Source organism: Squalius cephalus (assembly GCF_949319135.1).
Source record: "Squalius cephalus genome assembly, chromosome: 2".
In the NCBI taxonomy this organism is placed as follows: domain Eukaryota; kingdom Metazoa; phylum Chordata; class Actinopteri; order Cypriniformes; family Leuciscidae; genus Squalius; species Squalius cephalus.
The window spans coordinates 58,445,447-58,726,611 of record NC_137123.1 but is presented as its reverse complement, the minus strand read 5'-3'; the positions used below and the strand labels follow the sequence as shown (position 1 = coordinate 58,726,611).

Here is a 281,165-nt window from a genome sequence, read left to right as displayed (position 1 = left end):
TACACACTCTGGGAACATCAGAGATTTATTTTACATCTTGTGAAAAGGGCATTTTACCACCCCTTTAAGAGTCGTGGCATATTGCGTAACTAAATAATATTTGGATAAAAAGATTTGAAAGGCTTCTTCATACTTCATTATGTATTCTTCATAGCTAGATTAGGTATTTTGCATTATAGCTGTTGCTGTATTGTGTTTTAGAAAGCTTAACACTTATAATGGAATGACTTGGTTTTAGAAAACAAGCTGAGAGAGGTGTGTGTGCTCATGTGTGCTTGTCACCGGACTGTATGTGATGTCCCTCTCAGCCCCAGCAGTTCTAATTGATGATACGGCATCTCAGTCATGCTCTCCGGCCAATCTGCCTCCTCACAGATGGCTCAGTTTGGGCCACATGTGAGAGCCGCTCACTCAATATCTGCTTCTAAAGAAGGTGCTGGCTCATTTTAATAACGCTTAGTGTTTGTTCGGCATGAATTAGAGATGTACATGCAGGTGGCTTGCTTTGCCTGAACCCCTCTTCGCCACCCTGTCAGAACGGTTTTAGAGAGCCGTCTTAAATCTGATGTTATACGGTCAGCTTGTGAATATCATCATGTCGATATGTAACCATGGTAAACAATCACTTCTTAGATGTATGGATTGGTAGATCGATCTTTCTTGGATAGACGAATAGATATTTAGAGACGCTGCAAAAACTAATTCATAGACTAAAACCCTTACTAAAATTGGTTAAAGCAAGAAAAAAATGCAAAAAAACAACAAAACAAATCGAAAAAAAAGGAAATAAAATAAGGACATTTAGATATTTTACAAGAAAATAATGCAGATATATAGTGTGTAATATATGTGTACTAGATGTTATTCAAATTATCATTCTAATATCAAATTAGAATTTTTAACTAAAAAACAAAACAAAAATACAGATAGATAGATAGATAGATAGATAGATAGATAGATAGAGATAGGATCATGTCATAACAAAGAGGTGTCTGGATCAGAGCATGTTTGCTGTTGTGACATCCTCATAAAAACCTGATTAATGACTAGTAATCAAGTTAACACCTGCTTTATACCTGCACAAAATCTGGCCCATGGCACAGGACTCAAAGCAAGCAATGCTGCTAATTAAATAAAGTCAGCTTGTGTTTTTTGACATCTCAATAGAACTGACCTGACATCTCTAACAGATTCAGATTCACCATATTATCCTTCTTTCCTCAGAATTCTCTTTCTCATTCAGCATGCACTGCAATAACCTGATCGCATCTGATGTGCCTTTAATAGAGACTGATCTTACCACAGTCAGACAGCAATCTCCGCTTAAGTAAACAGCATGTGAAAGGTATTACATTGTGTCAGTAGAACCGCTGAACCTGCGTTCACCTTGTGTTCTCCGGCTTGTCTGAATAAGGCAAAGGTTTGTGTGTTTTGTTTACCCTTCTAAACACTGAAATTATTTTACGAGATGTTGCAGACCGGCCTCGACGGAGCCATAGACCTGTAACCTTTCAGATGGCAACAAAATACTTTAAGCCCTCTAAAAGACATTCTGTGTGTGGTGTAAGGTTTAGCAGTGCCCTTAATATTCTCAGCGGGCATTGTTTGGGGCAATAGCCTGAAAAAGTTACCTAAAAATCGTAAGGAAGAATGTTGAGCCAGTCGAGCCCACAGGATCTTCGCTGGTCGATTATTATTTCCCCAGTCAGCTCAAGGAAATGATAGGTTTTCATATTTTCTGAAGCAAATGTTGAGTGATGCTTGCTTGTGCTAAACTCCCAGCTATAAATCAAGGGTCTGAAACAAACTATGTGAACATCAGGCACTTAGTTATTTTTTTTTAAATTAGACTTGTGTTTAATTGTTTTCCAGTACTGGTACAACGAGTCCCTCCTTTAAATCCATGTGATTTTCATCTGTTTTATCACATACAAATAACAGGACACCTCTCCTCAAAAAGCTGCACAGTTTAACCATTTGTATTCACATTGCTTGCAAAAATGTGAATACTTAGGGGTTATAGATTTGAACAACCCCTTAACCCTGAGTATAAACAATGGCCCATGGCAGCACTAAATAGGCCTATGTGAAATGTTAATAATCAAGCATTTGACAATTAGGCTAAAGCTCTTTATATTCAGACAGTACATGCTGGCTTGGTGTACTTCCTGTTAGCTGCAGGATATGTAAAAGCAGCCCGTCTAATCTGGGTTTGTGAGCGTCTACAGTTTTTTTTTTTTTTTTTTTACTTATCCTGGATTTCCCAGAATGTTTAATGAGAGCGGTGAGGCAATCTGGCGAGACTTGAGTCTGCTGTCCATGTTAAAGACAAGTCTGCTGATTTGTGCCTAAGGGGGACATTTTACACCAAAACAGCTCTGCCTCTCTGGTGGGTGAAGGCCACTTGAGACAGACAGCGACGGGGGATGGAGGGAAGAGAGACAGAGAGACTGAAATATGACTGAAGTAGAGGAAAAACACAAAGAATTGACGTTCTAAAGCCTGTTTAGAGATTTAGGTCTGATGTGAGATGACAGTTTTACATTTGCTGATGATGTGCATGGCGCTTTCTCATGCAAAAGTCGCCTCCATGATGCTAGGATGTGTGGGTGGCTGCCAAGGCATTGTTTTGCAGCTGCTAAAATGTTCATTTAGTGTGTTATACTGTACATTTGCTAGGCTGGATTAATAAGGTATTGCTAAGTGGGTTATACAAGGGTGTTCTAGGTGGTTACTAACTGGCCAGGTCAATATGAAACTTTAAGGTTGCATTAGCCATTCATAAGTTCTGTCATTAATACTCACCCTCATGTCGTTCCAAACCCGTAAGGCTTTTGTTCGTCTTCCGAACACAAAGGAATATATTTTTGATGAAATCTGAGAGCTTTCTGTCCCTCCATTGACAACTACCACTTTGATGCTTCAAAAAGTTCATAAAGCGATCGTAAAACGAATCGGGCGGTTTAGTCAATTTTTCTGAAGAGAATCTATTTCTTTATATGGTGAACAGCTTTTATCACATTTATAAATGTGAGTTTTTAATTACATAAATACTGATCAGCGAACATAAACAGAAACTTAACCGAACATGCTTGACGCGCAAGAACAAACCTCATTGGTTCTTGCAGAAGCTCAAGCGTGCTGCGTAACACGAGAATGAACCTCATTGGTTCTCGCATGTCAAGCGAACATGCTTGAGCTTCCGTTAACTGATGTGTGAGTTGATGAATGTTTATAAAAGCCTAAATTAAATCTGTTCATCATATAAAGTGATCGTGTCTCTTCAGAAAATTTGGATTAACCGGTCGATTCATATGGATTAGTTTTACAATCTCTTTATGAACTTTTTGAAGCATCAAAGTGTCAGTTGCGTAGCTGTCAATGAAGGGACAGAAAGCTCTCAGATTTCATCAAAGTATTCCAAAGTTGAAGGAATGAAGACTACCAGTTGGTTTGGAATGAACTATGTGGTTAATACCATCTTAGATAGATAGATAGATGGACAGACGGACGGATGGATAGATCACGATGTATCACAGTAAAAACTGCATCTTTGCCAGTGGACACATTCCAACCATTACTGTATTATAAGTATTTTGAGTGTAAACCTCACTGAAGTTGGTTAGTTTCGTGCTTATAAGAAGATTATGTGATATATATTGTGTTGGCATCATGGCATGAACAAGTTTGTCAGGTAAAACCGGCTTATGATGTTATCTGTTTGCTAATTTAATTTAAACTTTTACCCTGCTCAGATGCTTACTTAAATTGTTTATATTGGTTACACTTATTTATACTAAAAAGCTAAGTAACGTATGCATAGATGATGCAACTGGTCTCTTGATATATCTCATATGTAATTTTTAGGCTGTTTTATCATTCACAAGGTGAAACTCATAAGTCTGATTGCTTAAAAATATAATAAGCAAGTAATTTGCATCAGTTGAGGTAAACACAGAATGATTTGTGATACAAAATTTAAATACTCTGGGTTATATAGGTTTGTTCAAATCACTCACCTTAAGTATGAGCAATAGTAATAGTGATCTTGCCAGAGCAAACAAAATATTAATGGACAAAGAGACCAAAGCTCAGACATGCAAGCACAGGAAATGGTGTAGACTTGGGGGCTGGGGTGGATCCTGGGATAGCTTGAGGACTGGAGACATCTTGTGTCTGGCTTCCAGCTCCTACACACAGCAGAGAGAGGGCTTAACCTCCTGCTGAGCTCCGCTGCCTCGTATCCCACTGCAACACACACACACACACATGCAACTTCCACCCACACATAGGAGACTGACAAACATCCTCAGCACATGCACAACCCCCCCCCCCCCCTCCCACTCAAATGTTCCTTCCTAAACAGCACATGCTAACACACAAACACGCTCGACGTCCCACCAGGAAGAGAGGAGACGTGTGAATTATTTATCTCTCCTTCCCTAGTTTTCCAGAGTGGAACCTGCCAGAAGGTGCCCCGAACTGCCGAGACCTTTAAACCCACTCCACAGAGACGGGTGGATTAGCCAGCTGTGAGTCATATTTGACAGCTGTCAGTCACTGAATGCTCATTTAAATATGCTACCGTTCAGAATGTGTCCTTGTGTCTGGGCTTTACACTTTTCTTTTTAAAATGAAGGTGATCGGCCAAGGCGCCCTGAAGGACCTTCTGTTTTTGAAAGAGCTGACCATATTTTATCTTTCCTGTCATTATATACTCACCATCATGTCATTCTAAACCTGGCACTCTTTCTTCTTTGGAATGCAAATGGAGACATTTTGAAAAATGTAGGATAATATGGAATAAGAGCCCCCCTAACAATTCACTGATTGACCATGTCATTGCATGTATTGAATGCCATTATTAATCTTCACTGAAAAAAAGTTGGCGTCAAAACAATTTACACTCAGAAATTCAAAATTAAGTACAAATAAAGAGCAAGTAACATTGAATTAAATGTGAAATTGGTAAATATAAAGACTGAAATAGTATTTTCTTGGAAACTCCAATGTTCTTTGTTTTATTTACAAGACTTATTAGTCTTGTTTAATCATCTGAACATCCAGATTTGAGAGATTTATTTCATCTGAAGTTTTAAGGGTTAATTGACTAAATAATTCATAGAATTAGATGCTGTAATTCAGATGTATGTCTTGGAGTATTCTGTTCTTTAATGTGTCTGTTATTTGACTAATTGTCAAAATAAAAAAAATACAATTATATGAAATAATTTTTATAATTGAACTTTTTTTTTGTTACATTGTTTAAAAAATAATTAAATATGATGGGTATATGTATTTTACGTACTATACCCTTCAAAAGTATACTGTTATTTGGAACTTTCTATTCATCATTGAATCCTAAAAAAAATTTTGCACAAAAATATGAAGCAGCACAACTATTTTCAACAATTATAATAAAAGGAAATGTTTCTTGAGCAGCAAATCAGCATATTAGAATGATTTCTGAAGGATCATGTGATTGGAGTAATGAATCTAAAAATTCAGCAATGCATTACACGAATAAATAATATTAAAGTATAAAATATATTAAAATAGAAAACAGTTTGCTTCTTGCCCTAAGTAGGGGGGTCATCTGACCTCAGTAGTTGAGGAAGATTTCAGTTTTGTATAAAACAAATAAGTTAGAGAATATTTCTTTTTAATATGTTTGATGATGCATGAAAATGCTCCTTTTTCATTGTAATTGCATGGAAAAGAGCATCTATACAATTCACAATTTTTCTTTTGTGTTCCACAGAAGAAAGAAAGTCAAACAAGTCTTGGAAGCGCACAAGAGTATATGTAAATAACAGAATTGTGGACTGCTCCTTTAATAATAGAATATGAAGTGTTAGTGATGGATCTGTGTAGTTGGTGTTCTGATGGCTGGTATCGCTGGCTCGCAGGAGTGGGAAAAACTGCAAGTTTGATGCGTAGGAGTGAACTGGCCTTCTCTCACTTTCTTCCACTGATTACCCCTGCACTCCAACTCCCTGATACATCCATCTTAAGTCTTCTGCGCTGTCACAAGGCACGCACACATACACACTCCACATAAAGCACAGAACAAATGCACAATCTAGCTCTGCAGAAAAACCTGTCAACATTGGCAGCTGTCTTCTAAGGAAATGTTCCTCACAAGTGACTTTTTTTTCAAACCCTTTGAACTCGAGTTGCTTTAAATAGAGTTTGAGGTTATCATGTTAAGATAATGACACAGTACTCTAATTAGCATAAAATAGATAGCACACTCATACACAAAAGTTTGGGGTCGGTAAGATTTTTTTAAATGTTTTTGAAAGAAGTCTCTTGTGCTTACCAAGGCTGCATTTATTTGATACAAAAAACAAACAAACAGTAATTCCTGTGAAATATTATGAGTTAAATATTAAAAAATAATATTATTTTTTTAAATGTAATTTATTCCTGTGATGCAAAGCTGAATTTTCAGCATCATTAATCCAGTCTTCAGTGTCACATGATCCTTCAGAAATCATTCTAATATGCTGATTTGCTGCTCAAGAAACATAACTTTCAAGGTTGAAAACAGTTGTGCGGCTTAAAAGTATTTGTGGAAATCGTGATACATTATTTTCAGGATTCTTTTATGAACAGACTGCTCAAAAGAACAGCATTTATATAAGTTATAAATGTCTTTACTGTCACTTTTGATCAAATAAATGCATATTTGCTAAACAAAAGTATTAAAGGTATAGTGGAGGATCTTTCCGAATTTTAGATAAGACCCGCCCTCTCCACTTTTTGAAAAGTTTGATTGATTCACCAGAATGATTGACAATTAGGAGGACCAATAGTATAGGTGATCCACCCAGAAGTAAAAAATCCTCCGCTATACCTTTAATATCTTGTTAAAAATTCTTACTGATCCTAAACTTTTTAACGATAGAGTATACTGGTAATTAGTCCACTTTTTTTTTTTTTAAAGGAACAAGTTTGTATTGATATTCTTAGATATTGAATGAAATTCGATTATATATAGTTGACATTTCTCTCAACTCGTCCATCACTGAACTAACTCAATTATAATAATAATTATTTGCTGCCTTTTGGAATAGCCTTATAATACAACCTATGATGCCTTAAAATGCTGCCTGGGAATCTTACTGGGTTTTGAAACAGAGCTACAGTAAAAAACAACAGCACAACGCAAACTGCATCACAAGCCACAACTTTGTTATAGAGAACAAAAAGTAAACGCAAATAGTCTCACACTCACAGATGGTTAGTACAGTATGCCACATTGCACCCTGCGTGTGTTGTCACACTAGCTCTGTTGCTCAGCCCCGGCTGCTTTTAAAGCAAGTGGATGTGTGTTTCCCGTGGAGAAGGGTAGTGAGGTTGAGTGAGGGCGTCTGTGAAGGGCCGTAGGGTCAAGCAGGTACTGGACTTTACCAGCGGGAACCTTAAGACACACAGCGGCCCTCTAAAGCACGGTTTACATACCTAACACACTCTGGCACTGAACTGACAGCCACAATACACAGTCTCAAAAGAAAAAGCTGTGTACAGAATCAACTTTGACCACCTACAGGAATCAATACAAAGGAATTTCGCACTACAATTTTACTTGTACTATTTCTGTGCAGTGCGCAATATATCATTTTGTTTTTGGTATGCATAGAATACCTGGATGACCCACAATGTGAAGCACACAACCACTGAAAATTATATCACACAATGCAATGTGTTTTGTAGAATAATGTCTACTGTTGCACAGGGTCAATTCATGTAAATTTTTCTTGTTCATTTCCCTGACCAAAGGGTCCCAGTATACCTGAAACAACCTATTTAAGACATTTTATTTGGATTAAAATGCAAAATAACGTCTAGGTCACGTATGTAACCTGGATTCCCTGAAGGAGGGAACGGAGACGTCACATTGGAATGACTGATGCAATGGGATCACGCCTGAGAGCTAAACTAAACGAGCCAATGCAACACTTGCAGGATCACCACCAGGTCCCTGAAACGAGGGGTGGGAACCTTGGACACGTATCCGGGTCGGGGTCTCAGTGTAATGTGAGATTTGGCCTGTCCAAATGCCAGGCACGATTCGTCAACCGAAAATGCTTGCAGGTCCCCCTCTTGATGGAAGCCAACGCAGTCAGGAGCACCATTTTTAATGACTTTCAGCTCAGTTGACTGCAGCAGTTCGAAGAGGGCTCTCTGTAATGCTGTAAGAACAAGTGAGAGATCCCAAGAGGGTCCCGCACCCCTCAGGAACCTGATGATCAGGTCGTGCTTCCCCACAGATTTACCGTCTACTGCATCATGATGTGCGGCAATAGCGGCAACATACACCTTTCGTTGGAATGACTGACGTAATGGGATCTCGCCTGAGAGCCCAATCACCTTCGAGTGTAAAAGAAACGAGCCAATGCACGTTGGCGTGCGAGATTTGCAGCTTGCGTTCGGCCCCGCAGCGTGGGTATAAATATAGCGTATGAATCGCACACACTGCAAAAAATGCTTTTCTTACTTAGTATTTTCCAATCTCAAAAAAAATTTAATCATGAAAGTAAAATGCCATAAGATATTATGTCTTGTTTTCTGGGGAAATAAATCAAAATTAAGTGAGTTATTGCTTAAAAAAAGCAAAATGATCTGTCAATGGGGTAATAAAAAATAACCTTAATTCAAACAGAAACAAGATAATTATTCTTACCCCATTGGCAGATAATTTAGCTTTTTTTAAGCAACAACTCACTTAATTTTGATTTATTTCCCCAGAAAACAAGACATAATGTCTTATGGCCTTTTACTACTTTAGTAAATGCATCTTGAATTAAGAATTTTTAGATATTTGGACTGGAAACAAGACAAAAATACTAAGTAAGAAAAGCATTTTTTTGCAGTGCATTCAGGTTTTCGCTGAGGAGGGAGACAGCCTTCGCTCCAACCTTTCCTGCAGGAAGGACAGCACAGCTCTGAGCGGGCATCTCCGGGGGTCTTCCCGGTGAGAAGAAGACCACTCGACGAACAGGTTCCACTTCAGAGAGAGGGTGCGTCCCGTCTAGAGACCAGACTTGGAGGTCTGGACGCGGGTGCCATAGGGCGTCATCATTTACTCACACACATGTTGTTCCAAACTTGTACGACTTTATTTATTTTGCAGAACACAAAAGAAAATCGAAGAACTTTGGCATCCAACAACATTGGAGCTCTTTGACTGTCAATTTATGACCAAAAAACACTGAGACACTTTTCAAAGTGTCTTCTTTTATGTTACACAGAAGAAAGAGAGGTTTGGACCGACATGAGGTTGAGCAAATGATGACAGAATTTTGTATTACTGTATGAAGTATCTCTTTCCAGTCTCCAAAAACATGGAACATCAGCATTGCACATTTACCAGCCTTACAAACCCAACAAACTCCACCCGTAGCTTATCAGACCTTCTTACACTACATTTACACTGCCCTATTTAACCTGCAATGTGTAGAAAGTCTGAAATGCTTCCCATTTGAGTATCGATTGTGCCTTGAGCCTGCCCGCATTAGATCCCTGAATCGGCCCTGCAGGAAACAGTGCTGTCCACAGGGGTTATTGCTCTGACTAAAGCAGGCAGCAGAGGTCAGCACCCATTGACAGCTCTGTCACAGCGTAGCTTGCTTTCTGCTGTTGGGGATCAGAAGCAAGTGGTCAATAAATCCGAACGGACTGAGGTCTGCAAGCTTTAGAATGCTGCATTTACCGGACAATAGATCTAAAAGACAACAGCTTTTATTCATATCAAACTTTGGAAGGTTATTTGACGAGGCGTAAAAGCATGTGGTGCTCAGCTGAGAGCGACTTTGTCTCTTCCTCTTTATGGTTGATTCTCATAATCAAAATGGCATGACATCCATGATCTATTTCGGGACAGCCATGTGTCTATTTGGCCTAAAAGGAAATTCCTACTGGAAACTTTTATTGAGAGGTTGCTCTTTCATAGTTTAGATGTACTGTTAGTAAGAGTACAGAGGTATAAAATGTATGCTAAAACCATAGATGAAATTATATGACTTGATAAATGTTCTTATTGAAATCTTTGACACTTCCATATCATATTTCTTTGATATCTCAGTTGTTCAGAAGTGGAGACTTGCACTACCATGCAAAAGTCTGTCATTAATTTTTTTTTTACATTTTTTATTTACTATTATTTTTGGAAAGAAATTCATTATTTTAACCAGGATGCATTAAATTGATCAAATAATGTAACACATTTTTCTATTTCAAATAAATGTAGTTCTTTTGAATGTTCTATTCATCAATGAATCCTGAAAAAAAAAAAAAAAATCCACAAAAATATTTAGCAGCACAACTGTTTTTAACATTGGTAATAATAGGAAATGTTTCTTGAGCAGCAAATCAACATATTAGAATGATTTCTGAAGGATCATGTGATACTGAAGACTGAAGTAGTGACGCTGAAAAGTCAGCTTTGATCACAGGAATAAATTACATTTTAAAATATATTCATAAAATATTATCGAACAGCGAACACAAACTTTTGAATGCTATACATGTATCTTGGATTATCATTATTACTATTAAAAAATTAAATCTGCAAAAAGTCAAACATAGTATGACAGGCTTTTAGAAAACTTTTAATTGATGACCCAAGCCTAATAATTATATGTGGAGCACATCCAAAAACTGCTCCTCAAACTGCACTCAGATTTGCTCAAACGTCTCAAACTGCGCTCAGATTTTCTCAAACGTCTCAAACTGCGCTCAGATTTTCTCAAATGCCTCAAATTGCGCTCAGATTTTCTCAAACGCCTCAAATTGCGCTCAGATTTTCCTCAAACGCCTCAAACTGCGCTCAGATTTTCCTCAAACGCCTCAAACTGCGCTCAGATTTTCCTCAAACGCCTCAAACTGCGCTCAGATTTGCTCAAACATCTCAAACTGCGCTCAGATTTTCTCAAACGCCTCAAACTGCGCTCAGATTTTCCTCAAACGCCTCAAACTGCGCTCAGATTTTCTCAAACGCCTCAAACTGCGCTCAGATTTTCTCAAACGCCTCAAACTGCGCTCAGATTTTCTCAAACGTCTCAAACTGCGCTCAGATTTTCTCAAACGCCTCAAACTGCGCTCAGATTTTCTCAAACACCTCAAACTGAGCTCAGATTTTCTTCAAACGTCTCAAATTGCACTCAGATTTGCTCAAACGTCTGAAACTGCGCTCAGATTTGCTGAGATGAAGTGTGCAATCAAAGTCAAATTCTGTGAATTCTTCCTAGACCAAGTGATCTGAACCTTGTTCACATACATTTCAAAGCTCTATACTCTATACTTACTGTATGTCGACAATTGTCTTATTTGTGTCTATTTTAATTTCAGGAGAAACACCTGAGATAATGTACTTAATGAAAACTCAATTAAATCTCCTGAGCTATGAATACATTTTAGCACAGTTTGGGACATTGTTGAGATCTGTTCTAAATTCTAAAGGAGATACATGGGGACCTTTTTCTCAGGAGAAGATCTAAGAAAAATGTAATTAGATAAGTCTACTTTTGCTCTTCATTTAATCGTTTCCATCTGATAGAAGCAACCAAGATATTTAAGAGATCTATTTGTGAGTTTCTCCAGCTGCTTCAGTCATTATATCCCTGACTGAACTATGAACTATGATGTAACACCCTTTATTTTCCATACTGAAACTAATATCCCCATAGTCTTGTGTCTTTGTTAGACTCTATGATGTCTGCGCCAGCGTCACCCCGGGCACAATAGTCAGTAAAGCCATCAAAGAGTTTGTGGGGTTAAGCGCCCGGCTGGCATTATCCACATAAGGATGCTAATGCCATTGAAATAGCCAGATCCATGGATGTAAATCTGGATTACTGGCTAAAAGGATCAAATCCCTGTCAGCCCTAATCGAGGATGATTTCTACTGATGAGCGTGGTGAAACTTAGAACTCAGCGGAAGAAAATGCATTGAAATTGACACTTAACCTGCGGATGCCACTTAGCAGGCTTTGTGGTGGAGATAACATTCTCTCTGTGTGTGTGTGTGTGTTTACACTAATGGAATAAAACACTTACGTACTTCCCGTCATGATCTGCTTGTGTACCAAAACATTGACGATTCTGATTCAATTACCTAAAACTTACATAATGTTACCATGGTACAGTGATGTATCAGATGTATACTTTGCTATATACTGTGCCATGGCACTGAAATAGTATTTACATGGTTCTTGGGTGTTACAAAATCCATGGTATTGAATGGTTATACTATGGTACTTAGAAATGTGCCAATGTTTTATGGGAATTTCTTTATACAATTTTGATACAACATGCTCAAAAACATTGTATTTACATGGTAAACGTCATTTAGTTGCCAAGGCAATATTTCTCATTTCATGTTTCTTATTATTTCATGTGCGCTTATCTATATAAACTAAATAAATACAATGGAGGAGAAAAAGTAGGCTGTCTACAGTAAATAGAGATATATGATCCATCTAATTCTATAAAGCCCATATTTCGCCAGCAGACATCATGCATGGAGTGCAAACTGACCTGTCTTCTGTCATTTAACAATGGCTTCTTTGATGAATAATGTAGAAACGTGTTTGTGAATTGCAATTCATATACAGAATTTTTCTTTCAGCAGACACTGAATTGCTACCAAATCTCACTGCTCAGGGCCATAACCACCATAGACACCAATATTCAGATTACTGGATGAGTTTTTCAATGGCTGATTCAGAAATTCACCCTCCCCAGTCCTTAATATGTGGTTACGTTCATGCTTTGACACGACAGTATTGACTACACTCCTCACTTCACTTGTTGTACCGCGTAGCACCTCTTTTTTCATAGATAAGTGAAAATGCTTGAGACTCAATATGACAGATGCCTGTCAAAGAAATAACTTGTGACACGTGGTAGAGCTGAGTCATTTACAACGACGCCTCGCTTACTAACCTTTCAGTTTTCAAAGTCAGACGTCTGTAGGTTGCTTGAGGAGAAAGATGAAAATGAGAACGCATCCCCCTCCTATGCCAGAATTATCATATATAAAACATTCTTGGTCTTTGTGGGTGGCATACGCGAATGGCTGCCATATTCAGATGGTAAAATGGCTTGCCGGTTACAACGCTCACTAATACAAGTGGTTCATTTAGAAATGCAATTACATAGGGGCATGAAAGCATATCTTGTACATAGTTCTCATTCCCTGTGCTATGAAGCAGGTAATTTCCTCACTGGTGTTGGGGTTATGGTTTTCTTCAAGGGTTTATGGTACAGTGCAAAGGCATTGAGTGGCGAAATAGAGTATTCTCAGCTCTGAAAAATACCTTATTTTCGCTGTATATCTCTGTTTTGTTATCTATCCCAACAGACCTTCACCTCACTGACCAGGCTGGAGGACATCTGAACTATTTCTGCCTTCAAGTTTTCCTCGGAAAGATTTTGGAAGCTGTGATTACAATGTGATGTGCTTTCAATGGATTTTGGTAAGAATAAAATGGATGTGCAATTTCATATTTTTGCAAATCTAACAGGAGTAATGGATGTTTCACTTTATATTATAGAATCAACTTCCATTTAGTGCAAGGCTGCTATATAAGTCATTTTAATACATGTAAAAACAATACTACTGAACTGTCCACCATGGAAACCTTTTCCACCATGATTTTTTTAATTAACATGTTCCCAACTCAGAAAGTCTGGACTCAAAAGCTGCCTCCTTTATGTGTTTGGAATCCGTATTTACAGTGAGATGTAGGTTGGCAAGTGATTTTAGTAGAATTTGTTGAATAAAAAAAATAAAAAAATAAAAACCCTGGAAGTTTTAGTGTTAGACCAACACAAATATAAAGGCCAAATATTGTGCATTATTGTTTGAATTGGATGCTTTATCTGTGTACTTTATCATTCTTGTAATACCACAGAGAATGTTGGGAAATGTAGATTTGTCGTACAAGCATATCACCTCTAAATGTGGCTAAATGAGTAATATTTGAGCAAAAAAAAACATTATTCTTCATTGACAGTGTACACAAAATGTACAGTCAATATTCACAAGTTCCCTACTAATTTTTCACCTGGATAAAAACAAAAAATTGACGTGGAGCGGGTGGATTTTTTTTTGTGACACAGGAGCCATAAATCCATAACGCTGCTTCATGCATTTCCTGCAGAGATGAAGTATTTGCCTTGTGCAATAAACTTGACAACATGTTATTTTTTGTGATAAGCCACTTACGTAAGTAAACTCACTGCCCGTCATGTGCCATATTAAATATTACCGTAGGACAAATTATATCTTTTTTATATTTTAATTGTTTCTCAGCAATATGATTGAATGGAGATCTTATCAGATTTCTTTCTCCTGACAGAATGTTTCCTCTAGAGTTTCAGAAGAGATCTATTTCAAACAGTAAAATTTGGCAACAGTAATTGCCAAATTACCAAATTATGTAAGCTTTGCTATCCACATTAGTTTTTAGAACTCCTAAAATAGTATTTTAACCATTTAATTGTGATATTATTGTGTGTCTGAACTCAATATTAGAATACTTAATGCATTTTCTGAGAAAATGCAGAATTTTATGTTTTACTTATATTGGCCTTTTCAAGCTCAAACGTTCTTTATGGGAAAGGAATTCTTTTTTCAAGTCACAAAGCTTGAAATTCATATACTTGCATGTACTTTGTTTGAAAATCCTATAGTTGCATGCAAGCACAGGGTTTAAATTGAGGCTATTGGCCTAATCACTCACTTGACCTGTTAGGTGTTGGATGCCATACCATCTGACTTTTTCATTGGTTATCTTTAAGTTTGAATTTTGTCCTTGATTGTATTTATATGACCTTGTGTACACCGGTAATCTTTTAACCCTGGTGAAGGCCTGTGCACCGAAACGTGATGGCAAAATAAAGAACAATCATTATTTCAGATCCCGTTTCTGACAATTTTGATCTCTCCATTTTGCAAGTGTTGCTGGTACTGTTCCAATATTTCTTTTGCTTTTCTTCCACACACTTTGTTGCACCTGAACAACTACACAACTTACAGGGTTGAAATAATGTAAAGCTTTATGGTTAGCAATGAAAACTTCAGTACCGGTTGTAATAGTTAAAGAATCAGCAGTTTAAAATCCCATTTGCTGACCACAATGGTGTATGGCAGTTACCCTTCACATGAGATCACCTTTTACTTTACTCTTACCATTTCCTGTGAATGACATTGTCTTGTTTGTTTAATTTTCTTTAATCTAAATCATTTTAGGAGAAACATCCAAGAGAAAGTTACTTAAATTAAACATAATTGAGAGCCCCATTAATTCTCCAAAGCTATAAAAGAGCAACATCTCAGCAATAGTAACATCTCTGTCATCGTAAAGTAATAAGCTAAAATGTACACATTCTGACTGAATATCTGGCGCTAGAGATAGCGAACTAGCTTTTATCTTCTCCTGAAGTCAATCAGCAAGACATTCCGGTTGTTTCAGAGAGGAGCGTAGTGAGTTTTGCTCCCTGTCTGCCCACTCACAGTCCAAGGTGACAAGCCAATATCCTCCTCCTCAGACGGCCTTCTTCCCTGACCTAGATTTCTCACAAAGCTCCAGGAAAGCCCACATACATGTACACATGCTATCCCTTGTTCTCCTTTCGTATGTTCCGCTCTATATTCTTGTGACATCCACGCACTCATGCATGCACAAAATGATTTCCTTACATTGTCAGAAAAATACTCAGACTTACATAAGCGGGGATGCAAGTGAACACATCCGCGCACACACATATAACCATAAATTCCATCTCAGCACTGGCAGGGAAAGTCTCCTTGAATGATAATATTCCCATTTGAGAGGAGACCGTCTACCAGCGGAGGAGGAGGGTGACATATATGGAGCGTGTGTAGACAGCAGTCTGTTAAATATTCATGATTGTGCACTTGCGGCTTGACGTGTACGGCAGATGCTCGCCGTGAATATGTGCGTGTGGGTATTCGCGTAAGGGCGGGGCGTGTGTGTGTGTGTTGTTTCTTGTAGGTGTAAGGAAAGGCCATGGTTGCATTGTGTTGGTGTGTTTATTTGTTGTGCATCTGTGCGGAAGCCGGATAGATTTTGGCGGATACACCTGTTTGTCTTGATGGTACACATTAGGGAAAAATGAAGGGGTTGGAAGGTACAAAATGGATCTGGGTAATGGATGCGCTCTTTACTCAAGCAACATCATGGACTCCAGTCAAAAATTTGGAAATAAGACTAAATTTGGCTGAGGGGAAAAATCCCTGTTGTTTTGTGTTGAATTTAATGTAAAGTTTAAAATTACAACAGTGCATGTTTATTTATTTTTTTCATTCTTTTGTACTATTAGGGACAAAAACATATTTTGGAGGTTGTTTCAGGGGCTATATTTCAGTAACTATATGGTTTTTACTAAATAGACAAACTGCATACATGCTTCTCTATAAGTGTTCAACATGTTCAACATTAAAACCAACCTAATCTGTTTCAATTAGAACAGTTATATTTTACATGTGTTTTAATTATTTTACTCTTTAAATTGATCGGGAATGTCATTAAATAGCCTATATACATTGTAAATACAGATGTGTTGTGGAAGATGGCTTTAAATCAGTCGTTCTCAGCCTTTTTGACTTTTCCAGTTTGTGATTTACTGGATGAGGATTTAAAAAAAAAAAAATTTTTACTCATGTGTAGGCCTAATAAAAATATTTGAGAGCTTGGCATAACTAGAAAATAGTATATTCATTAAATGTTTAAGCTGACCATGGAGTCTGTATTTAATTTAGATTTGATTTACACTGAACAAAATTATCAACGCAACACTTTTGTTTTTGCCACCATTTTTCATGAGCTGAACGAAAGATCTGAGACTTTTTCTATGTACACAAAAGGCCTATTTCTCTCAAATATTGTTCAAAAAATTTGTCTAAATCTGTGTTAGTGAGCACTTCTCCTTTGTCGAGATAATCCATCGACCTCACAGGTGTGGCATATCAAGATGCTGATTAGACATCATGATTATTGCACAGGTGTGCCTTAGGCTGGCCACAATAAAAGGCCACTCTAAAATGTGCAGTTTTACTGTATTTGGGGGGTCCGGCTTTAGATAATATTTCACATTTGTGACCCTGGATCACAAAACCAGTCATAAGTCGCACGGGTATATTTGTGGCAATAGCCAACAATACACTGTATGGGTCACAATTTTAGATTTTTCTTTTATGCTAAAAATCATTAGGATATTAAGTAAAGATCATGTTCCATGAAGATATTTTGTCAATTTCCTACCGTAAATATATAAAACATTTATTTTTGTGAGTGAATGCAGCACAATCACAAACATAAATGGACAACTTTAAAGGCGATTTTCTCAATGTTTCGATTTTCTTGCACCCTCAGATTCCAGATTTTCAAAATAGTTGTATCTCGGCCAAATATTGTCCTATCCTAACAAACAATACATCAATGTCTTATTTATTCAGCTTACCGATGATGTATAAATCTCAATTTCAGAAATTTGACCCATGTGACTGGTTTTGTGGTCCAGGGTCACATTTAAAAAAACGTATATTATATTAAATCAGTGTCAATGAACAGTAGGTTCCATTGTGACAACTTACACTCTTAAAAGATAAGGTTCTATATGGAACCGTAAAGAGTTCTGTCAGGCACTTCATATAACCTTTTAGGGGTTCCCATTATGTGATGATTTTATGGATTTAGTTTTATTTAATTAATTTTGTTCTAATTAAATTGTATAAATTAAGCAACATTACTAGAAGAAAATATAAATAGCCTGTTAAACATGAAGTATTATGCAGTTATTTAAGACACTTCTCCTTTTATAGAATCTTTTTGGCATAAAGGTTCTTTAAAATTGAGTCAAGAACCCCAGAGTTCTAGAACCCCACTGAACCTTGTACCCCATGTAGTGTGACAATGTTCAGTGAGCTGTATATTTTTGTATCAATAGCTTTTTTGTTTTTCAGTCTTTAAGGTTTGTGTCTGTTCTATAAATATGCAGCCATTGCAGCTGATATAAAACAAAGTTTAATTTGATGTACATTTCTAAACTTTTGACCGTGGCAGGCTGTGGTGCCACAGTAATTCATCATCAAGACTGTAAATCAAACGCTGATGAGTGTTATCGATTCATATCAAACATGACTCTGCAAATACTTCACGGTACATTTACACAGAGCCCCACTGTTTATTTATGCTTCAGATCATTTTTACTGTCATTCCAGAGAATCACAAATTACTAATCAACTTCTGTTCCATCACTGATGAGTTTGTAGTTTAGCCACTTTATTCAGCTGGAGATTGTTCATAATTGCAGAAGACCCTGCGGCGGCACATTTCAGCCTTGAGGGTGCTGAGGACCAGCGTGTGAATCCCTCAAAGTTTCCAATAACTTCTGTCCATCACACAGTCCCTCGCTTCAGTATATTTTTCAGAACAGCATGCAGTCCACGGTGGCCTATTGCATCATTTTTTTTAGTTTTCTGGTTTTGATTAGTTCAATACTCATTTTCTATTTGCATGTTATGGAAGCTTGAGGTAGGATGACATATTGTTTCAAAATCTAGTGAACTACTTACATAGGCAGACATATGGCAGCAACATTGTGCATTATCTTGCTTTTTAAAGATTCTAAGGCAACAACATATGCGTAGTTTGCAGTGAAGGCCATCGCAGAATGCATTGTGAGCTCAGTGAAAAAATCATCCCAAAAAGAAGACAAATTCAGAAAAATATTATGAATATTCCATTTTAAGTACAAATTAACTACATTTAATTTGTTGCATTTATTTGATTTAAAATACCAAAAAAAAAAAAAACTTTTATTTTTATGTTAATCACATTTGTTTTACTCTGTTTTATTATGTCATCATGCCCAAATTCACTTGTAGCATTTAAGGTTATTATTGATCTTAGTGTTGTTTTTAAATTATTTTGAGAAAATAGTATATTTATCATTATCGGCCTTAACCTGATAGTATTATCATATTGTCAGCTTATCCTACCGGCTAGAATTTTATTTTCAGTGCATTTCTAGCTATGCTCACCACCAGGTTTTCAAACCGGTGGTGAATGAAGCTTATTTTTATATTTTGGCCCACTAATGCACACAAGCAATTACAGTCTCATCAGAACATGTCTTATGCTCAGGGCTCTGGAAGGGATGTGATGAGCCCATATCAGTGGGGCGCTTCTCCACCAGCAGAGAGCAATATCACACACGTGTAGTCGCTGGGGGTCAATATGACCCATGTCTTATCAGAACATGAAGAATAACAGCCCTGAGGTGAAACAATAGGGAAACGGCGACTCATCGTTGAGTCCAAGTGTTTGGGGGTGAAGTCTAGGCCAGCAGGCTTTTAGATGAGGTGTGGATATAGTTTCTATTGATGCTTCTATGACTAAAACGAATGGTGGTTAACTGGTTTCTAGATAGTCCAGACTGGTCATTTATAGTCATTAACTGGTTTAGATGGCTAATCAGACCGCTATTATTGAAATATATATAAATATATTTATATTGGTAGCTGTCATGTGCCAAAATCCAGGTTGGCCACCACATTTTTTTTTCAGCCATTTCACATTTATTTGCTTGTGTTTGAATTTGGATAAAATGTATACACTTTTTTTATACAGACTTTTAAGATTACACTTTAAAATCTGATTGATTTACAATGATAAAATGTTCAGTACCAACCATTATATAATTGTAATATTTATATCACAGGTTTAATTCATTTGAAGTGCTTGTGCTAAATGTTACACTCAGATATATCTAAAAAATCCCTGCTATCTTACGCTCTTAATTATCCAGTAAATATCCCTGTTAACATCACTAAATTATGGATTGCCCGCAAGATCTGTGTAAGGCCCTCTGCTACTTTTAATATACATGCTGCCTTTTCGTAATTTTATTAGAAAACGTGGAATTATATTCCACTGTTATACTGATGATACTCATATATTTCATTATGACCAGATGAAATCTCGAAATTATCCAAGTTAACAGAGTGTGTTAAAGATATAAAATATTGGATAACCATTTTCTTCTATTAAATTTGGATGATTGAAGTATTACTTATTGGACACTAATCTCTTAGAATACAATTTGCATTTAGAAGGATGTACTTTAACTTCATCCTTAAAGACCTGGGTGTTATATTAGACAGCAAGTTGTCTTTTGATATTACAAATGTTACAAAAATAGCCTTCTTCCACCTCAGAAACATCGCTAAGCTATGAAACATATGTCTGTTTCTGATGCAGAAAAGCTAGTTCATGCATTCATGACCTCTAGACTGGATTACTGTAATGCACTACTACTGTAGGTGGTTGTATTGAAAATGAATTCATGATATTAGCTAACTGCATGATTTGTACTTTTTTGACATATGGACATTACTTTGTCAACCTCTGATAACAGATTATTCTAAATTTTAATGTAGAAACATGCTTTTTTTTTCTGTAAAGCTGCTTTGAAATGATGTGTATTGTGAAAAGCGCTATACAAATCAATGTAAATTAAATTTTTAATAGAGATTGGCCTTTATCAAACATGCAACATATCATTTATGAATCAAAATCTAATTGGTGAGTCTCAATCACTGATCGCAATAGTTTACTAGCATACGGTTTAGTTTGCTTTATGTACTGTGTACTAATTAGTAGTAGTATTTTTTTAAAAGCATGTGAAATATGCATGATGCAGTGAACATGTGTTAGCCTGATCTCATTACATGACATTTTTATTTCTGAATGGCATTTAATTTATCTTACAAATGTCTTTCGGCACTCTGGATTTTAAAAGACACTCAATATTCAGTAATATTATCGATTTGATTACACTGACACTATTGGATGAAAACAAAACTTGAACTGAATTGAGCTGGATATTGACACAATTATATTTGGTAGAGCTGATTTATAGATGAATTTAATGTGTTTCATAGTTGATGAATTTTGCAAAATCGACACTGTTATTGAACTGAACTGAATCTACAATGAACTGGCTTGAGCTAATGACTCTATTCTCTTCTTTAGAGCTGCTTTACAGCAGAACTGAACTCGTTTCATAATTGATTATCTCATCATATAACAGAACTGAATCAACATTGAATAATGACTAATCTTTTCAGAGCTGCTTTACTGCAGGATTAGAATTGTTCTCATATTTGATGAAGTTGCATCACTGATCATTATTTGTTTATTACTGTAAAGCTGCTTTGTAAAGTGTGGTGACTTGACTTGGCACAGATCAAATAATGAATATTTGTTTTGTATGTTTCTTCAAATCAGAGGCGCAGCAGCTTCAGCCTCCCCGAGCGACTGGTGAAGCGGCGGTGGATGCGTTTGCAGCTCAAATCAGGCTTTTCATCCGCCGCTCCATTCACACTGTTGAAGAAGCGATAAAAACTCCACTGCTACAAATATTGTGTGCATAGTTCATGTTCCTTCAGACAGCGAGACCATTATTAGCACTAGATGAACAGCGGTAGCGCTGCATATTACATGAGAATGCTGCGAAAGAGCTCAATGGAGGAGAATGAATGCGCTGCTTTGTCTGTGTAATGATGTCCCAGCGCTCGCCTCCACCTGTTCAGTTTCGCCATATATTTTGCGATTGTGAGGAAGAGAGGAAGAGAGGTGTGGGAAGAGCGAGCGGTAGACTAAAAGCTAATGATACCGTCAGCGGCCCTCGACTCTTTGAAGAATCTCCCAGCACTATGTGCTAGTAAAGTCGACAAACACTCCATCAACTGTCAGATCTCAAATTCACAGGGAAATCCTGTTTTCTCCAGTCAACACAAATCACAAAAAGCTCTTTTGTGTCTGTCAGTCTCAAACACTTTCATTTTGACAGGTAAACACAAGAAAAGGTAATCGACTCGCTCTCACTCTAAGGTGATACAAAGAGGAAGTACAAATCAGGTTTGTTTGCAAGTTTGTTTGGCTTTTGAAAACAAGGTTCATTGGGTTCTATATAGTTCTAAATAGAACCCTAGGGTTCATACATGTGGGTTTATTCCTTGCACTGTTCTCGTCTTTCGATCCAGTTTCCAGATTAATGCCCACAATTCCTCTGAAAACAAACACGTACAACATCCAGAAAACAGCATATACTCATGAAACAGCAAAAGTGTCATTTTAATCACTTAGTATGATTATACAATAATATCATTTCCTTTAATGACCAGTTGTGATCAGATTTGACCTCAGTAGACCTCAGACATAAAGTTGAAGCATTAATCTCCTTACAATTTTATTTGTAGAGAATTGTATTTGTCCGCATCAAACCAAATGTAAACTTTCCCCAAACTATGCTATGATTTGTGAAATTGGCTTAAATATGTTGAAATACAAAATTTTATATAAGCAACGTATTAATCTAGGTATGCTGTTTTGGATAGTTTATGAAGTGTTTACTGCTCAAATGTAGTTTGGATAGTTTATGAAGTGTTTACTGCTCAAATGTAGTTTGGATAGTTTATGAAGTGTTTACTGCTCAAATGTAGTTTGGATAGTTTATGAAGTGTTTCTGCTCAAATGTAGATGTTTTGAATGTGCTAAACAATAATTTTCTGTAATATTACATAAAAATGTTGTTTATGTACTGTGCAATAATACATACACACGTGTATGACATAACAAAAATAATGTTTGATGCTATGATCTTGTTATCAGCATGCCCACAGATGTTTGCCTTTATTATTATTAATATTATCCATTTTATTTTTTATTTTTTACAGATGTGAGAATGACTTTGACCAGATAGCGTCCGTATGTGAACCTGGATCAGACTCTCTTCAAACTTTTTTTTTTTTCTGAGTGTGTTGAGCAGTTCAAACTACTATCACGTAAGTTACATCTCTACGATGATTGGTTTATATACGAAGGGACGCTAGACTTTTTTTTTTTTTTTTTTTGACAACTGACGTTAAAACACATTCACTGGAAAGAGCAGCGATGGTTCCGACTCAGTAATATTTTATGGTGTTACAATGGTGAAATAACAAACATGGAATACACATACTGAGGCATGAAATTTAATGAGTAACTATGAATTTTATTAACATTAAGGGCCCTATTTTAACGATCTGAAACGCAAGTATCAAGCGCGAAACGCAAGTAACTTTGTGGGCGGATCTCGGGCGCTGTTGCTATTATACCGGCGGGATAAATGACTCTTGCGCCCGACGCAAATCTAAAATGGGTTGGTCTGAAGTAGCTTCATTATTCATAGGTGTGGTTTGGGCGTAACGTGAAATAAACCAATCAGAGCGACATCTCACATTCCCTTTAAGAGCAGGCGCGCTTGTTCCATGGCGGATTGCTATTATAACGGCGGATTTGCCAGGCGCACGCCAGGAGCGGTTCACAGCCGAGGAGGCCGACGTTCTCGTCAGGGCCGTAAAAGACAGCGAGTATGGGGATGGGAGAAACACACCCAAATTAGCTTCGGTTAAACAGGCGTATAATAATTTGGGTAAATGTGTAAGCTAGATTTATGCCTATTTTTTCACATCTTCATGGACACCACAATGATTTCCCTTGTGTTTTAATATTTTTCCTTGTAATAATGTATGATTTGCAAAAATGAAAACTGCTGCGTCTGTGTGTAGATGAGATAAGCAAAGTGTATGCGCGTTGTGCACACGCTACATTGATTATGGCCAAGCATGTGTCCTTAAAATAGCATATGAATAACATGCGCAACGCGCCACTGACTTTAGACTAGGTTTTTCCTGGTCAGTGGCGGAACTGTTTTCTGGAACTGCAAAATAGCACCAGGGAACGTTTGCGCCGAAACACGCCTCCTCTTTTCACTGCACCGCCCCCGGGAGCGCAAGTTCACACCTTAATTTACCGACGTGCGTCTGTGGAGGGAAAAGTCCGCTGTGCGCGGGTGCAGAATAGGAATGATACATGCGTCGGTGTACAAAGTCAATTGCGCTGGGTGCAAGATAGGGCCCTAAATGGTTCTTCTTCCATTTTCATCCTCAAAATCTTGGGTAAGCTATGCCTCACTTGCCTCCCCTGATGATCCGCCACTGAAATCTGAACAGTTAGAGAAATTGAGATTTTCTGAGAGGCAGAATATTTAATCAAAAGTCTCAATTTGTTCTCATTAAAACAACTGAAATATTAGAGAGATCTCATTTGTGATTTTTCTTTTCATTCTGTGACACGTTAATGCATGAAAATTACAAAGAGATGCAGTAATGCAAAACAGAATGACTCTACGTATGTCAACCAAAGCCAGCGGTTGTTTTCTGTAACCAACAAGGGTCATCTCGAGAGTAAAGGCTTGTTTTATGCAAAATCTCAAACAAATTGTAGTTCTAAAAGTCATTTAGCTTCAGCTCTATATTTTAACATTATTTCATGTTTTTCCTTGTGTAAATAGTGTAAATCATTCATGTCCACTGCTAAAGTATCTATAGCATAGCAAAATACAACATTTAACACATTTTTCTATATCCAATCACACTGCCCAGGACTAGGCCAGCGTAAATCATGAACGGTATTGTCATTCTCAACAAACCCCACTCGGGTCATGCAGGTCACATTATATTGAGAGCGAGTTTTATTGCACAGTATCCTGCCATTATATTAGATGTTCCGCAGTGTGTTGAGACTCTCAAACCTGTAATTGCATTTTGACTAGTCCCACTGGTTGAAACCCAGCATTCGAGCTTTAGGATAATTGACTGGCTGTAATGGAGACGAATAAAACATCAGGAGAATGAAAGCAGCAGTGCATGTGAAGAAGCCGGTTTCCTCACACCTCAAATGTGTCTTTGTCTTGAGGGAGGCTTGTGGACTAAAATCTGATTAGTTGTGTTTGGGTTTATGGGAAATGATTGCCTTGAATGTTTGCTTTGTCGAGGAATTATTTTCCTTTGCTATTCTCAATGCGTAAAGCAACATGACTCGCAATATTAAGATCCCAGAGGACAATTTTATTGTTCAGCGGTTGATCTTTCAAAGTTTAGGAGACGAAAACTTATTTAGTTATTTTACTTGTATGTAGGTCAACCTTGCTTCTCCTAAAATTCCTTTGGAAAAAATAAAAATAGTCACAATGAGACAATTTTTGCCATGGAGTAAAGGCCATTTCACAGTGCATCGACAGACGACAACAGACACTTCGTTAGGTTTTGTCGGATTGAACATGCTGAATCGCACTTGTTGGGTCGTGGAATGTATGAGAATTGACATGTAATCTGGCGATTATCCGCGTTGGTCTGCGTCTGTCAGTGTTACCCTTAAAATTACTAAAAAATCAAATGAATGCTATAAAGTGATTGTGGGTACCAGCTCAGATCATGTGGAGAAATGAGATATGTTTGCATTTATATTGAAATCTCTGATTGTAGACTTGGCACTTGACAAATCTGAGCAGCGTTGTTGAGATCTCTTCTGAGAGGAAACAAGTGAGATTATTAGGCTCCTTCTCTCAGGAGAAAATAAAATCAGAGACGCAATTAGTCTCCTTGTAATTTCACTGCCTGGGTAAATCTTTAGACATTTTACTAACGATAAGTAACTTTGCAACTACATGTCAACTACCAGTCATTAGAATATTAGTAGGCTGTCTGCTTAATATCTGTTTATGGGGATACGTGAACCCAGAAGATTATTTGCGATGAACTTCTGGTGAATTTTGCACATGTACTGACATAAGATTTTCTTTTCCAGTTTGCTAGGATATAAAAATCTTGGTTAAAATTCAAGTTAAATAGCCATCTGGTGGGAGATTTGTGGTGAAGAGCGAAGCACTCAGTGTGTCAGGAGAAGCAGAGTTAACAGAAGCCAGAGGCAACGGCCAAGTTTCCACACTGCAGCTGTTTTCTTGGCATTACAGATATTTCTTAAGACTGTGGGGGATGCTGATGTTTGTGAGATCAAGGACTTGTTTTTGCAAGATGTTTCATGAAGATTAGTGTATTCCTTCATTTAAAGAAATTGTTCACACAATGAAAATTCTTCTTGTCATCCCACACTCACTGCTCTTTCCATATTTTTAAGTAATGATATTTAAGTATCCCTAAAACAAGACGCGTTTAGCTAAGAATAACTTTTTAGAGAATGGATATTCTCTTGGATATTGTAAATTAGATAGAAAAGTGATATTTTTCAGTAAGTATTTTTGACATGATTAGATTAACAAGATGAATGCATTCAAGAAATCCACACAAATGAGACGATTTAACTAGAAACATACCATTCAAACGTTTAAGGGTAAGTACAATTTTATTTCGAAGGGAGTTAATATTTTATTCAGCAAGGCTGCGTTAAATTGATCAAAAATGACAGTGACTTTACATTGTTACAAAAACACTTCTATTTCAGATAAAAGCTGTTCTTTTGAGCTTTCTATTCATCAAAGAAACCTGAAAATAATGTACCACAAAAATATTTAGCAGCACAACTTTTTTAAATATTGATAATAATAAGACATGTTTCTTGAGCTGCAAATCAGCATAGAATGGTTTCTGAAGGATCATGTGACACTGAAGACTGGAGTAATGATGCTGAAAATTCAGCTACATTTTAAGATATATTAATTTTGAAACAGTTATTTTAACTTGTAATAATATTTTACATTTTTTCCTGTGTTTTTGAGTAAGAATAAGAGTAAAAAGAATATAAATCTTATCAACCCTACACTTTTGAATCTTCTGCAAAACAAAAATGAACAGAATTTTGGACTAGATTCGAGTTTGAAATAATACTACAAAAAGGTTAAAATTGGCAAAATACCTAAAATTGGTAAACATTCAATATTTATAAATTGAATTTTAATTTTTTTAAATTGTTTTAATTTTTAGAAACAATTTTTAGGAATTTTTGCTGAATTTAAATGTATAATGTGCTTGCTTCAACCAATTTTTTTTTTTTTTTTTTAACAATCTATGGTTTCAACAGGAACATTTTTCATAGCTGACTGTGATGATCCATGTTTGAATATCTGGAATAGATGTGTTCTACAGAAGAAAGAATATTTTCTGGGTTTGAAACAGCATGATGGTGAGCAAATAATGGCAGTATTGTCGCATCATAATAAAAAGATAAAAGTCAGAAATTCATGTTTTTCTCCTCATAATGACTGCAGCACAACTCATACACTCAGCTGCCGTTCATTTTCACCTTTTTTCCTCAGTTCAATCTTTCTCTCTCTCCTCAGCTTCGTTTCTCTCTCTCTCTTTCTTTTCTATTACTGAGCTTAAGGGCCTGTAGCTCTGCTCGTCTCTGCTTCTGTTAATCAGCATAACCTTTCTGTGTGCTTTGTCGGTGACACAGAGGCTGGCATGAAAAAGATGGTTCTCAGCATCTGCGCCGGCTTCACGCTTTCCCTCTCAGCGCCTTTCGATTTCCATCGCAGCAAAAAAGCAGCTCTGTAGATAGCGGGCGCTTTGTGTTTGAAGTCTGTCATTGGCGAAAAGGAGGAAAAGGGATTTGTGGATGAGGAACCCCACCTTTCATCCCACGATGCCTTGCCCTGAGGGGGGTTATCCTAATTAAGGCACATGCATGCTGGTATAGGATGGCACAGAGGCACATGTAACTATAAGTATTCGGCCCTGGTGGAAACTGGCACCGGCGGAAGGAAGAGTCTCTGACTGGGTAGACTTCAACATCTCTCTCTCTTTTTGGTCTTGGTTAAAGTTTTGATCTATATGGATTGTAAGGTATCATGGTCACATGGCCGGCTATGCTGCAGGGATGATATTCTGAATCTGTGGTTTAATTGCCCAACTTCTGCCCAAAAATCTATGAGGGGAGCTTTCACTGAAGCCATCGCTTCACACTGCCATCTTAAAGCATGTCTCTAATTGCATGAGGGGCCTCCCTTGTGTAAACCCTACAGAGGGAACTAGAAAAAAAACTCCAAAAGTCGAAAATGTAGGAGGCTTTGAATGTTTGTTCCTCAAAAAGATTCCTTTTCAAATAACCCTCAAAAAGTTGGCATTATATATAGATGAAAAGCCACATTCATTTAAAGACCAAATTCAGGAGGTTGCATGCCAGTATACTATAGATATTGCTTAACAATAGTATGTTCAAAACCCTTAACCCTTTAGTTTGTAACTAAAAATAATAAAGCAAAAAGCACCAAGAAGCCGTGGTTTACAGTGATTTTAGAACAGCTAAGTGCCGTTGTTTAAAACGTTGTAAAATCCCCTTTGGTGTTCACTGTAATCCACAGCTTCTTGGGGCTTTTTGCTTTTATAAAAAGGTTACCAAACAATGCATATATTAAAGGATAATTCCGATTTAGCACTTTGAGTCTCTTTTCTGGTTTGTTTTGGATGAAGAGTGGACACAGAAATTTTGATGATGGGTCCTGTCTCGACTTTTTTTAGAATCGCCTTTGACCGCTTCAGAGCGGCTGTCTACCGGCATGCACGGACATGTCCTTAAAACAACCCTTAACGTTCGTTTTCAAAACTGTGCAACTCACCAAGTGGTTAGTGGTGTTCGTTGATGTTCCAAAACGAGTAGCGTAGCGAAATACAGTTTCTGTCGTGTTTTATTTGGCATTTTGTAAAATCCCATTGATTTCTGTTGGAGGGCTCATTGCTCATTGATATTACTGCGCTTCAGACTCAAATATCGAGCGGAAGTTTATACGCGGTTGTGAGGTATCTGAAAAAATAGTTCCACTATAGCAAATAACACGGATTGAAATCATACATTGCGCCGATATATTTGTTTTTAATCATCAACGAACACCACTAACCACTCGGTGAGTTGCACAGTTTTGAAAACGAACGTTAAGGGTTGTTTTAAGGACATGTTCGTGCATGCCCGTAGCCAGCCACTCTGAAGCAGTCAAAGGCGATTCTAAACGAGTCAAAAAGTCGAGACAGGACCCATCGTCAAAATTTCTGTGTCCACCACTCTAGTTCATCCAAAACAAACCAGAAAAGAGACTCAAAGTGCTAAATACCGGAATTATCCTTTAAAGGCAAAATATATGTATATTAATATGTCACGTTTTTTAAGGTAAATCATTAAATGCAATCCTTTCGCAAGAAAAGTAGTCCAATATATGGTATTTCCTTACACACACATACAACATCTGTTTATCTCTCAGCAGAGAACTCTTATAGTTTAAACCAGCACGAGTTTGCCTATAAGAAGCGAAGGGATAATCCATGACTAGCTGTGCATTAAATGATTTTAATGTGTGATGTGAAGGCAAAAGAACCACCTGATGCCTCTGCGGGGTGCATTCAAATAGTTTAATGCAAAGCTAGCCGTGGATTATCCCGCTTATACCATGGTCATTTGCCAGCATTGACAACTTAATGCTGTTATTGATGTTTGCAACGCAATATTTGACGGAAGGGTAAAAACAATGTTTTTTGTCAGTTACGGCTTGTTATATCTAGTATTCTGCCCGCTTTGAGTCAGACACAGAGATAAAGCAGTGCGTAAGATTACATTTATTTGAATGATTTATAGCATTTATTTGAATTCATTATTGAGAGAGAGAGAGAAAGATGAGAGATGTGTGTGTGAATTACCCGCGTCTGTTCAGCGTCTCTCTCTATTAACAACAAAGCTATGTGTTGAGTGTAATTACTTCAAAAGCAGCAATGCTACCCACTAGTTGCTGAGAAATATAATGTTGCTATTCAGTAGTGAATCTATTTTATTAATAATAGTCGCAGGGCAGCATTGATAACAAGTTTCTGTGCTCCTGAATATTTCTGTGTGCGCAGCGTGATCTCCGAGTGACGTATGCGTGTGTGTGCTTCAATAAAAAGAACACATTAATATAGAACGTTCGTTTAATGCACAGGTAGTTCCAAGTGAATTTAATCGTTTTATTACACACCTTCCAGCCAATCAGAATTGAGTATTCAGACAGACCATGGTATTAATCAAATTATTCCAGGTCTAATTCACACAGAATACACTTTCATGTTCCGCGTACACTATAGCGTTCGAAAGTTTGGGGCAGGTAAGATTTTTGAATGTTTTTTAAAGATGTTTATGGCTGCATTTATTTGATCAAAAGCAAACAAAAAGTTGATCACATAGCTAGTGTCATTCCCTTCAGAAACCATTCTAATATGTTAATTTGGTGCTCAAGAAACATTTCTTATTATTATCAGTGTTGAAAAGAGTTGTGTTGCTTAAATTTTAGTGGAAACCATGAATCTCAGGATTCTGACTAGAAAAGGTCAAAAGAACAGCATTTTCACCAGAAAGACTTGGGAGAATAAATACCGTAACAATTATACATTTAATAACAGCATAGCAAGTAAATATTATGATATAAGTTTCTTTGGCTTAGGCCCCATCCGTAGCACGCAATCCGAGGGTACGGAATCTCCATTTCCTGCCTGAAGACGAAGGCAGGGGCGCAGCCGACCCCCTGGGACGTAAGGGGAAGGGACCATCCTGGTGGTGGTGGGGAGGATGGAGGTGAATGAAAGTAGTACCGATCTTTTATACTACAAGTATTAGAACACGATTGGATAGATGAGAAGGTAACAATTGAGTCTTCCCGGCAGAATTTACGCTAAAGCCTTCATTTATTTGGAAAAAATATTTTTTTTGTAACATTATAAATGTCTGACTTTTTTTTTTATTGTTCATTTTTTTAATTTTAATTTAAGTTGAGTCTCCTGTTTTGTGGAGTGTTCCAAATCAATCACTTGGTTCCTTGACTGTTGGGATGCTGCCCTTCCAGGAAGCCAAAAATGTTTATAAGCGGGATGAAATTCTAAAATAATTTTACCAATCTCTCAAATTCTTCACAAAACGCCTTTATAACAGCAGCCGCATTCCACAAAACCAGCCAGTAGAAGGAAATCGAACCCAAAGAGTCTTAAAAAGACAATGTCCCCGAGGTGCTAATGCCACTTGCACCACAATTGTCAACTATATATTTCCTCTCCTGCCGTTTTTCATTCTGTTTTTATGTCTGCTTCTGTGATAAACATGTCCAGTTTCGATCCGGTGTGACAGTGTAATTGAGCGAGTCACACTTCTCTCGGCGGGTTGACCGTCACAAGGCATCTTGGTCATTCTCTTGCTCTGTTGTAAATCCCAGCGCGGCCTTGACTCGCTAAACCTGTCTTCCAGCCTATTTTTGCCTCACCTTGTGTTTATTTTCCTCATAGCGCTTGGCAGATTTATCCGCATTCGTCTCTGTGTTTTAAATGCCGAGCAGCTTTTGTCATAACCTAAATGACTGGCCATACCCTCCGTGAATTGCAACGCTTTTCGGTTTATGTCTCTCTTCCCATTCTCTTTATTTCCTGCCTCCATCTTTATAGCTGAATTGTGGGACGCGGAATGAGACGCGCAACCTTGGCTTTAGCGCGGATGGTCATGCGGCATGACAATGAGGGCAGAGAGAGAGAGAGAAATGACACTGTAAAAATCATTTTCTGGATAAAAAAAAAAATCACTTACAACACCTTCAAGTTTTTATTGAACACCTCACTGAAAAAAATCTGATCTGTAAAGCCATAAAAGTGAAAAGTTCGACCAGGGTGACAATGAGGACACTGAGGCTGGGATATTTAAGCGAGACGTGCAGAGAGAGAGAGACAGATAATGGGTAGAGAGAGACAGACACATTGAATACAAGTTTCATTGGCTGCTTAAGAGCTAATACATGTCAAAAATAAAGCATCAGACTTAAAAGGTCTTCGGAATTAATAAGACTGTGTAATGAAAACCGACAAAGTTCACCGTGGAATGTCACAACTTTGCACACGTTCAGACAAACTCATTCATATGTGCATTTGCTTTTGATTTAGCGATTGTTTTGATGCTGTTATTCCCTTTGTCTTTTTCGATAACAGACGGATGTGTCTCTTTATGCGAGTCGCCCACTCATGCAGCAAGTGTCATCTGAGTGTGTGGCATATTAAAGGCCTGTGGGAACTCATTAGGGTGACAGACGCAGGGTTTACTCTCCCTCCCTTGGATTGCCATGTTTGTGCCATGACGGGTTCAGAATGTGCAGCGTGAGGGCAGAGGTGGCGTGCGGTGGGTATGAGTCTTTTTCAGTCAAATGCAAATTTATGTTCCTGTTCCATTTGATGTTCAAGGGTGTTTCTACAACTAGGGGAACTTTTGACCCTGAAAAATAAACACTCTTATACACTCTTTCAGGAGTTCACAATGTCATTTCCACAACATCTCAAATGATTTATTGTGCTTGATAGCATTCTGTGATGCAAATGACATTTTTAAGGATAAAATGGCTCTTTCTGACTTAGGCTGATTTCATAGCTTTATGTATCCAAAATGCTCACAATAATGTTTTCAAAATCTTTGCAAGTTTGCCTCGTTTTACAAACATTAGTGATACTTGCCTTGATTTTCTTCATGCATGTTATGTTATTTTTCTATAGCTTTTTACTGATGGTCTTGTCTGCTTGTTAAACAAGTCCACTAACTTTTGAGAAAACGTTATTGGGTCACAGTTGCTGCTAATGGTGAATATGATACTTTGGAATTCAAATCATTTTCACACAAAAAGTATTGAAATGGTTTTTGTTCATTTCACTCTTTTAGTATTTTATTTTCATGAATGCAATTAATTTCATTAATATAATCAATTTAATATAATATTTAAAAAAAAAAGTATGATGATTTTACATATTTTAAAATTAAAAGTCTGGATCTGTGACATGGGTAAAACTAAATTTGGAGAACATATTTGGAAATAAAATTGAGAAAAGTTTACAGGATGGTTTTAATGTGAGCTTCATATGACAAAATGAAAAAAAATGAACCCCTGAAGTTAAAGTAAAACATTCAGCCTTTTACATTCCTTTTTAAACAAGTTAATGTACAGATGCTTATTGTAAAGGGTTACTAATTAATTCCTCCTTTATTTAATTTTTTTTGTGTCTCTTTTTGAGACAAATGGAATTGAAAATGACCATGAGCCGGGATTTAAACTCGAGTTGCTCAATGCACATGAAGATGTTTCCAATCAATCTTGACACACTGTCCTTGTCGTTCATAGACACATTTTTTACACCATTAGTTACAAATCCTCTGTAAACGCCTGGATTCTAATGATTGCTGCAGACATATGTGACCCTGGACCACAAAACCAGTCACATGGGTCAATTTTTTGAAATTGAGATTTATATATCATCTGACAGCTGAATAAATAAGCTTTCCAGGTGTATATGTATAGGATCATATTTGGCCAAGATACAACTATTTGAAAATCTGGAATCTGAGGGTGCAAAAAAATCGAAACATTGAGAAAATCACCTTTAAAATTGTCCATTTCTGTTGGCGATTATGCTGCATTCACTCACAAAAACAAATGGTTTATATATTTACGGTAGGAAATTTACAAAATATCTTCAAGGAACACGATCTTTACTTAATATTCAAATGATTTTTGGCATAAAAGTAAGAGCTATAATTTTGACCATATGTATTGTTGGCTATTGCCACAAATATACCCATGTGACTTGTGACTGGTTTTGTGATCCAGGGTCACATATTGTGAATTTTAAATATTGAATTTGATTATAATAATTGTTTTTCAGATCTAAAATTTGGAAGTGATCAAAAACAATAGGTGCGTCCCAATTCGCATACTGTTCTCATACCGTTTTGTAGTATGTGTTCACACTGAAAATTCTAAAAAAGAACTAGTGCATTTTAAATTATATATATATGTATATAAAAAAGTGTGGAACACTTTCCTTATATAGCAGAAGTAGAGGGCTTTCAGAAATGACTGTATAAAGTTCATACACTACACAGTTGAGTAGTGCATAGTATAAGAGCACAGTGGGGACCAATGACTTCCATTTGGGTGAGCTGCTTTCCACCAGTTTGTTTTTCCCCAGCATTCAAGTTTAGATTGAGGACTGTTTTGAAACTGTATCCACTAATGTCACTGTTTGACAGTGTTAATTTAGGAAAATTTGATCTAAAATTTCATAATATTAGTTTTGCTTTGTTTCTGTACTGGGCATTGTTTTCTCATCTGTATTTCTTTCTTATCTGACACTGTCTCCTTGCCTCCAGGAGAAAATGTCTCTGGAGTGCATGTGTGTTTTTTGTAAGCGTTTGTGAGTGTGTACTGTGTATAAGGGACTTTCCTTTGTCCTTGGGGACCAGGTGACTCATAAGTTTAACAGATGTCATAATCGCACACCCAAACACACCAAAGCAGAGGTGTGAGAGAGTATCACATGACTGAATGCAGATCAAGCCAGTCGTGTGTGGTCGGGTCAAAAGTGTTGTTGCTAAGCGGCTAAGCCAGTTGCTGGGGTGATGTGTACACATGATAATAAAGCCCCCTGAGCTGATGTGCTCGTCTTGTTTGTTTGAGATGAATATGTGAATAATGAAGACATTGTTCTGATGGTATCATCATTATTTTGGTTTCTGTCAACAAGAACAGTCCTGCTGGAGCAAGACTTTTAATCATCCATGACACACAATCTGTAGAGCCACTTTTTTCTGCCTTGTTGACAACAGGGTAGTCGTTATGTCAGTCTTGAGGTCAATAGGTTTTAAGCATGATGAGATGAAGGATTTCTTTAAGGCAGCAATTGTTGATTTTGTGTGCCGCTAGTGTCACCAAACAGAATTTCAAAAATCTGCCATTGGTCAGACAAAGAGTTGACCCCGCCCCAAAACTCACCCCATTGGTTGAGTCAATGTTGGTGTTTGGTGCTCAGATCAACAGAGCAATGTTTTGAAAGCACAACTTTTCGGGGAAACTCAATCTGTAAATTATGAATGCACAAAACTGTTACTTATCGCATATACAATATTGGTTATTGGTTTATTGTATTGGTCAATATTAAATATTTATATCAGCTGATATAAGGTATTTAGCACTAATTTCTGCCTATTTTTGTATTACATACCTTTGTTGTCATCTAGCACTCACTTTATCTTTAAAGATTAAATCATGTTTCGGGGTGCATTCCTGGGTCAACATATTTTGTTGATCGTGAAACAACATTGCTATCCGGAAATTTACTCCTAACCATATCTCTACCCCTAAACCTAACCCTACCCATAAGTTATCTCTGAAATTAGAGGGAAATTATAGGTGAATAACATTGATGTAAAAGCTCCAAACCTGGGTTGTAAGCCTAAACTTGACATAAACTGTAAACTTGTCCCTCAAATCGGATTGGTTGAATGGAATGTTGATCCAGGAACATGTTGTACTTGTAATTGGTGAAATCAGGTTCTGCGTCAGGGACCCACAACATGCAAGACAAAAGTGAGAGTACGCTACAGATTAAAAAAGTGCTGGTACTGCATCTGGTACTGCGTATACCAGCCCACTTCGAGCACTGGTTTCAAGAGAATCTTGTATTGCCCCCTTGAGTTTAGGATGTTACTGCTATTGTAGTATTTGAGTGTATATTATTATATACTAGAAAATCTACAATGATCTGTTATATATGTAGTTTATTTTTTATCTGTGCTTCCAGATTACAACTTTGAGTGTGAGTATTCATTAAATTCGTAAATTAATTTTTGTATATAAATAAATATTAAAGCTAATATTGTTAGATTTAAATGATGCAGACTTTAGAGTAGTTTGATGTTTCTGTACTGGTCAAGCATTTACTGGCATGGAAACATTTCTGCTTTCTCTCCTTGGAGACAACATTTCAAGCTCATTCATAACCAATTTAAAATTAATTATAATTTCATCATGTATGCAAATTAGATGACTTTAACTTGGTGATAATACCTTTGCAGAAAATAATGCATAGCTATTATACAAACCAGCATGTCAGCAGGATTTAATTAGCTGACGAGTAAACAGCGAGCATGCTAAAGGATATGAATTAAACATTGCCAGTGTTTACTACACATTCAACTACGTTGTGCACGTTTTCTTGAGTTCCATTCAAGTAATTTATAATTTCCATGATTGTTTTCATTGGAGCTGTGCAAATGTTTTCTCTCCTACAATCTGACAATGCATATTTCCTTATAATTATGAATTAATAAATATCACTGTTTAATTTGTTTCCCGCTTTCAATTTTCCCCAGACAAATCGCAGATTCAACCCGCCGCAGTAATCAGACACAACATAGAGATGGATTCCCACCGAATCAAGGCATTTGACATTCACATCTGCAGAGCTCTCATTATCCAGACGCCGTAGTCTTGCCCGTATCCGTCTCTTCTGAATGCATTTTGGCTTTTACAGCCTTCTAACTTCCTGCTCCATTATCTGTGTTATCTTCCTCTCCCTCTCCCTGTCGCTGTGAGGTAAATGCGGAATGTCACACTCAATATTCCGGACGTGCCGTGATTAATTCCCCAGAGTTTCTCTTGGCCAGTTTACTAGCGGCCAGTCTGTGGTCGTCGGACGCTCCTTTGTCTCCTCCAATTCCCATTACGCTTTGCTGGCACTGACCTAATTTCCTCGCCACCCGCTCAGCTTCCAACTCGGAGCCCACCGCTGTCACCGGCTGAACTGCCCCACAGGGACCCATTCGCAAACTGATGGGCAGTTTTATGGCTGAGCGTTTTATGGCTATTTTTTTATTCCGAATTGTTTCAGTCAGCTAGCTCGGCTCATCTTTCGTTTCTAACCCCCGGGGTGCAGCAGTGCAGGGAGTTCGAGAATCAAACGAATCCCGTCGTATTTACCGCCTCCATAAAAAAATATGTCGCAACAGTTTGTCAACTTTGCACCCGCTGAGGCATTTGCGGCGCACCGACCGAGGCCATAATCTCCTAAAGATGTGAGGTGATTAGTTTGGAAATAACACTGCTGCTTCAGGGACCCTGGTTTTATGGGCCGAAGCTCGAACAGACGTATGGAAATACAATTTCTGAGACTATTTTCTTGAGGTGGTCTCTCCGCTCCCATTTTCAATCTGATAAATGTCTGTTCCTGCCAAGCATATTCAAGTCTCTAGTCACTTGTGTGCTGTTGCGCTGCTAGCGTTAACATCCTCGTCCAAGCATAACTTTCCTGGCAATGCGGCTTCTCTGAAAAGCTCCTATCCACCACGCCGAAGGTTCTTTCAGCCCTTGTTTCTATAGATCGGTTACCCAAGCAAGCCGCCCCCTCCATTCAGGTTCGACAGATTATCTGCCCTGCTCTCTGTTTCTTTTCACTCCATCACCTATCTAGAGACTTAATGGAAAATCTGTCCATTCCGGCGCCCTCTATTAGCATGAAACATGCCCATTCAGCTTTTGCTTTTGACCGGAATGGCCCGCGATGCTAATAGGTCTGCGGGAGATGCTGGGGAACCTTGTGGCAGGCGCAAGGGGGATCCCGAGGGTGCAACCTCTATCGCCTCGACGTATCTTAACGCACGTCTTCCAGAACAAATTGGCCTGTTTACTTAAGAATTGGCAGTGACCCATGAATATTTGATAGCAAGCAACTGTTGACGGCCGCATACAATGACTCCCTTATCTTATTTAGCCAGCCTGGCAGGCTCACGCCTCCCAACACTTCCCCTGAGAGACGGACACCGCTGAAAGGGTTTGCAATCCAATACGGCAGCTGCACACCAAAGCCAGCGGTTATCATTGAGAGAGCAGGGCCGTCTAAGCCTTTCCCCCTTTCCCCAACCGTCGGGTATACAGGATATTAGTTGAACCTCTCATATCACCTTTGCCGCAACGGCTAATAATACAGCAGCCTGGAAATCAATGAAGCTGCCCTAGATTTCAGCTCGGTCCTCTCCATAAAGGGATCTAGAGGGCAGTGAAGTTTTCGTTTTCTCCCTTTTCTCTCTTTTCTCTTATTATAGGGGAAGAAAAATGGGTGACCGGGACTCGGAGATCATTTCTCCGAGTCCCTGAAAGTGCTAGTCGCTCTCTCCAGGGAGGTGAGTGTTTCAGTGGGGTTTATACTACGCTATGACAGTGGCTGTCTCTCTTCATTAGAGCACAGGCCTTTGCTCCCTCAAATGGTAATTCAGCAGCGCAGGATTGTGCTGAGTGAGCAGAGGAGGATTCTGGGTGGGCTGATAGAGACGAGAACAGAGCCGGAGAGATGAGATGAGATCAGGTTTCACTCTCCAGGCCAGTGGTGGGCGACCTCATCCGCAAAGGACCCCTTAGGGTCTGTGTTTTCACTTGCCTAAACAAATACAAAACTCAGTTTAATGACAGCAGTTAGAAAAACACTAGGACTGGAAGTTAATTAAGGTGCACATAATAGTGGTTTATAGGTAAATAAAACTATGCAAACACTGAAACTGAGGAAAATAAATTTCTTTATTGCATTGTGCACTTTTTTTCTCTAAATCGGAGCACACTTGAGTCAAATTCATTTGTCAGAGAACTGATCATAGTCCAAAAAGCCATTCACAACAAAGACTAAGCTTTTAATAATCTTTCAAATTCTAGGAAAATAGTGAAGTCCACACCACATGACAGTTTACAGAGGGATAATTCACATTTCATGAATGATTTCAGAACAAGCCAATCAGAACTTTTTCCTGTCTTTAAAGAGATTGAGCATTTAAAAAAAGAGAAACAGAACATTACTGTGGGTTGGTGTGGATGCTAATATAGTTTATAGTTATTATTCTTGGTGTGAACAGTCCTAAAGAGTGATTTTAATGGGATTTAAAAAAAAACAACAACAAAAAAAAACACCAATAAGATGTTTAAAAATCCATCTATTTAACCCATTAAAAATGTATAGGGTAAATGTTCATTCCATGCTTACTTTAAGGTTAATTGTAAATTATCATTATCAAAAAGAACCTGGCCGGAGCTGTTCATTGTTATCTGTCGATCAGATCTTTCATCAGCTTATCAGCATGCTTCCAGTCATACAAAGCTGGACAGAGAGTCGCAAGTAGCAAGTCATTTAGCAGAGGTTTTCTCCAGAGCTACTTAGGCTCTCATGTTACATGGACAATCCCCTTGGAAGAACCTGGGGTTAAGTGCTTTACTCAAAGCCACAATGGTGATGGGTCATGGTTTGCTCCTGACAGGGCTTGAACATGCAACCTTCTGATTACAAGCCCTAAACTGCATTGTGTGTGGTGGATAAATATTATGGAGCGTCATTGTTTAACAGTCACAACTTATTAATTTAATCCACTTATATTTGTAAAATGGAAATGAACAGAATAATTGTTGTACAGTATAACAATAGTTGTACAGAATAATAATCAGTAATGTTATGCCTACTATAGATGGTTATATAGAAGAAAAAGACCAATCACAATTCAATATGCAAATATCTTGATATGATCTTGACATCAGACCATTTTGAATGCTAAACACATTCGATTTAATTTCCCTCAGTGCGTTAATGGCCAACTTTAGCTCTTTATTTCCATTCTGTTCATTTTCTAGCCAATAATCAAGTTAATAATTAAAACAGTTTAAGTGTCTGAGCTTGGCATAGCCTTCTAGAAAAAATATCTAACACCATTCAACACAAGTAAGTTACAGAGTTCAGGTACTTCTGACTCCATATTTCTTTAAATTGCAGACTCGCACTAAAATGTAAATGGGCGTAGTTAGTAAAAAGAATAGTGTACTTAAACACTGCTTCCTTTCACTTGGGAAAATCTCCTTGTGTTGAATACTGAGGAGCTGTAGTTTGTGAGTGAACATTAGGTCATCAGGTTAAAGTGAAACGGGTGCTGTCATTCCCCCATCAACAGTCATCATTGTCTTGTTGTGAATTTAAATCTCTGTTATTGGACTACGACATGTTGAAATATTTAGGCATGCTCTTCAGATCTCACTGTTCTACTCACTGAATAGAAGCTCATCTGATGCCAGAATCAGTACATTAGTTTTTACACAGTCATCTGCTTTTCATTGCAATGCTTATGTGCTTAAAGGAACCTTCCTTTTTAAAACTCTCTGTTACACAAGGTTATTTAGTTTTACAAACCCTTCTGCTTATTTTATCATAAGTTTGGACATTTGCTGATATAAATTAGACCAGTGCTACTACTACTTATAGGTACCCCCAGAATCAGAACCAAAAAAATTCCTTTTAGCTTATAATGGATTTAATTAAGTGTAATAGTACGGACATCTTTACAATGATAGCTTTTACAATGAAAGGACTCAATGCTGTGGGTTTAAAACTGACTACAGTAACATGTAATATTATAAATACATTTGCATTGGAGGTCCTGTTTTTTCTTCTTCTCACATTTGCTTTGTTGTTGTCTTTCTCATCTTCATAGTGTTTGGGCCTTTTCTGTAAGTTTATGCCTATTTGGATTGGGGATCTTATTCTAAAGCATTACCATTCTTTGAATGGCTGCCCTAAGATGAAGGGGAATTTTGTTCAATTTATTGTTGTTGTGTTCATCATCATCTTCTTTCTCTTTTTAGTACTTTCTGGGTGTTTTATAGGTGGATGCTTATTGGCCCAAGCCATGAGGCTAACTTAAAGACTCTATAATGGTCTCTAGATATAGTTCAGTTCCCTCCTTTAATGCAAGTCTGATCATTTAAAAAACAAAATATCACTCTTCTTCTCTATTATCATTCATGTATGTAGCACAAACGAAATGGAGGGTTGTGTTGGGACTGTTCCCCTCATGAAACATCACACTTTAAGGAACTTTTAAAAGGGATTGTAGAAAGTAAAAGTTGGGTCACTTTTGATTTCATGTTGACTTTAAGTGGAAGCATTTCTTAGTGCATGGTTTTCAACACAGTATTCAAATGCAATTGCATAATTCACATTTGGCCTTGATCACATAAAGCATTGATTAAAGCAGCAGAGCTCAGTCCTCGCGGTCCGTCCGTGCAGCTCTTCTGAAGCACGCAGCGCAGGAGTTAAACAGAGAACACGTGTCTCAGGAACCCTGTGGCCTTCGTCAGCGGATAATTAAATCCCAGCCTATTTATTCTGTTTAATGTGGCTTTAATTCAATTACAGGCAGGGTCAGGGAAGGGGTCTCTGAAGCAGTGGAAAGAGAGAGACAGAGGGATGTTGTTGACACTGGACATTGATGATGTGAGCAATAACTGCATTAGACTCCTGGACGAGGAGAGGGACAGCGACAGATATGAATTGTGATTTAACTTCATTTTGCATTGCATTTTGCTACCACATCAGGCTTCACAGCTATGGCGAATGAACATGGTAGGCTAATCATAGCCCTAGGCATCCTTGGCATGTTCATGTGAGTTCACGAGAGAAATAGTGATGTACAATTCATAATCCATTCTCTGTTGGATCTTTTCAATGAATCACAAAACCAGCCTGAATGATTCGTTCTCAAATCAGGCTCATCCGAATCTCTCACTGACTCCTGTCACAGTGGTGTTCAGTGAATAATGACGTGGATATAGTGAATGGTTGATTCTGACTGGTGTTTTTCTATTGTTTTCTTTTCTTATATTTAATGTAATGCATTAAAAAGAATGAGAAATACAACAACAAAAAAATATCCTTTTGTACTCCACAGACAAAATAATGTCTTGTGGGTTTTGAACAACATGAAGGTGAGAATTTTTTTTTTTTTAAACATTGTTTGCAGAGCATATAGATTCTGTCTTCACCTGTAGAGTGAAAATTGCCATTGGAAATCTGTAGACGCTCAGTATTATGTGTGCTTAAGGACTAATGCATCATGAAGGACTGTCAGTGTAGACACAGATCCACCTGTTTGACCTATTGAATGCAGATCATCTTCAGATCAATAGCCAATGTCAGGAAGAAATCCACTAACAGGAGGAGAAATACTCTCAGTTATGGTATATTACTGTTATAAATCCATTTATTAGATTATATGTATATGTAAAGCTAACATTTATTATCATTTTTATTTTAATTCATTGGCTGGTCGACTAACAAAAGCGTGAAAACCTTAGTTGGTCTGTCTGCTAACCAGCTTAGACCAGTTACCATGGTACAAAACAGCTTCTTGATTCTTCTAGAGGGATTTGTATATTTAGTACCTATAAAATTATGCATAATCATAATAATCTATTGTTATTCTGTCATGTTTTCTCATGTGGCCAACAAATTTGTTGCCGTCACCCTCAAAGTTTATATGCAAGTGTTGACATTTTATATACTGAATGTTGAATTGCTATCTGGGCGTCCTGTGTGAACGTGTTTGATGGAGATCATAAACTCTATTTAGAGAGAGTCAGTTTGGCTCTGTTGTTGTTTGCTTTTAAGTGTGATGTGTGGGGAAAAAACTCCCACAAATCATGACGAGAGCCAAATACAAAGCAAATAATGAAAAGAGGAGCAACAGACCATTAACTTTTTTGCCTCGTTGTGACATATAGTGCACAACAATATTGGGCTATAAGAAAGCAAACAAGGATATAAAGCTATTACTTGACGAGATTAATTGATCTCAAATCCTATAATGGTTTAATTGACTGGAAAATAGCAGATGGTTTGATAGCAGCGTCGTAAAAGAAGCTTGTCAGCAGAGCCTTAATAGCCTCTCTGTCCAATTTCAAATATTTCGCCACACGTTTTATTTCCACCACCCTGCTCTACCGTTCTTTTCCTTTTAAAGAGAGAGTGAGGGAGAAAAGAAAACACTGATATACTCCTTAATTTCACTTAGATCTATAGAGCTATCATATGTTTTCTTTCTCTTTATTATATCTCTGTCAGTTCATTGAAAATGTTTCTTTTTGGTTGTATTTTGAAGGTGAAAACAACATAAAGGCAATGATGAACAGGACGCTTAAAACGTTAGTCGTTGTTATTGAAGTATTTTACTGAAGTTATTGTTTAAATGAATGAACAATTATGGATTTGTACACTTGGGAATGTTGAGTTGGTTGATAGGACTTACCATGTGGTTGCTAAGATGTTCTGAGTGGTTTAATTGTATAGTGCTACTGAACGTGGATGTTAGGGCATTCTATGTGGTTGCTAGGCCATTGCTAGGTGGTTGTCACTATGAAATCAAAATGCATTTTATGGAATATTGCAGTGTTTTTTACATAAATGTTCAAGAAGCTGTTTTATTCGGATATACATCACAATAGGGAAGAAAAGACGATCACAACTTCCATTTCATGCCGACTTTAAGAATTATGAAATTTTTTTTTTTTTTTTTTGCATGTTGCAATGCTAGGGCAGGGATCTCAAACTCAATTCCTGGCGGGCCACAGCTCTGCTCAGTTTTGCTCCAACCCTAATCAAACACACCTGATCCAGCTAATCAAGGTCTTCAGGATTACTAGGAACTTCCTTGCAGGTGTGAGTTGGAGCTAAACTGTGCAGAGCTGTGTCCCTCCAGGAATTGAGTTTGAGATCACTGCTCTAGGGTGTTCTGTGTTGTTGCTAGGGCGTTGCTAAGTGGTTGTTTGAGAATTCAGAGTGTTTTCACTATGCGGCTTCACTAAGGTGATTGCTGGGTTGTTCCAGGTTTTTTTTTTTTTGTAGTATGTTGCTGTGCATTTGCTAGGGTATTTTATGTGATTGTTAGCATGTTGCTAGGCAGTTGCCTTAAAGTGTTATGAGTGGTTTTTAACATGCCATTCATTTGCTAGGGGGTTGCCTGGGCATTTTGGTGACTGTTATGTGGTTTGCTTAAGTGTTATGATGGTTTTAAACAGGTTGCTGTGTGCATGCAAGGCTATTAGTAGAGTGTTGCTAGGTAGTTTCTACCCAAATACTGTAGTTACATCAGTTATCGTTACTACTAATAAATTATTATGATGTCCATCAAACAGCGTAAGAAGCTTTCAGGAGAGTTCAGTCATGTAATGTCTTTTTAATGAGGAAATATTGGCATTTCTTTGTAGGAGGGCTGGTTATTGTAATAACATATACATATCTCATCATATCACATTTTCCAGTCGAATGCAAATCTAATCAATGTATAGTAAATCTTGGACTGTGCAACCATATCGGAGGGGGTGGAATGGGGGTCTATACAACATGGAGCGTTCAAACAAAGGAAAATCTTCTTTCCATGCCTAACTACCCTCCACAAAAGCATATGTGCCCTAGTAAATAAGCAAACACCCACTCATCAACACGTGCTAAGCACCTGCAGCATCCTGGCCTCTGTTGCACTGCAAAAGGGCTGAGCCATCGTTTTTGCTTTTAAGTGCTGGTGGGTGTGTGCAAAGGAAGTTGGATGCAATGTGGCAGCCATTAAAAATTAATTCAGGCCCCTGAGGTCCCAGACCACCCATCAATCTCCCAATGACCATGGCTGCATCTTACTCCGTGACAGATGCCCTGGAAATGGACAGGTTGTGTGTGACTTGAATAATCTCCGGCAAAACTGGAGCACGGTCAGAATGTGGAAAAGAGGAGAAGCGGCCAACAGGGCCTGTCTCTGTTAATCCTGAAGAATGGCCGGTAAAAGCGGTGGAGGAACGTGTCTCAAGTGAGTCTAGACTGGATGTAGCAAATGCTGAGCGGGCAGAGCTTTAATTGATGAGTGTGCATCTGTCACAGTTTTCTGAAAGGCTTTTGTATTGCTAATGCGAATAAAGAGAGTGCTCGTAAGCAGATCTCATGGCAACAGTTGCTTGAACAGAATGCCTTTGCCAAAGTGCAAAAGCTGTGGATGTCTCACAAGACAAGCTTAAAGAGATACTTCACCCAAAAATGAAAATTTTGCCACGGTCTACTCACATTCTTTTTTTCCTGTGGAATCTTATTGGAGATGTCAAGCAGAATGACAAGACTTTTTCTTTTTAATACGTTGAAAGTCGATGATGATTGTATTGGTGAACTACATTGGTTATCAATCTATATCAATGTGTTTTTATTATTATTTACTTTTTAGTTTAGTCTGATATTGGATATTTAATTGTGTCTGCCTATTTTAAGATTTAAATCATCTAGCACTAACTTGAGATGTTAAATTATGGCAAATATTTAACCCTTTAAGAGCACTAAGTCTTGCATTTCCCTTTGAGAGCACATGTTATAAACCATGTAGTTCAATAGAATGTCAGAATGAGGAAGAAAGGTGATTTCAGTGACTTTGAATGTGGCATTGGTGCCAGCTTGGCTGGTCTGAGTATTTCAGAAACTGCTGATCATCTGGGATTTTCATGCACAACCATCTCTTGGATTTACAGAGAATAGTCTGAAAAAGAGAAAATATACAGTGAGCGTCAGTTCTGTGGATGAAAATGCCTTGTTGATGCCAGAAGTCAGAGGAGAATGGCCAGACTGGTTCGAGCTGATAGAAAGGCAACAGTAACTCAAATAACCACTCGCTACAACCAAGGTCTGCAGAAGAGATCTGAACACACAACACATTGAACCTTGAAGCAGATGGACAGCAGCAGAAGACACACCTGTTGGCTAAGAACTGGAAACTTAGCCGCTGAGGCTCTACAAAATTGGACATTAGAAGATTGGAAAAATGTTGCCTGGTCTGATGAGTCTTAATTTCTGCTGCAACAATAAGATGGTAGGGTCAGAATTTGGTGTGAACAACATGAAAGCATGGATCCATCCTGCTTTGTATCGGCGGCTCAGGCTGCTGGTGGTGTAATGGTGTGGGGGATTTTTCTTGGCACACTTTGGACCCCTTAGTACCGATTGAGCATCATATAAACGCCTCGGCCGACCTGAGTACCTGAGTGGAACAGGAAATTTGCATCATGGATGTGCAGCCGGCAAATCTGCAGCAACTGTGTGATGCTATCATGTCAATATGGACCAAATTAACTGAATGTTTGTTGAACCTTATTGAATCTATGCCACGAAGAATTAAGGCAGTTCTGAAGGCAAAATGGGGTCCAACCCCTTTACTTGTAAGGTGTCACTGATAAAGTGGCCAGTGAGTGTATATCTGTGTGTGTGTTTATATATGTATTTATTTATTTTTGTTTAGTATTTAGTGTTCAGTATTTAGACCTATTATTTGATAGGGGCCAAGTTGTGTTCTTCTTCGAAAGTATTATATTAATCATGAAATTAAATAATTAATGAGCCAGGATCCTTAAATTGAATTGGAATCAGAACCTAAATTCCCATCCCTAGTAAAAAAAAAAAAAAAAAAAAAAGTGTGTTTTATTTATGGTTAGTAAAATAATTTTTTTTACTAATCTATCTTTATGTGGGCAGAGATGCTTTTGGACTTTGGTGCTCTATAGTATATCCTCTCATGCTGAGTGTATTGCAGGAGCCATCACACCTCTTTTCACACAGCAATAACTCCCTCAGGCAAACTCAAACCACACTGTAAGCCTGAAACCTCCATTCGCTCTGGGTCTCCATTTTCCTCCAATCGCAGGTTATGTAACGGAGGAGCGGTCGTCATGGCAACCCCTCCACTCCGGTGCCCCGGTGGATGGTTTGATGAGCTGCCAGCAGTCGGGTCACAACTAATGGCATTCCAGCTGTCTGCCATCAGCTATCCTCACCCAGCGTGTTCCCTCAGCACTGATCCAGGACCAGACTGCAGATTCCAAACCTCTTAACAAGATCATACTCCTAGATATGGAACAGAATTCTGCTCTCAGATCAACATTCACTCCTGGTTTGACCAAAACATGGTGCTGTTAGAGATTCAACTCGCTTATTAAAGAGGTTGGAGAATGCTCAACACCAGTTGTTTTGTACTGAATGTCTGACAGGCCAAAGTTCAATTCATGCATTTATTTGCTAACGAGCTGATGATTCAAATCAGCTGTGTAAATAATGGAGCCATACAAAATCATTGTTCTAGACAGCAATGAGGCTACATAATCTGGATACATTTGAAAACGTATCTTTTATCTGCATTTTGGCCTTCAATCTACACTTTAATGGTATTTTTGTCCTGTGAAATTTTAATTTTAAGTGGATACATTTTAAAATATGTTTTCCCATTGTAGTGTTGACTGTGAAAAGGGTGGTAGCTATTGAAAATTATGACACATTTAGTCATATGACGCATATTGAATCGATAGATTGGCTATCTATGTTCATACCAGTATGTACCTGCTATGATATTCACTTTCACAGTTTGATAAAGATACATGTTACTTTGCATAATCTTCATATTACATTTCTTGCAAATGACAGAAAATGTACTCGCAATTGCTGTCCTTTTGCAAAACATGAGGGCAAATGCGTTTTAGAGCATACAATGAGTGACGATTGAGTGCGACCTGAATGCACCAGAGATATTTTGCTAATAAAGTGATCATGCCAGAAGAATAGTGTGAGAACTTCGTTATGTCTGGTGCCTCTGCATCATCTCAGGGTATTTTTACATGACAACGATGTGCTAAAAATGGAAAGGTCGCATACAGACAACAACATTGTCAAAACGATCCTCGAAAACGACTAAAACCGCTGTATTATGCTGCCAGGCCAGTAGTTGGCGATGTCACATTGTAAAGAAAAACTATGCACCTATTGAACATGTTATATACATGTGCATGCTGTCACCGTTTTCACAAATTCACGTTTTTGCAGTTTACACTTAGACAATAACGTTATCGTTTTCAAAAACTTACACTTTAAAACCCGTTTCCAAAAGATTGCGTTTTCAGGTCCCCAAAATACTGTTGGCGTGTAAATGAACAGCCAAAACGCATAAAAAGTTATTTAGAAAACTGTGTCATATAAACGGCCCCTCAGTTAGCTTTGCTTCTCAGATGTTTCTCCTATAAAATACCCCCATTATCTCACGCTTTCAAGTTTCAAAAGATAAAAAGTTTTTTATATGTTTTATATTAGCATCAACTTTATCTCAAAGGTTTTTCCTGAAATTCCTTACGAGAACCTTAGAGTTCAAATTGAGATTTCTGACTTTTAGTTCTTTGGTATCTTGGAAAATGTGGCCATAGTTTGAGACACTGCTAAGATTCTTCTGACACTGTAGAAGAGAAATCTTGTGTCAAGAGAAATATTTGAATTGTTGTCTATTCAGGAAAAGAAAAAGAATTTCGATAATAAAGACATTTCTTTCTGATGATAAAATGCTAGTCATAGATCTCAGTATATGAACTCCGATATTTCTCATCAAGTTCGCCAAGATCAGATCTAAGCTGGAACATCTGAGATAAAGTTGATACTCAAAAGCACAACATTTGAGCAATGTATACTGTATACTTTGAGAAGTTGATACATCAAATAGGAAATAATAAATAAATGCAATTAGTAATGCTATTTTGATTAAATTCCAAAAGCAAGAATTTACAAGGAATTCAGCCATGCCACTTTTAATAAGCATGTCGAGGACATTATTGTTTATAATGCAGAGTTTTACGGTAAGCATTCAAGGAGGTATGAGTGTTACTGTAGGTTGCAAAACTAACCCAAGATTGATCTTTTTCCTCAACAAATCCATTTGCTTTTCTCTTTGCAGCAAGACAACAGCAGTGATCAAAGGTTTCAGAGGAAGAGATGACAAAGGAGCGCAGGCACAGGTCAGTGCTTTTGAAAAATATATGTTTAACCTCGTTACCATCAACGTGGTTGTGAATGCATTAAACATTAGGCCTGATTTATTAGACACCTGCTTCTGCTGAAGGGAAAGATCCGCCCACTACACACACGACCAGAATGAACTAAAAAGAATGAGTTCAAATCAATGCAAAATCAATTTATCTTATTTCACACAAGGCTGCCTCTTAGGGATTAGACGCAAGAAACTAAATAGATCAACATTAGCGAAAGGAAACTAGTTTTTTTTTTATGACACAATGCTTGAGAATAATGTGACTTTAAAAAGATGATACTGAAAATGTATCCATAATGCAACTGGTGCATGTTTACGAATGCCATCGCAAGATTATGATGTTAGCGATGAGCAAAATTCTGAATTTAAGAATTGGCTACCGTGCAGTTCATGAGAGTATATATCTATTTACACACACACGCATGCACGCACACACACACACACTTTAAAGTAATTCCACTATTATAACACCTTATGATACTGTTTTGTAAAAAGAATGAAATACCATTTATGGTGAAAATATATTGTATTCAGTGGGACACTGCATGTGCTTTTATAGTAAACTATGAAATTACAGTACAATTCTTTCTTATTTTTGTTATTAATATATACATTAGAGTGTTGCATGCTAGATTTTATGTTTAGTTATTGTTTACTGCATGATTTTGTCATCATAATAACCCTGATAATGTGTTGTGTTGACATAATGTACATTTTTAATAGTTATTGTTTGTGGCCATAAAGTCACTATTGATTAACTGCCACATTTGAACATTTTTTATTTATTTATTTTTTGGCATATAAGCGTGCTTTAATTTGCTCCTTAACATCATTGACCTTGATAGTGGTCATCAGTTTAAAAGTGTCCAGAATTTGGTAGCATTCTGTCAATCACAGTCTCAATATGATTGAACAAACATTCAGGCTTCTCAATCAAGGAATGACGCACAAAGATCTCTCTTTCCCCCATTCCTCAATGACTTTGATATATGCCTTTGCCACTGAATCTCATCTAATTGTCATTATGGGGTGTTGGGCAGTAATTAAAAGGGGCTTAAATGTTGCAGCACACCATTTTCTTTAGCCAAACACGCACACACGTACGTCTCTAGAGCCAGTCATACTAACAAGGTCAGATTTAGGGGTCGGTCGGGCACTGGGCTTTGAGGTGACGGTAAATGAGAATCAGGAGGAATTTGCAGCATCGCTTAAATCAGAACATAATGGTTTGGATGACAGCAGAGAGACGACCATTGACAAACCCACATTAATCAAAGCAACCACATCTGCAATCTAATCGTTATCCTCATTTACCTGCAAGTGGCTGATTCAGGATTTATATTTTTTAACCCAATCAAATCTTAATCGCATTTCGCTTTAATCGATTGCGTTTAAAGAGATGATGAGTAATTTGTTTAATAATCTAGCACCCGTAATTATCGTTGCTTATTGCATAGTTAAAGCACCCTTCTTTCTCCGTTAAACCTCTCATGGGTTTTGTGGATGGACGCTGGAATAAAATAAGCAATGTTATACCATCTACTGAAAAACACTTGGTTTCATGTTTTACAATGCATTTCGATTTTTAGTAATGGTACAGTACTCTTCCCTGGTATATACTGTATATTCTCCGATCACAAGTTGCACCTGACTATAAGGCTATGGCACAGATGATTCACCGATTATTTCCCTCTGATTTTAGGAATAAGTAGGGATAGGGATAGGGTTAGGACTCAATTTTTGGACAGGAATGTTGTTCCAGGATCGGTTCCCCAAAGAAGCTTTCAGGTTCTTAAAAGAACCATCTTTTTTTTCTTAACATGAACCTTTTTTTTCCCCACTCTAAAGAAACTTTTGTGCAATGGAAAGGTTCTCCATGAAACTATGAATGCCAATAAAGAACCTTTATTTTTAGGAGTGAAGCACTTAGTTCAAATCTCTAATCCTGAGCATCTAAGCATGTTCATTAGAAAGACATTTCCTCTTCTTGCACTATTGACTTTTTAGAGCGTGCATGTACAGATATGAATGTTCCGGTAGCAATAACCAGAGGAACATCAGGATATTGGCCATTAGTTTTGATGTTAATGTATTCATAAAACTGGCCTTTGAGAAAGTTATTTGGAAAATAGCTTTTCATGCGCACAAGACGGAAGTCATTTGTAATAAAAGTTATTGTTCTGTTTCAATGTGCCCAATGATGACGTTGATCTTTCTCCAAGAGTGGCATCATTTAAGAACACATAAAAAAAAATGAAAAAAAGACCTGAACGCAAATGACCTTTTCTCTTTACAGGCAAAGTTTATGAGTGAAATTGCTGTTTTGTGTAGGTGATGGTAAAGTTGTCGTCTAACCTCTTTTGTCTTTCAGTGTGAAAGAATCTGGCATCTTTACTCAAGGTCTGAGGACTCTAAAACATTCATGACACATCATTGATGACACATATACAATGCAAAAGCACGCTTTGTTATTTGGAGGCCTGTTAGACTTTGAGTAAAAGGGTTTAACAAAAGTATAAAATAAAGTGTGTGTGTGAGTTCGTAACGTCACACTGCTAGCTTACAGACGCAAGCTGGAATGAGCCTACGCATGTAACTCAAAAGCTTCTACAAAAGCACTCCATTCTTGCATGTTTTCTCTTGCAGACAACCTTAATGGACAAGGTAGTCAAATAGTTATGTTTATGCCTACAGTAGCTATATGACGGTTTAATGGGGGCAGACAAGATAACTCTATGTATCTATTTTGTTAACAGCACAGTAGAATATTGTTCGTAATGCACAGAGGGCAATCTTTGTGCAGAGTAAAGATTTTTTTAATAATTCAGAAACTGAGAAGTGTATGGAAGCTTGTTTCGCCACAGAATAAAAAAAATAAGTAATTTTAACTTTTTATCTCGCAATTCTGAGTTCATATCTCGCAATTCTGACTTTTTCCACAATTCTGAGTTTGTATCTCGCAATTCTAACTTTCTCGCAATTCTAAGTTTATAATTTGCAATTCTGACTTTTTTCCCCACAATTGTGAGTTTATATCTCGTAATTATGACTTTTTTTCTTGCAATTCCAAGTTTAGAAAACAACTTGAAATATATATGCGAGTTATCAATTCTGAATTGCCAGATATAAACTCAAAAAATAATTGTGAGACAAAACTTATTGCGAATAAAAGTTTACATCTCATAATTATGACTTTACTTCTCGCAATTGTGAGTTTATCTCAATTAATTTTTTTTCTGTGGTTTATTCTTCTGTAATGTTAACAATAATGATAGGGGCGATATATAGTTACCTTGTCTGCCCTGTCATAAATTTGCAATTGAGGAAAAAATTGTGAGATTAAAAAGTCGCAATTACCTTTTTTTTCTCCTTCTGTGGTGGAAACAAGCTTCCATATAGTGACATGTTCTGAACTAAACAATGCAAGAATATGACAATCTTTTTTGGTAACTAAACAGTGAAATATGAATCAATATTTAAATCTCTATAAATCAGAACACGAAATATACGGTCACATTTACCATTGTGCTACAAATCAAGTCATTTCAACAGAAAGTTTCCCTAAAATTTGCTGCATTGACCTATGGAAGCTTGTTTCCAACCACTGAATAAAAATGAAAAAAAGTGATTTGTGACTCTTTTTTTTCTCACACTTCTGACTTTACTTCTCGCAATTGTGAGTTTATGTCCAGCAATCTGACTTTAGGCCTATTACTCGCAATTGCGGGGCCTATAAACTCGGTTTAAAGTAGCCTATGTTTCTGGTCAAAAAATAAATTACATTCTTTTTTTGCGTATGTGCTCTCTCTCTCTCTCTCTCTCTCTCTCTCTCTCTCTCTCTCTCCTCTCTCTCTCTCTCTCTCTCTCTCTCTCTCTCTCTCTCTCTCTCTCTCTCTCTCTCTCTCTCTCTCTCTCTCTCTCTCTCTCTCTCTCTCTCTCTCTCTCTCTCTCTCTCTCTGTGTGTTTCTCTCTGACAGGTGTGGCAGTGGATGCAAATACTGATGTGATCAGCAGTGATTGATTTTATCTGCAGGGATGCGCAGTGCTGAGGTACACAGGTCCAGGCCTCTCTGCCCTGACACCTATAAACCCATCCAAACACAGGCTGGTCTGATTGATTCCTGTATGGACCAGACGTGTGACCAATGAATAATTAAAACCCTTAAACCCGTGCGGCTTAGGGAATTGGCTGCCCGATGACCAGCTTCCTGACTTATTGACGGTCTCGCAGCTGTCACGTCAAAATCTGACAGCCAAACACAAGTCATCAGAGGCTTAGTAAGTAGGCGGAGCTGATAATATTATTCAGCCAATCAGCATGCGTGAAATTTAATCTAGTACAACCATTGTTGCCCAGGGCAGATTGTTTGTGACATGCTAATTTGATGATGTTTTTTTTTTTCCTCCCACTCTTTAAAAAGATATTCATTATACAAATTATGTGTAGTAATTAGTCACAGCACTCAAATTTGATGAAATAATCGAAGCAGAATTTAAACTAAAAAAGGGTATTTGTTTGGTTATGGTAATAACTTTTCGTTTCAAAAATAACTTGTCAGAATCACAGTGCATGTGCATGTTTAAATGAGTGCACTAGTGGCAGTAGCTGAACATGTTCTTCTGTGTGATAGCGCCCCCTGCTGCACTTCTTGAGAAGAGGCACGTTGTGTTAGAGAGACTGGGGCTCCTTGTCACATTTGTTACAGCACTCTTTTTTTTAAAAAATATCAGGTTATTTACATACAAACTTAATAATAAGAACTACAACAAAAATATTATAAATTAATTTCATTCATTTAACATTTATGGGTTAAGTTCTCACAAGGAAACCTGCAATTTATTGACATTGTTTTGAGAAGAATACCTTTGTGTATTGTTGAAAATGAATATACAAAATATTACTATTATCTAAAGTTAAAAAGCCTGCATTTTGTTATAAGGGCAGAATTCAGAAAATAATTGTACTATTTTTTTTGTTTTTTTTTTTTGTTTTGAACTAGGTGTTTTGAAATGAATGTGAAAGTAAGACATACTTTCCAGTGTGACAACAATACCCTGTCTTCCGCACATGTGTCATTTGTATACTAGTATAATATTATACAAGTATAGTATAATACACACACACACACACACTCCGGAGTTTTAGACCCTCGAAAACAGAGACTGACCCCGTCAGTGAAGCAAAGACATAATGGATACATAATATAAAGCCATGGTGTATTGTAACATATCTAACAATTTTCAATGTTTTATAGCTTTTTTAACGATTACTGTAAATTTGTCACTAATAAAAGCACTCTAGACTGCGCTAAAAGTACAAAGGTCAAACGCAGTAAAGGCGACTGTATTCATAAGTGGAGGGTGAACCAACTTCAGGGTAAAGAGATGCGCTTCCCCTTTGAAAACACATTTAAATAGATTTCATAAGCGCTTCCGATAAATGATTTATTATTAAAGCAGCTAGGTTCACAAAACATGTTCATTGCAACATACTTAATGCAGCCAAATCCTGTGTTTGGACATGGGCCTGTTCCAGAACCAAATCACTGTGGGTGAAATTAGTATATACTGTCTATTGCTGTATAATTATCAAACATGTTAAAATATAAGTCCTTTCGCGTCACCATTTTGCGTGAGCCTGCACTTCACATAATAGGCCTGAAGGCCTGGGCTTCATTAACCAACTATGATAACTAATATAACCAACTATGGTTTGATCAAATGAACAACAGTGACTAAATACAAGTGACTTGAATACTACTTACAAAATACTGCACAAAACCAGCACCAATTAATAGCATTAAAGGAGAACTCCGGTCAATTTTAACATTGAGCTCATTTTTTTGTAAATTTGGAGTGCTGTTAGTACAGAGAACAACGACAAAAATCGGTGTTGCCTACACCGTGTTATCCATACCTGTATTTTCTTCCTGTTTTCGGTCGAAGTCCACAGTAGTCGATTGTCGAGTTCACGCGCATAGGTTATCACACGCGTGAACTCGACAATCGACTACTGTGGACTTCGACCGAAAACAGGAAGAAAATACAGGTATGGATAACACGGTGTAGGCAACACCGATTTTTGTCGTTGTTCTCTGTACTAACAGCACTCCAAATTTACAAAAAAATGAGCTCAATGTTAAAATTGACCAGAGTTCTCCTTTAATGCTATTAATTGGTGCTGGTTTTGTGCAATGTGCTTTCAATTAACATCCATTGTTTCAACGACGCAAATTCAGAATTTCAGATCGCTTCATAAATGTACTGTCCTGTCCATGTAATTTTCAAACAATTTATAAACAGGCATCAATGAATTATGTAATATTTTAAAATATGTAATATGTAGATTTTTAATTGAATCGACACACTACCTTTGATTTATTTTTGAGACCCAGCGTGATGTGAACGTCCAGGAAAAGTGCACAAGAAAACTCCCACTTTTTCTGTTCACCTGCAGGAGAGAGGAGGAGAAGAAAACAATCAAGGAGAAGGAGCGAAGAGAGAAAGAGTTGCTGCTCGAACGCTACAGGAATGATCCGAAACTGAAGCACTTGTGGATCAACAAGCACAACCGCAACTACAGCTCCTCCTGATGAAGATCATCATCATTATCATCATCATCATCATCATTATCCCTTTAACCCGTGTAAATAAAACATCCTCTTCATTTATTACCTGTGTAATTAAAAAAGTTTGCTAAGTAAAAAATTTAAAGATCCATTCTTGACTATTGAAACATAAAACATGTGTATTATGAAGTTGAATCAATTTGAACTAATTTGAATGGAACTGTTTAACTAGGAAGTGCTTCATTCAATTCAGTTCATAACAGTGAAGTTCACAGGTCAGTAACAGATCAATATATAATCTCTCCATCCATAAACTGCATGCTCGTCTTTTCATGTTTCTTCCCTACATTTTTAAGTACAATCTACTTGAATGCTTAAGTCATTTCAACTTAAATTACATTAAACTGTTTTAAAAATGAGGTGAATCTTGTATTACTTGCACAAAAAATTAAAAATGGCTTAATTTATTTTGATGAGTTAATGCAATGTAAAATCGTGGTGGATGAACCACAGTGAAAGGGTCTGCACCCTCTGCTGGGAGTTACTCAGTTCTGATCATTTCTTCTCCAAAGCAGGCTCCGTGAACACCGACATTTTCAATAACGAGTAAATGCTGGGTAGAAAAGGCTCCTTGCCCACACCAGGCACCCGAAGGTCGAGGATATTAAAGCTAATAACTCCTCACGCTAGCTAAACATGCAGGGACAGGGGCTCAAATGTAAAAAAGGGGCATATACAGTATATGTATATGTATGCCCCTTTTTTACATTTGAGTCCCTGTCCCTGAGGAATGTTTAGCTAGCTTTAATTTAAAATAATGGTTTTCCATTTGAATATACTTATAACCTTTGATACTTTTTTAGGATTCTGAGTTTAAAAAGTAAAAAAAAAGAACAGCATTTATTTAAATTAGGAATCTTTACCAATATACACTACCGTTTCTTTTTTTTTTTTTTTTTAATAATACTTTTATTCAGCTAGGATGTGTTAAATTGATAAAAAGTGAAAGTAAAGACATCAAATGAATCCTGAAAAAAGGTCACAGGTTGCAAAAAAACCCCAACAACATTAAGCAGCACAACTGTTTCCAACATTGATAAAAAATCAGCATATATTACAATGATTTCTGAAGGATCGACACATTGAAGACTGGAGTAATGATGCTGAGTAATTTTTGCATCACAGAAATAAATTATATTTTAAAGTAGCCTACATTAAAATAGAAAACCATTATTTTAAATTGTAATTTTTTTTCCTGTATTTTTGATCAAATAAACGCAGGCTTGGTGTGCATAAGAGACTTTTTCAAAAACATAAAAAATAGTAATGTGTCCAAATTTTTTGATCGGTACTGTACATAGGCTACTATGAAGGCTATATATTATCAATAAAGCCTATAGCCTAGAAAGAGGGCAATCTCACTAAAGTTCAGTTACAATCAAAGAAACTGACTGCACAATGAGTCTCTTCGAGTGAATTCTAACTTAAACAACTCTGATTGGACATTGCGGTCAAGAAATCAACAGTTGTGTCTGTGATTGGCTACATTTCTCAACGCTGCAAAAACACATTGTAAATCGAAACACTTGAAGCACTCCAGAGCGCAAACACAGATCCGCATTGGATAGGCAAATGTTTCGTCGATATGTTAATCATTACGGAGAAAACTGATCCTGAACCAGCAGTTATTGGCAGCTTTTATCTGTAAAAGCAATCCGAAGCAGCAGCAGTCAGTGATTTTTGCCCTGCCTCACACACTCCGCCTATGCTTGTTGTAATGAATAACCCAAGGCCAGATTCTCAGGTTGTGTCTGTTGGATAGACTAGAAAGGGGAAATGGCTCAGAGACATTTTGAAGGAAAAGCACATGCTGAATCTTACCAGCGTTACCGGGTGTCTCCTCCTCAGGAACTCATAGATGAAGTGCTGAACTTCCTTCGAAAAAGAGTATGTGAGATGGGTGTGTTTGGAAAAGCTTTTGTCATAATGACTCAGCACATTATGTAGGCTATATGATGTTTTAGTTGTCTTTATTGAGGCTAAACTATGGAAAATATAAATCAAAATTCTGTCATCATTTGTAAACCCTCATGTTTGAAACCTGAATGCTTTTTAAATTTTGTTTTAACGCAAAATAGCAGATTTCAGGTGTGCTATTCTTATTCTCAACATAAGAGTGGGCGTGGCCATTGTAACTTAATATCTTCCATTTTTTTTAGCTGTACAAAAACTTTCCGTTATGTTGCTTGAAATTACAAACTCATAATATCATAATTATTTTAGGATTTACAGCATTTTGTTATTCTTCCCATTATTTGCTGTAGGCCTATAGCGTCGAATTGATCAAATTGTCACTCAATCAAAGAAAATAGCTTACTTATACGTTGGTACAAAGAAAGAAAATTAGGCTATATGAGTTTGGAACAAACATGTTTACTTAAATTATCCTTTTAAGTCTTTAAAATCGAATTACACATTCATAAGTCAGCTGTTGAAAACACCAGCATAGCTAAAGCTTTCTTTTTTGACCTAATATATGAACAGATCCAGGAGCCGCTTGATCTGGCAGTGGATGTGGGCTGTGGATCAGGACAGGGCACTGAACTACTGGCTCCTCACTTTATGACTGTGGTCGGGACAGATATCAGTTCAGCTCAACTGGAGATAGCCTCTGCTAAAGATCACGCAGCAAATTTGTGTTACAGGTACAAAATGACTATAAACACCTGCAAGAGAATATAGAACAATTCTTCGCTTCATTATGCTTAAAAAAAGTGGTATATGTGAGGGCATCATATGGCAATACCATGGTACTACTGACAAGATACTTCAGAGAATATTAAAGCTACACTGTGTAGGATTTTCTCCCATCTAGCGGTGAAATTGTTTATGACTACCAACTGACTATTACTTTCTAGCCCCTCCCATTCCGAGGGCGTTTTAACTCCTACGGTGGCCGTGTTATTTCAAATCTGCCGGCAGTCGCGAGTAATCTCCCCCTCGCGTTCGTCACGGTGCCACTGAGTATAAAAACGCGAAAGGCGAAGCTTGAATTTCCAGGTATGTCCCTCTTTGGCTAATGTATTTTCAAGATGGAGGCGCAACATGGCTGCCGCCATTCAAGCGACTCGCTCGTATGTATTCTAAATGGCAGATTCTACTCTTACGAGAATACTTGATTCATAGGCTAGGGTGACCAAACGTCCTGTTTTCCCAGGACATGTCCTGTTTTCACGTCCTGTCCTGGCCGTCCTGGCTGTTTTTTTATAAAGTGATGAAGATGTCCTCCTGGTTTTCATTATTTTTCATTGGGCCATTAAGCGTGTACTTTAAATACATGCTTGCCTTTGCACACAAAACATATGAAACCGACTTCGGATTCGCCTCGTCTTGTTATAATCAGCACGTTCCTAAATCCGCAGCGACAGGCAGAGAGCACGTAAGAATACAGAGGCCTGTGTGTGTGTGTTCATCTCAGCCTCATTGGTCTGTCACTGCTTGTCAATGTCAGAATATTTGAAATGACCAATAAAATCAAAGTAGGCGGACTTTACCAGAGACTTTACGTTCACAGAATTTTAACAGCGTGACTCGACGCTTCAGTTTGCGGTCAAGTGCGAGATAAGATGTAAGTAGCTAACTACAATCCGGCCTCTAGTTCATAAATGCCAGAGGAGAACTGGCCCCCGACTGAGCCTGGGTTCTCCCAAGGTTTTTTTTTTTTCTCCATTAGGTCACCTGATGGAGTTTTAGGACACCATTAGGTCACTTGATGGAGTTTTTTCGGTTCCTTGCCACTGTTGCCTTTGGCTTGCTCAGTTGGGGATATTTAATTTTATTTTATCAATCAATAAATTCCACTTGAAACAAACCTTGTTGTATTATTTTAATTTAATACTGTGAAGCTGCTTTGATACAATCTGTATTGTGAAAAGCGCTATACAAATATACTTGACTTGACTTGACTTACCAGCGTAAAAAAAAAAGCCCAAATGTAAATTCACAGATGATTTACAGAGAAAACATGTCCCCACCACTTTTTGCTAAGGTCGATATTGTCCCCACCACTTTTGAAACATCTCGCCAATACGAATGTACCAATACAAATAAACAAAACATCTCCAGTTAGCAGAGCATTCATTTCGTTCGTTTGGCAAATAAGAGGCAATCTAGCGCTGAAATGTGTTGTTTTTGAAATCAAGTGATCAAAGTGCTCGTTGCCGCTGCGATCAGTGGCGCGGTCGGATACTGTGTTCTCCTGTGGCTCACGCACAGTCTTCACTCGGACGAGTGCTTCAATCCGTCGTGGAGAGACTTTCTATTCGTTCCGGTGAAATTACAAAACAAAATGCACACAAACGTGTCCCTGCCTGATATACAACCACTGATAAACATAATCGGTTTTGATGAGAAAAAAAAAACAAAAAACTATATGAGTGCGGATTAGAACCCAGAACCTCTGACACGCTTGGCAAAAGTTCTGCCCCTGGACCACTTAAATACATGCTTAAAATAGTCGGATCAACATATAATAAGCCTCATTAAACGACTAATTAAACCCAAATAATGTGCTATTTAAATCGATTGATGGACATCGTAATGTTATTGTACATACATCTGTTTTATGATTTAGCATTGTGTTACCCCCCCCCCCCACCTGTCCCACCCACTTTTTTAAAACAAAGTTATGCCACTGACTTGATTAGTTGGTAGAAGTAATTACACATTAATGAGCACATATCATTTTGAAAGAACAAAGTGTTTTTTGCTAAGAATTAACTTAAAAAATTACACGGTGTAGCTTTAAGGTATCGCATGTCACATTTCTAAAAACATAGTATAGTTCCATCACTACCATGTTTACCATGTCACTACTACCATGTTCCATCTATTTTTCCCCCTAATTCTTCCCACTGTACTCACTCTGATTATCACATCTGATTATCCTGCTCCATTAGACAGAGTCCTGCAGAGGAGTTGCCCTTTGAGGACGATATTGTCGACTTGGTTATATCTATGACAGCTGCTCACTGGTTCGACCATCCGCTCTTCCTGCGGGAGGCAGACAGGATTCTGAGGCCAGGAGGCTGCCTCGCGCTGCTCAGCTACACCATGGATTTTGAGCTGGAATATGGAGAAAGCACCTCGAAACTCAATCAAATCTGTCAAGAGGTTAAATAAACCATAAACAAAATGTTTCATGGGTTGTTGTTGTTCAGGAAACCGATATTATAAATATTTGATATGAGGCAGCCTATGTGATGTATGATGCAGCATTTTAATTGATTCGCTTTCTAGCACTAGAGATCTTCAGTGTAAACTCTATTTTTCAATTCACAGTTCTATGCAGCCCTGCACCCTTTTCGGAAAGCTTATATAGGATCCAGCTCCCTCCAAGTGTACAAGAAGATCTATGACCTTGTTTCATACGATGATAAAGAGTGGTAAGTGTGCTTTTTATTACATAGCGGCTTTGTAAGGATCATGCCAATATGAAAAATAAAAAAATGCTATATAAACATAATGGCATAATGCAATCGAATAATAGCGTAACAACTTTAAAGACTATTTATTGCAAAATCTAATATAAATATATCAGATTCACACTTAAATGCCTGTATTGTTTGCACAGGCATGAATGTCTCAAGGTTCGGATGATGATGCCACTGTCAAGTTTCATAGGCTTGGTTGAGTCTTTCTCTACATATCAAGGTTTCCTGGAGAAGGATCCTGTTGAGGCCAAGAGACTGTCTCAGACCATCACAGACAGGTAACAGACAGTCTCGGCTCATAAGGAACATCTTCCCTGATGCTCTGAAAGAAGCAAAATAGCCTTTGGATTTGCTCCAGTGTCATTTATTTATTTCAACCTATACATACATAGATTACCAAAAATGCTTAAATTATAAGTCAACACATCATTTGATTTTTTTATTTTTATTTAATTAATCCAATTATTTCTGAAATCTGAATTGATAATATTTATAAAACTTAATATAATTAATAAAGCATTACTAATTGCCATTATTTTATTTCCAGGTTGTTGGAAGCAATGGGGGCCTCGTCGACTGACACTGAAGTAACAGTGGTAGTGAAATACTTCTACTTATTAGCCTCTAAACCACAGAAATCCTAAAATGATTGCGAACCCACAGATCCCTCTGTTTCAATTGTTTCTCAATACTTCAAAGAGCATTAAAGCATTTGTGTTGAACAATAAACACTTAACTGTTGGATTTATTATATTGTGTGTGTAATGTTTCTATGAACACCATAAAATAGTTATCTAAAGTGCTCTAAGTGGCTCAAAATCTCATTTGGCTTTGCAGAAAAAGGGCGGAAAATTTATTTGTGGCGTTTGATTCCACACGGACTTTGTTTTTAAATGAACGGAACTACTTCCGGCTTCTAAACCTCTCAGGCAGCGGAAATCATTCAACTCAACGGAACTAATCCGCAAAGTATTCCACTCAATTATATTTCTTTTAACGACTTTCAACGTGATTTACATAAAAGTTATTTGGGGCGAAACGGCGTGAAATTCATTTGGAATATATTCTTATTATGGTGTAAACGGGACAGTTCGGTGACTCTGACAGCGGCAGGTAAGTGTAATATCGATCGCAGCCGAGTTATTGACATTTTTTTTAGTTGTATTTATGAATGTGAAGATATTTTAGTCCCTACATTTCAGTATATTACCAGATAGTCATCTCACATCCAGGATAAATAATGCACTGTGTGATGGGAGTTAAAGTGTAGCTGCGAATGAACATGTTAGCACAATAACGGCTCAAACCGAACCGGTAACTGATGATTATGAAAGTTTGTATTGTTTAATTTCATAACATCTGCATCTGCTACACTTATTGTAGTCTCTACAATATATACATGCTTTAGGAGGTTTAATATTGCTTTATATATTTAGGTATATAGTATAAAGGTAACGTTACCAGACTAATGGTAACAGATGGTAATACCATGGTACTTTGATTTATTCATTACCCTATTCCTGTATCAGGGTATTTACATGGTATTCCAAGTAAGTTATACCATGATATTACCACAGTGCTTGTTTATAAAACATGGTATTGCTATTGTGGATTTTGTAGTACATGTCAGTTGTATGATATTAACGTTACCGTGAAACCAGGTCACCAAAAACATGGTAATACCATGGTGCTTGATTATTTCACACTAGAGAGTGTGTCCCTTTGTTATATACATGTAATACAATATCTGTAGCAGAATATGTAGTAAAATCGTTGGCGAGTCTGTTTTTTCTCACAATATCATTGTTGTTGTTTAAGAGGAACAAGGAAGTGATGACACATAGTTTACATTTGCACACTTAATAATAATAGTAATAATACTGTACAATACAGTAGCTGCTTGTTTCAGAATACAAAAAACATGAATAAATTATGATTGATATGCACACTGTTATTATTATTTAAAAATTTGTTAAATTGTATTTTTCCAAAATGTATTCTTGCTTTATACAAATACAAGTTTATGCCTTTGTAATAAAACAACAGAGGATTAAAGCTTCAATAATACATGCCTATTGAGTTCAAGGAACCTATTCAAAGAATATGAATGGCAAAATAATAGGTTTATAATTTTAATAATTTAGTAACTGTTGTATTTTGGCAAAAAAAAAAAAAAAAAAAAAAAAAAAAAAAAAATATATGATTATCATTGTAACGATTTTGCAGAAAACATACAAAATTGGGCCCAAACAGAAATAATGTCAGAATCAGAAAGAGCTCTGTTGCCAAGGGTTATTATAGGGTTATTCAGAATAGAAATTTACAGATACTGAACATATTCACATTATTGTGAATAATAATGTGAATAAATAGGACAAAAATTTACAAGGATATTGCACAAAAAAGTGGGGTATTGCACCTGGAAGGCATTTAACTGTTAGGTGTAAAATTTAAAATAATAATGTCTGTCATTTTCTATTTTCCATTAAAATGTTTCTGTCTTTTTTTTATGTCTAGGCCTGTATAGTTTTTTTAATTTTTATTTTTTAATTTTTATTAAAATGTTTTGTTATTTTGTTTATTTTATTTTAGAAACGTCAAGTTAAACTAAATGAAGTTATAAAATAAGTTATTTTTAGTTTAGTTTGTTTCAGTTAACATTTATTTCAAGTGCCATGTTTAGTTAACTAAAATAGTGTTCACCATCATCATCATGAGTATTTGTGTTGGTCACAGGTGTGTGAGCGTGTGTATGTTGGTGTGCTGGTATGCTGACGTTAGCCAGTAAGCTGAAGAGGGAGGAAGGCATGAGGGCCGGCCGAACCTCTGCAGGCTCTAATGATGCCTCTCATAGAGTGTCCATCAGAGATCGACTGCTCATCAAAGGTACGAATCACTGACCAAACATGATCATGACACTAGAGCCTGCTGGTTCACAACCCATTTTTAGGTCTGTTCTGAAAAGGTCACATACATATTAGGCAGTTACACAAGAACAGGACATACTACATGAACACTGAACAGGTTTTGTGACCTGGCTTTATCCACACACAAAAAAATAATAAAAAATAACACAAGGTTAAAGAAACCAGATTACGCATTTTTTTACTTAACTAAATTAAGACATGTTTTGTGCATTGAATTATTGGTTTAAAAAAAAAAAAGAAGATATATAAATACATTTCAATCATTTGTTTAAGAATCATTTTGACACTTTTTGAACTATTATCTATCTATCTGTCTGTCTGTCTACATTTTAATCTCTAAGATTATTATTTTTTTTGTCTTTGTTGTCTCTGAAAATAAATATATTCAATTTATCATGATTCAACACGCATTGTAATTGGATCAACGACACTCTGTCGACACTTTTTAAAAAAGAAGAGCAGGTCTAAATCCAGAGAGCATGTTGAGTCGAGTTGTGTTGTGTTGTGTTGTGTTGTGTTGTGTTGTGCGGTGACTGTCTGCTGGCAGTTGTAGTGGCAGTAAGGTGATGTGATGCAGGCCAGATCAGGAAAGCAGTAAACTCTATTTATATCAGACTGAGAGGAGGAGTCTGTATGCCATTACCAGCAGCGTAAAAAAGCCGTTCCCATCCGCAGTCAAACACTCAGGCTATTTTTGTGAATCAGTGAGGCCATTAGATCCGTCCCAACTGAACATTTAGAGATGGTATTGTGAGAATGCAGTTTCCCATATATAGCTGGTGGCCATATGCTTTTTCTTTCATATATGTGTCTTGTATCAGTGCTTTATAAACAAGAATTCCAATAATGAACTAATTCAGGGAAGGGTTCCAGTAACAAAGGACATTTTAAAATCTAAAACATCTGTTTATGTACTGGTTAGTAAAAGCTGGTTTCATAAGTCTGTTACCCATCAGTTTTGAACACTCATGCTTTGGTTTGTGTTTACAGAGGTTGCAGAACTTGAGACCAACCTTCCAAGTGAGTGTATCTTATCCAGGACATTTTGTGCAGTAAATTGATACCATATCAGTTATTGCTATATATAATTCTAGATTGACAAACAAAAAATTGTGTGTATATATATATATATATATATATATATATATATATATATATATATATATATATATATATATATATATACATATACACACACACACAGGTGAAAATCGAAAAAATGTTATATTGTGCAAAAGTTCATGTATTTCAGTAGTTCAAATTAAAAGGTAAAACTAATATATTTAGTATATAACTATATACATATGCATGATTATACTTTTCAGAGGGCCGACATTTCTGTATTTAAAATCCTTTTTTTTTTTTTTGATTGATTTCATGTAATATTCAAATTTTCTGAGATTTTCAATTTTGGGGTTTTCATAAGCTATAAGCCATAATCATCAAAATTATAACTTTTGCACGATATTCTAATTCTTCGAGTTTCACCTGTATATATAATTGTTTGTTTGTATATCTAGAATTATATAGCTCTTTATTTTATTTTTAGATTTTGTTTTCATCTAATCTTGAAAATAATGAATAACTGTTAAATATAAATCTTCACACTATACATTATACTGTTGTTATGCCCTGTAGCATTTAAAATGATTGCTTGTAGTTTTTTTGTGATTTATTTTTATTTCTTTTTACAAAATATGAGTGAGTATGAATAGCAGCCATTTATTAGTTATTGGCCATAATATGATTTTTGTATGATTTCAGTGCATCCCTAATGCTGCTTCTTTCATACATCGCAGGAAACATTTTAAAATGATAAAAAATAAATAAATAAAAAAAATTACATTATTTTTTTTCATGATACAAATCTGTCTGGATCTGTCAGTTGTTATGCAGATGTTAATTTATATATATTTGTGATTATGAACTATTATTCGAAATATTATTCTTTCTGCAGATACCTGTAAAGTTACATTTCCTGATGAAAACAAACTCCATCACTTCCAGTTGGCCATTTCTCCAGGTAATTCTGACCTCTTTTAAAAACGTTCAATTGTTAACATCCATTAAATGCAAATGCTGTTGAACAGTGTAAAAGAGTTCAGTTGACCTATCCATACACAATATTAAGGCCTTTTCTCACAGATCACAAGTATTTGAAATAAAACATTTATAATCTATTTTCTGTTGTTTCACGGTTCATGTGTCTGGAACCAGAAGACCAAACAAACAACACATATCATTTGCTAATTTTCAGATATGATTCACATTGTTTTTTTTCACTCTTGGGGTCCTATCTTGCACCCAGCGCAATTGACTTTGTACACTGACGCATGTATCATTCCTATTTTGCACCCGCGCACAGCGGACTTTTCCCTCCACAGACGCACGTCGGTAAATTAGGGAATGAACTGTTCAACGAAAAGAGGAGGCGTGTTCCGGCGCAAACGTTCCCTGGTGGTGCTATTTTGCAGGTTTAGAAAACAAATCCGCCACTGACCAGGAAAAACCTAGTCTAAAGTCAGTGGTGCGTTGCGCATGTTATTCAAATGCTATTTTGAGGGCGCATGCTTGGCCATAATGTAGCATCTCATCTTGGTCTCATCTACACAGAAGCAGCCGTTTTCATTTTTGCAAATCATAGGCTACATTATTACAAGGAAAAATATTACCACACAAGGGAAATCATTATGGTGTCCATGCTTACACATTTACCCAAATTATCATACACCTGTTTAACCGAAGCTAATTTGGGTGGGCTTCTCCCATCCCCAATGTCACTTCTCTGTGTTTTACGGCCCTGACGAGAACGTCGGTCTCCTCGGCTGTGAACCGCTCCTGGCGTGCACCTGGCAAATCCGCCGTTATAATAGGAATCCGCTATAGAACAAGCGTGCCTGCTCTTAAAGGGAATGTGAGATGTCGCTCTGATTTATTTCACGTTACGCCCAAACCACACCTATGAGTAATGAAGCTACTTCAGACCAACCCATTTTAGATTTGTGTCGAGCGCAATAGTCATTTATCCTGCCGGTATAATAGCAACAGCGCCCAAGACCCGCCCACAAAGTTACTTGCGTTTCGCGCTTGATACTTGCGTTTCAGATCGTTAAAATAGGGCCCTTGGTGTGAATAGGCCTTTGCTCATCTGTTTTTTTTTTATTTTTACATTGCTAGTATCTGTCAAATGTTTTGTATTGTGCTAGTGAAAATATAACCTTCCATTTCCACAAAATATCTCTTCAGATGAAGGCTATTACCTTGGTGGAAAGTTTCAGTTTGAGATTGAAGTTCTTGAAGCCTATAATATGGTGGTAAGTGCCTGTAACATATCATGAAGTAATGAGGTAATGCCACACTTACTCACTTGCACTTCAATGATGATTTTATTAGTCCATTTGTAAGCGGGGCCGTTAAATAGATGTTTGCGGGCATTACCGATGGTTTGCAGTGTCTGAATTCAATAAAATAGCAGCCTGAGTGTACCCACACAAATACACATGTATAACACAACCCATCCTTGACCTTAGAGCACTGCAATAGCCCTGTAAAGGCTGTGCAGAGATCCAGACATGGACCCAAAATCATGAAATATTATGATTTATGAAAGGCATTAAGCAAAGCATTATACAAACCTCCATGATTATATAAAAAGCTAGCTGCATTATAATTAATAGAAGTAATTTATAGTAATTCATATTAAAGGGGGTCATACAATGCATTTTTTTTTTTAAAGTTCATTATTTTGTGTATTGGGTGTAATAGAATAGGTTAATATGCTTTAATGTTCTAATGTGCATTGGTTTTCACATACTGTACATTATTGCTGCATCTGTATTCCCAGTCTGGAATACAGATGACAATGTTGTCAATTTTGAAAAGGCGTGTGATGAAGCAGATCGATTGGATATAGAGTTGTTTATAGTGATCTCTGTTAGATGCACCCCAGCTAGGGCTGTAATAGAACTAACCATGTTCTGCTTTCCACAGCCTCCTAAAGTCAAGTGCATGACTAGAATATGGCACCCAAACATCGCAGAAACCGGAGAGATCTGCCTGAGGTATATTTATATATGTCTGTTATGTATTCATGTGTCTTAATGTGTCAGACTCCACATTGTTTTGATTATTTTTATGTTCTTTAACTGATATTGTATTCATGTATTCAAGTTTATTGCGAGAGCATTCAATTGACGGTACTGGATGGGCACCCACCCGTACACTAAAGGTAATTTCTGTTTTTGTAATGCATCTTGGGAAATTCATTAAAGTGTTTACCAAGCGGAACTCTATTGAAATGCTTCATGTTTTCTTCCCTCTTTCCTTTCTTTCTTTCTTTCTTTCTTTCTTTCTTTCTTTCTTTCTTTCTTTCTTTCTTTCTTTCTTTCTTTCTTCTAGTCTTAGTTTCTTCCTTTCTTTTTCTTTCTCTCTTTCTTTCTTTCTCTCTTTCTTTCTTTCTTTCTTTCTTTCTTTCTTTCTTTCTTTCTTAGTTCCTTCCTTCCTTCCTTCCTGTCTTAGTTTCTTCCTTCCTGTCTTAGTTTCTTCCTTTCTTCCTTTCTTTCTTAGTTTCTTACTTTCTTTTTCTTTCTTTCTTTCTTAGTTCCTTCCTTCCTTCCTTCCTGTCTTAGTTTCTTTCTTTCTTTCTTTCTTTCTTTCTTTCTTTCTTTCTTTCTTCCTTTCTTTTTCTTTCTTTCTTTCTTTCTTTCTTTCTGTCTTAGTTTCTTCCTTTCTTTTTCTTTCTCTCTCTCTTTCTTTCTTTCTTTCTTAGTTCCTGTCTTAGTTTCTTTCTTTCTTTCTTTCTTTCTTTCTTTCTTTCTTTCTTTCTTTCTTTCTTTCTTCCTTCCTTTCTTTCTTTCTTTCTTTCTTTCTTTCTTCCTTTCTTTATTTCTTCCTTTCTTTTTCTTTCTTTCTTTCTTTCTTTCTTTCTTTCTTTCTTTCTTTCTTTCTTTCTTTCTTTCTTTCTTTCTTTCTTTCTTCCTTTCTTCCTTCCTTCCAATATGTTTATAGTTTACAGATTTTAAATACCATTTTATACTTTTGCATCGCAAGCATTGGTGTTTTCTTCAGAAAATGCATATCACTAAGTATGACTGTATATTTAAATATCTAATATTGGTTGCTTTATTTATTACAAAGAAAGTGATGTTTGTATGGCAAGTTTCTGTGTTGGCTAATCTGCATTATTTTTCCCACCCATTTGTATGTCTTCAGGATGTAGTATGGGGACTGAATTCACTCTTTACTGTAAGTACACATGCTATCTTCAAGAAAGATCTTAGATAATCAGTTTTCAATTTTGAGTGTGTAAACCAATGTGTCGTTTCTCTCACAGGATCTTCTTAACTTTGATGACCCACTGAATATAGATGCAGCAGAGCATCATTTACGGGACAAGGTAGAACACCCCGCATTTAAACACGCTTCCAAAGAATTCTATTGACACAGTCTTTTGGAAACGTAATACAATGATATTGCATATGTATCCAAAGCCATCAATTTCTTTCATGCTTCCTGTTTTAGGAGGATTTCAGGAACAAAGTTCAGGACTTCATCAAAAACTATGCAAGATGATGTCTCTGTTTGCCACGTGAGCCACTCTCACATGCATGTGACTTTGCAGAAGTACGTCGATTCAGACTGCAACAGAGACAAAATTGCAAACTATTAAAACATACTTGGGGAAAGAAGAAAGTTAAAATGTGTAATGAATGACGCCGTGAGTCCCTGAGCAAGATTTGGGAGGGGGGATGTGGGCCTTACTGTCCATTTCTGTGGGATTTTTATTTCGAAGCGGACACTCTCGCTGGTTCTTCTCAATCAAGATTGCTTTTACTCCCCCCACACAAAAAGAAAAGAAAAAAAAAACAAGTACAAAGATGGTGATCATGAAAATGAGGACGTGTAACCTCTCTGATGTCACCTCCTATGCTAGTGCCTCTGTGTTTTTGCCACATATAACTGAACATACGTTGTAAGCCAACTTCTGCAGCCTGCTTCATGAATTTGTTCATAAGTGATGTCATAGAAATCCCAAAGTTCCATTGGTTCATTCGCTCTGGGGGAGGAGTCCACCGATGAGGAAATGCGCGAGAGCATATAGCACTGATGTCCCGCAGAATACGCCGCTGGATTTCCGGGCGGTTTCTGTAAAGCCATTTCTTGTAACTCGGCACCTCCCCTCATGTAAAATCACTGCAGTTATCAGACTACTCCGTATCACCCATGCAAATGAATGAGTTCTGAAACTGTTTCAGTTCAAACCTGTGAGATGTGTGAATCTCACGAATGTCCAGCTCGCATTTTACACTTGAAATCAAAGGAAATCTATTTAGCATAAAATTAAGATGTGCTGATAACGCTTTTTTTTTTTTAGTTGCAACTGATATTGATGATGAATTATGTATGTTTTCCTTCTAATTTTTTCATTAGGAAATTTTGAGGAAAGTATGCATAATTATCATCAAATAATATTAAATGGAAAATATAACTTCTTATTGCTTTTGATTTTGGAGTGAAATATGACTCGGACATGTTCTGGATGTGCAGGTGAGATTCAGCCTTGCTCTCGTATGCATTTTTGTCAGTGTATACACGTTCAGCTTTACCGATGTGTGCATGTACACAAGAATACCTGTATGCTAGTACTGTGTTTGTGTGAGAGTGTGTGTTTGAGCGTGTGTTTGAGCGAGAGAGACTGGGATTTTAATACATGTCTGATTTGGTAGCATGCACTGGGCTACTGAACTGCTCAGCCATAAAGCCTGTTCAATTAGTGAGGATTTACTTTATTTAATTTGATTTTTTTTTTTTTTCTCTTCAGGGGTGTATATCCATTTGTAAAGTATATTAAAGAGGAATTCTACCACTAAGTAAAGAATTGTAGTAATTTGTGTGTAAACTTCTACAGTTTGCTCTCATAATTTGTTCTCTTAAGAGCTCTGTGCATAGGTTATCATTGGCTTTGCCCTAAAATCTAGTGAGCTGCCTACCTAGATGGCATTTTCAGGCATTATATAATGTGAATTTGCCTTTATTGCCCAAAACTGCTGTCTAGGTACTTGGCACGCTAGAGCTATGATTGGAAAATAATATGCCGCTTGTCTATTAACATTGGTTTTGGCTCAGAACATAGTGAGCTTCTTACCTAGATACATTCGTAGGCATTATATAATGCAAATTTGCCTATGATGCCAAAAATAGGCAGCTTACTTGGGCTATGTTTGTACTGCCTACTGCATTATTTTTGTCCAATTTTGTGTAAAAATGTTTTAACTCTTTGCAGTCAGATCAAATAGTGAGATTTGACCAAAAAAAAAACACTGTATTTTGTCTGATTCACCAATTACACTGGAAATGTTGAATGCAATTGCAATCAAATTGCAGTATTGTGTCCACTGCAGCGGTGTCTGTTGTATACTGCACGTTTTTGCCTATGCATACAACAATTATCTTACTATGCACGATTGGTATACTATATAGGGTGATTAAAAAAGTATATTGCAATCCAGAATTCACCCTACAACAGAATTAATATGAGTAGAATGCTGTACCAAACAAAGGTTCGTGGACACAGCCATTGTGTTTGTCTTCATCTTTGCACCAGATGGCGCTATTGTTTCAAAAGAAAAAAAAAGTGCTTGTACATGTGTAAAAAGGCGCTTGGCCACACACATATTCAAATAAAAATGGCAAAAAAGATTAACCCTAACCCTTACAAAGTACTGTACTGTTAAGAAATAATCATGTGCTAAAGCATGTAATGAATGCCACTAATCTGTATACCATGATACTTAATGGAATACCAAGTCGTTCTCGTACATGGCCAAGAAACGCTGTATTACCATGGTACCAAGTCTAAAAAGTATTGAGATATGGACAATTAGACATTAATTACAAATATTTGAACTTATTGCAGTTACGAGTCTTGGGGATGTGTACGTGGAATTAAATGTTCATTCCGCTCAAACTACGACTTCGAGCACTGTAGTAAAAACTAAAACCCACACACAAAACAGGTTTGTGTTTGGGGGCGTGCCTCACCTTAATTAATTCACACTTCTGTCCAATCAGTGCTTAGGAGGGCGGTGTTCAAGCGCTCAAGGCGCGCGCCCGAGCACGGAGACAGTAACTCGGTCCGGAATTCAGCGTAGAGTGCTGACAGTCCAAACGCAGTCACATTTAGACCAGGAATAACTCACGTTCACCTCTTGTCATTTAATGAACTGATCCAGTTTTACTTGCAGACTTAAACAAGGCTCAACTCCAGATCATGCGCTCTATGTGAACAGCTGCGCAAAGACGCACAGGCTGAAAGACAATTGACAGCTCGCCAACGGGACATTGGAGTGGACATGTGAAGAAATGGATATGCAGCCTCTTCATATGATCAAAATGCGATCTGAAATCATCATCGTCCTCATCCTCACTGCTGTGATTGTTCCCCTGTGCACCTCGCAGTCAGGTGAGCGTCCAACTCCCGTGCGTAAAAGTGCTTATCCATCCTTCATATCAGTCTTATTGGATAGCTTTGTGTTCTGGTATAGCATTTTTATTTAATATATGGACACGTGTCAGTGCATTCAACATTTTTCAACCCGTAAACTCCCAGCGATCGTTTATTCTGACTTGGGCAGCACAAATACTTCTGTGCCAAACTCCAAGTGTCCACATTACATCCGAGAGCAATTCGTGATACTGCCGCAGCTTCATTTATATTTGTGCTTAAGGATCCTTATCAATCAAAAGATGTCAAAGCATTCGTCAGAGATGTATGGAAGACTGACATCAGAAATCCACTGGTGATGAGAAATCACTATTTGCACCGCCATTGCGCGTTTGCGCACACTGTTACTTGCGCACACGGTTACGTGCTTGAATACAGATATGTTTCATTCCGTCTATTTTTAAATGATCTTGTTTCTTGGCTGATTCTTGATTTTTGAAGTGTAAAGGAGCAGTTAAGTTACTTCATCCTCTCTCCACACGATGGTGGCAGTCAACCGATTAACGGCAGGGCAGCTGAAGCGCGGAGCCGTGCGTTTTTACGCATCTTTTTCCATGATGTGTAATAACTGCGGAAGCGCTCGGAACCTTAAGAATGAACTCATACATCGATATTTCCATTTATCCCTGAAAGAATTCAGCATTAAAAATCCCACATTATTATTATAGACATTATCATCCTTATCATCATTATTATAGATTTTTAAAATAATTTGATTATTTATATATTATTTTGATCATTTATATATTTTCACAAGTCATTATTTATAAATCGAATTAATTATGAAGTCTGGATCAGTTGAATTTATTAAAATTACTTTGTTGAATGCTGCTATTTTTTTATTCACTTTTTTTTTTTTGGAGCGAATCTATAACTGCTAGGTAATGGGATAATGCACAAATGGAAATGATGTTAGATGGTAAGGGTCCATTGGTTTCTTCTGCTCAAGGTTACTGCACCTGCAAAATATCAAGCCATTGAATATTTATAAGCTAATTTAAGTGTTTTTCTAAACAATTTGAGCTATGCTGACTGTAGTGAATCCTTTTTTTATGAAACACTCTGGAATGTGGCTTGGGCTCATTTAAAAAAATTGTGCATGCAAATTTGTTCAGCATCAATTTTTAATTGTTTCGCAGGCCTGGTTTTGTGGTAAATCGTTTTAAAAACCTGTCCTTTAAATGCTTCTCATTATGCATCAGCTCACACCTCTGTCGAGAACCATATGGCACCGTATTTGACCCAGGCTTCCATCTGACATTTAAGTTTGATAGAAAATTGCTGCTGGTAGACCTGAGAATATGATCAAATTATTAATCATCTTCAAGCCAAATTAAGTTTGGTTGGAGAGTTCATGCGAGCTGAGGGAGTGAGAATATTTCCTGTTAATTAATGTTGTCACTGCTCTGATTTCTATGTGAACTTTCTTATGAACAGAAAAAAAAAAGTTTCTTGCTTGGTGGAATATTATAATATAAAGGCAATGATTGTTTATAGCAACCTCTAATTGGATAGCATCAGGTTGCAGAATTCAGCATCTTGTCACATTCACTGTATTTATAAGCATTTTCTTCACAGTAATTATTCACACATCTGGTCTTTTGATCATAGGTATCAAGATGTTTATATACTGCTACTCTTAATGTAGGGACATCTAGTTCACCCAATTTACTCATACTTCTATTGTTCAAAACCCATGTGACTGGTGGAACACAAAAGGAGATGAGGTAGCACTTTATTTCAATAGTCCACTTTAGAAAATGTACTAACTATAAGTAATTTTACTACGTCAACTACCAGTCATTAGCGTATTAATAGACTGTCTTCTTAATAGAATATCTGCTAACACTTTATTTTGATGCTCCCCAACAGACATTCTACTGACTATAAGTAACTTTGCAACTACAGTACATATCAACCAACTTATTCTACTGACCCTTTACCTAACAGTCTACTAATACTCTAATGAGAGTTAGTTGACATGTAGTTGCAAAGCTACAGTACTTATAGTTGGTAGAATGTCTAAAGTGGTCAATCAGAATGAAGTGTAGAATGGAGATGTTTGGGAGAATAGGCTGAATGCAGCAGAAGTTAAGCTCTGTTACCACAGCCAATAGTTTCGACATGTTCCTCAGTTTGTAAAAACAAGCAAAAATGTCTAGTACTGTGCAAAAATGTCCTTACAACGGATATCAGTGGGGCAAGACGCTCTGGAGAGTTAACACTGTACCATTCAAAAGTTATATACACTGCCCTTCAAAAGTTTGGGATCGGTAGGATTTTTAATGTTTTTAAAAGTCTCTTCTTCTCACCAAGGCTACATTTATTGAACCAAAAATACAGTATTGTTTAAATGTAAATGTTTGAATATATTTTTTAATGTAATTGATTCTTGTGAGCAAAGCTGAATTTTCAGCATCATTACTCCAGTCTTCATGATCCTTCAGAAATCATTCTAATATGCTGATTTTCTGCTCAAGAGACATTTCTTATTATTATCAATGTTGAAAACAGTTGTGCTGCTTAATATTTTTGCATTCATTTTTTTTCTCAGGATTCTTTGATGAAAGGTTCAACAAACAGCATTTATTTGAAACAGAAATCTTTTAAAAAATATTCTAAATGTCTTTACTGTCACTTTTGATTAATTGAATGCATCCTTGCTGAATAAAAGTATTCATTTCTTTTGAACAGTAGTGTATTAAAGTCTTGTGGCCACACCTTCAAAACAAAGTGCTTTGGAATGTTTCTTGCCTCATATACTTTTAAAGTGTGTTTCTTTCATGAACAAGAAGATTCAACTTGAACTGTTTGCTGCATCTGCTGTTAGATTATTTGTTTATCTTTTCATCAATATTTGACTGTGGTGCCATTTTGGCCCTTGACCCATGTGTGCAAAACAGTGAGAGAACCTCTTTCTCTATTCAATTGAGCTCATGCCGAGCTCAGACTCTTCACCAAAGCAAATGGTTGACTTCTTTTTCAGCATCCTCTTATTGTCCCTAGCTCTTAAGAGGGAATGACATCTTCAATTTCCCGATTCTCAGTACGAAGTAAACCAATAAAGCCTGTTGTAATCCACAGACTCCCCCCTTTTTTTAAGGCAAAAAAAAAGCTGAGAGGATTTTCTTTTCAGTGGCTGTAGGGTTTGTTTCTCTTCCACTTGTAATTCCTCTCAGAAAACAAATGCCTGCGGGCCTATACCAATAGGCCTGCCAATACCCCCCTCCTTCTCTTCTCTCTCTCTCTACGAGTCTTTCAGGCTTGCTTTCACCCTCCCTATCCGCTCCCCCATCTTCTGGCTCCGTGCCCCTCACAGTCAGCTGGAATGCTAGTCTTCTCCTCATCCTGTGTGTGATGCAGCCCTGCATTTCTTATTGAGCTTTAGCTGCGAGCGCACGATTGTTGGTTTATACAGGTGTTTAAGCCCAATAACTAGGTTCATCATTGTCTTTTTGAGCATCAGGCATTAGAAAGACTCTTGGGAATCTCTAAACAGAGATAAAATGTGTCCCATCTCACCTGCGGTGTGATGCCTCGTGCCTGTGCAATAACTGCGTTTTTTTCAAAGGAATTACTTAGAAGACTTATAGTTTGCTTGTATTAACATTCTACTGTGATGCATGATGAAACTTTGCTTTAATTAGTTCATTCTAATATGCTGATTTGCTGCTTAAGAAACATTTCTTATTATTATCAGTGTTGAAAACAGTTGCAATGCTTAACATTTTCAGGATTCTTTGATTACTAGAAAGTTAAAAATGTATTTGAAACAGATTTTTTGGGGACATTATAAATGACTTCTGTCATTTTTGAGTGTATATGTGTGTGATTCCTTTTTTTGTGTAGATTCGTGAATTTCTTTTTTTTTTTTTTTTTGTCTGTTGAGAAAAAAAGAACGAAATTTGTGTCTGGTCGCTTAAAAAAAAGTAATATCATCATTCACATTTCTATGTGTAACGGAGGCAAGCTAGTAAGAGGCCTCATGGCCTCAAGAGGCACTGACGCTAGAAACTGGTCTTTAACGTCCTTGTTAGAGTGCCTGACTCACACGCCAGAGACCACGGTTCCCACTCGGAGCGGGCCGAGTAGGACCCGTGGAATTGAGGTTTAGGGGGTGATTGTAATGGAGGCCAGACAGTAAGAGCTGTTCATATAAACCTCACACCCCTGATCTCAAGAGGCACACTAGCGACTGACACTCGGGGCTGTCTTTAGTGTCCTTGTTAGCATCCCCACCTCCCATGCCGGAGATGCCGTTTCGAATCCCGCTCGGAGCAGGTTGAGTAGGACCATGCATTTGGTGCCGTGACGCGGGTGGAAGTGAGGTTTAGGGGGTGAGTGTAATGGAGGCCAGACAGTAAGAGCTGTGCATGTAAACCTCATTCCCCTGATCTCAAGATGCATGCTAGCGACTGACGCTAGAGACTGCTGTCTTTAGCGTCCTTGTTAGCGTGTCCGCCTCTTATGCCAGAGATGCCGTTTCGAATCCCGCTCGGAGCAGGTTGAGTAGGACCATGCATTTGGTGCCGTGACCCGGGTGGAAGTGAGGTTTAGGGGGTGAGTGTAATGGAGGCCAGACAGTAAGAGCTGTGCATGTAAACCTCACTCCCCTGATCTCAAGAGGCATGCTAGCGACTGACGTTAGAGACTGCTGTCTTTAGCGTCCTTGTTAGCGTGTCCGCCTCTTATGCCGGAGACGCTGGTTCGAATCCCGCTCGGAGCAGGTTGAGTAGGACGCGCATTTGGTGCCGTGACCCGGGTGGAAGTGAGTTTTAGGGGGTGAGTGTAATGGAGGCCAGACAGTAAGAGCTTTGCATGTAAACCTCACTCCCCTGATCTCAAGAAGCATGCTAGCTACTGACGCTAGAGACTGCTGTCTTTAGCGTCCGCCTCTTATGCCTCTTATGCCGGAGACGCCGGTTCGAATCCCGCTCGGAGCAGGTTGAGTAGGACCGATTACATATGCTGTTACCAAAGTTCAAATTTCGTAACTTTTTTCACGTGACTTGCGTCACTTGACACGCCTAAATTCTGTCACCAATGGCCACTGTCGCTCATATCACCGCAAGTCATCAGCCCTCCATTTAAAATGAATGGGATGATGACGCTTTGTCGCTGTGTGTTGCTAGTGGTGTGAACTGGGCTTAAGATTTTCAGAGTGGTTGATACTGTGTTGCTATGGCATTGCTAGGGTGTTTTGGGTGGTTCTCATATAATCACTCACTAGACCACTTCAAAATTGTTGCTGGTCTCTCTCTCTCTCTCTCTCTCTCTCTCTCTCTCTCTCTCTCTCTCTCTCTCTCTCTCTCTCTTTTTGAAAAACAGTGTGAAACGTCCCTGGATGATCCATTACTTTCCATTGAGATCCGGAGGTGCACAATCAGTGGACACTTTACTATCCCATGGACACGGGATAGGATTTATGAATGGAAGTGAAGTGAAGCAACTGACGCTGGTAGGTCACGTGACAGTAACAACATGGGGGATGTAGAACATCCAAATTTCATTCATACTACCCATTTTCATACTATATAGAACATACCTTTTTAACGGCCGCAAAGTAAGTTCAAATTCAAATGTAGTACCTCCTCAGACAGTATGTGATTTTGGACGCAGCGTGTGATATCCTTCTCTGGTCTTTGGTTTGCTGGTCTTAGGTGGTTTAAGCTGGTATGTCAGCCAGACCAACTGAAAGTGGCCAAAAAACTTCTAAAGCCAGCCAATAGATGAGCCTAACCAGGATTTTAGAGCTGCAAAGTAATTTAAATACTCAGATTTGAGGGTTTGTTAGGAATCAACTCACTCAGCTTTACTATTACTCACTCGATGCTCAAAGCATCATTAATTCATGAGCATTTGTCCAAATCATGAGAGAAAAATATGCCAAGGTGAGCGTAAACAATATTGCTTGTCCCAGTTGCACGGTTTGGTAATTTGCAAAAAAATGTTTGTGTGTGTTTTTCAACCTTTATGGTCTTGGTTTGATCTGTCATGTGGGTGAGGTGGACGGGGTTGCTGTTACCCTGACCTTGGCTCTGTGTTTCTTGAAAACCGTGAGACATTACGTCTGAGCTTTATGCTCTCAGCGGAGGGCTGGTGTACATCTCCACTGATCCATCACTCCTTCCAGCAGTAAATATCGCACTCAAATTCAAGATGAGCGTGACTGTAATTTAAAGCTACAGCGTCTTAGCTGAGAACAATAAAGCAAGACAAAAGCAGACGTCGGTCATTTTAATTTGATAAGCAGGCGATGACGGTGAGAGATCATTGGTTCTGGTTGTGTTCCACAGATAATTATTAGGCTCAAGTCATCAATTAAAAGTTTTTTAAGAGCTTGTCATACTTTGTCTTACTTTTTTAGAGAATGGCTAACAATGATAATCCGAGATACAATACTCTACCGTTCAAAAGTTTGGGATCTGTATAAGATTTTTGTAATGTTTTGAAGTCTCTTATGCTCACCAAAGCTGCATTTATTTGATAAAACATACAGTAAAAACTGTAATATTGTGAAATATTATTATAATTTAAAATACATGTTCTTTTTGTAATATATTATAAAATGTCATTTATTCCTGTGATATAAAGCTGAATTTTTAGCATCATTACTCCAGTCTTCAGTGTCACATGATCCTTCAGAAATCATTCTTATATGATGATTTTCTGCTCAAGAAACATTTCTTATTATTATCAATGTTGAAAATATTTGAATAGGAAGTTAAAAACAACAGCATTTATAAAAAAAAAAATTAAAATCAAACATTATAAATATATTTACCATCACTTTTGATCAATTTATCAATGCATTCTACTGAATAAAAGTATCAATTTATTTTAAAACAAAGGAGCTATTTGCATTATTTGCAAATAATGTTATACTTTTGTTGTGTTGTATCATATGTTAGCATGCTTGCAGTGCATTGTTAGCAGTTAGCACGTTAAGTTCAAGTCATTTTAACGTTTGACATTGCTGTTGTAGCTTCTGCCTCCTTCAAATATGTGATAAAATCCAACAATAACCGAGGCTCGTGGAATCCTTTGAAATGAGGTTAAAGACTCTCTTTCACACACACACACACACACACACACACACACACACACACACACACACACACACACACACACACACACACACACACACACACACACACACACACACACACACACACACACACACACACACACACACACACACACACACACACACACACAGTGCTGAAGGAATCAAAGGTTCGTCGCAGCTGTGTTGTGGCTTTGCGGGTTGTCTGAGCTCATGGATTCCCCAGGCAAAGATCCTAAATAAAGACATCCTGTTGGCTGCCTCAAACTTTTGGCAGAGTCGCAATAGAAAACCTTTTAGTATAGCATCTGTCCTCAGGTGCATTCAGTGTGTTGGCTGAAACCCATCATCAAGTCTCAGCTGGGTGTCAGGCCTCTCTGCATCTCACTCAGACACACCGAAAATTGCTCCTCTTCTTCTGTTCACTGTCAGTCGCAAACTTTTTTCATGGCAGTCTTTTACAGTCTTTTTTTCTTCTGCTGGAAATGTCAGCGACTAAATCAGACATTCATACAGAAATGATATTAGATTATTGGTATAGTACGGTGGCCGAGAGAGCTCAACACGCTGCAACTGAAGTACAGAAACGCACTGCTAAAGTTCACAACACAACCAAAGACAGAAACGCGCTGCAAATAGCACAGCCCACAACGAAAATGTTTCCAGTGACGAACCCGGCTATATATCCTTGTTGAGATCTTTATTGGAAATATGATAAAGAACATTCATTTAAAATCGAAATTGAAAATCACACAGAAGCATATACCATCTCTTAATTTAAATTTCTCTGAGGAGAAAATGAATGTGATTTTTACTTGCTGTTGCACTCTGTTGAAACTTAGTTTGCAGATCTAGTACTGTTTTTGACCTTCGATCAATCACTTATGCTTGTATATTATTCTTAATTTGAAGTCCCTTGGGATAAAAGCACTTGCAAAATGGTTAAATGTAATCTGTTGTGTCGTGTCAAGTTAACTTCAGTAATGTATTGCATTTGAATGTAACAATCTCTAAATTCCATTGCAGTTCAGGCAGGAATCTAAAACCTATAGACTCTATGGAAGTTAACGCTGCTCAGGTCAGGCATGTGGAAGCGAAATACTAATATCATTTCTAATGGAGTCCTGCAGTCCAGCCGCGTCATATTAATAGGCTGTGGAATGGTTTACTCTTACGTCTCTGTGCCAACCAGCCCAAGTTAAAACTGAAATAAACAGCTAGGGTTGAAATGAAGTCGAAGGTTGACGTGGGGACAAAGAACTGGATCTGTCCATAAACTTTCTAAAACGTTATGTGAATATCTTAATGATTGAGTGACTGGCTCGTCATTGATCTAATCATTTATTTTCTCAATCATGCATGCAATATTGATGTGCAGCTCTTTCTTCAAAGCTGAATCCTACGCACCGGAAAGTCACTTGCTCTCCAGCTGCACAAGTGTCAAGTTGAAAGAAAGTCAAATGAGGCTGGACTTATTCATCGGAAGACCTGATCAAAATCCAGCCTCTATTTGAAGTCCTACGTCTGAGTTCTCAGATCGTAGAGTGAAATTGTCTTGGTTTTTGCATATATGTTCCTCGCTTTGATTATTCTTTAGGGTTAAGAGTTTGTTCAAATCTGACTGGCACAGTTTATTTTTCTTTCTTTTTTTTATTTCAAACGTTTCGAAAAGTAAAGGTATGATTTTTTTAAAGCTACACTGTGTAGGATTTTCTCCCTTCTAGCAGTGAAATTGTATATGACTACCAACTGAATATTACTGTCTAGCCCCTCCCATTCCGATGGTGTTTTAACTCCTACGGTGGCTGTATTATTCCAGTCGTGAGTAATCTCCCCCTTGCATTCGTCACGGTGCCACTGAGTGTAAAAACGCGAAAGGCGAAGCTTGAATTTCCAGGTATGTCCTTCTTTGGCGAATGTATTTTCAAGATGGAGGCGCAACATGGCTGCCGCCATTCAAGCGACTCGCTCATATGTATTCTAAATGGCAGATTCTACGCTTACGAGAATACTTGATTAGTTGGTAGAAGTAATTACACATAAATGAGCACATATAATTATAGAACAAAGTGTTTTTTTGCTAAGAATCAACTTAAAATATTACACAGTGTAGCTTTAATGATTTAAAAACAAAAAACAAAAAAAACCTCCTATACTTGTATCTGTATCTATTGTATCAAACATAGTTGAATACTAAAAACAGCAATATTGGTGTTTTCATTTTGAATATATTTTAACATTTAATTTAATCCTGTGATGCAAAGCTGATTTTTCAGCATCATTACTCCAGGTTTTAGTGTCACATGATCCTTCAGAAATCATTCTAATATGCTGATTTGCTGCTCAAGAAACATTTCTTTGTATCAATATTGAAATCATTTTAAGATAATTTGTTAACTTTTTTGCAGGAAACATGAGTTTGATGACCATAAAGTTCAAAAGAACAGCATTTAATTTGGGTAGAAATCATTTGCAGAAGTCTTTACTGTCACTTTTTATCAATTTAATGCATCCTTCCCCAATAAAAGTATGAATTTTGTTTTAAGTATTATGTATTAAAAGGATCCGTATATACCCAACCTGGTCACACTAAATGCGTCTCTATAGCACGCATTGTGTTTAGTGTGCAATTTATATGCGAAAATGAGTTTTTACGTGCATATGATATACGCATGGGTAGGTTTAGGGTAGGTTTAGTAGTGGTGTGGGGTACTTGTGTATTACAGTTTGGTTAGGATTAGTGGTGTGGGGTGCCTGTGTATTACACGCAATAAAGTGCGTTTTATATGATTGCGAAAACTGCGTATCATATGCACGTTAAAAACTCATTTTCGCGTATAAATTGCACGATAAACACAGTGCGTGCTATAGAGACGCATTTCCATGAGATAGAGTATCACATGCTTTAGGTGGGCTCTCTTGGCTCGGACCATTATAAGCAACCACCAAACAACCAGGCTAAACCACCTAGTAACACCCTAGCAACCACCTAGTACTCTCTACCAGCATGACACCAACTTTTCACTTCCTTTTCAGAAAATGCACAAATCTAGTTATAAGTTATTGAAAAATGGGGTTTCTATAATCTATTTTTGCTCTCTTTCCTTTTTAGCACTTATACATTGCTGTACACACACACACACATACGGCATGTCCTCCGAGACAAGGTGATTAATCGGCCTGACTAGGGCTTGTGAAAGTTGCGATGGTGCAGCTGTACTCGAGGGAAAGCAACCATTGCCCTGTCAACTCAAACACACAGACACCATATTCCCCGTCTCCTGAACCTGACAGCTGAAATTAGTCTTTGAGCTCTTTCTCCCCCCGTTTCTCCTTTGTAACCGATCCGCCATTGTTTCACCTCGCCCCGAGGGATAGTTTTTCATCCCTGCATGAGTTATTAAAATAAGAAGAGAGGGATTTGATTTAACGCACGTAATTATGAGAGAGTTTGAGTGTTTGTTTCCTCTTGAAAGTTTTCTCATTAAAATACAGCTAAATGTAGTGCCTGAAGATCTGAAGATAAGTAATGCATCCTCCAAAACAGCCATGTTTTACAGGGGAAAGTGTTTACTTAAAACACAGTTTGAGTCACTTTTCTTAAATGTGGAACAGAATAGGGCCTCAAACGCGGTTACCTAACTAAACTCACAACTATATGTTATATTTGCTATTATTTTCTGTTAATTTTTATTCATATTATTTTCTATTAGTTTTCTATTCATATGAAGTTTGGAAGAAATAAACCTGTAATATTTCTTTTATTTCTTTATTTGACTTTGTTTTGTTATGTTCTTAAATTAATAGTTAGGTATATAAAAATGCAAGTACGGTCTCAAGATTATCTGACTCTAATTTGGGATGTTTTAGGTTTAAGTTGAATTTTAAACAAAATAAAATCTAGTAATAATTGCATCGGTAAAATGCAATTGCAAATGTGAGCTGTAGGTGGCGCTAGAGGGTTTGAGAGGTTGACTCCAAATTTGGTCCTGTGATTTTTCAGAACCTGTCCTGTAACTCTGCCAAATTTCATAACTTGTTACCATAAGTTTTCTGAGCTGCCAACAAATTCAACAGCAGAGGAAGCTCAAGAATAATATTAATAACAGATACAGTCTACAGTGGGTGTAGGTATACCTTTTTGCTTCTTGGCTCATAAATATAGCCCACTGCACTCTGTAATTTGGCTCAATGTGGTGGGATGTATTTTTTTATACAGATTCAGCCGAATGAGCACAAGCTTTTCTTCTACTTTCATCAGTTCATCCACAACACTTAGCCTGCTTAGATTCATTTGAAGAGGCATATGATTTAAACCCTTTACCGGGGGTGCTGGGATGTTCACTGTAATGGTTCTGTTCAAGAGCTTTTTCCAGGTCATTTATCAGGTCTAGCTGGGCAGGATCAAATGAATCACAGGCACTCTAGACACTTTCATGGAGGTGGTCTTCTGTGAGACACTGAGCGGCTGAGCTTGACGGAGCGGAGGAAGGTCATGAAATAGTTTAATGCCCCGTCACACTAGACAACCTCTAACGCTTAAGGTCATTAATCACATTAATATTAATTGTTTAATTAGATTTTAATTATACCAGCCATTCTCATCGTATTTGAGGGTAAATCTCATGAAAAACATGTCCAGGTCACAGAAATAAAAATTTGCACATGAGGACCTATTTTTTGGGACCTTTTTTTTTTTTTTTTTTTTGCTGCATCGTGACATTATTTTTATGATAATTTAGCACATGATCCTCAAATTCACACTGAGTAAAGTGTCTGGACATTTTTTAATTCATTGATTTTTTTAAAAACAAATTATTTGCTGTTTTTCTCTTCAGATTATTATTAGTTTAATAAAGTATTTTTACTTTTACTGGAAAATGTAGTACAATGCTTTATGGCAATAAGAAGTTATGTTCTTAATTGTTATAAAAATAATGGCACAATGCAAAAAAAATATATAATGGACATTTCTTTTAACAAAATAATTTCTGTGATAATTCAAATTGTATATATATATATATATTTTTTATTTTTATTATTATTTTTTTTTTTGGTGAAGCTCAAAAAGCGAAAAATCATTAATCAATCGTTAATCCTTTTTACTGCATTATTTTATTTTATTATTTTGTTATATAAAAATTTTACAGCCTTTGATGTTAAGATGTGTTTGTATGTAGATTAAATATAATTTGAGAAGTACTAAGTCTGACAAAACCTTCCTGGTTGTCCTTTATATTTAAATTATATTACCCTGTTGAATAATCCATCATAAGTTTTGCAAGCTGGCTCCCAAAACCAAGATATGGTTTTAGTTGCTGGCTTGCTGGTCCTGTACTCACACTCACCCCGTAAGACTGTTTTGAGAACAACATGACTATGCTGGTCCACCAGTTAGACCAGCACTGAATTCATGCTGGTTTATGCTGGATTTTTTCCTAGCATTGAGGTGTAGTGTGAGGCTGTAATAGTTAGTGCATGATGAAGAGGGAAATCCAAAGTAACAGTCTTTAATAACAAATCTCATGAGAAACTGCAAATATTCAACACAACTATAATACAACAATAGAAGTCCATATTAAGTCACCATTTGACTAAGTATACAGAAAGTGTGTGTGTGTAGGATCGAAGGAAACTGGGAAAATCAGGTCTGTCACAGCAGCAACTACAATCCAACAGAGATTTTAATTACATTCTTAATTAAGCTGTAATTCAAAGGAATCCAGTGTGTTTTTGTGTATGCGCTCTCAAATAATAAACATGAAGCATGTTTGATGTGCCTGCAAACTATTGGTGTTTTCCTTATCAGTGCAGGTTTCATATGCAGGGCCTGAACCTCCAGCGATAGAGACGCGGGGTGAACACAGCTGGGCTTTGCGGCTTTCGTAAGGCGCCATAAAACCAGCCAGTCAACATGAGCAATCTGTCAGATAAGCTCTCATATTGTTAATACCACCTATAATGAACCAGCGCGCCGCCACCAGCGAGAACCATCATGCCACAGAAGACCGTCTCCTTATTGTTCTGTGTTGTTCCCCGGTAATTCACCTAACTAATTAGCCAAATTCTTTCAGAGCCACGTTTTTTCCTTCTTTTGTTGTTTACCCCTAAGCAATCCACATTCTGTTATGCACACAGAAATATTGCACATTGAGAAGACATTATTTGTACATTAGTGGAAAGACAAATACCCTAAAGAATATTTCTCAAAATTATATTAGCCCAATCTCACGGGGAAAACATTGTATGTTTAGCTATCACTGCAACACCTAAATATCACTGCGGGTATATATATATATATATATATATATTTAAAGATATTAGGTCTAATACTTCTATTCAGCAAGGATGCATTACATTGATCAAAACTGACAGTAAGGGCTTTTACTTTGTTACTAAAAATGTGTATTTCAATTTAAATTTATCAAAGAAAATATATTTCCACAAAAATATTAATCAGCACAACTGTTTTCAACATTGGTATAATAAATGTTTATATGGCAGCAAATCGGCATATTAGAATGAATTCTGAAGGATCATGTGACACTGAAGACTGGAGTAATGATGCTGAAAATTCGGCTTTGCATCACAGGAATAAATAATATTTAATATATAAACAGTTCTTTTTTAAAAAAAATTGGAATAATATTTCACAATTTGACTGTATTTTGATCAAATAAATGCAGCCTTTGTGAGTGTATTCAATAGTGCTCATAACAAAAATGCATGCGCCTCTAAAGCTTTGAAAAACCATCAAAGTGACACAAAAGTGTTTGCAGGTATATTTGACTTTAGTTGTCATTTTATGATGCTTTCGTGGCACTGGAACTCTTAAACACATAAACTGCAGCATCTTTTAAATATTTATGCTTGATTTTTGAAACATATGCAAATCACTTCTAGCAGTGTTTAGTTCTTGCGCAAACGTCTAAATCTGAAGCCGCATTGATCTTTTCTTTTAATCTGGTGCCCAGTGTGAAACAGAAAGTTCTTCAAAAGTGCTCTGATTTTTGCACAGCATGAGACAACAAGTAGATAGTCAATTGCAGTTCTTTTTAACTTATTTATATTTGTGCAGTGTCTTGACTGTTTTATAAAAAATACTTTTATTTTATCTTGTTTTATACTATTGCAACTCCATGACTAGTGTTAAAACACTGAATCAGTAAAGAATGAGAGACACACAAAGAGGAAGACGACCTGTGTGTCCTATCTATCACACATCATCCGCCAGAAAGACTTTTTTTTTTTTTTTTTTTGACAAGGGTGACCTTTGCTTTTATGCACTGTGTTCAGACGTCATCTGTCCATTTTATTGAAGCAAGTCTTTCAGAATAGTGGAACATCTTTTAAGTGAGGTTGACTGATTTTACATGTTTTATTAAGTACGAAGAGGCAATGTCGAAATATACTGGCAATGATTTTGTAACATTCTTAGTATTATATTTTATCTCTTTACCGCAGCTCTGTATGAACGCTGTATGAAGAAAGCTTTATACGTTTTTTTAACAGTACGGTATCAGTTTTTGTTGGCAGGGCAATTTGCTAAGGTAAAAATGCAGAGAGACTTGTATTCCATTATCACAAAATGATTGTCACATGCGGCTCGCGTAATTTATTTAGTTCCTAAAGGTATTGCAAAATGTATTTTTATTTGCAACAACTTTAGTTACTTTTTCAAATAAGTAATCCAAGTTACTTTTTGTTTTACCATTTATTGACTGACTTTCTCTCCCCATGTTGAGAGAAATCGAGGGTAAGCATTGTGTGCTTATAACTTTTGTGAGATTATAACTCTGAGGCGATGTGCTGGCATTTTTAAACAACAAAAAAGTGTTGTTCAGAATCTTGATTCACATGAATCTTTTTTCTTCATTGAATTAATTGAAGCAAACCATCCAAACAAACTGATTTGCTAATACGAATGAGACTTTGCAGTGCTACAGAGTGAACATCCAGCTTGCCTTGTGCCGTATCATCAGTTCTCCGTGTTCTCTTTATATTTTGACCCTGGAGGTTTTCTCTTACTGTGTAGTAGTCCTATGCTACTTGGTTGGGGGTCTAAAATCTTCTAGTAAGAGTCGAGCCCCAGCAGACGTCACCTCCATTCTGCTTAATTGGAAGTGTGTGTGTGTCCAGAGGGGAGTTATTGATTGTGTAGCGACCTGCAGGGAGAAGATTAGAGGCTTTCGGGATTTTCCCTCATTATTACTGAACGGGAGGAGGTTTCTGTGTTCAACTAGATTGCTTAAGGCAGCCAGCCATGTCTTTAAAAAACAAACAAATTATATAGCAATATGGGTATCTTAATTGCCTGTATTTGAGTGCATTGCTATGATCACTGCCCATAATGCACCTTTTACATTTCCTCCAAGGGAAATTAGATTAAAGGATTTCATTTCTGAGCATTTCTTTATTTCTAATCATGCTCGATCCATAGTTGCCAGCTGGATTAGAAATCATTATACTTATTGTTGGCACTTTTTATCATATCCCACTGTACCTTGATTAAGCTTCTTTGGGTGTCAAAATCCCTATGCTGAAATTTTCCATTGCTTTGATGTTGCCGCAGAGCTCTTAACAAATTCTTTTCATTTTAATCTCAAAGGAATGGTTTCTTACACATTGTTGCGAACCCATTTGACTTTATTTCTTGTGTTGAACATAGATATTTTAAATTTGTAATCTGTCAGTACGCATGAATAAATTAAAGTACCATGGTGTTACCATCTGTTACCATTAGTCTGGTACCTATGTAAGAGTTTGCTATGCAATTGCTAGACATTCATAGTTTTCAAAACCCTCCAAAGCGTCAATGATATTTTTGAGTTGCATGTGCATTGCATTAGCAGAAAGCACTAATAATGATCTAATAAAGTCAAAATACCATGCTATGCTTATAACATTTTGACGTATGTACATCACAGAGAAGTTTAGAGAGGATTGCATCATCCTGAAAGCATTGTGCTCTATTTTTACGTGGAGAATAAATAAGGTGGTGAACTTATTAACGCCATATAGCAGAGACACGTATGTGCTATCAGGGAATTGCCATTCAGTATGTCTTAAAATTCACATGCTAAAGAATTGCACAATGTTTCTGTTTCTTACTGATGCTAATTTTAGCACTAGCACACTATGAGCAGACTCTCTTTCTAGTGTCATTTTATTCCCTGAACTCTAGTGTCTGACTAGGAAGCTTGTTCTTAGAGCCAGAGAAGCTCAATGCTGTTAGCGTTAAACATGCTCCTAATTGGACCTGTGTCGGCTAATTGTGTCCGTGACGTACAGTCCCCTGGGCTGCAGGGCTGCTAATTTCAATAGGGGTAAACAAGCACTAGCTCTTTACTGACGGCTACGTTTTAATTAGAGGCAGGACCAACAAATGTGCTGACATAGTGCTGCAGAGAGGGACAGGAAATCAACATTGTTAGCATGCTATCTGTTTCTGCCAAGCAGTCACAAAAGTCGTCCTATCCCCCTTTATCATGTCATTTCACAGCCGCGCCGTCTATTGAGCGAGACATTGCCGTTTCAATTTCGCCCGCGCTGTTTGTCTAGTGTCCTCATGGGGCTGCATTGCACTTTAAAAAGGGCAGCTAAACAGAACATGCTCTCTATCATTGTGATACATTGCTAACGGGAGCAGAATAAGGCATAACAGGATCTATGTTTTGGGTGAATCTCACAGAACCACGTACGGAGTGTATTTAACCTCAAATCAAACAGCAAAAAATAAGAAATTGGTTTGTGTAAAGAAAGTAAAGCCTGTTTTCAGTTGCATCAAATTTTCTTCACCTAATTTATGACCTGTATACAGTATGTTTCTTCGTAAGATTCAACCATTTGTACAAAAGACTGTCGCACTTGTGGGTTCAAATAATGTTGGGGTCACAGAGAGATTTATAATGCAATCTAATGTGAGCCGGTTTAGCATAAGCTCTCATTATTAGCACTTTACACACTTCTCATTTTATCAAGCCTTTTTTTATGAAGAGATGTGGCCGTGCAGGTTAAATCTCAGGCTTATAATCAGCGCCTGTGGCGACATTCCTGCAAATTGATTTTATGTTGCCTCTTCCATATTTTGCAACACTTTCAAAGTGAAATGTCAGTGAGTGTTGTTAAAAAGTGCGTGTTCAGTTTTTTTCAAAACAGGTGAACGTGAATCTGGAAACATTTTATAATTTTGGTTGTTGCGCAGTAGACATTCAAACAGATTTTTTATTACAAATATCGGACTGACATGAAGGAAAATGCTATATCGACTACTGTAAATACAGGTACACTCTCTTACTCAATCTCTCACAATACTCAATAATCTTCAATGAACAATATGAATGAGAACATTTGTTTACGTTGCTAAGAGTGGTTGCTAGGCTGTTGTGTTGTGATACATAGAACCGTTGGGTGAAACTGAAACGGTCATAGCCATGTTTTATCGTGAACAAAACACAGCTATTCACCAATCAGAATGCGTAAAGTAACGTACCGCCTCAACTAAACCTAACCAATACCTTACAAAAGAAAACGTGGGATAAAAACGCATTTGTTGAAGCAACCATGCCATTTTAGCTGCTTCTACAAGTCTTTGCTCTCTTTTATTGTACCTCGTGTTTCCCAGGACTCGCGAGTGCATTGCTGTACCAGGTGAGATAGAGAGCAAGTTTACTGTGTCAGCAAACCCATACATATGGATCTGATAATGTGATGCAGATGTAGCCTGAGTGCAGTCTGGATTCCATGGACCAGATTTTCGCCTCAGCGAGCGGACCAATCACAGAACGGGGAGGGAGCAGCAAGACGATGACGACGTCTATGCGACACACCGAAGCAGTCTGTTTATATCTATTGATCCAACATGGGTTGGTGTGTCCATATATACCTTCTACCCTCATGTTTGTCTTGCACAAACGGCAATAGTCGCTGAACGCCATCGTGTACACATAAATCTCTGACCCATCGTCTTCTTCCTCGTCGAATTTCTGTCGCTCTACATACGTCATCTGGTATAATTAAAACGATTGGCTATGAGCTACGTACAGGCGCATTTGATAGACATTCGTAGCGCCCAATAAACGGCTCTGGGCATTCGTAAACCACGCCTCAAATACGAGAAAATGAACATGTGGTTCCCAGACCACGTCTCAATGAGATGTCAAATTATGATAAAAGTGTTTTGAGGTCAAAACATAGTATTGTGCAAGTAAGTGTGCTTTATTAATCAATAATTTGTGATTCAGTCATACTGGCACTAGTGTTCACTTCAGCCTGAAATACAGTGATTTGTATGTACAAAAAGGGAGTTTTGATAAAAATGTAGGTAGAGGCACATTTTTCCAATGAGCCTAGGATGCATTTAATTAAAGTGGAGAGCATAATTTTTTTATTGTGCTATGCCGGTGTTCAGTCCGCCAGACACTGAATTGGCCATTAACCACGGTGTCAACCGCTCAGAGACTCATACATCTTTTCAACATTTCCAGAGGAGATTCTTTAATCCCCTTTAAGATGAATAGAGTTATAGGGCAGCGATGCACAAGTGGCTTTTGCGCCACGATTGCCCTCCCAAAATTGTGATTTGAAGCTTTGGGAGCCAAAAGGTGAATACAAATGGTATATTGTAGCACTCAAAAACATAACGAACGGCCTCATATGTTCAGAGAAATATTGTACAGTGGTTTCCTGATATTTTGAGGCTGTATTAAACACCTGAGCTCCACACGAAAAGAAAGTGGCACAATAAAAGCCAGCACACAAGCGTGCTCGCCACACTGTGTTTGCGGATCCGGCTCAAGATTTATTGGCGTAATAATGGAGGCTCAGTGGGTTCATTGCAACACATCGACACACTCTCTCTGTCATCTGACATACTTTATGTGTCAAAGCCAGAGAGGGAGGAGAAAGAGACTGTATGTGTGTCTACACCAACTGTGTACTGTCACTTCTTCCATCCATCAATATAACGTTCTCTCAGCTTGCGTTTTGTATCTGCTTTGCCACGGCAAATACTGCCTTCACGTCGTCACACCTTTTGAAACATTTGTGATGAATATCAAACGACCATGAGGCTCTGATCGAAGAGAACTGATGTTTGTTTTCTCCTGCTTTGCCTCGGTTCCTTTTTTTTTTTTTTTAACTCTTGAATTGAACTTGTCTTAGTGTATTTTTCCATTACAAGGCACAATCAGCAATTGTAGGTCTTTAAAAGACACTACCAATCAAAAGTTTGGGGTTGGTGAGATTAATTTTTTTTTTTTTAAAGAAATTAATACTTTTATTCAGCAAAGACACAATAAATGAATCAATAAATGAAAGTAAAGTTAGTTATAATGTTGTGAAATATTTATCTTTCAAATAAATGCTGTTCTTTTGAACTTTCTCTTTATCTAAGAATCCTAAATCTGGTTCCCTCTAAAATATTAAAGTCCCCCTGTGGTGAAAATCAAGCTTTTAATGTTGTTTATATGTCTGTGTGGTGTTTTTAATATGCTTTAAATCAAACCATGTGCAAATTCATCAGTCAACAACATTGCTGAGGATTTTCTTCTTTAAAACGGCAGTGAACCAAAAACAGTCTCAAAAATGTGGTTTGAAATCGCCTTTGTACTCTACATAACAAATGTGTTGTAACCAATCCCTTCAACGTGCTGTCGGGCTTTAGCATATCATTAACTGCTGTTAAGCAGGGTCGAGTCTCAAGAGAAGCCAGGTCATCCTGGTATATATTTCTGTTGATATGAAAAATTGGGTACATTTAGCAATATAGCGTGTGAGTTATGTATATGATGTATATTACGATGTTATGATGAACTATAGGCTATGCCTTTCTCTGATGTTCAAAGTTGTTCAAAGCGTTTCTTAGGATAGTGATTTTTAGAAGGGAGACTGAGATTGTGAACGGGAACATAGTTTGTGTAACATTAGCAACACGTTATTAGCTGTTTGATAAAGTAATCAAACAAAAGGCTAATCATGTTAATTACTGTTATGTGTCTTATGTTGTAAAGAGCGATACATAAAATACATTACCATTCTGATACATCGACTTGAAGACGACACTGAATAATTCGCTCTTCCTCTTCTTCTTCTGAGTCAGTTTATGGTTCAAACATATATGGATGAATTAAACCAGTATTTCCACTTGCAATTGTGCAACGTTTACTACAGTAAAGTTGACAGAGTGCATCAGGTATCCTGAGCTTGTGTGATTGAGTGGAGGCGGGGCTAATTTGCATATATATGGTTCCACATTATAAGTGAAGCAATGGTTAAGTTACATTCAAGCTATTTTAAGGCATGAAGATTTTTTTTTTTCATAGGAAAAAGACATTTAAATGTCATTTTGGTGATTAAAGATGAGTTTTAAGGGATACAATTATTGACTACAGGGTGACTAAGTCTAGCGGGTTGCCATATAGATGCCGCCATGTTGAGATTTCTGAATACCATTCACTTTATCTTGGTAATTATTTGCTTTATGGGATAAATTAATCTTGACTGAATGTATATAGGGCATTTTTATAATATATACGCTGGTATAAGTGATTCTGAGTGCCTTTGGTTTAGCCAGACTCTTCTGCTATTGCTGACCCTGAGGAAAGTAGGAAGAGCTTGAGTGAATTATGCAGGGATTTCTCAGCTAATCACGTATCTTAAGGAGCCATGGAAGTCTCACACTTCCTTCAGAATGATGCCAAATTCAATATAGTCAAAAAACAGAAATGTGACTGACAGTACAGAGGTTTCTGTCTGGTTAGACAACGGAAACAACATGCTAATGTCTCACACACATCGCATTTCCTCAATTGCTTTCATTTGCCTTTCAGGAAGTATTGCCAGCTACTTTTGCTTATTCAGCTCAGACTCATTTATGTAACACAATACACAGCCTAGTTAGGCAAATCAGCCTGCAATAATCCCAGCACGCGTTTTCATTCTCCTTTAATCATCTTGTATTCGGTGACTCAACAATTTCATAACACCCTGGAAATTTGTTATGATACAGATGCTTCCCCTCCAGCGATGATATCTGTCCTACAGCTCTGACACACCAACATTAAGCTAAAACGCTTGCGTTAGAAATGATGGATTTGCTGTCAGATGCAATATGCAGGACTGCCTAATGCAGGGTGCTTGAACTCAAATCACCCGTGTGCCGCTAGCCAGGTGGTGTTCTCCGTCAGGGGGCAGTTGAACAGTGTTTTCACTACCATGAATTTGAACTATTTACTGGGGCAGTTATACAGTTATTGGTGCTTGGAAAGAGCTTTTCAAGCAGAGTTGAACACCTCATAACTCCCTCATACTACATCCTGCTCCCTGTTTATTGAATTAATGGCAGCTGTCATTGTTTCCTTCAGATTTGCAATTTTAGACAGTGCTGGTGTCAGTGCATGCATTTAATCATACTTTTTTAATGTGATTGTAGTATGCAGGATTGTTTCTTGTTATAATCTTGACTACCAGTGCGTATAAATTGGTGTATTTGGCCTATATAAAGCCATTTGGTATATATATATATATATATATATATATATATATATATATATATATATATATATATATATATATATATATATATATATATATATATATATATATATTAAAAAAACATTGAAAGAACAGTATTCAATCGGGTCTGTGAGGGACCAAGCAGTCAAGGGCACAGAATGCAGGATTTCCCAACAAAGAAAAGTTTTTATTAAATGCCAAACAAAGTTACAAATTAAATGACTTGAAAACTGAATGAAATAAAGTCAGGTCTGGGCCCATAAAAAGGGTCAAATGAACAGAACCAAACTTAACAGTAATCAAACCAACTAAGAAAACCAAACTAAACATGACCTCCCAAATGACACACATGGGGAACTTATATACACAAAGGACTAGTCCATTACACATACACAGGGAATAACAAACATCACTTAACACAATTAAAATAAAGTAATTCATTTCAGAAATATGAAGAAATGGGTCATAAACAAAGTAATTTACGTCAACAAAATATACATAGAATTATAATAATCAAACAAACATACAATTAATCCTGCACAATTAATCTGTAACCAAGGTATCTGCAACAAATGTTTAATCATGAAATACTAAAAATAACGTGTAAATAACCCAGAAAGGTGGACGCATGTATGCCTGTGCATTCTCAGTTACCGTCCTTTTGTGTGCCCACGTCGTCGGCCATCACAGTCTCCATTGTTTTTTTTTGTGTGTGTTCCTTTGTTTTCAACAGAAGAAAGGAAGGCATATTTCTATTTCTCTATTCTGTGATATTAAGAGCTGGATGTATCTGGGTGACGTTGCATTCACTTGAACATTCAGACCTCCCGATGACTTGCAAAAATATAGAATGCTGTTTGATTATCCCATCAGTCTTTCAACTTTTCAACATAAGAGGAACGGCATTGTTTGCTCTCATTTCCTTGGAGTGGTGAGACATTTTTGGAAGCTTTTCCTTTTTAATAAAAGCGGATTAATTTGGTAGCTGCAGTCCACCAAGTGAGGTTTGTTCTGTTTCACATGGGGAATTTGCTGAATTAGCATTAATACTAGCAGTTTATTGAGGAAACTTTGTAAGCATCCATGTTTCCTTATTAAATGTTGCTCCTTTGTAGGGATTCCTGTTTGTGATGCTCTGGTAGTAATTCTATTGCAGCATGACAAGTATTTAGCAGTGAAACGTGGTAATACCATGATGCTACTTTGTTGTAAGAGACAGTTTACTGTTGTCAGCTCACCTGAACTTACATGATCCACACGGGTGCATTAAAACTTTATCTACAGTCTCTTAAGCCTTAAAATACAGAAAAATGGTACAAAACAAACTCCAGTAGCTGTGTTTTCTCATAGGTGCTTAAGTGTAAGATGTTTGTGTGTAGTATTGATCGGTCAGTGACCTTTGAGCTTTTCTTCTGAGTAACAAAATTACCTCCCATGTGCCGTTGGGTCAAGACTCTGGAAATGTCCACCACATGCCCCGTATCGCCTTAGAATCGATCCCTAGGTCCACCTAACCTCCTCCACAGAGGTAGAAAAGAGGATAAAAGCTTTAAAATATTACACAGCTTTGAAATTGGTCTATGAAGTTGAGAACCTGTGTGGTAAACATATTTTCTTTTTTCCTAAAGAAGTGTTATTAGTCTTGGTCTTTCTTTTTGTTAAAGGAAACAGTATATACTGACACAACAGCTCATTTCCAATATAAAAAATAAAAATAAAAAAAAATAATAACAGGGAATTTGAGTTAAGTCACATTGTTAGATATAAAGTGGCAATGTGAGAATTGAAAAAGGCTTCCATGTCATTTCTCCTTTGTTTGTTAACTGTTCACTTCTTTGACTTATTTCATAACTATTGCATTTTGGTGCTCTTTATTCAGTGAAAAGTAAATGTTGGAGTAGAGAGTGAGACGGGATTGAAAGAGATGAGGGAAAATAATCAGAATTTACTATATTGCCAAAACAAGTCTGTCTGTCACAATTACGAACTTTGTAAATTGTTGTTAGGGGTTCACCGGTTAGAAAATCTGAATCCCTAGATATGTCATTTAATTTTTATATTACATAAAGTACATAAAAAAAAGGGTGTTCGCCAAGCCTGCAATCCTACAATAATGATTTATATTCTGAGGTTTTAGGTTCGATTTGGCAAGAACTTTCAGTCTTCAGCCTGTCATTGTTCATTCATTGTTTACCTGTAACTGTATGCATCAACCACAGATTTCACTACATAATTCCCTAGTGTTCTATTAAATGTTGGTTAAATGTATTCATGTAGATGGATCCCTTTGGCCGCAGCATTGGATCTTGCAGGAAAAGCCTTTATTACAGTATATTTATGGATAACATTTTTTATAGTGCTAATTTTTTCATGTATTTATGTATGTATGTAAATAAATGTGTTACATTAACTCATTAAATTGCCCAAAACTAAGTCATTTTGAAAATTTGAGTCAAAGTCAATGCTGATAGCACCAACTGTCCCTCATGGCCATCATAATGTTTCATTTTTCTATCTGTCTGCAGCCATTTTGGCTCAATTCTGCAGGTGACAGTATATTTTATTTGACTTTTTTGTGCTTCGTGAATGTTTCCTGGTGAGGTCTGAATGAGATATTTCGTCTCAGTCTCAATAACTGTGACTAATACCTGTGTCCTTTCGCAAAATGTATCTGATAATTTGATGCAGCTGTTACATATTCAGTGTGCCTTTTGTAACCGTTCCCATTTCCCCAGAGTGAATCATAATCTGATATTAGTCATGCGGCACGCTAAGATAGGTTACCCCTGAATAAACAGATGTGCTCCATCATTGAATAAATACCTTGTAGAATAAAGAATAAACAGTGAAGTTGATAAAAAAAAAGTTTAAAGATAAGAAAGTAAGATTGGCTTGCCTTTGTGTTTTTATGTGTTTATGCAAAAGGTGTTTTTTGCAGTCTAAAGATTTGTACTCAAACATATGCAAACACCAGTAAGCCTTAAGATGTGCTTTACAGTTCTAAAGATTTTTAGACGAGTGGTATGTGAACATCCTCTTTAAATAGCATCTCTCTTCTCTCTCCCCCAGAGAGATACGTAGACTGAGCGCTAACAGACGCTATATGTTAAAGTTAAAACTTTATTGTCATTGTACGGAATTTTTTTAGTGTCCCACGTTCTCAAACATTTACAAAAGATTATCATATTAGACTATAATAAAGCCATTTGAGGTTCTGAGGAAGCTGTATTTTTCATTTAAATGATAGCAAAGCAATTCTTACACACAAACCGTGAAATCAAAATGGACAAATCTGATTTTGCAGCATATTGCAGTGTTTATTTTACATATTCAAAGCCCTGCTCCCATATTTCATTTACAGATTAAAATAAGTAACTCAATTTGAATTAAAATAATTAAAATGTAGAATTCTAGACTTTTGTGGGTGAAATAATATAAGAATATCTATTTTAGTTGTTTTTACTTATTTCAAAGCTTGTTTTGACTCATTTTAAGTCTCCTGGTTGAGAACCACTGTTGATTTATCCATGCACATCATTATTTATTTTTAATTCATGTGTCCTTGTAATCTAAGTTGGCTTTTATCGGAAGTCTTTTCCTCCCTTTTTTTTGGTGTATATCTGAGTGAAACAGCTTCTCGAACAAGAAAAAATGTGAGGCGGGATCTTCTCTGCTGGTTTCTGACAAGTAGATGAACAACATCCAGAGGATTATATGGGTCAGTAGGTTACAAAAATGTGGAAAAAGGGTCACAGCGATTACGTGCCCACACAATGTCCATGAAACGTTGGTTAGGAAATATCATGTAAAGGATGTGATGCATTTGGTCAGACAAAGACATTGGAAAGAGATTTCATTTGGTGAATAAAACACATTTCCATTTTTGTTTGTCTCCTTATTGCCTTTGTGTTTGAATATACAGTAGGTGCTGTTGACAGATGCTTTCTCACTAAGGCATCTTATACACTTTCAAATTTAGCATCAATACATGCCAGAAGGGAAATAAAAAAGGATATTGTCTTTGTAGTGTCATCAAATGCTCAGAGGCTGCTTTCTTTCGCAGATGACAAGGATGCGTTTTGTGAATATGTGTATGTGATTGCTACAGGGGAAGGTAGGGTTGATGAAATATCAAATTACTCTTTTGTAAACTAAGTACAAATACCTATTAGCACAGATTGCAGCAAGCAGGGTGAGTCCTTCCAGCATGTCAAGCACCAGCCAAGCTACTTCCATTGAGATGACTGGGAATTCAAACAAATCGCTATTATAGAGATTGGTTGGGTGATGCTTGTGGCACAGAAACATTGATCCAGACATGAGAGATTCATTGTCACTCTCTGTCGAGCTGCGTATCTTTCTCTTCTGTGAACGTAAGTGAGACAGAGGTCATGACCACCTCTTGGTATTGTGATGTGGCCTCTGTCACACCTGGCCCTTCACATTCACATGCTACAAAAACTTTGTCCCAGGAGTTTAAAAACACACTGATTCATTGCTATGTGCCTTTCCGAACAATAATCTTCCGGTATACTGTTATGACTGAATTACCACTCAACTTATTTTATGGGCTGATTGTTTGCCTTGGTTTGACTTGGAATCTCTTATGCACTTATGCAGACTATGTTGTTGAGTTAATATATACTGTATATAGATTTGTGCTTTTCCCCTATCTTGGATGTATTTTTTCATGGACCCTCTTTGTGTTTTTATGTCGATAACTCACTAAATATTGAAAGAGAGATTTTTTTTATTGTACTCATCCTGTAAATGATGATTAATAAATAGAGCTTCATAAGACAACAGCAAGCAGAATGTTTTTTTTTATTATTACTACTATTTTTCAAAGCTTCTCCCTTTATTCTCGGCTAATTAATAAGCAAATAATTCTGCTTTCCGTGGTTGAAGTTTCTAAATTGCCCCTAACTACTCAGCAGAGAGTGTTTGTGAAGATATTGACTAACTTAACCTCCTGCTGCGTGCTAATGAACCACAAACCAGCACAATAGGAGTAAATCAATACTGCCAAGTATGATTTTAAGAAACAAGGCTTTTTGATATTTGAGTAATGAAAGTAAATCCTACATGCAACATGAGAGCAAGTCTTGTGATGTCTTTAGAGGTTTTGTATGCTTTTTACAAATGGTGTTGCTACGCACTAGGGTTTTCATGGACGAAAACAGCATTCATTGCTAATGCAGCACGGCTTTCCCATGTAACCCCTCGCGCACAAGAGCAACTTATTGTTCCATGACAACCGCAACAACACCTCAACACAAACAAGATATTTGATATGCCATTGAGAGAGGATATTTACATCTAGCACGATAGCGTACAATAAATAGCCTGTCCTGAAGATGAGGTATGATTGTCAAAGCAATAACATGGAGAAGCCAGGAATGTGTGATTTGCTTCACAGCGGGCCATGAATATACATCATTCCTCAATAAATTATCCTCTAACATACCAGTATTACCAGCAGCAAATTGCTCTCAACTTGATATTATGGCAGGAAATGAGTAAATCACTAGGACTTCACATTGGTGAAGAAAGTGTTTATGTGTTGAGCAAACTTTGGAGGAAACATATACATTCGTTTTTCACGTTGTACTCTGCTCTTACTCAACCTCTTATTATGGGTGTGGTAGTAAATAGAAGCAAGTTGATTGCATATTGTTTCAGAGGGACTGTAACTCAACTATGCATTCTTTTAAAGTGCTTAAGGTCAGAGACAACATTCTCTAATGCCTTTTTTGGATATGAAGTTTATAACAACATTCGTCCCTGTTCTCCATGTGTCAGCTGCTTTGTCAGGCGCTCTTTGTGACAGGGTAAATATATTAGGCTTGGTTAACTATAGTTCACTCCTGATGCCTTGCCACTTTTACCTCACTATGATAGTATCCTTGGTCAGCCATCATGTGACATGCTTACAACTCCTGGCAACCATGTTTGTGTTTATGGACGGCTCTACGCACTTTTAAAAGGGCCACCATCTAAGGTTTCCTATGAAATCTCAAACCTTTATCTTAGAGATTTGTATGGCTTAAGCTTTGTTTGGAAGTACTTGCTGTATCCCAGCATGAAGCATTGAAAAAGGCTACAATTTGGAGACGTTGTGTGATATAGAAGTGGTAGTTTTGTTTTTCATTCAAATTACTGAAGTAAAACACTTTTTCATGTTGATTTTGAGATGGAATTTTTTTTTTAGTTAGGATGATGTGAACATCTTATATCACTAGCTTACAAGTTTAACTGTCCACATTGTATTGGGGAGTTAGATTGTACCTGAAAATTAATAACTTTTCTGTTATGTGTTTTTATGCATTAGAGCATCATGTTGTTAGTTCAGCAACATGCCAAAAACCAAAGCTTGTAATAACTTGAAAATCTCATAAATATTGAGTTATGAATTAATGCAGTCTATAATGGATTTTTTGATGGTGGCAAAGAAGGCTATTGAAACCTTGGGCATTTGCTGGGTAAAATGTACCAACACTAGTGGAATTACAAAAAAAGCTTTTACTCCTTTTCACAAAAAATATTTCATTACAGAGGCAGAAGAAGACTTTTTTTTGCATAGTTCCTTGCACAATACACTCTCAGAAAAAAAGGTACAAAAGCTGTCACTGGGCAGTACCCTTCAAAAAGGTTCTAAAATGTTCCATTTAGGTACTAATATGTACACTTTTGGAACTAATATGTACACTTGTGGTACCAATATGTACATTTGAGGGACTAATATGCACTCTTTAGGTACAAAGGTGTACCTTTTGAAAAGGTACCGCCACAGTGACAGCTTTTGTACCTTTTTTTCTGAGAGTGTACTATGTTATGACCTTAGATCCCTTTTACCATAGTGCATGATTTTTAAACTAATACACTCTGACGTTTGCATCACATTATCAGCTCCATATGGCTTTTATGATGTAATAAACTTGTTCGGTAGCTCACCTGGTATCTGCATTTTGCATACATCAGCACAGGCACTTTTTTTTTTTTTCAATGAGTCTGAGTTGGTGAAACAAGTGTAGTGCATGTTAAGTAGGCTATAATTAATGTTTAATTTTTGGTTAAACATTTCAGTATTTGTTTAAACAGCTCCAGCAATAGTCCTTACTTCCTCTTCCTCTGTGTAAACAGATGAATTATCTCTTAGTTCAGGTTCAGGAGGTGAAGCTGTAATAGGGGTTAAGTGTCCTCACCGCTATCAGCCATCCAGTAATGAAGTTAAATAGCTGCAGACACACAGAACCAGACATCACAAGGTTTGAATTGCTTTGCTAATAAGGGACCTGAATGTGGCGAATTTGACAGGGAAATGGGCTTCATCATTGCCTTGCTGTTGTGGGCAGGTTGATCTTTGTGTTTAGTCTGTGGGGAAAGAAAATGAAGGACTGTTTTGGAGAGAAAACTTGCACTTTTTCTTCACACTTGTGCTACACTTGTTGCATGAATAAATACCCATCAGTCTTCTTTGATAAACTTTCAAAATGCAGATTTTGTTGAATACACAAAACATTTACTTTAATTCTAAACAAGCTCTGTTTGCCTCCAGTAATTTGTCAAGCATTGATGAGCTATGCTAGCTCATTTTAATGCTTTCTTGCATTTCGAAATCAGAACACAATTCATAATTCAAGGCAAGATTTTAAGTGTTTCACATGAGATCGACCAATGGCAAACCACAACCATCCAATGATCCAATCAATATTCCCGTTGGAAATCAAGTCCCGTCCTACATTTTACTTTTTCTTTTCAGAAGCCATTTCATTTAGATTTACGTCACAATAGGGAAACAAAAAAACTAGTGCAACTTCCTTTTTATGCCGCCTTTAATGGGACAGACATTTAAAAACTCTATTGCCCCATTTTAGTTGCTTCTACAATACGACCCATTGCTCTTGGGTAAAAACAGAGACATACTGTTCAATATCAACATCTTTAATGTTAGATTGTACGAAATAGATCTCAGGACACTGGTCAAGACTGACAAGGTTTTGACATCCCATTGATGTTGAGGATGTGAAGAAGAATATAATTTTTTTAATGTGTCTGAATCAAATGTGAGACTTGAAGTGCTCTTTCTTAATTCAAGGTCATTTTAGTGGTGTTTCATTTGGTAATTATAATGTGTGTTTTTAGACTAATCTTTTAACAAATTGTTTTGATAGAGCTGCTTTCTTATGATGCTTGTACACTCTTTAGACTTGCAGTCTTGTTTTCTTTTAAGGAATTATTTGAGTAAAGGATTCAGTGATTCACTAGCCTGGTTAAAACCAGACCATTCTCAGTAGTAACTGAGTTATGGTCTGGCAAAGCTTCTTTAATAACTCATTTCCAAAGGGGCGTCACCAACGGACGTCGTTCAAATGCCTCTGGGCGCAGTTGGATAGACCTAAAACCAATCAGAGCGATCGTCATCGTGTAAAGCCATAATGCTGCGTCCATTCGCCTAAGTTACACTACGCCATAAAAGTATGTACTCTTTTTGTGAAGAAAAGGCATTTACTTTTGAATGTGTAGCAAAAAAGTAGGCAAGCTTTGGGACATACTACTTCGTCATCTTTATCGGACGGATCTGTCGCGTGCATCCTGTCACGTAAACTGCCCTGTCAATCATCGTGTCACAGTTAAAATCCTCTATCAAATCTAATTTAATTTCCTACCGTTTCGGAGAGAAATGTTGTAGCACGTTCGTCTGCCAGTGGGTCTTTCATGGAGACTGTCCTCACTTGTTTGCAATTTGAATATAATAATGCATTTAAAAGTTGAACGGACGTCGCTCAAATGCCTCTGGGCGCAATTGGATAGGCTAGACCTAAAACCAATCAGAGCGATCGTCATCGTGTAAAGCCCGCCTCAACGTTTCTGATTGGTGCCGCGATTTCGACGGATTAGAAATGGGCTTGAATGAGCTCTTTGCCAGACTACTTGCAGAGCAAATCTAAATTTGCCGGAAGTTGTCTGGGTTTTCCCAGGCTAGTGATTCACACAAAGAGACACTGAATTGTTGCCAATGCCACCTACTGGCATACTGATGTAAACTGCACACGCAGTCACTGAATAAGTTAGTGAATGAATCAGAATATTTTTTTTTTATAGAATGAATTAAAAAAGATTCAAGTTAATGGGTTTAATCGAAATCTACACTTCTAGTAATTTGGATTCTATGATCATGGCATGAAGGGAATGCTAATAGAATCTTAAAGGCTTTTTGTATTTTTCTATGTGTATATATATACATAGTTACAAATATTTCACTTTTGAGATTTTACAGAAGAAAAAAGCTCTGTGCTCTATGTAACCCTCCTCCGCATCTGTGGATCGGAGTTTTATATTACCGTTCAGACTTGGCCTGGGATCAAAACTGCAGCATCTTGTGTTTAATTTCATGCCTCTGAGCTCTTATGCCATGCCGGAGAGCTGAGCAATGCGTGGGAGAGACCGAGGGGCTGCTGGTCACTGACGCACCATGTGTTAGTACGCTAGTGCATTGTGGATGGTGACCACTAGCGTGCAACATCCAATGAGTGCGTGGACCATTGGTGTGAAGGCCTGGACAGAACTGTAACTAATGGGTTTCTAGACTCAATGGGACATAAAACTGAACTGAGGTGTAGGAAAATATCATCATGGCTTTTTTAGTGCGGTATCTGTTTAAAGGTTTAAAAAAAAATGTATTGTGCGCAACAACCCTCAAAGTAAAATAATAGCTAACATATTACACGTTTGTTTAAAACCTACACAATGTGTAATTTCAGCTTCATATTTTTTTTAAGGTTTGCATTCATTTTACCTCCATTTTTGTATCTGTTTTGTGGCTGTTAGTGGTCTGTATTACTCACCAACATATACTTCTCTTTAACTTAGATCCATGCAATTATAATTTTTTTAAATGATGCACATTATTATAGTTAAATTTAGTTGCATAACATAGCAATTCAGTGAAGTAACTGTTTGGTAAAACTTTGGATGGCATCAGAAGTGTGGCGATCGGGTTCAGAAACAGGGACACCAAATGAATAAACCAACTACGCCACCCTGGGGGCTTATTACCAGGGAATCGCCCTAAACAAATTAGGAGCACACAAGGCTCACAGGCTCGTATTGGTTGGAGTCAGGCATGAGACATGGGTGAAGGATACAAACAATAAAATCACTTTATTGATTAAAATGATACAAACAATAAAAAAAAAAAAGAAAATAAAAAAAAAGATAGTAATCAGAAAAAGGATATTCAAAATGGGACACTCCTGGCGACAGAAATTGGGAACGGCAGCCAAATTACTCCACCCAAGGGGCCTCCCTATTCTCCTAAAAGAAAAGAAACAAAGAAAACCACAAACACACGTGCACTCACACTGCACTCAGTCAAACACCTCCAGGTGGCACAGCAATCACTCCAAAATACCACCACCAAGATGAGGAGGGCTGCCGCCCTTAGTTTCCTTGCCGCCCAGGCCTACAATAAAGAACACGCATCAGACTCATACACCACAAAATAAAGAAAACAAAAAGGAAAAAAACCAAGAAATACACAAAAACAATTATTTGACCCAAATGCACAATGTTCGTCTCAAACCAGTATGATAACAAGCATTCTCATCATAGACAGATACATTCCAGATGATCGTCACCTCACAACATTGTTGAATTTTACACGTTCACCACTTAAATCAGGGTACTCTCATGAGAACAATTGGATAACCGGATATCCTAGACAGCATCCGGAAAATACAGACCAGGTGTTTGGTTAACTCGTACCGGGCCACAAAGACCGCACTTGAGCCAAAAAGAAAGAATTAAACAAAACACACATTCACATAATAATAAATAAACCAAAAAAAAGGAAAACTTAAATCAAAACAATGAACAGTGATGACTAAGAATGAGCATCAAAAAGCCACTTTATATACACTCTTTACATTCTGAGTACCCAATATCAACCCCCGGGCAATGGAAACATCCACACCAGTTCTCATGGAATGAAAGAGAAAAGTTAACGTTGTTAGTGCCGTTGAGATCGGAGATGTCGCAGTGACGCTAGTCAATAAGGCTACACAGCAGAGCAGCACGTAGTAAGTTTGTGGTCGCTCAGCATTCATATATCCGTGAAATCAAGCCAAACAGCAGCACGCAGTAAATTTGTGGTCGCTCAGCAGTTTATGTTGAACCGGACTGTTGATCAAAACGTCCAGTGAACGACAATGACGACGACAGCCCACCATAACCTTAAACAGGCATATGAAACACACCTGGATTAAAACAAAGGAAACTCACCAAGCGGACTTGAGTTGGACTAAGGCATTAAATATAAAAGGTTAAAAACATACCTGAACAGCACGTCATTAAAGAACCACGAAACTCATCCGTGTTTCTAGAAGTTCGCACAACAACGAGCGCCGCCGAGTGTACGCCGATTAGTTCCCCTGTCCACTATAACAAAGAAGTCTATATTACCCAGTGCCACAGGAATCATTTGCAACAGAGTCGCTAACCGGCAGCTCTTCCCAGCTAGCAAAAAGTCGTCTATTAGACATTGAATAGACGTAAATCTTCAACGTCTAATTACGGTGCACTGAAGGTTGAAAATGAAAATTGAAAAGACGTCAAATTTGTCCGACTTTTCAACACTGAAAACAGGTCAATCTTCAACGTTTACTCGATGCCTATTGGGGTGTGGTAATTCTTTCCACGTATGAATCCTGTACAGTTTCAATGTATTTTTTTTATAATTTTGACGGAATATGTAAAACTCTTTAAATTTATTTGAGATAATAATGAATATGGTTTGGTAGTTTGTTTTGTCCATTGTTTTAGCATGTATAACAGACTATCCTAGCTGTCTTAGATTATCAGTTGAAAACACGTAGTCAAACAGTCCGGCCGAAACTACTTAGTTGAAATCACGTCGTAAACCAGTCCAAGGTGGACCGACTTATTTTCAACCATATTTCAACGTTGAAAGATGGTAATTGTTTACAGGGTTACCTCTCCAGCTCTTGCACACCGCGCCGGAACAACGACATGACGTCGCGTGTAATGCCCTCACCAACCGCATTTATAGTCACCATAACTAGAGCTAATCACCATCCAGCCGAGCATTAATAAGCGGAGCTAATGCCTACTGCTACATAAGCATTAGTTTGAAGGTAGCAACGTATAACTCTACTATGATTTTTACCTAACACAAATGTCATAATTTAAAAATTATGATAGAAAAATGCATTTTTTTGTAAGTTCATTTCATGCTGCATGCTGCTCATGCTGAAATTGCATCCTTCACCTTTTAATAAGCATCTTAGTTTGTTGAGTTTTGTACTATTGTAAAAGGCCAGATGCTGAAAAAGATGCTGTCTGAGCGATTCACCCTGTCTGTTTCGAAAACGATGCATTTTTAACAATCTCCGGCCATGATGAGATGGGTTTTCCTCTTTGTGTATACCATGTCATCTGTCCACCACCAGAACTGCTCCGCTGCCCTGCGTAGCCCATCAAGACACAGTAATTCAGTGCTGTCTGTCATTCAGTGGCTTTTTCACCCCTCCTCTCTCTTCAGCTGTCATCTGGTATATCCCCCCACCTCCTGCTTCACCTCTGATCCGTACTATACTCAGTGGGATTTTCAGATGTACTCTTACACAATCCAGTGGACAGGTTAACTGACATGCCCTTTAATATGGCCTCTCAGTACCAGGGGAACGAGGCTTTTCTCTGTCGTTCTGCGAAAGCAGGTGATGAATATAATGAGCTGTAACTCACCGATCAGGGTTCGCTGTCGTCAGTGGCGTGAAATAGAAATGTTTTGAGTAGCAGGTCTTATGGCATGTGTTCTTTACACTTTAGATATACTGATTGAATCGCTGTTCTCAGGTGATGCTACTTTGATATAGAGATGTAGAGACAATTTTCACTCAGAAATTGCTAGCAATTTTCACAAGCAATTACAAATGAATTACAAAGAAACAGCTTATATTGAATTATTTAGAAAATTTAAAGTTGAAAAACTGAAATAGTATTTTCTTTCAATAATCTTTATTTATAACTTTTCACATTTTTATATTTTATTTATAACAATGCATTTTTATATTTGCTAGAATTTATATATATAACTTGCTACAGCAAAATTGGTCATTTCCATTTAGTTTTAGAGTAGCCTACTAAAAACTATTAAAACTAAAACTGAAATAAAATAAAGTAAAAAATAAAATAAAAATGACAACAGCACATAACAAAATCACTATGGGCCCTATCTTGCACCCAGCGCAATTGACTTTGTACACCGACGCATGTATCATTCCTATTTTGCACCCGCGCAAAGCGCGTTTTTCCCTCCACAGAAGCACGTCGCTAAACTAGGGAATGAACTTGCGCTCCCTGGGCGGTTCAGCGCAAAAAAGGAGGCGTGTTCAGGCGCAAACGTTCCTTCATGCTATTTTGCAGGTTTAGAAAACAGTTGCGCCACTAACCAGGAAAAAATAGTTTAAAGTCAGTGGCGCGTTGCATATGTTATTCATATGCTATTTTAAGGGCGCATGCTGGGCCATACTCAATGTAGCGTGTGCACAAAGCGCATACACTTTGATTCTCTCATCTACACAGAAGCAGCAGTTTTCATTTTTGCAAATCATACATTATTACGATAGATATTGCGCGTCTGCTCTTAAAGGGAATGTGAGATGACGCTCTGATTGGTTTATTTCACGTTACGCCCAAACCACACCTATGAATAATGAAGCTACTTCAGACCAACCCATTTTAGATTTGCGCCTGGCGCAAGAGTCATTTATCCCGCCGGGAAAATAGCAACAGCGCCAAGACCCGCCCACAAAGTTACTTGCGCTTTGCGCTTTGACACTTGCGTTTCAGATCGTTAAAATAGGGCCCTATAACTTAAAGTTGCCATTGCATGGATTATTTTATTATTTTAGAATGTTTCCTGGGGTGCCCTTATAATGTTAGTATGTTTTTTTAAATCAAAATTTGTTATAATTTAGAAATAAAAAGCATTTTTCCTAGCCTGATTTTAGCCTCTGATTTGAACGCTCTGTTTGAAGGGGCGTGTCTGTGTGAGACTTAAGTGTAAACGCCCACTGCTGTGATTGGCTGCTGTGAGACTACAGTGTAAGCCTGTTGATCACGTGAATGAAGATCTTATCATTGCAACGCAGTTTCTGCACTCTCACTAATGATTTCACCAACACAGTCTCACCCCCAAACGTCACATACTGACGCGTCTTGACCAAACGGCAATATACGACGAAAAGGGTACCCCTAAAACGTCCGTATGTGACTATTCGGGTTATGGGTAGGTTTAGGTATGCGTTAGGGTACCGCTAAGAGGCGCTGCTGGTGCGCTTATGTCTTCGTCTCATATGGACGTTTTAGGGGTACCCTTTTCGTCGTATATTGCCGTTTGGTCAAGACGCGTCAGTATGTGACGTTTTGGGGTGAGACCGGGCTGATTTCACCAATGCAAACATGATGTACATACAGTAAGAGCTTCATTGTGCAGTGTAACAGCGTCATTGATTTCATAACGAGTTTTGGCAAGTGTCCAGATAAACTCGCGCTGTGTGATTGACAGCTTGGGCGATTGGAAAGGGACTGTTCTTTGATCGCTATCTGTATATTAAATCACAGTTTAAGTAAGATTATTTTCATCCTACTAAGAGAAACGACGTGAAGTTGATCGTTTAGTCACTGGCTTGATTTACTGATGCATAAACAGTATTGAACGACTTTGAGAGAAAGATTATCTGTCTGAACTTGAACAATTACACATCAGACATTCACATAACCCACTGGTTTTTCAGAGGCTCGGATGAAGGAACTAAAAAAATACCTTTGTGTTCATTTGTACATCCAAACACTGAGCAACTGCCATGCTTCGCTCGTTTGCAAGCCATGATGTCTCTCGAAGAAAAATGATTCGGACGATGATTCGGCTGTGCAGTTCCGCCTGGCCTTGAACATGGGCTGGCATATGCAATTTTTTGGAGGCGTACATATTAATGATCCCGACTGTTGCGTCACAGTCGGTGTTATGTGGAGATTCGCCTATTTTTCAGGGGTGTTTTTTAAAAATGAGATTTAAATAAGAGGGAGAAAACAATGGTGTTTGAGACTCACTGTATGCCATGTCCATGTACTGAACTCTTGTTATTTAACTATGCCAAGATAAATTCAGTTTCAAATTCTAGGGCACCTTTAAGGTACATTCATTTTTTTAAAATATATAAACAAAAGCTAATTCAAAATATTAATAAATACTATAATAGTATATTGATCCCTGGTGTTTGATGTTAGATGTTTGAGATTTGTAATATGGTGTTATCCGTTTTATTCAGCCCGTTCTCGGATTAGAAATCGGCTTGAATGGGCTCTTTGCCAGACTACTTGCAGAGCAAATCTAAATTTGCAGGAAGTTGTCTGGGTTTTCCCAGGCTATGTGTGTCAGTGTGTGTCAGCACCAGTAAGAAGCTATTGATACTTTGCACGTGACGTCAGTTGTACTGGCTGGCGGGCAAGAACGTCATTCTCTAGCAACGAAAACCAGTAAACTAATCAAGGATCTTGCCAGGACGTTGCCAGTTTTAATATACAAAAGTTGGTGTATTGAGGTGTACACGACATGCCAGATAGTTGTTGTGCGATTGGATGCACTAACCGCGTTTGTTGCCCGCCAGATATCACGTGACTGCAAAGTATCAATACTGACGCTTTTGACATTTCGCCAACATCGAACGCACATGGCACCCTTTATTGTCAATATGAGACGCAGATATGGGCCAGAAGGCGCCTCCTAGCGGTCTAACCCTAACCCTACCCCAGACCTAAACCTACCCATAACCGAACAAAGCTCTGTGCGTGTCATATTGACGCTCCGGCGTATGTCCGACGCAGAAGTATAATGAGGCCTTAAAGGGTGCCATGTGCATTCGATGTAGACGAAATATCAAAAGCGTCAGTATATGACGCCCTAGGATGAGAATGCGTTGGTTTTATTATATATGGCACATGCATTTTCTGCTGTTTGATGTTGAAAAGTAATATAGATGCTTTCTCATTATTCATATACACCACATTTTTCATTCAAACACAGTTTTTTGTTTTGTAATATTTGCAAATAATCAGCATGTTCAGCACTATATTAATGAATATAACTACTGTGCATTTTCTAAAAGACTTGAAACTGTCAGATTGATGGATGCTTGAAAGCCCAAAAATCTGTCTATTTATCTGTTTTGAAAAATAAAAGGCTTTTAATGACTTGAAAGGACGCTATTGGGTTTTGTCTGAAAAGTTTGTTTGAATGTGCATTGCCACCACAGAGATATAGTTGTAGGCAGTTTTATTTTTAAGGTCGATAACACAAGCATTGAACATAAAAGAGTTTTGGGACAGCTGTGAGATTGCTAGATGTTCTTTTTTTCTGAAAATCTCATTGCAAACTGCCTGCAGCATTGACACAGATGCACTTACCAGTTGGTTTTCACCCCACGACAGCTGCCTTCCATCTTACATGTCCCAGTATGACCCTTTTTCTTGTATTCCGGTACTATGGTCCATTAGAAGACCAGAAAGTCTTGCTCAGCTTGGGTCTGGACAAATTATCAAATGACTGGTACACTTTTCCATTACCTGGCAATGGCGTGCACACAATGGAGCCCATGCCAGGGCTATGGTGTTCATGCCAGTTACCTTAGTTTTAGAAAGGTCAGGACGATATAGTTGCATGAGGAGTTCTGAGTCTGTGAGAGGGATAAAGAGATAATGCTGAGGGACTCTCTCACTCTTTTTCCTTTTACACCTTTGACTCTCTCCGTGGCTTTACGGGCAGGGAAAGGTAAGCTACGGTGACCGGGGCCCAAAAGCCCCATTTCAGTCGAGCTATAGAGCTGTTCAGCCATGAGTTTTTGGAGTTATGGGTTCCCTCTGGGTGACCAGTGGACAATCTCAAAATTGGGAGCTTCGCCCCGCGTCCTGCAAGACATAAGCAATATGACAAGAATAAAAGAAATGATAAAGAGTGGGGAAAAAAACTCACGCACACACTCATTCACTTGGATATGTGGTTTACGGGGACTCTCCATAGGCGTAATGGTTTTCTAATGTACAAACTGTATAATCTAACCCCCTACACTAACCCTACCCCTAAACCTACCAATCACGGAAAACTTTTGGCCTTTTTTGAATTTCAAAAAACACCATTTAGTATGTTTTTTTAAGCCATTTGTTTTATGAGGACAGTGGACCCGAACATCCTGTGTGTAATATAAATGTGAAGGGGATGTGTACAGTGTGTGGTCATTGAAAATGTGTTCTGATATATGTTCTTCACAGAAAATGAGCCAAGGCCAATGAGTCTGAGGTTGAAAAAATAATTAATCGTATCATTTTTCTTTTGATAAAAAATGAAAACGGGGACACCATACAAGGGTTAAAGGGATAGTTTACCCAAAAATGAACATTCTTTCATTAATTACTCACCCTCATGTCGTCCCAAACCTGTAAGACTTTCGACCATCTTCGGAACACAAATGAAGATCTTTTTGATGAAATCTGAGAGATTTGTGTCCCTCCATTGACAGCTACGCAACTACCATTTTGACGCTTCAAAAAGTTCTTAAATAGATAAAACTAATCCATGAATTGAGCGGTTAAGTCCACATTTTCTGAAGAGACTTGATCAATGAGCCTAAATTAAATCTGTTAATCATATAAAGTGATCGTGTCTCTTTGTGAGAAGAGTCAGGGTATTTGATAATAGAAAAAGAATGACAGACACAAAAAAAAAAGATAGAGGAAGAAAAGCAGGTTTCAAAGACTGTGTAAATAAAAACTCTGTCTGACTCACAGAAATTCCCCAAATACACAGTGCGCCAGGATTCAGAAAATAGTTTTGCTTTTAATGATGCCTTGAGAGTTGTGTAAGTGTGTGTGTTTGTGACTTGAAGGCGGTGAAGTGCACCTTTCAGGCTGGTCAAACAGCAACAGCCTCCTCCATTTGTTCAGCGCGAGTGTGTTTGATCCTGTTCTCCCAGACTTCTATTCTGATGGTTCTTTTGATTCAACTCTTTCAGCGCTCCTTTGAGACGCAGCAAAGATTTGAGAGTATCCTTGTCTGATCTCAACCTTTATCATGGGCCAAGCTAACTGATGTACTCATTGGTTTGAAAAACGGAGCGGCTAAACCTGAGGCTTTACCTTAAAGTGCATCTGGACTCCAAATAGATATGGATATGGCTTGATATTGAACAGAATCCCAGTCTTTTTTGTCTCTTGTTCTATCTGTGTACTCTTCTTTTTCTTTTGTCTATTGTATTCCCATCTGTTTCTTTAGCCTTTCTTGGCTTCTTGTTCTTTTATCCTCCTTCAGTGCTTTCTCTCATATACAGACTCTTTTCTTAAACTTGTCTGGTTGTCAGTACATGATGCCCAGTGGTGTGGCCACGTTTGCCTCATAGGCTTCCATTGTAACTGTCGACATGCTTTTTATTTGTTTTTACAAACTAAAAATATTAGCATATTTGACAGCCATTTTACAAAAGCCTTTGAATTTGCATGGTTCATTCAATCTGATTTTAGTTTTACTAAATTTATTATGTCAGAATTATTGCTATGAATACACTTTCGTTCCGTTTGGGGTCGGTAAGATTTATAAACGTTTTTGAAGGAAGTATCTTATGCTCAACAGGGCTGTATTTTTTTATATTTAAAATACAGTAAAAACAGTAATATTGTGAAATAATATTGCAATTTAAAAAAAAAAAAAAACTTCGAATGTACAACATTATGTCTGTATACAGTATATAAGCCAAAATTAAAATGTCAAGGAGAAAAAGAAAAAAAACAATTAGCAGTTTTGATTATTTTCGATGTTATTTGAAAGTTTGGTAGATGCTGTGGAAAGACAAAACCATCACTAGTGCATTCCCATAAAGTCAGATCTCAATTTGGCTTTGTTGGACTGATGCTCATCACACAACTGAATCTCTGGAGTATCTGTTTTTTCCTTAACACCAAAGGTGTTCAACAGTTTTGTCGCTGGAGCTCTGCAAAAAGCAAAACCAACAAACCACTTGATTTAAGGTCAAGTGTGCGACTGTCGACTCCATCGAGAAGAAAGAGTAATACTCTTTAATGATCAGCTAATGGATCGCTGGAAGAAACCGCATTGATATGGTGAATGTCTTGTGAGCGCTACTGAGACATTGTGTGGGCTGGTAATCTATACAATGAGTGAAAGTGAGGGATTATACTGATTAACAAAAGTCAGTGATGGTCTCTTTCACTTACAAATGCTAGAGGGGGGAATCAGTCACAAGATCTTGTGGAAAAAAAAGGTTGTGCACCATTCAGAATTGAATTCCTTTTTGAATTTGATTCAGGTAGCAAAAAAGAGAACTGAAGTAGCTAACCGTTGCAGAATTGCAATTAGAATTTGAATGCAGGAAGTATAATTGAAATTAATTATAAAAAAAAAAAAAAAAACTAGAAAAGTAAAAACCAACTTTGAATGATGGTTTGAAACCTTGTTTAAAAAAAGTTTCAAAAAAAGATGGATGGATGGATTGATGGATGGATGGATTGATGGATGGATCTATCTATTCCAATCTATGGATGTCAATGGGGTCCATTCAACATATTCTTCAAAATATCTTCTTTTGTGTTCAGCCGAAGAAAGAAATTAATACGGGTTTGGAGCAACTGGAGGGTGAGTAAATAAAGACTTTATTTATGGTGAACTATCGCTTTAATATTGATTATTATCACATTTTCACAGCATGTGAAGTTATAAGTAGTTCAGCTTTGAATGCAGGGGTCTAATAAGTAAAGGCTGTTCTCCTCACTGCTGTGCTGTTCAACTGACCATAAGGAGTCCAAATAGCCAAGTGTGACATTTCGGTGTAGCCATAGATCTCTTCGCCTGTCACTTAATGAAGCGGAGCGAGGAAACTCGGCCTGAGTCATACGTAAGCACAGACACAGCTTCCAGCCACACACACACACACAACCGCAAACAAACTGACCTTTTGAGCCTGAAACTGAAGCACTTGATATAAGAGAGGGCCATCAAATATCACACAGCCAACATCTGTACTGGCTGAATGTGCAGTTGAAGCTGGTGAACCGAAGCCTGATGCTGTTGTAGTTTGCAGTGGAGTGTGTTTTAGAGGACATCGCTCTTGTTAGTGTGAGCATATCCCTTGTGAAGATGCTATCTTTAAATTGTCTTCTATATCGGGACCACTGCCGGTGAGAATGGATGACAGAGGTTTTCACCCACATGGTTAGTCATCTATGTGGAGACAGGAGGAACCTGCGCAGAACTACGCCAGCCTTTGTTTATCTGCTGACAGCTTTAGGCTGAGCAACAAAAGGAGTCTGTTACCTCGCTTCAATCCAACAATGTGAAAGAACACTGATAGAGATCTTAATGTTCTTCTGGCATCCCAGGCATGCAGGCTTTTCTCTACAAAAGCCTTGCCTGTTAATCAGTGTCGTATTTACATTAATTATGTCGTTATTCACTAAGGTTAGCATCACCGTTACTATTGCTCATACTTAGAGAACAAACCTCTAACCCAAAGTATGACATTTTGGTGCCTAACTCATGCAAGCCATATCTGGAGACCAGAATATCAGAAGCCTTTTTTTTTATCAGAGTATCAAGGCTGGGCCGGATCGGCACAGAATGGAAGCAACAAGAGTTGTTTGGAGCGGCTATAGAGACTAGTTAGTTAGTTCTTTTGACTTGAGCCAAACAATAACCTATAGCATAGCAACCACATATATACCACATAGTGATGAGATGGCAACTGGGAACATGTCTATAAGTCAGTGTTTGATTGGACTCGTCTTCAATATGACTTGAACCTGGTTTGATCACAGCTTGACTACGTTTTAGGTTTTGCTTCACTTTCATGTCATCACTGATGCACAGTGCAACGATTTGGCGAATATGAAAAACTCATATAATACTTATTTTAGTTTTTATCTGTTTTATTATATTTTTATTAATAATTTTCATGTAAATTTTTGTTTAATTTTTAGTAATTTTGTCATTTTATTAGTCTTTTTTTAAAGATTTTAAATGTAGGTAAAAATTTTATTTCAGTTTTAATTTTAGTTTTTTAGTTTCTTTTTATTTATATTTTTATTCTAATTCATTCTATGTTAATTTATATTTATTTAATCATTTTAGTGCTTAAAGGGATACTTCACTCTGGGAAGATGAATGTGTATTTAAAATAGGTCATTTAAGTAGAAGAAATGTGAAGAAATTTTTGAATTTGGAGCTTTCTAGACTGAGAAAAGCCAGAAAATGTATTTTTGGCTTATGTGGATGAAAGACAACAACTCCCAGAATGCACTTTCTTCGCTGCCTTAGGAGGCCACGCCTACCGGTAAGGGAGCGCAGTTGAAAACAAACAACAAGACTAGCCTACGTGATGAGTTTGCCAGGGATTTAGAGATCGCCCAAAATGTCCGGGATTCGGCTTTTGCGTTCTACAGTCGCCATTCATCATGTTTACTGTGGCGAGCAGGACGAGGCTGACGGGCGCGGGAGAACAGCGCGAGGCCGGTGGCGTCATTACTGAGACGCATGTAAACAATGAATAACGACCGCAGAACGCAAAAGCTGAATCCCGGACATTTTGAACGATCTCGCCCGCCGGACAAGTCCGGGAAAAGGAGGATGGTAACCCCTACTTACTCAGCTTTCTCCTACTATTCAGCTTTCTCCACAGAACAAGAGCCTGCAAGCTTAGCTTCCAAAGAAAGACGGCTGACACTGTGTACATTCTGTGAGTGAAATCCCACCTCCTATGGGCGGGCTGAAAACATGCGGAACAACGCCATCTACTGGCTGTAGTCTTTAGCCTCTGGCCAGAAAATCCTCCGATGACGCAAAATGACGATTTTTGCGTCATCGGAGGATTTTTTCCAGACAAAAAATACATAAATCTCTCCTCTCAGGGGGATATGAGGGTGGAAAGCACGGTAATTCGAAAATACTACAGGTTTTCTACTAATACAAAGCTTAATGCTAAATCCTGAAGTATCCCTTTAAACTTTTTTTATTTCAGTGTTTTTTTTTATTTTATTTCAGCTTTATTTCAATTAAAACATTTTTTTTTAATAGTTTTAGTTTTAGTTATCGATAATAACCCTGGTTCGCAGTGAAGATATAAAAAATAATTTAAACCGATTTTTTTTAATAAATACCTTCCAAACAAACAGATTTGATAATAATAAATGTGTTTATTTTTAAGATCTGGATCAGAACATCCCTATTTTTTTATTTTTTTATTTTATTTTATTTTTTATTTTATTTTATTTTTTATTTATTTATTTATTTTTTATTTTATTTATTTTATTTTATTTTATTTTATTTTATTTTATTTTATTTTATTTTATTTTATTTTATTTTATTTTATTATTTTATTTTGCTAAACTAAATGACACCAAGCTATAAAAAAAAAGCAATCTTCTTGAGTCCTGCCACTGCACCATTATGAAAGGAAACCTAGACGGACAAGGATGTTTTTCATTTTCAGACTTGTTCAAAATAAGGGTTATCTTTTCCGAAATGCTAATATTTCTTTTGTCACTGTCACACGGGTAGTATATTCTCATGATTGAAGCTCTCAGTCTCTTTAGTTCAGAAAACAGGCTTTTTCTCAGTCAATTTAATTTTCGCTTATCTGTTTAATAAAACACAGCACCGTTTCTTTGTTTTGTTGACGAGAGGCTCGCTTGGTGGCTTTTGTATGACTGCATAGTTTCCCCCACTGGTGCTCAACATGAGGAGGTTTTGATGAGCCATTGACAATGATTTCTGGCAATAACGCATGTCAAGGCCAAGAAAGTAATCATAAACGGATGCGCCGGCTCTTTTCCGTTGAAATTCAGATCCACTCAAATGACTGGCAGTTAGCTGTATTGCAAGCTTCATTGACTTGACTGGATATTATTGACCGATCAGTGTTCTGTAATGAACTTCTTTAAGCTGCTTAAATATCGAAGAGGGCCAAACCTCCAGAGTGATGTGCCCTCCGGGGCTTTAGTAGGGCTAAAAAACGACGGCCATTCCCAGAGATTTATTTACACACTGGGTGTCTGCCAGGCTCTGCAGTAAATTCTTTTATAGGTGGGTGTTCAACTAAAGCCTCTGGTAATTCAGCTTCAGTCCATCACATCAATGGGAAGCATGTTGAAATGTGATTTAGTACACTAATTAGAGATGCTAATTGTTTTCGTCCCTCAGGCTTTGCTGATGAGTGTCTGCGGAGTTCTCAGAGGACACTATTGGCTCCAGGAGAAAGAGATCTGTAGTTAATAGTTGGTTAATAGTGAGAATTGGACGTAAATCTATAAAGTGTGACCATTTTTTTTTTTTTGTCTTAAACAATGTGGCGGAAATAAATTATTATAGTTATCTTTTCAAAGATTCCTGAGGAAAATAAATACCTCTTTCCACAACAATTTTAAGCAGTTTTCTGAGAAGTGGCTGCTGAAAATTCAGCTTTGCCAACACAGGAATAAATTATATTTTATAGTATTCAATTAGAAAACACTTATTTTAAATTGTAAAAATATTTCACAATATTACAGTTTTTACTGTATTTTATGCAATAAAACTTTTGAGTGTGTGTGTGTGTGTGTGTGTGTGTGTGTGTGTGTGTGTGTTCTTTAAAAAAACAAAACAAATGGGTGCTTGACTTCCCTTGTATGGCTGACCTATTGGCCTTTATCCCAGCAAACAATAGTGAATGAAATGGATCCTGCACTCAGAGTTCATGTTGGAATTGAACTCTTTATTGTTTAATAACACTGAGAAAGGCCAGTAAGGGCCCATTTCATGGTTTGGTGCCTTGAATGAGAGTGACATTGAACCCAAGTGATGACAAAGTCCTATTAATCTGTACAGTGATGTGTGTAAGGAATCCCACAGAATGTCCTAACATTTCCAAAGTCATTTTTCTGTCTGTCAACACACACAATTTGATTGAAATATAAAGATTGCACAGAATTTTGCTTCTCAAGTCAATTTATCTGGCATGAAATGTGTTTAGATATTCTTTTAGTTATTTTAGAGTGCTGTTAAAGATTTATTAAAATTTTATTCCTAATGAGCTCGTCATGTGTGCTTTCTTGTTCCTCTCCTGATTGATTATCATGGCTAGATATTTGCATATTCCTTTCTTGCACAAGATGTTCCCAGAATTCCCAGTAGGAATGGAGAAACTGGATTCTTTCTCCAGAAGTGAAACATCAGAGGAAAACCAAGGCTTTTGCTGAAAGGCTTTTTGCCGCAATTCCCACAGATGAACGGCAAACAAAGATGAACACATATTATAGACTTAAAAATAGAACTAAATGATAAACTTCTCCAGACCATTTAACTTAGCCCTATGTCTTGGCTAACTTCCAGTAAAGGTCATTCCTGAAATAGCTTGTGTTCAGCCTTGAATAAATTATTCAATTTCATTTTTCTTAATACATAAAGATTTCAGCTCTGCGAATGATTGATGAGGGCTAAATTAATAATTCAGAAATTTGGGAGTCATGTGGAGAATCATGCCAACTGGACTTGGAGTTAAGAGATACAAAAGAGGGACAGACAAAAGGAAGACAGAATATAAGGAAATCTCTGATGAATTTTAAGTTTTACTGGCAAATGGACCGAAAATAGGATTTTTTTTTTCTTTTTCAGTGGACACAAACTTTGATTTTTATATGGGTGCTAGACATCCCTGCCCGTATGGCTGACCTATTGGCCTTTATCACAGCATAATGAATGAAATGTTTATAATGTTATTTCGTTCACTCATTCATATATATATATATATATATATATATATATATATATATATATATATATATATATATATATATATATATATATATATATATATATATAATAAAAATATAAAATATCTAATTTATGTATTTTGGTGCTTTTTTTTACCACCTTTACCTTTAGGAGATAAAAGTCCCATAGCATAAAGCTAAGCGCAGTATAATCCACTGAGATCTCATCAGCATAATTGTAATTAAAGCTTTAAGTCTAGAAAGGAAATCTATGGCACACTCTATAATTACCTAGTTAATGCCTAACAAGTCTCCATGGCTCGTTCATAATTTCCTTTTCTCGTTCAACAATTATCCTCGATGACATAAGATATAGGCCCATGCTGTTTGTTCTGTCTATGCTAACTGCTTAAAATTCAAGCAAACGGAGAGTAACTCAACTGTAGCCGAGTCTCTGCATATAGCCCACATGATTTTTCGCGTGGTTTACCACATCTACAGTACCATTTATATTTAATCTTAAGCACTTTAGATTCACTGCATGGGTAAAGCAGATCTTATGCTCCTTTCCCAGTGTCATGGTATTGAAGCTGAGGAGCAATCTGATCCCATTCTACACGTTTCCACCAGAGAAAAAGTGGTTGTGTGGTGAAAAACTTGTGTTTACAGTGGACCTATTGATCTTGAATCAGCAGAATTTGTCAGTTGAATTTTTTAGTTGAATTGTCATTCAATCCTGAATCAATAGAATCGTCAGTTGAATTTTAATTGAACTAATTGCATGAAATGCTGATCAGTTACTCAATATGTTTATTGGATACAGTACATTAATATTTGCAATGTATTGTGTTTAATTTAAGACTTTAAGACATTATTGTGTAAGTTTAGTTCCACATCACAGAACATTGAAGTTGAAAGTTCAAATAAACTTATACAATTCATTACTGAATTTACAGATGGGTCGAGGGGCTTGATTATTTACATTTATTCATTTAGCTGACGCTTTTATCCAAAGCGACTTACAATTGCTATACATGTCAGAGGTCGCACGCCTCTGGAGCAACTAGGGGTTAAGTGTCTTGCTCAGGGACACATTGGTGTCTCACAGTGGATTCGAACCCGGGTCTCTCACACCAAAGGCTTGTGTCTTATCCACTGCGCCATCACCACCCCATTATACCACTTATCCACTGCGCCATCACCACCCCATTATACCATTATTTAACATGCAACACATTGTTTTGTTTTTAATACAATTAATTCTACTTATTTAACAATTAATTAACAATTATTATCAATTTAACATCTTACATTGCTGAAAATATGTTTTCAAAACCACAAGTAAAACTAAATGTTTGTCATGTTTCATGTTATAGTTGGAACATAGGAAACACAAAATGTTCTGTGAGTTCCCTCATCATCATCACCAGTGGTATTTCGATGAAAAAGCAGTATCAGATCTACAAACCTGTTTTATATCCTTGTTTAGAGGAGAAAACACTTGAGATGCAATATCTGTGTCACATTTATAGTCCGTTTAGCACCGAATACTGAGTTAATAACTATCATTTGTCTAGCTAAGCAGCAATAGATCTGGGAGTATTGGTGTGTAACAGCAGTGTGTGCAAACTGGTTTATAGACCCATGAACACCTGTATTTTCTCATAGATTTGTGCGTGGGTTTGTGTTTGAAGTATAATCGCTGCACTTTTCAGATACGGAAACCCTGACTGTGTTAATCACAGAGGCTCAGAGCTGACATCAAACATTTTCATCAGTTCACCTGCGGAGCCCCTGCAGACCGAGGCCCATTGTGAAGGCCTGTGGACACACACACACACACACACGTACTTCCCAAGGGCACTTTCCCCAACGTCTTCACTCAAAACTCCCACACTTGCAGTAGCATGTATAAACAGAGCACAATACAGTAGAGTGCAAGTACCTTTCAATACAGACATTCTTGGAGGGAAGCACCATTTGTGTCAACATTTGATGAACTGCACTGAAAAAGATTTTCAACTAACAGTTTTCTCTAATATTCCTTGAAAATTTTAGTCATTAAACTACTAGTTTTAACATAATTTCCTTAAAAAAAAAATGTTTTACCTCAAAATAACAGTGAACTGTCACTTTAAATAACATCATGAAAAGGAAGTGACATTATTTGATTTTTAGCCCTAGTCTTGCAATGCGTCCAAAATCGCATACTGTCTGAATAGGTACAGTACTACATTTAAATTTTAACTTACTTCACTACCATTAAAAAAGTACGTTCTATATACGTAATATGAATGTGTGTATAGTGTAATCTGGACGTACTACATCCGCCATGCTGTCATTTTCATGTGACCTAACAGCGAATGCGTTGCTTCACTGCCATTCGTAAATCCTCTCCCGTGGCCTTATGGGATAGTAAAGTGTCCATCAGATGCACACTTCAGAATCTCACCGGAAGTAGTCGGTCATCCCCAGGCCCGGGGTGGGTAATCGGGAGAATCGGGAGAATTCCCGTTGGGCCGCTTCACTTTTGGGCCGGGCGAGGAATTAGTTTTTATTTTTATTTTTTATTTTTTTCACATTTGTCACGTTAATTACAGTAGGCTACACACGTTCCGCATTCTGACACCGCAGCGCGCAGCCTCTGCATGGGTTGTACCATGTGAGGGAGTTCTCCCCTTCCCTCCCATAGAGTTGGTTGGGTCCATTGCCCGTCTTTTCCAAAACGTTTTCTCAGGTAGACTACCGCGGCCGCGGCACCGCCGGCGCCTACCGATAGCTGGACCGGCCCTACCGTAACGGTACGCGTCAGGGAGGATGGATAGGAGGAAGAGGCCAGGAGGTATGGAAGCTTGTTTCCGCCACAGAATAAAACATTTTAAAAGATAATTGCGACTTTTTATCTCACAATTGCGAGTTTACACGCAATTCTGACTTTATATCTCGCAATTCTGAGAAATAAAGTCAGAATTGCGAGATATAAAGTCAGAATTGCGTGAAATAAAGTCGCAATTGCTTCTTATAAAGTCTAAGTGAATTATTATTTAACCTTTACATTATTTGTTGAACCATGGTATTAATACAAACTACACAATAGTAAGAGCTGAACTGTTGCTTAATTTATCCAATTTGGGAAAAAGTGCTAATTTGGAATTCCACCATGGAAAAAGTGGGCCGGTCTTGAGCCTGAAACTCCCGGGCTGAAAAGTGGCCCCACTCCGGCCCTGGTCATCCCGTAACTTTTCGCCTACTGTTTTTCGAATACTATGTATTCAGAACATACTACTCTGTTGGTGTTAGCCCCTACTGGTAGATTTGGTAACTTCACCACCTGTCTGCAAAATAATCTTCCTCTTAAAGTTCATATAACCAAGATTTTTTTTTTTTAAATCTTTCCCCGCCATTGATGGAAATATCCATCATTTGTGAGAAAACGCTAACGAAAATTTCCGTTACCCCTGTTATACGCTTGGGGGCGCTATGACACATCTTCTGAAAGAGCACTGAATCTCCTGATCAAAGCTGATGCGAAGAAGATGCAGAAACAAGCCATGTCATATGGATATGTAAAATAACACGACCATCAACATATAAATCAAAACTGCCTAATGTTACCGAATGAAACGTCGACCCAGGACGAGCTATAGGACTGTGCAAGCATTAGTTTGTTTTGTAATATCAAAAATACATTGTTTTTTAAAATGACAGAAAGTTAATTCATTTTGTTAAGGTGATTTCTAGAGCGATCTCGTTTCATAGAATGACCAACATATAACGCTAGCACTTGCCCCCTACTGCTTCCTTTATGACTCTGACGAAAATCGAGGCCGTATCGGGTTCTCTTTTAACCATTTTCCCTGAGCTGAATACCGTCACCCCATAATACAGATATCCAGCAGTGAACTCTTAAAACACCCAGCTTGCACTTCGTTCTCATATGAATATGTCCATTATGCTAATAATGCCCCTTAGCTATGCACACGGAGAACTTGGCTCACATTTCTTTTATTCCTCTTCCCTACAGTTCTGGCTTATCACAGTTCTCACAATTACGACTAATTCAGCGATAAGGCTTGCCACTGAGATCCACAGTAATTATGCTTGGAGGGCATTTCTCTACTCTTCTTAGTAATGACGCTAGCCTGAGTCCGCGCTCCGCTGGGAGGAGGGAAAAGGCTCTCGGATGGTGTCTGACACCCCTAAGGGAGCGGTTTGGAGGACAGAAATGCGTCCTCGCTGGTGGAGCTGAACTGGATAAAGAGGCCTCGAGGGTGTTTGTTGGGCTAGCAAGGTTAAACCGAGGCGTTAGCTTTGCCAAAATGCTGCTGATTTTGCACCACACAGTGCTAATCCTGTAAACTAGCTTTATTCTGCACATACTGCGTTTCTCACGTTTGAACCGTTTTCATCTTCGTACAGGTTGTGATTTTTTTGCGCGGTTATTGTGTTGTGACGCTAACAAAGTATCGCTGCCAAGGCCAAGATCAAAGTCTAGATCTGTGTTGTTCTGTACATTTTCGCCACAGTGTGTCTGTTTATTCATTACGACCTGACATTTTCTCTGTGTTTTTGAAAAAACGTAATCTCTCAATGCGCTCAAGCTCATCTCCATCTGCTCAGCACCATTATGCATGCACCATCACTATTGTGTTTTTTAAGATGCAAATGCGTCTGGCTTGTCGTAAGACGACACTCTCTGGTTTCGCTCTCATATCTTCGCTCTTAATGCACACGCACACTGAGCTGGAAACGGCTGAAGGTCGCGGCTCAATCGAGGGCCTAATCTACTCATCCTAACCAAGTCACATTTTGTGACGACTGGCCTTTGATTAACCTGCTAGCACACGCACTTCATTAAGACATCAATTGGATGTGTGCCTTTTCATAATTTCACATCATTTTTAGATTATGAATCTTAAATTTGTTTCTAAAGTGTTACTTTTTGAATATGAGAATATTAAATACGTATAATTTAAATATATTTTAGCGTTTTGAATTTTTGGGGTAAACTTATTTGACTCCTTTTTAACCCTCTCTAAATGTTTTCTTACTTGAAACACATTCCTAGTCTAATTGTGTTATTATAGTATTATTCATATACTATTATGGTATTTATTCATATTTTGAATTCACTTTTCTTATATTTTCTTAGTTTTAATTTTCATTTTAGTTTGTTTTACTTATTTTGCTATGTATTTTGCCATTTTTTATTAGTTAAACTATTTTATATAGCTTTAATTTATTTTTATTTCAGTTATAAGTTCAGTAAATTTCGTACTTATTAGGTATTTTAGCAACAATTTTTCGAATTTCAGTTTTCATTTTTAAAATTATTTCAGCTTTATTTCAATTACTAAAAATTGTATAGTTTTAAATAAATATAATACTTTTTTTAAAGATTCAGTTTTAGCTAAAACTAATAACCCTGGCACACGTTTTTTTTTTTTTTTTTTTTTTTTTTTTTTCAAATGAATATTTTTCATAGTCTAAATTAATTTTAAAAAATGAGTTGACGTTTTAGAATTTATGTTCTTTTGTTATTTTTATATATATAAAAAAACCATTTCTATATATCTTTAATTTGCTTATTTCAGTTTTAGTTTAATTACTTCAACTTATTTGTTTCAGTTAGTTGCCAAGGCAAAATTAGTAATTTTGTAAAGTGTAATTTATTTTGGTTTAATTTCAATTACCGAAAATAATTTTTAATAGTTTTAGTTAAAAATTACAACACTGTTACACAATTGGTTATTCCAAATTTAGTATTTTTCATAGTCTAATTTGATCAAAAAAAAAATTAAAATGTCATAATCAAAATGTAAAAACGTCTGACATAACAAATTCTTCTTACTTTTTCAACAGCTTTTCTCCAACCACCTGGCTGGAATTGTATGTTTACGTGTAAATGATAAAATCAAATTCCACTGCTTTCAATCTGAAATAAATTACGTAAATTAATTTTTTTACAGATGATGTTTCATTTTAACTTTAGTGTAGAATGCAATGCTTTCCATTCTCATTCTTACAGGGAAGCTGCAAATCTCAAACATTACATGCCAGAAAATGAGCCTGATCTCCGATCATTGGCTTAAGGCAGTTTCTGTGAATGCTGGCCGGCTCTTGGCTTGAGCATAGTCAGTTTGGCTCATTAACACCACATCTATTTCTGTAGGTGGGTCTTGGCAGCTGTGCATCACTCCCATTTGCATCCATAATTCCCTGGCAGGCTGTCGCATCACTCTTCACTGTGGTTGTCCCCTTTATGCTTTCGAGCCAGATCCCAGATGTAGCAATTCCTAAGCAGTAATTTGTTTGGGAAAGGGAGTTAATTAGTCTTGGTCTACAAGTCATGTTGCCCTTGTGTGTCATTTGTTTATCTGTGTGTGTCTGTGTTTGTGAGATGTTGCAAACAACCATCGGGGAGAAAAGTGAAAAGTGAGTTAAAGTCTTGCATTAGAAACTTCTAAACCAAATTATAATTTTTGTTTTGTTTTTTTGGAGCTGCTCCAAGTTTGGTCCCTTGGGATGTTTTCAATGATCATATGTTTAGATATCAGTTGGAAATTGAAAGAGAGGTAAACAAAGCCGTTGGCTATGTATTAAGCTAAATGCACCTGTGCTAGCAGTTATAGGGATTTGGTTGCAAAGCAATGGAAAAGTCTTTAATTATATTCCAAAGAGGAATCAATCAATCAATCCATCAATCCATCAATCCATCAATCCATCAATCCATCAATCCATCAATCCATCAATCAATCCATCAATCCATCAATCCATCAATCCATCCATCAATCCATCAATCAATCCATCCATCCATCCATCCATCCATCCATCCATCCATCCATCCATCCATCCATCCATCCATCCATCCATCCATCCATCCATCCATCCATCCATCCATCCATCCATCCATCCATCCATCCATCTACCTACACTGTAAAAAAAAATTACATCCCCAAGTCAAACATTTCTAGTGACTGATAACATCTAAATTTTTCAATTAGTCTGACGTATTATTTCTCATTGAGCCAATGTTAACAGACTATTGCAACAAGAATTGCACTTGGGCCAATTTAAAAATTGTGACCAGTCAATAGAAAATTTTGACTTGGAGAGGATATAAATTTTTTACAGTGTATCTATCTATCTAGGGAGGTTTCAGCAGGTATTCAGGTCCTTCCTTCCTTCCTTCCTTCCTTCCTTCCTTCCTTCCTTCCTTCCTTCCTTCCTTCCTTCCTTCCTTCCGACCGAAGGAAGGTAATGCTAAATACTTTAAATAAATACATACAATTTAAACCAAAATCAATTAAGATCATATAGGTACACTTTAATTAGACAAAGGAATGCATTCAAACTGAATATGTAAAACAATTTAAATAGATTAAAATGAATAATAAGTAAAGAAAAGTTTAAAAAAGGACATAACTTAAAGAAAAATCACTCCAAGCTTATCTACTGGTATCTCATCTGTGGTGGTATGTCTTAAGCCAATATGTGACTACTCATTATTCATGTTATTTCCGCCAAAACAAAGTTAATCCACTTTCCCATCATTTAGGTTGTCCAGGTTAAGCACCAGCTATCTGAGCGACCAGACTGCTGCCTTTAGTTACAATATTTATGCTGCGACTGACCGCGGGAGGACTGTTCATCTCAAACACGTCTGAATAAGAGGCTTCTTTCTCTGGAGAGGTGTATTTAAAACTGACCTCTGTTTCCCCAGAGTCCCATCTGAATTAATCACAGGGTGAAACACTGTAACCTCATCTCTCTCTCTCTTTCTCTCTCGCTGGATTAATCGACTAATTATGAAATCATCTGAATTGCATGGAAATGGAGGAGTTCGTACTGTGTGATGTTAATGGAGGGGGTTGCTCTAAATGAAAAGCTTATTTTCTGTCATTGGAGAAAGTGATTTTCTTTCCTGGTTCTGAATTGCTCAAGACCTGGAGAGTCTGTGACAGACCCAAGGCAGAATTATTAGAGAGATCAGGCAGAGTAAGATGACCCGGGTAAACATAGGTTCAAAGCAAAACCTTGAGAAAATTGTAAGGACATTTTTTGAGACTCAAACAATTTCCCTCAAAACACTCTAAACCAAAACCTCAATCTGCTCTACGTCAGTGCTCAGTATCATAAAGCTCCTCACCTCACATCTGTTTGAATTATCTGCGGTGACATTACATCTAAATGTCAACACATCTTTGGACTTCATTCGGTCCCTGAGGGGGAGAGATCCATTGAGCTCCATAATTGCTGTCTTTTGCCTCTTGTGATGTGGATTTAGACTGGTTTTATTGAATGGAGGTGTATTAAATAGCTCACATTGTCATTTATACATCATTGTCTTGACTTTTAGACTGGAATACCAGAATGTGATGGCTGTGGAAATCAGATCTCAACTACAGCCGGACACAATGGCTCTGATCCAAAACCTAGTGAGCTGCCTACATAGACAGCAAGGCATCACAGGCGTGCTCTTGACGTGAAAGCCTTTTCAAAACAACAAGATTCCTTGTTTTTCCCAAATTGTAATTCAGAATCAAATCTATCCTGGGTGGTTAGGACAATTCCAGAATGATCTACAACAAGCTTTGTAAAAGCAATCAATACTGTTAAGTATCATTCGAAAACTGGTGTTGCAAGTAGATTACAGTGTCTGTGTCTGAGTGTAAAATCGTTTTGTTTTGCACATGCTTGATTTGGCTTACATTTGGAGTTTAGTCAGAAGTTTCACCCATGATGCATCTGAATACCTATAGAAAAGTTACTAATTGCAACTGGATTATATTTTCATAATTGACTGTCAGGTAATACATTTCAGTGCTTTATGTTTCCAGCTTCTCAGGCCACAGGCAAGGGAAACACCCTAGACAGAATGAAAATGCATATAAATCCTAAACATTATATTATTAGAGTAGATGTCTTTTCCAAATTATTTTATTTTCAATTTTCAATTGATTTTTGAGGACTGTCTGCTGTTGTCACAGCTCAGTTTACGAGATAGGGAAGGGTTTGGGACTATATGACTGCATCTGAAATCACATACTTCCCTACTATATAGCAGGTGAAAAATATTATGTGACAATACAGTGATAATAGTGATAATGACAACATGGTGGATGTAGTACATCCGGATTACATTCTTACTACACACATTCATACCATATAGAACATATTTTTAGTGCTCGCAAAGCAAGTACTTATTAAAAATAAGTACCCAATCATGAGAATATGTGACTTCGGACACAACCTAGATGCTTCTTGTGGTGCCGTCATGAAATTAGGCTGCATCCGAAATCGCATACTTCCCTACTATATAGTAGGTTAAAAACAGTATGTGACAAAAGGAATATGTCAGATTTTTTCACAGTACTCATAAATGAGTTGGCAAAAAAGTACCTGGATGACTTGCTACTTCTGATGAGTTTCTGAAGTGAGGCCATGGGAGAGGATTTATGAATGGCAGTGAAGCGACGTAACTGATGCTGACGCCACATGATAATGACAACATGGCAGATGTAGTACGTCCGGATTACATTCATACTACACACATTCATATATATATAACTTTTTTCTTTTTCTTTTTTTTTTTTTTTTTTGCGGTAGTGAAGTAAGTATTCAAAATAAGTACCTACTCAAGAGAGTATATGATTTCGGACGCAGCCTTAGTGTCATCATGGCATAATTTTCCTGCAACTGTCACATGAGATTTATGAGTCAGGTGATTAGACTTTATTTTCTTTGTTGTTAAACGAAACCTTAATCTCGGAGATCGTAAAGATCATATGCATTTGTTTATTCCTGAAATAGGAAAACTTTCAAAATACCCTTTAAATGTTATATTTTGTATTTTTGTTGTAATCTCATAAGACTTTCCTCTTAATTCTTTTTTTTTTAGCTACCAGTAGATCTGTAACAGCACACCATTAACAATTAAACACAATCTGCTTCAAGTCTCAAGACACCCAAAGAAAAAGTTTTTAGTGCTTAAGTACTGAAAGGTATTTTACATTATGCAGTGCAAGTGTTACTGAGTTTAATTTGATTTGAGTGGGTGTTTATATATTTATTTCCCCCTGAGTTTGTGCCCGTGGGGAGGAGAGTCAGATAATGAAAAAGAACTGTGGTCTTTTTGTAACCCAGAGGCACAAGTGTATCAGGGCCACCTCGTCTTCAGCCCAACTGCTGATGCCTTAAAAGCTAATGCTCCGGAGACTCAGTCTTCCTTTAGTCAGCAATCTATAATAACATGACTTCATTTAACAGCGCTAGGGAAACATCTCTGAGGATTCACCTATTCATATGTAAATCAGAAAAAAAAAAAAAAAGTTCTTGTGTTGTTTGATGCAGTCTGATTTAAATGGGCTCTACTATGCAGATTTTTTTTTTTTTTTTTTAATTACCATTAACTAATTAATTAATTATATCGTCAATGTTATCACTTTACAATCAGGCATTTTTATTTTCTACTTATTTTACATATTCCATAATTCCATTATTATACATAATTTTATTTTGATGTTTTAGCTGTACATTGAAATCAATGGTTTTGAAGAGTGTGTGGGAACTATAACCAGCAGGCACTGCAGATATATTCGAGATTTCTAATTATGTATTCACATTTTATGCTACATATATTTATAAGGATAAATAAATCTAGAAATTATATATATAAAAAACACACACACATATATATATATAGCATAAAATGTGAATACATCATTTTTTTTTAAGATACAAAAAGATACAAATCTTTTTTTTTATTTATCATTTCCTAGATTTATTTGTACTTTTATTTTAGATTAAATGTTACATAAAATATTTACCCATAATTTACTGCATCCTGTTTTGGTGGGAGTTTTTTATTTTTTTACTTTTTTGGTAAGTAAAAGGCCGTTGCAATGTGATTGTGTTTGTTTTTCCATGTCATTACTCCCTATTGAGTGACTAATTAACACTATTTCAGCTGCAAACCCATTCATTCACAGCTCAACCCCATGTTCGCCTGTTCTGTTATTTCCCTACTGCTTTTGCCAGATTTTACTCACACCCGTTTCAATATGTTTGTCTAATGTAGGTTGTGAAAGAGATGCCACTGTGAAAGGCCTCTGTCCTCGCACATAGCAGACGCATGTATCATTAACTGCTGCTTTCTGTTTGTGACAGATAGAGAGAAATGCTGAGATGAACACGGAAATCTCCCCTAGTTCCCCATTATGAAGCATGTCCTCTAAGCGCTTTATGGATTTCACACTATAGAGTTTGCTCTATGTTTTGGCTCATCTGTCTGATGTCTGTGAGCTTTTGTGATGCTGAGGGGGAAAAGGTTTTATTCTGCATCATTTGTACTGCATGCTAGCAGTGTAAGCGCTCTTTCTATTTGTGTGTGCATGTGTGGCGAATGGTGATTAGAATGAAATGGATTCATAATATGGGTGGGGCTTTGTGGGCCGTTGTCTCTAATTGGTTAGGTAATTGGACTTATGCTGCATTTCAAGTTAACTGTGCAATACTTCTGTAATAGTAAATGTGCTCTAATGATGATGTATAAGTAACAAAATGCTTTAAATATTTGACTATTAACAAAGTATCCACACAACCAAATTGTGGAAGATAAATTGTGCTACTGTAATAGTAATATGACTTCATTTGACAGCGCTAGGGAAACATCTGTGGATTCATATCACAGACCTATGTCAGACCATGTATTGTGTTGTTTGATGCAGTCTAATTTGAAGTGAATTTATTGTTTTTAAATTTTAAGTTCATAGTTACGTACCATGGTTTTTGATATATTAAGACTTTACTACTTTTCTTCTCAGAACTTAATAATTCTGACTTTATTTCTCATCATCTCTCACAATGCATCTTCGAATTTCACAGTGTCACTTTACTTCTCATATTTGTGACTTAATTTCTCACACTTAAATTTCTCACATATACACTTAGTTTAAAGGTATAGTTCACTTTGAAATAAAATGTTGGTATGTTTTAGCTTACCTCAAGAGCATCCAAGATGTAGGTGTCTTTGTTTCCGCAGTAGTTTCAATTTTGATATTTTTAGGTCAAACCGTTCTTGTCTGTCAGTCATATAATGCAGGTCTATGGTCACCACCTCAAAGGTGGTCTATGGTCACTATCTGAAAGAGCATGCACATGCATTTATATCGTTTTTACCTCTTGTACACTTTCCGGCGCTTGCGCAGACTAAGCCAGAACGCGCGCACACGTCACACACCAGGAAGCGCGCGCGCCCTCAGATCACTTGGACGTGGTTGTGTAGAGGTAAAAACGATATAAATACTGTTCGTTTTCTCACACAAACCGCTCGTTTCGTGTCTTAGGCCATCAATGTGTACTTACGATGGGGAATTGTTTAATTTGGACTTCTCTGTGCATGCTCTTTGAGACAGTGACCATAGACCTGCATTATATGACTGACAGACAAGAACGGTTTACCTTAAAAATATCAAAATTGAAACTACTGCAGAAACAAAGACACTTACATCTTGGATGCACTTGAGGTAAGCTAAAACATACCAAAATTTTATTTCAAAGTGAACTATCCCTTTAACAGTCTAGGCTTAAACCTAGTCCCAGACTAAAATGCATGCTTGAGCTGTTTTACCTGAGAGCAACTTGCACTGACATATCTTAAAATATGTCAGTGTCATATTTTGTCTCAAGATGAACAGCAGTTTTTTTTTTCTTGTTTTTTTCTAAGACACATTTAAAAGCTACTTAAATGTCTCAATTATACTAAGGCCTTATCCTGGCTTAATCTAAGCCCTGTCTGTGGAACCAGTTTTAACTTTTCACAGTTTTACTGTGATCAATTTTGTTGGCAGAAAATGTCTTCCATAATGTACAACTACCGAGTGACAGCATGATCATGTGACACATCTCCAATTAATCGAACTTTTCTTTTTGAACTGGGGTTTTCTGTCCCAAGTTCTAAGTATGACATCCATTTGTGTTTTGTTGACGTTTTTAACTCTCTGAGTAGAATGGAATGCAGCATAAATAATATTTCTTCATTTTTCCGTTACCTAATTAGAGTAAAGTGTCATCCAGACATTTCTAAAATCATTTTATAGATTATTGGAGAACATTTCCATTTCCAAAACGAATTAATTGATTTAAACAGTTATACAGTTTTTGTGTTAAAATGTATCAAACGAGATATTTATTGTCCAGAGATTTGAATGCTGATAAATGAAGCTCACAGATATTAGTTAGCAACACTGGCCACCTAATGGAGCATATGCTGAAGAAGTTAACTTTGAGCTCTGTAAGAGCGTATCATGAGAGAAAGAGACTTCTAATGTGTAATGGTCAAGAAGCCATCATTTGACTGACAGTAACATTTTAAAACACCCTTATGGACCAGAGCTGAATCTCCGAGCAGCCATGCGTCTCTTGACCAGAAGCGATCGGAATGATTGACAGCTTCTAGGGTGACACAGTGAGAGCTCTTGCACGTGTCACTTCCTTCATTAGCGAGTTCCTCCGAGAGAAACCACCAGCACACACAATCCCTAATTAGCACAAAGCCTATCGCTGCTCTGACTGACAGAATAATGTGTGGTCGTTCTCGGGTTCCCTCTTTAAAACCCAGATTTTTCTCAGGTACTTTGAATCATTCAACTCCTTATCGATCTCGGGAGACGAGGGCTCTGCTCCAAACTCGAGTTTACTGTCTACATGGGAAACCCATTTCTAATGTAACATAACAGAAATGGAACTTCATAAATAACTGATGTGGAACAGACTTCATGAGTTGCAAACATCGGGTGAAATGTTAAAACTAGATAAACTAGATAAAACTGTATTCTGTTCAGTTGTTGCCACAAATAATATATACCATTTAAAAATGTTTTTGAAAGAAGTCTCTTATGCTCAATAAGGCTGCAGTTATTTGATCAAAAACAGCAATATTGTGAAATAGGCTATTATTTCACTTTATAATTACAATTTTTTTATTTGAAAATACATTAAAATGTTATTTATTCTTTGATGTCAAAAGCTGAATTTTCAGCATCATTCCTCCAGTCTCCAGTGTCACATGATCCTTCAGAAATCATTCTAATATGCTGATTTGCTGCTCTAAATACAATACACACACACACACACACACACACACACACACACACACACACACACACACACACACACACACACACACACACACACACACACACACACACACACACACACACACACAAACACAAACACACACGCACACAAATAAATAATCATAATTCTGACATGTTACGTGCATGATATGTCCTTTACTCATTGTAGAAATTATAAAGGCTATTATTTATTTAGCACCAAATCGTACACAGACACAATAATAATGAAAAATGTTCATATATAATTAATGTCCTTTTTTTTTTTTAAAGACAAAAGGATATATAATTAACTGTGTGACCTTGCAGAAATAGATACGTTCTGTAGCTTGAGCTGTGGAGCTTGACACTAGTAAGAACAAGGTCATAAGTTTAGTTTCCGGGGAACACACATTCTTTGCAATGCATTACAAGTCACTTTGGAAAAAAAAAATCTGCCAGGGAGTAAATATAATGGTGATATCTTACGTAGCATCCCTAATGTTTGCCATAAAGACAGCATTGTTGATGAGCAATTTAGCTGTTTGCTATTTTCTAACACACATGTGATTAATCGGGTTGCATCAGTGATTCAGTCACACATTGGGCAGGGATATCCTAGACTCTGCCCACATTCATAGTGAGAAGACAGCATGGCGCTGGGTAACGGGGTCTGGCAGGGCTGGATGCAATTTGGGCATGAAGTGCACCTACAGATGGTTGGACAGCACAAGCCCCACAGAGCTGGCACGCATGACATCTCCATGTTTTCAGGCTTGTCCGAAGACAATAACAACCCAGTCTCCTCTTGTTTTAAGTATTGCATCCTCTGCGAGGCTTAACATTACGCTTTTTCCAGGTATAGCATGATTGTTAATTTGTCCAAAAGTCAGTCGTCCCAAAAGAAGACAGCCTCATTTATTAGCAATATGGTACAAGGTTTCAGGAATATGAAGTCAAGCATACTGTATAGGGATCCATAAATTAGGCACACCTCAGACAATATGACCTTGACTGCCATGTGGGAAAGAGAGGTTGTTTCCATCTCAGATTAATGTTCCTTTGCATTTATTCTTCATTACACAGCAAGGGTTACGAATGAATATAATATAGGGGTCTTCACCTTTTTCTTGATAAGGTTCCCTTGGTGGATAGAGAGACGGAAAAGTGACATGTTGTGTAAAATTAAGTATTGCATTTTAAGCCTGGCCTATAATGCCATGTGTACTGTATATTACCATATTAATGTTGTTGAACACTTAGCTATGACACTTCGATTGCAAAGGTTGATGTCAGATTCATTTATATATATATATATATCATATATATCATATATATATACCTCATATATCTTTGACAGTAAAAACATAACTTTTTTTGTGATGTGACATAGTGGTGGGGGAAAAAATCGATTCTGTTCAGTATTGCGATATTTTGCGCACGCAATTATATCGACACAGTCGCACAAAGTATTGCAATATTTAACTAAAATGATCCGTTTTACTTTCGGGTTTTCTCCATTGGTTTTCTCTGAGTTTACTCTGATAATTTACATTTGCGTATTACATCCACAAGGTGGCGCTTGTTGTGGTGCTTTGTTGTCGTGCATTCAACAGCAAATTCAAATGAAAATGGCTTCACACACTAAAACGTGATGAAGCCATCAAATTAAATGTGACATCTGAAGTGAGTTGAGCAGTCTTATTTTCCTCATTTTGTGTAATGCCTATGAATAATATGGGGGATATATCGCAGAATCGAATCGCAATACTTGCTGTATCGCAATTTTTTAAGAATCGTAATAATATTGAATCGTGGCCCAAATATCGCAATACTGTCGAATCGTCATATTTTTGCCAATTCCCACACCTAATGTGACAATGATGCGCTAAAATTGTAAGGATGTTGATTCCAGCCTCACAGACGCTTATACTCCTTTTCAAAATCGCTTCGTTTTCCAAGCTCAACAAGTGGTGTGTAGAATGACCAAACACTACACCATTGTTTTAATGCAGAGTGAGCTGAGTGAATAGTCAAACAATCGCTAAATGGTCCTGTCCGCCATGTAGCATTGAAAAAGTTTGCTTCCTGTGCAAAATACTGAATTTAGAGAAACATTACAAATTCATGTTGTAATTTCTGTACTATACCACTTAAGCACTATCACTGGGTTAATGCGGTTCATCCTTGTGGCTGGCATAACTGTAATATAACCCCGCCTGTTGTGCTCACTAATGCGTCACTATCAGTTGTATTGTGGCATGATCTGGTAGGTTCTGTGTTGGCTTTGTCGGCCCACACAGGCTGTGTATAGCTGAGACTCAGCCGTGTGCCAGCCGTGCTCAGAGAGAGGAGAAATGAATGGCAGGTGGACACGTTTACTCCCAGCATGCCTGTTGCTGGCAAAAGATTGACACAGTCTCCCTACTGTTGCCCAAGCTGCTCTTGTTATTCAAACATGGTAAAGCTGAACCTTTTTTACCCTAAGTGAAAGAATCAAGAATAGCATTCACCTTAAATAAAAGAATACATGTTCTCTCTTATGTTATGTTATGTTATTTTTAGCTTCTGGTGTTTGACAGTGTAAAGCAAAGTGAATCAAACCCACTTAATCAGTGTAAAATCACTGTGCCCATGTAATAAAACGGATTCATGTTCGTCTGTTTTGGATAAAACTGAATGGACTTTTAGCGATGGGCATTTCATTTTGAAAGTGCTGCAAAACTCACAAGAATCAATGAAGTATCATTTTGCTGAAATGTTGCCACAGGCATGTTTGTCCAATGAGCCTGCGTTGTGATTTTTACACTTACAGAAGAATGTATGAGTGGCGTTTGCCTGTACAAAAGTTGCTATCATAATGCTAGATTGTTGTTGGTGGTTGCCAGAGTATTGCAAAAAGACCCGTGCTAAGTTGCTATGTGGTTGCGAGGGTGCTCTGGGTGGTTTCTCGCTTCAAAAAGTGTCAAAGAATGTTCTGTTGGCTCTACTGGAGATGAACGGTCAGATAAGGATTTTTCAAGGACTGCTGGATGATTCTGTCATTCACCAGGTGACTGAATATTTGCACCTGTTTATCCCTTGGTAGAAATCAAGGGAGGTCTCAGCTTAGCTCTGGCTTAGTGAGATTATGAGAAGCTTACACCTTCTTGCTGCGTTCTCTTGCTTGATTGGTCAACAAATCGCTGTGTTTTGGGTTGATATGCTGAAATATGCTGATTCCCTGGTGTGCAAGTCTTCATGCGCAATCTTGGTTTTGGGAAGGTTTCCAAGCAGAGGCTTTGCATTCACTTTGGCTTGAAGCTCACGCAGATAGATCTGCACAGCGACTTTTAGACTTAGTGGTTCTCAACCAGAATGCAATATGAGTTAAGCTCAATGAACAGTATTTGTGGCATATTGTTGATTACTGCAAAAAATAATGACTTGTCACTATAAAATCAATCAATCAATCAATCAATCAATCAATCAATCAATCAATCAATGTGTTTTGTGGAATCATGCCTATTATCTTTTCCCGTGTTGCTATCATTAACTAAAACAAAACTATACAAAATTATTTTGGTAATTGAACTATAATACTAATAAAAATAATAAAGACATTAATCATTTTAAATAAAGCTTAAATAAAATAAAAAATAAATACAAGATGAATATCGTAACCTTAAAAACACTTAAATGAAAATGAGAAATGTTGCCTTGGCAACTAACATAAGTTTAGGTTGAAGTACTAAAATTAATAAAACTAAAATAAAATAATTTATAAATATTCTAAGATAATAAAATAATAAAATAACATAAAAAATTTATAGAACTTAATGAAAACTAAAAAAAAAAAAAAAGTATATAAATAATACTAAAATAACACTGCTATTTGCAAGTAATCATGAAACCTCTAACAACATTAGCAAGAGCAAGTAGCAAACGGTTCACAACTGTGAAAACTAAACACTATCTGCTAATTAAAAAAAGGGACGCGCTCATCAAGTACTTCCTGCTTCAATAGGAAATACGTTAACATACTTGTCAGTCTATTTCAGGGAGTAATGATGCTAACAAGCTCTTATTTAATAATGTGAAGTAGTTTGTAATTGTCAACTGGCAAGATTGTGCCAGAAATGGAGAGATCAGTTCAACACCACACAATCTGAGTTAATGCTTTGCAAATAATGGGCTGATGATGTTGGCCAGCGCTGGCTTGTCCTGCTGTGCTGATGCCCCTACAAGCTATTGCTGTGTCTAGTTGTAAGGCTCATTATTCTGGTGAGATGCCACTTTGCTCTCCATTCAGAGCTCGGCTCTTATTCTAATGCTGAGCTTTGACAGAGAAAGGACTCAAAAGTCCTCATGAAATCAAAATGAGACTTTTCTGGATTTGTCTGTTAGCTTTGAGACTGTCTATACACAAGTGTACTCCTAATAGTATGAGCTATAGCAAATATAGTAGCAAATCTTGTATGATGGCTGTAAAGTAAACAAAAATCCAATGACATTAGCTACTAATAGGCTACATTATTCAAAATCACAATGGAAATGATTTTTTGTAGTTTGTGATAAGTGCCGTTAGTGATGCGAGAAGTCTGACACTTTTTCACAAACTATTATTACAGAACCCAATAAACAGTGTTGGGGCAGAGTTACTTTTAAAAGTAATGTGTTACAATATTGCGTTAATCCCTAAAAAAGTAGCAAATTGTGTTAGTTACTTGTAATGTCTTACATTACTTTTGTGTTACTTTTTCTCACCTGGGCTGGGCTTGCTTGTTTTTATTTATTTTTATTTTTTTGGCAAATGTAAAGGCCATTTCACACCAAAAATGAAATGAATTAACCTCAGGCTAAAAGAAATGCAAATGCACACCTGTACAGTAGAGGGCGCAGCTCAAACAAACTATTCTGGATTGCAGACGAATAAAGCACTCTTCAGCAATAAAAACAAACAATCAAAATCGGTCAGCAGAAAAGACATTGGTTTAATAAAGTGGATTAAATACATAACCTATAAAAAATTGGTCTGACCAGTTCACTAATGCCGGGTTCAGACTTCACAATATCAGCCCGACTTTGGCACGATCCATTTGACGTAGTGTGTTGTGGTGATTCGCAAATGACGATGGCCGTCCGATAGGACAGAAGTAGGCCTACACAACTTTCAAACATGGCGAAATGAAAGAGAGACAATGTTAATAGTGTTGCTGGGTGGAATTATGCAATGGAGGAAAGGTTTGTGGAGCTATGGCAACAAAAATTCTGCCTTTATGATATTTCCTCGAGGGACTACCTCGACAGAGGGAAAAAAGATGTTGGCGAACGATATTAGAGGAGCTTCAGCAACCCTGTGAGTACTGGAATTAGCATTAAGCTAACACAGCACTGTTTTTTTACACTCTTGTTTCCAAAAGTCAGTCTCTAGTTCCGCTTTATGATGACAAATGCACACGTTGATAAAGACGACAAGCAATGACTGGTCGGGAAGCGACGAGAATTTAGGAGTCAAAATCGCATAATCCGACACAGTGACTATTGTTACAGACAAAAATATTGTGTAGTCTGAACCTGGTATGAAAAGAACCGGTTCAAAAGAACGATTTGTTTGTGAAAGTTACTAATTTGCATAGATATAAGCATGCAAAAAAAAAAAAAAAAAAAACTTAAGATTGTGTAAGCAAATGTGAAAGTGGGATGAGCGGATGGATCGGGGTCGGATAGCTGGATCAGGTATAGATGTGATGGAAGGTGCATTATCTTTCTGACACTACAGATGGCCTACATCCTCTGCCTGTACACACTTTCCCTCAGCTGTTAATTAGCTGTTTAATTACAAGAGATGTGAAATACAGAGTAAATAAAAATGTAATGTATTCAGTGTCATAATATATTCATTGAGCTAATAAAGAAATAAACACAAACAGGATGCAATTCATGCTAATCGGCTAAATTACGATCTCTAAGTATACCCACACATAAACATTTCCACACATATCTAGCAAATGACACGTTTGCACCAACATGCAAATTACATTCCCCTCAAGCCTTTCAGCGCAAATGATGTTATCATGGAAATCCTTTCAGAATAATAATTAAAAATAGGTAATTGTGACTTTATTTCTATTATTTGTTACTTCATTTATCAAAATGTATTATTTATTTTTTGTTTAACTCAATCCTAATTTGTAATGCAAAATTTTTTAAATAGAACTTGACATGTTTTTGTATGACATTGAGCATTAGATTGACGTGATCAGGCTTCAATGTCACTGTTTTAGTCTCGGCTGGCCCAAGAGCCAAACTGCCATTAGTTCAGGTAATAATGGAATCAGGAGAGGAAAGTAAAATGGTGTGATACGGGATGACACAATGCATGATGTGCGTCCTAATTTAAATCATTAATGCATGGATGCATCTAGAGCCAGAAGGGAGAAGGACACGGGAAAATCTTTTGACAGGTTCTGGCAACAAAATGCATGGCTCACCTTCTCAGAGTCATCTGGGATTTGCTGTTCACTTCCTATATAGTAGGTATGACTTTACAATGATGGGCTGCGCTCCACGACGCTGCCTATATTGATTTGGACTGGATCTTGTAATTTATTAATGTAGTTTATTCATGATACTAAGCTGGATTTTCAGCATTTTACTTATTTTATAGGATTCTTTGATAAATGTCCACCTTAGTGGCAACACACACACAGTTCACATTTTGATTTTCATGATGCAATAAACTAATTTTTCAAGAAAGGGCCACATTCATCCTCCATTCATTCATACTGGCTGGTCAGCAGCCTGTTGGGGTGAATCCAAGTTGAATCTGTCTATTAATCCTAATCTGTGTTGACAGGTGTATTCAGTCGGTTGGCCTGGTGTTCGTTGCCAGTCTTGCTTTGCCAGCCTCTCAACTGTGGCTGCCACATGCTGCATATGGGGCTTTGACTGTGCCAAGTTTGTTATTGAACCTAACATGGATCCAAAACAAAACCCAGGTTAAAAGGTCAAAATTATTCTTTAATGGCCTAATTGTTGAAAACCAAGGGGCTATTTAACTGAAGACCAGTGTCAGTCCTCATACTTCTTTATGGATGTAAGATGTGTCATTCTAGTGCTACAGTATATTGTTCACTGAGTGTGATAGGGGACCTGTGTTCAAATTCTGATCTAATATCGTCACTGTCAGGCTGGTAACCTCATATCTCCAAAAACAACTCAAAAACAATTAAGCTCAATTTGGAGAAATTTGGACATACGTGTTTTGTCCATCATTAGAACGGCCACTTCTAAGTGCATCGCATTATGTTTTCATCAACTCACAGGTTATGACGTTTATTTTAGCAATGTGTGCGCTCCGTTTTTTCAGTCATTTGGCCAAAATCTCATGTTATGCTACGCACAGGCTATTTAAGACTAGCTATGGCTCGACGACAAACGCTAGACTTTCAAGACGCTCTTCTCCGCTCCTCAAATACATAAGACATTATCTTTTACATAGTGTTTCTTGAGTAAAGAAAATGCTGTGCTTATTCAAAGAACCAGTTCTTTATTTAGCCTTGCACTGCAAACAAGCAGAGACGGTCCAATGTGCGTGCGGCACTTCATTCGTGATAGACGGTTTGACAGACAGTTTGATGATCCAATGGAGTTACAAGGTTTAGTCTCAAGCTCTTTTTAAAACTTTTAGAGTTTTTTATATGTCTATGCACTGTAAAAATGAATACACTATATCTACTCAATAAAATTGTGGCAACAGATTACAAGCAATATTATTAATTAAATTTAACAAATTAGAATTGAGTAATAATTAACCCCTTGCTCATCACCCCCAATTTTGGCAAGTGCTGCATACATGAAATGCCCAAAATAAAAAGGTTACTGCTCATAAGTAATTCTGAATAGAAACATAACACACATACATTTAGAAAGCCAACCCTTGAGAGTTTATAGTTCAAGACTCAAAAATAACCAGACTGTTATTAATATTGAGATATATAAGCTCAAACATATTTTGAACTAAAATAATCTGGGATCACCAGTGATCCCTGTCAGGTAAGGGGTTAATCAAACTAATTCCTTAAAAGTTAACCATTTAAAATGAGTAAAAGTTACAACACAATTTTTTTGTAAAAAAAAAAATTAAACCGTAATTTTAAGTCATCATTATGGTGATCAGTATTTGCTTTAGTTGGGCTCTTGACCCTTAAATCATTGACTTTAGATTTTGTTTGGCTGCTGTACCTGAGTTATAACAGCCAGATGAACGAAGAGAAAAGGTGATCTGATGGTGCTGATTATATTTCAATATAATCATTATTTCACAATCATTTGACCTGAATCACTGAACTCATGTAGAGCCCAATCTCTGAATTAGGTTTGCTTTATTAATTATAGTAGTGGTGTTTTAATGTGCTTTAAAGCAAACCACGTGCAAATTCATCAGTCAACACCATTACTGAGTATTTTCTTCTTAAAGCTGCCGTCGGCAAGATTTTTTTGATCAAATTCAGTGAAATTGACACTATAATCCGACAGAACAACATAAATAAGGTGGTTTTAGAAAAAAACCCGAGCTTCTAACTCCACCTGGAGCGTGTTATTTGTTTTGCAAAAATCCACCGCTCCCGTCTCATCGGGTCCAATCAGCGCAGGGGGGTGTGAGATCTGACTGTCAATCACAGTTTGTGCACACGCCACAGATCCCCCCTCCATCGCGCAGACGCGCACATTACAATATCACATGCACACTACATGCCTGAAGTTCGCCTGAAGATTGTACGAAGATTGTACGAAGCGTGATGGCGAAGAGAAAATCTACTAACAAGCTTCCAATTCCTCGGTTATTGCTATCTATGGATAGATTAGACAGGGCAGCCTACCTCCGAGTCCATGGTGTTGATCTATGCTGAAGAGACGGACGCGTTCACAGAAAATCAGGTACACACGCACTGACGATGGGAGGGTGCTCGTTGGTAGTGGGGGAGGGGCATGAGAGTTGTAAACATTCAAAATTTTGGCTGTCCACTCAATCTGCCAGACTTGCCGACTGCAGCTTTAAAACTGGAGTAAACCACGTATATTAAATGTGGCAAGAGTGTAGAGTTACATTCAAGCTATTTTAAGGCATGAAGTTTTTTTTTTTTTTTTTTTTTTCAAGGAAGTTTAAATATGTCATTTTGGTGATCAAAGATGAGTTTTAATGGATACAATTATTGACTCCAGGGGGACTTTAATACTTTTCATTGGTTAAATATTTGCAAATCCCACAGACAGATGTAAAGGATGACCACTAGTAATGATTTATGAAAGAATAGATACAGAGATACAAGGTTTCCATCCAACAGTGACAATAAATATCTGTATTTTTAAAAAAAGCATAATTACACCTAAACTTGAAAGCCAGTACATCACCATAGATAGATAGATAGATAGATAGATGGATAGTAATTTATAAAATGCAATATAACAATATTCCACTATAGACTAACACATGCAAAGACACCTCTTGAACAAAACAAAAAACACTACTCTACGTATTTGCGGCTGTTTTCTGAACTTTTTTGACTTCTGCTAATTATTTGCCTTCCCCCTTGCACTGAACAGCCCTCAGGTGGGAAATTACTACCTTCAAGTAGTCAATTAGCCATTTTTATTCCATTAAACAGATTATTTAAGGATGCTGTCTTTGAAGACGCTTTCAAGGTAATGTCTCACATTTGCAGACCTCACTGCTCCTCTTTGATGTTTGCTCCTCCTCACTGGAAAAAGGGGGCGCATCAAATAGTCCCTGAGTATCGGGACCCAGCCTTGATCTTGTTTGTCGAGTATTCTGTCAGGGATTTCTCTACGGATAAGGAGAGGGTTGCTATGTCAACAACCACTAGCTGGTTCTTAGCCTCTCTACAAAACTTCACATTTTTAAGCCTCATTTTTCAAACGCTAGTCTTTGTAGCAGCTATCAAAACAAGTGTTTCTTCTTTCTTGGCAGTCGAAACATTTGAAGATTTAAATCAAACACATTCTGATAAATTAAATGAGAAATTAAGTCTCTAAGCCGCTGTCACATACTCAACGTGTGTTGATTTGCAAGCAGTTTTTTTTTTCTCTGCCACTGTCAAAGAGAAATTTTAGTTTCCTCTCTGGTTCTTTATTGCATCAGTATGCTATCCTATTTTCAGTGTTATTTTCATATTATTTATATAACAGTTTTAGTAAGTTTATGCTTTTTTCCTGCTTTTTTAAAATATATTTCTATTTACCATTAACGTATTTGTAATCAGTTTTAGTTTAGTAGTTTAGTTTAGTATAGTAACTTCAACTTATTTTATTACAGTTAGTGGTACGGGTGTAACGATACCCTCATGTCACGATTCGATACATATCATGAATGATACTGAACTCACGATACAATATTATTGCGATACTCCAAGACATATGATAAAAGGTTAACAAAAATTTTTCTGTTGATCAAAATGCTAAATTTGATATTCCATTGTGGGCGGAAATGAATAGGCTTGGACTTGTTGCTGGTAACCCAATGCACAGGACAATAGTGACACCAGAATAAAAATATTCATGATTCTGAAGCTGAAAATACAGAATTATTTCAGACGAATATACTTGCACTCTGTCACTGACTAGATATATTTAAAATAATGTAGGCCACTTTTTACTGGTAACATAATATATTTGGCATTATCAGGACCCACAAATATTCCCCCATTGCATTTTTTATACATTATTCAACATTAGGCCTATATATAGTAGTTTAATGTACTGACACTAGAGTAAACGTGAATTTTTTTCACACACAAGAATTTTTATTTTGGATGATATTTACACAATACATATTGTCACGATACATATTGTGGCATTTTTGTATTGCGATATATTGTACGACATATATATATATCATCTCAGGTTACGACTGCAACCCTAGTTCCCTGAGAAGGGAACGAGATGCTGTGTCGATGGGAACGCCCCCCGCGTGATTAAGCACGTATGTCAACTAGTCCACTGGAAAGAATGAACGTCACGGGCGGGTGACGTCATGACCATGAAATATGGCGGAAAATCAATGACAAAATTAACGGAGCGCACAACTGATGCTGGCGCGCGCAGTAAATGACTTTCGCGAGAGGATAGCAGATCTACACGCGAGGAAACGGGAACTCGCGGGCTCATTCAAATCCATGACATTTCCTCTGCACACAATACAAGCCCTTGCGCGTGCGCATGATCATTCCTCGCGCTCTCGCGCTTGATCTCCTCTCTCCTGCTGCTTTTGCTCGCTCGAACCATAGATATCATATAAAGGCTAGATGTCTTAAGGCGGAGTCACTTCCGGCATCACCGGCGGCCATCTTAGGACAGGACTCTGTGAATTAAGGTGAGTGAGCAGCACGCACACAAATCCTCTTATCTCGCTGAAATCTGGACAGATTTACAAACGGTTTGGTTTCTTACAAACGTTATTAACGTGGCTATAATTCTGAATGCTTAAACATTTTGAACATAATTATTCATATGTATGCAGTATAATAGCTACATCTCTGACGTTTATAACAAACCAAACCGTTTGAAAATCGGTAGAAAATTGAGCAAGTTATGGTTATTTAAAAGTACATGCACCATGTTATGAATGAGCGAGCATCCTGTCGTAAGATGGCCGCCGTGTGCGGATGTCGAGCTCCATTGGCCAGCAGCGCGGACGAGCCATCTAGCCTTTATATGATATCTATGGCTCGAACACTTTTATTTTTGGCAGTCGAGGGGCGGGACTTACTGTTTTAATAACCTCAATTGTCATTGGTTACTTCCCCTTTTCCGGAAGTCACTTGTGATTGGACGCCTGTCCAATGACCCGTATTTCACTTGACTTCAGACTTGATATTTGTTTTATTTATTTATATTAATGTGTAATGTGATTTAATGCATTGGTAATATAGAATAGATTCTTACCAGATACTTTATTAACAGAAAGTCGTACTAGTGATTGCGTTGTTTAGAGATATTTACTGACTGTAATGACGCATTTTCATGGTTATTAGCATTGTAAATCTACCAAAATACGTATAATTTTTTACATTTTATATTTATAACACTATGATTTGTGTTACTGGCATTAAAATATCTATATCTTCTCCATGAGGAAAGGATAAAAGCACATCCGATGCAAGCTAAGCTAACTCAAGTAACCCCATTTTTAATTTTAATTTTTTAATTTTTGACGACTCTAAAAGGTAGTATATACTCTGTTTTGAGTGTTGATTTTCATGCACTAACGACATAAAGCCGACTGAGTGTAATGACATTGACAATGCTGAATCAGCATCTCATAACCAAAGACTTGCACCTAAACTTGCCTTAAACTTTTACACTATTCTTGTTCTGTCTCGCACGTGCTATTTCTTCCAGCAAATGCAAATCTGTTTTTTATGTGATCGTTCCACTCAAGGACTGCAAAACTTGACAAGTACACATTTCCCTCATTCACAGGAGCATGGTAACAACAGCCTTGACATGGTTATTCTCTCAGCCCCAACCCTGTTTAGTGATTCACTCTACTAAATCATTAATATTAACAATTTTTGGATGTGTTGGCAGAGGTTTCTCAGAATGAACAAAACAAACAACAACTGCAGCAACAACAACAACTTTATTTATGTTTCCGAAGATTTCCATTTTTCAGTCAAACACACACACGCTAGGTAGGTAGTCCCCGAGGGAGTGCCATACTGCTTTGGCAGAAGATGTGTATTCAAGGTCAGAGTCAGAGTCGTGTTCTCCAGGGAGTCATTACTGCAGCCTGTCTGCTGTGGGGCAAGATGAATGAAGCTGAGCTCAGTGTACTCATCCTCAGCTTCATCACCGCCACATCAAGGCCTTCTCTATCAGCGCTCATCTGTGTTTCTCAACGCATATCTCCCTTAAGGCTCCCTTTTGTTTATACAGCCTTTTCAGGAATTGCACATGGGATGGTGGCATGTTTTCAAGACTATTTCTACACTTCTACACTTCTTCTCAGGTAAAAATATAGTTGTAATTGACACTCCAGGCACTGCGACTTTCACTGCAAGATGAGTTCCTGGGTGGAAGAACCTTGCTTGAGTACAACTTTCCAGCCAACAGAAATACGTTCTAAAAATGTTCTGCTAACATGCCCATTAAGCTATGAAACTCGAATGTTCTCTGAATGGTCAAAACTTATGGATCCCTGCACATGTAAAAAAAAAAAAAAAAAAAAAAATATATATATATATATATATATATATATATATATATATATATATATATATATATATATATATATATATATATATATATATTAGGGCTGTCAAACGATTAATCGCGATTAATCGCGATTAATCGCATCCAAAATAAAAGTTTGTTTTTACATAATATATGTGTGTATGGAGTATAATTATTTTCTATATATAAATACACACACATGCATGTATATATTTAAGAAATATTTGCATGTATATACTGTGTATATATATTTATATTATATATAATTTATATTATATATAAATATTTTATATATAAATAACACCATTTTCTTAAATATATATGCATGTGTGTGTATTTATATATAGAAAATAATTATACTCCATACACACATATATTATGTAAACACAAACTTTTATTTTGGATGCGATTAATCGCGATTAATCGTTTGACAGCCCTAATATATATATACACACACACACACACACACACACACACACACACACACACACACACACACACACACACACACACACACACGTCCACTCATTTTAGTATTGCCACATTGAACTAATTTGTTCCCTCATTTTGATTTAACTAAAACGAGGGATCTAATTATTACAATGGGGCCATGATTTAGTAAATCAAGTGAAGGAATAATTATATTGAGTACAAGAGTGAAACAAAGTACAAAAACAGTGAACAAATTAGTAAAACATGCTGACATATTAATAATATAATATACTTATTATAATATAATAATATACACATTTTTCCCACGGATGTCATGTGCGTGGCTCTGTAAAAACGTCCATTTAAAAAAAAAAAAAAAATTTTTTCTTGGTATATAAACATTAAGGGAACGTTTCATATTATCATTCAGCAAACATTATGGGAAAGTAATGTTCTTAATACATTATTAAAGACCAGATAACTTTAAACGAATGTTCTATTAACATTACTGGAAGAATGTTTGTTCATAACTTTGAGAGAAACTGGACAGAACGTTCTGAGAATGTTCCCTGTTAGCTGGGTTGAAATTGAAATGTTGCTAAATGACTTTTTACTTTAAAGAAAAAATGCAGAAAGCTTAAGCACAAGAGCTTAAGTGTTTCTTCATTCTGTTAGCCCTTCATTACTGCGAGCAGGAGGATTATGACTATGGAAGACAAGAAGAGTGATGAGCTGCCATGGAGTCAGACTGTGGGTGGCAAAGACTGGTCACTACGCTTCTGTTATCTCATATAAATGATTACCCTTCTATTTTCATCACTGCTGTCATTTATCTGAGAGATGAGAGATGTTTTTGGAGAGCGTATCTTTCTAGGGAGCGCAGAATGATAGGCAAATTTAGAATGACAAAGTGTAAAACACAACAGGATTAAATCGTGTCAGATGATCCGATGTTGTGTTTTACCCAAATCATCATGTGAGGTTAATACACGCACCTGAGCAAACAAACCAGGAATGTGCAATCCAAAAAAATAAAAATCTTGGCTGATCTCTGTTCCGGACTTGCACACAAACTGCATTGCAATAATTTCACAAAATGGCATTTGTGTGGAAATATTACGAAAGTCTGGAAACAGGACGTTAACACAGAGTCGGGGCACGCTGAAAGATGGACGCAAAGAGGAGAGAAAATACTGTACCAGACGCAGTTCCAAATATTGGTAGAAAACTATCAATATTCAAATGGTGGTGGGAGTTTATATGAATATCAGTGAGGGGAATTGTCTTCAGAAAAGTTTCAAAGACATTTTATTTTCCTCAGCCTCCGTATAGGCCAATTCACAATTCACAGACACTTTGTGGGGTTTTGTCGGATCAGTGTGTTACCCCTGTCTGAGTCTGTTGGCATCTATCAGAGCTTGTTTTCACTGATTGAACATGCTGAATCAGTGTTAGAATGTCTGAGACGTGAAGTGTTGTAAGCTGGTGACTGTCGGCGTTGGTTTGTGTCTGATGGTGGAGTGAGAACTGGCCTTTATCCCTTTCTGTGTCTGTTGGGGCTTTTTTTTTTTTTCGCCTATTGAACATGCGGAAGTGGAATTAGAATATCTGAGAAGTGACGTGTTGCAAGCTGGTGACTCGCCATAGCATCTGTCGGTGCAGTGTGAATTGGCTTTATAAATGCGTATTAAAGTTCATAAGAGCAACACTGCTTTGTGTACAGTGGTAAACAAGAAAACGTTATATCGCTGCTGTTCCATAAGCGCCACCTACTGACAGAGAGTGAACTTGCATTTTCATTCAGTTCGTCTTTTGTGCAGTTGTTTTATGTAGCATAATTTCACAAAGCCAAAGTCAGATCATTCTGTTTTTGCTTTAAATCTTGAAATTAAATAATCTAATTTAAATCAAAAACAATTGCTCATGCTACATGTCTGTAGCATCTTTGTTTAGATATGTTTTGTTAAAGGCCAGTTTGGCCCGTAATAGAGCAAATAAACAACAAATAAATTTAAAAAAAAAAATAACAATTCACTGGTATCAGAAACAGCCCATTTGCTTGTAAACATCGGCAATCGTAATTGATTGTGAAAAACCCTGATCGATGCATTATACTGCTTTGTGTTTAACTGCAGGAAGTATAGAGTAACAAACCTTTGCCTTTAAAATAACTGGTATATTCCAGCCTGATCTCACGGCAATTCGTACGAATTCTACGAGGTGGCAAATTCGTACGAATTCATACAACCTCACTTTTTTCACTCACGATTTTTGCTAAATCGTACATATTTTACGAATTGCCCAATTCGTATGAATTCATACGAATGACCTACCCCTGACTCCGCCCCTAAACCTACCCATCTCGTGGGTTTAGACAAATCGTACCAATTCGTACGAGTGAGGTCGTACGAATTAGCCACTTTTTTATCACTCGTACGAATTCGTACGAATTGGTCGTGAGATAGCGTTGCATATTCAGTATAATGGTTCCACAGGGTTCAGCATGGAAATCAGCCAGATTTAGCATCTTGGAAAGTTCAATAAAGGGCAAATTTTGGGCCTGTTTAAAACTGTAGTCTTTGAGATTTCATCTTTGCAATACCCTGAGGCAGCTATTTTCTAGACATGCAAGTACAGCTCCTTTTTATTTACATGGGGACGGACTGAAATTCCCCAAAGCAAATCACTAATTAAATATGACAGCATATTTGACCTTTAGCTCAAATTTAACTAAATAAAAATTTATATTTTGGGTTTGCAAATGTGTTCAGACAAATATTATATAGAGAAAATGCACGCATATAACATCATCAGATGCTCTTTGCCCCTCGAAATTGAATTGGCAAGAATAACTCATCTGAGCTTACACTTCAGGCATCACCTCCATTCCCCACACAACATAATGGATGATGGCCCTCAGAACATCCATTATGCAATATCCATCCAGTTTCTTGAATCCTCAAGCATAGAAATAGGGAAAGTTTGATCAGAACTGAATGGTAATGTGTTTTGTGACATGATATGTAATTGATTCTGACTGTGGAAAGTTTTAGATGGGATGTTTCCTTTTCTGTAAGGGACTGACAAGACACTGAAATAAAATGCATGATCCCTTTATACTCAATGTGTTTGTGTTTGTGAGAAGATCTTGGATTCTAGTCATGTGGAGCCATTGCACCTTGACATATGCTATTATAAAATAAGATTACAGATGTGCAATGAAATTACCCACATATGGCCCGAAGGGAAATACAAACACATGATGACATGAAGTCTCGAGAGGGAGTGCAGAAATAATTATTATGACAGTTTAATGCATGCAAACATCTGTTAGTGCCACATCTGGAACAGGTGGTGTTCCCCAGGACAGAGTTCAGAATGTTTTTTTTTTTTACTCTGAAAAACACTGTGGCCAGTTGAGTTTTCTTTTTGTTTGTTTTATGCATGAGAGCTTAGAAAATATAGGCAGAATCTGGTCTCTTTAAGCCAGACACAAAAAGCAAAGACATTCAGACATCTTTTTTTTTTTTTTTTTCATTTCTGTTAGCTTCAAAGTCATCTTTATTCTTTATGCTAGTGCACAGTTCACAAAATCATCATTTAGCAGTTTTATAGTTTTTATATATATTTTTCATAGGACAATCTATCTATCTATCTATCTATCTATCTATCTATCTATCTATCTATCTATCTATCTATCTATCTATCTATCTATCTATCTATCTATCTATCTATCTATCTATCTATCTATCTATCTGTCTGTCTGTCTGTCTGTCTGTCTGTCCATAAGTTCTATAAACCATCAAACTAAAAGGCTTTTAAAACTTTTTTCAAAGCTTTTAAACAAGGTTTTATCAAGTCAATATTAAAGTTTGTCTTTTTCTAGGTAAATATTAAACAATTAATTTGAATTTCAGTTGATTTTTGAAATATGTCAACACAGGAAATTAATTAGCCTCAAACCATTTTATGAGGTCTTTTTGGTGTGATGAAATACGCAGAAAGAAGAAGACCATCTGTATTTCCCAAATACCTTTATAAACAAGTGTCAGTTAAATGACTTTTATAACTGGACAGATGCTAAACTATTTGCTTCACTACCCTTACGAAAAAGAAGTTAATTCAAGTGTTCTATTAGTATACTTCTTTTAAACTAAAAATAAGAAAGTATACTTTCAGTCTACATTTGATATACTTCTCAAAAATATACTTTATGTACTTCTCAGAAATATAATTAACATTACACTTAAGTGTACTTGACTTATACTGAGAGAAAAGTCCAAGTATATTTGGCCTGTACTTGTACTCAATCTTTCGATCGAGATATACTTAAAAGTATAATTAAGTATTCAAAGTATACTTGGCTTGTAGTTGTGTTAACCCTTTTGATCGAGTAGCCTATTAAATGTACTTTTTTTTTTTTTACACAGTTTTTCATATACAGTCTTATGAAACTTACATTGTTTGAAAATATTGATTAGAATATTGATATAAAACAGATATGTTTCTAATTCTGCGTATCTGATTTTTTGTGTAGGCTAGTCCACTGGTAGTGTACATAGGAATTTACTTCCCCTAGCCTGGCTCCGCCCTCCTACGTACTTCCGCTCAATTTTCATTTTCCTTCAGTATGTCGTCTGGGTTTGCGGTATATTCTTGGGTTTTCTCCGGCCAAATTTTTGGCGGTCCAATCAGCGAACAGAGGGAGTGGCTGAGAACGATTACGTTGAGGTCGTGCGCTGGTTTGAGTTGTAGGGTTACGTCACGACCAAACGTTAGCGATTGGTTATGGCAGATCCAGAGTGGCTCTGGGCAGATCCAATAGTTTTAAACTTCAACAGAGTACCCGCCTTCAATCAAGTTAACGCTTGTCAATGGAGAGTGGCCGGACTCTCTGTAAAAATGAAATGTACGAGAGTCTGGTATTGACCAGGCTACTTTTCCCCACCATTGACTGAATTTTCCAGGCCCAGCTATCCATGTTTTCAGTGTTATACGGTAGGGGGCGCTATGACACATCTTCTGGTACAGAATCTCCGGATCAAAACACAGGAGAAGAAGAAGCTGAAACAAGTGATAGAAGATTGCTCACTCAAATGTAAAATAGCGTGATCATCAAACATTAGACAGCGTGTAAATCAAAACTGCTTAATATTACCAAATGAAATGAAGCATAACCCATGAAGAGAAACCGGCTGTGAAGCTTTGGGGGTGTTGGACTCGATCTCCTCTATCTGTGTTTTGATCATCGTTCTCAATCTGATCAAGGCGTAGTCTTTGACAAAAATGTGATTTTATCAACTTTTTTTGTTTAAAATGTTGCCTTCCTTTATGAAACTTACTGACATTCAAGTGATGATAAAAAAGGATGCATGAAGCTAATAAAATGTTTTTAAAATTAAAGTACAGTTAAAGGTATTTTTCAAGTATAAAAATAATGTCTACATTTGAACATATAGGGCCCTATTTTAACGATCTGAAACGCAAGTGTCAAAGCGCAAAGCGCAAGTAACTTTGTGGGCGGGTCTCGGCGCTGTTGCTATTTTCCCGGCGGGATAAATGACTCTTGCGCCCGGCGCAAATCTAAAATGGGTTGGTCTGAAGTAGCTTCATTATTCATAGGTGTGGTTTGGGCGTAACGTGAAATAAACCAATCAGAGCATCATCTCACATTCCCTTTAAGAGCAGACGCGCTTTTTCCTTGGCGTATTGCTATTGTAACGACGGATTTGCCAGACGCACGAGGAGCGGTTCACAGCCGAGGAGAGCAACGCTCTCGTCGCGGCCGTAAAAGAGAGAGAAGTGACATTGGGGATGGAGAAACACACCCAAATTAGCTTCGGTTAAACAGGTATATAGTAATGTGGGTAAATGTGTAAGCTAGATGTATGCTTTTATAATAAATTATCTATCTATCTATCTATCTATCTATCTATCTATCTATCTATCTATCTATCTATCTATCTATCTATCTATCTATCTATCTATCTATCTATCTATCTATCTATCTATCTATCTATCTATCTATCGTTTGTAATAATATGATTTGCAAAAATGAAAACTGCTGCTTCTGTGTAGATTAGAGAATCAAAGTGTATGCGCGTTGTGCTCACGCTACATTATGGTCAAGCATGCGCCCTTAAAATAGCATAATGAACAACGCGCAACGCGCCACTGACTTTAGACTAGGTTTTTTTCTGGCCAGTGGCGCAATTGTTTTATGGAACAGTAAAATAGCACCAGGAATTGTTTGCGCCGGAACACGCCTCCTTTTTTGCGCTGAACCGCCCAGGGAGCGCAAGTTCATTCCCTAGTTTAGCGACGTGCTTCTGTGGAGGGAAAAGCGCGCTTTGCGCGGGTGCAAAATAGGAATGAAAATGCGTCGGTGTACAAAGTCAATTGCGCTGGGTGCAAGATAGGGCCCATAAACTATAAGTATAATGTTATGTTCACTTAAAGCTACACTGTGTGATTTTTACCCCCATCTAGCGGTGAAATTGTATATGACTACCCAGGGAATATTAGTTTCTGTTCCTCTCAATTCCGAGGACTTTTTAACTCCTACGGTGGCCGTATTATTCCAAGATTAACATGGCTTCCAGTTATCACTTCGTCCATGACAGTAATAAACAATACGTCTAAAATGAATAAAACTACAGTACAGATGTCAGGAGGTAAACGTCACCCTTGGAATCGGCTATCCCAGCATAATCAGATTAGGCTAACGTTACAATGTGTACAAAGTAAAAGCAATTAAAAATAACAAAAAATTTACAGTGTCCTTTTTTATATATAGCTTAAAAAATTGTGCCTTTAAAACTATTCATTACCTGTGATCCGTCGCAGCACAGATTTATGTTACAAGGTAAACAAAACTTTTTCACCATTGACGCGAGGATGAAGTTATACTAGAGGTCGTTCTGGCGTTATGCACAACCATGCTATGGTTAGACAAGCAACTATAAAACTTCGAATTTACACAAATGAATTACAACAGGCTGAATTACCTGTCGAGAAGAAAGCAGGCAACCTCGGCGTCCGTTTTAAAATCTTTTCTCCTCATGAGCTCTTTCCATCTAGGAAAAGTTACTCCAATATTGGTCTTGCTGATTTGTCTGTCGCGTTGACGTTTTAATTCTCTCTTTCAAATGTGAGTACACACACACACACACACACCACACTATCTTTCAAATCTGCCGGCACTCGCGAGCTCGCGAGTAATCTCCCCCTCGCATTCGTCACGGTGTCACTGAGTGAAAAACGCAAAAGGCGAAGCTTGAATTTACAGGCATGTCCCTCTTTGGCTAATGTAGTTTCAAGATGGAGGGGCAACATGGCGACCGGCATTCGAACCCCTCACCCGTGTGTACTTTCAATGGCAGATTATAAACTTAAGAGAATACTTTATTACTTGAAAGAAGTAAATATACATTAATGAGCACATATAATACATAAGAACTAAGTGTTTTTTGCTAAGAATCAACTAAAAAACTTACACAGTGTAGCTTTAAAGAAAACGTACAAGTATACTTGCAGTATAAACTACTAAACTAATAGTTTACTGAGAGTACACTTCAGTGTGTACTTTCATAAACTAAAAAATGTACTACTTGTATTAAAATAGTAAAGTAGTTTACTACTCTTACACTTATAGTACACTTAAACATATACTTTTATATACTAAAAGTGGGCACATTTAGTCCCAAGCAGTATTGAAGTTTACTACAAGTACACATTGATATTAGTATACTTGCTACATAAAGTATACTTAAAAATATACTTGAAATTAACTTGAAGTATACTTTTTCGTAAGGGTATTGCGATTGTTGTGCTAGAACTAGGCTACATGTGAGTACATACTGACAGGTGTCATAGTCCCTAGATTCAGGTGCATGGTCACACAAAATGTGTGGACAGCTGTCAAGCCTTTAATCAGCAGAAACCAACTCTGCTACCACCACTCCACCGCACATAAACAAGTACACACTCACCCAGAGACACCCGCTTTCCCCCTCAAACCCCCACGGAGCATCTGACAGCTCTACCGTGAGCTTGTAATCCATCTCTGGGAGCCACAACACCCAGTGCAATTATTCTTTCTAGCTGACTTTACCTGGAAAACATAATTGAAAGAAGCTGTTATTATTCGTACCACTTAAGGTAAATCTTTAAAGAGGAAAAATTCAGACTCGAATGAGCCAATTTCCTGATGTTATAATGACACGAGAAATTAATAAACTGCCAAGGGACAAAAAAGCTTCAGTGGGAAACTGGGCAACTATGTTGCTTACTCTTTACAAACTTACTAGAATAAACTTCTGTGATGATATGCTAATAGGCCAATTAATATGGTTGCGAAAAAAATAAAGGACAGTGTGCTTTGGTGTTGAGGTAACCACAAAGTTTCGGGTGATCTGTGAATGTCTCCAAAGTGTCGCTCCATGTCACTTAGAGTGTACATATCATCGCTGTCAGGTGGAAACCCCGTATCTCCAAAACCGCTACTTTTCAGGAAATAAAAAAAAAGATATTGTGGATTTATATATGGTCAGACACTTGCATGTGCCGTTATATTATAAAGATTTGATCAAAATCAAACTCAAATGGAGTTTGACCAGAGAATTCCAGACATATGTTTTTTGTCCATCATTAGAGACATCTGATAGCCTGGAAATCCAGACCTAAATCTGAAAGATTAATGGTCTGGCATCGACTAATGAAAATCGGCCAGCTCGAGGGGCGGCACCAAGCATGCATTTGAAAATCTCACTGCACGCAATTGGATAACACTACGACCAATCACAACAAGCCCCATACGCTTAGCTACCAGCGGAGCTAACTGGTAGATTAGACTCAAACAGCAAAAACAGCAAAAACTCCCTTCTTGCAAAGGAACGATTCGAGCGGCGTCTTCTGTTCCTCTTTTAGATAAAAAGCCAAGTCTAACTCGTTCATTGTAGCGGCCAAAGCCGTTTCAAACAACTGTTCATCCATAGCCATCTTGCAATGTTTACTAATGACTTTGACGTCGCAGCGCTGTCGTCATCTCGCCTCTGGCCCGCCTATATCAGATAACCCGATGTGATTGGTGCAGCTCAGATAGAGGGGCATATTTAATGAGCATCATTACTCAACGCCAGAGGAAACTCGCTGAGCAAATTCAACTTGTGCTCTCGCGAGAACTCTGGATTACCAGGGTAGGCATCTGAGGCAGTAAGAGCATAACATTATGGTTTTATCAACTTTCAGGTCATAAAGTTTACTGTAGCTATGTAGCTATTTTTTTTTTTTTTTTTTTTTTTTTTTTTTTTGTCTTTTGGCCAAAATCTCATGTTTTTAAATGCACAGGCTATTTAAGACAGTATTGGCTGTAACTTGACGTTAAGAAGATATATATTTTTTTGGTAATTTAAATAATATTATAAAACAGATTTATATGATTTTCTTTAAGGCTTATACAACTTAGAAATACTAAAATTTTAAATATTAAAATGTTTACAAATATTTAGATTTTTTTTTTTAGTTTTAGTCTATTTTATTTAACTTTGTGTCACTAAACACTAGAAGAACCATCACTTTTTCTGGTCAATTTTCCCATCACATGATGTTGCACATTGCATCAACTCCATTGCAGTTCTTTCAAGGTCCTGAGCTTCAGAAAACATCTGCCAAACCCTGCGGTTAGGTCTATTTCTTTTCATTTTCATCAGCTTTTCCATTTTTTCCTTCGCTTTTGCCCTTATAAAGCATCCTTTCTTTGTCCGGCCTTCTTTTCGTCCACAGAGGTTTGGAGCCCTTTAAAGGGTCGGTCAGCTTTGGAGGGGGCAAACATTTAACAGTTTCACTCGCTCTCCTCTCTGTGTGACAGCACTAGTGTGTGATGTTGTCCCACGATGCCACCATTGTGCCTCAATGACAAAGTTGCTGTCAGTCATTGGTAAGCCTAGATGAACAGAGGAACCCCAGAATGAATGAGTGGGTACCAGAACCAGTAATGAGGATACGCTCTGCAGTCAGATCCGCAATCGTGTGATATTTCACTATATTGTTCAATATATTTCCTCAGGTGACCTAAAAATGTGTCATTGTATAACATCTAACAGGTAACATCTAAATGAACTGGTGTTATTTAAACCTAAGTAATTAATGTTGCTAGACTTACTATTGCCCATACTTGTGGTGAGGGGGAACTTGTCCCAGAAACTACAAAGATTCTATTCTATTCTATTCTATTCTATTCTATTCTATTCTATTCTATTCTATTCTATTCTATTCTATTCTATTTTATTCTGAACAAACCTAACTACATGGGGTTACAGCAATGAGTAATGAGTAAAGTCAAACCAGGGAGAAAGGCTCTTTAACTTCACATTTACAGAGTACTGTGTTATAATGTAAAAATGCATTTTGTGACTAATCCCCAATCTACTTTGGAATGATTTTTTTATTTTTTTTATTTTTTTTGCAAATGTCAAAGTAATTTGTGAGGTGTAAAATGGAAGCATTATGCACCAAGGATATAAGCAAGGATGTGGTTTAAAAAGAGAAAGCAGCTGTGAATTGCTGGCCCACTCAGACGTATCAAGTGGTTCCAGCCCAAGTGATTGTTTAGGATTAATGGTGCAGTCTCCAGTGCATGCTTTCTATGGAAACTCAAGTAGTCGGAGACAGGCCCTTGTGTGCGGCTGTTAGTAGAGTAGACAGGAACACCAGAGCAGGGTGATGAATGGCCCAGCGCTGGCTCCCAATCTGTTTTGACAGCGACTCTCGTCGGCTGTGTTAGTCAGCGAGGATGCATGTGTATGTGTGTATGAAACAGAGATACTGTATTAAGACTGAATACCAAAGATTTCTTGCACACCTGTCTCCAGATCTTGGTTAATGAGAGCACTCCATGTTGAACAGAGTGGAAAATAGACTGTTAAAGAAATACTTACCCAAAATACAAACTTTTACTCCATGTCTTTTAAAGTCAGCATGAAACGGAAATTGCAATCGTAACATATCAGAGTGAAAAGACTTCTTGAACAAGAGAAATTGTAGTACAGGACTTGATTTGGTCCATTGGGAACTGATTGGATTGTTGGATGGTTGTTTTGTTATGGGTCGATCTCATGTGAGTGACAGTTTGTACCGTCCTCGCACCAGTAAACACGCCAGAGAAGAGATGTCACTGCAAGAGGGAGAATTTATTTTGATTAAAGATTATATATAAATATATATTGTACTGTATATATACTATTACTGTATATGCAATATAAAAATCTTTTGATTTCATGATGACTGTAAAGTCTTAACATCCATCCTATTTCTCCTCTCTCCATTCATGAGAGAGGTAGCAATATCTGATGCATGAGTGAATCGCTCTTTTGAGTCAAATATGCCAATAAACCATTGATCCAGTTCACAACACGTGTCTAAATGATTCATTCATGAATCTATCTAATCTAAGCTTAACTCACAGACTCATGATCCAGACTCAGTTGTTACCATTTCATTGGAAGTGATGATTCTGAAGACTTGATATATAGAGCATGGATCATATGACCACTTTTTTGAAGCTCAAGTAAGGATTTATCCTTTTGTTTTCCTTTAAAAGTATTTGGAACAACATGAGGTTGAGCAAATGATTGCAATAGTTTTATGTTTTGTTGAACAGTTTAACGTTATGTATATAGCGATGTGGTATTAACATATTCCCTCTTAAGGCATGAACACCTCGCTCGGTGACTCATCTGTCACACTCTTCTTCAGGTTGTTGCATACAGAATCCCACCTACTATTCCAGCTGTCTGCTCTGCATGTCATACACTGTGCTGAATGCAGCTGACAGAGAGGCAAACCAAATAATTCATGCTTAACATCTCCGACATGCTGATATGCAGTCCAAACTGCAACAGGTTTTGTTTTGCTTCCGCTATTCTGTATTTGCACATTTCAGACTGTCTGTAAGAGGAGAGGATTTATCAGTGACTCTTTCTGCAGTTACATCTAAGCACCAATAGGTGGTGGCAAGTGACTGGAACGAACCAACTGACTACTGTATATGCATCCAAAATTGCATACTGTAAAGGTACTGCATTTCGTTTAAAACGTACTTCATGACCATTAAAAAAATGATGTTCTATGCAGTATGAATGTGTGTAATATAAATGAAATTCGACGTACTACATCCATTTTGTCACTGTCATGTGACCTATGGCGTCAGTTACATCACTTCACTGTGATTCACAAATCCTCTCCCGTGGCCTCATGGAATAGTAAAGTGTTCAGCGGATGCAATCTTCAGAATGTTGCTGGAAGATCTGTGTAACTTTTCGCCACCTCGAACATTGGCTCAAATACTGTTTTTTACCTACTATATAGTGTCGAAGTTGGCATATTCGGATGCAGGGACTGTTTTCATGAGTGAATATTTGAATCATTCACTCAACCTATTAGTTCACAAAGACTGATTCACAAGAAAGAAACAAAACAATTGACTGCCTTTACCAGTGAGTGACTGAATCATCCATTCCATAGTTTTGTTCAAAAGCACTGATTCATTTATGGACAAAACAGGTGATGGCTTTATGAGTGAATCACTGAAGCATTCACACAATTGATTCATTTGAAACACTGAATTATTCAGGAACACCTTTACAGTGTGTTGCTCTGAAACATGCAACGTTTTATGCTCTGCTATGGCTTTGTCTGGAACTTTATACATTGACGGATCAAAATTAGACAAAGTAGTTGGCAATATTTTGTCTAAAATATAAGTTATTTAAAAAAAGAAGTGTTGTTTCTCAGATTATTATGTAAAAGCAATATAATTTAAATAGTTGTGGACTGTTTTATGGTACTTTAAGAGACTTTTGACTTTTGATTTTGAAGATAATTACAAATAGAAATCCCATAGACTTACATTAAAGGTGGGTCCCAGAGAATGAGGAATATGTAGATATATACATATATATGTATATGTAGATATTAAAATAGTGGAGTGGGCTCTGTTGCTTTTAAAATTTGTCTTTGCCAGCAAATACGCACTTGTTTCATTGTACGAGTAGTGGTAGTGATATGTTTTATGTTCTTTTAGGTATGCGAAACAAAGAGTGATGTAATTGCTGGCCTCCTCAGAAATTATATAATCTTTCCCCCCGCCCCTATATCATAGATGCATCAGTTGGCTTTTGTAAAGAGGAAAACAACAGTGGGGTTCCTGTGGCATGCTGTGGGTGAAGAAGAACAGTGTGGCATGTTTGTGTTGTTGCATGTGACATTCGTGGCATTAGCGCTACGGTCACATGTCTTTGTTAGTCGAATCTTGGAGAAGGGTGTTCGTTACATCTCGATACTCTATCCAGTGTACGTTCAACTCACATCTTGCACAGCATCATATGTATACAGAGGAACAAATTTGCATTAATTCAAACGACTGCAATTGCAATAATGAAACCAAGGAATATTAGACTTCTAAACTGATATATTTGTGCCTCACCACTGCTTTAAATGTGATTACAGCTCTTATTGCAAAACTCAGTGCAACAATTTCCTCTTTAACATTAAGTTTTGCAGTTGCCTGAATCCACTATCAAATATTAGGTTATCAGAGATCAGAATCCAAAAACAATAGGTAAAATTAGATATACTGCAAGATATAATACTGGTAAAATACAACCTTACACAAAAGAGCCAGAGCCAAAGGAAGCAACTCAGTCAGCATGCTGACAAAATATGTTCATGTCCAGATGGTTTCGTCACTTTAACATCCATTACTGCAGGCGAGTTTGCCAGCTATGATGTAACCTTGACCCATGAATGGGACTGCTACAGGTCTGGCTCGTGAAAATGAGCTCATATGTGAACAACAGGAATTGAACTCATTACATATGTACATTTAATATTCTAAGTAAGGTTTTAACCTCTGTAGATGGTTAACTTTCAACTCTGATGCTAAATAATTCACACTTTTGGATCATGCATTATCTACTCAATAAAGGCACATGCTAATAAATGCATTAAGCTTTTAAAGATTCAAGACAAGGCACGTGGTAGAGTCCCATTTCCATCAGGATCATTGAGAACACTTGTGTTTATTTATAATGCTTTTTTGTAATATGCGAGGCATTTTTCGTTACAGAAAGACAATTAAACTCTTCTGTACCTCTGTGTACTGCATGTAACAGCTTGCATCTTAAAGCAATAGAACATTTATTTGAATTATGCAGCATTTAAGACGTGAATATGCAAAAAGTTGTGTGAGTCACCCTCAGCAGTAACAACAAAAATGACACATTCATAACACATTCAGTGAGAAGTTTTCAATATTGTAGTTTGATTAATATTCACTTATATAGGCATGTGGTGAGTTCAATTTTACAATTCGTTTTACCCCAATGTTAGTTATTCAGGCAGCAGGAAGCTGATTCTGGAACAGATGAGTGCTTTGAGTTTGAAACAACTGCTTTAGGTGAATGAAGTCATAGAGAACCCGGTTCTTTCAGTCCATAATGTCCATATTCGTAATTGCCTCCATACAATAACCATTTCTAATAACCATTTCTTTGTCATTTGTGTTTTTTTCATTGTCAAATGATGGTCATTATCACATGATCAGGGCTTGCCAGTGCATATCTGAACTTTATTTCACACTATATGAAGTATCTGCAAGTTGCCTGATTACACTTGATCACATTATTAAAATTCATGCTTCAAAATTACACTTTTAGAAAATTACACTTGGTGCGCAGCTATGCACCCACAGTCATGTGAACATCCCTCCTGCTTGAAAGTATTATCAGCTCTAAATGCGATTGTATTTTATTCAGTCTCAATATATATAATAATGTATAAAATCTCTCTTCAATCAGTAGAGTGGTGAGCTTCTCTCATCGTTGAATGTGTTATTTGTACTTTACACTGCAACAGCATGTCTTCAGATACTCTTTCAGGTATTTGATCACAGATTTGCTTGAATACAAATGTGATTAGATGCATAGTACTTGACCATATAGTTAGATTAAAGAGATACTTCACAAAAAAGGAAAATTCTGTAATTATTTATTCACCACATGTCGTTGTAGACTGTCTTTCTTTTGCAGGACACAAACGAAGATTTTGCAAAGAGTGTTTTTGTCCATACAAGGAAAGTCAGTGCAACGGGGTCCAAACTAAGTCTAACACTAACTAACATTGGACCCCATTGACTTTCATTGTATTGACAAAAAAGAGAGACATTTTCCACATAAGAAAGAAATTAGGAAGCAGTTGCCCATTATCCCGATTTTGTCTTAGGATTGTGTCTGTTTATGTTTCGACATCAAAACCCTACGATTTCAAAAACATGTCAGGCATTTTCTTGCATTTTTGGATTTTTATAATGACCTGAATTTTAATGTTTCAAAGTTTAACTAAAGTTAACTATACTTTAAGTTAAACTATAACCATAAAATGTAAAACAAAGTTACAAACAAGTAAAATGTTATGTCTTTGTAGATTATTAACAACAACTTGGAAAACAGACTTAAAGGGATAGTTCACTTTGAAATTAAATTTTGGTATGTTTTAGCTTACCTCAAGGGCATCCAAGATGTAGGTGTCTTTTTTTCCGCAGTAGTTTCAATTGTGATATTTTTAGGTCAAACCGTTCTTGTCTATCAGTCATTTAATGCAGGTCTGTGGTCACTGTCTCAAAGAGCATGCACAGAGTCCAAGTTAAAACAATTCCCCATCATCCAAATTAAACAATTCCCCATCGTAAGTACACATTGATGGCCTAAGACTCGAAACGAGCAGTTTGTGTGAGAAAACGAACAGTATTTATATCGTTTTTACCTCTTATGCACAGCCACGTCCAAGTGATCTTCCTGGTGTGTGACGTGTACGCAGACTGGTGCATAGATATATACACTAGATGTCGCCTTGTCTACGGCAGTTCATTGGAACGAATGTCTTTAATGCGACATCTAGTGTATATATCTATGCACCAGTCTGCGCACACGTCACACACCGGGATGCGCGCGCGCCCTCAGATCACTTGGACGTGGCTGTGTATAAGAGGTAAAAACGATATAAATACTGTTCGTTTTCTCACACAAACCGGTCGTTTCGTGTCTTAGGCCATCAATGTGTACTTACGATGGGGAATTGTTTAATTTGGACTTCTCTGTGCATGCTCTTTGAGACAGTGACCACAGACCTGCATTAAATGACTGATAGACAAGAACAATTTGACCTAAAAATATAAAAATTGAAACTACTGCGGAAAAAAAGACACCTACATCTTGGATGCCCTTGAGGTAAGCTAAAACATACCAAAATTTTATTTCAAAGTGAACTATCCCTTTAACAGAAAAGGCAAGAAGCGTTATCTGAGAAAAGAGAATATTAATATAATAGGTGCAGGATACTATCTTTTACATTGCGCTGACGTAATTTCCGATTCTGGCGAAAAAGGCCCATCCTTAAGGACTTGATTAGTTTGATCAGGTGTGTTTATAGTTGGGGCCATTTAAATTAAACCATTTTCATCAAAAACAGAAAACTTTTTATGTGTTTTGCCTGTTCGTTTACAAGACAACGACGTTTGGGGGGCCTGAAAATACCATTATCGTCTCTGTGTAAACAACAAAAACGCGAACTTGTGAAAACGGTGAGGTTATTTGCATGTGTATTACGTGTTCAGTCTATAGGCGCGTAGTGTTTCTTTACAAAGTGGCATCGCCAACTACTGGCCTGGCAGCGTACTGTAATACAGCGTTTTTAATCGTTTTCACAGATCCGTGTGAACTGGGATCATTTTGATAAAGTTGCCATCTGTAGACAAAAACTCAAAAGAAAAACTTTATTTTCAAAGTTTTGCACCACTGAACTACTATCTACACTCTATGGATTTGTTTTATTTTTGAAAAACATATTGTGTTTAATAATGTATTTAATGAATGTCTAGAAATATTTGAACTCATTCTTTGAAGCATTGTTATAAAAACTCAAGGCTGCAATTGTATCTACAACTCCAAAATATGAGAGCTGGGGAAGTGTCTTCTTTCTGCGTTTCACACGCTGATTCATGTTATTGCACTTGACAGAGTTCATTTCCAAGAGGAAACCATCAAACTGCCTGCTCATCACTGGGGATATTACGGTCAATTTTGATATGAACAGCCTAACTGAAATGGGAACACATTACATTCGGAAGCCTGGAATGCAGATGCATGATTATATCTATTACAAACATCAATTTCCATCACATTACTCAACCGAATGTTCCCTGTCTTGTGCACAACACTGCCATACCTCCCTACACTTCTTTGTAGATTTGTGGCTTCATATACTTCACACCAGAAGCAAAATGCCGTCGGTAGATCCCAAATTTGATGGATTGGGAACATAATTCCACTCCCAACATGGTTTCCATGCTTCAGTGACCTCCTACAATAGCCGTCCACCTGAGATATGACTTTTACATTCAGCAACTGTGACTCTTATACGAATATGGATTACTGCATGAATCTGATTTATAGTCACCTGATTAAATATTGGCTGACCACATCGTGTAATGTCCACTTCATGTCATATGTTTGCTATTTACACCTTTCTTTTTGCCATTTAAGCAAATTATTATTGATTCAAAATGTGAGAACTGAGGTTCATCTCATTAAAAAAGGCAGCAAACACCGTTCAGGTCATCAGCATTTTTCTTTTAATGCATCTCAGAAGTGGATCTCAATTCTTGTTTTTCGATAGCTAACCTATCAATGTCTGACTTATAGTTATCTTTGCATATTAGATTAGGATAGGAGTATTTTAGGATAAAAAAGAAGACTGAAATCTTAATGATTATGCTGTATGATTTTCTCACCAGTAAGAGAATACTGTGTTCAAGATCATCGCAGATGTCCTTAAAACCAAATGGGGTTGGTGTCACCTGCTGATATTAGTTTAATCAATGGCACAAATTAAGGTTTGTGATAGAGAATGATGATTCAGGGCAGACTGGAGTTTTTAGCATGAGGAGAGGGCGGCTCACTTTGACCCCGTCAGCTAATGATGGATGAGGGACTGCTGCGATTTCATTGGCCGAGCTCTGAGCCGTTAAGCGATCCCTGTCACCTGGAAAAAAAAAAAAAACCAGCCTGTTCTCTTGCACTTCCTGGATTGAGGGGGATATTTTGTTGAGATGACACAATTACTCCAAAAGAGTTTGAATATAATCTCATCAACTGGTTAAATTCTTTGGACACATTTAGACACTTAGCGTACAGCTACAGTACATTAATAGTAGTTATGTCATTCTGTCAATAAAATGTAAAACATTGAATTAATGTCAAAGAATGAATTAATTGCAATTATTCACATATATCAATATTTACTGAGAAAATTAAGATAATGTAATCCATCTTGCAACTGAGTTTGTCAACCTGTGTGTTATAGCCATATTTACACTGTTTTTTGAGCAAATCTGTTCAATGAACGATTCAACGACTCACTTGTGTTTCAATTCAGAATGAATCAGTGTTTTTGAGCGAATTGGTTGAATGAATGACTCATGAATGAATTGACATGCAGAAAGAGTCATTTCAGAGAGTGGTTCAACAGTGAAAAATCTAAGTGCTGATGTAGTAATTTGTAATCGTAGACCAATATATCAGCCAATATTTAGCCATTTTGAGATTGTTGTATCAGTCCAAAACTGTGTCCAATAGACTGGAGGAAGTGGTCGTTCTTTGATCTTTTCTACATCTTCAAATGTTTAATTACATTTTGAGAAAATATAGTGCAAATTAAAGTCACCATAAAATCAAAATTGACAATTTTATACACACACTTATACATGGTTATTATATAAGTTGTTCATAATTGCAATGAAAACATGCTAAAAAGCTGGATGGAAACATGAAAGTTGCCTAAACTTTTGGGAGACCTGAAAAGTGCAGATGTCTCATTGAAGCAAATGTGATGAACAGATTTGTTGCACATCAACGCCCCAGGAGCTCGGGGTTTACCGAGTCAAAAATGATGAGTGTGTGAAATAGCGGGATGGTTGTTAATGTGGTGATCTGTCACTCCATTGATCCTGCCTGGATCCCATATCCTGAAGTTCTGATGTGGGCTTTTCAGGTCTCTAAAGCTAAAGGCTCAGTTTTTGTCGACAAATGCTTTTGAAGTATGGACTGGAATCCCTTAGCGTCAGAAACGATCATGGATTATTGGGTCAGTGTGGGCAGGGAGCAAAAGGACACATTCTCATTTTTCATTCTTCAGTTTTGAGCACATCAGTCACCCTTATATTGAACGTTTCATTTGAAACACTTTTTGCCTCTAAGCCATAGTAAAGTAAATACTCAAAGCGCTGAAAGTTAAAGGCCAAGATTGCTGAGGCCTTACTGAGTGAATTCTGTAACATGCTTTATAAAGTAACAGTGCTCGCCAATTGCCATATGTGTAAATAATTGGCTTTGGTGAGTAAACGTTAAAACCTAAAATGTTTTATGCAAGTTTTCAGGGGCCTGGTTTATAAAATGTTGCGTAGAAACCGTCCTACATTAACCATCTTTTCTCAAATGTGCGTACGTGTAATTCAGAGAACAAACGTATGCACAAAAAAACGTGCGTCCAAATCTCTTCGCAAAAGATCTTGAAATGTTGCGCAGCTGAATGGCTTCAGATCTCTACCTTGTAAATGTCGCCAATTAATTTCATCAACATATAAAAGAGAGTCAACATCCAAATGCTTTATTGAGAAAGGCGAATGGCAAGAATTGCTTAGATTACGAACTAGGCCTGCAATACTCAAAAGGAAAAGTGTGTACGGCTGCTTAGACCCTGACATGGCACTAAGCACGTCAAAAAAACGTTTTTATAAATATGAACGTTGACATGGATTTTAGCGTACACAAATAAATTCTAATTCAAATTCAACAAATCTGTGCATACACACGTTTTATAATTGAGGCCCCAGGGATAATTTAACTTTAGGGATAATTAAGATATAAGTGAATGATAAAATGACTCTCTCTAATAGTGAAGCACAACAGTGCTATTTTATTATAGCTTTTTATTAATATTTTGAATTAACTCTTACTTTTATCTTAAGTTTTCATTTTAATTTTAGTATTTTTGTTATGTGCTTTTGTCATTTATATATATATATATATATAACTATATCTTATAAGACTATTTCTTATAAATGTGACTTTACATCTCTTTACAATTTCACTTTTTTTTTTTTTTTTTACCAAAAAAAAAAAAAAAAAAAAAAAAAGGCCTTTAAAATCTTATAGCTTTTTATCAGAAGTTTTTTAAGACAAAAGAGGTTGGGTGTCAGAGCTTTATCTGCACTTTCAATCTTACTACATGCATTTGTGTTCTGTGTATTAAGCCCTGGTGAAAAGTGGGATAAATTAAGGTACTTTACAGCCTCAATCTGAGAGAGAGAGAGAAAAGAGGTAGAAGGAAACGGTGGAAAAAAAGATTGACGTCTTACATTTCCCTCTCTAGTGAGCTTTCTCAGAAACAAATTGACTCCAGCACAGAGGAGACCTCTATTTGTGAGAAACATGGTACTGGGACGACACATTGTTCTCCTCGCCAGATGCTTTTCTCACCTGTAGAAGTGGCATATTCAATAAGGGAATCTATTCTCCATTTGTCCAGCAGAGGTCTAAATCTTGGCTTTGTATACACCATGGCACCGCCGTGTCCTCCGGGACTACCTAACTGTGACAGTGAATGAATTTAGCTGGGAAGGGTGTAATTTGTCCACAGCAATAATATGGAGTGGTCCGCTCCACAGGCGGCGGGCCGTAATATAGCTTGCTGTAATGTAGAGAAACAGTCGCCCTCCGGGGTTCAATAACTGCTTATTACTCCTGCCTCCACTTCAGAAGCATCACCATCACCATCAGCCCAGTGGTTTCCCACATTATAACTCCAGCACAAATGCCTCTGCTCCGCTTATTCTCTAAGCCTGTTGAGCAAATACTCTGTTTGTGGTCATGGTTCTACAGGTCCGTGATCTAATAGATGATGTAAGGGAATTGTCCTCGCCAGCTCTCATTTGTCTTCATATAGAGGCGAGAGAGAAGCCAAGCTGGTCAGTTTTCAGCAACAGGTTATGACATCTTGATGAAACTAGCTTCAGAACTATTTTTTCCCTGTGGATTTATTTACATGATCTTCAATCTTCTCAATGAACTAGTGCAAAACAGTTTTAGTCATCTGAATGATCATTCTCTCTGTCTCTCTTTTTCTCTTCTAAAGTGTGTCCTGGCACTGATAACAAGCTCAGCACGCTGTCTGATTTGGACCAGCAGTATAAGACCCTTCGGAAATTTTACGAGAACTGTGAGGTGGTCATGGGTAATCTGGAGATCACCAGTATTGAACGCAACCGCAACCTGTCTTTCCTCAAGGTGAGTACCAGCAGCAAATACTGATGATGGATGAATGGATAGATAGATGGAAAGAAAATACTTACTTACCCCAAACTCACCTTAAAATCCTAGTTTGGTAGATTTGCACCTTGTGCACCTTTTATTAAAATGACACAAATTAACAAAATATAGAGCATTATTATGTGTGACTAAAAAGACTATATAAATATATTAATAGCAGAAGACTATTTTCTCTCAATATGAACACTCTAGTGACATGACATTAGAGAGCGAGCCATCCTGTATTTCTGGATTTCAAAGGCAGTTGGAGCTTTTAGCAGTCTTTTGTATGGGTGCTGCAATTACTGGCTGGTAACACTGATGGTTAAATAGCTCTTTTACATTTGCATTAATGGATGTTACTCTTCACTCTGGTTTCAAACTTGGTATGACTGCAGAAATGGAGCAAAAAAGGCAGTACATGTCTGCCTTGTTTTCACACTAAAACCAGGTGTATTACGTATTCACAGAGAAATCAACTGGCCACCGAGTCTCTGAATAAATGGATGCTTTTTCATGAAAGTCATCTCATACCGGTTCTAATGTATGAAAAAGTGGGAATAGCTAAAATGGTGTTGCACACATAAAAACAAAGTGTGTCATGTGGTGGTCCTAAGCATAATGTTAATAATTATCTCCTATATGTCTTCTTTTAGAAGGTGGCTGACTATTTTACACTTGAATAATGACATTGAGAAGTTGTAATAGCCTTTACAATGTTAAAATACACAGTGACGGTGAGCTAAAATAAAGTAATAAACTGACAAACTTGATTTTATGGTATGTAAAGTGTGTTTTTAACCCTTAAAGACCTTTATTGTAAAATATCAGTGGAAAGGTTTATTCCTGCTACATACTGTAATAGTTTAATAGTTGCATAATCGGCGCATATATATAAAATGTGTCTTTGTCATCTCTTGTTTGATTGGTTTAAACCGCACATAAGGTGGCCCAGGTCACGGTCCGCAGATAATATGAATGCAATCCGTCTTACATCACAGAAGTAAACCGATATATTTCATCCAGTTATTATGCGTCTCAAATCCTCTGCATTTTGTTGAGACTCCCCTCTTATTTCGTCCCACCCTACATCGCGCATGATTACCATTGAATGAACAAAGACATGTTTCAAAGGTCTCTTGTTTACCTGTAGCCCTGATGTTTTCCCATCAATCTACCAGCATCCAGGATCAGGGTGCGTATCGGCAGGTGGTGTCACTTTGGCCTGTCAAATAGACCCATGGTCCGCTGTCAGGTTTTATCCTGGTCAAGGCCTGAGCGTTCCAGCAGCAGCAGCTAATGATGTTACAGGCTTTGACTGACTCTTCATTAAGGTCTGATCAATCAGGCTGCTGGCTACCTCATGCCTGCTTAGTGGAATACCAGAGTGGCTCAATGTCTGAGCTGCCAGGTCGTGTTAGCGTCAGGAACTGACACGGACAATTGCCTCTTTACATTTGTTGCTCTGCCACCGTGGTCCGTATACATGCAGTACATGTGGAGAGACAGATCTATGCAGTGATAGGACCTCTCTCAGGTCATTTTGTTCCTCCTTCCTTGTTAAAATCCTTCTCACATTTCAATCTTCGAGTTGAAAAACGCACTGCTGGGCTCTCTACCAATTTTACGCTGACCCGCTGTGTATTAGAGACTCTCTATTTTATTTTATAGAGGCATCAGTATTTGGGAAAGTAAAAGGGAAGTTAAGTAAGAACTGATAAGAATGTAAATGTGTACCTTGAAATGCAGTGTTAGTCGCTTTGGATAAATTTTTTTTTTTACATTTATTCATTTAGCAGATCCTTTTATCCAAAGCGACTTACAAACAATGAATGAATGAAAGAATATTATTTTATTATTATTACATTTTTTTCCCTGATGAGGATATCCTTGAATATTACTATAATAACCTCTCCACACTTATCATATGCACACACACAGATACATACATAAATAAATGTATGCATTCACATAATTTATTTATTTATTTATCTGTGTGTGTGTGCGCGTGTGTGTGTGTACATGCATGCATATATACAATAAAGTTTTGGATGCATGCTGCAGGACACTGTCACCCACTGTTTGATATGTAATGTCATCTGTCTGTTTTAAATAAACCACTTATATCCAATAAATCAGTTTTAAGTAACATGCATTGTATCATGCATTTTATATATTTTTTATGCACTTTATTTTGTTTATGTATTTCAGGCGCTGCACATTTGTTGCATAATACTTATTGAATGGACATTCAGGTCTATGGTTTTGAATGCAATGCATTTTGGGTTATAAGGCATTGCAGCAGCCAGAGAAAGTTACTCACAGTGACAGCACAACCAGCAAGTGACTGACTCAACACAGAGAGAAAGTGACACAGACTGGAGTAGTGGGCAGCTTGGACCATGTAAACAGACACTGTACACAAATGAACCCATCTGTGTTGCAGAGCTCTCTCTATTTTGAACTAGTTTCCCTTTCAGCAGAAGTACAAGAGTCAAGAAAATTGTTGAGAACTATCCATTTTTGGAAAGAAAAAAATCATGGATTTGACCCAGAAAAATAATATTCAGGGCTTTAGCCACAAAAGTCCAGAAATGATGATGCCCTTAACAGTGGATTTATACCTTATGTTTTATGCTGACACAACTATACATTTTTTGTGTCCAAAAGTCCAGACAGAATGTTTTTATATCTGGTAAAACTTGTAGATTAGGGAGAGTCTTTTGTGAATACAAAAAGCAGCTTGCTAAGTGGTTTTAGGCTTATTTAGAAAGCTTTGTAAGAGTTGGTTTTTACTTTTAATGTAATTGCAAGAGGATGGATCAAATGTTTTATATTTTGTCGTTCTGGATGCCAAAATTACTCAAATAGTGTAGCAATGTTCGTTCATAAGGTAAGAAGGAGGAGGAAACCGGCAAATGTTCAACAGAATACTTGCATTATAAAATAAACAAGCAGCTCCAACGGCTCTTGGCCCTGCTTGCCACAAATAGCTCTGTAAAATATGCAATTATTGTAATTATTATTATGAACTGTAATAATTGAATATGAAAATGTCACATTATGAATGTAAAATAGGACTTTAAACCCTGTAAACCTGATATAAGAAAAAATAATCAGATATAATAATAAAAATGTTTGCATATGTGTTTTACGTTGTTTAATTTTGATCAATCAGGCCCATATAGCCCTATGGTATAGAATATGGCACACACACACAAAAAAAGCTTTTTGATGCAGATGTAATTTAAAATGCAAAAAAAGTAGAAAAAAAATGTAAATATATGATAGTTTTATAACAGAGTACATAAACTGCATATCAGTTGTCACTCTATATATCACAATCATATTGTCACGGGTTGTGAGGGAGAGACTAAACACACAACGAAGATAAACAGGCTTTAATATTCCCACAGGTAAATCCACCATAATCCACACACAACATACGCATTGATGAGACCCAACAAAGACACACCAACTGAACTGAAATTAATTATGTGAGATAATGACACACACACACACACCTGAACACAATGTCAAAATCAAATCAGTGACAATGACGGCAAACAAAAATGGTGAATGAAAACAAACAGAGTCTTTGATGGGGTGACATACTGTATATGTCTTAGTTTTATGATCAAATAATGTAGATTTTAGAACACATACTGTATAATGTAATGATATAATGATGAACAAATAAACATTCCTCAAAAGCCTGATGTATCATATTTAATAATCACATAATAATAATAATATATATATATATATATATATATATATATATATATATAATTTTTTTTTTTTTTATCAGGAGCTACTATTTTTCTACAGTTTTGTTTCCTTATGTTTCCTCTTAGGCCAATGAGTTTAATAAGTCTGACTCTGCGATTACTTTAGTAAAACGCTCTGCTTCTCTACCCATTTCCCTCTTATGCTCCATAAAATCCACTTGCTTTCCTTTTTAATTAGGATGTAATCAGAATCTGGGCCTGTCATTAATCAAAGCCGCCTAAATGAGAGGGGATTGTCCAGCTCACTAGCCTCATTACAGATCTGTGTGTGTGTGTGTGAGAGAGTGAGTGCTTTACTAATAGTTCAAGGTTGAAGCCTTTTGCAAACTCAGACACCAGTAATTCAGTCCCTTTGGTTTTCCTGAAATCAGTTTCTCAACGAGTTTCTGAATGTTACATCGTTACGCCAGTAGGTGGCAGGAAGGGAATGTCTGTGTGAGTGAGTAATTCAATCATTTGCTCAACCGATTCGTTCAAAACACTGATTCATTCAGAAACGTGCAACATTTGATTCTACGACTTTTTTTCACAGTAAGTAACTGTACTGTAAGTAACTTGGTATTAAAATGTAAGTTGAGCATTAATTGTACTTTTTGTTTACTGAACCGTTGTATAAAAGCAAAAAAGCTTGCGATGCAAAAGCACTGTCATCATATGACCACATTAAACGTGAATGAGTGAATCATTTACTCAATTGATTTGTTTAGACTTTGTATCATTTAGGAATGAAACAGTAAAACTAGCTGACCATCAACTCCAATTTGTTCAAAAACAATGACTCATTCAGGAACGCCATGTTTATGGAAGCTTGTTTTTGCGACTATATCAAGCGATTCCAACTTTATAACACACAATTGCGAATTTTTATCTCACAATTCTGACTTTTTATCTGAGTTTTATCTCAGAATTGCGTGATATAAAGTCGCAATTGTGTTATAAAGTCAGAATCGCATGATATAAAGTCACAATTGCATGTTATAAAGTCAGAATTGTGAGATATAAGTCTTTTTTTCCTTATTGGACGTTTATAAGCTCACAATTTTGAGAAAATGTCAGAATTGCAAGATATAAACTCGCAATTGCGTGTTGTAAAGTCAGAATTGCAAGATATAAACCCACAACTGCGTGTTATAAAGTCAGTTTATAACAATTCTGAGATAAAAAGTCACAATTATCTTTTAAAATGTTTTACTCTGTAGCGGAAACAAGCTTCCATACCTGTTAATGCCATGTAAAATGTAATAATTTTTCACAATATTGCTGTTTTTTACTCTGTCTTTGCTCAGCCTTGGTGGACATATAAGAGACTTCTTTTAAAAAAAAGTATTCGCTGCGCAGTTTACATCATACATAGTGCATACAGCATTAGATTTGAATATGCCCAGTATTTGGAAATGTCTATCAAAGTAGCGAAGCTATATCCACTGTATTCTGAGTGAGTGCGAGACATCTCCTCCCTATAGCTGTTATTTCACCCACTTAATGTGTGCTGCTGAATGGGCATGCCCTTTCCCAAGAGGTAAATGAACCAGGCTGTAATTTTACTAGAGATGATGCTACTTGACTTCTGCACCTCTCATTTACAGATGTGGAATTTCACTACCTCCTCGCTAACGCTAAACCCTCTAAAATCACTTCAGCCTGACTCTCTTCAGCCTGACATAATGTGCCCAGTGAGAAAGACGAAGGGTTCAAGAGGGCTTGTGGGAGAAAATGGTAATTGTGTCTGTGGGCTAATAGCACTGCCTCATTATCCCACTGCACTGTCACCGCAACATTGTTGGAGGAGAGATTTTCAACGCGGCCGCGAGCTCACTAACATTAGTGTAATTACAGCTTTTTTTATTGGAAATTAACACATTGTTAGATTAAGCATCTCTTCACCTTCGCATAAAAAGTGCTATCACAAATTTATAGTCTGTAAGCATATTAGAGTCTACTAATTATACACTTTAGCATTCATTATGCTTGAAATGCCATGAAATAAAGGCCATTTTCAAGCCTATGTGGTCATATTTTCAACTTACTTTCTTTGTCATAACTTTTTATTGAGGAATGGCATCTTGTCTCGATCACCAGCTGGAGTGCCCTTGAGAGCCACCAGGGGGCACTCCATCACAGACTTTTGCCATTCCATCAAAGACTTCATTTCCCATCATCCTTTGCCCGAACTCATCTTCCATTATTGTTTTCAGCTGTGTCTCGTTAGCTCACCCTCTTATCTCAGTCATTGTTTGGGTTGGTTGTTTGTGCATGACCTTTGACTGTTTTTTGTTTGTGGATCGCCCTCATAATAAAGACTGCATGTGGATCTTCAACCCTTGTGTCTCTGAGCATTTCATGACACATCTAATATCAGTTTACGACCAAAGGAAAAAAGTCAGAATTGTGATTTCTCACAAGTTTTAGTTTTCTAAACTCTTTTTAGTTGTATTTGTATACTATTACAGTTTTTATTGATTTTTATTAATTTTTTTTTTAATTAGCTTTCAGTTTCATATTTTCAGTTAACATTTTTCAGTTTAAATGTGCTTTTATCATTTTTCACATATAAATATTTATATTTACCCTTCATTTAGCATTTAGTTATTTATTTATTTTTATGTTTTGGTAATTTAGTTTTTTTTTTTTTTTTTTTTTTTTTAGTTAATTGCCAAGGCAACATTTCTATTTTGTATTTTTTTTTTAAAGGGCACCTATTATGCAAAATTCTCTTTTACATGGTGTTTGAACATAAATGTGTGTTGGCAGTGTGTGTACACACCCACCCTATAATGATAAAATTCCACCCAGTGCTTTTTTTTTTTAAATCCCCATAAATCATAAGCACTGTCTCAGAACAACCCGCTCTCAGATTGGGGGGAATGGGACGTACTTTTGCACAGGCCCCTCCCACGACTGTTGATGGACACTGCCGTATTAGCATAGACCCGCCCTGAGTCAGCTATGCAGTCCGCCATTGTTTCGACGCTGGAGCAGCTGTAGGTGTTTTGTTATAAGATGTAAGAATTAAACATAGCAGTCTTCATTTACTCTCGTTGTTACTCAAAGATGGATCTGTACCAACTGTTCGTGATCCAGCTTACAGTCTCCGCAGCGATAGGCCTAACGTTACTGATCACGGCAGTAATGGAAGGGAGAGCGCACACTTTATTACAGTTCATCGCAGTCGTTTTACGGATATAAACTTTAGCAGTTTTTTAAGCACCCCCTGAAAAGCTGTGTATATATGTGTTTACTGTTAGTTGTAATAAGTGTTTTTGTGTAGTTCGCTGTGTATGTTGATGATAATGAAAGGGAGAGAGAAAGTTTATGGATAAGACTTTAATGCGCTCTTCTAATGTGTTTATTCAGCTCTTACTGTGATTTTCTGGAGTAACTGACGCTTCATCTTTTGTGTTATGTACACTAATAGTGGATAAAACTAAGATGTGATTGAACTAATACCTGTTCTTTCTCCATACAGCAAATATTCTCTGGCTCTGTGGGCATTATTGTCTGACTCCTGGTCGAAATGAACACAGCTACTGAGAGTTTCAGTTTTAATATTATCATTCTCTGAGATGAGATTGTCCTGACAGAGCGTGAGCTCGCGAGGCTCCGCCCTCTGTGCTGGCAGCAGCAGCTCATTTGCATTTAAAGGGATACACACTAAAACGGCACGTTTTTCTCAGCCCCAAAAAGTGACAATTTAAACATTCTGTATGAAATGATCTGTTGGGTATTTTGAGCTAAAACTTCACATACACACTCTGGGGACATCAGAGACTAATTTTACATCTTGTGAAAAGGGGCATGATAGGTGCCCTCATCTAATATTTATTTTATTTTATTTCAGTTAACAGAAAAAAAGTTTATTTATTTTTTTGTTAACAATGACCACACTGTAATATACCCATTTCAGACAGTGAAAGTACTAGCTTTTAGAAAGTGTGTCCCTCCAGTTTATTCACGGCTGTCTAGCTCTCATTACATCCACCAGTGTCATGACACGGCCTCAGAGGTGAAATGAATTCCTCACAGCAATTATAGTCACCTGAAAATTATTAGAGCTATATGAAAAGGCCTGACGATAAAAAAAAAATAAAAAAAAACATAATTGAATGCACAGCATTCATATGAATGATGATTGAACTGTGTATCTTAATCTGTCAAATTAGACAATATTGACCCTGGCATTCACAAAGCTGAAGTGTAATTAATTCTAAATCAATTACACAAAATCCTTTTTGCAGAAAGCTTCTTGCCTGCGGATTGATTTTTAGCACAGAGTCGATGTAGTAATTTCTTGGTAAAAAATTGTTTCTACTATGAATTCAGTGCATTTAGATTCATCATGCAGTGCTGGTTTATCATTCACAATATGCCAACTCTCTTCTCCGATGGTTTGCTGTTGTTTCAAAAAGATACTCGTAAAGGTCATGATTGCTATTCAAATGAAGGTAATGATCGTCTGAGATGCCGAGCACTTGAGGAAGTCCCATTATTTGAGTTATGGAAGACCAAACTTTGCTTACAACATGCATTCTTATTAAAATGAGACTTCAATGCTGCCTAATTTAGCCATCCAAATTGTGTTCCTTCATGGATTTTTAATATTTGCCAGTGAGAGCTAGTTTCAGGCAAATATGTGCAATGTCATGTAGCTTGCCACATGGAGTGGAACAAACAGATTGCATTTAACAATAGCGATGACATTTATATTGTGTTGTTCTTTGGTTTGAATACAGAACAGACGGTGCCTCCTCGCCTTCGCCACATTCTGTCATCTAAAAATGGATGATTGTGACCCTAAAACTCTTCCCACTCCTCACTGCAGGGTTCTGTCAACTACCCTCCTCAATCACCATCTCATATCTCTCGCAAAAAAAAAAGATCTCCTGCCACTTTCTCGCTTGTAAGTGGAGTTGTTTTGTTTGTTCTGAATATTCTCCTGTTACTTCTGTTGCTGCCTCGCTCAAAAGATGCTCTCAATAAAGATGTCAGCAGACTTTTATCATGCTTTTACCAAGGACAAGTCAAGACATCAAACAGCCAGTGAGATTATAAAGTCATTAGAACTCCAAATATTTGCTGTTTGCTGAAGATCTTTTATTGCAAATTTCAGTCAAATAATTTGCTCTTTTGTACCTTGCATTTAAATATCAACCATATCTTTGATGTTTCTCATAAATTCCTTAGAAAAAAACTAATTATTGACAAATGAGATGATTGTGGACAAAGTATAGAGGTATCAGTGAATGTGGATAGCAGTTTAGATCACTTGGATGGGAGAATCTGATGGGAAATGTTTAAGTTAATGTTGAGATATCTTTGTATTGCAGTATCTGATATCTTGGCAAATATAGGCACTGTTTGAGACATTGTTGAGATATCTTCTGAAAGATCACTGGGTTATTTATTTTTCTCTAGGAAGCTGGAGGCTTAATTGAAATTCTCCATTTAATCTCATCGCTGTCTAGAAGAAGAAAAAAAAATAGATTAAAGAGATCGGGATTTTTTTGTTGCAATTGGAAATAATTTAAAAGTTTATTATATGACTTTTTATAGGATTTTTTATAGTTTCTATATACAAATACATATCATTAACAAACTGAACATCACATCAATTAATTGAGTTTATAGACTCAATTTAAGTCTCTGTAATAAGTGTTCTGTATTTCACATTCAATAAAACAGTAAATGACATGTATATGGGTATACTGTATATGGATTAGTATGTGAACAGTTGTATGCCATTACTGTATGGATATACAACCCGTTCACACTAAATGCGTCTCTATAGCATGCAGTGTGTTTATCGTGCAATGTATACGCGAAAATTAGTTTTTTCGTGCATAGGATACGCATGGGTTGGTTAGGGTAGGTTTAGTAGTGGTGTGGGGTGCGTGTGTATTATACGTTTGGGTAGGATTAGTGGTGTGGGGTGCATGTGTATTACACGCAATAAAGTGTGTATCAAATGCACGCGAAAACTGTGTATCATATGGACGTAAAAACTCATTTTCGCGTAAACATTGGACGATAAACACACTGCGTGCTATATGACACCCTGAGATGAGAACGGGCTGGGATATAATATCAAAGTTTTTTGACAAAGACACATCAAAAAGGAATATATGATTTTTTTTGATAAAACAATTGCAGTTAATAATGACACGATCATCGTTTTCAATGTCAGTCATCACTAGCTATGTTTCTATCCACTTATTTTTAATGCGTATTTTGGACAGAAACGCCATGATGGGTATAAATTTTAAAAAATGCGAATGCGCTCAACTGAGACGGATAAAGACATGCGCAAAAACTACGATGAAAACACGTTTACAGAATAAACCCCTCGATGTGCAACAAAAAAGTCATGTGACTTTGCATGAAGTGTCGATGTGATTGAATAACTGGACTAACTAGCAGAACGATCGCATCGCACGGCACCTCAACATTTGGTTTGATCATTCTAAAATGCCTGAGCCAAATTAATTGTTTTAATTCTCTCCCAGAACTGTCTCATATGATTGCATTTCCAAACATCAGGCACCTAAAAGGAAGATAACATGACAGCGTCATTTATGATGTAGGAAAAAAGAGCCACAGTGGCTTTCCTAATTGCAGCAACTTCCGTATTACAGATATTTTGCTCCAATGTTTCCAGGAAGTGTCGATTTTGTTCTCTTGAACACATGGGATGGAGGCGCTGCTTTATTCGCAAATGTTTTATCCAATATTAAAATTTTGCGCATAAGCTAAATTCAAAACAATGGGTGGAAACATAGTTACTGTCACTTCCGAACACTCGTGCACATCCCTAAATGTAATTATTTGACCACACTTATAAATAAAGAAATCTATTCCTATTTGAAGCTTGTAGATTTGTGATGGATCACAGGCTGTCCAATGTCATACTTTGAAAATCAGTATTCATATAGTCATAGTGTGTGTGTGTGTGTACTTTATAGATCACTGCATTAACATTTACTGCGCTTTATATGTGACTTTTCTCCTGGGAACTGCATTGACAATAAAGTCATTCTAGTATGTGAAGGGAACAGTTATAATAGTGAATACTTTTCCCCATCTCAGAGCATGTCCAGATCTCTTAAACATACGGCAATGATTGCCATGCTGTGTTACGAGCATGATGACCCTCAATCCAGGCAGGACATGTACGATGTACAATATTATTTTAATGTAAAGCAACACCAAAACCTCATTATATCAAAATATTATTATATCAAATAGTACCGTTTTGTAATCTTTCACCCACTTGCAACAACTTTTCTTCATATTTTGCCTCTGTTCATAATGAAAATTTACCACAGTTGATAGTTCAAACTTTAGTGTCTCTGTGGTACTTGTCAATTGTGTTGTTATTGTTATCATTGAAGACAAGAATATGTGTGTGTGTGTGTGGGTGTGTATTTGTGAGTGTCTGAATATATTAGCTGTCCCAGACCCACCAAAATGAACTTTCTGTATGAAAAAAATACTCACAGCTGCTGTGTTTATGCATAACATTTAGCAAAAGAGCTGTTTGTTAACATGTTACTGTGATCTGACATTATTCAGAGTTATCCCAAGCTCCGTTTTAAAAGAGAAAAGCCTTCACAGGCACATTAACCAGCTTAAACCTCATTTAGCAATAAATTGTGTATTGTTTACTGCTTGCTAAATTGGCTTGAATCAATTATGAATTGCGGCGCAGAACTGTAATTGCAATTGAATTAGCCTGTGTTCTTAGGAAAGTCTATTAAAAAGACAAAAGCAAGATTTTCTTTTTATTATTTCTTGGCAGCTAAGGCACTGATCCAGTGAATTTTTAATACCAAAAGGGCAAGAAAACAAATTAATGTCAAAGTAAACAATGTTATTTGGGAAGTTTGCTAAAAGCAAAGTAATCCTTTAAATAAATAAAGTCAATTAGAACCAAATTAGAAATTCTGCCCGTGTCCTGTAGCCCAGTGTTTTGGAGGATTGTTGGTTTGTTGCTAGGTAACAGAAACTGCTGACGACAATTACAGTAGTGCAGGTATGAAATCACTTTGTAGGCCAAAACGCGGAAACGAGTTAGCATTTTAGCACTTCCGGTTCCATCGTACCAAATTCAAAGCCATTTTTTTAATGGGATTTTGGTTAAATGGCTGAAATAAGGTCTGTGGTGACCACAAGCTCAAGACACTTTCATGTTTGCTCCACCCAAGTAGCAGTGCTTCGCCTCCTGAGAATACAGTTCCCAATATGGTTAGAAGATGGCTGTGTCTCAGTGTGACCTTGTTATTTGTACACTCTGTGACTATACAAATCACAACATGTAAATAGGAAAATGTTGGCATTATTTTGTCACTTATTGGGAGCAGTATGCTAGCTGGAGCCATTTACCTCCAGTCTTTGTGCTAAGCTAGGCTAACAGTGGGTGCGTCAGACAGAGTTACGGCACGCACGGAGATGAGAAGGGTATGTATGGACTTATCTAACTCTGGGGGATACGGTGAATAAGCTAAAGTCCCAAAAAGTTGGCGTGTTCCTTTAAATGAATCATGCAAGGTGATTTACTAAGGTTTTTTTACTAGCATTTGCGTCATTATTTACCACCCAAAAAAAGCACGACTTAAACCAGACGCTATTTTGCACTTGTCTTGGTAGATTGGATTGGTGATTATGGAAATGATCCGGCTGCGTCCGTGTTCTTAAATTTGCATGTCATCAGTAGATCACGCGCAGAACTTTACACTTGCATCAGCGCTTTTATGGGATTGCATCTTCACGCTAATTTGCCCTGTCTAGTAAATCTGGTCCTTTAGGTCCTGTTTGAAGTTTGACATAATAATGATCTCTAGCAGTGTGTTCTTGTGTGGCCTTCCAGTGCGCGTGACTGGCAGGTGACAGCTGTCACCGTGTGCTTGGTCAGCTCTTCAGATGGATTTCCGTGGCTACACCAGCAGTATGTGTGTGTCCGATCAGAACGGCTATATCACATTCACTTCTTCTGCATGAAATAGACCTGTCCTCTGTGCCTGCTAATGATACGCAGTGTGAAACAGTGATTGGATGTCAACATGATTGATGTGGGTGTGGAGAAGGAGGGTCCAGCGCTCTCTTGGGCCATTATCTCTTCAAATTATATCAAGGCTGTCTCGTTAGTCGACTAATAGACTCGATGATGAAGTTTTGGTAAAGCCTTGACTAAAGGACAAACTACATCTTTGAAACACCAAAAGAAAACAGCTCATGGGATTCGCCTGAGAAATGTCAAATATGTGCATTTAAGTTGTATGCTTAAGTTTCTTCATTTCTTTGTATCTCCGCAGTCTATCCGGGAGGTGACGGGTTACGTGTTGGTGGCTCTGAACCAGTTTGACTATCTTCCTCTGGAGAACCTGCGGATCATCCGTGGCACTAAACTGTATGAAGGACGCTACGCTCTGGCCATCTTTCTCAACTACAGACGAGATGCCTACTTCGGCCTTAGACAACTCGGCCTCAAGAACCTGACAGGTATATTCTACAAAATGTTAATTCAGTTATTGTAACTGCAGTTTAAAACTATTTTCTTGACTTTTGTTGGTTTTTATGTCAAAATCTTTGTAAAAGAAGATACATGTCTTACTTCAAAAGTTCTGTAAGATTCTACCCTGACAACATTTCCCCAAAACATCCGTCTGAAATGTGCATTTGAGATGGTTTAGCAGTAAAAAAAAAAAAAAAAAAAAAGCAGAATTTTTGTTTAGCACACATTCTTTGTTGGAATAAAACTGGATTTTTTAAGTTAGTTTAAAACTTGAAGAACTTAAAATGTTTTCTAGATAATGTACTTTTTTTCTGTTAACATACAGTACTTTACCATTCAAACATTTGGAGCCAGTAAGATTTCTTTTCGGCTGACAAACAAAACAAAACAACAACTATACTTTTATTCAGCAAATATAAATGGAATTGATCAAAAGACATTTATAATATCACAAAAGATTTCTATTTCAAATAAATGCTGTTCTTTTGAACTTTCTATTCATCAAAGAATCCTGAAAAAAATCACAGTTTCCACAACAATATTAAGCAGCACAACTGTTTTCAACATTGATGATAATAATAAATGTTTCTTGAACAGCAAATCAGCATATTAGAATGATTTCTGAAGGATCATGTGATACTGAAGAAATTCAGCTTTGCATCACAGGAATAAATTACATTTAAAAATATATTTAAATAGAACATTTTAATTTGTAGTTATATTTCACAATTGATTTTTGAACATTTTAAAAAATGTTGCTAACCCCAAACTTTTAAACAGTAATTACTGGATCAAAGATAATGAACACTTGTTGTTAATTCTTTTTACAAATTATAATTTGTCTGTTAGTGCAGAACTTTATTTACATGCTAGTAATTATACTCCAGTCTATTTTTGTAATGTTTTGATGTCTAACTGATGTCTGTGTAAGTCGAGGTCTTAGTGGAAAACAGCATAGCAGGGACTGGTGTATGTGAACACGTTAGATAAGATTGGCACTAATAATGTCTTTCATGCTGTGCAGTGCAGGAGCTATGATAATCATGTACATCAGAAGACGTCTCTCATATAAATTAGTCACTCTTCATTATGTGACTGCTTTTTATCTTATCAGCGTATTATGTGTATCATTTGAACATGTTTTACAGATTGCATCTAGCTTTTTTTTCTTTCTTTTTCTTCAGCCTTGCTTGGTTGCCCCATAGGGAGACTTTCGTTTACATCTTATACCATGTGAAATAGAAACTCATCTTAGAACAATATTTCCAGATCCCCTTTCGGATGCATAAAGATATGGAGAGAAAAAGAATCAGATCAAGGGGTCAAACAGCCAACAGACAAATAGAGGAAGTCGTCGGCGCCTCAAAGCAAAATAGCCAGAGGCGTGATAACGGTTGTCTGACTTCTAGAAGCCCAGAGGAGTTCAGCTGGTGGTACGAGGTCGCAGTAGGTGAGGGGCAGAAAGTTAAGACATGCCCAGCAGGCATCTTGCGTAACCATGTATTATTAATCTCAAATATGGCTTTTTCATTTTAATGGCTGATTAAACGATATCTCGGTATGAGGATGAATAGAGCGCTGACAGTATGGGTGCGCCACTGCATTCTTGTCTTTACTTTTATTTGTTTCCTCAAAGATATGTTTTTCCTTTTATTGTTACTCTCTCTGTTGTGATGAGGTGTCAGATGGCATCTTTAAATGAATGGGGTTACAGGGCATGTCTTTGAAAAGAAGCCACACAGCAGATTTACTGCCACAAGAAAGATTTTGTCTGGCTTACAGTACATGAGAAACATGAGAATAAAACATGAACTCGGCAATGACATGCTGTATTCATTGGCATTGAATTGACTTATGAAGAACATCTGATTAGCACATTAATCATATTTTTGTGCAGCTTAGTAATTACTTGACTGAATGTTAAGCCATATCATCTTAAAGGGATAGTTCACTCAAAAATGAAAATTCTGTCATCATTTACTCATCCTCAAGTTGTTCCAAACCTGTATGGTTTTTCTTTCTTCTGCTGAACACGAAAGATATTTTGAAGAATGTTTGTAACCGAACAGTTGATGGGCACCATTGACTTCCATAGTATTTCACCCCCATGCAGATTATGGAAATCGATGGGGTCCATTAATTGTTAGGTTAACCATATTCTTCAAAATATCGAAAATGAATAAAAAAATTTTTACCTACGGCAAAAACTCACTTAAACCAGCCTATGATGGTCTTAGCTGGTTATTTTTCTTTGATAGAGTGCGGCAGAATGGAAAATTATATTAAATCAACTGTCATGCCCATGAAAATCCAGCAAACCTGAAACCTTTCATACGATATGCATAAAAGGACATTTATAAAGAAATATCTACACCCATTATGTCAGTCAATGGTGCCTAAAAAAGTAGCCACTAAAACTTTTACAGCTGAATCACACTTTTTTTCTACAAGAATTATTGCAAGCATTTTTTAATATACAAGCTTTCTGCTTTGAAACTCCCCAGAATGCATAGATTTTAAGTGCGTTAGTGGGAAGACTAGTTTTGCCCATTTTTAGAATCATAAAGACAAGTCTATATTATATATTTAACACTGATGCTGATGTTTTTTGAAAGCATTCATTTAAATTAGTTATTGACTGTTAACAACCTCAGCATATCAGTCAGAAATGTGCACTACAACCAGAATAACTTTTATTCTCTACAATACAAGAGATTGCAAAGCTTCACACAATGGATGAAATGTTCCAGGCCAGTGTTGCAGAAAGTTTCACACTATTTATGATACTGCAACAGAGACCTTCATAAAACACAATGCTGTAAATCATAACCTCTATTGCAAGCAAGAAAATGCAACTGTGAAAAGTAGGCTGTGCTCAGTGATGGGAAGCGCTGCACATTTGCGGTAACCATCATCTTTTGAATTCCTTGCTAAAGTCTTTGAATCATTTTTTTTTTAGCATTGAATTTCTCTATTCCTCCAGCGATGCTGGTAAAGTCTGATTCTCAAGGCAATGGTAGCCATGTTTCTGCAATTTTCAATATTAGTTCTAGGAGATGAAAGCTGTTCTTCAGCCCCTTGAGATATTCAGCACGTTGATGATGAATGGCTCCTTTGATTACACCCATGTGCTCTCATGGTTCCTCTACACAGCTCTGCAGCATGATCAATAGCTTTCATAAGAAACTTCTGATACAATAATGGCTGTAACCTTATTTTCTGTGGTCCTTCAATCATATGTTCTCATAGATGTCCTCTGCTATAACACAGCTGCATGAAGGGTAGTTTCATCAACCCTTTTAGAATCTCAGATGATAGAACTTCATGCAACATGCTGTCGGGAATCAGTTCAATAATTGAGTGGGCAGATCCCTTTATCTAAATATTTCTTTCACCGCATCTGGCCAAATGTTATTGAATAATACCATATATTGAATACTCAACCCATCACAAGCACTTGTGCAGTTGCTTGAAAATCAAGGCTTACATTAGACAATCTCATGAACAAGTCTGTTGTTCATATACAGTGCATTCTATAGTGAATGCCATCTTAGAACACACTCCAGCAACACGACAATAAGTCTCAGTGTGGACTGTGCAAAGCAATTAGACCATTATGCAGTATGCATACACATTAAAAAGCATTACTCAGCTGATTCATCTTAAAGGGTTAGTTCACCCAAAAATGAAAATTCTGTCAGTAATTACTCACCCTCATGTTGTTCCAACCATGTAAGTCTTTCGTTCATCTTCGGAACACAAATTAAGATATTTTTGATGAAATCTGACAGAATTTTGACTCCTCCATAGGCTTCCAGTGTGACCGAAACTCACCGGCCCAGAATAGTTATTAAAACATCGTTAAAATAGTCCAAGTAACTACAGTGGCACTACATTAAGTTTATCATGCGACGACAATACTTTTTGTGCGGAAAAACAACAAAAATAACGACTTTATCCAACTATTAGTGTTCCTCAATGTGGGCCTCTGACGAGAGTTCACGGGAGCGCCAGGACGCATGCGCGAGAACTGAGCTTAAATACTCCCAAGGAGTGAGCAGTCAGTAACAAGTAGTAGTAGAAGAAGAACGCCGTAAGCTCAGTTCTCGCGCATGCGTCCTGGCGCTCCCGTGAACTCTCGTCAGAGGCCCACATTGAGGAACACTAATAGTTGGATAAAGTCGTTATTTGTGTTGTTTTTCCGCACAAAAAGTATTGTCGTCGCATGATAAACTTAATGTAGTGCCACTGTAGTCACTTGGACTATTTTAACGATGTTTTAATAACTATTCTGGGCCGGTGAGTTTCGGTCACACTGGAAGCCTATGGAGGAGTCAAAATTCTGTCAGATTTCATCAAAAATATCTTAATTTGTGTTCCGAAGATGAACGAAAGACTTACATGGTTGGAACAACATGAGGGTGAGTAATTACTGACAGAATTTTCATTTTTGGGTGAACTAACCCTTTAAATGAAAAGGGCATATATATATATATATATATATATATATATATATATATATATATATATATATATATATATAGCAATGCTTTTGTCATATTCAAATGCATCAGAAGGCAATATTACAATGAATGTGCAATGCATAATCATTCATAATTCCATCATTTCCAATAGCCATTTTTTCTTTATAATAATGACAAATTGCCATATTAAAACATGGAACAGTGCTAGGAAAACTATGCATTAAACACTTACTGCAAATAGACTCCACAGAAAATCAGTCACAATCCCAATCCCCACAGGCATCCCAAATGCCTAAACTCTGGTCAGAGTATTTTGCCTAAACCTTGTTTTATCTGTAATAACATACTTGTTTTGCATGTAAATAAACATGCTTCTTTACCATTTTATTCAATTTTATCTTAAAAATAGGTTGGTAAATAATACATTTGAAACCCCAGATATATATATAATTTTTTTTTTTTTTTTTTTTGGTACAGAGTTAGACTGCTAATTTAATTTTAGAAGTTTTATTTATTCACTTTTTAGAATATCAGTAGAACATGTTTCGGTGGTCTTTATATAAATCATTAAATTGAAATCTTTACAAACTGTTGATTTTAGTTGGATTTAACAATAAACGACTATTATTTATAACTCTGAAATCTTAGACAGTGTGCATGCGAATGTCGCAGCTTATAGGACATATACAGAACAATTTAGATAAGAAATCACAGCTGTGTTTTTATTTGTCCGTTTTATAGTACATTGAATCCTATTGAGTTATTCACTAAAGCTCTGCCATTGAGTCTACGCCATGTCTGCTGACTCCACAATTCTACCTTGCCTAATTTATTCATTATGTTACACAAATCTCCATGCAACCTATCACTTTGTGCCCTCATATGTATGCCTGTGCACATTCCCGGCGGTGTATTAATGCAGTAGCCTTGATGTGAAGCATGCTCGCCACCCACCCCCACAGAGCCTCTCGGGCTATAGTACGTCCAGTCCTCTGCTCTCCTCCACAGCCTTGGCTGCTCAGTTAGTGAATGCTTTCTTGCTTCTGAGCTTCTGTCCGTGAACCCAAGCTTGGGCCTCGTTCTGTGGACGTTTTTGATCCAGCTGGGCCCATGTATTGTTCAGCTTCTTTGCGGACAAGTTTCATGTTTTGCACTTAAGAGGAGCTGCTCAGATTTATCGTTCTGTTGTTTTCAAGGTCACTCATGCAGTGTCAACTGTGACTTTATGCCGTGTAAAGTGGGTGCCATTTCAGTACATTCATTTAATTTGCACCACTTCCAAAAGAGGGACATTATTGGGGAAATAGCTCAGTTGTAACAGCTTTTATTGAAAAAGAAAAAATATAGGATGGGGACGTGGTTCTATGCCTCGGATATTGAATAGATTTTGAGGTGTGAGCTTAACTGCACTACATGTGAAGTCCTGCATTTGTCCCCAGAGGGAAGTCTATTGTCCAGAAAATGTATTTATGGCATCTTGATTAAAAATTGTGAGGTTTTTTCCCATTCACAATTATTATTTTTTTCCGTTTACACTCGTTCACAAGAAGATCTATAAATGGATTTAGAAAATAAATAGGACGAATTTTCATTTCATATACTAATTATTGGAGTACGTTTTACAAGAAAATACTATTTCAGTATGTCTACTTCAAAATGTCACGTTTAATTCATTACGTTTTATTAGGGGTTCAAGCGTGAAGTGCTATTGTTAGGATTTATTATTATTAGTGGTGCTTGCCAAAGGTATTCTGCCGCAAAGATGATTGTGCAGACCAAACCGTGAGGCCTAGTGACATGAAACCTGGCCAGATGGTTGGTCTCAATAAAGGGAGACATTGACAAGGTTTTGCGCCGACTGCCCAATAGGGGGCGCTAAAAAAAAAACTAAAAAAAAAACTAAATAACTAAACCGTTTGTCACAGTCTAAAGTGTCTTGTATAATTGGAATCCTTGGCTCAAGACACATATAGTTATTTTCAATGGCTTTGATTTTGGATTCAAATTAAGACATTACAAAATCACTAACTTTGACAATCACATTTGGTCAAAGTTCATTAATTCATTTGTACTTGAGCTATCAGTTTTTGCAGTTATATCACCTTATGAGTACAGTTAAATATGAAAATAATATTATAAAGTGGAGCCTTGAAGTAAGCATTTTTTTTTTTACCTGTCATTTATTAAAAATATCTATATCTACAACAAAATGTGTGTTTACGTATTCTTTAACGTGGATGTGTTATGGTGTCAGCCATACATTTCATTGTGTTCTGCATTGTAGCTTTATTCAATTTGGAGTCAGTCTAGACTCCAACAGCATAGATGCAGTAAATGCCTTAAACTGCTTAAACCCCGTTAATTGCTGCTTTTGCTACACCACATTGTTTTCTTTTAAAGCAGAAAATCTAAAACCAATTGCCTTTATTTTGGTCCTCAGCTGCTGTCTTACCGTAGCTTTACTGTGCCAATCCGAAATAAGGTGCAAATGTAGATTATCTTTTTAAAGCTGTCACCTCTTACCCTTAAGAATGATAGTTATAAGTACTTTGATTTTATTTCCAAAGCTTATTGTAATAGCATTACTTCTTGAATATGAAATTATGTCTGCAAATTCAGTTTTTCCAACCATCAGTCAAGAACAAAGTGGGGACAGGAAGAGCTCTTTGTGGGTAATAATTGGTTTGCCTCTGAATCTCCCAAAAAACAAAGCCCGTTCATTGCAGCTGAATGTGATTAAAACAGCTCTCCGAGGACTTCCTGCAGTGGGGATATAAAGAGATCTCCTCACTCAATTCTGGTGGCAAATTGCGTTGTGGGTGTTCCTTCTCTCAGCGACCTTCCTTGTTCCTGTTATAATCAACGCAAAGTTCCACCATTAACTATTTAGCTCATCGTCCCTGTGGGGTGCAGTCAGAGCATTTAATGTCAAACATAATTGGTGAAGTTTATGAAAAAATCTGAGGTCTGTTATTATTAAGCCTTTTTGGCATCAGCAGTTGAGTGTGTTTGTCAAGGGAAGATGCAATTGTGAGAAATTGTCATTTTTTTGAGGGGTTGTTTGGGTATTTGCAACATTTTGTAGTTTACACAGAGAATAACGGTGTCGTTTTCAAAAACTTTCATTTTGAAACCCGTTCTCAAAAGTTTGCGTTTTCAGGCCCCCAAAACGCCAGTGTCATGTAAATGATTGGCCAAAACACATACAAAGTTTTCCGGTTTTTTTTTTTTTGGTTGAAAACGGTGTCATGTAAATGGCCCCTAAGCTTGCAAGTTTTGCATCTCAGATACACATTTGAAACCCTTAAAGCTACACTGTGTAGGATTTTCTCCCATCTGTGAAATTGTTTATGACTACCAACTGAATATTACTTTCTAGCCCCTCCCATTCCGAGGGCGTTTTAACTCCTACGGTGGCCGTATTATTTCAAATCTGCCGGCAGTCGCGAGTAATCTCCCCCTTGCGTTCGTCACGGTGCCACTGAGTGTAAAAACGTGAAAGGCGAAGCTCGAATTTCCAGGTATGTCCCTCTTTGGCTAATGTATTTTCAAGATGGAGGCGCAACATGGCTGCCGCCATTCGAGCGACTCGCTCATATGTATTCTAAATGGCAGATTCTACGCTCATGAGAATACTTGATTAGTTGGTAGAAGTAATTACACATTAATGAACACATATCATTTTGAAAGAACAAAGTGTTTTTTGCTAAGAATCAACTTCAAAAATTACACAGTGTAGCTTTAACAAGTAAAATAGAAAGCCACAAGAAGTGTGTGTATTATCTGTATTTCAGTTCACGTATTTCAGTTTTCTGCTCAAGAAATATTTCATATTATTAATGCTTGTGTGGAAACCATGATACATTTTTTTCCAGGATTCTTTGTTGAATAGAAATGAAGATAAAATAATACAACCCCAAATCAGAAAAAAGTTGGGACACTGTACAAATTGTGAGTAAAAAAGGAATGGAATAATTTACAAATCTCATAAACTTATATTTTATTCACAATAGAATATAGATAACATATCAAATATTGAAAGTGAGACATTTTGAAATGTCATGCCAAATATTGGCTCATTTTGGATTTCATGAGAGCTACACATTCCAAAAAAGTTGGGACAGGTAGCAATAAGAGGCTGGAAAAGTTAAATGTACATATAAGGAACAGCTGGAGGACCAATTTGCAACTTATTAGGTCCATTGGCAACATGATTGGGTATAAAAAGAGCCTCTCAGAGTGGCAGTGTCTCTCAGAAGTCAAGATGGGCAGAGGATCACCAATTCCCCCAATGCTGTGGCGAAAAATAGTGGAGCAATATCAGAAAGGAGTTTCTCAGAGAAAAATTGCAAAGAGTTTGAAGTTATCATCATCTACAGTGCATAATATCAATCAAAGATTCAGAGAATCTGGAACAATCTCTGTGCGTAAGGGTCAAGGCCGGAAAACCATACTGGATGCCCGTGATCTTCGGGCACTTAGACGGCACTGCATCACATACAGGAATGATACTGTAATGGAAATCACAACATGGGCTCAGGAATACTTCCAGAAAACATTGTCGGTGAACACAATCCACCGTGCCATTCGCCGTTACCAGCTAAAACTTTATAGGTCAAAAAAGAAGCCATATCTAAACAGGATCTAGAAGCGCAGGCGTTTTCTCTGGGCCAAGGCTCATTAAAAATGGACTGTGGCAAAGTAGAAAACTGATCTGTGGTCAGACGAATCAAAATTTGAAGTTCTTTTTGGAAAACTGGGACGCCATATCATCCAGACTAAAGAGGACAAGGACAACCCAAGTTGTTATCAGCGCTCAGTTCAGAAGCCTGCATCTCTGATGGTATGGGGTTGCATGAGTGCGTGTGGCATGGGCAGCTTACACATCTGGAAAGGAACCATCAATGCTGAAAGGTATATCCAAGTTCTAGAACAACATATGCTCCCATCCAGACGTCGTCTCTTTCAGGGAAGACCTTGCATTTTCCAACATGACAATGCCAGATCATATACTGCATCAATTACAATATCATGGCTGCGTAGAAGAAGGATCCGGGTACTGAAATGGCCAGCCTGCAGTCCAGATCTTTCACCCATAGAAAACATTTGGTGCATCATAAAGAGGAAGATGCAACAAAGAAGACCTAAGACAGTTGAGCAATGTATTAGACAAGAATGAGACAACATTCCTATTCCTAAACTTGAGCAACTTGTCTCCTCAGTCCCCAGACGTTTGCAGACTGTTATAAAAAGAAGAGGGGATGCCACACATTGGTAAACATGGCCATGTCCCAACTTTTTTGAGATGTGTTGATGCCATGAAATTTAAAATCAACTTATTTTTCCCTTAAAATTATACATTTTCTCAGTTTAAACATTTGATATGTCATCTATGTTGTATTTTGAATAAAATATTGAAATTTGAAACTTCCACATCATTGCATTCTGTTTTTATTCACAATTTGTACAGTGTCCAAACTTTTTCTGATTTGGGGTTGTAGAAAGCACAGCATATTTTGAAACAGAAAAAGTTTTTGACATTATAAATGTCTTTACTGTCAATTTAGACCAATTTAATGCATCCTTGCCAAATAAAAGTATTAATTTCATTCAGAAAAATAAATAAATAAAAAGACTGTTGTGACTCTATGCTAGATTTGGAATTACTTTGTAGTGATGACTATGACTGGTCTAAACAAAACCCTTTTTGTGGCCTAAGATTATATGCAAAATTGCCACAACCTAGTGCAGTTGTGTATTAATTCACAGAGGAAAAACATTTGCATATTGCAGTGCTTCCTAATGTAATGTAATCTACTGTGACAAGAGCTAATTGCATATTCCAAGAGGTTGCCAGTTAGTTTTACCAAAGGGGTTTGTGTGTTAGTGGTTTGACATTGAGAAATTACTTATTGGATACTGTGAGACTAAATCCCTGCATTGTAAGTGTAAGTCAGTTTGCTTTGAACTCTTCAGGGTCTCCGTAATCGAGATGGCATTCATTCTATCAAACTCTTTGTAGTGTAATGGATAAAGCAAGCCGCCTCATGTCCCGCATTCATTATCAGTATACAGTTCGCTGGAAAGCTGTAATGTTAGTATTTCAGTTGATCTTTTTCTATGGACCTGACTTCAAAGGTACCTGCAGGTAGAAAAAAATCCACCTTTCACCAAACATGAAAAGAATAGGTGAGAAATGTAAGGTGCACCTGCGAGCTTGGTCTTTCAGAATGGTCTGCAAGATGGCAGTCGTATCACCGCTCCACCAACCCTCCCAGCCTGCCCTCCTGAGACCCTGCTGTTGGGTGTGATTTCTGAGACGCTCTGCTATCTCCACAAGCCAAACTCCCCTCCCTGTGTGTCTGAATAATGAGACGCTTCGTGAATGTGGACGGGTGGAGGGTTGGGGCGATGGAGGACCGTGGATCATGATGCTAGTCTGAAGAGGATATTAGTGGAAGTGGCACTAAGCGACAGCAAGATGGAACTGGAAATTTCATTAGCATTTATTTTATATAAATAGTGTGAGTCCGCACATCTCTCATTTTAATAGGGACGTGTTTTCTTCAGCAACCATTTCAGGCTCTGTGGATGTTAGGGAAATGTAATAAGGAGTTGCAAAGTGACTCGATGATATTGGCAAGTCAGTCAAGCCCTCTAAAGCAGCGATTCTCAATAGCCGCTTTCCCACCATCGGGCCGAATGGTTCTAAGGAGGGTAAGCAACGGTTCCTGTTATATTTGCATTTGAGTTTGGTTTGGCACAGCATGATTACAAACCATTCTCTGTTGGCATTCATTTGGCTAAGCGCTATTTCCATTGAACTCTATTGGGAATGACGGAACTTGCGACCATAGTTGGCTTTGGGAAACACACCCCAGAACGGTGCTGGTCGCCACTCAGGATTGGTCACTTGTCTGTTGCCTGGCTACCAGTTTCTCTGTAGTTGCATGTCCAGCCGTACCCTGGTATTCCAGAGTTCTCGCGAGAGCACAAGTTGAATTTGCTCAGCGAGTTACTCTGGTGTCGAATAATAATGCTCATTAAATATGCCCCTCGATCTGAGCTGCACCAATCACATCGGGTTATCTGATATAGGCGGGCCAGAGGCGAGATGACGACAGCGCTGTGATGTCAAAGTCATTAGTAAACATTGCAAGATGGCTATGGATGAATACCAGTTGTTTGAAACGGCTTTGGCTGCTGCAATGAACGAGTTAGACTTGGCTTTTTATCTAAAACAGGAACAGAAGACGCCGCTCGAATCGTTCCTTTGCAAGAAGGGCGTTTTTTGCTGTTTTGCCGACCGGATACAGTAAGAGTATAATCAGAGAATGTCTAATAAGGTTAGCTCCGCTGGTAGCTGGGGTTTATTGTTGTGATTGGTCGTAGTTATCCAATTGCGTGCAGCGAGATTTTCAAATGCACGCTTTGTGCCGCCCCTCGAGCTGGCCGATTTTCATAAGTCGACGCCAGACCATTAATCTTTCAGATTTAGGTCTGGATTTCCAGGCGAGGCCAGCCGTGCTATTTGAGCAAAATAAACACAAGTTGATTATACAATTTAAATAAATATCTGATCATCCTCCATAATGCGGTAGCTATACACATTGACGCATTTGTATTACATTCCAAAGAGTGGCCGTTATCAGCCCCACATGGAAAATGAAAACCATATCCGTACTGGCTGGGCCGGATCGGCAGGGAATGGTACAGTTAAGCAATGAGAACGGTTTGGCCCGATGGTGGAAAAGCGGCTAATGTGTTTGACTCAAAGGCCCCCAGTTGTCCAAGACAATATTCGAAGGCTCCCTGATATAGACTATTTCCAGTATTTCTGCTGTAATTATGACAAAGCTGCTATCAAACTTTTTTTTATTATTGAAAGAAACTGAGGTTTTGATATATTAAATTATTGTATTTAATTAACCATGATTCCTTTTGTGATTTCAGAAGTTTCAGTAACTATGCTCTTCAATCAAAACAAGTTATTGAGAGGGAAAAATAAAAAACTCAAATTATTTTTGTATTATATGAAATATTTTCTATAATATATATTAAATAACCTAATTAGAGTTAAATTATTATTCATATTTTAAAATAACCTATTTATTAATTTAATAATTTATTAATTTAAACACTTTTAAATACTCTTTAATCTTGAGGCCCCTAGTGCGATCCATGCCACTGTTCTAAAGGTTGCTTTTCTTGAACAAAATGTTTCTTGAGCAGCAAGTCATCATATTAGAATGATTTCTGAAGGATTAAGTGAAGCTGAAGACTGGAGTAATGATGCTGAAAATTCAGCTTTGCCATCAGAAATAAATTACATTTTAAAATGTAAAAAATATAAAATATAAAAATCTTACTGATCCTGATATTTTGAACAGTATTTCTAAGTACTATAGTATTACTATCTGAAACATATATATGTATGTATGTATATATATATATATATATATATATATATATATATATATATATATATATATATATATATATATATATATATATATATATAAACTACAGGCCCAATATGCTCATTTTACATACTGTAGATAGATCGATTTTCCATAATGAACTCCACATGTCGTATCTTTTGATTTATGGCCTATGATTTATTTGCAGTTTTTAACTCTGGGAGATCCTGAGCTGTCAGTCGAAAACAAAACAAAAACAAAGCAAAGCAATCTTTTAGAAAGTTTTAACAGCTGTTATTTAAAAAAAAAAAAAAAAAAAAAAAAAAATTCTTGCATATTATTTCAGTTATCGGGACAATGCATCACATTTGTCACACTGATTCACTGTGAAGCAATAACATTTAAGATGGCTGAAATTTAATCAGAAGGCTTCAACACAATTACGGATATCCATGAGGAGGCCCTCCTCCACACAGTCTGCGCTCTCAGATATGCTCACATTTGTCATGCAAAACAATCTCTCCACTGCTGTCAAAGAAACTAATGGAAAACACTGGGATTTCTCTTAGAGTTTTATGTAGTGACAAATTTGAGCTCTTTTAGGCTAAGAAGGATAGTATCTGTTACATTAACTGGAAAGGTAGGTAGGTAGGTAGGTAGATAGGTGGGTCGTAGTGGGGGGGGGTATCTCGATTTATTATTCATTATCATAATGTAATCTACAAAAAAAGCTAAGCATATATTATGATTAAACACTGTCAGTAAATAACACGAAAGTGAGTAAATTAGTCAATTCTAACTGTAATTCTGCAGAATTTAATAATAAAAAAGAATATAGTATATATTTGTTATTCATTTTTAAAGAAATTGTAAGTTGTGCAAAACTCACCACTAAAGGTGTGTTCACGCCATTTTGGAATTAACGTAATTCGTAATTACTATATGATCTCTAGATTACATGTCTTGAGTCCCTCTTTCACTGTAAATCTATTGGATTATTTTCTGTTTGTTTTATCATGCAGGAGGAATAAATCATGTCTGATTGCTTAGAAAAGCAATAGCAAACATCTTTCTAATCTGAGGTATAATTCATATTAGCTGCACAGAGAAAATAATGAGAGAAAAATCCCTGACCCTAAAGCAAGAGCTCAAGCTTGTAATCTCAGTCCATTTGCAGGTTTTATATATAATGTGTCTTTAAGATCTTTCCTTCTGCACTCCACATAAGTGATGCAATTTTAATTTAGTTATTGTTGTCAAAGAGGAGACCCGATCTTATATCTGAACATATTATGTATAACATTAATTGATGAGCGCATTGTTTTACATGTGCATAAGCAATGCTTTTATTGCTTGTTTCTGCTTCCCTTTCGCCTGTGTTTTGATACGGAGATGTACTCTTTCAGAAGATGCCTAATAGCACCCCCTACCGTATAACATGATGCGTCTGAAATTGCGTTCTGTCTGAGTAGGTACTACATTTGAACTTACTTTGCACCCGTTAAAAAAGTACGTTTTTTTTATAGTATGAATATGTGTAGAATGGACGTACTACATCCCCCATGTTGTTACTGTCATGTGACCTATACCAGCGTCAGTTGCATCACTTCACTGCCATTCATAAATCCTCTCCCAAGGCCTCATGGGATAGTAATGTATCCATCGATTGCACACTTCAGAATCTTAGTGGCCATAAGTAGTAGTAATAAGTAGTAGGCCATCCAGGGACTTTTCGCCTACTGTTTTTTAACTACGTTTTCAGACATACTGTTTTTCGCATAGTATATACACTTCACCTAAAGGATTATTAGGAACACCATACTAATACTGTGTTTGACCCCCTTTCGCCTTCAGAACTGCCTTAATTATACGTGGCATTGATTCAACAAGGTGCTGAAAGCATTCTTTAGAAATGTTGGCCCATATTGATAGGATAGCATCTTGCAGTTGATGGAGATTTGTGGGATGCACATCCAGGGCACGAAGCTCCCGTTCCACCACATCCCAAAGATGCTCTATTGGGTTGAGATCTGGTGACTGTGGGGGCCATTTTAGTACAGTGAACTCATTGTCATGTTCAAGAAACCAATTTGAAATGATTCGAGCTTTGTGACATGGTGCATTATCCTGCTGGAAGTAGCCATCAGAGGATGGGTACATGGTGGTCATAAAGGGATGGACATGGTCAGAAACAATGCTCAGGTAGGCCGTGGCATTTAAACGATGCCCAATTGGCACTAAGGGGCCTAAAGTGTGCCAAGAAAACATCCCCCACACCATTACACCACCACCACCAGCCTGCACAGTGGTAACAAGGCATGATGGATCCATGTTCTCATTCTGTTTATGCCAAATTCTGACTCTACCATCTGAATGTCTCAACAGAAATCGAGACTCATCAGACCAGGCAACATTTTTCCAGTCTTCAACTGTCCAATTTTGGTGAGCTCGTGCAAATTGTAGCCTCTTTTTCCTATTTGTAGTGGAGATGAGTGGTACCCGGTGGGGTCTTCTGCTGTTGTAGCCCATCCGCCTCAAGGTTGTGCGTGTTGTGGCTTCACAAATGCTTTGCTGCATACCTCGGTTGTAACGAGTGGTTATTTCAGTCAAAGTTGCTCTTCTATCAGCTTGAATCAGTCGGCCCATTCTCCTCTGACCTCTAGCATCAACAAGGCATTTTCGCCCACAGGACTGCGGCATACTGGATGTTTTTCCCTTTTCACACCATTCTCTGTAAACCCTAGAAATGGTTGTGCGTGAAAATCCCAGTAACTGAGCAGATTGTGAAATACTCAGACCGGCCCGTCTGGCACCAACAACCATGCCACGCTCAAAATTGCTTAAATCACCTTTCTTTCCCATTCTGACATTCAGTTTGGAGTTCAGGAGATTGTCTTGACCAGGACCACACCCCTAAATGCATTGAAGCAACTGCCATGTGTTTGGTTGATTAGATAATTGCATTAATGAGAAATTGAACAGGTGTTCCTAATAATCCTTTAGGTGAGTGTAGTAGGGAAGTATACGATTTCGGACGCAGTGACAGTGAAAACACGGAAAGCCGGAAAATTCCGTCAATGGCGGGGAAAATGTTAATACACATAAACCCTGCTTCAGTTTGAATGGACTAGGAGATGTTGGTCTGGTTACGAGGAAGCCAGTATGGAAGCTAATAGTGTATTTCTGGACGTTTAACACAGGGTCCCTACACTGAATTTGAAGGTAAATAAAATAATAACATAAAATATTACTAATAAATTGATATCAGCATTATGATTTTTTTTTTTTTTTTTAACTGGCAGACCACAAAATGGCCAAAAACAAAATAGATAAACAACAACAAAAACATTACCTTAGACTGAAAAAGGATCCCAAGCCAAATAGAATATCTTAGAAACCCGCTAGTATGTGTGTTTGGAAAGAAATCAGACTTGGTACTCATCCAGACTCATTCATTGTGTTTGTATAGCACAGTACAATACAATCAGCCAACCATGCAAGGTGTCTGACACACCTTTTCACACTCTCAGAATGGAGCCTGGAACCAGAGAGACAGTCATGGACCACAGGCTGATCTTGATAAAGGCTGAAGGCGTTTATGGTAGAGGACGTCAAAATGAGATGCCCAAAAAAATATTTGTATTAATTACTGAGCATGAGACTGATAAATTGAACTGTCTGGACGCTTATCTCTGCATGTCATACTCACATGCTCATCACAAACAGCGTGACATTTTCCAACCAGCTAAATGGTGCAGGGAACCCTGATATAGATACTTTCCAGGATAACAGAAACTTTTGAGATTATAAGTGTATGCTGCTGTGTAGAGAAAAGCTGAAATCAATGAACGACACGCACAGACAGTATCAGTGTGAATTGCTCTGTCAGCTTAGGAATGGAGTGGAGTACAGCATGATGGAAACATGGTCCTTTGTATCAGTGTTATTTAATAAACTAGTTTATATACTATTATAGTATTTAACAATATTTTGAATTAGTTCTTTTTTTCAGTTTAAGTAATTTTGTTATGTGTTTTTGTAATTTCTATTCAATATTTCAATAGTTCAATGCTTGATTTCATTTTAGTTTTAGTAATTTTAGTACGTAAATAATTAAAAAAAAATTTGTACAGATAACATTTTTAATCCAGGCAAACCAAGATTTAGTTTAAATTTTTCATTTAATATTTATATTTTATTTCATTTATTTTAAAGAAAATTATTTTTAGTAGTTTTAGTTGACAAATGTAAACAGTGGTTTATGTTAATAATTTCTTGGTTATCTGACTGCTACTAAGACCCAAAAACTAATTGAACAGTTAAGTGACACTTAATATATATATATATATATACTGTATATATATATATATACTGTATATATATATATATATATATATATATATATATATATATATAATTGTTTATTCATAATAATATAAAACCAAGTGCCATATATGTTGAAGAAAAATAGCACAGTCAAGCACACTTTTCAACCATAATATTTCACAAAATGAACTCAAATAATAATGTAATAATCCAAGTATTTTTTCAGCTCCTTCAGCTAATATTCTTATTATAATAAGCTTATATTCTAAAAATTTTTTCCAGAAATCCTGAATGGAGGGGTGTACGTGGATCAGAACAAGTTCCTGTGCCATGCTGACACCATCCACTGGAATGACATCATCAAGAACCCGCGTTCTGAACTTCTGGTGGTTCCTTCCAACAACAGTGGCAACACATGTGAGTTCCTCATGAAGAAGATTTGACAAACTTTAATAGCCGTTCATATCATCAAAACATAAGATTAACTTCATGGCTTTTTATGACTAACAATTTTTATTATTATTATATTTTTTATTATAAAGTATTATTATTATTATTATTATTGCTGTTATAATTATTATAATTAAAAAAATAAAATGTTATTAGAATGAAAACCCTGAAGATGGAGCAGGTGGCCTTTCTGTTTTTACCCTCTTCTACACATTGTAATTGTAACAGTTAATTTTCCAATAATTTATTCCATGAATATTAATCAAGGTCTTTCAAACTCAATTCGAAAACTGTAACATCTACAATAGGGAACTAGTCTGTGCAGAAAAAAACAAAAAAACAGCTGTCAGTAGTACAATTCTGAGGATGGTTGAATACATTTAATACCAGTAAAATACAAGATGTGGTATAAATGTTACTGGTTCAGACAAATACAATTCAATTTCAAATCTAGTGTCTGAACTATTTATAAATGATCTTTGTTGATACATCTGAACGATTAGTTTTATACCGAACACAAAAGGTCATGTGTGATTATTCTGGGTTATTTCCGCAGGCAGACGGTGTCACAGATCTTGTAATGGACGTTGCTGGGGTCACCAGGAAGACCAGTGCCAAAGCTGTGAGTTTTTATCCATCCCATCTACGTCCACAATATACCACAGCCGCATTGTCTCTTCCACACTTTAATGATTATTTAGCACTTTTAAGAATTGAAATTGCCATTTAACTCTCTGGGGTTTTGAGAAGTTTTGACATGCCCTGACATTTGTGCTATTTTAAGCTGCGTATAAATGGCTAAAGTCTGATTATTCAGCACAAACTGGGCTACGATAATAAAATGTCAGCAACATGCACATGTTTACAATTCTGAAGTAGAAAAAGTAGACCCTTTACAGTTTCGAATGATGCATCTGTATGATCATAAATGATAGAGTATTTTAAGTCGATTTTACTGCTGTAAAAAAAAAAAATTAAAAAATACTACAAGAACGCATGCGTTCGTCGACCCCTGAGAATTAAAGGATTAGTTCATTTTCAAAAAATGTTTTGCTCATAATTTACTCACCCCCATGTCATCCAAGATATCCATGTCTTTCTTTCTTCAGTCAAAACATTATGACGCAATGCGTGGCACATCTCAGAGATGTACACAATGAGCATTTGTGGTTAAAAAGTATATATACAGGTGCTGGTCATATAATTAGAATATCATCAAAAAGTTGATTTATTTCAGTAATTCCATTAAAAAAGTGAAACTTGTATATTATATAGACTCATTACATGCAAAGTGAGATATCTCAAGCCTTTATTTGTTATAATTTTGATGATTATGGCTTACAGCTTGTGAAAACCACAAAATCAAAATCTCAGAAAATTAGAATATTACATGAAATCACACAGTAATTACACAGTGATACCATGGTCATTGAACCAGGTGTTGGTTCTTTTGGCAGTGTGGGCAGGTGCAAATCCTGCTGGAAAATGAAGGAAGCATCTCCATAAAGCTTGTCTGCTGAAGGAAGCATGAAGTGCTCTGGAAATGTCCTGGTAGACGGCTGCGTTGAGTGGACAGCACAGTGGACCAACACCAGCCGATGACATGGCTCCCCAAACCAACACAGACTGTGGAAACTTCACACTGGACTTCAAGCATCTTGGATTGTGTGCCTCTCCATTCTTCCTCCAGACTCTGGGACCTTGGTTTCCAAATGAGATGCAAAATTTGCTCTCATCAGAAAAGAGGACTTTGGTCCACTGTGCTTTATTAAATCCAGAGTCAACGCAGCCGTCTACCAGGACATTTTCAGAGCACTTCATGCTTCCTTCATTTTCCAGCAGGATTTGCACCTGCCCACACTGCCAAAAGAACCAAAACCTGCTTCAATGACCACGGTATCACTGTGTAATTACTGTGTGATTTCATGTAATATTCTAATTTTCTGAGATTTTGATTTTGTGGTTTTCACAAGCTGTAAGCCATAATCATCAAAATTATAACAAATAAAGGCTTGAGATATCTCACTTTGCATGTAATGAGTCTATATAATATACAAGTTTCACTTTTTTAACGGAATTACTGAAATAAATCAACTTTTTGATGATATTCTAATTATATGACCAGCACCTGTATATATATTTCTTTTTTTTTTTTTTTGAAAATGACCGATCGTTTCGCTAGATAAGACCCATATTTCTCAACTGGGATCGTGTCGAGACTTTGAAGCTGCATTGAGATGGACATTTGAACCTTCTTTGAACATTGATATAGTTGGTTGCAATTGAAGTCCATTCTGTGTAGAAAAATCCTGGAATGTTTTCCTCAAAAACCTTAATTTCTTTTCGACTGAAGAAAGAAAGACATGGATATCTTGGATGACATCAGGGTGAGTAAATTATCAGCAAAACATTTTTTGAAAGTGAACTAATCCTTTAATAGCCCAGGAGAATTTTTTTATTTTTTTTTACTTCATCGCTGATTGTTCCTTATAGACAAACAAATTGGTAAGTAAGCATAGCTGTAAACATATCATACAATTACCATAATAAGTCTTCATGACTGCATGCATTATACATAGTTTTTTTTTATATATATATATAAAAGCCAATACTTGCTTCATCCCTGATTGTTCCTTTTAAAGACAAACAAATTGGTAAGCATAGCTGTAAACATATCATACAATTACCATAATAAGTCTTCATGACTGCATGCATTATAAATACTTTTTATTTATTTATAAAAGCCAATACTAGCTTTGTGTGACAAACAGAGTGAAATTGAAGTTGATTTACAGATGAACTGTCAACAATTGAGACCTCACACATTCCTCTGGGAATGATTGATCAAAGTATCATTATTAATATTTTGAGCATTAAGAAGCACTTTTGAATGCTAGTTATTTATTTAATTGACTGTTGTTTCCAGACAGATTTTTCCATTTGATTGTTTGCGGCTGCAGTATGTGCCTCCTGTCTCATATGTAATCAGAGGGTTTTTTTCTTTTCTTTATTTTTCTTTGTTTTTCAACGTGGTTCTGAAGTTATGAATTTTCATTTCTGACACCATTTCTAATAAAAGGCAAAAGTCTGCCGTCTGGTATTGTCAGTTTGAGCCTCTGGGCCGGTAGCTGTGATAATCAATAGGTTGGAGGGTTATCAGGGTATCTCCTCTGTCTGGAACCTGCTGGTGATACAGCTCATAGTGTGGGTGGTAATTAGAGCTTAATACAAGAGTGACAAAAAGAAGGACAGAGAGAGACAGTGATCATATTCTCTTCTGGGTGTCACAGTGATGCACTTTAACAGCACAAGACATTTCAGACTGCTGCAGACGCCGTGAAGTATTTAAAGTCATGGAGTTTGATGTCTAATAAGACAGAGTGACAAACTTGTTATTTGACAATGTCTGTTTTGGTTTTGCACACTACCTCTCTTAACTACTTCAGCTGTAAGAAAGAGTGCATTGGTATGAATATAAACCAAACATGTAAAGGCTGGCCTCCAGTAAAAGATTTTTTTAAATCTTATCAGATTTTCGAAATGTAAGAGCCCAAAAACATGATAAAAAACAATAATAATAGATTAAACAGTTTTTTGTCCCCCCATAGTGTGTGGAGGGTTGTGATTGTGAACTAGACAGCACAACCACAACACCCACTACATTCCATTCACAAACAAGTAGAGTCAAGTAAAAAACAAGTAAAATAGTAGAGTGTTGGCGCTTGCAACGCCAAGGTCATGGGTTCGATTCCCAGGGAAAGCAAGAACTGATAAGAATGTAAATGTGTACCTTGAAATGCAATTTAAGTCGCTTTGGATAAAAGCGTCTGCCAAATGCATAAAAAAAAAATCACACAAAATCCTTTATCAAACATGGCGGACAATGGGCAAGAATAAATAGTCGATGATAACAGTGTTTGGACTGCTTGTACAGAAAATTCACAGGAGAAAAAAAAGAAAAAGATTTGAATGAAGTCGTGGAATGCTTCCGTCAGCTCGTTTCCTGATTTTGTATCCTTTTGTTCCACACTACAATATACAGGGTGCATGCGTGTGGATTTCGGATCGTAAATATATTCAACATGTTGGATATTTACAATTTAAGATCGGTGCAACCCCCGGCGTGCTTTTTCAATGATTCAGTCACTCTTAACACACATCACACCACAGGAAAATCTGATAAAATAATCTGTAGAACCATCAAGATAATCGGCACTTTACCTAGGATTGCCAGAAGGGAAGAATTTGTCCCAAACCCGGCCCGGTTATCTTGTAGTGCGTGCGTGCGTGCCTTTTCTCAAGTATGACACTTTTCTATGCTAAGTATATGTTTTGAATAGCCAGTATATTAGCAATAAACTATTTTGAGATTTAAAAAGTGAGTACATTTTGAGTGAATCATGAGTAAATATTGTTCAAATTATTTGTTCTTTTTTATTCAAAGCAGTTAGCTATTCATGTTTATTTATATACTGTATTATAATTCTTCATTCTAAGTTACAACTGGCCGATATAATTCATAGATAGATAGATAGATGACAGATATATGATTGATTGATTGATTGATTGATTGATTGATTGATTGATTGATTGATTGATTGATTGGTTGATTGGTTGATTGCATGCTTATTGGCCTTTGGTATAGTTTTTTTTTTTTTTTTTTTTATAGAAAACTATTTATTCTCATTCGTCCTCTATCTATATTCATAATCAAACAGTGACAAAGACGGTGTGTGCAGAGCAGTGTGATGGACGCTGTTTTGGTCCGTACGTCAGTAACTGCTGCCACCGTGAATGTGCAGGAGGCTGTTTCGGACCCAAAGACACAGACTGCTTTGTATGTCAACTCTTTATTTTTTTACCTGATTCTGCATGATTTAAAAGGGTAATAAAGGCAATGACAAGTGCCTGCTCACTTTGTTTGAAAATGAATCTGTTCTCTTCATTATAGTCATGTTTTATCGATCCAACACATATGTACATGATTGTTTTTTGTTTCGTTTTTTGTTTTGTTCTCAGGCTTGTACCAACTTTAATGACAGCGGGGCATGTGTGACACAGTGTCCTCAGCCATTCGTCTACAATCCAACAACCTTCCAGCTCGAACACAACCCCAACGCCAAATACACATTTGGAGCTTTCTGTGTCAAGAAATGCCCACGTAAGTTAGCTTTCTTGGAGGACGGCATTACTAATTTAACTAACAAACTCTTTCCCTTGGTAACTACTCTTCATGTGCATAAAGTATGGGTGATTTGGCCTGATTCCATTTCCATTTTGAGATATTATCTTTTTTTCACCTCAGACTATCATTGCACAGCAGTCTCATTTATACTCTAATATTTTGTTGTCTGGAACTCAGATAACTTTGTGGTGGATCACAGCTCATGTGTCAGAGCCTGTCCGAGCAACAAGATGGAAGTGGAGGAAAATCACATCAAGATGTGCATCCCGTGCACTGACATCTGTCCGAAAGGTCAGTGCTATTCATAAAGGTTGTTCTCATGTTGACATTATGAACATGATGATACAAAAATGTCCCTAGGCAACCATTTTCTCAGCAGGTAATAGTACATTAGCTTCCTTGGCTCAAATAATACTACAAAACAGTACACTACCATTTGCAACTTTGGGTCAGTGAGATTCTTTTTCTTTACAAAAAGCGAGCTCAAAAGCATGGTGAAAATGATGTGAAATATTTTTACAATGTAAATAATGGTTTTCAATTTTAATATATTTAAAAAGGTAATTTCTTTCTAATATGATATCTGAAATCACCTGAAATCATTCTAATATGCAGAATTTTCTGCTCAGGAAACATTTCTTACTATTATCAGTGTTAAAAATGGATACGCTGCTTAACATTTTTTTTTTTTTTTTTTTTTTTTGTGGAAACAGTGATACATTTTTTTCAGGATTCTTTAATAAATAGAAAGTTCAAAAGAACAGCATTTATTTGAAATGAAATCTTTTGTAACATTATACATTTCTCTAATGTCACTTTTGATTAATTAAATGCATCCTTGCGGAATAAGAATATTGATTTGTTTTTATAAATATTAAAATCTTTCTGACCCCAAACTTTTGAACGTTCATGTATATTTTTCAAGCTGAGCCAATCCATATTCACATTTGAGAGTAAACAAACATGATCAAAAAAGAAATTGGCTATTTAACTGAAAAGCTGGTCTTTTTTTTTTCGACATCCGCCAAATTAATCATTCCATTTTTCTCCCATTTAGTTTCCTTTCACTGGTTCCATCTCCCCCTTCTCATACTGTCTTTGAAATGAAAGTACCAGCATGTGTTGCTTTGAATACTGGTCATCAGGATGGGATGCTTGTGTTATGGTGTCTCAACCAGGCTTCTTAACCATCTTAACCATCAGGATCAACCATAAATAACATTCTAGTCTATCCATAGATCAGCCAAACCAGCACTTGTTACCAGCCTCTTGTTAAAAAGCAGGCGTGCTGTTGTACATGTGAAACCTTGAAATATATAGAGAGTAAACACATAACTGGTCAATTATATAATGATTGTAACAAAAGTGTGTTGTTCTTTCAATAGAGAAAATATTAATGAGGGGTGACCACAAAATAAGCAGAAGTGATAATGGGCCCAGACAACAAACTGGGTCAATATCAATACGACTCACATTTAATCATAATTGAGCTCACAATGAGGGAGAAATTGATGTTTGAATATCTCTCTCTCTTCAGTGAATTGTGATAAAGCCAAACTCATTTTACAACAGAGAAATGTATGTCAACATGTTTTTAAGAATATGGTTAACGTGCTTCATATTTTGGGCAGTCGGAGTTGAGTTTGCAGAAAGGCGCTATAACATAACTTATTATTAGTTATTTCAACCAGAGAAGCAGTGTTGTTTTATTATATTTATACTTAGTATTTATTAATTGTTTGAACTGGCTTTTATTTTTATATTTCGGTGTTATATCAGTTTAAGTTTTAGTAATTTTGTTATGTGCTTTCGCCATTTTCTTTTTTTTTTAAATGTCTATTTAACTTTATTTTTATTTCAATTTCAGTACTTCAACATATTTTATTTTAGTTCTGTTTTCATTTGTTTTTAATCAAATTTTTATCTTTTATTTTATTTCAGCTTTATTTATTTCAGTTAATGAGAACGAGTTTTAGTTGTCAACACACTGCAGAGAAGAACACTTTTGAGGGGTTTTCACTTGTCAAAGTCCTCACCATAGTAGTAATCAAAGGTTCCAATTGTTTTTGCTCTCAGTTGTGTTGTGTAAATGGTAAATGCTGTTAATGGGTTATTTGTGGTGTTCAGTGTGTGATGGTATAGGCACCGGCAGTCTTCAAACGGCTCAAACCGTAGATTCCAGCAATATTGAGAAGTTTGTCAATTGCACCAAGATAAACGGCAACCTCATCTTCCTCATCACTGGCATCAAAGGGTAAGTCCAATCTATTTATGGCTTATATATAACCTTTAGACTTAAAAGCTTTTTAAAAGTGCAGGCAAAGCTTTGTCACACCAACATGCAAAGTTTTTCTTGGCAAGGCTTTTCTTTTCTAAACATAAATAATAATATGTTTTTTACTTAAATGTTTAAAAATGCATTTAAAAAAACCTACAATTTAATATTAAATTAACATTCACATTAGACATTCGAATTTTCGCACACACTCAGATTTTTTAGCTTCAGACTATGTTTCCATTTAGTAGGAGTATATCAAAACATGTTTGATATTTTGAGCCGATTTTAGAATAAATATCGTAGTATATGACACATCGCTACTGAAACCGAAGCTATCTACCAGTGTTGCAATAAAATACAATTAACAATACAAAAGTAAATTATTTAACAAGAAATTGTCCTCAATATTTGACTCCTCCTGACTATCTTAAAATGATCTTAAATTTAAATACTCTCTATTTAACAAAACTATATTTCCTAAATTGCATAAATATAAAAAAATTGCATAAATGTAAAAAATTTAACTACATTATGACTATATTTATAGAAAAATCCTAATAGTGAACATGTTATGGCATTTTCATGAATCATATTTTTCCCTTACGAAAATTAACTATGGTTTTATTATAGTAAATGTATACAATGTTTGTTTTTTTTTTTGTTTTTTTGGCGGATTGATTACAATTTGTATAACCATAGTTTTACTACAAATGCCATGGTTAAACTATGGTTAGTGTAGCAAGGGTTGTGTTGTCTGCCCTTGCTCCCTCTAAACCTATTTTAAAACCACATGTGAATATCTCTCAGCTAAATTACTACTGTAACTTTGCAATAATGATGTCCTTTACGGTATTTTGAGTGATGATAGTAATGGGGTGCTAGTGCTAACAGTAACAGTTTAATGCTTAACTATGAGTAGCGGAGGCCGGCTAGTAGGCTAGTCGCTGTGCCGTGTCCTAACCAGACGCGACGCAGTAAGATTCCAGCGACAAATAATTGTCTGTCCACACCATAGACTGTAAAAAAATATGGACGTAGTGTCCGTGATGTCACCCGTAGATTTCTGAAGACCGTTTTTGAAGCCTAAAGTGGGCGTGGCCGACCGTCGCCATCTTGGCAGCGCGTCACTCCTGAATTTATTTATTTTTACAATCAGACAATGAGCTGAGGTAACGTGACGGCTAACAGACAGCAGACAAACGGCTAATGATGACTAATGACCACAGCAGCGGGAATCCACCTGTCACTCAAAAGTGGACAAACTATGCAGAAATTTAAGGCTTAATATAATTTAAACGGATGAGTTATAAAAAAATTCACCCCCCTCTCAGTTGTCATGAAGGGCAAAATTAGCTGTATAGACCAAAGCCACTTTTTGCTCCAGGCTGTAAACATGTTTTTTTCTGCTGTAAAGTTGGACATTTCAACATGGGGGAGATGCAGATTTGACTCACTTTTGCAGCCAGCCTCAAGCGGCCAGTCGATGAATTGCCGTTTAATTCACTTCCGTGTTGGTTTCAAGAGAGAGACAGGGAGGTTGCCGCTTGGTCCACACACTAGACGCGACGCGACTGCCAGATGCATCAAAATCAATCAAAACCCACAGCCAATCAGAACAGCATGTGGGAGGAGTCTTGCAACAAGTGCACAGCACTAGAGCGTAATATTGACGGCACTTGCAAGAAAATGGATAAGTAGGCTGCATAATCAAATTCACAAATATTACACCTTATTAAAGGTCCCATTGCATGAAAATTTCACTTTGAGGTTTTTTAACCTTAATAGGAGTTTCCCTAGCCTGCCTATGGTCCCCCAGTGGCTAGACGTTTTGGTGGGTGTAAACCAAGCCCTGGGTATTTTTGAGAAAATGAAAGCTCAGATCGGCGAATCTAGAAATATTCCCCTTATGTCGCCATAAGGGGAAAGGTTACCTCCCCTTTCTCTTCTTTGCCCGCAAAAAGAATTTGGCCCGCCCATGAGAAAATGAGCTGCGCGATATTGTTTTTTCCTCGAGAGACATCATGGCTTGCAAACGAGCGAAGCATAGCAGTTGCTCAGTGTTTGGATGCACAACTGAACACAAAAGCATTTTTTTAGTTCCTTCATCCGAGCCTCTGAAGAACCAGTGGGTAATGTGAATTTCTGATGTGTAATTGTTCAAGTTCAGACAGATAATCTTTCTCTCAAAGTCGTTTATGCATCAGTAAATCAAATCAGTAAATCAAGCCAGTGACTAAACGATCAACTTCACGTCATTTCTCTTAGTAGGATGAAAATAATCTTACTTAAACTGTGATTAATATATATAGAGAAAGCGATCAAAGAACAATCCCTTTCCAATCGCCCAAGCTGTCAATCACACAGCGTGAGTTTATCTGGACACTTGCCAAAACTCGTTATGAAATCAATGCGTTATAACTGCGTTCTGCGTTATGTTATGCTGCGTTCACACCAAACGCGAATATGCGGCTAAATTCGCGCCTGCCGCGTCTTGTTATACGCGTGACCACTTTGTGGTCATTCGCGCGTCAAGAGCGAAATCGACGCGCGTAAATTTTGCTTCAAACCTTTGTTTTTACGCGCATCGATTTCGCTCTTGACGCGCGAATGACCACAAAGTGGTCATGCGCGTTTGAGGCGAAATCCGGAGGCGAAAGTTTCGAAACCCGTTGGCGGCCATCTTTTTTAGATGTTTATCGAGCATTAGCATTAGCATTAATCGAGAGAGTCACCGCTCGTATATGCTCTGGAGAGCAGAAACAGCTGCGTAGGGGACATCATCGCTGTACTTGGGTCCACCAGACCCTCCGGAGGGTTTCAGGAGTTTCACAATTTGCTCCAGGAGGTAGGTTTGGTGGACCTAACGGTGAGGACACTGACGAGGACAGCGTAGGCCGTATAAGCCTCGGCCTCGAGTGGTCGCTGCCTGACGAGCCCACGCTGTACAGCCCGGCGCAAGGTTCACCCTCGCCCGCACCCACCTAATCTGTCATTTATTTTTGTTTTGATAATAAATGGAGCCAGCCTCCAAAAGTGAAACCTGCCCTGTGACTTTTTAGTTTTTATACACTAAATTGTGTTTGTTGTCTTTACATTAGATTAATAATGTTTCATATAATCTAGAATAAATATGTTATAAATAGCATTCAAAACAAAATGAGTATCTCTCATATATTGAAATCGAGTTTTTATGTGAAATATTTGCTTTGTTGTGCATTTTAGTCATATTACAAAATAATTTATTGAGGCCAAACATAAAATAACATTCTAAACTGTCACTTCACCACGTGACAGCAGCAAGCAGGCTCCTGATTGGTTAACGCAGCGCGAATTTACGCCAAAGTTAAAAATGTTCAACTCGGGTGGCAGACGCGAATTCGCGTCAAACGCGTGAATGCACAAAAAGCACAATTCGCGCTTAATGCGCCAGACGCTCAATTCGCGTCATTCACGCGAACTAGACGCGAGAAATGAGGCGAATTCGCGTCTACCGCGCCGCGCTAAACGCCTCATTCGCGCCGCAAGACCTCCAGACGCGCGTAAACGCGTCTTACCATTGAGTTAACATTGAAATCACTCGCGCCACACGCATATTCGCGTTTGGTGTGAACGCAGCATTACGCTGCACAACGAAGCTCTTACTGTACTTACTGTTTGCATTGGTGAAATCATTAGTGAGAGTGCAGAAACTGCGTTGCAATGATATAAGCTCTTCATTCACGCGATCAACAGACTGTCATCTGCTCAATGCTCATCACTGCATTTGTGTGATAGGAATAGATCTAAATACTTAAAAAACTTCTCACGATTTGTTAATCCTGATTGCTGTAATAGTAAAAACGTATAATAGCTGTACTAGTAAAGGTTTTCGAGAGAGTTCCACATGTAATGCTAAATATTTCATATGCAAGCATGTCAGCCAATCACAGCAGTGGGCGTTTACACTGAAGTCTCACAGGAGCCAATCACAGCAGTGGGCGTTTACACTGAAGTCTCACAGCAGCCAATCACAGCAGTGGGCATTTACACTGAAGTCTCACAGCAGACACGCCCCTTCAAACAGAGCGTTCAAATCAGAGGCTAAAATCAGGCTAGGAAATATGCCTTTTATTTCTAAATTATAACAACTTTTGATCTAAAAAACATACTAACATTATAAGGGCACCCCAGGAAACATTCTAAAATAATAAAATAATCCATATGGGACCTTTAAATATTACACCTTAAACATTATTAAAAATACATAGGCTACTGAGTTACTAAAAACAATCTTTGTTAAAGAATACACTTGTTTGTTCGCAGTTTGAACGTTCTTGTTTCCATTTGTTTAATTTCATGATCTGAGGTGAATTATCCATTATTGCTTTCACGGCTACAAAGCTTGGAGCACTAAATTATATTCAAAGTCACATTGCATGCTTTTAACATTAAATAAACACATAAACAGTACCTGAGATTATCATTGCCACACTTTGTGTTTGTTGTTCCAGCGCGACGTCGCAGAAAAATAGAAACTGTTTCTAAAATAGAATCGTGGCGTGTCGCCGTTGCGGCTGGTTAGGACAAAAACTCTGAAAATATACCTTTTATCGCGCGTCGCGGCGCGTGTAGTTAGGACTCGGTGTTTAGCTTACTCCTCTGACCTCAATAGGCTGCAGTCTTATAGCCTCCTTGTTAGAGCGCCGGAGATCCGGGTTCGAGGCCCGCACAGAGCGGGGCGAGTAGGACCTGGGTGAGAGGGTTAAACAAAGACAAAGTTATAATAGCCTATTTACAGATGAAACTAACCTGCACTTGAAGTCCTGAACAAACCAGAAGTGTTGCTGCTCCACCTGGGTGCTTCAACTCCATGGAGTCTCTCGCATTGATTACACTGATCGAAAGAAACCTTTTTGCCGAGGCGCGGGTCGCGCGAGAGCTGAATCGCGTTTGCCAGTCAAGACTTACCCCTATTCATGATTTAATAGAGATGCATGCCATGCCACCAAATACAGATTAAAACGAAAGTAGAAAGTAGAGAGGTAGAAAGTAGATGTTTGTGTAAAAATGTAATAAGTGAAAGAAGCCTACTTCAATATTTATTTTTCTGACAACATTTTAAAGTACCTATACCAAAAATCTACTCGAGTACGGTAACGTTTGTAGGTCTACTTCGTTACTTCCCATCTCTGCATCTGTCATGCATTTCCTAGCAATCAAACACGTTTCTGTGCGAGTTTATGTTCAGAACGATTTCAAAGTCTGGTAGTGTATGATCCCAAGTTGTTTATGATGCCTATTTTTCTCTGTAAACATTTACAAAGTCGGTAAATGTGTGATGCCTAGTGTTTTTTTATTTTTTTTATCTGATCAGATTTTAAGTCATGCAGTGTATTCCAGCCTTTAGGCCTCAGATGCACGTGTGTACACATACATATAACTCCTTTTCTGGCTTGTTTTGTGAATTATTTTTAATAGGGACATGTTTCATGGTATCAGAGCTCTGGACCCTGATCGGTTAAATGTATTCCGCACCGTCAGAGAGATCACAGGTGAGCGGCAGTCACCATCCATCACATCACAACCCATTAAACCTGTGTAGCCTTGCGGAAAACCATTAACTTTCTTTATTTCTTCATACATTAACTTTTTATCCTTTGTGTTGGGGAATATTCTTTGTCATAAATCCTTACGTGGTGTGCAATATTTATTTGTTTATAAAGCCTCAAAGGAATGAACTATGACTCTTGTCACTTTCAACTTGTTCTTATGATTGTGCCAAATAGCTAATGGAGTGAAGCAGCAAAGCAACGTTTTCCCAATGAAACTCGTGCACAAAGAAACTGCTCTCTTGTGCACCAACGGTGTACCTCAGTTTAGACACATTTCGCCCAGTACGACAACAAAATGATAATTTAAACAATGTGCGTCTGAAGAAATGATGCTCAGTAGTAATGGAACCGCTCTTTTAATTAGCGCAATCATTTCCCTTAATATACTTTCATTTCAAAATAATGGGGTAATTTTACTGTCAGACAGACAATAATAATATTGTACTCACTGGACCTGTGGCAATATCCTCAGCCGATGTCTACTGTCATAGTAACAAACTTGTTTATCTGTTTCATACTCAGGGTATTTAAAAGCATAATTTGAACGAGCAAAAGCTGAAAATTTTTCTTTTGTTCTCTGTTTTCGTAGGTTCATTAAACATCCAGTCCTGGCCAGAAAACATGACAGATCTTGGCGTTTTCTCAAACCTTGCCACCATCGGAGGGCGGTCTCTTTATAGGTAAAAGTTAAAGCTCATCATCATCACTTGATTCACAACAGTTGTGAACATATGTGTGCTTTTTCTTAACTTTTTGTTATAATGATGATAAATAATATAAAGGGAGTTAAAAATGTATGTCACTTTATTTCGATGGTCCACTTCAGACATTCTACTAAGTAACTTTGCAACTTCATGTCAACTACCTCTCATTAGAGTATGCGTAGACTGTTAGGTTAGGGCAGGGGGAGGCAAGTTTGGTCCAAAGTCCATATATTTCATATATTTTTTAAAGGTTTTAACATGGGGTTACTTCAAGTACATAAAGTCCTGTGCCTAGAATCCCTGTGCTAAATAAATAAAAGGACTGCTTTGTGTCACAGTTATGTGGCTGATGGGTGGATTGATGCTGCCCATGGGTAAAGCCTTTTTTCTTCACCCAACTCTCAAAACCATGTCCAGAATTCACTCCTGGACTAGTTTAGTTGAAATCTATTAGGCCTTTGTAGTTTCAGAGGGTTGGCAAATACTGTACGTGTCGCCGTCCCAAGTGTACTTTCCCTGTTCATGTTTGGGCTGAATCTTTTTCACAGATTTGCTCGTACTCTAAATGATTTAAATCGTCTTTTAGTAATATATTCAGAAGTGTCCTCGTTAAGAATTCCCTTGTTTCACATTAAATCCAAGTGAAAAATGTTCACTCCTTCTGGATGTTGCACTTAAAATAGTTATTGTAGCATTGTTGTCATTTAGCAGAGACATCTTCTATTATATCCTGCATTAATGTGAAGAAGAGTGAAGCAGTCTGTGTCTTCTTCTCAGTGGTATTTCTCTGCTGATCCTGAAGCAGCGCTGGATCTCTTCACTGCAGTTCCAGTCTTTGACAGAGATCAGCGCCGGCAACGTCTACATGACCAACAACAGCCAGCTCTGCTTCTACAATACAGTGAACTGGACCGGTCTGTTCCGCACCAGCACCCAGAGAGCTCTGATCAAGAACAACAGGGACACCAGAGAGTGTAGTGAGTGTCGTTCAATCGCAGCTCTCATCTACACCTCCATCTGTTCAGTAACTGTGATTTAAATAAGATGTTTGAAGCAGGAATAACAATCTTGGCATGCAATAGCGATGCATTTGTTTGAAATGCTTCCATATCCAGCGAAGACCAGCAAATCTCAAAAACAGACTTTAATTTGACTGAAAATTGAGGATCAGATTCTGTAATTTAGTTGCTAAAATACAACCAGTTTAATTGCATCTTATGATGTCTTATTGAATTTTGTAATTGATATAAAGTAAAAAGAGAATCATACACTTGTAGTTCAGCGAAAAACTTATTTTATACACGCACAACAGCATTTATCACACATTCATTCTTCAAGGCAGGCCAAGCTGCTGGATATTGAGTTAACATAAATATGTTGTGTGAGTGAAAATTCTTTAGATATGAGACTCCTATGTACCCGATACATCATAGTCAAGGGCGTAGATTTGGTTTGAACATTGGGGGGGTTGAAAAATTATTCTGCATATTTTTCATGTGATCATGGTATAAATATTGGGGGGGTTGTAATGCAAAGATTTAAATATTGGGGGGGTTATCTCCCCCCTAACCCCCCCACAAACTACGCCCCTGATCATAGTTAATATAATTCATATACACTACTCTTCAAAAGTTTGGAGTCAGAAAGATGGTGCATTATATTGATCAAAAATGACAGTAAAGATCTTTATAAAGTTCCAAAAAGATTTCTATTTCAAATAAATGCTTTATATATTCATCAAAGATTGTATCAAATATATCATGATTTCGCAAAAATATTTAGCAGTGCAACTGTTTTCAACTGTTTTTAAAAAATATATTCAAGTAAACACATTTAGTTTAGTGTCCAATTCTTGCTGTTAACTAACTACAAACTATGACTTTTGCCTCAATAAACTCCTAATTATTTCTTATTAATAATTAGTAACGTAGTTGTTAAGTTTAGGTATTGGGTAGATTAAGGGATGTAGAATATGGTCATGCATAATTAGGCATTAATATGTTTTTTTTAAGTACTAATAAACAGCAAATATCCTAGAAATATGCATGCTAATAAGCAATTAGTTAATAGTATGAGTTGGACCCTAAACTAAAGTGTTACCAAACATTTGTTTTAAATTGTAATAATATTTCAGAATATTGCTGCTTCTATTGTATTTTTTATCAAATAAATGCAGTCTTGGAAGGGACTTCTCAAAACTGTTAATCTCACTAATGTAGCCTATAATAGCTTTTTTTTTTTATCTTACAAACCCATAGATGTTCAATAAATGACAACTCTCTACACCACAAACTGAGTCTATCATTGAAGATAGCCTAACACTGGAAATAGGCCATTGAAGTAAGATGTTACTTGTGAAAGTTAAACTTGTGGGGCTAATGAAGATGTTAACAGACGGAGAGCCATTTCCAGCGCACACCGCCAAGCTGGATATAATTAGTGTGATAATAAGTCTGTAGCGTGAGGGATCAATGGCTCTGTTAGCCGGCTCATTCATTAGCCTCTTTTCCACACCATCTATCAAACTGACCAACAGCTCAGACCCATACACACACACATACACACACAATGTGTTTATCCATGAAGGACAATGTTTTTTCAAACCCAATTGTGGAGCAAGGATAACTGTCTTATGTGGTTGGTGAATTTGAAATATATTTAACCACTTAAAGATCATCAACATTGCTTGGAACTTTACAAAATCCCCAGGCACCACTTTAATTTACAGTGTTTGTTACATGTACTAACTGCATAAACTTTTTAATGTAGACTACATGCAACTAACCCTAACCAAACACTACTCCTAACCCTAAGTACATGTAGTTAATTTATATTACTAAGTACTTAATTGTATAATTACAATGTAACACGGTGTTGCAGTAGAGCACATTTATTTATTTGTTTATGCACAAATTAAAACATCTTTGTGCATTTTGAATACATACTGTATAGAAAATGCACCATTTCATTTGAGTTATTCTGTGGACATTGCTAAAACTGGGAAACATTTAGACATTGTTGAAAATGAGAAAAACTTAAATGGTCTGTTTCAGGACCTTCAATTAAATTTTAATTTCAATTAAGATTATTGTACATTTTATTATATATATATATATATATATATATATATATATATATATATATATATATATATATATATATATATATATATATATATATATATATATATATATATATATATATGTCTTATAAATGCCCACAGAATAGCTCAAATTAAATGGTAAAATACCTTTTTTTAATTATTATTATTATTATTACTTACAAACATTACCTGCCAAGCGTTTTAAAAGTAATTGCTACTATAACTAATAGCTAAATAATTCCCCTTTTAGCTGTTGTAAAATAAATTGACATGCTTTCTGAAGTATGGATAATAAATGTTCTACAAAAGTACCACACTTGCAGGATGGAACTATCCAAGTTCCAAATGAATTACGTAGTTGCAGTGTTTTTATTTCCCTTAATGTTTGTGTGTGTTTGTGTTTTTTCAGCTAAAGAGCAGATGGTTTGTGATCCGTTGTGTTCGGAGGCAGGGTGCTGGGGTCCTGGCCCAGAACAGTGTCTCTCATGCAAATACTTCAGCCGAGGAAGGACATGTGTCAAGTCCTGTAACTTATATTATGGGTGAGTATGTGTGCAAACAAATCATTTGTGGTGTCACTTTGCTTATGTACACAGCTTTTCAAGTTTCAACGTCTATTTCTTAAACCACTTTAGATTGCAGTTTCCTTAGCAGATTTTTTTCAGATAGGCTGCTGACTCCAAAGATATATCTCCAGTATGACTATCATGATCAGACTATCAAGATCAAGGGATCAAAATGCTTTTAATGCTATTTATAAATCAAAGGAATGGGCAGACTCTCATGCGTTTCTGGCAGGCTGGAAAAAAATACATGGAGACATGGAAACAGGCTTTGAAAAGAACAGGCAAAATGTCCAATGCTAAGATATTGTTTGCAAATGCATGCGTTTCTTTCATTCGATTTTTTTTCTTTTTCTTTCCTAGAGCTATTCTTGAATTCTCAAGAGACCACTGCAAAATTAGAAAATATGGTTTCTATTTTATATGAATTTGTTTGATTAGCATGAACATTTTTGTTTTATTCTATGAACTACTGACAACATTTCCTCCAAAGTTCAAATAAAAATATTGTCATTTGGAGCATGTATTTGCATAAAATGACTACTGGTCAAAATAATAATAATAATAAAAATAAGAAAATGCCGTGTTTTGAGACCTCAAGTAATGCAAAGAAAACAGTTTATTTATTTATTGACCCAAGCCACTTACAAGGCTATTCTGGAAGAAAACTTGCTTCCTTCGGCTCTGACAGTGTTCCCCAACTCGAAGGATTGGTTTTTCCTGCAGGATGGAGGACCACCAGATCAAGACCCTGTCATGGCCAGCCCAAACTCCAGACCTGTCACCTGAACCCCACTGAAAACCTCTTGAATGATCAAGAGGAAGGACACAAGGTCACAAGCTGTCAAACGAAGCCGAGCTGCTTGATTTATTTATTTTTTGTCTCCCAACAGCAAAATGACTCATCTGAAGTTAAAACATTAGCATCATGTTGTTAAAAAATTTATACAAACTTGTTTTCTTTGCATCAAGGTCTGAAAACACGGCATTGTGTTTGTTATTTTGACCAGCTGTCATTTTCTGCAAATAAATGCTCTAAATGTCAATGTTTTTACTTGGGATTTGGAAGAAATGTTGTCAGTACTTTATAGAGTAAAACTAAATATAAATTATACTCAAACACAAATGTAAAGTAAATCCAGAGAATTTACCGTACAGTCAGTAATATTGTTGAATATTAACATGCCCCTATTATGGTGCACTGCAATAAATTTGAAATATAATGTTACACATCGGTTTGTTGATGGACAAACACTTGTTACTGCTGATGATGAGGAATGACAGCTGCAACATCTCATAATGTACCTCAAACTGAGTAGCATGTCACTAAGAAACGTCCTGCTCAAGTCATCCTTGCGATGGATGTTCGGGTTGAATAAATTTCCAGTGTTTCATCATCGGACTCACACTCTGATTGATAAGGTAAAATCGACGTCATCGTTACTGTCTTTACAGTTCAATCACTAAGCTTTAGGTAGCCACTGGACAGGGCTGAAGTTCAGTTATGGTAATGAGCGTGTTACGAGGTAGACCAATCACAACAGACTGGGCCGTCTGGCCAATCAGAGCAGAGCAGGCTCTTGGAAAGAAAGGATTTAGAGAGACTGATTCATCCATCGAGTTGTTTAAGAATCATTGAAAAATGTTGTGATGTGCAATGTATATTATGAGCAAATGAAACTTTTTTTTTTTTTTTTACTTTTGATGCATGTAAACCTGTTGTAGGAGATGTCCAAAACAAAATTAGGAGCCTTTAAAATAGCAAAATAGGGGCACTTTAAGTTTTACTTCAGTATATCACAGATTGAGGGTAAAATCAAGCTAACCCTACAAGTGTACATTAGAGCAAGAACAGTGTGTGTGTGTGCACGCTTATATTTTTCACATTTTTAGACATATACTTTTATTTTGAAGAGAAATCAATACAAATCACAGCTAGAGACATGCATTGGCTGGGTGATGTTTAGTGTGGGATGAAAACTTGCAGTTTTAGACTTTGAGTTGGCACTAATTCACTGGAGGTTTGATTTGTTCACATCTTAGATGCTTCTTTAAGGTCTTAATCGACAAGCTTTCTTCCTTTGCTCTTTTCTAACAGTCTCAATGAAACTATCAACAGCAGAAACAGATGAAAGTAGCATTGACAGATCCTTAAGCTGTTTCCACTTTCATTGATTTGTATGGCTTTTCTTGCTTGTCTGTTTAGTTAATTGACCTAGATTTGGACTTAATCGCACTAGCCCCTGGTCGCTATGTAAAAAGTACACTACATGTTGTAAATAAATTCTGTATCCATCCAATACATGTCTTATCACACATTATTCTTTGTCTGTTCAAGGGATGTTCGAGAGTATGCCAATGGCTCAGTTTGTGTTGAGTGTGACAGCCAGTGTGAAAAAGCCGGAGAGAAAAGTTTGAGCTGCCATGGCCCGGTAAGAGTCATGTGAGAACCTTTCGTTGCTGGATTTTGTTTTGCTTCAAATAAACCTTGATAACCTTGTCATCGAACAACAGAACAGCCTAGATTTCTGGCAGAGTCAAATGCGTCCTGTTCTCGTCGCAGCTTCAGACTGCATACAAAATGATACATAAGTTGTAATTAGGGACCAGAAAGTCCTTTGAAATGTACCGACAGATGCCGAACAACACCGAAAATCACCAGCTTACAGCACGTCACTTCTTTAGACATTTTAATTCCAATTCAGCAAGTTCAATCGGTGAAAACAAGCTCCAACAGACGCCAACACACTGATCTGACGAAGTGTCTGTCGCCGTCGGTCTGCATCTGTCGGTGCGGTGTCGATTGGCCTTCGAACTTTATAAGATGTGGTTGAATGTGTTAGAAATAGTATGAAGATACAAAATAATGATGCATCCTTGAACTTATATTACACGTCTGTGCTTGTTTGATTAAATTAAATTTCCTTTCCATCTTTTAAACAGTGCTTCAGTCTCTTGAGACACATTTCCTAATCTTCTATCGTTCTCTTTTCTCCCATTACAGGGTCCAGATCACTGCGTGAAATGCTTGCATCTGAAAGATGGGCCCAACTGTGTGGAGAAATGCCCTGATGGTCTGCAGGGAGCAAACAGCTTTATCTTCAAATATGCTGAGACCAACAACGAGTGCCATCCCTGCCACCCCAACTGCACCCAGGGGTAAGGCTGTTTGCTTGTGTTTGCACTTGAATCTATTTGTAAGCTACTTTCCTTCCTTTAACTGCATCAAGCACAATATGCCTAGAGCACGGACCTAATTGCCCATGTGGGTAAAGCTGTCGTGCTTACCGCATTCAGTCTTAGACACATGGGCCTGGGGGATTTGAGAGCAGAGAGAACAGGTTCCTGACTCCACAGATCAGTGGTCCGCAACTGGTTTTGCTGCAGGACCCAGATTGTATATTGGACATCAAGTGTCCACCTAACACTGTGCCAACATTTTTCATTGGACAAAAAAGTCTTTGACATTAAACATTAAAAAAAAAAAAATTAACATGTAGCTTGAGTGTTTAGTTTGTAATAGTCTTCGGTGAATCTCACGAAAACATGTCCCGGGTAACATTTCAAATCAAAATAAAATGGTAAGAAATGGTATTTTGCATGAAGAAAATAAAGGGTATTTTCTTTTCACATTGTGACATTATTTAAGCATTTATTTAAACATGTAAGCACAATTTTCGGTAGCACTTTATTTCAATATTAGACATTCTACTAACTATAAGTAGCTTTGCAACTACATGCCAACTAACTGTCATTAGAGTATTAGTCGACTGTCTGCTCAATATCTGTTAACACTTTATTTTGATGGTTCCCAAACAGACCTTCTACTGATTATAAGTCACTTGGCAACTACAAGTCAACTTATTCTACTAACCCGAACCCTAACACCTAACCATAACCTAACAGTCTACTACAGTCTACTAATACTATAATGAGAGGTAGTTGCATAGTTAGTAGAATGTCTAAAGTGGACTATCGAAATAAAGTGGAACCCAATATTCCTATTACCATAACTGTAATGTATCTGGTCTTTGTGAGTTTATCAGATTATCATTGCTAAAATACAGTAATTAAAAGAAAAGGATAATCATTTTGTTCTTTTTTATTTATCTGAAAGAATTGAATGCAGTTTAAGAAATACTACCATAATTTAATCTACCAGTCTGTTGCAATATAACTCAAATATGTTGATTATAACTCAATATGATTGTCTGTGTTGCAGTTGTACTGGACCCCGAGTGCAAGATTGTGTTGGCATGTTGGACAGGTAAGGGCTTTCACAAATGCAACTTTGGTCAAGGATAATTTGCAAAAAAATAAAAAATAAAACAGCAAATAAAAGCAAATATTAATATTTGATCACATAAAGGATATTTATAAAAAATAAAATAATGAACTAATAGAATATAATACAAATATTTTTCTATAGCATTAGTGCTATGCAGGGCGGGGTTTCAACTGGTTTGAAAAAACAAACAACAAAAAAAACACTCATAGCATTACAACTTATTTTCTTTTGATGTTCCAGGACTCCTCTGATTGCGGCTGGGTTTATTGGGGCTCTCTTTGTGATGGTCATCATAGCTCTTGGTGTGGCTGTTTACATCCGCAGAAAGAGCATTAAGAAAAAGAGAGCTTTACGTCGTTTCCTTGAGACTGAGGTGAGAGAGGCCTGTTCTCATATGTGTAGTAAATGAGTAAGCAATGACTAAAACAGGAACATTCCATACATTATGCATCATATCTTGTGTCTCTTCTCTCTGTCACCTTGCATCAATTTCCTCCCCTGTCCACAGGTTTTTCATTTCTTTTTCGTTTTGTTTCTTGGTAAGGTGCATGCTTAAAAATTCCCCAGCATACAGCACATAAAGTATTCAGCGGAGGGCCTTCCTTAAATGTGTGGCAGGTTTGTTGGGTTAATGCATAGCCCTGTTGCCCTGAATGACTGTGCAGCCTATTAAAAAACATGGCCTGTCTATGCTGGTTTGGATAATTTGCAGGTGGAGCAACAGTGTTATAGACAGCTGTCAGCTTGAGAAGATACCCTGTATCCAAAAGCTGACAGAGACACTCACGCACTAGAATCCTGAAATCCGTTTTAGCAAACCTGAGACCTCTGTTCAAGTAGAAAGTGATGCGTTTCTGCTAAGAATAAGAAAAGGAGATCTCTAGACCACCCAAATGTTTGACGATTATCTCATAGAAGTGTAGCTAACTTTACAGATCAATTTCACACTAAAGAATTAACAAAAGTGGCCTAAAAAACACAAGCTGCCCATTTCTGCTTTAAAGCCTTTTGAATGCCTCTCCCCATATACTTCCATTGTATGTGCTTTTTTAACGCTTTTTTGCTTAAACTGAGAGAATTTTAAATTCTGTTGATAGTTATATTGAACCTGAAACACTCATTTACTTAAGCAGAAAGGAAAGCTCTATATTATTATTCTACCCATACACTGTCCTTTAACAGTGAATGTTAGACAAATGCTATTTCAGAACATATCTGGACAGCTCCCAGTATACATGCTGTATTTCAGCACCACATATATGGACAGCTCCACGTTGTGTGTGTTCAGTCGACACATCCATAAAACCAAGTGATAGCCTTCTGTTTTGTGCTGTGATTGGTCACTTAAATTAACTGTTAGTCCTGAATAATGGATAACCAAATTTACATGTTTATAGATTGTTAAAATGTCACTATAAAAATGCCTTTTTCATTAGGTAAGATTGAAAGTGGGCTGTTTGTTTAGGGTGTGATGAGAGATACATTCTTTCTTCTCATAAATAAGAACATAAATAAGCCCCCGGTTTCAAGTTTTAAGCCTAGTCCCAGACTAAAATGCATGTTTGAGCTGTTAGCAACTTGCACTGACATATCTTAAAATATGTCAGTGCCATTGTTTGTCTCAAGATGCACACCAGTAATGTTTTTTTCTTTTTTTTCTAATGAATGTTTATAAAAGCTTAAATGTTCTAAGTGATGAACTAAGGTCTAATCCTGGCTTAATGTCTGTCTGTGAAACTGTTATCAAGGTTTAATTCCTTAATTCAGGAAAACAACTTTTAGTCATTTAGCAAATACTTTTTCAATTTATTTTGATGCACTTATTACAGAGACAATTCCCCTGTAGAAACCTGAAATGAATAGTTCACCCCAAATATAGTCATTTATTCAATTTATGTCATTCTAAACCCATAAATCTTTCTTTATTCTGTGTAACAGATGTTTAGCAGAATGTTCACACTACACTTCTGCATAACTTGTATGTATTTATATTATATTATATTATATTATATTATATTATATTATATTATATTATATTATATTATATTATATTATATTATATTACATTATTTTATTTTATTTATTTTAAATCATGTTTGGAGCTCGGTAGCAATTTATATCAGTTGGAAAAGAGCACTTTAGACATTTTGCTAAAGTTCTTCATTTGGGATCCACAAAAGAAATAAAATCGTGGAGATTAAAGATCAACCAAAAAATTCAAATTTGCCAGTTTACTGGAGACACAATGATGGCACCTCATGAATCAACCTCAAACTGGGGTTTGAACCTTCAATCTTTTGGTTGTCAGTTAAATCTAACACCTCTCATCACATTACTGTTTACTTTAAAAATGTACATTTTAATTTCCTAACAGTCAAATTATCTGAAGAACACTGGCTCTTTTTTCCCCACAGGTCTGCAATCTGTTTATTGAGCATAAACAACTAAACGAGTCTAAGACTGACACACACACACACACGCACACACTTTTTTCCCTTGCCCTAATGAAACTACAAATGCTACTTTGTATTTTGCAATTATGTCTCTATTCATCCTTCTCAACCTTTCCTTCTTCCCTACCCCTCTCATCTTCACAAGCTTGGTTCCCTTCACAACTGTTTACTCTACAAATATCCAGTAACATATTTTTTTCCCTCTTGAGGCCCAATAACTACTGCATAAACAAATTTAATCCTAAAAATATGGTTAAATGTAACTTATAAGAGCTTGTTTTGGAGCTCTGTGTATTTGTGCATTCAAACGTTGTGACTGATCTAAGACTTGGTTGTTGAAGCAGTTGGTGGAGCCATTGACGCCCAGTGGTACAGCACCAAACCAGGCTCAGCTGCGGATATTGAAGGAAACTGAGCTCAAGAGGGTCAAGATTCTGGGAGCTGGAGCCTTTGGCATGGTCTATAAGGTAGCACCTCTAAGTTTTGTGTGCATAGGGGTGTCTACCTATCAGCATTTGTGATTTTACATGATTTAAGGTGTTATTGATGATCCTGATGTCTTCTTTAAAAGGGAATCTGGGTTCCAGAAGGGGAAACAGTGAAGATTCCAGTGGCTATAAAGATACTCAATGAAAGTACAGGACCTAAAGCCAATGTGGAGTTTATGGATGTGAGTTAACTACCTTGATCTTAATAATACCACTATAATTGCTTTTTCAGTCAATTTAGCTATTCATGTTGTGACAAAATAAAATCAGTTTTCTTAATACACATTCCTGGTCTTAATTTTGCATAATTTGGTGCATGTTATTCCAAAAAAAAGGAAGAAAAAAAAAGATATTTTTTGATATTTAAATATTTAAATTTGATCAAAATATGATATATCTTCCTTCACCTCTGAAACAGGTATTTGGCTGACTATTGAATTATGTTAAGTTATCATTTAAAAGTTTAGGATCAGGTTTTTTTAAATTTTTTTTAGATACATTAAATTGATCAAAACTGACAGTAAAGATATTTTTAATGTCTCTAAAGATTTCTTTCAAATAAATGCTGTTCTAATAATTACAGAAGTAATTAAAGTGTCAGTTTGAATAATAAATGTTATGGCAATAATAATATATACCTTATTATTTTTTAATAACCATACTTTCCATTGAGCTGGCTCGTTCAGATCTTTTTAAATATTTAGTTTTAATATACTTAAATGCATCATATTACAGACATAACATGAGTTGTAAGTGTCATTTATCTCGACTTTAAATATAGTAAAGTAGTATTGAAAATAGGAAGGGATGATCTGCAGAGAGAACGGTTCAATAACAGTGATCTGTCATATATCATTTCTCCTTTTATGTCCTTGTTGTCTCTATTTCGTTCAATCTTGCTGTGCCAAAATTCAGAGAGAGGTCAAGTTCCTTTAAAAAGCCATCAAAACGTGGCCTCACGTGCTGCGGCTGACTGTGATTGCCTGGGAATCCCTTTGTGCATGTCTGTGTGTTCTGTTATCCGTGCAAATACATATAAGCAGGCAAGCTGATGCAGCGCTACTCATCCCTCTCTCCGTTGTAACACATAAATCTGTATATACTTTTGAAACATATGGCTAATTGAGTAAGACAGGCCAGCCGTCACTGATGGAGGTCATTGTTGCTGTAGGAGGCAAGAGTAGTATGGCATTTGCAGAGAGACCTGTTATGCTTCATATGCACCTTTTTCCTTCACCCCATGATGCTTTATACACATTATGGGAGTAAATTCCGTTAAACTGTAAACAATCAGTGAAGGGTTCGCTTTATGAACGCAATAATAAGCAATGCATAATGAAGTGACATTATTCTACTCACCCTTCAATCATCAAACATTAAAAGGAAATTTAAAAGTGTAAAAGCATAAAAAAATGACTAGAACAGACCACGAATAACCCCAAAAGCTTGATTATTTCCGCAGCAATATTACAGATGTGTTAAAAATCATTGTAGTAATATGTCTGTATGATGTAAAATATGTTGCCTTAATCAAAAATGCTCATTAACTTTAGCATTGAGTGATAATATCTCAAAGTGCTTTCCGTCATTTTGACAGATAACAAATACTGCATTTACCTGCTTTAGAAACGTTCCAGTAAACACTGCTAATAGGGATAAGGAGCGAAAAGGGGAGACAATTACATTTTAAAGCATCCGTGTAAAAACACCTGGAAAGAGATGTGAGGATTCGGGGAGAAAAGTGAGAGAATCTTAGTGCATTCCAGTGAATTATTCATGGGATATATCATAAATTAAATCGGGAGAGCAGGCCAAAAATGAGCTGTATATGTTGTCTCTTTTCATGATGTTGCAACAGGAGGAAAAGAATGCAGTGAATGATACCATATCACATTAAAATACCATTATGTTATTCTTCTGACGTCTGAAAATTAAATATGAAGGGAAATTGACAGTCAAACTGGCTGATAAGGATTATTTGTATCGCATTATTTTGAAAGATTTGTTTCAGTCTTTTTGAGTGGAAGTTCCCCAAACCAGAAGTGCAACCCATAATTGAAAATTCAGCAGTGACCTGATCTTTTCTGTCTCTGGCATCCAGGAGGCGCTGATCATGGCCAGCATGGAGCATCCTCATTTAGTGCGTCTGTTGGGGGTCTGCTTGAGTCCCACTATTCAGCTGGTGACTCAGCTCATGCCCCACGGCTGCCTGCTGGACTACGTACATGAGCACCAGGAGAACATCGGCTCCCAGCTGCTGCTCAACTGGTGCGTGCAGATCGCAAAGGTAAGACTGATTTCGCATGTTGGTGTTATCAGTGAGACATCATCCCTGTGAATTCTGCAGGAAGTCGTGTGTGTTTGTATACAGCCTTGGCTTTTGACTTCAGAAGATTTTTATTTTAGTATGTACGTGTATTAGGGAATAGTTTATGCAGAAATTAAAATGTCACCATCTACTCTGCTGTTGCTCAAAAATGTTTATTTAGCAGAATATTCAGGCTGCTCATTCCCAGATCATGACTTTATAGAGTGCAATAGTCGGGTTCCGGTTATCCATAGGGAAATTGATTTTTAACGATAACTGATAAACCTTTAAAGACAGCCTTAGTGTGAGCTATGAGGTTGTAAATCATTATTTCAACTTAGTTTAAAAATAATCTTGTTGAACAGCAGAATTTGTGAAAAACTACATTACCCATGATGCTGTACAGAAAATTCAACTAATCTAGAAGTCGAAACAAGCAAAACATGCCAAAAGATCTCGTTAGCTCCTCCCACTCCCATGAAGCACTGCGAATTACATAATCGAATCGGCCTCCCTACACTCTTAAAATACTTCAATATTTAAATAAGCTTCAAATATTGTTTATTAAATTGATTATGCTGTTCGCAAAGCTTAATGGGATTGTAGTTCTTTCTATCTCTAAGGCTGTTAAGTTCACAGTCTTTTACCTTCTATTTTTGTCCGATTTTCAAATCAAAGTTTTTAAAGTTATGATTCGCCTCGTAGCTTATTGGCTTGGTTCATGGCGTATGATGCTTTAACGAAGACTTTTTTGAAATCGCAATGGATGAAATAAATGGAAAAAATTGATAGTGACCAATGGCTGTAAAGCTCCAAAAAATGAAAAAGTCCAATAAAAATGCAGTATATTCAGTCTTCTGAAGTCATACAATAGTTCTCAAAAATAATACTCAAAAATAAAATGAGATTTGAATACGATGCATGGCCTCACTCCACCCATTTTCTAGTAACTGGACGAACAGATAGTCCTGCCCGAGACTCATGCCATTGTTTAACTGATGCTGCTATTACGGTTCGATCAAACAAACAGAGCAATGTTTTGGTAGTGCCACTGTGTTTTCTAGGGAATATCAACCTGCACCAAGGGCGCCGTAAAGGGGTGGAAGGTTAGGACGATTCTAAGGGCCCAGGCTGATTTAGGGCCCAGAAGAGCAGACCCCCTTTTTCTTTTCTAATTTCTTTTCTCTTTTTTATACATACATTAAATGTGCTTGGGCCCCTCATGCACTAAATGTGTATTTTGTCCGTTTTGACCATAGATTTAATATTTTAAAAACAAATAATGTATTTACTGTTTCAGTCACACCCCTCCCCCTTACAATGGTTCATTCCACCTGCGCTGTCCGAGCTACGATCGCTAGTGTAACGTCTCTTGCTTATTGTTGCACTTGCTATGATGCAGCGCAGACAGTGACACACGCAGGCATGTCACATTAAAAAATAAGGGCATCAAAAAAGGAAAGGAAAGAGAAGACAGAGAACGCCGAAGTCGACTCTGGGTTATCATGTCTCTACACCATAGACTGTAGAAAATAGCTACACAGATTCAGCGGCTGCTGCACACCCACGTCCTCCTTCTCCCCCCGTGCGAAATTCGCCTCCGATATTTTAGCACGTTAAAAAATAAATACAACCTCACGTTATGTCAATCACACTTGCACACTGCCTCCGAAACTTTCGTCCGTCAAAAAAAAAAAAAAAAAAACGGATCGGGTTCGATTTTCTGCGTTTTTCGCATCCGTAACAATGGTTTGAATGGTGTTTTGACAGTTTAGAGCCACAGAATGACGGATACGAAAAAAAACACGCGAAAATTTCGGATTCAGTGTGCAAGGACCTTCAGCCGAACAAGGAGCCTGCCCTGAGCGCGAAACTTCACGAAGATTGAAGCCTCTCAACTCGTCTTATCTACTGTGTTCGCCACATGATGATAACTTTACAAAACAAAAAGTAATCTATACGCTTCAAAAATCACAAAATCAGTTTGCCGTGTGTGTCGTGTGTTCTGTGAAGTGACAGTGCTGCTGCTACGATCGATTATGTCAAACTTGACGTTCTTAATATGAATAAAATGCCCCAGAAAAATAAATAAATAAAAAACCGAATAAAACATGTGTCTGTAGTAACCATTGGCTATAAGGAGTTTACAAAATAGATATTTTAATATTTTATATTATGAAAACTAAATAGGCCAATAGAAATAATATGGTTATTACGTGTGTGTTTGACTTATACTGTAAGTCAAATTTGTATAAATACAAAAAAAAAATTCTTGTTTTTGTAGGCTTTGTACTCATCTTTAGACATTTTAACTACGCAATGTGCTAAGTATCTTTTTTAAAGTATACAGGGCATGTTTATTGGGTTAAATTTTATCTGTAAAAAATGTAGGGGGCCCAGAAATTTTGGTTTCCATAGGGCCCAGAATTTCTGGCGGCACCCCTGACCTGCACATTATGCAGTATTTTAAATATACACACAATTCTACTTGTATTTTCCTTCATTCACTAAGAATGTGTTTATAAATTAAAAAATAACAGTATACAAATTATTTTGTTGGTCTACTGCTTAATCTTATATAAAAGGGCATGCTGGGTAAGTGAAGAAAGCATGTATTTAAAGCCTTGTCGTCATTCTTTATTTCAGCTTGGAGCTAAAAATCCGGTAACTTTTAAATACTTTATAGCTGTATTCATTCTGTTTTTTTTTTTTTTTACATACTGAAGCAACATTGCCTTATAAGGGATACAATTATTTAAAATTTTGATTTGATTTTTATATGATGGCAATATGTTGCCTTACAGGTACGGTTCTTAAACTAAAGAATACAACTTGTTTTCTACTACATCAGTCTCTTTATTTTTTTTACATTTTTTTTTATTAATAAATGTTTTTTTTAATGATTTCCCTGGTCAAAATGCCTGAGAACTCTGCTTTCTATTTCACAGCATTCCCATTTTAGTCCCCTCTTTTCCACCGCCTTAAAAACATTAAATCTGTCTGCTGTAAATGGATTGGCTGAGTTCAAGAGATGGGTGCTGGTTTGTTGTAACTCACAGCTTTGGGCTTTGGCTTAATGGCACCTATTAATCAGGTTGTAGGTTGAGCAAACCGCCCGACAACCTTGCCTATTCCTGCCCCGGAATTCTGCTGTGACACACACCCGCTGCTAGAGGTTTTCCCGGTCACGCTGTGAAAATGTTAAAATGCTGTTACCGGCCAAATTCTCATTTAGCTGCCAGACTGTTCCTGCACACAGTGAAATAATAACCTCGGCATGAGGATGAGATTGCACTCATTATTGGATGATGTATTTAAAGCAGATTACGTGCCTCAGTTCTCAATTGAATAATAGCTCAAATTCAAATTGAATCTCAATAGCTACTGTTACGATGCCCATGAGATATTGGCCAATCAGAACTGGTGTTAACCCCCTTTGCACGAATGACATTGCATGTATGACAGTGGGCAGACCCCCAACACACCAGCATCTTTCCCAGCATGCTTTGATCGCTATCGGCAGCTCAGTGTGCCTACAGTTCAGTTGTTCTTTTATTGTGCAAGAGGGAGTTGCAACAAAGAAGCAAATGTTATAATTGATAATTTCCATCCACAGAGCTATTCATAATTGTCCAAAACATAATTTTCTTATGCACAACAAGGCATCTTGTGTAATTTATTTTTGTCTGGCAATGTCTTTGTGGACCTGCCACTGTGAAACAGGTTTCACTAGTTAGGAACCCCTCATAAGAAATTTCCCTTTGTGCCGAAGGGATCCTCTTCCAAGATTCCCTCTTTTGCATACTGTGTGTGTTCTCCTGAGATGCAGACTTGGAAACGCAGTGTACTCTGTGAGTACCTCTGTGTCTCTTCCCCGCACAAACGGCTTTGGTTTGCTGCAGGCTCATCTCCTTTGGCCTCATTAACGGAGCTCCAGGTCACACACAAATCTCTCATCCATTCCATTTTTCATTCATCTACTATTTTTATGTGGAGTATCCAAATGAGAAACCTAAATTTGTTTCTATATGATGTATTTGCATAGCCTGGAAATCCAGACCTAAATCTAAAAGATTAATGGTCTGGCGTCGACTAATGAAAATCGGCCAGCTCGAGGGGCGGCACCAAGTGTGCATTTGAAAATCTCACTGCACACAACTGGATAACACTACGACCAATCACAACAAGTTATCGCTTAGCTACCAGCGGAGATAACTGGTAGATTAGACTCTTACCGTATCCGGTCGGCAAAACAGCAAAAAACGCCCTTCTTGTAAAGGAACGATTCGAGCGCCATCTTCTGTTCCTCTTTTAGATAAAAAGCCAAGTCTAACTCGTTCATTGTAGCGGCCAAAGCCGTTTCAAACAACTGGTGTTCATCCATAGCCATCTTGCAATGTTTACTAATGACTTAGACGTCGCAGCGCTGTCGTCATCTCGCCTCTGGCCCGCCTATATCAGATAACCCGATGTGATTGGTGCAGCTCAGATAGAGGGGCATATTTAATGAGCATTATTACTAGACACCAGAGTAACTCGCTGAGCAAATTCAACTTGTGCTCTCGCGAGAACTCTGGATTACCGGGTAGTATTTGCATACAACTAAACCTAATGTTGTTGTGCAGAGCAATAATGACTGGCTTTCGAGATTGATTTCCATACATGAATGCTCTAATAGCTGTGCTATCGACATGCTTTCCATATTTAATCACGAAAGGGACTTTTCTGGATCTTTTCACCTAATGACACAACAAAATGAATTATGTTCCACTATGTATACACTCACTGGCCACTTTAGTAGAGACACCTTACTAGTACTGGGTTGGACCCTTTTGACCTCAGAACTGCCTTAATTCTTCGTGGCGAAGATTCAACAAGGTGCTGGAAACATTCCTCAGATATTTTGGTCCATATTGTCATGATAGCATCACACAGTTTTTCATCTGTACATCCATGATGCAAATTTCCCATTCCACCACATCCCAAAGGTCTGGTGACTGTGGAGGTCATTTGAGTATAGTGAACTCATTGTTATGTTCAAGAAACCAGTTTGTACGGTGGCCCAGTAGTGCACAACACAACGAAATGTAAAAAGCAAACATAAGTTCAAACAAACAAAACAAAAATTACACCTACACCTATGAATACTAGTGACATCAGGTCGTTTAGAGGGTCACAGGGGCAAATATATAGATGGATTCTACTCATTTCAAGGATCATAAAGGTAATGTGGTTTCTTACAGATTAGGAAAACTGCTATACGAGATTCTTCTTGTGAGCTGGTTAGAAACACTCTCCACCTACATTAATGAGTGTGTAAATGTGTGTTTGTCTATTAAACTGTAGGATTTCATGTGTAGGGTTTGGGGTTGTAAGCTGTTGACACCGCTAGTGACACTAGGCGTAATTTGTAGATAATTGCAGTTTGTAATGGGAACGAAGAGCTAAGGCCATGTCAGCTGAAGTGTCATTGAAATTGTAGCCATTACCAGAAATGGAACATGGAAATTAATGGCATTCTGGTTTAATTTGCACCTTCATCTTTTCATGGCATTTAATCTTAGCCTCTCCTTCGCTTGGGACTCGAGAAACGTGAACGAGGTTCTCGAACCTTTCATTACAGCCCACAATTACTCTAACATTTCTCAAAACCAAATGGAAATAATTTCTCCTTTTGTATGGTTAATGAACTCGGAGATCACAACTATATAAATCAATTTAAACCAATAAATAGTAGATAGAACTATAATGACTTATCAGTGAATACCATAATTTATGTTCTCTTTGCATTGCACAGTTAAATCGTTTTGCATAATGACAGCAAAACTGCATATTTCACAGAATGACCATGACAAAATACATATTTATTTATACTGTTATATTTCTTTATAATTTATTAATAACTCTTTATTATAGTGGCAGTGAGCTCACCATGAAACTGATGATTACTTGTTGCTTTACACATTATTTCTTGAATTTACACTTGATATTGAGTTTTGGCATTGTATTATTAATAGCAACCTCTTTCCTGTTTCTTTCTTTCTTACTTTTCAAAAAACCAGGGTTACTGTGTGATATTTACTCTCCTAAATATCAAAAAGATTTATTGGTTTATTACCTGAGTGGTGACATTTCAGCAGATGCCATGTGAGGGGGCAGTGGGACACTCTGGGAATAGAGAAGCTCACCTTTGCTCTTCAGATCCTGGAAATCTTCACTATTGGGTCAGAATCTGGCCAGCTGAAATCCTGAAAACCTTGTGTAAATGGATGCTGACTTAAATGAGATGCTCTTTCTATGCTTTGTTACATTTCTTCTCCCTCATTCAGTTTTGTGACATTGGTTGTGGACGGCAGTGTAGAACTACAGTAAGGCCGTTTGTTCGCCAAAGTGTTTTTAGCCTGTTGAAAATGGCAGGTATTCTTCTGAAAACTTCTAGCTTGAGAGTGCTTCAGCGATGCAGCTTTTCAGTTGAGACACTTCGGTTGCTGTGATGCGGGTCTTAGTTGCAGTTTGGGGGTAGTTAAGATAACTCTAGCCCATGGTTTTCTCATTATTATGGATTATTTGTTAAACATAACAAGTAATTGTGTGTCTGATCCGTCTCAGTTGCTACACCTTTGTCATTGTATAAAGCAGGATGTTATGGTCGGTTGTTGTGGCATTTGTCCCGCTCCTCCTCTACTGTGATTGGACGACTAGGTAGGAAGTGACATTGATGAGCGCTGCGTTTTACCCAGAGTTGAAAAAATTTTGAGTCTCGGCAATCAGAGCAAAAAAGACAAGCGTGCAGCACTCAGTGTGAATTAGACACTGCCGCCATTTATAAATATGCGGCTCTGCCATTGAAAACAATAAAAAAAAAAAAAATGTATATGGAATTTTTTTTAGATGGAAATTGTCCATCTAACACTTTTTTTGGTTTTATCACGCTCAGATCATGTGAAATACACCTGTATCAGTGCCAGTGAATCTATTTATCTCAGAACCTATTATACTGTTAGAAAAGTGCCCTACAATGCCCCCGAAAAACAGAGTGTTCCTGTAGACTGAATATAGGTGTCATTTGAGACTCGTCCGGATGATGGACATTCTCACCACGGTGCTCTTGTCAGTCCAAAGGTTGGGGTAGAGACAAGACTCGCAATGTCTCTGGAAAACAATGTAATGCTTCAGGAGTCTCCACAAGAGGATTTTCATACTTATATTCCCATTGCACAGTTTCAGTATGTAGAGTCTATTAGTACATCTTCTGTTTTATTCATGCAAGTCTAGGGGATACAGTGGCTCTTAGTGCCATCTTTTCTTTTGAGGTTTACAAACGTGTTTGTTTGTGAGTGAATGCAAATGCATTACTCTAAGAAAATAAGTGCTCAGTTGTGCACGTAGGATGTTTTCAGAGATTTCTGAATGTGTGCAGCCAACAGTCTCCAGTTCTATTTTCTGACCACGGTAATCCCCATATGGCAACATATTACTTTTGAAATGTCACAATTTAAAAAATGCTACACATAATATCCTGAAAGTATCCAATTATGTTCTGAGTTTTTTTTAACCACACAACAATTTCTTTTTCTTTTCTATCTCAGACTGTTTTTGTTGGTGTCACCATTAAGGTACGGTCACATTAGTACAATTTTGCTGGCAAACAAGTCTATTGTCAATAGTGTACAACACAACCATGTTTTATGGAAAGAGCGTGAGTGCTGCATTATCACAAGTAAGCTAGGCTTTTAAGAGCAATATTAAAGGATAAATCAATAATAATTCAGGAATGACTGACTCATTTTGACCTTGTAGGAGTTCTAAGTGTGTAAACATATAAGTTCATAAAGAAACATCCATTTCAATGGAACAGTATTTGTTTTAATCCTTTTTTAATTTTGGAGTTTCATTATGGCAACTTTTTTTTCTAAAATAGATAATACTGATGCCTTCAAGACATGTCAAAATCATCGCATGTTTGTGGTGAGCACACATGAACGCAACAAATTGTCATACTAACTAATGGAAAGCTCTTTTTGAGTTGAGAATTTTTGAATTTGAGGTTTGTCATTGGTGTGGATATTAGTTGCCATCAGTACATTCTGTGCATGTCTGTGTACAGTTCTTGAAGAATAGTGATATAGATAGTGCATAAATCGACTAATTGAGTTTTATTTTCTGACAGGATTGCACAGCAACCATATTATGCATCATTCTCTTTAGCCACGTGATAATAACATGCATACCTTTGATTGTAACTTGAGAATTTTAGATCATAGATTTCATAGATTTCCATGCTGATGATGTGCGTCTTCCCTTTCGTTCCAACCCACTTCCCCCTCCCACCCCTGTCAGCATTATTGTCTTTAGAATTAAGCATGCTTTCACCATAGCGCCTTTTTTTCTTTCTTTTCTTTTCTTTTCTTTTCTTTTCACTCTCTAATTAGTTCCAAATAATCAAGTGAGTCTAATTTTTGTTATTTGCCTATCCAGAGGCAAGAATATGTTGTAATAGGGCACCGAGGGACCCTCTTCTCTTCCGTTCCAAGGAAACTTTAACCTTTATTAATGCTCACATAAAAGCTGGTGCATAAAAGAGTGAGATGAGAAGACGCTCTATGAATGCCCCCGAATGCACCTCACGCCGGCATTAAGTCTCGCTCCCTGGATCGGCATGCAGATGGCTTGTTATGCTAAACGCAGGCTGCGTTTTGAATAGGATACTCCTACTTTCATCTGCGTGCTCTCAAACAGTGGACACAAAGGCTTTTTTTTTCCTCTATGTGTTCTCTCCCTCTTTATTTTTCAATTAAAGTTAAAGGTATGAATATAGAGAACTCAAAAGTCCTAAAAGCAAGCGATGCTTTTAGAAATGTACCACTACTTTCAAGGAAGTCTATAATACTTGAGGAAAGCTATCCATTAGCATTCCCATTTATTTAGTGTCTTGGTTGGCTGGTGATATAGTTAGACCAACTGAACCATTCAAACCTTGATATCTTGTCAACAACCATAACAGTTAATCAACCCAGTAATATCAAACTGAAAATGATCTGATTGTGTTTATTCATAATGGACCTTTACCATGTCAAATCACTCTCTGTTGAGTCAACATCACCCTATTTACTGTCTGTATACTGTATTTGTTTTTGGTTTTATTTTGCATGATTGTCAGTTCGAGTTTCACGATTCTGGATAAATTGAGAATCGATTTTTGTTGATGTTGTTGTTAAAAATAGCCATCACGTTACTCCTACGATTCGAAACTAAACAAAATAGCATGTGTGATGGATTTTAATTAATCAACTATAATTAATCAACTAACATTTGTTTTTCTTGCAGGAATGACATTCATATGCTTTTAATGTTTCCAAACTCTTTGGGGAAAACTTGTGACTTTGACTGTGTGCGTATGTGTGTATAAAAATAACATAGTTTGGGAAATGAAACTAGACAGTCTGTTAGAATCTTGTGATTAACAAATGAAGTCATCATTAAAACAGAGTTTGCTTGTGCCAGTGACAGAGGAAAAAGGTTGGGGCTTTTGAACCAATTGAACCAATCATATTGAAGGTGACATGTTAGTCTTATTTGTTTACTCGATTCTATAAAAACTGTTGTATCTGTGTTTTACGGTGGGATTCTCAATGGAATTTGTCTGAGATCCTCCGGCCTTGCTTCTTGGGAGAGATTCCCTGATAACTGCTCGGGAAGATCTCCTGGCCGTGATTAAAGCATTTAAAGGACATTTGCAGGTCTGTTTGTCAATTTATTCCTGCGCAGGAAGCTAGTTTAGGCAGGAAGCTAGTTTAGGGGAGCAAGTTAGTTAGAAACTCGGCCAGTTGTCGACTAAAGACGCAAGAGCTAGAGTATAAAGGTATTGGGTGTCGATTAGTAGACGCCCCAGTTTAAGGAATTGGGTGCCGATTTGTAGACGCCCCAAGATAAAGGTATTGGTGTCGATTTGGAGGCGCCACAGATATTAAGATCAGTTGGGTGTCGATTTGTACAAGCCCCAGATAGTTAGGTTTAGGGAAAAATCTACCACACATGCAATTAACTTTTGTTTAAAATCAGTTTGAACGCCTCACTAATAAATACTTAATTCATTAATTACTGGATGAATCAGTGTTTTTGAACGACAGATTTACTCTTTTGATCGCTACCATAGATAGATATCAATGTTTATATCCGAACTATAAACTTTTATATACTTCTGTGATCATTTTAATTATTGTAACACTGAAATAATAATACTGTGTGGTTGAAAAGACTGTTTGTGAAGCTGTTTCAAATCTGTACATGACACTGGCTCTCTTTGGCTCAGTAGCAGCGCCAACACAGATTTGAATGTTCACTGTCATCAAACTTGTCAAAGGTTTATTAAGGTTATATAAGGTTTAAGGTCGTTGTCATTTAGGGATAAGATAGTGTGGGTGTTAGAATCAAGTTTGCGATCTTTTAACGATTAATCGTGTTGCTCTATTCCAAATAAACAAATGTTTGTTATACTGCATCAAAACGCAAATAATCTCATTGGTTAAGCCTTTTGCATGTGAAATGAGCAGCTTGCTTACAGGTTGCAAGTTTGCTGTAGTAGGTTTGATAAGTAGATTAAGCGGTTTTATTCTAAAAAAAAATAATATTTGTATTTTTTTTTCTTTTTCTTTTTGGTTACACTTTATTTTGACAGTCCACTTTAGATTCTGCTTACTATAAATTACTTTGCAACTACATGTCAACTAACTCTCATTAGAATATTGGTAGACTCTTAGGTTAGGGTTCAGGTTAGTTGAATAAACAGACATGTAAAGTTACTTATAGTCAGTATAATATATGTTGGGGAGCATAAAAATAACGTGTTAGCAGATATTAACCAAACAGTCTATTAATACTCTAATGACTGATGTAGTTAAAAGGTACTTATATTTAGTAGACTGTATTAGAGGACTATCAAAATCAAGTGTTACCTTTTTTGTTTTCAGAATAGGACTCTTTTTTTTCCAATATTTTACAGATAGAACAATGTTTAAAATGGAGCACTTGGCTTTAGATGTCCCTATCTTCATTTCTTACTGTTTATTCTCTAATTTGGCATGAATAATATGCACATTCTCCAGTCACTTAACGGCAATAAAACATACCCAGTCCACATAATAACTGTGTCAACAGCAGTGCAAGCCCAGCATCTCTCAAAGGATAAATTACACAGCACTATTCTAAATGAACAGCATCTTTCCATAGTCTTACAAACCATCCATTTATTTTTATTAACCATTAAACAGAAATTCATTCCCTCAGGGCTTGCGCTGCTCTTCCCCTGTGCCATGACCGCTGCTTTAGCTCTGAAGAATCAAGTGTTTAATGTCTTACACGCTCCATGGGTTTTTAATTCTTTTTAACAGATACAGGACAGAATGAATACTACTTGACTCAGGTATGCTGAGGTTCGTAGTAATCAACATTTCCATTGATTGACTGTCCAATCCCAGAAGTAATCTGTTTTAAATACACTTTCATTTTACTGCACTGTAACTCTATTGGCTTGGCTCCATTCAGGCTCTCTTAAAGTAGCCAAATAAATATACTGTACATTATAAATTGTGTTATACTGTTTTGGGTGATTGGTCTGCTACCTGAAACATTTATTATTGACATTTGTTATATTTTGTTCAGTAATGTTGGCTATACATTCATTAATATGCACACTTAATAAATTGAGTGATAAGTATGTGCACATATTTAATAATATATGAATTAATAATTGATTACATGTAAATATTAAGTCAATACATTAAACCATGATGTGTAAATGTAAACAATTGTTTAAGTTTTAAATAAATACTATGTGTAAATATTGATACACAAGTACAATATACAAATTATATATAATAAATTGCATGACAATTATGTATGTTTAAAATGATATGTACAGTACTAACATTTTATTACAGTTTTTCTCGATTGCTTAAACGCATTTCTTGAAACTATTACTCGTATTCTCAAAACAGTAAAAACAAATCCATTACGTCTCACCCAGTTCCCCAAACATCCTATTTCTCAAAACCATTCACTCTTGCTGAAAAACCAAACTTTGCCCTCAGACATCACACACAAGCCCTCACAAACACACACACTACAACATAGTCTTACACACTGGTGCAATAAATTCAAAACAACATTTCCAAAACTGGTAAATGATGTTGCTTGTGGTTCCCACAATCCACTTGCATGCCTGTTCCCCGCTGGCACGCATCAACTGAAATGTTTGGCAGGCTTCTTACATTTCATCGTCTCTGTGTCCTAGAAAAATAGAAGTACTGATTACTGTAACTGTAACACATCCTTTTTACAAAATGGAATCTGTATGTGAGGCAATTTGATGCATTTCTTTTTATTACAGTAGTATGGTGCAACAGCTACAGTACATGTATGTGTAGTAACAGCACAAAGTACTGCTCTCAAAAGTTATAGTAGAGAGCAGTCTGAAGTACATCTACTGTACCTGTTTTTCTGCCGGAAGGTTCTTATGATCGAGGCGACGGTGAAGCGACTCAAATTTGGCCTTACTCCTGGCCCAGCCTCCCTCATTGTCATACCATGGACAAAAACATGGGCAACTAGAGTGGCACGGATTTCATCCGAGACTTGTCTCCTTGCCCTTGCCCTTCCTCCTCCTCCTCCTCCTCCTCCTCCTCCTCCTCCTCCTCCTCCTCCTCCTCATCCTCATCCTCCTCCTTCACCTCTTCCTCCACTCCCATCTACTCCTCCTCCTCCTCCTCCTCCTCCTCCTCCTCCTCCTCCTCCTCCTCCTCCTCATCCTCATCCTCATCCTCCTCCTTCACCTCTTCCTCCACTCCCATCTACTCCTCCTCCTCCTCCTCCTCCTCCTCCTCCTCCACTCCAGTGTCCTCGACCTCTTCCTTCATGTCTTTCTGGATCCATTGTTCCAAAACTGAATGAACTGACTCTGGCCCTTTTATCTATCTATTGAAGGTTCTGATTGGTGTGTGTGTGATCAATTTTGACTCTGAGTGTTTCCACTTGGGTAATTGTGTGCTAACTGAGCTGAAGCTGTGCTGACTTGAGTGAACAATATTGAATGCTAGCGCTTTCTAAATGACAACAGGGTGTAGGCAATGAGAAATGAAGGGATTTGTGTGTAGATTTATGCAGTGACAGTTCAACAAATCTGACTCGTGTGTCAAAACAGGGGAATAGTGTTTATAGTTTAGGGAAATGGGTGTGCTTTTTGATAAATGTTTTCGTTATAGTTTTGAAATTTTAGTTCAGAATCCTGGTTATAGCGTTTAAGCAATCAAGAAAAACTGTAATGAAGTTAATTCAGTGAGGGAGCATTAGATTGATCTAAAGTGACAGTAACACCTTTTACATTGTTCAAGATTGATAATAATAAGAAATGTTTCTTGAGCAGCAAATCAGCTTATTAGAATGATTTCTGAAGGACCATGTGACACCAAAGACTGGAGTAATGGCTGATGAAAATTCAGCTTTGCCATCATTGGAATACATTACATTTTAAAATATATAAAAGAAAATTATTATTTTAAATTGTAATAATATTTCACAATATTACTGTTTATTTTTAATGTATTTTTGATCAGATAAATGTAGCCTTGGTGAGCATAAGAGACTTCAAATACATTAAAAAGACTGCCCAACCCAAAACTTTTGAACACTTAGTGTTCACTTAACTTATTTCTTTCTAAACAAGGTTGAAAATGTATGTATTAATTAACTTCATTTTAGTACCTTGATGTGTCCATGACATTCAATTTACTGATACTTTTTATGTCAACCTTTTAGGTTGTACACAGATTGAAGACAAAATAAATGTAATAGAAAATGTCACTTGTCAATATGTCAATAAGTAATCGAATAATGTCAATAAGTTTTTGCATTACATTTCACATTGTGGCATCGGTGTGTGTGTCCTGGTAAACCCTACATTACGGGGACAAAATATCCCCACAAAGATGGCAATATACGAAATCCTTGTCCTTGCAGGGACATTTTTGCTCCCCATGACGAAAACAGCTTATAACTTACGTAAGTTATGTTTTTTGAAAATGTAAAAATGCAGAAAGTTTTCTGTGATGAGTAGGGTTAGTGTAAGGGGACAGAATACACAGTTTGTACAGTATAAAAATCATTACGTCTATGGAATGTTCCCATAAAACATGAACACAACGTGTGTGTGTGTGTGAGATTTATGTGAGAGATATATAAGTACACTCTCTCAGTATCAGTCTTCTGCTCCTGTTTAATTCTCACAATTGTCTGTAATGTCAAAAAGTTTCAAGACAAAAACATTTATTTTAACACAATGTTCTTGGTTCTGCTTTTCTGTTCCTTCTGTCGAACTAATTTTGAGAATGTTACTGTTGAGAATGAGACAGTTACTGTTTTGACACAGCCCGCCGGTCACTGTTGTCTTCTATTGAATGTTGAATTCATAATAAAAACATTGGAAAAATTCAGACCAGTCCTTTCCTCATATATCTAAAGTGCACCCTTGAAATGTTTTGGTTGTCCTCTAGGGTATCTTTTTGCACTTTTCTTTGTTGCAAAATATCACTGACTGAAATGAAAGCAATTTTATAACTGTGCCATTCAATCTTTTTCAGAGTAAAGATGAGCGGCAAAAGAAACACAACTTGCAGGGACAATTACTCGCTTCAGAATTCTCAAACATGTCAGTTTGTTCTCATAACTGCACAATGTTGTTGGTATAGATTTTTCTTTAAAAATGGAAAAGTTTGTGTTGCTGTGTGGTTTTCAGTGCACTCTTTTTTTAAGACATCACCGTCACCATTTGGGTACAAACACTGAATGATCTTTGGAAAGATCTGAAAAAAATATGATCTGTTGTACTGGATTAAACACAGAGCAAGGCGTTGAACCCTTGAAAACATGTTTTGGTTTGGTAATTTATTAGCAGTAAGCCTTTTTCATCATCTTGTTTTCATCTATTTCTCACGATCAATACAGTAACTTTCACGACAGTAATTTTAGGTATTGAAATTCAGCAATAAATGGAATTTGTGATCTTTTTTCTTCCCTATTGTGATGTACATTCGAGTGAAATGGCTTTTTTGAAAAAAATTATAAATAATTAATAGGACGGGAATTGATTGGATGGTTTGAGGGTTGTGGTTTGCTATTGGTCGATCTCATGTGAGTGTCAGGTTGTCCCGTCCTCACGCCAGTAAACACGTTATTAGAGAGAGATGTCGCTGTTAGAGGGAGGAGATGTTATTTTGATTAAAGATTATATGAGAGACATTAATTTAATTTATTTTTATTTATTTTTTTTCTTTGGTGCATGAATAAATCGTTTATAAATAAACACTCAAAAATGTTTTTGATTTTCATGCTGACATTTTCATTGGGTAAATTATAACAGACCTCCACTGTTCTGAATTGAATTACTTATAGTTGTATTTATGATAATCATTGTGTTTTTGGAAAGAAGCACTCAGATATTCTTTTCGGCAGGGTATGATGTTCCTGGAGGAGAGGCGGCTGGTGCACAGAGACCTCGCGGCTCGTAACGTCCTGGTAAAATCTCCAAACCACATCAAGATCACTGATTTCGGACTTGCTCGACTGCTTGATGCTGATGAAAAGGAGTATAATTCAGATGGAGGCAAGGTCAGTGTTAAGAACCTGAGACACACTGGTTCTGACAAACTCATAAACCTTTAACAGTTGTGAACAGTTCCATTGAACTCATTTTTATATGATATTGTAATTTATATATGGTGGGCTGGACAAAAAACTTCATTAATCAATGAGAATGGTAGTTGCTTGATTGTATTTCTAATTTCTAATCATATTGCAGTGCTGTTTCTGTCCAAATTGGACTGGTCTTTTTTTCTTTTAGAACTTCATGCATGTTTTTAATTAAACATGATTGCATGACTGTATATTTCCAGATTATTACATCCTGATTATAATTTTCTCTTTTGCAGATGCCCATCAAGTGGATGGCTTTAGAGTGCATACATTACAGGAAGTTCACACACCAGAGCGATGTATGGAGTTATGGTGAGTAAAACACGTACAGTGTCCTAGTTTGCATTCTTGCATTCTTTTTGAAGAAATTACTGAAATTATTTCAATCAGCAAAAATGCATTAAAAAGATCAAAAGTGACAGTAAAGACATTTTTAATGTTACACGATTTCTATTTCAAATACATGCTGTATATATATATATATATATATATATATATACTGTCTATATACTGTACACACACACACTATCTCTATACAAAATGTGATGTGTTGACTTATATATTGTCATTCAGGGGTGACTATCTGGGAGCTGATGACGTTCGGAGGAAAGCCCTACGATGGGATTTCCACACGTGAGATTCCAGATATCCTGGAGAAGGGTGAGCGTTTGCCCCAGCCGCCCATCTGCACCATAGACGTCTACATGGTGATGGTGAAATGTGAGTGTTGTGCAGAACCCTGAATGTGATCAGTATAGCTCAAATCTCAGTAATGTTGCATATGTCTTGAAATGATCACCACATTCATTATCCTAGTTTTTGAATGATAATGTAAAATAACTTTCATTTTCACAAAACAGTTTTACTAAATATACTAAAATGATATTTTATTAAGAACATGCACACACATGTATTTTAGCCCATCCGCTCGCCATGTTTGGCCAGACAGTCGTTTGGACTATGGAAATGAGCAGCTGGGTGAGCGGTGGGGTTTCTCAGCTGGCTCAATCAAATAAACACAAAGAGATGAAATGAGACGCGGATTGAACCCATTAATTCTAATTACATTTCAACTGTAAGCTGTTGTTTGTGATTCTACGTGCTGTGACATCTGTAACCCCACGGACAATGAAATGCGAAATATTGATGGAGATGAAATGTGGTGTGATTGCGTGAGTAATTGCTGCTCATTTGGTTAATGTGTTTGAGTGTGAGAAGTGAAAGGAAATTAATCGGGAGGAAATAAGGAGCAGGCTTCTGCAAGGTGAGGGCATGTTACTTCCTGACAGAGACATAATAGAACTGTAAGAAGTTCAGTAATTTGGAGGCAATTTCTAACTCATTGTGACTCTATCTGTCTGTCTGTCATCTATCTGACTGTCTCTACATTTGAATTTCTTTTGTTTTTTTGTTTTAGAAAAAAATATTTATTTATTTATTTGTTTGTGTATCCATATTTGACCCTGGATCACAAAACCAGTCACAAGTCGCACGGGTATATTTGTGGCAATAGCCAACAAAATTTATCGATTTTTCTTTTATGCCAAAAATCATTAGGATATTAAGTAAAGATCATGTTCCATCAAGATATTTTGTAAATTTCCTACCGTAAATATATAAAACATTTATTTTTGTGAGTGAATGCAGCACAATCGCGAACATAAATGGACAACTTTAAAAGCGATTTTCTCAATGTTTCGATTTTTTTGCACCCTCAGATTCCAGATTTTCAAATAGTTGAATCTCGGACAAATATTGTACTATCATAACAAACCAAAAGTTTATTTATTCAGCTTTCAGATGATGTATGCATATAAATTAAAAAAAATTGACCCATGTGACTGGTTTTGTGGTCCAGGGTCACATACACTCACCTAAAGGATTATTAGGAACACCATACTAATACTGTGTTTGACCCCCTTTCGCCTTCAGAACTGCCTTAATTCTACGTGGCATTGATTCAACAAGGTGCTGAAAGCATTCTTTAGAAATGCTGGCCCATATTGATAGGATAGCATCTTGCAGTTGATGGAGATTTGTGGGATGCACATCCAGGGCACGAAGCTCCCGTTCCACCACATCCCAAAGATGCTCTATTGGGTTGAGATCTGGTGACTGTGGGGGCCATTTTAGTACAGTGAACTCATTGTCATGTTCAAGAAACCAATTTGAAATGATTCAAGCTTTGTGACATGGTGCATTATCCTGCTGGAAGTAGCCATCAGAGGATGGGTACATGGTGGTCATAAAGGGATGGACATGGTCAGAAACAATGCTCAGGTAGGCCGTGGCATTTAAACGATGCCCAATTGGCACTAAGGGGCCTAAAGTGTGCCAAGAAAACATCCCCCACACCATTACACCACCACCACCAGCCTGCACAGTGGTAACAAGGCATGATGGATCCATGTTCTCATTCTGTTTACGCCAAATTCTGACTCTACCATCTGAATGTCTCAACAGAAATCGAGACTCATCAGACCAGGCAACATTTTTCCAGTCTTCAACTGTCCAATTTTGGTGAGCTCGTGCAAATTGTAGCCTCTTTTTCCTATTTGTAGTGGAGATGAGTGGTACCCGGTGGGGTCTTCTGCTGTTGTAGCCCATCCGCCTCAAGGTTGTGTGTGTTGTGGCTTCACAAATGCTTTGCTGCATACCTTGGTTGTAACGAGTGGTTATTTCAGTCAAAGTTGCTCTTCTATCAGCTTGAATCAGTCGGCCCATTCTCCTCTGACCTCTAGCATAAACAAGGCATTTTCGCCCACAGGACTGCCGCATACTGGATGTTTTTCCCTTTTCACACCATTCTTTGTAAACCCTAGAAATGGTTGTGCGTGAAAATCCCAGTAACTGAGCAGATTGTGAAATACTCAGACCGGCCCATCTGGCACCAACAACCATGCCACGCTCAAAATTGCTTAAATCACCTTTCTTTCCCATTCTGACATTCAGTTTGGAGTTCAGGAGATTGTCTTGACCAGGACCACACCCCTAAATGCATTGAAGCAACTGCCATGTGATTGGTTGATTAGATAATTGCATTAATGATAAATTGAACTGGTGTTCCTAATAATCCTTTAGGTGAGTGTATATTTATTTATGCATGCTTTGTTTGGATTCTCTATCTGTCTTTTTATGCATTTATTTATTTATTGCAGTGTCCATAAAACGTGTATTTGACAAATGTAGTTACTACTGCGTTTTTTTTCTGTCTTGTCCTCCAGGCTGGATGATTGATGCTGATAGTCGGCCTCGGTTTAAGGAACTCGCTGCAGAGTTCAGCCGCATGGCACGGGACCCTCAAAGATACCTCGTCATACAGGTGAGAATACGGTTATTTTTGTATTACATCTCACCTTGAAAATCAATACTTTTGTCCCATACACCACCCGTTAAACTCAAGGTGACCGCAGAGAGTGATGGTGTCATTTCTCCTCTCAGGGGGACGATCGCATGAAGCTGCCCAGCCCCAACCACAGTAAGTTCTTCCAGAGTCTTCTAGATGAGGAGGAGCTGGATGACCTGATGGACGCTGAGGAGTACTTGGTTCCTCAGACCTTCAATATCTCTACCTCTTCTTACACGTCAAGACCACCGATGGATACCAGTAGGGTAAGAACAGCTCTTTGCTTCTTTTTCCAGTTCTTTTCATGAACTGATCAAATGTGTACCTGGAATGAAGTGTAAGTCACTTTGGATAAAGGCATCTGCCAAATGGATATGGATAATGCTAAAGTTAATGTTTTGAAGGTGAAGTCTTTGAATGGTTGTTTCACTTTCTCTTATTCCATTTAAATGTACACAAAGTTTGGAATAATTACGATTTTTTTTTAATTTTACACTCAAAAAGGCTGTGTTGTTTAAAATACAGTACAATTACTATCAATTATTATTGGTGCTCAAGTATGAACAATTCAACATTTTTGTTGAAATCGTGATACGTTTTCAAAAAGTTCAAAAGAACAGCATTCATTTTTAAATATAAATCTTTTGTAATATTATAAATGTTTTTACTGTAACTTTTGACTCCTTGCTATATAAAGTGTACTTTTTCCTTTTCTTTTTTTAAATCTTACTTACCTCAAACCTTTGAATGGTAGAGTATCACTATTCCCGCATTAATGTATGAGAAATGTTTTGTTTTTTTAGCATCAAATTAAGGATGGCTGCTGAATGTTCAGGAATAAAGTATAAAAAATAAATAGAAAACAGTTCTTTTATTTTGTAAAAATATTTCACTATATTACTGTTTTAAGGAAGTTTGTTTAGCTGAACATCTTTGCTTATGGGAACACAGTTGTGCAGATGGAAAACATAAAGTGGACCTGTAGAGGAATGATTGCATGAAGCATAGAAGCAGGAGAATGATCTTTCTTTATTTTTGTACCCTCATATAGACGCAACTGAGGTGTCGTGATAAAGTTCTTAGCCCAGAAGACGGGATGGGAGCTTGTTCCCATGACCCTTCTGGTTCAGCGAGTGCCGTCTTCATCCCTGTAAGCACACAATGTGCGGGTCTCGATGTGCTTGAGGAACAACACTGTAATGGGAGCTTGAAGAAACAGCCCATTTCTGGCTCAGGAGACGACTGCGACAGCCAGCGCTACAGTGCAGATCCAACTGTCTTTTTTGGAGAGAGGGGTCCAAAGACCACTAATGAAGATGGTTACATGAGCCCTATGAACAAGTCAGCCTCAGGTAAAAACAAAAATATTTGATGTCTTTTTGAGGAGTTGCATTCAAAATCCACTTGGATCAAAAATATGAGGGGGCATGTGCATGACGCTTCTGGGTATACATGAATTAGTTTGGTGTAAATAACCTCTGAAAGTCTTTTATTACACATTCTCTAGTCAATAATATCGCAGTCGTTCCATTTCAACCTAAGATGGTTTAAAATAAAAGGGTGTCTGGAGTAAAACATTAATCCAGTGTGGTGGGTTGAGTAGGATGATAAATCAATAGATTCTGAGTTCCTCCATTACAAATGTTGGCAGCAGTTAATGGTCTCATCCTTCACCTCAAACTGAAGAGTGCCAATGAATTGTGGGTGGTTAACTACAAGTTGGCCGCTCACTTTTTTTAAAAATTGTTTTTATGCTAGTATCAGTAGTTAAACTACAGCCAGGAGGCAATATGTTACTAACACAAAGCAACTAATTATAACTGAAGCTGTTTAAGAGGACAGAATTGCAGTTCAAGATTTTGGGGTCAGCAAGATTTGTTTTGAAAGAAGTCTCTTATACTCACCAAGGCTGCATTTATTTGAGCAAAACAGTAATATTGTGAAATATTATTACAATTCAGAATTTAATATATGTTAAAGTATAATTTATTCCTGTGAGGCAAAGTTGAATTTTCAGCATAATTACTCCAGTCTCCAGCGTCAAAGGATCCTTAGAAATCATTCTAACATGATCATTTGGTGCTCAAGAAACATTTATTATTATTATCAATGGTAAAAACAGTGAAGTTTCTAAGTATGTTTTTCTAATTTAAAATGTACAATACAATTAAAACATCAGTGAAGAAAATCAATGAATAGCTTGTGGCCATGCTACACTGCTGTTGGAGTATATCTGGTAAAGCTAAAAACAGCTACCGAAAACTGTGGCTAAGTAGGTAGTGTCGCTACTTTTGGTGACCGTATTTTCATCATTTTCAATAAAGTTTTATGTTCTGTTTAAGCCTTTATTCTGAAGATGTTCACATGCTCCACATCTGCATGAATATTCCTGTGCATGTGTGATCAGCATTTTCAGAATAAACTAAAACTGATGTTCTCTTCTGGAAATACTAGAGACTAGAGTCGCTCGCTCATTTATTATGCTGCATTTTTATTATGCGAACAGTAATTTAATCAACTCATTAATTCTCATTCATTTTCTCAACAATAACTCACAAGAGTGCAATGAACTGTAAAATGTAGGTCTTGAGACTCATACAAATGTAGGCCACAATGTTCCTTTTAACATTTGTAAAATGTTTTGAGTCTCCTCTTTTCTTTAAAAAACACGTTTCTTTAATAGTTCTGTATATAATCTCACTCAGAATTGTCTTTGTTTGTACATGCACTATGTTACATGTATTGCAAGTTACTCAGTTACAGGTGATTTATGTTGAATTAGGTGTTTTACATGACCCAAGATACGGATTAATACAAACATACAGTTTATCTTATTTAGATTTCCGGAAGCTGGACAATTGCCTTAATCTGGCTAATTTGTTTACATGACTCCCTAAAATTAAGTAAAAATGAATCTTACGTATTTGTGATTGATATTGGATTGATATGTGCTTGTGCATGTAAACAGTATGACAGGTTTATATCAGTGTTGTTAACTAAAACTATTAAAAAATGTTCATTAATTGCAATAAAGCTGAAGTAAACAACAAACTTAAACATAAAAAAATAGAACTGTTGCCGTGGCAAAAAGTACTACAATTGTTAAAATACTAAATTATACTATTCGATATTATATTATACTACAAATTAAGCTAAATATGAACAATAACGGAAACAAAATTAACAAGCACAAAATTACTAATAAAATAAATTAAAAAGCAAATTCAAAACATTAATAAATAATATAATAGTATATAAATAATACAAAAAAAAGTTGCAGTATGTGTACTTTCCATATACTTAGTGTACTCACCCACAAAAGTACTATAAGTAATATAAGGTAATACAGTAATATAAGGTAAATACATGGGTTAAGTGAAGGTTTAGGGGTAGGTTCAGGGTTAGTACCTAGTTATTACCCAGTTAGTGTCATTACAATAAGTAATGTGAAACATGACTGTAAAAATAACACTGGTGTATACTATTGTAAATCTAGAGTATACTACTTTGGTAATTATTTGTGGCAAATGGCAATGATTCTTTATTCGGTATGTAGCTTTTTATCATGCTTTTTACATTGTAGTTTTAATTTTTTCTTTTTTTATCTACAGACCATCTTAGTCCTGTCGAGGAGAATCCTTTTGTAAATCAAAGGAAAAATGGAAATATTAATGCACTGGACAACCCGGGTTACCACAGCACCCCTGATAGGAAATCCAAGGGTGAGGATGAGTATATCAACGAACCCCTTTACCTCAACACATACAACAACACTAGTGGGATGAACCAGGAGATTATGAGAAAAAATGGATCTTCCATCCCACTACAGATGACCACAGCAGCCAGCACCGCAAGCAGCCACGTTATCCTCTCCACACAAACTGGGAAAGCCCATCACCATGGCCAGGGAACACATGTTCATTTCGCCGTTCCACCTGTTCAGCCCCCCCACACGACATCAATGAGCCAAAATGGCCAGCATTCCCAGTCGCCGCACGGTGTCGAATCCAATTCCTCCAGCATGTCTGGCAATCCTTCCTTATTAACCCAAATCTCCATCGTCAGCCAACAGATCCAACCTTGTCTGGCAAGTCAGTCCATCCATTCTACCCATCCGGCTCAAGTGGTGAAATCTGCAGTCACAAGTAAAAGTGTATCCGGCCTTCCCGGCCACCTTGTCTACCCAGGTAACATGCTTCAAACGGGTCATACTGGGACTGTAATGGTCGACAGGAAGTCGAAGAAGAATTTTGATAATCCTGACTACTGGCAGCATAGTCTACCGCCCAAGGTGACCCAACCAAACCCTCAAGACCCAACGCAAGTGTACAAAGGCAAACACCTCTATAGGCATAGCATCCGAAGTCGCATCGCTGTGGCTGACAACCCTGAGTATCTTTCTGAGTTTAACAAGAGACCAGTTCTGCCACCTCCACCGTACCGGCACAGGAATACGGTAGTGTAACGTCACAGTCGTTATGGAGAGCCAGATTCTTCTACCAGCACCATATGTTAAACTGGAATTACTGAAGTACAGGAAAACTCCTACCATCAGTGTTTCTGTCAGAAGAATTCAGGAAGGAGACTTATTGGACTTTAAAAGGAAAACCGACCAACCAAAGTGCCTCTAAACTATTCCAAAAGCTATTCCATCTTTTCCATTCCAACAAATCAGAATGTATCGAGATGGATATCCCTTAAAGGGATAGTTCACCAAAAATTGAAATTGTCACCATTTGCTCACTCTCATGTCACTCCAAACCCAAAGACATCTTTGAAAAACACCTGAGAGATTTCTGTCCTTCCATTGAAAGTCCATTGCACTAAAATAAAAAATACTCCAATAAACCCACAATAATGTCTGCAGTCAGCAAATGTGTTTTGCACATCAACACTCAAGCAAACATACTATTTAAGCAAAATAGTTTCTTTTATTTATTTTCCTCTGGGAATTGTTATTTGATTTTAGCTAAACTTTTTCTGAACAAAATAAATTAAACAGTCTTTTAACTTCTTTCAGTGTACACCAAAACTTCATAAAGAGTTAATAAAAAGTTTATAAAGACATTACATTTACCATATATAATGTGCTCTATGTATGTGCATGGATCTTTGTTTATATGTGAATAAAATATTAAATTAAATCATTACATAAAGCGATCGTGTCTCTTTAGGAGATTGGATTTACAGGTAACTGCTCGACTGAAGCATCAAAGAGTTTGTGTTTTGAAGATGAACGGAATACTTATGGGTTTGGAATGACATGAAACTGTAAATGATGACAGAATTTAAATTTTTGGTTGAACTGTCCCTTTAATTTTCACCTCTGACTGATTCTCCTACAGTTAGGAAGTTCACAGTGACTTTGTGGAAACTGGTGTCCAACTTACCGATGGTAAGAAAAACACTTGCTCTTGTGGTTTTATCAAAGGAAACGGACAGTTTATTTCTGGTGTCGTAAGTTTAAACCAACTGTCTTTATTGACCACGTTCTGACCATCCTGTATTGTTGCTGTTGATGCCGTAAGCTATTTTCTCTTCTGTTTTAAACTAACGGACACGTATCTAGGAGCGCCTACAAGACAATTGGGGTAACTCTTTTATGTGAATGAGACAACGTTGTGGATTGTAAAATGATGCATTCTCTTTTACCGTTGTGGATTTATTAATGGACTACACTGGTTGGAGACTGTTTATTTTCAGTGATGCTCTTCATGTTTTTTAAAGTTTTTGCCCATGTCCCCCAATTTTGTACTCGTATATAAGAACCAACAAATCCGATACAGGCAGAGAAAGAGCACATGGGGCTCACATACCGCTTCTTGAGCTAACGGGAAATAAGTGCCTTCCTCAGTGGCACAAAAGCACCGATGGACATGCCCATTCAATCTTCAATTGCTGTACATATGTGAAACCAATTTGAACATTCATTGCTGAGCCATCCATGTGCAAATAGACTCACTGGGAACCATGTATTGAAAATATGTTGTTGTATTTAATTAATCAATTCATGAATTTAACGGCAAGATTGATGTATTCTATCTAGAAGGCAATATTACAGATAACGGAGGGCACGATACAAACTCAAATAAACTACTGATCTCCAATGGAGAATTTTTCAATGTACTGTGACAGAAAATACTTTTGTCTGAACTGTATCCTGCTCTCAGTGAGAGTGTGACCGTATTGTGGCCAGGGGAGAAACTGTTCATATGTTTTATAAACTGTGATGGACATTTGTCATTACTCATGTCAGAGTGTCATAGCAAATAAGGAGTTGTGACTGTGCAAATTTGGTCCTAAACGTACCATGCTGATATTATGAGACTTTGATTTGCTTTCGACTGAACAGCCATGGGAGATGTAGCTAGATTTGTTTGGCTTTTGTTTTGTTTTTTCCTTTGCCTTGTATTTTGTTTTGTTTGTTTTGGTTTGCAAAAGATGCATCTCATCCCTGTTGTAATTCTATTTGATGGAATGGCACAATAAAGCTCTTGTTTGAAATTTTGAACATATTCATAAGTTTCCAGAGTGTGACATGAGGGTATTTTGTTGTTGCAATGTACAATTTTTAAAGTTACTATTGTTTTAATTGATATATACAGTTGTAATCGAAATTATTCAACCCCCATTGCAAATCAGGTTTATTGGTAACATTTACAGACTTTCAGCTGTTTGCAATGAACAAATCAAACAAAAATAATTGAAATTGCTCAACACAACAAAAGATTCAACTGAAAATGCAACTTTTAATGACTTCTGCAGTCTCAAAATGATACAACCCCTTCATGGCAAGCATCTTTAGTACTTAGTAGAACAGCTTTTTGCTGTTATGATCTGCTGCAAACGAGATGTATAAGCAGACACCAGCTTCTGGCAGTGTTTCTGAGGAATCTGAGCCCGTTCCTCATGAGCAATGGCCTCCAGTTTAGTTATATTCTTGGGTTTGCATGCTGCAACCGCCTTCTTCAAATCCCACCAGAGATTATGTATGGGGTTCGAATCAGATGACTGTGATGGCCACTGTGAAATCTTCCAGGACATCTTCTGCAACCAAGCTTTGGTGGAATTAGAGGGATGCTTGGGATCATTGTCCTGTTGGAAGATCAAATGACGCCTAAGCTTCAGCTTCCTCACTGAAGGCATTACATTTTCTCCTAGGATTTCCTGATACTTCAATGAATTCATCTTGCCTTCCACACGGTTTCCGGTGTCAGAGGATGTAAAGCAGCCCCAGAGCATCACTGAGTCCCACCATGCTTAACTATAGACAGAGTGATCTTTTCAACATATGCTTCATTCTTCTTCCTCCTCCAGACATACCGCTGATCATAGGGCCGAACAGAACCAGTTTCGTTTCATCGCTCCACAGAACAAAATCCCAAAACTTCTGTTGCTTATTTATATGATTTTGAGCAAATTGGAGTTGACTTTACTTGTGCTTTTGGGTCAGTAGTGGTGTACGTCTTGGAGTTCTGGCATGCAAAATGGGGGTTGAATAATTTTAATTACAACTGCAATAAGTTATTGGAATGGAAAAGGACAGATTTTCAACTAATTTACTGAAATGAAAAGGACAGATTTGCTAGTAGAGTATTTAAAGGTGATGTATGTAATTTTTTTACTCTACTAAAGCATACAAATACCATAATATGTTTGCAGATATTTAGGAAACATGCTAAGTTCACATACTCGTTTCTCTGAAAAACACTTCTACAGCCAGTTATTTTACTTATTATTTTACACGTTCCGTGTTGTCAGTCGGTTTTCGTTTTGGTCTGTGTGATGTCGCCCACTGCCAGTTCACCCAATAGTATTTCGACACCCCGGGATGCGAGTTGGCAGGAAACACAGCGTATTACAGCCTTGGAAGCGAGCAAACAAACTGGGTCAGAGATTGCAGATTCCACACAACCTAAAAAGCCTCGATATCCATCTAAAAATCTCTATGAACGAGAGCATATTAAAACACGAATAAATCAACTCATCAACTTACAGTCTGTAAGTCTCCTTGGCTTTCGTTGTCAATTGCACTTGTTCCTGTTGCGTGTCTTCAAACTGGCAACCCGCGTGAGTGTCGAGTCTGAGGAGGAGGGGGCGGGGGAAACAACGATCTCTGATATTTTGAATTTTGACTGCAGTACCTATTTCGACCACTAGCTGTCATTCTTACAGTCAGCACCTTTAATATGGTACCTTTTTTGTCCTGTGACAAAATATATTTGGGGTGTAACGGTACATGTATTCATCCTGAGCCGTCACGTTAGCTACGTGACTGCATACAGTCAGACGACGAATTCAGTCAGTCACAGGCGATCCACACTCCAATCCAGAAGGAGGCGCACATGGTAATGCAACGCTGTTTGCTAATCGCCACAACAGGAAAAAGAGCAGAAGAAGAAGAGATGATCTATGCACCAACCCAAAACAAGCGTTCAGATGGCCTGTATGCTGAGTTTCGATTAACTTTTGTGATCCGCTCCACAAGCTTCACGGAAAGAAAACCATGACAGCAGAAAGCGGCATCCTGTTTGTTTTCTTTATTTTACAAAAGCACAATGTTTTGTTTCTATTGAGTGTACAAAAAAAAAAAGACCCTTTACGAACATTGTCTTACTCTTATCAGTATGACCATAAATGACGGAGTATTTTAAGTTGTTTCTGCTGATATAATGAGACAGAATCATTTGTCATTGTGCCGATTTGTGTTGAGGAAGTGATGAAATGTGCGTGTCCTGGAAATGGGAAACGTCAGGTGCCGCTTCACCAGCTGTCTCCTTGTGGAAAGGTGAAGTAGGCAGATGGCACTTTTTCTTGTTCTCGCTCATCTTGATTTCTTGAAAAAGCATAATATTGAACTTTGTGCATCCACCGTTGTCACCGCATGTTAATGACCTCTCATGCACAAAGAAAATGACATCGTAGGCTACACATAACACAGTGATCAAACCAATAAGTTTGAAAACACCTGTTGCATTTTACCGAGCATGCAGCATTGGTCAATCTATCATGTAAATGTTCCGAACTCGGATCAAACCGTGACCCCAAAACTGAGGTGCTTACCGTTTACTAAAGTTTTAGTTTATCTGTTTTTTTGTTTTGTTTTTTTAACCATTGTTATGTCTCCCAGACTGCAGTATTAGTATTTCAGCTTGTAGGAAGTAAATGAATCAAACTGTCCACATGGAGGTTTACTACAATCAATGTCATTCCCCTCAGTGTAAAAATGCTTTTGTGTCCTCTCTATCTCAGCATAAAAAAAAATGGATCCATAGTTTTAACCAAAACACCATAGTGTTTAGCTTGCTAAGACAAATGTCTCTTTTATTATTGCTCATGCGTTCAGCGCTCCAGTGATGTATGTTTATTTGACAGGATCAGTTAGAGAGACATTTCTTTCTCGCTCGGTACATTGTGTATGATGATCTTCATGCACCGTGCCGGCTGAGCCTCTTTGTCCTTTTAAATGTCTCCTTTTGTGTTGGTGACCTGTAATAAATGAGCGTGTGTTGTGTGAAGTGATTAGGGAGAGAGGGAATTCCAGAGGAGAGAAACAGAGGATGAGAACACAGTATCACCAAAACTGTGGCTCTGTCCCAAACCCTAATGAGCTCCCTACATAGACGGTATGATTTGGCATCACATGCATGCTATTTATTACCAATCAAATTATCTATTTGTGAAGGGGAATTTCAATGGATTGAGGATAAAGCAATTCTTCAATGCATTAAAACAAGTTTGTGAACTTTTTAATTCAAGATGGCTGATGTCAAGACAATGTTTATTCAGTGCTGAAAACACTAACAAAAAAGTTCACTGTGTTATCATGATTTTTTGTACATGTAATAGCGTGGTATTTTGGACATATACAATGTTAGTGCCAGCTTTTTTTAGTATTATTTATATACTTGTAGTATTTTATAATAGCTTTTATTTTTCTATTTTTAGTTTTAATTTTATTATAGTTTTAACTGGTGCCTTAGTCATTTTTATTACATTTGTGTGTTTTTTTTATATTTCTATTTAGCTTTATTGTTTTTTTTTATTTCAGTTCTAATTTACATTTTTAAGTAATTTCAAGTTGTAAAAAAAAAAAAAAGTATTTTAGTTTGGCTGTATTTTAAATAAAATATTTTTAATAAAAACCTATTTTTATTTTAAAATTTAAAAAATAATAATAATATTTCTTTAATAGTTAACAATAACAAGACTTGCAGTACCATTGCACATGAATATAATAATAAATTGGCACAACATGAGGGTGCTATGATGACAGAATGTTAACTTTTGAAATTACTACTGATCTTACTAGGTGTAATTGTGGTATCTTATGTGCTTCTTGTTAAAAACGTTGTATGTGTTTAAAGGGATAGTTCACAGAAAAATGAAAATTATGTCATCATTTACTCACTGTCAAGTTGTTCTAAACCTGTATGAGTTTCTGTCTTCTGTTGAACACAAAAGAAGATATTTTGAAGAATGTTGGTAACCGGACAGTTGACTGTGGCCATTGACTTCCATAGTAGGAAAAAAAATACTATGGAAGTCAATGGTGTCACGGTTCAGGATGCTTCATCGGCTTCCCTGAGGGTGATTAAATGATGACAGAATTTTCATTTTTGGGTGAACCACCCCTTTAATATTTAAAATAGTAACGTGTTGAATTATCCTAATCTTATTAGGGCTTTGAGGCAGAGCCTTGTGTGTGTTTGTCTGTAAAAGTGTGCACCCCATGTAGGTGACAGTGAGAGAACAACCGTCACTTTGCAGCAGAAATATCTCTGCTGTTTTCCCATAAAACTCTCTGTGAGGAGGTGGGGGTGATGATGTGTGACCTTGGATTACTGGCTCTTCAAAAGGATGTTCTGAGAAACCATCATGACTGTGCTTTATGCCCTCAGTAGGGAGTTTGATGTGCTGTTCACTCACAATAGTAAGAAATTGGATTAGAGGGGAAATGTGTTTTAGTAAAGGAGGAGTTTAAGCAACTGAGACATTGTAAAGAGTTAGACAAGCGTGCCATTCAGAGTAAAAGCTCCGCGCAAGCACAAAAGAAGACATTTTTGGTCTACTCTTATGCTAATTAGGGTTCATTTAGCTTCAAAATCCATTCACACCAAAAGTGATGTTTCAGTCCAAATACAATTCAGAGCACAAGTGTGAACAACAGAACTGGATCTGTTTTAGGCCCTGTTTACACTTGGGATTGATATGTTCTACACACAATGCTAAATACAAGATAAGTGGTGTCCAGTGGTGTCCAGTGGTGTCCAAAACGTTTTGAGTTTGTCCATTTTCAACAACATCTGAAGGCGGTTAGAAATGCATGTGACATTGCTTTTATAGCGAGAACGTTCATGCAGTCGAACAGCAGCAAATGATCGCCTACTTACCTGTCAATCAAGCACTGCGTTAAAACAAGGGTTTAAACTTTGCCTTTATGTCCATCTTTAAATATCAGTCTAATTTAAATACCCGAAGAAGCACTTATACACGCATACTTAGTGTTTTGTAGAAGAAAACATAGCACAGTTTGGTAGAAGAATGACATGAGGGTGAATAAATGACAGAATATTCTTTTCTTTTTTTCTGCTGAACTATCAGTTCTTTAATACCAGCTAATATGAGAATGTGAGTGCTGGACGAAAGGCTCATATAAAAAAAAAAGTACAGCACCAAATAAAATTTCACTAAATACTTTAAATAAGGGAACTAAACCTTGTATAGTGAACATTCAATGACATTCAAGCTGTCGGCCAGTGCTTTGGAGAACCTGTACGTGTCCTCACACACACTAACCGGCAAACACAGTTATGCTCCCCTGTGTCTTCCCTTAGCACCACCCACCATGATGAAACTCTTTCCTCCTGGCAAGGTGAAACTGTGCGGAAGCTGTATTATTAATGAGACACAGTGAGAGATTCTAGCAGTTAAGTCCAGGAAGTGTGTGTGTGTGTGTGTGTGTGTGTGTGTGTGTGTGTGTGTGTGTGTGTGTGTGTGTGTGTGTGTGTGTGTGTGTGTGTGTGTGTGTGTGTGTGTGTGTGTGTGTGTGTGTGTGTGTGTGTGTGTGTGTGTGTGTGTGTGTGTGTTAGCTAGTTAGTTATACCCTACGTCATGGGGATACACAACGTTAAAGTGTAAACATGCAGAAGGTTTTCTGTGATGGGTAGATTTAGGGGTAGGTTTAGGGTTTGTGCATAGAATATTAAATATAAAAATCATCATGCCTATGGAAAGTCCAAAATGAAAACGCAACGTGTGTGTGTGTCTGGTCAGTGCTGGTTCTCCCTGGTGTGCAGTGGCCACAAAACATTTCCAAACACAGTCAGACCAATTAATCAGATTAATTCTCAGTGGATCTCTCTCTCTCTCTCTCTCTCTCTCTCTCTCTCTCTCTCTCTCTCTCTCTCTCTCTCTCTCTCTCTCTCTCTCTCTCTCTCTCTCTCTCTCTTCTCTCTCTCTCTCTCTCTCTCTCTCTGTGTGTGTGTGTGTGTGTGTGTGTGTGTTTGAGAGAGAGAGATTCTGCCACACAGCTCATCCTCTGAGACTCTTACCTGCAAAGAGACACATTTGAAGGTCTTGTGCATGTCAGATCCAAAAGTGAACTCAGTGGAAAAAAACAACTGCTTTTGCTTATATACACATACACTTTACTTGCTATTTACATTCACAGACATAGCATGTGTGTGTATACATAACAACATGTGTGCGACGGTGTTTGTGAACTTTGTGTTTTTGACAACCTTGTGTGTATTTGACAGTTTAAGCGCAATAAGACATGAAAGAGTACTCAGTTTAATACTCACGGGATGAGACAGATTTCTGTGCGTGTGCTTCGGGTGTGTGCGCTCAGAAAACCATATATCAGAAGGCTTTAAAACCCATGCAGATAATAAACTTTTATGATGATGAAGAACTGCAATTTCACGTAAGCTTGAGCGCAATAGAGATATTAAAAACCAAACAGATATTTTAGTTTTTGGCAGAGTATCCGAGGCACGAGCTGTAAAGGCTCCGCCCTCTTCGTGATGGGGGCGGGGAGCAGCAGCTCATTTGCATTTAAAGATACATGCACGAAAACAGCGTGTTTTTCCTTCCACTCAAAAATGGGGACTCTTGAGACTTATATTCCCTCTTGTAAAAAGGAGCATAATAGGTCCCCTTTAAATTGTAAAAAAAATATATATTTCACAATATTACTGTTTTTACTATATTTTTTTGCCAAATAAACATAGCCTTGTTGAGAATAAGAGACTTCTTTCAAAAACGTAATAAAAAAAAAACCTTTTGAACATTTAATTATTGAATACTGTTGTCTTCACAGTGGTTTGCAACTGGTGAAAAAAAGGTAAATGCAAATAAAAAACTAACCATGTAACTGTTTGTGTTTGAGTAAGATATATGATATACTTGTTGTTGTTGAGAACTCAAAATCAGACTGTAACACACTGGCTAATCTTTAAATTCGACTGCAATAAAATATATGATGTAACGATATAATAATGATATTAATATGAAAAATATTGTTTTTAATGTATGTAAATGTACTGCAAGCAATGTTTTAACGCCTTCAGAACTATATATATTATAATATGAATATGTAGAGTTCTACATGGAAGGTTTGCACAAATTAAGTTGAATTCATTCTCAAATCCAGCCATGCGTAGAAGCCTTGCTACTTTCATTTTATTGGTTTCTTTTCTCAGACTGACAGTGCTCTTTCTTTCTGTTCTTCCATTTGTTCGCACAACTTTTGAATTTCAGCTTAATGAAGAACATAATGAAATCCTCTGTTGTGCATCAACCGCCGCTGCGACAGCTCTGATTTGCCCAGATTCTGCGGATTCTAAACCCCAGTCAATTAACGCAAATCCAGTTGAACAATAAATATTAAAGCGATTAATGGTTTTGAAGGCAGGCTGGTGTCTCACATGCTGGTTTCTCTCACATGTGGCGTCTGATCTGTCTCCTGTGATCTTAGTATAAGTCTCAGTCTTAAATGAAGCCTAGCCTGTCATCTGACCCTCCTACTTGATATGATGTTCAGTGCATCTGTTGCCGTTTATCGAACACTACTTAGCAGTATTTGCTAAGGCGAGTATGATGCCTATACTTAAGGTTAGGGATTTGAACAAACCTCTAATCAATAATACAAGCATGCATGATTACTTTCTAAATGTTTGGATTGGCGGATGAAACATTCCCTAGAAATGGAGAGCCACGTCTTGACTAGAACATCAGAGAGGTTGGCCTTTTTGACTTTAGGTCAGTGTTCACACCAAGGACGATAATTATAATGATAAATATAAAGATATACTGTAGTTCTAAATCATTCTAAATATAAAAGAATAGCAAAGTCTACACCACAACCATAATGATAACAGCACGGAGGAAATATTGCTTTGGAATCTGTTTCAGAAGGATTTTCCCCCCCAGATGATGATAAAAACATTGACAGCCAATCAGATTCCATCCTGCTTTAAAGAGCTCAAGCATTTAAAGCGGCAGAAGACAAAACCGCAGCATGCTTATAATAAACAGAATGATGGTGTGAACGGGCCTGGACACTTTTGATGGTTAGACAAAAAACACTTTAGACAAAACATACCAAGTATAAGGAACTTTCCAATTACATGTGAACTAACTCTTTAAAGTATTTATAGACTGTACTAGACTGTTACTGTTATGTTCGGGTTAGGGTTCGGGTTAGTAAAATAAGTTGACGTAGTTGCAAAGTTACTTAGAATCAGTACAATGTCTATTGGGAGCTTAAAAATAAAGTGTGAACAGATATTAAGAAGACTTAGATTTATGAAATTCAAAAGCTGCTTAAGAGAAATCTTGAGGTCCTCGGGCAAAGTGCATTGTGCAGATTGAAGGATATTTTTTTATTGACCACTGGTTTCCATGTATAATTCACATTTCATATACAGCGTCGGGTTACACTTTATTTAAAGGTGTCATTGTTACAGTGTAATTATATATTTAAGTACTGAGTAATAATAATTAACTGCATGTATTTACTATAGGGTTAGGGTAGGATTAGGATTTGGTTAGTTGCATGTAATTATGCATAATTTATTGTTATTACTATGGCAAGTACATGTAACATATGTAACAAGGACACTGTAAAATAAAGTGTTACCCAATGTCGTTCCATGCACATATACAATAGTGTTTCTTAAAACTGAGCGAAATATGCAGGGATCTTACAAAACCAAAACTTGTCCATTGTTTGCGTTTCATTTGGGTTTAGTAAGAAATCTTAGTAGCTTTATAAAACCACAACTATTCCACTATTAACTGTGTTGATTTTGAAAGTGTAGAAGTGCTTAGAAGTTTGGAATGGCATGATGAAAACAGAACAGAAGAGAGAAAGGTAAATTATACCGCATTGTTCTGAGGTACCCAGACATTTCATACATTTAGCTTTCAAACAGTCTGTGGCCAAGGGACTTTTCACTTTGACGGGACTTTTGAGGAACTTAAAAAAGGATGGAACAGGCTGATCGGAATGCAGAGTGGTAACTTTTGTTTGGGATGACTAGGTTGGGGAGCCAGTGTAACTTGATAGCACTGGAATTATGTCTTCCAAAATGTACTTGTGTTGGATAATTATGCTTCTGACAGGAAGTCCCATGGAAGGCTGGGGCAGCTAATTTCAATAAGGGTAAACAATTGCTGGCACTTCTTTGACGGGCATGTTTTAATTAGAGGCAAATCCAACACATGCGCTGACATTACTTTGGAGAAGGACGAGAAAATGAAAGCCTGCCTGAGGTTATTTATGACTGCCAGTTGGCACAAACACATGCACACAAACAGCCCTGTCTAGAAATTGGTTTTGATGCATTATTTGTTCATATACAGTGTCAGTCTCACTGTCTGGATTAAGAACTCCATTGTAGGCTTGTTCTTGTTGAATTGATCTAATGATTTCTAGATTAACAGTCTGATAGATTAGCATTGAACAGTGATATCAAAAATGTCTTCCAAAACCTGTAGGACTTTCTTCAGTGGATCGCAAAAGCAGATATTTAGCAGATTGCTCATGCTGCTCCTTTCCCTAATGAAAGTCAGTGCTGACCTCCAGTACTGTATACCTCCAAAAATTACCAAAAAAACATCATAAAAGTAGTCTGTATAACTTGTGTGCAAGTCTTCTGAAGTCATATGATAGCTTTGTGTGTTGGACAGACAGCAATTTAAGTTATTTACTGAAAATCTTCCCCTCGGTTTTCCAATCTTTCACATTTCTTATTTGTAGGGGGAAAAAAAGTGCAGAACAAAATGAATCAGACAGCATCTCTAAACATAGTTTACCCGGCCGGTAATAAGTCCATAGTCTCTGGAAAGTTCTGTAATTTGTGTTTATGAGCTGGTATCTTCACCACTGTCCTCCTGAGGTGGAATAATAAAAATAAAAAAACTGTGGTGAAATATTACCTTTGAAGGACAATAATCAAGATTAAGGCAAAACACTACAGACTTTTTTCTTCTTTTTTCAGGCACTGATTAATTTTGAGATTTTGGGCTATTTTCCATAACATCTTATTTTAGACTAGTAGAAAGAAAACATCTAAAATACACATTTAAATATTAGACTTTAACTATTTGCATCTTGATTTCAATTACAATACATATCTTCAAAATGTGTTTCCTCAAAAAACAAATAAACCAACAAATCTCCAATTCAGTAGCACTTTTTTACAGAGAAGTTTTGCTGCGTTCACACCATGTCATTATTACAGTAATTTTGAGATGACAACACGTGACATTCTACTCGAAGCTGTTTACATCCTCGGACTGGGAATTATGCTTTTCTCTGGCAACACTATCAACTCCAGGTGGTACGGCGGTCATGAGTGCTCAGAAAATTCCCAGTTTACAAGCTGTTTTTATGAGTTCTACGAGGACATGAACGCTTTTAATTCTAACATGGCATGAATGCACCTTATGTTCATTTAACATTTGCATTAAAAATCTTAAAATTTCCTTTTTTTCTGGCTGTTGACAGTATTTTCGATTTATGGAGTGGTAAAAAAAATGATGTCAACAAAATGAAACAAGGTTATGTTTACCCTATTCACCCATAGTCTTGCCTTGAGTTTGTATAGGTAATATCAAATCAAATATAGGTAATAATAGGTAATATAGGTATAAATTGTGTTCTCAAAACCAAGGGTTATTGACTGTACACCTTGAAGATGCTCAGTTAAATAACCGCAACATGTCTAAACATAACAGCAAATTGAAAGAGGCTGAAAGTCTGCCAACTAAAGTCTGCCTAGAGAAGTGTGTGATACAGCCCACATCCTTGGAAACTATTGCGATTAATCGGGCAGGCAACTCTGTCAGTATGGAGCGCAAAGTTATGAGGACAGGAGAACTGAACATCGCCTGGCTAAAGACAGTAGAGAAAGCTGGCTATATGCGTGTTCCTGCCCCCTAAAGACAACCAGGAGAAGTAAATAAAGACAGGTTCATTCTCAGTGTAACTGACTAACACCCTCTTTCAAATAGTAAGTGAGAGAAAAGAGCGGTGCGGGAGGGTGAACCTGAAGTTTCAGCCTGAATTAATCATTAAATAGCATATGTTTTTACATAGTATGCTCTGCTCTCCTCTTTTCCCCATCGCTCTTCTCTCTTTGCCTCTTGTTTACATCAGTGTGACAACTATAAAGAGCCATTAATGCAGCCTTGTAAGCACTTATGGCAGGTATAGCGCTGTTTGAGACTTCATATTCCAGGTGTTTTCTAATTTAAAATGTAATTTATTCCTGTGATCAAAGCTGAATTTTCAGCATCATTACTCCAGTCTTCAGTGTTACATGATTCTTTAGAAGTCATTCAAATATGCTGACTTGTTGTTCAAGAAACATGTCTTCTTACCAATGTTGAAAACAGTTTTGCTGCTTAATATTTTCTTGGAAACCGTGATCAGGACTATTTGATGAATAATGTAAAAGTCTTTGCTGTAGCTTTTGATGATTTTAGTGTGTCCTTGCTGAATAAAAGTATTAATTAAAAAAAAAAAAAAAAAAAAAAACCCTTTGAACTGTAGTGCACATAGTATAGTGGAAGGCAGTATGACCAAAATCTTTCAGATAGTAAAAGTATATATCATGATACAGCACTCTAAAAAATGCTGGGTTGTTTCAACCCAAATATGGGTAAAATATGGACAAACCCAGCCGTTGGGTTAATTCTTTTAATAAAATGTTAACCCAACGATTGGGTTTGTCCATATTTGACCCAAATTTGGGTTAAAACAGCCCTGCATTTTTTAAAGTGTACAGGTTTTATTTTACAATGCATTTTGTTGGTTCAATATGCTTTCAATTGTTTTATTATACCATTAGAATAATATTTGAAACAAGGATGAATATGTCAATTTTACTAGACCGAAAGTCACTTTTGGCCTCTACGGTGAATGAGCATTGACACGGATGGAAATTTCATTGAAAACTTGTCACTTACAAATAACCAGTCATTCAGTATTTTCCCAGCAACCTCCCAGAACACTAGCTAACCTCTAGCAATGCCATAATAACCTCTAACACACTAGCAACCACACCAAACACCCAATAGAACCACACAGTAAAATGTCCACGCATGAGAGATATGATATGGATTGTGATTATTGTTTTATATTGTCTGTATGTTTGTGGTGCTGCATGGCTTCATCTGTTCTCTGTCCTATCTTTGTGTGTCTTCCTTCAACATTTGATGAAAAGCTTCTTTCACACTGATTCCTCCTGAATTATGAAGAGCTCCATCCCTCACACCACCTCTCTCTTTCTTCTGTTTTGTGTCTCACCTCTCTTTTACTTGACAGAGTGACTCTTGAATGAGAACCGCCAATTACTGACCAGTCTCAGCATCATAATATTCCACACAATCTGTTTGCAAACATATGATCACCATGTAATGAGCACTGAGCAGCAATCTTCCATCCAGCTTTTGGTGGTTATTGATTATTATCTATCTGTTGGTGAGTTGATAAATTGCCTAATTTGTAAACGAATTGATCAGGTTCAATAAAAGGTGAACTCAGCATTTGTGATGCAGATTACCATCATGATTACCTCAGTTTTATGGTATATTGAGCAGCTACTCCCCTTTTTTAAATAACCAATAGTGTTTAGTTTATATCACAGCTTGGCCAGAGCCGTTGAGCTCGGCAAAGTCGCATTTGACAGGTTATGACAGTCACAGTCTAATGTTTCCCCCTGTAGATTTCATTTGAAACTGTTACTATAAGCAAAACAGTGATAATAATCATGCTGAGGATGTGTAGTTTGTGTATATGTGTCATTTTGAAATGTATGATGCATGGCACCAGGGTTATTTCTTCCACTCTTCAGTGCTGTTTCCAATGCCGTTTCTCCTCCATATCACTTTAAATGATAGAAATCTGTGTAGAACTGCTGCGGCGGGTTGCGTGATACTAACGCATACATAACGAGACTTCCTTTGCGCCAATGAAAAGCATATTTACACTGTATGAATAGTTTCCTATCCCCTATAGTGCACTATGCACAATTCTCCATGTATAAAATAGTAATAGCGTGAACAAGTGGCTGAGGGATGCTATAGATTCTAGACAGCATTTGATTGGACAGGAAATCCGATGAGAAGCTGAAGTGCAGAGTTATCATCAAAATCGTTGATCCATATTGGCGAAAGTGAGTTTTGAATGCTTATATCTTCTAATGCAAATGTTGTCATTGTTTTGGAGCACACTAGCTTATAACAGTAAGGCTAACATATTTCAATTTTGACTTCATGGGGACTTTAGCTGGAAATGTTTTAAGGATTTTAGAAATGTTATGCATTATTATGCAGAATTTTGCATTGTTTCTAATATGTTACTGATCAAAAAGCTTATTTGTGACATTTCAATTTAATTTGATAGTGAACAAATCGTATTGGTAAAACTTTACATTAAGGTATCTTTTGCATTATCTAACATTAACAACGAGCGATATATTTTTTCAGCATTTATTAACCTGTGTTAATGTTAATTAATAAATATGTTCGGTGACACTTTATTTCGATCCAGGTCCACTTTAGACATTCTACCAACTATAAGTAACTTTGCAACTACATCAAATAGCAATCATTAGAGTATCAGTAAAGTGCTAACATTGCATTTATTGCATTGACTTGATTTTATTAACCAATTTATGACAAATATGTAATACAGCAGTAAATCGCGGAGGGCGAAACAAGCTAAGTGCTCCATAATGAAGAGAGGAGGTGTTGCAGTTGTTTGTTGTCTTTGAAGTTAATTTTCTGCATCATTCCATGTTTATGAAGATTATGACATTATGGAGGAGGGTTTCATTTAATTCACATAAGCTAGGCCTGAGGTGCTGCACAGTTAGAGCTGTGCTGAATTAGCATCCACATTAGCACTGTGAGAACACTTAGCCGGCCGATCATGGTCAGAATAGATGTTCCTCAGGAGAGGTCCTCTCAGATTAAAGACAGGCATTTAGCAGTTCCTCACTGTGATTCTGTGCCTCATATATCATTCTGTTAGTGTATGTTTCTATGGTTGGTTTACAAACTCAATTACTGTGTCCTGTAGGTCAGTCTGTGTTCAATGATGGAATGAAAGAAACAGTATGTTTGCTTTTAAAGACACTTCTAATGTCTTTAATGTAATGTCTCATCTGCCACAATAATTTAGGCTAATGTCTTTGACTTATCTTCATTTGTAGGATTTCCTCAGCTAATATTATTATATGCAATTAATTCAGTTAATTAATTGACATGAGTAATTAATTTGATCATATTTTTTTAACAGATTGACAGCCCTGCTTATTATGCATCGTTTCTAATTCTTATTCGCAGATTTTCCATGAATGTTAACTACTCTGCCCAGGCTATGAAATCTTATAAGACAACATGACTCATTAGAATTTATATTGTGCAAATATATACCCATCACTATGATCAGATTTTTTTTTTTAATCACTGTCATTTCTGTGTTTATTTTGTTATTGAGAGGAAAGCGCACAACACATATTCATCTAAACGTCTGAATATCGCTGCAAAATTTCCAATTTCTTGTGACTTTTTAGCGAGTAATGAAAAAGATCTTCGCTGTGAGTATATGGGCCTTGAGTCATGTTCAGTCTCTTGTAGGCTATGTTACGTGTGCACGAGTGCTGGCTGCAGTTCACTTAATGGCCACCGGTGGTGCGAATAACAAAGGTTGTAGCCCCTTTAAAGTAGTCTAGGTCGTGTGGTTTTGTTCATTATTTTTTGAGGTAATGTCACAGACACGTTGTCATCACTCTAATTTGGCTTCTAGCAAGTGATAGATGAATTTGAGCATATATACCTGCTGAATAAACTCAAACAGCAAAAAGGAGGCAAGTTTCTTCTTTTAAACTGACCTAACTCGTATCTTGGTCATGCCATCACTGGAGGAGAATACAGACCCTTTAAAGCTGGATCAAAATCTATATTTTTTTCTCTTGGACAGATGATTGTCATTAATTTACCAAAGGCTTCATATTGTCATTAAGTGGCAAACCTTTGTGAAATCATTACTGTTTGCTCACACTTCAAACTGTTTGCGGATGTCGCTGAGTTTGTTTGTGTGTGTGTGTGTGTGAGGTCACAATCGCTGTGACTCTCCTGCCTGCGGTTTGTCCACTGGTTATTTGCTAAAAGAAGCTGATGAAATTATGAGAAATGTCAGAGTTTGCTGCAGCGGATGATGCATTTAGGAAGTAATACCATGCCTTTCCTTAAAAAAAAAAAAAAAAAAAAGTACTGCAGCACTTTTTTCTGTATTTTACTGTAGTTTCACATGATATTATTAGTGTACTGTTACTCATGCATGGCATGAAATCAAAATTAGGTAACTATCAAGAGCGATCCAAAAGCATGCAATGCTGAAAAGACGGCCTCTTACACAAAGGAAAGGAGAAAAGAATCACAGATTTGAAGATTTGCCTCCTGAGAAAAAAGAATAAACATATGTCTCTTCTAAAGTTTCAGTAGAGATCTCGACAAGTTACCAGAGATTGGAAAGTAAGAGATCTCAATATGAGAACAAATATTTCTCATCAAATTATTCCAACACCAAATGATCTTAACTATGCTATTTATTTACATTTTATGGCTCTATATTCCTGGTGTAGGTTATGGAAGCTTGTTTTCACCATGCAGTGTTGGGTAAGTTACATCTTCAACAGTGTAATTAGGTTACTGTAGTAATTACTCTCTTTAATAAAAGTATTGCATACTTATTACTTTGTAAATCGTATATCAACCTCGAACAGTTGAACGATACAATGCCATGGAACAAAAAATAAAAAAGGTTATTGCAAATTTTTATCTCACGATTCTGACTATTTTTTCCCCAAAAAGTCTTGCAATTTTGACTTTATTTCTTGCTATTGTGCGTTTATTTTCTCGCAATTCTGACTTTATTTCACGCAGTTGTGAGCTTATAACTTGTTCAATTCTGACTTTGTTCCTCATCATTTTGAGATATAAGCTTGGAATTGTACAGGGGAAAAATCTGAATTTTGAGATATAAACACAACTTTTTTTCTGAAGTTTACATCTCACAATTTTTTATTTTTTATTTTACAATTCCGACTTTATATCTCACATTTTTTCTCACATTCATCTCGCGATTGCGAGAAAAATTCTAAGTCGTAATTTTTGGATTTGGATTTTTCTTTTTATTACGTGGCAAAAACAAGCTTCCATGCACTTCAACTATTGCCTCCCGTGTCTCTGTTTTTATCTCTCCAAAGGCATTATAGGCAAACAAAGAGCAACCTCTGAGCAATAAAATCTCCCTCTGCTTCATTATATTTAGCCTGAGATGCATTTGAAAAAATCCTGTTGTTTAGTGGTTGTTGAAAGTCAAAGAAATTGTTGGAACTGTCAGCATGTGCAATATACCAGGATTCGATATTCAACATGCTTTAGCTTTAGAACATGCCTGTATTTTTCTGTCTTCTTTCTGTACCTGTCTCCATCAGTGTATGTTTTGTCCCTGTTGTTTTCACCTCACTGTCTGACTCTGGAATAACAAATGAGAGTGGAATCGTGCCTTTCTTGCATCTCTTGATCATTTCTGATTTCCTCAGAAATGTTTTCTTCTTCCAACAGATTGGGTTTGCAAACCTAGTGAGTTTCCTGTAGACTGCATATTTGCCCCGTATAGACATGTTCAAAGGTTTCAGTTAAACACTGAATGTTCTCCAAAATTATAAGTAGGCAGCTCAGGAGGTAATGAAATCCTATTGCTCAGAGGTTTCTTTTTCATAGCTTTGAGATTTCTCATATGTTTCATTAAGTTGTCAATTTTCTTTCTCCAAAAGTTACTTAAATAAAACGAACAAAAATAGACAAAATAAAGAAATCACATTGTGTCTTGAAAACAGACATTTGCTTGTTGTATATGTGTATATATAGAGGTCTTCTTCTCTAGGGTCTATTTCGTGGTGACATTCGTTGTTGCAATTAGTTATTTAATGTCCTTGACTAATTAAGCCTGAGTATGTTGTTTTACATGTGTCTTAAACTTGTAAAGCCAGGCATTCAGAGATAGTCCTTAATGTATTGTTCTAGCTATGGAATGTTCTTCAAAACTTCTGTGAATAACAAATTAGATGAAGTTTTCTGCTAAATCAGAAGCGTTTGAGTAAAGTGCTACTGCATGATTATTGTTGCAGGGTTTCAACTCCTGTCTGATTATAAAGGACGGTGGTGCCAGGGGGTGGAGCTGGCCAAATGGATATCATTATGAACCTGAGAAAAAATGCCTTGCACTTAACCCCAGATTGTTCCTGGAGGGCATTCCGTGCAATTAAACTTCGGATAATGGTGTCTGTTACAAAGCCAATAAGCAAAAAGAAATTAAAGCAGCAGTTGATGCTTAAAAGGTAATCATGCATCACTTTGGTTCAAGTGGAGAGTCCATCTGCAGCATGTGTGGGGGTGCTTGAAAAGTTTATTGCTGGATCAGTCATTCGGATCATGTTGTAGAGGCTAGTTTCTCATGGGGAGGTTTGCACAAGGGTTATATCTAAAGTTTTGAATTAAATGTCCAGTTGCACAGATGCTTGTTTTCTGAAATAGTTGGTTTGAAGCATGCAAGGGTCACCTATGTAATACAGGCTGATTCGAACTGCTGTCGTTGAGAGCCTCTTAGAAGCAATGGCTTTTGGATGTCTAAAATAATGCTTTTCTCTTGCAGCCAACCTTGATGAGATGGGTTCTTTTCTAACTTTATGCATAACTTCCCTGTGCCCGTCCTATGCAAAGGCTATCATCAGAATGCATCATTTAGAGCTTTTTGTCAGTTGACTAATGCCTTTACCCTCTTCCCCTCTATTGCTCTGTTTTTTCTCTCTCAGTACTCCCTTAGCCCCCATATATACTCTGACACCAATCCAATGGACAGGTTAACTGACAAGCCCTTTTGTAGCTGCTGCAGTGCCCGGGGAAATTGCCTTTACACTGGCGTTGTGAAAGAGCTAATGCATCGGCACTGCTCACTGAGACACTAGATTAGTCTACCTGAGCAATACAACTCTTGATATAAAAGTACTGATATTTCCCTTATAGAAACCAAATTGTGTGTTTCCACAGAGCCAGTCGGTACATTAGTTGTGTTGATTTGTAAGAAGTCCAATATGAATTTGATTTATAAGGAATGTAGCCATTATGAAAGTATTTTCTCTCTCTCTCTGTTGTTTAATCGAGAGACCGGCTTCAGTGTACTGAACGCTCTTATGAAGTTCAGATTGTTTTGACTGGTTTACAAACACAGACAGAATAAGTCTTTAACCAACATTTGTAAAAAGAGCAAATTACATGCAAATGAACCCAATTACAAAAAAAGAAATAAATAATAATTCAACATATGTTACTGATCTCAAAGGTGAACAAATTTGACATACCCTACATTTCGCACTATAAACATCATTAATGAAGCAGAGATGTTTGCTCGCGTTCAAGAGCTCTAATGATATCACACACTTCTCTTCTCTGGCTGTGGCACCAGTGAACACAAAAGAGCCTATGGCAGGGCTTGGGTGTCCCCGTTGGTTGCCATGGTGACAGGTGGATGGGGACAATAGAGCGTCACAATGACTGCTGAGTCTGCTTGTGGACTAAAGAGACATTGGAATAATGATGAAAGGGGTCTGACTGCCTCCCTCATTGACTCTTTCCCTCTCTCTTTCTCTGTGTCCCTCTCATTCTCCCCTTTGACATTTTTTGTCCTCTTTCTAATTGCACTTGCACAAGCACAGAAGCCAAATCCTACAGTTAAGTAAATATTTCATCAGATGCCCACATGCTGACATTAAACTGAATGTCGTGAATCAATTATACTGTATATATCAGTTAAGATATATGTTGAATCATTCTAGGAATTATTTTTTATTAAATTAACCTGAAAATATTTATCTTTTTCTTTTTTTGCATGTTGATAGTTCCTGGTCATGCATTGAATGGAAAAAAAGGATTGTGAACATCCTGCTTAACATCTTTTGTGTGTGATGAAAGAGACTCAATACGGGTTTAAAACAGCTTGAGGGTGAGTAAATGATGACAGAATTATATATTTTTTTGGTTAAATTAACCATTTGAACTAAGCTGAAGCGATCCCATTAACCTTCTGCCATGTTCTAAAGATAACGTAACCAGCGTTATTTATTTTTTTTCATGCAATTCTGCGTTTTAGCCAACCAAGTCGCTTAGTCTCTATTTATATAACCCAGCCCATTGTCAAATCCCCAATCCTATTGTACAGTTAACATTAAATATACTCTGCTTGGCTCAGATTAAGTCGCATAGCAGTTCAGTGTGGACAGACATCCGCTTATCGCTAGAAACTGTTTTTAAAGGGGAACATGGCAACTCTAGCCATTTCTTCGCTGATTTTCACTTTTGTTGTCACGTGTTTTCTCAACGTGCTCCCCTACAGCTGTGGGCCGTATATTTCACAACACTGTAGTAAAAAAATCTCACTTGCGGCAACCTCCTCCCCCTTTCTACCGCTGCTGATGTGCATTTGTTATTATGGGAGCCGGCCAACTTTATCATGTGGAGCGATGTCTACCGAGGTGGGTAATACATCATACACAGCATCATATGGCGTGTGTGTTTATGTTGAATTGCCGTAAAGCAGTTTGTGTTTCTCGCTCGTTCTCGCTTCTCACGAGACTTCCTATTTCCAACTTACCGGGACGTTAGTCCCCATGTTGCAAGGTTGGTTTTCCGCTGGGGAACGTTGGGGGGTGCTGGGAAAGTCGCACCAGAACAGGTTATTTAACCATCCAAATGATTTCTAAACAGATTTATTAAGTTTAAATAGTTGCCAAGTTCTCCTTTAAGAAATACATTTTCATCATCATCAGTATCATCATCATCATCATCATAGTAATAATTCAAATAATTGCTTACCGTATAATCCCACTTAAAACACTGTTAAAATCAGTGCTTCTGAGAAAATTGATAGTGTATTTTATTTTATTAGTTAAAAAATAATGACTGTTTTCAAACAGGTTTCCAAAAGTCTTCGTCTACCATTGATCAGGAAAAAAAATGAAGATTCCTGCCCCAAAACTTACGGCATTGATTGATATTTACTCCCAAAATAAAGCTTAAGAGAGACACACTGAAAAAAATGATTCATTGACTAGTTGAATTTACTAAAAAAAATTATGTTAATTGGATCCACATAATTGATTTTAGCTACATTTAAACAAATGCATTACGTTGAACTAAGTTCAGCTTAATGCATTTGTTTAAATGTAGCTAAAATCAATTGTGTGGAACCACTTACGATAATTTTTTTTAGTAAATTCAATGATTTCAGTAAATTCATTGAATTTACTAAATGTTTTTATCGTAAGTGGTTCCACACAATTGATTTTAGCTACATTTTAACAAATGCATTACGTTGAACTTAGTTCAACGTAATGCATTTGTTTAAATGTAGCTAAAATTAATTATGTGGAACCAATTAACATAATTTTTTTTAGCAAATTCAACTAAGTCAATGAATCATTTTTTTCAGTGCAGGATATTTTTTAATATAACTCCGATTGTGTTTAGCTGAAGTCATATACACCTAGGATGGCTTGAGGGTTAGTAAATTATGGAATAATTAAAACATTTTCGGTGAACTTACTCTTTAAGCTTTCATGCACAATAAACTGCAGTGTGTATGAAACTTAAATGGTTATACTGAAGCCTGGGACACACCTAGCCGACATCAAAGCGACGAAATCAAACTGTGTTGTCACCTCTCATCCTCGGCTGCATCTCAGACAAAAAATCTGTGCTTGAACACACCAAAAGGACTAAAGGCGACTGTCAACATGCTGAATCGTCCCAAAAAACCTGACGGCATCTGACTAGAGCCAACGTTGTGGAACACTCCAAAAAAACTAAGCCGACCGACGCTCAAACACGACCCGACATTCCCAGACGGCCGACCATCGGCTTGGTGTGTCCCGGCATTAAAATATCTTGCTTACAAGACTACATCTGAAGAATATAGCAGAATTAATTCTATTTATTTGTGAGAAAAATCACTAGACATAAAAACTTTGTGGTAAAGACTATTTAAACCTCTGAAGCCCACCCCTGTTGATAGGATATCCATGAAATCCATGAGCAACTAGATAGAGGGAGAAAGAGGAAGGTTGACCTGAAAAAAAAGGAGAAAAGAGACTACTCTCAGAAATTCCCTCGATGAGGTTAGGCTTTGTGAAAGCATGGCTTTTTGCTGACACTTACTTCAAAAGGTTTGTAGGATGTGTCACTGTGTTTGTTGGAGCAGTGGAGACTGAGTGTGTGTTATAAAGTGGGTGAATTGCACCTTCCGGGCTGGTCAAATAGTGGCAGGCTCTTCCATTTCAGTGAGAGCCGTGTTTGATTGTGCTTTCCCAGAACTCTTTCCTGCGGGATCTTTTTGATTCTGTCTTTTCAGGACTCCTCAGAGATTCGTGCAGATCTTTGTGTGATCAGGCAGTCTGATACGCTCATCTATTTCCAGCCTGAAAGTCCAAACTTATAGCAGCTTTAGCAGAAACACACTTTTCTGGGGAAAAAATCATTAGGTTCAGTCATATAAAGCGCATCCCCATTTTTCCTACAATTGTCCAATTTCCCCCAAAACATCTCACATCCCCATAGTATATCCTGAAAAGTTTTTCCTTTCAGCTTATTTTATTTCTTAAAAAGACTCCACAAAACACACACACACGCACACACACACACACACACACATACACTCAAATTTGGTTTTCATGTTTTATGGGGATATTCCATAGACATAAGGATTTTTATACTGTACAAACTGTATATTCTATCCCCTAACCCTATATCAATAACAGACTTTTTTTTTTTTTACATTTTCACAAAAACATCACTTAGTATTATTCATGTTTTCCTCATGGGGACCAACATTTTTTAGCTTTGTGGGGACATTTATTTAAAGCATATACTTGCTGAATAAAGTTGTTCATTTCTTTAAAAAAATAAAAAATAAATTACTGACCCCAAACATTTGAATGATAATATGCTTTGCAGCAAGTTTTGTGGTGTTTTTATTTTCTCATTTAAAAATGGTTGTGGACAGTTAGTCTTAGCCTCAGACTGCACGTTCACAGACCATCACTGATCGACTAATGCATAAAATCTACAAAGCACTTGTGAAAACTTGCACACCAGTCAGATTCCTTGACAGTAACACAATTGTATTTCCTAATAAAAATCTGTACATTCCCAATTCCCAGAAAATATGTTTAAATATTACTAGATTAATATTATGAGCACTTGCGAGGAAGAACTAATCGCTGAGTTTGCTAAACTTTGCCTTTAATTGGCTTTATATCTCTGAAACATACAAATAATTTTCTCATGTTCTTAGTGGTAAAGGTACTCACAAGCGAAGCTGAATAGTTTTGATCATTGTATTTTTTTGTGATTTTAACAATATCACATTTTCTGCAAAATTTGTCTTTTGTTGAATCATTTGCAGACACTGCTGTTTTTAGAATGACTGACTTTTTCCTTGCTATTTCAGATTCACTCTGCCCTAAATTGCATGTAAACACAACACAAACTGATGCTGGTCTTTTTTCATGTCATTGTTGGACAGAACACGCATATTTTTTTGGGATTCAAATTTATGGCTACGAGTCTGGCTAGTGAATGATTATTATGTCAAACTGTACTGGAATCAAACGTGTGTCTTAAATCAATCACTTAAGAAGCTGTATTTCAATTACAAAGCTGCCTTAGAGGGTAGACAATGAGACATTGTATAATCTAGCACATTAATTCCCTTCTCTCGCTACAGATTCCGTGAATGATCGTCTGCTGCATCAGCAGAGGTTTTCCCTCGAAGGTCTCCAGCCGAAGTAACTAAATCGGACAAAATGTCACAGGATTTACAACACCTTGATTTGGGCACCTAAAAGGGAAAGTGAACAGTGTTTTAGTGTCCTACTTTTCTTGAATGATGCCCTATTATTTGCTCTCAAACAGTGTTTGCTGATGGCAGATGAGCATTGTGCTCAATGGCTACAATGCAGGATTTTGATTTGTAAAATATTTGTCTCACTTGTACTTAGTTGTTTAATAACTTGTGTTAGTGCTGCCTTAAAATTTTAACTTTAGTCAAATCAAATATCCAAGTTGTCACTTAGTACAATTTCACAATTCAAGTTGACTTAATTCAGGGTTGGGGTTTTAAGGCAGCACAAACACTTACTTTTTTAAGTTGAAACAAGTGTACTACGGTAACTTAGATTTTTGCTTTTTTTGTGTGTATATTGATATTATGCCACAAATGCTCTTGACTGAGCTTAACTTGCATTGAACCCATATTTCCTTTTGTATCAGGACACCTATAGATGAAGAACAAAGAGTCGATCTGTTTTACTGTGAAATAAATAACAAAACAGGCTTTTGCTCAGTTGAGTTAGCTTTGCTATTGAATAAAACATGGAACCACTTTATTCAATGACAAATCCAGCATTCTTTATGCTAACCCAGCATTTTAATTTTTGAAAGGTAATAGATACTAATCTCCCAAGATAAGATGCTTTCCACAGAAACAGTAATATATTTACCTGCTGGTAATGATTTCTCGTCTTATATTACTTTTATTCTGTACTCTGAGTCTGTGACCTTATCACTTATCACTCAAATGATATTAGCGAAGTCTGATTTATCAGATGCACCCTCAGAATATGACTGCGATCCACATTTTCCGGAGATTTATTTATACAGCTGCCATGCTCTTTGGGTTCGGCTGTTCGACATCTACCTGTACTCAAAACTCAGATGGGCGGCTCGCTGTGATTTAAAGGGGTTATTAGAGATGTCTGTCCTTTATTATTACACAATACTTATGGGCCTCATACCATTCTCATAAGGTGTTTTATGATGGGGTTAACGGACAGGCCAATGCAGCCAGGTCTCTAATGGTCATGGACAGTTATCTGTTGTGTTTGCAATTTTGAAGAACATTCTCGTTTCATTAAGTTTCTAGCTGTGATGGATGTTGTCTGGCCTTTTTGCAAGTGGACCACAGAGATTTGTGTTTAGTGCTCGACAAAGCATTAAGAAGAATCATGTAATGCTTTGTTTTGTGCTTTTCTCCTATCAAACCCAGACTACAGCTGATGCTTCCTTTTCTGTTTATTAAAAACAAAGGTAATGCGCGGTTTATGCGAACTAGCCCCAGTCGTTTTGCACGATGCACCTTCTTTATGGTAGGGGCAATAGCCGGTGGCAATCACAGTGAAAGGCAACATTTCATGCTCGGGTGCCCTGAGTGGGACAAATGAGGGTGACATTGAACCCAACCGGTTTCAAAGCCTCATTAAGCTGAAATGTGTGTTCTGTGTCCAAGACCCTTATTTCCCTCGTCCAATACAATATTCCATTATAATTCCAGTCTGATGTACAGAAATCCTTTTTTTCACCTTTAACATTGGTAATCAGTCACAATGCCCCCTCCCCAACTGCCATTTTATGCTTTGATTGTGAAGTGAATTACAATACCAACTTATTAGTGACTAGACCAACTATGAGTGTCCTGATAAAAACTAGAGTCTAGATAAAGTCTAGTTTTTCAACTGGTTTTTAGCATAGACCTAGCAACATCATTAATTAGATTCTCGGGGTACACAACATTACTAATATGTATGTATTGTACGTCTTTAAAACTATCTATGAAAGGAATAGGAACCTCTTTAACCCTGTAAAGGGTTGCTCTGCAGCTCTGCGCTTATAATACTTGTGCATTCTTTTATTTTATGCATGGCAATTGAGTAAAATATCACTGTGTATAAGACATTGCTGCCTTGAGGAATAAAGTCATTGGAGATTTAATTGTTGCAAGAAAAAAAATATTATTTCACTATTACATACCTCGGGTCGTTAGTGACCCTATACACTGTTCACAAAATAATAATAAAAAATAAAAAACATTCATCATAATTTTTCTTGTTATATTGTTTATAATTAATAGATTGAGGATTATTGAGAAGGCTGAAATAAAAAAATAAAAAAAGAACGAGGAGGAGGGTAGTGAATGACGCCCCTAGGTCGCTGGAATATTTGTGTAATATCAGTAGTACAATCAGACGGCAGAAGGCATAGTAGATTGACTACAAAATGTTTTTCAAGTTTTGATAATGTTGATCATTTAGAAATTTGTGAATCAAATATGACAGGAGGCTTTATATACTATTAAAACAATAAGATTAAGGGTCAGTCTAAGTTTCTCAAAGTTTCAACCAAAATGAAAATTCAGAACCCATAGGCATTTCTGCAGCGCATATGGACAAATGTTAGTGAAATTTGATAGACTTGCTTTTCAGATTTTCAGTTTGTATGGTGCATCATTGTCCCTGAAAGCCTCTTGAAAGACATACAAATGAGAAAAAGATATGGAATATGGAGATATGGAAATTCAATGGATGGCCTTTTGTTTTCATACAAAACCTTTTGAAAGGTTTAACATGTTCCTCTGGTGTCTCAAGATCACTAATACTTCCATAATAGTTATGCTGCTAATGGAATACTCTGAAAACATAATATTGACAAATATTTAGTAATTATCAATTATCAAAACTGGCCGGAGGATGTTTGTTCTCAGTTGCTTTGCTCTTGTCTGCTCATGGCAAATGAGCTACAAATGAAAATGAAGGTGTGAGGCTGTGTGTTGACACTGAAGCCCCTGGCATGCTGATTCCATTTGCTTCTATTCACTCCAAACGCTGTCAGCTTTCCACTGTTAATGTGAACGAAGTGAATGACTCTTAATGATGACACTGTTTTCTGTTTTGCGGTGTGTAATTCATATTGTGCAATGGAGTTATTAGCATCTAGATGTGAATTAACAAAAATGCAATTCATTCAGAAATGCACTCAAAATGCAAACCCTATCATATTAATATTTAGCTTTATAAATAAAATAAAATTTAAAAATGATGTATCAAGTAAACATGGGGGCGGGGGGTTGTATGTTTATGGGGTGTTTTTTATGCACAATGTGAAAGCTATGCTAATTCTACTCTCATGATGCTTAATGTTATGTTTAGGGGGCATTTCTCCATCAAGCTAGCGTTACAGGTTACTGAGGGAGACGTTTGGAGGACGCACATGTGTTCATGCAAAACCAAATGGGAACGAGGTCTCTTGGTTACTCTCTACTGACAAACAGCCTACGGGTCTGTATGGAAGGGACTGAGACATAAAAGAAAAGGAAGTGAGACGGGGAATCTGGTATTGCATTTACAGTAAACATATTTGAATGTAAGAAACATTATTTTATTCCAAACATTGATCATATCTGAAATAGTATATATTCAAGACAGGAAACATAAACTATTAGTGTATATGCATTAAATATATATATATTAAATATATATATATAAAATATGTGTGTGTGTGTATATATATATATACACACAATCTAATCTGCCAAGACCAAATACATTAACATTGCCATATTCATTAATGTGCAAAAACTATTGCTAGAGTTGTCATTAAAATATATTTGCACTTTTAACTTGACTTAAAGCTTTTAAAAAAGCACCGCTCGTTGGCAAGACGTCAAAGTTGTCCATTTAGCACTTTATTTAGTGTAGGCCCATACACAAAATTAAATTGAAAAGTGTTTGCAATTTCGTATAATAAAACAAATTGGACATAAAATATTTTTTAACTTAAACGGTTAATAAAATAAACTAATAGCTAAACATCATCACATCGTTATTTTAATAACTGAAATAATTGGACATTTAATACTTACATAATTGCATTAAAGTTTGTTGTGAATACATGTAGGGTAAGTGCAAATGCATAGTGTATAAGTAGACATTAATGTGCATTTGATTTAAAGCAGAAAGGTGAAGGTGTGTCTTATTTCATATTAATGCCCTTTTAATTCTGAACAGAAATGTCTTATTTGGTCTGTAGCCTAATGTTGTCTAGATTGTTGCTTTAGTCAAAAGTACTTTTCTTCTTTTCAAAAGTTCTTTTTTGAGCTTCACAAAGACTTGACAGGAGTAGACAAACTGGCAATAATTTTGCACAGACAACTTTAGTAAGTGATTTCATCACACTAATCATGTGTTAAAACATTTGTTTTGTTTTACTTTCCAAAGAGTGTATTTTGGTGAAATGTATTGCCCAATAGACCCAATTGAAAGCCTCAAACAGGTTTGGACAGTGTTTATGAAGGTCCTTTGCCATTTTATCTGTATCCTCTGCTTCACTGGAGTCATTCTGACATTACATTGGCAATGATGACAAATGCTATACACTCACCTCTCTGTGTCAGGTCTTCAGACATGGTCAGTAACTGAGGACAGAAACAAGCCTGTGGAGAGTGTTCACATTCTCCCACTGAGAGCAAAGAGCATTCACACAGTGTTGATTTGTTAGTCACAGCAGGCGTATCACAGCCTGTTATGCACAGACAGCAGGGCCTCTGTTTGGATCTGGAAATATGGAAAGCACTTCAAATTTCTGGAGCACAGATAATTGTGTTGCCTCTAACCTGTTACATCAACCTGTTAACCTGTTACACTCCTCACTGATATAATGGCCAGCAAGAGCTATATCCTCATTGTTGGGGTTTAAAAGACAATTCATATTCAGTGGTATAATTGATTTGACTGCACTGACACGATCAGATGAGAATAAAACTTTAAATGAATTTAGCTGGGCAATGATTGTTTTCTGTAGAGCTGATTTAGAGCTGAATTATTATTTATTTTTTTCATAAGTCATTACCTTTGCTGCACTGACACTGTTAATAAACCAAACTGAATCAACATTTAACTGACTTGAGCTATGACACTATTGACTGACTTCTGTGGAGTTTCTTTTTTGCTGAACTTGTTTCATAATTGATAAACTTTGCACTGTTATTGAACTGAATTAAACTGAATAATGATACTATTGTCCTCTGTAGAGCTGCTTTACAGCTGAACATTTATTTGTTTCATAACTGATGAATTATTATGATGGTTAACAGTATCTTTTACTGTGATGCTGCTTTGAAACAGTCTGTATTGTATAAAGCACTATATAAATAAATGTGACTTGGCTTGTGTCATATTGTGGTTTCCCCCCTTCTTCTTTAAACAACTGCAACCGTCAATGATTCTTTTAATTATTCAGGACCTTGTAAATGTCCCCACTGGCCACTCTGGAAGGTTTGCGCTCACAAGCTCATTGACTAAACTACAGTATTTAGTCACGGTGATTGTTTCGACTGTGAGCCAGCACTGGATTCCTGCCCGCCTTCTCCACAAGAGAGGCACTTCAAACTGATCTCTGCTATTTGCACACTTGACAGTTTAATGACAGTGTTTAGAACCAGAGCTAGGACAAACAGAAAGGAAATATTTTCATTTGAACATATATTTTCACTAATGTAATTAAAGGTGACCAAACAGAATTAGATTTTTTTAAAATGCCGAAGAGTCCAATCGACACTGCAGGCTTAAGAGACCAAGGCAACGGCGCAGGGATGATCAGCCGAGGTGAAGTTAGGGCACCAGAGGACTGAGGTGAAGCCTGAGGGAAGGCGGGGGCCAAAGGGCTGGAGGAAAGAAGCGCAGCTGAAAGCCCGGAAGTCCATGTTACAGGCAGAGCGATGACTGACCAAGGTGGTGCCGGAGGGATGAGGAAGCCCGGTGGAGCCGTCTGGTTGAGGTGGAGTGATGGGCATGGAGGTTCTAGATGGAGCAAAGGGTTCGACTGTCTAGGGCTGGAGTGGCGAACACTCAGACCAAGGCGAATTCACAAAGCAACAAGCAGGTAAGGTGGGAGGAGATGAAGGGCTGAGGAGAGGAAGTGCAGACAGGGCTGAAGAACTGGGAAGTGCAGACAGGTATTCACAGAACGGATTTCCTAGCCGATACAGGACAGACATATGTCTCAGGAAAGGCACTCTTGGTCGACGCAGAAAAGAGACAGAGGTGGTGGGAGTGGGAGGCAGGGCGGAAACACAGACATCAACGACTCAGTATTGGGCGATGAGACAGGCGAGGTGCAGGGTGGCGAAACAATTATGATACAATCACGCTCAAAATCAATAAGGAGCTCATAGTCCAGAACTTTTTTCAGAGAGGGACAGGGCTCCATTCCCCAACCCCTCTTACCCTAGATTTTCCACAGGGACAAGTGATGTTGCCGGCTCATGTACCTGGTCAGACCTGGTTGGCTCGGGCTCTATGGCGATCTGTGGCTCAGGCGTCGACTCTGGCTTTCGTATCATGGCTCGGGCTCAGTGTCTGTGGTGGGCTCTGGTTTCATGGTCGCTGGGCTGGTGGCTGTGGATGGTGCGCTGTTTTCCTCCAGATGGTGAAGGGGGAAATGTTTTGGAGGAGTACCCAGTCCTCATACTCCTTGAAAGTCCCTTGATGACCGTCTCTGGGCAGGCAAGCTCTCGTCTCTGCATGAGACCTGTCCGGAAAAAGGCATCAGGCTGTCGTCATCATAATGAACGATATAGTACCAGAACGCTCGTCTGTGTCTCTCGAGGGATTGTTCCCCCTGCGAGGGAAGGATAATCTTTACTACTGCTATATCCATAGAAAGGTCAGTTCTTCTGTCACCGTTGGTCTAAAATAAAGATGCGTGAAAGGATCTAATAGCAACGGTTTAAAACATTATTTAACACATCTTAGGACTAGAAACAAGAACAAACAACTAAGTAAAACGTGATGAGAATTGACAATTAACTGAAAGAAACACTGAGCTTAAATAGAACAAACAAACCAATCAACAACATGAATCACAGGTGTAAACGATAATCAAACAATGAGTAACCAATGAAACAAACTCAAAGACAGGAAACAGAACTAAACATGAGCAAAACTCACACAAACAGAAACAAAACCCTGATTATCCCATACAGTGGAAAATATTCATAAAAAAAAATTAATAGGTCCAATAGTGTCCAGATTTTGACTGGTCGTGCATGTTTTTGGTCTTCAAGATTACACATTCAAGATTAAGTCTGTGCTGAATATTGTTGAAAATTTTATTTGACAGTGTACATGTCACCTATTCATACATATAATTATATATATATATATATATATATATATCAAATATAGCAAAA

General features: G+C 37.1%; 3 protein-coding genes across 3 annotated transcripts; all 3 read left to right on the top strand.

Moving 5' to 3' along the window:
- The first annotated feature begins 56,526 nt into the window (after positions 1-56,526).
- On the top strand, positions 56,527-61,243 carry LOC307154696 (putative methyltransferase). Its single transcript, XM_079864775.1, has 6 exons — positions 56,527-56,896; positions 57,494-57,654; positions 59,908-60,121; positions 60,290-60,393; positions 60,582-60,719; positions 60,989-61,243. The coding sequence occupies exons 1-6, from the start codon at positions 56,786-56,788 to the stop codon at positions 61,083-61,085; spliced, it is 825 nt and encodes a 274-aa protein (XP_079720901.1). The 5' UTR covers positions 56,527-56,785; the 3' UTR covers positions 61,086-61,243.
- A 74-nt stretch (positions 61,244-61,317) lies between these two features.
- Positions 61,318-69,236, top strand: ube2f (ubiquitin-conjugating enzyme E2F (putative)). The gene is made up of 10 exons (XM_079864774.1): positions 61,318-61,554; positions 63,178-63,327; positions 64,359-64,388; positions 65,326-65,391; positions 66,615-66,682; positions 67,359-67,429; positions 67,539-67,596; positions 68,580-68,612; positions 68,701-68,763; positions 68,889-69,236. The coding sequence occupies exons 2-10, from the start codon at positions 63,210-63,212 to the stop codon at positions 68,937-68,939; spliced, it is 558 nt and encodes a 185-aa protein (XP_079720900.1). The 5' UTR covers positions 61,318-61,554; positions 63,178-63,209; the 3' UTR covers positions 68,940-69,236.
- Positions 69,237-71,494: 2,258 nt separating this feature from the next.
- erbb4a (erb-b2 receptor tyrosine kinase 4a) lies at positions 71,495-249,571 on the top strand. The gene is made up of 27 exons (XM_079856470.1): positions 71,495-71,829; positions 167,308-167,459; positions 180,577-180,763; positions 198,289-198,423; positions 199,013-199,078; positions 203,175-203,293; positions 203,476-203,617; positions 203,819-203,932; positions 205,769-205,895; positions 211,377-211,450; positions 212,100-212,190; positions 212,992-213,191; positions 215,727-215,859; positions 218,219-218,312; positions 218,885-219,039; positions 220,103-220,147; positions 220,409-220,541; positions 222,966-223,088; positions 223,193-223,291; positions 225,211-225,396; positions 240,922-241,077; positions 241,398-241,473; positions 241,735-241,881; positions 244,386-244,483; positions 244,603-244,773; positions 245,559-245,859; positions 248,119-249,571. The coding sequence occupies exons 1-27, from the start codon at positions 71,730-71,732 to the stop codon at positions 248,970-248,972; spliced, it is 4,278 nt and encodes a 1,425-aa protein (XP_079712596.1). The 5' UTR covers positions 71,495-71,729; the 3' UTR covers positions 248,973-249,571.
- The last annotated feature ends 31,594 nt before the right edge of the window (positions 249,572-281,165 follow it).

Coding starts and splice junctions, on each gene's coding strand:
- LOC307154696 (XM_079864775.1), top strand. CDS start 56,786: ATGGCTCAGAGACATTTTGAAGGAAAAGCACATGCTGAATCTTACCAG. Junction 60,122..60,289: donor TCAATCAAATCTGTCAAGAG/GTTAAATAAACC, acceptor TTCAATTCACAG/TTCTATGCAGCCCTGCACCC. Junction 60,394..60,581: donor TCATACGATGATAAAGAGTG/GTAAGTGTGCTT, acceptor TTGTTTGCACAG/GCATGAATGTCTCAAGGTTC.
- ube2f (XM_079864774.1), top strand. CDS start 63,210: ATGCTGACGTTAGCCAGTAAGCTGAAGAGGGAGGAAGGCATGAGGGCC. Junction 67,597..68,579: donor CACCCACCCGTACACTAAAG/GTAATTTCTGTT, acceptor GTATGTCTTCAG/GATGTAGTATGGGGACTGAA. Junction 68,764..68,888: donor AGCATCATTTACGGGACAAG/GTAGAACACCCC, acceptor TTCCTGTTTTAG/GAGGATTTCAGGAACAAAGT.
- erbb4a (XM_079856470.1), top strand. CDS start 71,730: ATGGATATGCAGCCTCTTCATATGATCAAAATGCGATCTGAAATCATC. Junction 225,397..240,921: donor GGTGCGTGCAGATCGCAAAG/GTAAGACTGATT, acceptor TCTTTTCGGCAG/GGTATGATGTTCCTGGAGGA. Junction 241,474..241,734: donor GAGCGATGTATGGAGTTATG/GTGAGTAAAACA, acceptor ATTGTCATTCAG/GGGTGACTATCTGGGAGCTG.